This window comes from Bos taurus, chromosome 6 (assembly GCF_002263795.3).
Source record: "Bos taurus isolate L1 Dominette 01449 registration number 42190680 breed Hereford chromosome 6, ARS-UCD2.0, whole genome shotgun sequence".
Lineage (NCBI taxonomy): Eukaryota > Metazoa > Chordata > Mammalia > Artiodactyla > Bovidae > Bos > Bos taurus.
In genome coordinates, this window is record NC_037333.1 from 55,436,060 (window position 1) to 55,675,530 (window position 239,471).

Below are 239,471 nucleotides of genomic sequence, written 5' to 3' on the forward strand. Positions count from 1 at the left end.
TTCTTCTAAGGGATCCTTGCCCACAGTAGTAGATATAATGGTCATCCAAATTAAAATCACCCATTCTCATCCATTTTATTTCACTGATTCCTATGATGTTGATGTTCACTCTTGCCATCTCTGACCACATCCAGTTTACCTTGATTCTTGGACCTGACATTCTGGGATCCTATGCAGTATTGTTCTTACAGCATCAGACTTTAACCACCAGATACACACACAATATAGCATCATTTCTGCTCTGGCCCAGCTTCTTTCTTTCTGGAGATATTAGTAATTGCCTTTTGCTCTTCCCCTGGATACCTGAGGACCTGTGGGGCTCATCTTCTGGTGTTATATCCTTTTGCCTTTTCATACTTTCCATGGGATCTCTAAACAAGAATACTGGAGTAGGTTGCCATTTCTTCCTCCAGTGGACCAGATTTTGTCAGAACTCTTCACTGTTACCTGTCTGTTTTGAGTGGCCCTGCATGGCAATGCTTCATTGAGTTATGTAAGCCCCATTGCCATGACAGGCTGTGATCCATGAAGGGGGCCTACTTCACATATGATGTTTTTCCACCACAATGCTGTATACTTCTAAAAGTGAGTGCCAATTAAAAAGGTACTACCATACATTCAACTAGCTGATGTTTCATTTACCAAAGACATTAACAATATCTCTCTAATTAAAATAAAAATATAAAAATATTTCAAATTGTACTTATAAAATATTTACACACCTTTCGAATAATTGAGTAAAACTTGAAGAATTCTTAAAGTGAAAAACAGTTTCTTTGACGAGAGTTTGGGTTTACTTGGAGGTGGAGTGGAGCATCAGGCAACTTCCATCAAATTTCAGAGAGCTAGAGAGCTATCAGCATTGTGGATGAACCCTGGTCCCATTTCTTGTTCTTCACGTGGTTGATTATCTTACAAATTTAGATCCAATTATGGGATTGCTAACTAGCTCAATACCAGCCATAGAGTAGATATCATAAATCATTGTTAAGTGGAATAAAAAAAGTGAATACAACAGAATGAATAAAGTGGAAATTAATGTTTCCTAAATATTGGTGTTTGGGAATGTGACTAGCAAAATGCTAAATATTTTAAATTTATCACCTTGTGTTTTATGAAAAAAATCTTGCAAGTTATATATCCTTAGCTAATGCTTTGTACTTGGTAAATGCTCAATACATGACTGTACTGATGAAATGTGCAAGCTTTAATTTACTAAGGGGTTTTAATCCCCAGAAACATCAGAGCAGCAACTGGATTATTCATCTGCAGTAGGTTTAGCAATAACCTTTTTATATCTCCAAATTCTCTTTGTCTGGAACAGAAAGGCCTAGCTCAGGTAACTGTTTATGAATATAAACCATTGGCATTTGATAATCAGTTATTGCTCTATTATTCTAAAAACTGGAAAAATTAGCAACTATATTTCAGGGTCAAATTTTTTCTATTATAATTGGTAAGTAGAAAAGCAATTGAATTTCTATTAAGTGGGACATTTAAGTTAAAGACATTAAATTTTAATCTGTTGCAGAAGTACAATAACAATTTATAAGGATATATATCTTTAGAAACCAAGCTGAGAGGTGAATTTTAATCAAAATTGAGACCAGATCTAGACTTCCAGTATAAAATGACATTTATGTAGAACAAGTGGAAGAGACTTTCCCAATTTTCTATTTGAACACCATTAACAAACGGAGGGGAAAAAGCCAGCAAAAAGGCAAAATAAACAACTGAATAGGCAGAATAACACTAACCAAAAAACATTACACGATTACCACAAACTGTTAAACATTTATCAAAATCTGGAAGTAATTTTCACTAAGTGTAAAGCTGATGACTGCTCTTATTCATGCAGTCACTCAAGAAATATTTATTAAGCACTGTCCTGCAGCAAAATGGGAAATCCCTGAGGGATTTCGGGCCTGCAGGCTACTTATAGGACATTTTATAATGATTGCTGATTGCAGATGAGGACAGGAGTTTGTTTTGCAGTAGTATTTTAAAATGTATATCACCAGGAATTTAGTATTCAGGTTTAATGACTTTAACTGATTGGCAGGTTACCTTTTAAAATATACAATAACTCCTTGTGTTGATTTTGTCATTTGAACAGTCAACTGACAGAAATGATTTAAATGTTTCTGGTATTTAAATTGTATTAATTGTGTAAGAGCTCATTCAAAATATTTAAAAAGTGTTTGAATTCCTCTGCAGACATGAGTACAATATCCGCCAGTAAATTAGGTTTATTATTCCACTAAAATCTTAGGAAGAAGCCTCAGCTCTGATAATTTTGTAATATGATTGTAGAATCTGTTAAGATCTGATTTATCTGGAATGAGTATATAGAATTCTTTGGCTTTGTGTATACACTGTCTTTCATGAGGTGAAGTAAAAGAGGTCATTATGTTTTATAAAATATCTATAATCATAATCACATCTTTATAAATTTGATTTAGCATGTCAAATATGTTATTTCTACCTTGTTCTAAACTACTAGTTAGATGTCTAATTTCATTATTCAACTGGGTAATTATATGCATTTGGAAGATTACCAATTACCGTTCTATTCCATTTACTTGTGTAATTTCACAATTCTGTTTCATGCAAAGAAAAGAATTGGTCTATAGTTAGAATGTGCTGTGTGTGTGTGCTTAGTCACTTAGTTGTGTCTGACTCTTTGTGACCACATGGACTGTAGCCTGCCAGTTTCCTCTGTCCATGTGGATTCTCCAGGCAAGAATACTGGAGTGGGCTGCCATGCCCTCCTCCAGGGAATCTTCCCAACCCTGGGATTGAACCCAGGTCTCCTGCATTGCAGGTGGATTCTGTACTGTCTGAGCCACCACGGAAACCCATAGTTAGAATAATGCATAAAAAACACAAACCAGACAAATTCCTTGGAGGCAAAAGTTAAGTTCATCTGCCAAAGAATAAATCCTCACTAAAGGATTCCTAGTCTCTTTATTAGGTAGTTGAGCAGTTGGGCAGAAAATAACTAGAAATATTAGGATCAATACAAATTTACTCAGGCATCTTGGTTACTTCCAATAGGTTCCAAACCATTTTCAATTAAAAAAATAAAACATAAAAATCCTTTCATTGGGGGTAAGCATCTGTAGAAAGTATGTGAAGGAACAGATTACTGAATTGGAACCAGGGTCATTTATGCCATTTGCTTTTTGTTATAGGCAGCACTTGTAGGAACAAGAGCCATGAACACTCCACTATGGGAGCTATGAGGAACCTGATAAAGGATCCAACATTTAGAATAGTCTTAAGTGAACTGTTGAACAACGTGTTGCCTTATGTTGCTAGGATTTAATAAACGAAAGGGATTCAACAGAAATGAGCTGAAAGTCCCAGGTTTTGGTGTTTGTTGAGAGCTTTGAGTGTTGTCACCAGTCATCTCTATTTTTGGAATGGAAATTTTTATGTTTCTGAAGTGGGAACTCACTTCTTAGCCTTTCAATGCAATGGCAACAGCATAGTGTGGGCTTGGGAAGATAAGTGTGTCAACCACTGAGGTTATTGGTTATTGCAGTGCATGGATGATCTCAATAGTTGTTAGGTGGTAAGTCTTTCCTCAAAAGAGGAAAGTCGTTGCCTAATTGTTCTGTCTTTATTCAGATGCATCCCTAGATGGTGTATAACTGTTAGGAAAGGGTTCCAAGACATTTTCTGTCAGGGAGAGGTTAAGAGTACAACTACTTTCTTATCATCATAATCCCTTGTCCATGCTTATGTTATTGTTCAATCACTAAGTTGTGTTCTACTGTTTGTGACCACATGACTACAGCATGTCAGGCTTCCCTGTCCTATACTATCTCCTGGAGTTTGTTCAAACTCATGTCCATTGAGAAGTGATGCCATCTAACCAATTCATGCTCTGTCAGCATTCTCCTGCCCTCATCTTTCCCAGCATTGGGGAATTTTCTGATGAGTTGGTTCTTCACATCAGGTGGCTGAGGTATTGGAGTTTCAGCTTCAGCATCAGTTCAGTCGCATAATAGTGCCCAACTCTTTGCGACCCCATGGACTGCAGCATGCCAGGCATCCCTGTCCATCACCAACTCCTGGAGCTTGCTCAAACTCATGTCCATCAAGTCAGTGATGCCATCCAACCATCTCACCTTCTGTCATCCCCTTCTCCTCCTTCTTTCAATCCTTCACAGCATCAGGGTCTTTTCCAAAGAGTCATTTCTTTGCATCAGGTGGCCAAAGAAGCTTTGGCTTCTGCATCAGTCCTTCCAATGAATATTCAGGACTGGTTTTCTTTAGGATGGACTGGTTGGATCTCCTTATAGTCCAAGGGACTCTCAAGAGTTTTCTCCAATACCACAGATCAAAAGCATCAATTCCGCAGCACTCAGCTTTCTTTATGGTTCAACTCTCACATCCATACATGACTACTGCAAAAAACATAGCCTTGACGAGGCCAACCTTTGTTGGCAAAGTAATGTCTCTGCTTTTTAATATGCTGTCTAGGTTGGTCATAACTTTTCTTCCAAGGAGCAAGTGTCTTTTAATTTTCTGGCTGCAGTCAACATCTGCAGTAATTTTGGAGCCCAAGAAAATTAAGTCTGTCACTGTTTACATTGTTTCCCCACCTATTTGCCATGAATTGATGGGACCGGATGCCATGATTTTAGTGTTTTGAATGTTGAGTTTTAAGCCAGCTTTTTCACTCTCCTTTTTCACTTTCATCAAGAGGCTCTTCAGTTCCTCTTCACTTTCTGCCATAAGGGTGGTGTCATCTGCATATCTGAGGTTATTTATATTTCTCCCAGCAATCTTGATTTCCGCTTGTTCTTCATCCAGTCCTGCATTCCTCATGATGTACTCTGGATATAAGTTAAATAAGCAGGGTGACAATATACAGCCTTGATGTACTTCATTCCCAATTTGGAACCAGTCTGTTGTTCCATGTCCAGTTCTGTTACTTCTTGACCTGCATACAGATTTGTCAGGCAGCAGGTATGTTTCTCTGGTATTGCCATTTCTTGAATTTCCACAGTTTATTGTGATCCACACAGTCAAAGGCTTTGGCATAGTCAATAACGCAGATGTTTTTCTGGAACTCTAGCTTTTTCTATGATCCAATGGATGTTGGCAATTTGATCTCTGGTTCCTCTGCCTTTTCTAAATCCAGCTTGAACACCTGGAAGTTCTCAGTTCATGTATTGTTGAAGCCTCGCTTGGAGTATTTTGAGCAGTACTTTGCTAGCATTTGAGGTGAGTGCAATTGTGTGTTAGTTTGAACATTCTTTGGCATTGCCTTTCTTTGGGAAAGTCTTTCTTTCTGAGCTTCCCTGGTGGCTCAGATGGTAAAGCGTCTGCCTGCAATGCAGTAGACTCGGGTTCAATTCCTGGATTGGGAAGATCCCTTGGAGAAGGAAATGGCAATCCACTCCAGCACTCTTGCCTGGAAAATCCCATGGATGGAGGAGCCTGATAAGCTACAGTCCATGGGGTCCCAAAGAGTTGGACACGACTGAGCGACTTCACTTTCACTTTTCTTTGGCATTGGAATGAAAACTGACCTTTTCCAGTCCTGTGGCCACCGCTGAGATTTTCAAATTTGCTGGCATATTGAGTGTAGCACTTTAACAGCATCATTTTTTAGGATTTGAAATCGTTCAGCTGGAATTTCATTACTTCCACTAGCTTTGTTAGTAGTGATGCTTCCTAAGGCCCAATTGACTTCACATTCCAGGATGTCTGGCTCTAGGTGAGTGATTACACCATTGTGGTTATCTGGATCATGAAGATCTTTTTTGTATAGTTCTTCTGTGTATTCTTGCCACCTCTTCTTAATCTCTTCTGCTTCTGTTAGGTCCATAGCATTTCTGTCCTTTATTGTGCCCATCTTTGCATGAAATATTCCCTTGGTATCTCTACTTTTCTTGAAGAGATCTCTAGTCTTTCCCATTCTATTGTTTTCCTTTATGCCTTTATTTCACATAAGAAGGTTTTCATATCTCTTCTTGCTATTCTCTGGAACTCTGCATTCAGTTGGGTGTATCTTTCCCTTTCTTCCTTGACTTCCACTTCTTTTCTCAGCTATTTTGTAAGACCTCCTCAGACAACCATTTTGCCTTCTTGGCATTTCTGCTATGTATACTAAAATCAGGATACCCATAGTCAGCTTTTCATCCTCACGGGTAAATATCTGTAGATTTAGCCAATTATTAATAGCATGTTAAGTTTGCAGTCCACAGTGGGCTGAATTTGCTAATGTGGAATGTGTGATTACCAAGGGCCTACTGAATATTTATTGAAAACATACACAAAAAAGTGGATTGTGTAGTTCATTCCCTTGAGCAATGTGGGGGATAGGGATGCTGACCCCTACCCAGTTGAAAATCTGTACATAACTTAGTTGCTCCCCCTGTCTGTGAAATCAATCAACAGTAGATCATGTAGTACTATATTATTTACTGCTGAAAGAAATTCATGTATAAGTGAACTTGCACAGTTCAAACCTGTGTTGTTCAAGGGTCAACTATATATAAGTCATCACAAAAAGCCCACAAGATTGGTTATTCCCACTTCTCAGATGAGAACATTTAGATTCTGAACTTTAATCCAGTAATTCACAAAAATGTCTCAAATCTATACAGATATGAGTTATTAAAAACTTTACATTATACATTAGTAGCCATGGAAGAGAAGATAGGTATATACAAAATAATTTACAACATTTTCAACAAAAAATTTTTAAAAATAATAACTAAGGGATGTGAAGCAGATAAATTTCAGTTACCGACAATATTCATTTCTGTGCTGTTTTCAGATGATTAGAAATAAATGTGATGATTGTACACATAACAAGATATTGTTCACATTAAGCTAATTTTGTCTTTTGTTGAGCAAATAATATGAAAGTTTTGGTGCAAATTTTGATGAGATACTGTAAGCTTTCATCATCTCCTCAAAGTAATTATTAGAAGTGTGAGAAATGTGCAAATACCTGGATACTACAGTCTATCCAAATAAATTCGGTGAATTTTCAAAAATATTCCTTTCACAATACAGTTTGTATATTATAGCATTAAAATTATCAAATATAAATTAGCAGATAATATAGTTATATGGACATCATATTTTTGCTTCAATTACTTTTGCTTAATTTTATTAACTTTATTGCAACAGAAATGAGAGAGTACCATCAATTTGTTTCTTCATGTCTGCATATAGTCATCATTTAAAAGAGAACAGTATTCATACTGACATGTTAAAAAACTAACAGCTAGTTTGAAGTATATATTGAAACTTTTTTCAAATGCAATCTATTTATTTATTTTCAAAAGATGAAGGTGGTTAATTTGAAAAAACAGTCACATTCAGGTGGACTTGGAAAACAATTTTAATTTTTACTTAAAATATATGAGATGTCATCATTAGCCCTTATCTTACACTTGAAAAATGGAGACAGTTGTACAGGAAGGGAAATAGAAGTTATTAGATTTTAAGCTCAAGTTTCCAAAGTATTCAAATAAGGCAGGTAAAAAAAAAAAAATCCAGATACTGTTCCATTGTCCAGCATAATTTTCATGTCCCCTTATTTCATAAAACATAAATATTATCATTTACTAAAAATAATAGTTTTAGTTTTTTTTTTTTCCTAAACACCATGATTCTTGCTTTATAGCTATGAAGGCTCCCCAGCAGTGCCACCTATTTCATAAACTGACCAGCAGTTTCTCTCTTAAAAAGAAAATTCCAATCTATGTGGATTTAAAGAATAAATATCACATATCCTTTGTAAACTATTTTATCACCACCAGGTATAAGAGATCAGTATTTTGTAATGAAGAAATTCATAGCATTTAACAGCATATTACTGCACTATGATTGGACTGAAAAAAGTATGGGCCTTTGTATACTGATATAAATTCTGATAAGACACCTGAAAAACAGGTGGGGGGTAGGAAATGGTAGGAATAAAGCTTGGCTACCTACTAGTAAAACAATTTTGATCAAAACTCACCAGACCTAATACAATTCTAAAGAAACTGATGAAAAGTGCTACCCCTGTCAACTATAATTTAGATGGTATTGTTTGAGAAAACAACCAAACTAGTAGCTGGTCTTTATGTGGAATTAAAAATAGAGGGCTCTGTCATTATTTATTAGGCACAGGAAGAAGATTCCTGCTTTACTAAAAAGAAAAAAAAAAAAAGGTTGAAAGGGAACTAGTAGCTCCCCAAAGTATAGTAGTTAATCTAATTCCTACCCCCAGATGGCCATATGTTGTACAGTTTCAGTAAATTGTGACTCAATATTACTGCAGAAATGAACATACAATGAATATACAAAGTAAAACAGTAATAAAAAAAAACAATAAAACCCTGTGATGATGACTGTTGCTCATACTGGAATGACAGTAAGGAAGTCACAAAATTTGCTCGTATACAGCAACAGTGCAAGTGGCATCCATGCCAGGTCCGGTATACATGATCTCTTCAATGCAGGGTAAGAGTCCTCTCAGCAGCCACCTGCAAAGAACTCAAGTGTAGTGAATGGGTTGGTACTGCGCTTGGTCCACTGACACCATGGGAACAGTGGCCAGTGCCCTTATTCATGTGTGCTGGCTGAATACTAATCTTGGGAAACACTTAAGTCACTAGATTATTTTCTTAACAAGCAGTTTCTCATGAACAAGGTCTGGTCAACAGTAAACTAGAATGAATCTCAACCTGACCTCCTTGGCTTTCAGGACATGTGTTAATTCTTTGCCTCTTTTTAAAACCTCAGTGTTGTTTGATAGGCAGCCACTAAAATAAATCCTCCCCCTTTCCAACTTACTTTCCTTTCTTTTCCCTAAGGTTGGACCCTATGTAAACCTAAAAACATATGATAACTTTATATACAAGGTTTCTCAAAGTGCAAAATGTGTTACATATAGTTTCATAGGCTTCATTTACATACAGCATTTTATACAATACAGTACAGTTTGCAATTTCTGTTCATAAATTTACACGACTTAACAGACACCTACAGTTGACCCTTGATCAATGTGGGTTTAAAACTGCGTGGGTCCACTTATATGTGGATATTTTTAAAAAGTGAATCCTACAGCACTACATGATCCACAATCAGTTGAACCTACGAATGCAGAGGAATTTCAGATACGGGGGCTGACTCTAAATTATACACAGATTAACACACTAACCCCTGCCCCATGTTGTTCAGGGGTCAACTGTACTTCAAAAGGTTGGCCACTCAGAGTAACCCAATGCCTTCCTACGCAAGGTTAACATTTTGAACTGTACAAGCTTTGTTCAGACCACAACACAGTGAATCCTAACACTTGTCACATATATACATACATATTAATAGTTTAAAATGCTCTTTAAATGGTTAAGGATAGCTAAACACATCTCTCCCAGCATAAAATACAGTTTGGTTTCAGACACTGTACACAATATTTAAAAAAATAATTTGTAGGACAAGTCATTTTATTTCCTTCTGCACCACCTGCTCATCCTGTAACTCTTTTGGAAGCGTTCTTGATCGCTGGAGAACCACGCTAAGCTCTTCTATGACCTTTGGTGGTAACTTATTATTGCAGTCCAAAGTATCTTTGCCATTCCTGTCCTCGGTCTTCCTCAGTGTCTTTAGGCCTTTATGGCCTTTCTGTCGCCCTGGAAATACCTCAGCCTCTGTGTCCTCCAGACAGTTGAAACTCCGGTGTTTTCTGGTTCGATTTCGAAGTTTCTCATCCTTGTGCTCCAGGCATTGGGCCACGATGGAGGCTTTCTCCTTTAAGGTGCCATCTCCACCTTGGTCACGCTTTGCACCAAGCCGCAGCCTTTCGAGTTCTGCTTTTGCACTCTTAAAATAAAACAAAACATCTCAGAGGGAAGCAAGATCTGGCCTACTCTGCTTAAATAATACATGGCACGTAAAAGTTGATGCTTATTTTATTAGCGTTTATTTCTATGACTTAGGTTCTAACTTGACTTTTGGCACCAGCAGCAGTCTGAATTCATAGACGGATCTGAGAGCTACAAAACCAACTGAAATGGAGATCACGGAAATTCATTTTAACAAGCATTTAACATACCACTTCAAAGATGTCTTTCAAGCTAGTTATTCAAATTGACTCCCATTTTAAACTTGCCTCTTTCAATTCACTCCTGCTTGGATGTGTCACATGTTCATGCATCTATAATTCCTACAGTGTTGTACCCGAAATACAGAGGAAAACGGGGGTCTCTGTGGCCATAAGTCCAGGAAATACACTTTGTAATAGATCCCTCTTTGAGATTCACAATACATATTAAAGAAGCTAAGAAATACTTTATCAGAAAAACCTGTTCAACTTATTCTGTTTTTTTTCTCCTCCAAAAATATTTGACTAGTACAATCTTTTCCCCATATAATGCCTATTAGAATCCTACAAGCAAGAGTTGAAGGAATTTCTTCAAAATTTCCTCCTAAAAACTGCAAAGCACGAAGAAATCCAAGGAAAATTTCTTATTGTATTATAAATGTTTGAGAGAAAGATGAAATTGGTGATGTAACGTGAAGAATGGGACTGTTTTGCAGATGGCAAGTAGAAGTATCTGTGCTTACCCATTCTTATGAAAACACCAAAAAAACTAACTGAACAACCATCAACAAAAACACACACACACTCTGGAACGTTTAAAAGATACCTGCATCCAAAGACAAAAAGCCACAATGAGATGGTAGGAAGAGTATAATCATGATAAAATCAAATCTCATATCTACAGGGTGGGTGATCCACAAACTAGAAAATAACTATACCGCAGAAGTTCTCCCACAGGAGTAAAAATCCTGAGCTTCACATGAGGCTTTCCAACCAAGGGGTCTGTCTCTGGGAAGAGTAGCCCCCAAAGGATCTGGCTTGGAAGGCAACATGTTCTTGGGTTGGAAGAATCAATATTGTTAAAATGACTATACTAGCCAAAGTACTGCTATACTTAGATAACCTGTATAGCACAGGGAACTCTGGTCAATATTCTGTAATAACCTAAATGGGAAAATAAGTCGAGAAAGAATAGATACATATATATGTATAGCTGAATCACTTTGCTGTACACCTGAAACATAATATTGTTAACTATACTCCAATATAAAATAAAAAAATACTACTTTGAAAAAAATGAAACTAAGTAGCAAAAACAGTGTTTTGACTAAAATGTCCAATGTAATGTTCAAAGGGTAACACCTGACCTCTTTATTTTTATCCATAGTGCTCTTTCTAGTATACTAGATAAGCTATTCATACCTCTTGTGATTGTCTGAATGCTGCTCAAAACTCAACACAGTGCAAGGAGGGTTTTGTTTTTAGCTTTTGTTTGATTTGTTCACTGATGAGTGAACTTATCAAAGTGCCTGCAGATGGGAAATTACCAATAAATATTTTCTGAATAAGGGATGAAGAAAGGTTTAAAAAATTCAAATATATAATATTTCATTTTATCATATTCTGTTTTATCTTCCTAAATTCCAGCAGATTGGGACATAATTTTACAATTTGAAATTTTCTGATAAGCTCATGATTATACATCTCAGAGAAATGCTTCTACTCTAAACCTGATAAGAAGAAATATTTAGCTGTTTAGTATCTAGCTTAATTCTAAAGTTTCATTAGAATGTGTTAGAATGGCTACACAGCCATGTGAATGTTATTAATGAATTGTGCATGTAAACTGGTTAAAATGGAAAATGTATTTTATCACAGTGCAAACAAAAATGAGAGAGGATTAGTAAAAATGGTGGCTATTTAAACATAAGGATGTGATGGGGACTTTATAAATAAATATGAATCTTAAAGTTTCACTTGGTATCTTCAGTTCAGTTAGGTTCAGACTCTCAGTCGTGTCTGACTCTTTGCGACCCCATGAACCGCAGCACGCCAGGCCTCCCTGTCCATCACCAACTCCCGGAGTTTACCCAAACTCATGTCCATTGAGTCGGTGATGCCATCCAACCATCTCATCCTCTGTCATCCTCTTCTCCTCCGGCCCCCAATCCCTCCCAGCATCAGGGTCTTTTCCAATGAGTCAGCCCTTTGCATCAGGTGGCCAAGGTATTGGAGTTTCAGCTTCAACATCAGTCCTTCCAATGAACACCCAGGACTGATCTCCTTTACGATGGACTGGTTGGATCCCCTTGGAGTCCAAGGGACTCTTAAGAGTTTTCTCCAACACCACATTTCAAAAGCATCAATTCTTCTGCACTCAGCTTTCTTTATAGTCCAACTCTCACATCCATACATGACCACTGGGAAAACCATAGCCTTGACTAGACGGACTTTTGTTGACAAAGTAACGTCTCTGCTTTTGAATATGCTATCTAGGTTGGTCATAACTTTCCTTCCAAGGAGTAAGCATCTTTTAATTTCATGGCTGCAGTCACAATCTGCAGGGATTTTGGAGTCCCCCAAAATAAAGTCAGCCACTGTTTCCCCATCTATTTGCTATGAAGTGATGGGACCAGATGTCATGATCTTAGTTTTCTGAATGTTGAGCTTTAAGCCAACTTTTTCACTCTCCTTTTTCACTTTCATCAAGAGCCTCTTTAGTTCTTCTTCACTTTCTGCCATAAGGGTGGTGTCATCTGCATATCTGAGGTTATTGCTATTTCTTCCGGCAATCTTGATTCCAGCTTGTGTTTCTTCCAGCCCACCATTTCTCATGATGTACTCTGCATAGAATTAAATAAGCTGGGTGACAATATACAGCCTTGACATACTCCTTTCCCAATTTGGAACCAGTCTGTTGTTCCATGTCCAGTTCTAACTGTTGCTTCCTGACCTGCATACAAATTTCTCGAGAGTCAGGTCAGGTGATCTGGTATTCTCATCTCTCTTGCAGAATTTTCCACAGTTTATTGTGATCCACACAGTCAAAGGCTTTGGCATAATCAATAAAGCAGAAATAGATGTTTTTCTGGAACTCTCTTGCTTTCTCAACGATCCAGCAGATGTTGGCAATTTGATTTCTGGTTCCTCTGCCTTTTCTAAAAGTAGCTTGAACATCTGGAAGTTTGCAGTTCACGTATTGCTGAAGCCTGGCTTGGAGAATTTTGAGCATTACTTTACTAGCCTGTGAGATGAGTACAATTGTGCGGTAGTTTGAGCATTCTTTGGCATTGCCTTTCTTTGGGACTGGAATGAAAACTGACCTTTTCCAGTCCTGTGGCCACTGCTGAGTTCAAGGACCAATATGGAGGGGTTTTATACATCATAATGACTGTTTTCTTTCAACTATTGGCAGAGAGACATGGGGACTCTGGTATAGTATTTAGAGGTCAAGTATGGGCTTCCCAGGTGGCACTAGTGGTAAAGAACCTGCTTGCAAATGCAGGAGACATAAGAGAGATGGGTTAGATCCCTGGGTGGGGAAAATCCCCTGGAGGAGGGCATGGCAACCCACTCCAGTATTCTTGCCTGGAGAATCCCCATGGACAGAGGAGGCCTTGCAGGCTATAATCCATAGGGATGCATAGTCAGATACAACTGAAGTGACTTAGCACACACTAGTCATCTAGTCTCTTCAATACAATCATCCTGTTTTGTATCAATTTTACTTTTATACTTTCCCCTATACTACCTTATTGAAATTTCCATTGTGTTATCAGGTACCTCAGTTCTATGACTAAATTCTTTACTCCTCAATCTCTCTTGACTATTTCCTGTTGGTGTAACTGAAATCCATCTCAGTCTTGAGCATACCAATTTAGTGTACACACATGCAGTAATACATATAATGCTAAAATTTCAAGTAAAACTATGATATTAAACTAAATAACATAACCTTATAATGAAGGTGGGGAGGGGTAGTGAAGTGAATTGATAAAAATCAAGAGGATGTGAGAGTGCTTTGTATGATGATATGGTATGTGGAGTGCCATGTGTGTTTTGGGGAAAGGAAAGGACATTGATACCATGGGGAAAAAAGGCATCTTTTATGTGCTTCACTGTCCTTAAGGTATTAATAATTCAGAAAGAAAGGTTGATAAGCTATGAAATTAGGAAAGCAAGAGGTGGCTTGGTCCAGTGGATGCCAGTTTGTATCAGAGAAAATTGAATGGAAATGAGGATCTGAAATGGAGTTCATCTCTCAGCAGAGAGAATATTACCCTATGAAGTAAGGGCTTCTTCTTATCCCTAGGAGCTTACAGATAAAAGCTGAGCACAATGTACACAGTAAGTTAAGAAGGTACCCGAGAGGAAGTAGGAGGGCCATAGGTATCATTTAGCTTATGTGTTCTTAAGCACTGTTTGCCTCTTCATGTATGATTTGTCAACAACTTACTTCCTCTGGCTTACTCACTAGCTCACTGCTAATTGACTTAATTAATTTTAGAAGTCACTTCCTCCAGGAAGCCTTCCTTGCTTGGAGGAGGTATTCTCATACAACTTTTAAACGAACCTCTTGAAAGCAAGACAGTTCATTTAATGGGAAGTCACCAAATGCACCAATCTGCCAACATTTTGTTTTTGTTTTAGAAGCAATTTTCTTGACTATATCCATTGACTGACTTTAGACTGTATTAAGCTAGCTAGTAATACTGTCATTTATTAATATACTACATATTTACATAGGTTCAATTAAAAATACTTTATTTGGTTTGTGTGAAAACTTGCAATTTTAATTTCTCTTTTTTTAAACTTTAATGGTTTTCAGTGAAAAACATTACCAAATAAAACATTATTTATCACTGAAAAACATCAAACATTTAAAATATTTCTTTGTCAAATTTGTTGAATTCCCACACTTATGAAAAAGCTTGGTTTAGTTTACTAACAAATTTTCTAGAAATTAATATTTCATAAAATTGTTTTCAATTTTGAAATCAATTTGGTTATAGTTTTTGTTCATCAGTTTTCTGATCTCAAGAATGTTAAAAAAATTGCCTCTGAAATTCTGGATTTGAGGTTAAGTAACAAACTATTGTTTATTCAATCATCTCAATTCTATACTGGATACTGGTTAACGTACTTTGTTCCTAAAATTTGCTTTGCTCCATAATTGATCCTGAGGCAATGTCAGGAGAAGCTAGGGTCACAGCAGGGCATAGTTATTCCCTGCATTTCTATGTCCCCTAACCTGGGTTCCCAAACATGACTCTTAAAATGAAGATTCTAGATTATCTGAGGAATCCACAGTTCTGCAAAACAGTTTATTATAAGGAAGAAAAACTTTTAAGTGCAAAATGGTAGAAGGGACAAGCTCCTGAGTTCTTGCTGTCTTATTCTTCTCTTTGATTACATCAGCACAGAAGGCAACAAAGGAAATAAACCATTATTTTCAAAGCTTTTATCTTTTAGAGAAAAGAGATCGTATAGTGGGATAAATGTTTAAGGAAAGATAGTCATGGAAAAACACTTTTTAAAAATCTGATCACTAAATTAATTTGTCTCTCAAAAGTTATTCCTGTTATATCTGAAACTTACACAACTTTGTAAATCAACTATATTGCAATAAAACTTTAAAAAAAAGTTATTCTTGTTTGGAAAAATGCCAAATCTGGGCTCTAAGAAGAAACAAAAATGTCTTTTGCGTGCTTTTCTTTTTGTTTTGAAGGACTCATTTAATGCACTGAAATGCACATTAGTTGCAAAATGTGATGAGTTTTGACATTTACAGCCTGTGTCTTTGTCTGAATCAAGACCAACGCTACTTATGTTCATCCTACCCTTCAAAGTGAGAAGGAAAACATAGTTTTCATGAAAGATGCCAAATCTTCTTTATTGATGCTCAAGGGTCATCCTGCCATTCCTTAAATTAACTGAGCTACCCTATGGGTTCCCAAACCACTGGAATTTGATTGTGTTACTGGTAAGTCTTGTTACCCTGGCTCCCGACATATTCTGCCCTGGGCTCATTGTAAGGAGGTTACAAGTGTACTTGTAAGGCTAATTTGAGACTGATTTTACCATCAGAAACTTCTGTATACATATTTAATATTCTTGGCCACTTTAGGGATAAAATAAGCTAAGTGGTATTATGCATATTTAATTGAGTGATCAATAACATTATTAAAATTACTTTTATTTAAGTTAACAAAATATAAAACTTCAAAGAGTGACATAGGATTATGCATATAGTTTCTTGATGGATGTGATTTTTACAGTTTTAGTATTTTTACTGCACTCTTCCAAGTGATTATTACTGTGCTCTTGAAACCAATGAGGTAACTGATGCATTTAACCACATTCAGACATAAGTAAACAAATATTATTATGATTAATGTAAAAATAAACATCCTAATCTTACCTCAGTCTCTCTCCGGGCTTGGGTTGCATTTCTGTCATGCTGGATGGGAATCAGAGGCAAACCTCCAATTTTGGGATTTTTGGTTATAGAACGTTTTCGTTCCTTTCCAGCTGGTGGCCATATATCATTTTCATGCTGTGGAAACACAATTTCTTGCTGTGGGTGTGTGACTTTATTATGTGGTCCACCAAGTTTATAGTCACTGGGCTCCTTTCCCATCTATCCAAGTCAGGTGATCTGCTTTTCACGAGAAGGTTGTTTGTAATTATGATGTTGATTCTCGTGGTAGCACCGCTTGAGGATGTAAAACTCTTAAGTGAACTGAGCTTTGAGGTCTCAGTTCAATTTCTAAGCTTCAGAAATATGCCTTCTGTACTACTTTTCAAACCAAAGGGGGGAAAATATTTACAGAAACCAGTAAATCTCTTTGTAGAAGAAAAATAATATACCTGTCTACATTTCTAGGCCCTGTAATCAAAATAACTACACATTCATTTTCTCTTACCACTGAAGATAACTTTTAGTGTCAAAATAATTTGACATTATATATACCCTCAAGTCAACCTAAGGCATGGCTAGCAGAAAAATTATCTTTATTTTATGACCTTTTGAAAAATGTTTCTTTTTCAACTAATTGAATTCCAAAGAAATGTTACCTTGTACACAAACATTTCTACTGAAAATCTTTGTACAACAGAGTGTGTATTTGTGCTCAATTTGTTGACTACATATTCTGGACAGTGAGCAATTATAGATATGACTGGAAAAAAGGTAATTTTGCAAAGGGAGGAAATACCCATGGGTAAAAGTATAAGCTCTTGAATGATAAATCCTTAAGATATACGTATAAAAGAAAAATCTTTTAAAGACTTTTTATACTCCTCAGGGTAGATTAATTTTTCAGATGCCTAGGCATCAAATCTACCCTTGAGTTTCACTGGAGTGCTTACTTTGGTTCAGCAAATCTGCAATGGTTATGCAATGTTTCAATCAGAAAGTTATGTTTCATATTTTTATATTATAGTCTTAAACTTGGTAAAATAACTCATATTACAGAACTGGGACATTCCCAACATGTAAAGCTGGGAAGAAACTTATGGGAGGGAATTAGGTAACCCTATGAATGAATGCCTAGGCTTTTACTCACTGGTGTATAGTATATGTATTAAATGGTATTATTGCAAGAAATCTAAGAGCAAATGTAGTTTCTAGACACACTATTTTTTCTGACATGATATATATAATGCTGTGAATACTGGCTAATTAGTTTTCACTGGATTGATCCAAGAGGTAGCAATATTTTTCCCACCACAAATCTTAAGACATAAGTAATATGTTCTGATATCATTTATAGTTATGTATAAGTGACTTCAAAAAGTCATACTGCATGGAGCATATAGTTGAGGATCTTTTTATTATAACCAGTGATCACACCCTCAAATCTTCATTCCTGCCTCTCACTTTCTTTTTATAATTTTCCCCCACGGCTTTACTGAGGTATAATTGACAAATAAAAGATGTTTAAAGTGTACGGCATGATGACTACATGCATACACTGTGAAAGAATTCCCCTCATCGAGTTAATCAACACATTCATCACCTCACATATGTATTTACCCACCCCACCCTCACTGCCTTTTTGGTTAGAATATTTGAGTTCTATTCTCTTAGAAAATTTAAATTTTATAATACAGTGTTATGAACTGCACTCACCATGTCACCTGTTAGATCCTCAGATTTTATTCATCATGTATCCAAAAGTATATATCCTTTCACCAACCTCTTACTCCCACCCCCCACATCCCCTGGAAACCAGTGTCATATTCTATGAGTTTGACTTTTATGTGGGATACCATGCAATAATTGTCTGGCTTAATTCATTTAGCATAATGCCTTCCAGATTCATTCATGTTGTCCCAAATGATAGACTTCCTTTTTAGGGCTGAATAATATTCTACTGTATATATGTATGAATACACATTTTCTTTATCCATTCATCCGTCCATAGGTTATTCCCATACCATGCCTATGATGAACAATGCTGCCATTAACAAGGTTCTGCCTCTCAGTTTCTGACCTTGATATATTTTAGATAACTTAGTTTAGCTTCGTTCACTCTGAATATACCTTAGACTTCTTGAGACCTTCTATCCATTCTACTTTTCACATTTTTCCCCACTTCTTTCACAGTTTGGCTTAGATTTCATGGTCAATCAGTATACTCACCTCCTTATAAATCAAGGCTGGGCTGCTTCTGCTATCACACTTGCCTGATATAACCCCAAGCATAGTAAAACCCAATTCTACTTACTCTGTGGGTACTTCCAAATTAATGGAGGCAAAAAAAGAATAGATCAGTCTGGAGATTCATCTCACTTTAAATTTATCCTGAAATTTCAAATGAGCCTTCAGCACTCCCTGGACATTCTACTATAGTACATACAACTAGCTTCCTCAGTCTCTGAAGGTAATTTCTCACGTTTTATTCTGTCTCTGTACATGTAATATCCCTCCCAGACTCACATGTGGTGACCTCACTGATATAATTGAAAAATTATTAGTAATCATTCAATTTTCTCACCATGAGATGTACCAATCTCTCTGCATCTCTAGCCATATAAACAAGGCTTCCTTCCCCTCCAATAACTATTTGCTTTGAATATAAATAACTCTTCCCCAGTCATATCTATAATTGCATAGTGGGTCAGAATATATAGTCAGCAAACCGAGAACAAATGTGTCACACACACTGTTGTATAATGAATTTTTTCTGCAATGATGAACACATGCAGTTGCTCACATTGCTTCACATCTGCTCAAGGCCCCTGCTGGTTTAATATTCTCTCCTCTGATTCCTTGATAGAATTCTCTGCACCTATCACCTGGTTTTCCTGCTTTCTCAAAGCTACTCATTTCTTTTGCTCAATTTTTCTCTTCTGTTTGACCTTTAAAGTTTGGGATGTCCTAGGGCTTATTTGTCTGACCTCCCTCTCTTGCTACAGCCCTCCCCTCACCAATTTTGTATTCTAATATTCTCTCTGTATATTCTCTCTCTCATCTCACTGTAGCCTCTGATGGCATTTAATACAATCCAAATGCTGACTTCTGTCAAATTTACATCTCAGCCCCAAAGTTTTGCCTGAATTTTTGATCCATACATCTAAACCTGCTACTCAGCATATCCACTTGTATGTCCAATGCACATCTCAAATTTCATGTGGCCCAAATAGAACTCTGTCTTCTTCTGCACTTCTGATAATATCACTTACATTCACCAGCTGCCAGAGGCCAAACAACTAGGACTCTTCATTTCTACTCTTCTCAAACTGCTATAGCTGATCAATTTGTAAGACTTACTGGCTCCACCTTCCAATATTCCTGAATCTGAGTATGTCTTACCAGACCCCCTGTTACCTAGTCTGAGCTGCTGTCTTCTTCCACATGGCTGTTCTTCCTGCTTCCATCTTTGACCCCTAAAGTGTAGCTCAGCAAAGGAACCATAATTACTTTTTCCCCATAATAAGAGCTGATTATATCTTTCCCTTGTTTCCCACTATAACTCCTAAACTGGGTCTACATCATCTGTCCCCTGCCTTCCTCATCTCTTATGTCCTCTCCAAGATAGGCTTTCCTGATGTTCATGGAATAAGTCAAGATTATGTCCTTGCTGGCCCCAGCCCCTGGAATGTTCTAACTGTCCTACATACTTGGCTTCCTTATTTCAGACAGGTCTCAGTACACCTGTCAGCTACTCAGAAAGGTGTCCCCTGAGAATCCTTCTCAATCAATGCCCTCCTTACATCAGTCACACTGGTTTTCCTTTCCCTGGCTTGCTTCATTATTTTACCACACTAATATCTATTTGAAATTTTACCTGATTATTCTCTTTACTAGTTTAGAATACTAACTTGAGCATGTACTTTGTAAGATGTACTGGATCCTGTGATGCAGATAAACATGTAGTTCTAGTAAGACTGAGTCTTTCCTCTCATGGGGTTTACATTTTAGTAGGAAAGACAGACATAAGAAACTTAAATACACAAATGCTTTTTAGTTAGTATTACAATGTTCAAGTACAGGATGCTGAGGGTTCCTACAGCTCTAAGGTCTAATTGGTCTGAAGGTCCGGGAAGATTTTTTCTGAGGCTGTGACAGGTAAGCTGAAGACTTTTGTTGAGGCAGGGGTGAGAATGGGGATGGATATTAGAAAAGTATTCTGGGCACCAGAAAGGTTCCTTGTGTGTGTATTAACATATATATTAACGTTGGCTACGTTCCTGTCTCTTTCCCCCTTGGAGATGAACCATTAAATCCTCAAATCCAAAAGGACCTTTGTGTTTACCTTAATCCTAAGAAGTGGAATGAACTGAAGACATGTAATTGGACTGAGTCTCTGGGGCCAGCACAACAAGGGACAGGCGAGGCAAGGAGAAATAACTTGGTGGTGAGAGCAGCCTTGGTTTCCTGGCTGTTTACACCTTGATTTTCAACTACAGCATCTAATGACTTCAGTCATAAAAACAGAAACATCAATGTAATTGTGCCATAACCAGATTCTGTAACAGTTTTAGACTCTATGGTTCTAATTTTACTATTACTTCAAGCCTACTTTCTTTAAAGTAGGACTTGAATATCTAAATTTTTAAACGGTCACAAAAAAAGAAAAGGCTCTAAAAAGTTAGCCACTGGACTTTTTCTGGAAATGTATTCCCAGGTAGTAGTAGTAGGGTCAGGCTGAGAAAAGCTGTGTTTATTAACCACTGGAAAGGTTAATAAATTAAATGAACAGAGAAAATGGTTTTCAAAACAAGTAAGGACAAGATTTGAGGGTGAATTAACTTCTCACTTGTAAGAGAAACAGGGAAGCACACCCTTGGTAATAAAGAGTGGCAACTTAATCGTTACCAGTGAATTTCAATGCTGGGGAAGCACTGCTGGGAGTCTGGCCAGACAAGGTTGGGGAAGAAACCAGTCCTATTAACGGGACTATTTTATCATTCACTGCAAGAGTGAGTCCTCCAGTAGGGAGGAGAGTAAATGGGAAATTGAGGGTAGGTGTTGGCCTCTGGGTTAAACCACTAACTAAATGTATGGTCCTAAGCAAATCACTGAGCCTTTTGTAAACTTTGTTTTCTTATCTATAAGCAGCATCATGCACAATTCATTGTGAGGAAAATACATGAATTACACAGTATGTATTAAAGAAATGTAGGTTCCCATCCTTGTTTTTGGAAAAGCAGGAGGCCACGGGGAGAACAGGAAGGAAAAGAGCAAATAAGATCATCTATACCATTTTTCTAGATGATCTTATTTGTAAAGCAGAAATAGAGATGCAGACACAGAAGAAATAGATGGATACTAAGGGGGAAATGAGGGGGGTTGGAGTGGCATGGGAGGAATTAAGAGACTGGGACTGACACTGTGTAGAGGAGATAACTAATGAGAACATACTGGATAGCACAGGGAACTCTACTCTATGCACCGTGGAAACCTGAATGGGAAGGGAGCCCAAGAGGGAGAGTGTATGTATATATGTATGGTGATTAACTTCACTATAGTGGAAACTAACACAACAGTGTAAAGCCACCATCTTCTAATAAAAAATTGGAAAAATGAAAAGAACACATTTTCTAAACACAGATCCAGTGGAACTCTGGAGGACAAGAGCTCAGACAAGCCCCTTTTTTTTATTCTACCATCTTGAAGCCAGATGCCACCCCAAGCTGAGGAGCCGCTGGGCTGGGGAAAAAACATGCCTCAACAAAGAGTAAACGTTCTCTTACAGAATAGTGGGTAAATCTGGGTCCTCATGTATTTAAAAAATCATGAGAAAATACAAGTATACACAAAAGACTCAGTAAAAATTCTTTGGAAACTACAACCACACTAACATTTCCTATAAACAGTTGTCACACTTTACTAGATAGTTGAAATAGATATCATACCTGGGCGATAAAGATATTGGCCATCCACTCCGTTTGAGTTTGTGAACTCTCACAACACAGGTGCCTATAAGACAAGGTTTATAAAATATATAATTCAAAAGGACAAAGGAATTTTCCAGTGTATTTATTTGGCAAGTAAGTGATTAAGTGATCAGAAATCTCTTTGGGTTTCTCCTAATTAATGACATAATGCAATCAAACTGGAAGTATTTCAATACAAGTTACTTCAGGCTTCTGCTATCAAAACAGTAGTATAAATATGCTAGTTTAACCAAAATATAAATAAAGGCTTTGAAAACTGCCCAAAAATGATAAGCAGTATTTTTTGGAAATGCAGAAAGGTCAGTGTCATTTACTTTTTCAGGTACATGATGGTAAAATACTTTTTCCCCCAGAAACTGAGCCTAAGAAAAAAAAAATGTGTATATTTTCTTAAGAGCAGATTTTTCAGACACAGTCCATGTGATTATAAACACGAATACCCAACAAGACTCATGAAAAATGAGCTAAATGAAAAAAACCACTGCATGTCCAATAACACTGATTCAGTAACCTATTGAAAACCTACACAAAACAGATCTTGCCTTCAAGGTTCCCATAGTCTATTAGGAAAGCCAGGAATGTAAACAAACTATAACACAGCGAGGGGAAAAAAAGTAAAGTTGAACACAAACACAGAAACAGCACACCTGGGGATGAGGTGGAAAATCTTGTAACTGATGTTAGAATGGCATAATTTCAAAGTAGTTATTTTTATATCCTTATTAATAATTTAGAAAAATGTTAGAATGAAACTTCTAAAAATAATCCTTGCTTCCTCCATTAGATTCTCATGAAGACAGTTGTCCCTTCCTATTGCCATGTCCAAGAAAACTGTTCCCTCTACAAATCATTTTAGTTATGGATCCACCAGCACAAAATACTGTAGATGTAAAGAAGAAATAAATTGATTAGAAAGAGTTATCTGATGAGACTTTCTCTGTCATTTCAGCTATGGTTTGAATAAAAAATGACAGCTGAGTCTGCCAGATCAGCAGGAAGAAGATAAAAGTGATGAGGGAAGGGGGAGCATACACTATGGAAGAAGGTTCAGTGAAGACAGCACGGATATTAAGCATATGATATGAAGCAGGAAGGCATGTATAGTGAATTAGAAACAGATTGTTTTATCATTAAGTAAAAATGTGGGAAAGTCATGGGAGATACATATTAAAGGACTTCATGTGCTGTGCCAATAATCCTATACTTTATCCTACATTTTGGATTCATAGATGAGTTAAAGCAGAAAAGAAATATGATAGATTTTAGAAAATCTCTTCAGTGCTGGGTGGAGAATGTGCCAGAAACAAAAAGCAAAGTCAGAGGCATGAAGAGCACTTAGGACTCCTGGACTGATCTTGGCAGATGGATGAAGGCTCCAAGGATAGAGGGTGTGGGTGGATCAGAGAATTAAGAGGCAGATCTGGTATGGATGAGACACAGGGAGATCTAGTCCAATCTCTATGGAGAGACATCAATAGAAAGAAGTACTCTACAGAAAGAACCGATTTGAAGCCAAGGTCTTTTCTTTAAATTTGAGTTTTTCAGAGTTCTTATTCTTAATTTAAAACTGAATTTTGTCTGCTTATCCCTTAAAACCAGAGATTCCACATTTATATAATAACTAGTAAGAAATCATGTGTAGTTTTTCTTGAGGTGTTGGCAAATAGGATACATGAAACTTAAATAGACCTAAACCCTGAAGCAAACCTCCTATTCTCTTTTTAGGCTCAAGGTATTTAGAAAAGAGTTTAAATTTACTTAAAAGGAATGTTTCTTGTCTCTAGATATATCTGCCAAATAACAACATTATTTACTGTCGTTATCATCAATATATCAAAACCAAAATCTGTTAGCTGTTAACTTACCAGTGATGTTTTTCAGAATACGCTGTCAATCCCCAACTGCATCGTATGGGGGGGTGGAAAAAACACATATACATATTAAAAATGATCCATTTTACGCGACAATACACAGGATGAAATTTTAAGGAGGTAATGTTTAATGGTGGGAAAGCATAACAGAATTGATATCCACAAGTGATGATTCGCTGGGTATGATGGATATTGAGGAATTTGGCTATAAATTTATAGATATGTTGAAAGGACACGGGGGGATGGGGTCTCATGATGTTATGAGGCAGTGGGGATATTCTTGGCTGAGTAAGGACAGATATCTAGAAAACTGGCCAAAATAAAATACACATATTGACTTACTGATATTGTGAGAAATTTTAAAGAATGTACCAGCCACAACACAGATACATGTGCTGGGCTAAGAAATTAAGCACAGAGGCAAAAGTAAGTACATTTTCAGTAATAGAATCTGAAATCATATACAGTTTATTAAAATAATGTTTCATGATATTAAAAGTATTAGTAAAAACCTTAATTAGCTAATCAAAGTAATCCGTGATGAATAAGTATGGTATAACTCAAATGCTGGGTTGGTTCAAGTGCTAGTGAGAAGCATAATGTTTAAAGAGTCCACTTTCTCTCAACTACCCATGTGCTGTGAGGTTTTACCAAATTCAGTAAAACAAAGAGGGCAAATTATAGAGCCAGGGCCAAGATGTTCTAAAAGCAACAAATATCATATATTAATGCATATGTATGGAATCTAGAAAAACAGTATTGATGAACCTGTTTATGAAGAAGAAATGGAGATGCAGATGTAGACAATGGACTGGGGGACACAGCAGGGGAAGGAAGGACAGACTGAGAAAGTCGTATTGACATATATACACTATCATGTGAAAAAGAGGTAACTGGTGGTTATATAGCTGCTATAGAACAAGTGAGCCCAGCCTGGAACTCTGTGACAACCTAGAGGCATGGGATGGGAAAAGGAAATATATATGTATGAATATATAAAAAACAAATATATATATTTCTGATTCGTGTTGATACATGCCAGAAACCCCCACAACATTGTAAAGCAATTATCCTCCAGTAAAAAAGAAAAAATAAAAGCCAAGAAGGATGGAGGGCAGCATTTTTCTTCCTCTGGGTAGACTGACTGACTGGAACATTCTGTGACTGAGCAGGGAAAGGGATGTGGAGAAACCCATGTATTTCCCAGTTGTGAGGGCCTTCTGGGGATTTCTTGTTCTACACAGAGGAGATGCAATTCCCCAGGAGCTTGACTTAAGTGGGAACATCATCATCTCTCCATATCCACCCACCCAGGTCCCCTGCCACATGTTTGTGGCAACTTAATCTGTCTAAAGCTTAGCTTATGAAGAGTCAGACTAATGCCATTGATCCCTAAATCCTTGGAAAGGTCTTCCTGTAAGTTTCTCAACAGCTCTGCCCTTCCAAGCTTTACCTTGTTGGAGGCTTCATCTTCTTTTTCACTCCAAGATAAAACTTCACTGAACTGAGAGAAAACATTTTGTCAGGTTTGCTACTCTGTAAAGTAAAACAAAATAATTTGCAATTAAAAAGATTTTATAAATGTTCTTTTATTTTCCTTGAGTATTAAGAATAGAGTTAGAATGTTTAGTTTCACAAATATTTCATGAATATCATACCAAATTTTTGGTAAATGAAGATTGTGTTGGTTACAATGTTGTAAATTTAAATAAATGATCCTGTACATATATGTATGATTACATATGTGTGCATATATATGTACAAACACACACAGTAATTCCTTATTCAAAACACTTGGGACTTATGAGAACTGATGATGGGTTTTTTTTTCATATTTAAAAAATACATATGCAGTATATTTTGTAACTCCACAATCTCATTGGTGTTGCCTGGGGTAGCACCCACCCTATATTCAAATAGATTCATATTCTCTACAAAAATGCATGACATTTCATATAATGTGAATAAATAAAGGCCATAAGTATTGTTATGGTCTGAATGTTCATATCCCCACACCCTCAAACTGAAATATAATCCACAGCATGAAGGTATTTGGAGGTGATAGCTTTGGGTGGTTAATTGAGTCATGAGATTAACTCTGTTTTCACTACGTAAGGATATGAGAAATGGGCAGTCTACAATCTGGAAGAAGATTCTAACTAGAACCTGACCACACTGGCACCCTAATCTCAGGCCCTCGGCCTCTGGAACTGGAGGAATAAATTTCTGTTTTTATAAGCCGCCCAGTCTATGGTAGTTAGCCTGAACAGACTAAGACAAATATCTTTATGTTGGTGTAGGTCAAGTTTTGCCACCAAATGAGTTATGATTTTCTGTACTTTTTGGATTTTGGAACTACAAATCTATGTAGGCATAGACTATCTCAAATATCCATATTGAAAATTTTCACTAATAACTCACAAAGAGAGACTATTAAAAAGAATATACATTTGCTTTTAGATCAATTATATATTTTCTGTACACATCCCAACATATTTATCTGATTAATATGAAAAAATTCAAATCCTTGAACCACCAGGAAAAGTATCTGACAGAGGAAAAATTTCAATCATTATATTCTAATTTAATATCAAAGCATATACATATATTATTGTTGGATAGCCTGCAATAGATTTTATAAAGATAATAGCCATGAAAATGGTAATTAGAAAAAGCTTTCCCAATATCCTCAAAATTTTCAAGGAAATCACTTTTTTCAACCTGGTATGCAGATAGCATTTATAAATAACTAAGAGCAATGGGTCTTGGGTCAGAGACCTGGGTGCAAATCTGGCTTGCTACCTACTAGCTTGTAACCTCACATTACTGCTCTCTGCTCTTGTATCTTATTTGTAAACAGGAATAATAAACATACTATCTCATAGAGTTATTAAGAAGATTAAATGATAAAGGGTTACTGTGAAGGGTTATTGTACAAATTAAATAAGAAAAGTACTTTTAAAGAGTTTAGTCCAGTAAATGGCCAAATACTAAGGGCACAGCAAATTACAGCTATTATTACAAATTTAGAACACAATGCTTCATAGAAATCGATAGACAGACAAGTTGTTAGAGCCCTAGAAAAATGCACAAAAGCCCATTCAGCAAGTATATAGCTCAAATCAGTCCTAAGTTTTATAAAAGTTAAACTATTACTATAAATTATTTTCCTTATGAAAGCAGTTGAATTTGAAAGCATAAAGGGTGGAAAATATGGAAAATTTTTATAAAATTAAAAATTGGTTTCCATGGAGAAAACAGGTTAGGAGAATGTAGAGGAAACGTAGAGAAAAAAGTGAGCAGGAAGAAGATCCTGGATAATGCTTGGTGACCAGTGTTCTCTGTGGCAGCAATGATAAGGCTTGAAATTTACATGGTGAATTTATTCCTAGTCACCCTTATCACTGAGTTTGCTATTATTATCATGGCACATAATTTTAAAAATACTTTGGTTCTTTTTTTTTTTTTCCTGTATGGCTAGATTTCTTGAAATGGTATCACAGGGCCAAAGGCTAGGACATGATTAACAATAAGATTTTGCAAAACTGATAGGGTATATTTACTTACAGTTAAACATACATTTCTGCATTTACTAGCAGTTTTCAGTTTTGACTTGATCAACAATTTATCCATTTATTTATACATTTACTTACTGACATTAGTTCTTTATATACCAAATAGGAAATTGCCTTATCTTTTTAAATGAAATAGTCTACCCTAATTGGTCACTGTTTACTTTTATTTTTATAAAGTCAAGTATGTTGATCTCTTTTGAACTTTTACTCCAAGTTTAAAGGGTTCCCCACATATCTGATAAATACTCAGTTGCATAGCCATGGAGCTTGAAGGGTTGCTATTTGTCAAGTTTTAATTCTTTTATCAATCTGGTATATTTTACACACAGAATAGATGAGAATTTAAGTTGAAAAATTTATGTTAACAATTGGGCTTCCCTGGTGGCTCAGAGGCAAAGAATCCACCTGCCCAGGCAGGAGACTGTGAGGAGACACAGGGTCGATCCCTGGATCAGGAAGATCCCCTGGAGAAGGAAATGGCAACCCACTCCAGTATCCTTGCCTGGGAAATGCCATAGGTGGAGGAGCCTGGCGGGCTACAGTCCAGGGGTCACAAAGAGTCAGATGTGACTTAGCCACTGAACAACAAAGCAATTTACTATATAAATTTTCTTTAGACATGCATTTATGACATATTTATCAAAACAATTATGATAATTACATTTTTTTAACCTCACTTTATGTTACCATTGCTATCTCTGTTCATTTTTATGCCACAATATGAACTAAGCTATTTTAGTTTTACTGTATGAATAAACAGTTGGGTGCAAAATACTTGACAGTGATTTTACTTTTTATATCTCTAAAATGTTTGCAAGTATTCCTAATTCCTAACTGTTTACCCTTTAAGATGAGCTGTCAAATCATTTTTTCCAAGTTCTAAAAGTTATTTTCTTTGGGATTTTGAAAACATTAATAATTACATTAAACCTACAGATCAATATTAGTAGACTTTACATTAATTTTCACCCATTTCTATTAGTGTAGTTCTGTAGCTTTCTTCATGTCAGCCTCTTCTTGTTAAGGTCATTTTTCTGGTATTTCATGTGTTTGGTTTTGGGGTATCTGTATTTTAGCCTGCTACTTTACTGAATATTCAGGATTAACACTTTAAGACTGATATAGAAGAGTGAGGTAGTTTTTTAAGGCCGTAAGTTTTCTATACAGGAAAGAGTCAAGGAGACGAGAACATAGGAGTGTATATAATAGCAGAGACTCCTGGACACCTTCATCAGAGGTTCAGTCAGATTACAGCTGAGGTTCACGTCCCTCCTCAGGGACGTGACTGCTTAGACTGCTGGTCCCTTGGACTCAGTCCCAAAGGAGGCAGTAGCAGAGTCAGGCGAGAGGCTGCAATTCCAGCAGGACAGTAAGAAGGGACCTGCACATCTGAGAATGAGGAGCACCTGTATCTGATCTAGGTGCATGCATGTATGTGCTCAGTCGCTCAGCTGTGTCTGACTCTTTGTGACCCCATGGACTGTAACCCACCAGGATCCTCTGTCCATGGAGATTCTCCAGGCAAGAATACTGGAATAGGTTGCCATGCCCTCCTCCAGGGGATCTTCCCAACCCAGGAATTAGACCTGCATCTCCTGTGTCTCCTAAATTGGCAGGCGGATTCTTTACTGCTGTATGAGTAGTCTTATTTATACAGGACATTGGTAAGCCCAGGACTGCCTACATTTTGAAATATTGTTGGCAATAGATTGAGAGTCTGAAGTAATACAACTGATTGCCAAGCCACTCTGGACACTCCAGCTCATTACTTTATGTTCTATCCTGTGCAAAGAGAACACAGATGACATAATTTGAGAGGAGTTCAGCCATGGTCGAAAGAAACCCTTTTCAGTTTCAATCTTCAAAATGAATAAGCATAAGCAGGACCTGTTAGGATTCTAATACAAAGTTTTTTAAAAGAAATCTCATTTACCGTGATAACTTTACTATTGGTTTATTACAACTTTTTTAGTATGTGTGTTTTCTGGAGAATTTCTTCAAAAAGTTCAAGTGTTATGAAATACGTAGTATGTTGCTTCAGGCACTGTATTTCAAAGTAAAATTTTAATTGAACCAATTAAATTAGTGTGCTTAAAAAATTATCCTTGTTAATGAGAAAAATTTGCTTATTAGTGCATGTAAATTTTAACAACCATCCCCTCCCCATTTGCTTTTTTTTTTGACACCATTAACAGTATAATGGTAATATTCTTTGAAACTTCTAACCTTTTATGTAAATCAAGTCTGAAAACATTTTAATTAATATTTTCTGTGCAGGAAAAACTCTCAAAACAAAATATATCTTCCCCTGTGTATTACTCTAATTTGTTGTTAATGAGCATTCATAAATTATCTCTAATTAACACACAGTCTCTTTAAATATACTTTTCAATTTGTAATTTCTACTCCCTTCTCAGTAAATCATTTTCTAAATATATACAAGCATACATATATTAAGGGCAACTGTCAAAACCAGAGCCAAATCTGTATTCAGATAAGTTTGAAGATTTTTACTATTGATTATTTACTGTAAACTCATTTGAAAAGCAAACATTGCCAATGACTTGGCCATCAATATTAAAAGCGAAAGACCAGCAACATGCAGAAATAACCAACAAAATAACACCATGAAAATAACAGTGGTTTGAGTTTAAAGGAAAACCATGTCCCTCATCTGCCTGCCTTACTGTGCAAATGAAAGTGTCAGTCGCATTAACTGATTCTGACAGATGCATAAAGACAACTTTCAAACAGTTAACACTATAATTCCATAACCTGAGGTCGCTGTGATAGAAACAAAATGTGTTCAGTGCCTTTAAAGAACATTCTTTCTGAGAGATACTGTATGATCTCATTTACATGTATTGAACAGAATCTAAAAAAGTCAGACTCACAAAGAAGCAGGGAGTAGAATGGTGGTTTCCAGGGACTGGGACTGAGGGAAATGGGAAAGTATTGATAAGTGGGTACTAAATTTCAGTTGTGCAGAGAGAATAGGTCCTCGAAATCTAAGTATAGCATAGTGACAACAGTTAATGGTACTGTATTGTATACTTGAAACCTGCCAAGAGAGTAGATCTTAAATGTTCTTACCACAAATAAACACAAAACTATATGAGGTAATGACTATTAATTCATTCATTAATTAGCTTAAATTGTGGTCATCATTTCACAATGTATATGTATATCAAAAACATATTTTTATAACAAATGCAATTTTTGTCAATTATACTTCAATAAACATGGGGAAAATACTGCAAATGTAAAAAAAAAAAAAGAACTTTCAGACAAGCACTCAGTCCTACCACTGTCTACCGATTTGTATGACTTATTTTAGATTAAGCAGAATGATGCTTTCAAAAAGACACATATTCATAAAAATCATTCTGTTAAGGGATGAGATTCTTTAACTCAATTATAAAATCATTTCATCTAAAAAAAATAATATATCCATGTACAGGCTTCCTTGTGGCAGTTTTTTTAATTTATACCAGCATGGGGAAAAACAGTATAAGAAACTAAATTGTATGAAGTGTCCTATTTGGAAATACTTGGTACTATTAAAATGAAAAACACTATCCTCTTTAAGTAAAATTCTGTCAGAAAAAACATAGGGCTAAAATAATACAAACGCTTTTCTTTAGTGAGTCCATGCATAAAACCTTTAAATGAGACACCTGGGAGTGGATTCTGACTCTACTGCTTACTGGCTTTGTGATCCTGAGCAAGTTATGTGGTAGACTCCATTTCTTCATCTGTCAAGGGGGATAATTATAGTGCTACTTTTATAGGATTATTGAAAATATAAAGTGAGATAAGTGAAATGTGCAGAACTCTGCTTTTTGTGGATTAACCACTTGAATGTTAGATGGGGCCCTTGACTGCACTGGTATTGATACTAGCTGTTTTTAGAACCTTCTGTTGCTACACAGTGGAAGTGTCAGTTCCTTAATGAAACTAAAAAGTCCAGGATGATTTTAAATTACACTAAGTAAATACCCAACTACAAAGGTGACCATTAACCAGCATATAAATGGAAGGACCGGGATGAAGGAAATCAGTCTAATGAAGATCAAGGTGGGTGACTCACTGAAGAAACCCAAACAGGATTCAACCAGATTCAGGTCTTAGATGGCTAGAACTTCAGTTGTGAGGTTTAGCATTTCCTTTCACAAACACAAACCTACAGTTCATGAACTTTACAATGTGATGTGTTGGGGGCTTCCTTGCTGGTCTAGTGGTTGAGAATCTACCTGCCAGTATGGGGGACACAGCTTCGATTCCTAGTTTGGGAAGATCCCACATGCCACAGAGCAACTAAGCCTGTGTGCCACATCCACTGAGCCAGCGCCTTAGAACTCACGAGCCTCAACTATTGAGCCCACACGCCACTACTATTCAAGCCCGTGCATCTAGAGCCTGTGCTTGGCAACAAGAGAAGCCACCACAATGAGAATCCTGAATACCACAATTAGAGAAAGCTCACACAGCAATGAAGACCCAGCACAGACAAAAATGATAAATAAATCTTTAAAAAATGTGATGTGTTTGTTTCACATAACTTAGAATTCTTAAGTGCCTTATTTCTGCAAACTTTACTTTTCCTGCATTGAAGAATGTGAATAATGATATCAAACAATAACAAATGATAACAATCACTTGATACCTACACAGACTCCCCACCAACTCTATCAGCCGGAACAACAGAGTGGGATTTCCAGTATATAATACAGGTCTTCGAAGAGAGGGATAAGGGCTGCAAAATTCAGTGCTGTTTTGTTAGCTCTCTGCCTGGACGTTCTGCTGTCCTTGAAGAATATGACCATTAAATGGATACACCAAGTAGGAGGCTAAGATTTATTTATGCCCACCTGAAGGCTTCCTTGCTGGAGGAACATATACGACAGTGGTCAGTGTGTGGAGAGCTCAATAAAAGCCACAGCAAAATGGGACTGTAGAACTCTGGAAAGCTACTTAATGACTCTTCTTCCTTCAGAACTATATTAAACATGATACTAGTCTGGTCCTTTTTTATAGATCTCCAAAACACAACATAGTGAAGCACCACACACCTGAAGTATGCAAGCAATGTTTATTCAAGTGAATTTTTATAATTCAGTGGAAAAAGTGTCTTTGGGTCCTGTGGTTATTCAACATTCAAAATAACTGCTTGGATATTGCTTGAAGTAGAGATGCTATTGTATATACCCATGTAACAACCACCCAAAACTGGATAGAGAACATTGATTTCTGTCATCCTAGAAAATACCCTACTGACTGTATCTCTGTGCTTCTGTAGCAATGCTACTCCTTACCCCAGGCAAACACTTTCTGACTTTTATCACCATAGAGGAATTTGTCTCTGTTTTGAACTTTTATGGTTAGACTCACATGGTACTATTTTGTGTCAAACTGTTTTTACTCAAAAAGGATTTGAAGGTTCTCCCACGTTGTTACATTCATTCAGTTTTATTGCTGAGTAGCATTCCATTGTCTGAATATATCATTCTCCTATTGGTGGACATTTGGAATGTTTCCAGGTTTTAGCCTTTATGAATAAAGCTTTTATGAATATTCTTGAACAAGTGCTCTAGTGAATATAATACCTAGGAACAGAGTTGCTGGATTGTGAGTCAGAACGAATAACTATTTTAAAAGCTTCCCAAACTTCCACACAGTGACTATGTGGTTTTACCTTTCTGCCAGCCTCCCAGAGGTTGAACACAGTTTATTTACTATAGGCCTTGAACTCCTGAAGACAGGGCTTAGAGGTGTGAAATAAGAATGTTAACTCACACAAAAATATACAGATATTCAACTACTATATATATAAATACCTTCAGATCCTTGTAAAGAAGGAGGTACCCATCTCGTAAAACACAATACCGATCTTGAAACTTATTTCCAGAGAGTATTTTAGATGGTTCTTCTTTAACTTTCAAGACTCCCTCTTTGATATTTTCCAGGGCCTTCCTCTCTGTAAAGTATAACGTTTACTTTTGTAAGTTAGGTATATTTTCATTTATTTGGAATAGAATATAAAACATTTCTATATTTTCCATTTTGATGATACAAAATAATAACTTCTTTCCTACAATTAAGAAGCCTGTAGTTAATTTTTGGGAATACCTTATATCAGGGGAGTGTTGGACAAGCTACAGATACACTAACCAGATCTAGTTATATCTCTGTAATATACAGACCTACCTATGCTGTTCAATTAGCTACTGGCTAATGAGCACCTGAAACATTCTAGTCTCCACTGAGATGTGCTGTGAACATAAGATATATACCATATTTTGAAAATTAGTACCTAGAAAGGTAAATATATTAGAATTTTGTAGTATCAGAAAAGGTAAATATATCACAATTTTATAGTATTGATTACATATTGAAATGATATTTTGGATATGTGAGTTTAAATAGAAGATATAAGTAAAATTAATTTCACCTACTTATATATATGTGACTATGCCAAAGCCTTTGACTGTGTGGATCACAAGAAACTGTGGAAAATTCTGAAAGAGATGGGAATACCAGACCACCTGACCTGCCTCTTGAGAAACCAATATGCAGGTCAGGAAGCAACAGTTAGAACTGGACATGGAACAACAGACTGGTTCCAAATAGGAAAAGGAGTACGTCCAGGCTGTATATTGTCACCCTGCTTATTCAACTTATATGCAGAGTACATCATGAGAAACGCTGGGCTGGAAGAAACACAAGCTGGAATCAAGATTGTCGGGAGAAATATCAATAACCTCAGATATGCAGATGAAACCACCCTTATGGCAGAAAGTGAAGAGGAACTCAAAAGCCTCTTGATGAGAGTGAAAGAGGAGAGTGAAAAAGTTGTCTTAAAGCTCAACATTCAGAAAACAAAGATCATGACATCTGATCCCATCACTTCATCGGAAATAGATGGGGAAACAGTGTCAGACTTTATTTTTTGGGCTACAAAATCACTGCAGATGGTGACTGCAGCCATGAAATTAAAAGACGTTTACTCCTTGGAAGGAAAGTTATGACCAACCTAGATAGCATATTCAAAAGCAGAGACATCACTTTGCCAACAAAGGTCTGTCTAGTCAAGGCTATGGTTTTTCCAGTGGTCATATATGGATGTGAGAGTTGGACTGTGAAGAAAGCTGAGGGCCGAAGAATGGATACTTCTGAACTGTGGTGTTGGAGAAGACTCTTGAGAGTCCCTTGGACTGCAAGGAGATCCAACCAGTCCATTCTAAAGGAGATCAGTCCTGGGTGTTCTTTGGAAGGAATGATGCTAAAGCTGAAACTCCAGTACTTTGGCCACCTCATGCGGAGAGTTGACTCATTGGAAAAGACTCTGATGCTGGGAGGGATTGGGGGCAGGAGGAGAAGGGGATGACAGAGGATGAGATGGCTGGATGGCATCACTCACTCGATGGACGTGAGTCTGAGTGAACTCTGGGAGCTGGTGATGGACAGGGAGGCCTGGCGTGCTGCGATTCATGGGGTGGCAAAGAGGCGGACACGACTGAGCAACTGAACTGAACTGATATATATGTGTATTTATATATGTATATTTTAAATGTGGCTACTAGGCAATTTAAAATTATATTATCACCTTGCATTTTACCTCTTTGAATAGCACTCATATAAATAATAGAAAATACAAAGGTAAAAGAGAAATCTCTTCTAGAATTCTGACTCAGGAATTCAGTAATTCTTCAGACATTAGAAAAATTCCTATATCTATGAAACAGGTAAGGGTAAATAAGGCAAAATGTGCAATAATGCTTATGTAATAATGCATCTAAGCACACTTAGAAATCATTTAAACAATTCCATTAAAAACCACAGTTTGATAATAAAATCACGTTGAATCTATAAATTTATCATGAATAAATTTATCACTATATCTCCAGTTTACAACTTTTTTTTGTTTTTTTAAATATAAATTTATTAATTTTAATTGGAGGCTAATTACTTTACAATATTGTATTGGTTTTGCCATACATCAACATGAATCCGCCATGGGTGTACATGTTTTCCCCATCCTGAACCCCTCTCCCACCTCCCTCCCCATACCATCCCTCTGGGTACAACTTTCTTTTTAAAATCTCAACATTATTTAACTGTCTGCTTGAGAAACAAGGAACAAAGGAAAGAAAAGGAACCTGAAGCCAAGTAGCCATGACATGGTCATGCTGGGGTCAACTCCTGCTCTTCCTGTAGAATAGGAGTAATGACACTTATCCTGCAGACTGTTGTGGCCCTCACATTAGATGGCGTCCTCAAAAGATGTACGGAGGGACACCACATCCGGATCAAGACCTTTAGCAATTTCCTGGTATTAAAGTGATGAAACTCTTAAGTATTCACTCATAGTTTCTAAAATTTATAGATAACTTGAATGATTTTAGAAAAAGAACTTTTTTAGTCTTAAACCTAGCAATCCCTTGGTTAGGGAAAACCTTTAATCAAACAGCAAATGATACACAGATGTTCACAATTATAGTTAGTATAAGAAAACAAGTTAGAAAAATTTGAAGTACTGCCTTATAACTCAGATACGAGCACGGGACGACAACCTGGAAGCAGACATCAATATGTTGAATCACATCACTGATCTTAACCATAAACAAACAAAAGTAGTTTTCATGATCTGCATACTACCACAAAAACATTCTTTTAATCATGATGCCACGCTAAAATAGGTTCTTTTAGGGAGCTGGTGATTTTAAAATAATTTCTGAAAAATATACTGCTAAAATTTGTCTTCTGGAACAATCTCTTAATAGTCAATTTCATAGAAAAAATATTTCAAGTAGTATTTTATAGCTAACTAGCTTCTATTTAAATTAAAAATAACACTTTTCCAATTAAAAGACTTGAAAGATTATTTTAATGCAGTGAGAAGATAGTGTTCCACTGCTGGGAGCCGGCATATTGCATATTGAGTGCATATTGCATATTGAGTGCAGCACTTTCCACAGCATCATTTTTCAGGATCTGGAATAGCTCAACTGGAATTCTATCACTGCAGGGAGCCAGCGTGAGGAACTCTGCCCATGACAAAGGTCATGAGGAAGGAGGCTTGGCATAAGCAAAGGCGGGATCGAGCCTCAGGAGTCCCCCATCTACCCCCAAAACCAGAATCTGCCTACTTTCTGCTTTGTGCTTTCACCTACACCTCTGACTTTACGGGGGGCTGTCCCCCACTACCTCTCTCTGAAAAAAGAGTTAGCTTACAGCTCCAGTTAATAATTCCTGGGTGTGACAGTGTTTAACCTACAAACTCCTTTGGAAATCCTCTAGCCTGCCTGAATAGGTTTTTCTGGTCACATGTGATTGTTCAGAGCCTCCCAACTGTGAGAGGCAGGAGATGTTCTAAACTGTCTAAACACAGATTCTTTTGAGTAGTTAAAAGATTGATTAAAAATTGTATTGGTGAAGGGATTTTCACTTGTTGGGCCAATGTTTGCTGCTAAGTTTCCATATCCCTTACCTGCTGTGTCCCTGGCAGTGTATTGATTAATATAATTGGTGTAAGTAGTAGCTTTAATGTTTGTAACCTGGGACCCTTGAGTTAATTCTTTTTCTTGTTATAGCCCACCACACCTTTGCTCTGTAGGAATGCAACTTTATCTAATGCTTTTGGAGGGTGGCTCCTGACCAATCACCTTTAGAGAAAAATAAATTTTCTGAAGAAAGTGTCTTAAAATGTTAACAGGCCTCTGGGCCAGAAGATGATGCAAATCACCTAAGCTTTTGCATATGATAAGTTTGCAGGAAGAAAGCCTGGCTTGCTGCATGACTCTACCCCTTCCCCCATTATCCTCTATGCATAACTTAAGGTATAAAAACTACTTTGGAAAATAAAGTGCGGGCCTTGTTCACTGAAACTTGGTCTCCCCATGTCGTTCTTTCTCTCACCTTCTGGCTGAATTATTCAGCCTCTTTTCTCCACTGAATTTCCTCACTGAGCTATCCTTATTTCAGCCTCTTTTCCTCACTGAAATTTCCTCACTGAGCTATCCTTATTCTATTACTCTTTATATCCTTAATTAACATTTAATTAAGCAGTTGTTTCCTGATCCTCGCCTACGCCATCTCTCCTTCGAATACCCTGGATCAGCCGGGGCTAGTCCCCGGCATTCCACAAAATTCATATGACATCAATTCATTTCTTCATGAGGTATTCAGAGTCTAGTATGCACTTGGTTCTAATAATATACAATAATACCCGAGGAGATGGTTTCTAGACTTGCAGTGCAGTGTTAGAGGCAGAGTAAACATAGGTTAACAAACAATGCTTATATATCCTGATAGGTGAAATACAGTAAGCAATTTAGAAAACACTGGGTGGGCTTAGAGATTCAGCTGATTTAGAATAAGAAAGTGAAAGTGGAGAAAGATATTTATAATACTATTGATTTAGAAATAGGTATTTTAAAAACATTAAATTATAATCAAGTTGTGAAATACAGATGTTACATTTTGCTTAAGCCAAACCAATTCCATTCACACCTTCTGATTATACCTTTTTAAGATTTTTGTTCAGTTTAATGCTGCTAAGTCACTTCAGTCATGTCCGACTCTATGCGACCCCATAGACGGCAGCCCACCAGGTTCCCCTGTCCCTGGGATTCTCCAGGCAAGAATACTGGAGTGGGTTGCCATTTCCTTCTCCAATGCGTGAAAGTGAAGTCGCTCAGTCGTGTCCAACTCTTAGCGACCCCATGGACTGCAGCCTACCAGCTCCCCCGCCCATGGGATTTTCCAGGCAAGAGTACTGGAGTGGGGTGCCATTGCCTTCTCCGGTTCAGTTTAATAAAGCTTTCTAATTTTACCAGTAAGAAATAATCATATGTCTAGTGTTTAAACTACTCATAGGTCAAAAAGAAAACAGGCTTAGGACAAAAACATTGTTGTCACCTTTGAGTGCATATTTATTAAAATTTATTTTAATAAACCATATGTAATTGAGTACATACAGCTTCCCTGGTGGCTCAGTGGTAAATAATCTGCCTGCAGTGAGGAGACCTGGGTTCAATCCCTGGGCTGGGAAGATCCCCTGGAGAAGGAAATGGCAACCCACTCCAATAACTTTGCCTGGAAAATCCCACGGACAGAGGAGCCTGGTAGGCTACAGACCATGGTGTCGCAAAGAGATGGACATGACTGAGCGACTTCACTGACTTCAAGTATTCTTGCCTGGAAAATTCTATGGACAGAGGAGCCTGGCAGGTTATAGGTCATGGGGTTATAAGAGTCAGACATGACTTAATGACTAAACTACCATTACCAATTGAGTATCTTAGTTAAATCTTCACCTTCAATTTTTTTTTTTTTTTTGGCCACATTGCACAGCATTTGGAACTTCCCTGACTAGAGGTTGAACCCAAGTCCCCTGTAGTGGAAGTGTGGAGTCTTAACCACTAGACTACCAGGGAAGTCCTCTTAGCTAAATCTTCATGCATGTATTATTAAGGGACTCATAAAGAAGGAAAGAGCAAAAATAAACTTGAAATATAAAGTTCTATGATAAATATAGAGAGCCTAAAAGAATTTCTGAAAGCTCTCATGATAAAATTTCTGTATGCTCTAACAATGTTAAAATAAGTAGGAAAATTATTCACCATTTAAGGGACAAGATGAAGCTATACATTTTGGGGACATAGTGCATGACTCAGTTGTGTTCAGACACGACTGAGCAACTTCACTTTCACTTTTCACTTTCATGCATTGGAGAAGGAAATGGCAACCCACTCCAGTGTTCTTGCCTGGAGAATCCCAGGGAAGGGGGAGCCTGGTGGGCTGCTGTCTATGGGGTCGCACAGAGTCGGACATGACTGAAGCGACTTAGCAGCAGCAGCAGCAGCAGCAGCAGCAGCAGCAGTATGTAACGTAACAATGGTTATAAATTAAATGCCTTTCAACAATTCACTTTTCCAAACTTCTAGTACTACGTGGTCTCTCAATCATGGGGTACTTTGCTTTTATGTTTTCACTTCCTCAGCCTCATCCTGGGCAAAAAAGCTTATTAAGATCATGTATGAAACGAGATGCCAGTCCAGGGTCAATGCATGATACTGGATGCTTGGGGCTAGTGCACTGGGACGACCCAGAGGGATGGTATGGGGAGAGAGGAGGGAGGAGGGTTCAGGATGGGGAGCACATGTATACCTGTGATGGATTCATTTTGATATTTGGCAAAACTAATACAATTATGTAAAGTTTAAAAATAAAAAAAAAAAAAAGATTAGGAAGCCTGGTGTGCTGCAGTTTATGCGGTCACAAAGAGTTGGACATATTTTAGGAATTGAACAAAACAATAATAACTAGAGAGTCAAACCCCCCCTGGTGTTTGCTAGGGCAAGAAAGGATCAGTGGGAGTTCAGTGAGGGTTCTTTAGAGTTAACCCTAGGTAAGAGAATAGACTGGTATTCTTAGTTATATTGTGCTGTACTTCTGCTATTAATTAGAAAAGCCCTTGTATAAAACAACACAGAATGGTCAAATTTAGTTACTTAAACAGAACAGACATATAACTAGGACTATGAAACAGATGCCCCTCAAAAATACTTTTCCAAACCATTTGAAAACATTTAAGTTCTTACTCTTTGCAATCCCACGGACTGTAACTTACCAGAGTCCTCCGTCCATGGAATTTTCCAGGCAAGAGTACAGGAGTGGGTTGCCATTTCCTACTCGAGGGGATCTTTCTGACCCGAGGATTAAACCTGGGTCTCCCACATTGCAGGCAGATGCTTTACCTTCTGAACCAGCAGGGAAGCCCTAGACAAAAACACTATTTCCTAACCAGTGGTCCCTGATCCCAATAAAAGCTCATCTGTGGAGAAGCTGGGAGGGTCTTGGGAAGAGAGACAGTGACAGAGAAGCAGTAAGAACAGAGGAGAGGGGAAAACATAACCCGAGAATATTTCTAAAACACATACTATGCTTTCAATCCTTCATGTCCAGTCAGATAGCAATTCAGACCACTCTTCTCTCAGATATTTTCTCTGGGGTTCAATTCCACTTCTTTGCCAATATCATCTGTCTGACCCCTGCCTTTTCTACTTAATATCCAGATTCCAGGATTCTAGAACTTCATGGCTTGCTTGTCTAATTACTCCATATAATTCCAGATTGGTGCTATTCAAATAGTTTTATCATGTTAATCCCCTTTCCAAAGCTCTATTTTTCTACTACTCAATATCTCACTTGCCTAACATTAAAAGTTTAAATTTCTTTCCTTGACTTTTCAAGGGCTAAATAAATTAGATTCCTTCTACTCATCTCTATAAACTATTAAGTTAAAATGGTCTTTATTTATAAGTCAGTTGATCATAATACACTGCTTGGAAAGCTGATCTTTGTCTCTATGGCACGACTTACGTTGATCAATTTCCCTCAAGTTGAATGTACTTGAGGGGAATTTCATTGTTGTTTTATACAAATTCTATTCCTACTTCTGGAGACCCAACTCATCCATGAACATGTTTTTCTAACTACTCCCAGTCCATATTTGTTATTCATGTCCCTAAAACTCTAAAGATAAAATTTAGGCATTGAATACATAAAAAGTCATGTTTGTCTCATAATTTAGCTCTTAAAAATAATAATTTCAGTCTCTGGCCATACCACCCTGAATGTACTCAATCTTATCTGTCCTTGAAAAAATAATAATTTCATGTTTGCTTTTTAAAATAATATGAGTTTTGAATTTTTCTCCACAACTTATGTGAGAACTCACATAGCAAGTTACTTAGAGGCTTGGAGAATACTTGTAAAAAACCTCTTAAGACTACAAGGAAGATTAAATGAGATGGCATATGCAAAGCCATCAGCCCAGCATCTGGCACCCAATAAATATTATCTCTTATATATGATCTGAGCAATGACAAGGGAATATACACCAAATGTGTCTCTATGGATCTCCCTTCTTCTTTCACTGGAAAAGACTATTTCCTCAAGCCTACACATTATCTGAAAAATCAAGTTCCATCCCTGCTTGTGTATGCTAAGTAGCAATTTTCATGAGACATTTCCTTGAAAGTGAAAGTCACTCAGTTGTGTCCGACTCTTTGTGACCCCATGGACTACAGAGTCCATGGAATTCTCTAGGCCAGAATGCTGGAATGGGTAGCCTTTCCCTTCTCCAGGGTATTCCTAACCCAGGGATCCAACCCAGGTCTCCTGCATCACAGGTGGATTCTTTACCAGCTGAGCCACAAGGGAAGCCCTCTTTTCTCTTGAAAATATTCCACAAATTTGGCAATATTTGCAGCCTGACATCTAAAATCTTTTTCAAATTAAAAATTATTCATATTCTTTGTTTGATATTGATTATATAGAACACATATGCTGTAATTTGGAAGAAGCAGAATTTGATATAGTTCACTCATTTTATGACATTCATTCACATTTAATAAAACTTAGTTCTATGACTGAGTAGAAGCCAAACTCAAGAACTGTTTGAACACAATCTAGAAGAAGTCAAATATCCCCCTACTTCCTAGTGTGTTTTACTTTGTTACTTGTATTGAAGAAGTAATGCTTAATAGAACAAGCAGCCTGAAGACACCCTTCTGTAATTAGATTATTCATAAGCAGTAAAACTGTAAATACAGTTTCTACTGGAGGATTGACTAGGAAAGTGCCAGAGATTCCATGACATTTGACGACAACACAGCATACTGTAAAAAGTAGAGCACTACTTACTTTTCTATTCTGTTATCAATTTCTGAGAAAACCCCTCCACTTGAAGTGGACTGGATTTATTTTCAACTTTTACACATCTTTGGCTTTAAAAAGATTTGATGAGGAATGGAATATAAATTATTTCAGCTAGACTAAGATTTATGAACTCATACTATTTTTGCTGGAATATTCTTTTATTTTCTAAGTCAGTCCAGAGTGGATGGCTCAGCTTCCCAGGTCTGAATTTGCCAGAAGCAGTTGCATTTTGATCTGTTCTATTCTAATGCATCGGAGAAGGCAACGGCACCCCACTCCAGTACTCTTGCCTGGAAAATCCCATGGATGGAGGAGCCTGGTAGGCTGAAGTCCTTGGGGTCCCTACAAGTTGGACACGACTGAGCGACTTCACTTTCACTTTTCACTTTCATGCATTGGAGAAGGAAATGGCAACCCACTCCAGTGTTCTTGCCTAGAGAATCCCAGGGACGGGGGAGCCTGGTGGGCTGCCATCTATGGGGTCACACAGACTCGGACACGACTGAAGCGACTTAGCAGCAGCAGCAGCATTCTAATGCATATTTAATTCCAAAGCATCTGTCTTAAGTAGCAATCTAAATTTAGAAACCCACAGGCATCTTCATTTGAGTTACATATTCTATCTTAAAAGTAGTTCTTCCCATTGAGATAATTAAAACTTGATTCTGTTGTTGTATCTAGACTTCTACTGGCGTAATATTAAAGAAGTTTAGTGCTTAAAGTAAGACTCCTGCAACATAAAATTATTTATTCTGGAACCTTGCTGCTAAGCTGCTGCTAAGTCACTGCTAAGTCACTTCAGTTGTGTCTGACTCTTCGTGATCCCATGGACTGCAGCCTACCAGGCTCCTCTATCCATGGGATTTTCCAGGCAAGAGTACTGGAGTGGGTTGCCGTTGCCTTCTCCATCTGGAACCTTACAGAAGCTATAAATTTATGCCTAACTTGTAAAAGAGATGTTAAAACTAATATGTGATTTAAGTAGAGACAACAGAAAATTCCTTTACCTTCATATACTTCCATAAAAGTAAAGTATATTTCTTTATTACCTTAAATGAATGTAAATGTTGGATGCTTCTAAAATCTATTCTTTCTTGTGATGTCTATATTTTAAACTCTTGAGATAAAGTGAGCAAATTGGGAAAATTAAATCCCCTAAACACTTCAAACCCCTAAACTTATTATTTGATAAAATTCTTCACTAAGCAAAAAGGTACTGAAAATATAATTTCAAACAAAAATATATGCCTCTAATTTGTTACATAAAATCAGAAATATCATCATACAATTAATAAAATGCAAGTCATGAGTGTGTGAGTATAGATAAAGGAGAGATACAGATAGGTAGAGAGACACTAAAATTTGTGGCAACTTGGTATCAGGTATGATGGGACAGGATGTAAAGGACGTGGCAGAGCTACTTTATGTTTTAATGAAATACTAACACGTAAGCAATTCATTATTGAGAGAAAAATGTGGTTGTAACCAACCACCCTTGTTTAAAACTCTCCTAACATCAACTTGGCCTGCAGGTTAGAATAAGAAAATCTTAAGAAAGGAAAAGAAATCCTTAACCAATGTGTTTCTGAGATGATTTCAGTTTTTCTGCTAACAAACTGACAGAGAAATCACACTTACTTTCATTATTTTCCTTTTAGATTCCAATTTTAAGGAGTAGTGCATGTAATGAATGAAGCAATAATTCTGGAGAAAGTGATCCTTGTGATTGATTTAGGAGACATCTGCCAAGACAGAGACAAAGTAGGCTGCACACCTAGCCAACATAAAATCTATGACACAGGGCAACCCATAAGAAGTACTTGTAAGCCCAGGTTGCTGTGAGACACAACTGGAAGAAAAAAATTATGACTTAAGAAATTGATTTTAAAAACAAACAATAGGCCAAACCTTCTTTAAAATGACAATCCTAAAAGAAGATAGATGCAGAACCAACCATAACCAAAAATATTGTTTTACTTTGACAATCTGAATATAAATCAAGCTCTAATTAAAAACATCCTGTTTTTGACCAAAAATATATATAAACTACTAACATGAAATAGTCTAATTAATGTATTTCCTGAGGGTGTTACTCTAAAACTTTTTTTTTTTTTTCACGCAGAGGGACATAATTTCCTGGTAGAAAGAACTGTAGCTATCATAATAGCAAGTTGCACACTGGTTTGGTGAGCTGAGGGGGATGAGTGCAGGGGCAGAGATAAGTTTCACAGTTCCCACGCTGTCACAGGAATGCAGGAGAGATGAGAGTGACACAAGAGTTTACTGACATGTTACTCTAGAGAATATTCCACCATCCAGGTCCCTGAAACTTTCACGTAAGCTGCTTTCCATTGCTTGGATTCCCAGGTTTTATGAAAGGTGCTTTGTCTGGACCTTACAGAAGCTTTATGCTTTCATGACAGGATGCAGTCACAATCCCAGAAGAGGAAATAACAATAGGTGAGGCATCCCATGCCCAATCTTCCTACCCAGTTTGTAGGTAGAGCCAATTCACAGTCTGTCACTCAACCACTTCTTCTTGTCCTTAAACAACAGAAAGATTTTACTTATATGTGATTGCTCTAAACTTGCTCAATCTAACACTGATGATTTTTTTTTTCCCAAAGATTAACAAAACTTAATGGTTTCCTTGCTTTGAATTATCCCTCAGGCCCACCTGTACAAAATCTTCTTCTATATTATAGTCTTTTAAGATGTTATTCTCATCTGTTTTTATTCAAGTGGCTAGTCTATTAGCATTCAAATAAGAACTAAGTTATTATTCTGTGTGTATGTGCCCAGTCGAGTCTGACTCTTTGTGATGCCATGGACTGTAGCCCACCAGGCTCCTCTGTCCATGGGAATTCTCCAGGCAAGAATACTGGAGTGGGTTGCCATTTCTTCCTCCAGGGGATCTTCCTGACCCAGGTATTGAACCTGCATCTCCTGCATTGGCAGACAGATTCTTTACCACTGTGCCACCTGGGAAGCCCAAGTTATTATGTCTAAGTGTGGGATTTTAAGTATTTTGCAACATGGAGCATTTAGAGACATTTTAGAGGAATATTAAAAACATGAAAATTCTCACCCAAAAATATGAAAATATCACTTATTTTCTAAAAGAAAAGCCATGAGAACCTTTAATATATTTTATAATGTTGACAGGACTTCGTTCATAAGCTCAAAACATTTATCTCAACATTAAAATGAAAGAATTACAGAATTCACGAACTAGACCAGATTTCATACATTATCCAAATGAGAGAGTCTCAACATGACACCACTGACTTTTTCGGCCAGATTATTCTTTGTTGTAAAGAGATTTCCTGTGTATTGTAGGATGTTTAGCAGCATCTCTGGTCTCTAACCATTATATACCAGAAGCCCCACCCCACCCAGTGTGACAGAAATATCTCCAGATATTGTCAAATGTCCCTGGAGGACGAAAGTCTCCACCACCCAAGGACTGCTGCTATATGACAGGGAGGACTGTAGCAATCATATGACTAGAGAGAACTTCTACTGTAATCCTTAAGCAGTATATGGAGGATGTAATCAAAATCATATGTAGGAGGAAGAAAAATTAAATAAGGTACAGGTGTCGAATAGATTAATTTCTATAGCAAAATGAACACCTGTTCTATTTTGATGCTAATAAGACCAGAATGACATAGAAGTCTGCATTTTGTAAAAATACTTTTATGTAATTAAAAGATATGAAGGGCAGAGTTAGGACCCAATATTTATGCTTCCCCAAATTCATATGTTGAAACCTACCTACACAGTATTAAGAAGTTTGGGGCCTTTGGGAGGTAATTAGGATTAGATGAGGTCATGAGGGTGGGATCTTCAGGAATGGAATTCACGTCCTTGAAAGAGTCACAGAGGGTCTTCCCTGATGGCTCAGTGGTAAAGAATTCGCCAGCCAATGCAGGAGATGCTGGGTAGATACCTGGTGGGGCGGGGGGTGGGGGAGATCCCCTAGAGTAGAAAATGGCAACCCACTTCAGTATCCTTGCCTGGGAAATCCCATGGACAGAGGAGGCTGGCAGGCTACAACCCACAGGGTCACAAAGAGTCGCATATGACTTAGCAACTAAAGAACAACCACAACAGAGAGTCACAGAGAACTTGCTTCCTCCCTCTGCTCTCCACTCTGGGAGGATACAAGAAGTTCCCTGTCTATAGCCTGGAGGAGGACTCTCACCAGAACTTGGCCAGGCTGACATCTGATGTTAGACTTCAAGTCTTCAGAATGTAAGAGATTAATTTCTGTTTATGAGCCATCCATCTGCAAAGCAGGAGACGCAGGAGACTCAGGTTCGATCCCTGAATCAGGAAGATTCCCTGGACAAGCAAATGGCAACCCGCTCCAGTATTCTTGCCTGGAAAATTTCATGGACAGAGGAGCCTGGTGGGCTACAGTCCATGGGGTCACAAAGGGTTGGACATGACTGAGCGCACATATACCATGAGCCACCCAGTCTACTGTAGTAGCCAGAACACACCAAAACATCATCACAAAAACAGAAACATAGACTAGCTGGTACAGTTAAGAACTCACTGATTTGTCACTACTAGTTAAGAGTCTGCAATCATACCATTAGCTTTACCACGTTTAAGAGCTGTACCAACCCCCCCAACTTTTTTTTTTTTAATTAGAAGTAAAACTAACCTGTACTCAAATCCAGTATGGCAAGTCACTACATACAAAGGGGCTCTGTTCTGAGAGCACATTCATAAATCCAGTTTGTTCATAAGCCCTACAAAGTTAGCCTAGGTACCCAACCCAATGAGCTATACAGTACTGTACTATAATAGGTTTATAATATTTTTTCACACAAATAATACATAAAAAGCAAACTCAAAAATAAAACATTTTTAACCTTACAGTACTGCACCTTGAAAAGTACAGTACAGCTGGAATACAGGGGCTGGCATGGAATAAACAGGCAAGAAGAATTAACTGACTTGAGGAGGAAGAAGAGGTGGGAGATGGTACAGCTGAAAGACCATCAGCAACAGGAGATAGAGGGAAAGCTGAAATTTCACTCATGCCTGATGATGGCACAGGTTCTGGTTCCTTGCTGGGTTCAATTCCACCTACTCTCTTGAAAAAACAATCCAGTAATGTCTGGGTGGTAGCTCTTTTTTTTTCTTCTCATCATAGGTGGCATGGTGGCACTGGACTGCATTCTGAATGGCTGCTGCAAGATTTGTGTACCGTTCTATATTGAGTCTGTGCCTTAAAAACAGTTACTCCTCTTATAAAGAAAATCCCTTGCCATTTCCTGAATTGTGACTCTCTTCAGTTCTTTAATTACTTTTTCTTTCTCTTGTCTCTCTTCATTGTTTCTCTGGGACTCCAATTCCATCAGGGCTTCATTAATAAGCCTCTTGTGTTGACAGCAAGGAGTTCAATGAAGTTATCCTCTTGCAGATCTAGCTTCAGCTTCTCGCTGAGGGTCACTAAGTTGCCAAAGATTGACTCCTCCTCTACCTTCTCAAATCCAAGAAAATCATGAACAAATTGTAGGCAAAGGTTCTCCCAAACCCCATTCATGGTGACAGCAGTAACCTCACGCCAAGGGAAGTAAAAAAAAAAAAAAAAATGAATGGCCTTGTAGATGTTAAGAGTCCTTCCGAAATTGTTTCAAGGTTGTTCCTGATTCATCATTCACCTTTACTGCCTGATGAATATTGTGTCATAAATAATATTTCTTGCAAGTTGCTATAATGGTCCACAGGTTGGGTGAGCAACATAGTATTCAGTGGAAGATGCACTGCTTTGAAGATGGGATGAAAACTGTCCATGAGTGGGGAGTGGCCTGGAGCACTGTCAAGCCACAAAAGAATGTTGAATGGGACGTCCTCCAAGTAAGATTTCTATCCCTTTGGGATACTGTGGTGGAAAAATCAATCTTGGAAGATGCCCTGTGTAACCTAGGCTTTGGGGTTACTCTTCCACACAATAGGAAGAGAGCTCCTGGCTTTATTTTTAAGGGCTCTTGGGTTCTCCAAATGATAAACTAAGAGAGGTCTCCGCTTGATATCACCAGAAGCATTGCCACCAAACAACATAATTAGCCTATCAACTTTTCTCCGTACAGATGTAACTTCAGTCTGGCATCCTCTTCCAGTACAGCCCTGTCTTATCCATATTAAAAATCTGCTTGGGTAAATATGTGTCTTCAGCAATAATTCCCTAAAGCATTTCAGGAAATTCCCAGAAAGCTATCTGCACTCACTGCCTAGTGACTTTTATGTTGTGAAGGTTGGCTCTAGCCTTGATCTGATGAAACCAGCTGTTGCTAACATTAAAAAATGCACCCTCTAATTTTCACAGTATTTCTTCTTCAAGCCTTCATAAAGGCTTTTCAATTTCTCTTGAATCAGCATTAAACTGCATGTCCCTCCACACTGATGCTGATCCTGCATCCACACACTGAGAAAGTTCTCCATCTCCTCCATCACTCTTGCACGTTTCTTTGATATTATCATTGACATCATCACACAGCAGACGTCACATGTTCCATGATCTTGTCCTTGCTCTTTAGAATTGTGCTGACGGTCAAACAATTCATGTCATAAGAATGAGCGATGTCTATCATCTTTTCGCCTCACTCCACTCTCTCAATTATTTTCACTTTTGTTTCCATGGTTATCACTTGGCACAGAATAGCAGTACTGTTACATCACTGCTGTTTTTAGGCTTGCTTCCAGACACCCTGGGCTTGAAATAAAGATACTGTACTACTGTACTCTATGCTGCTAAGTCGCTTCAGTCGTGTCCGACTCTGTGCGACCCCATAGACGGCAGCCCACCAGGCTCCCCCGTCCCTGGGATTCTCCAGGCGAGAACACTGGAGTGGGTTGCCATTTCCTTCTCCAATGCAGGGAAGTGAAAAGTGAAAGTGAAGTCGCTGAGTCGTGTCCGACTCTTAGCGACCCCATGGACTGCAGCCTACCAGGCTCCTCCGTCCACAGGATTTTCCAGGTAAGGGTACTGGAGTGGGGTGCCATTGCCTTCTCCGACTGTACTGTATACAGTACAGTAAAGCACACAAAAGCAAAACCAACGGTAGAGGATGTACGCATGTGGCAGTGCACGCCAGACACATGAACTAACTTACGTGACTGGACATGCAAAGGCACATTCATATATTTCAAAGTTTGCATCTTGCAGTTTCATATGTAGGACACTTACTGGATTTAATAAATATGTGAACTGGAGGCAAGTTACTTAATTTCTTTGAGCTCTTTCCTCATTTGTAAAATTCAAATGATAATATAACTCATGGAGAAGTTAAAAAAAAGTTTTAAATGAGTTTTGGTATGTAAGGAGCTCAGTTAATAAAATACATGATTAATAAATAGTAATGGTTATTATGAATATGAATTAGAAAAGCTGTGGTAAATTTCATCTAATAAAATTTGAATCCTCTGCTTTCCGAGTTGGTTTATGGTTTATAGACTGTGTGGCAGGAAATCTCTTTCTAATCTGTCAGCTAATGTCAACATAACAGAAAAATCAAAGTTTCAAAATGAAAGTTTTCTGAGATGTCAAACAAGTTCAGAGAGTGTCTTCCATAGTTCCCCCATGTTAGCTAACTTCTGACTTAACCTTACATGTGTACATGTCTTCTCCCAGTTGGATAGCAAATATCATTATTAGAAGTATTTTTTTATATTTGTTTTCCAATATTATGGCAAAATAGGTGAGGATTTTAACAAGCACACAATCTCAGAGCTTGTACTTCTTGAATGCCCAGAGAACTTTCAAATGTAAACATAACTCAGGATGATTCACCATCTATCCAAAAATTAGGAAAACACCCAAGCATGACAATAAAACAAACAAACAAAAACTTAAAAAGAAGAATCATTCCTGCAGAATCTTTACCTTGATACCATCAAAATAACCACCTAATATCACAGTGCTACCCACCGGGAAAGTCTGATCGTGGCACTTGGTCTATATATTCTTATTTCTATTCTGCAATAACATGTGAGTAGATTCTGCATTTAGCTACCCATTTTTTACATTTTCAAGTAACACCTGTGCCATAATAATTGTCCTTTAACCACTTGAATTTTCAATCATAGTTGGAATGTGAAATAGCAGCACCTACCATTATAGTGTTTAATTGTGTCAATGGTTAAGAATCTCTTCACTACAAGATAAGCAGAGCCAGGTTCAGCTAATGAACTCCATCGAAGCACCTGTTCCAACACATTTTCTGTGTAGTGAAGAGGACGTTCTGCAAAAAAAAAAATAAATAAATTACCAAAAAAATCTTAACTTTTTTTGATTATAAAATTTAAAACGTCCTTTTAAAAAGCTCTGTGCATTACAAGCATGACTGTATCTTATAGTACACAAGAATAGTGCTAGGACTACATACAGGATACCTGGAACAGCATTAATCACATAATAAAATTCACTGTATCAATAAATCTGTACAGGGACATCTGTTTGTTATTAAACTACTTTTTTAAAAATTCAGAGGTGTTATTCTTTAGATGGGGCTTCCCTGATAGCTCAGCTGGTAAAGAATCTGCCTGCAATGCAGGAGACCCCGGTTTGATTCCTGAGTTGGGAACATCCCCTGGAGAAGGGATAGGTTATGGGCTCCAGTATTCATGTGCTTCCCTGGTGGCTCTGACGGTAAAGAATCTGCCTGCAATGTGGGAGACCTGGGTTCGATCCCTGGTTGGGAAGATCCCCTGGAGGAAGGCATGGCAACCCACTCAAGTATTCTTGCCTGGAGAATTTCCATGGACAGAGGAGCCTGGCAGGCTACATACAGTACATGGGGTCACAAAAAGTCAGTCACAACTGAGCGACCAAGCACAGCAGAGCATAGCATTCTTTATATAAAAATCTCAGGAAAAAAGCTACCTTTCTATAAAACAAATTAGTGAATTACTCTACTTTTTAATTTAAATAACATTCTAGTTTGCTTATAGAAAAATGCCTGTTTGCACACACAATTAAATATTTGTAAAAGTACTAGTAATTGGCCCAGTACTAAGTATAAATCCTTTGTTTATCCCAACAAGGCTAGCATAATTTCTGATCAACACTAGTGAACAACTTATAGCTGATAATCAACTTATATGAAATTATAAAGTATAACTTCAAAAAGAACAGAATATAATCCTTATCAAACACTACTGACTAATTTCAGTTTAACTATTAGTGGAAATATCGATCAGAAACATTATGCAGCAATATTATCCATTAACAGTTCATATAATAGGCTAACAAGCAAAAAGTTGGTCACATCTTTACAATTTCTCCTTGATAAATACTCATCCATATATATTCTGTTTTATGCAACCATACTTTAAAATATATCACAAGTTCTTAACATAGAGTTAATTAACCAAAAAACCCCATAGGTTTTTAGAATTACAATCAAATTTCATAGCAAAGTTTTTTGCTGATCAAAATATGCATGTGTGTGTGCATGGGTGCTCGGTCATGTCTGACTCTTTGCAACCCCATGAACTGTAGCCAGCCAGGATCCTCTGTCCATGGATTTTCCAGGCAAGAATATGGAGTGAGTTGTCATTTCCTATTCCCAACCTCGGGATCAAACCCGAGTCTCCTGCATTGGCAGGTGGCTTCTTTCCCACTAGTGCCACCCGGGGAGCCTGGTCAAAATATGCTAATCACTTAATAAAATCTTGTAACAGAAGCATATGCTGGGGGAGAAAAAAATCAAGTCTTTTCATAGTGTACTGAAAACAGCATAACTGAAATAGCAAGAACATAAACTCTAACGTGAAGATGTTGATGTAAGTTTGCTGGCACCACAGCCTTTATAAGTCAACTCAACTCTTTCATAACCTCCTACTAGGGTTTTTGTTTTTGGTTAAAGTAGTAATGCCAACAACAAAGTCTATGTCAACAGCATCACACTTGTATATTACCCATGTATACATAAACTCACAAGTAATAAAAAAGACCAAATGTATCACATTCTCTTTAGTACTGGTCTCCCTTTTATTAGCACAGCATTCTGGAACTTGTTTTTTTCCTTCCAGTGTAAATAACTAGATTTTTTGCTTTCTATTCAGTACAGTGAAATGCAGTTCTGCATTCTGTGCATCTTGGTGTAAGCCTAGGCTTTGTGAGGTGATTGCAAACAACAACAACAACAAAACACAGAGCAACTAAGTCATACATCTTGGAGACAAACCTATTTCTTATTTATAAATATATCTCTTTCACAAAGCAGAGTGCTGAGTACATAATAGATGTTCAATAATAAATACTTGGGGAATAAAATACCTTACAAATTTCTATGGTAATCCATAAATTAACAGTAAATAATTGTAAATGGATCAGCAGACATATATACTTCTTTGAAAATCAGGGAAAATCTTTTGTGCTACTTTAATCCTGTTTTTTAAAATAAATTTATAAAAGGTTTGGCAAAAATCATGGGACACTACTTGAAAACTCTGGGATGCTACTTACCCTGTTAACAGTTGCCATTTCTAGAATACCAACTATGTATCAACATACTATGCACTGGCTACCTTACATCAATTACTGTTTTCAACTCTTAAAACACTTTTCATTACAAATTATTATTTATATTACATGTTAAAGAACCCAAGAATCAGAGAGATTCATCTACTTGCCTAAAATCAAACAGCTGATTCAAGTGAGGAACAGAGATTTGATTCTCAAATCTATCTGACTTTACAGCCCCAAGCTCCAAATCATAACTATTACATTTGGTTTTATTTTGTACAGATATGTAAACCTCCCCATGATGATTTTCACATATGTAATTTTGGGGAAAAAGTATCAACTCACCAAGATATTTCTGAGGACAAAAGGTAATATATGCAAAGTGAAAAACAATGCCAATTGACACTTTCTCCTTCACTTTCCTATCCTTAGTGAGAAGACAGTAAGTAAATAAGATAGTTTCAACATCCTTTATGTCAAGAAATTTATCATACTGCAGTTGGCTTGGAGGTAGGAATGCTCTTCTTAACTGCAAAACTACCTGGATTGAAATAAAAGCTTACTCTCCTTTATTATAAGAATTTGTAATGAGACTTCCAAATATTAGAACATTTGTATTAAAGAGGGTCACTATTACCAGTAGATACAACAGTGATACCTCAAAGGTACTCTTAGTTATACTGAAATATATCACAGCAGAGGGAGAAGCAAATATAGATTGGCAAAAATTAGCCAAGTATGTTTTTCACATCAATATTAATTCAAGAGAATGAAAATCCTGAAGATCCAAGTTCCTGCATAAAAATTCAGCTGAAAAATAGGATGAAAAGATAAATCCTTATTAGACTGTCAAATGACACAATTATAAAAGAGTTAAGAGACAGGAAAAATGGACTGAGTCATCAAATGTTGTTGGAATATAAATTCCTACAAGTAAACAAGTTTTTGTTAACAGTTACATTTACAACCATCTGTCACGATAAATTACATAAGTCAGCTGGCATTAGGGTATTACTAGGGGAAAAAAAACAAAAACCTGATTTGTACACTGTTTATCCCTGGAGGAGGGGATGGCAATCCACTTCAGTATTCTTGGCTGGAGAATCACATGGAGAGAGGAACCTGGTGGGCTACAGTCTACAGGGTCATGAAGAGAGGGACATGGCTGTAGTGACTTAGCATGCACCCACTCACACTATCTAGAGCATTAAATTTTTTGCTGAAAATTCAGCGTGATCATTTAAGAACAGGGTGTGGAGGTGGTTCTTTAGCTAGCTAGGTCATGTTCTCAATATTTTAAAATCTTGTCTGTAGAATTAAAACTGGCCGGCCTCATTAAACAGAGAACTATTCATTTCCACCTGAAACAATTGGTGTTATCCTTAAATTTCTGGCAGTAACGACATAGGATTTCCAGAGACTTCCTTAATAATTAAAATTTTAGTGTCAAATCTAGAGCCATGCAAGTCTCTCAGAGGATGACAGCACCCTGTCAATCAAGAGAAGGACCAGAAAGACTCTGAATAAAAATGAACTGATCTTCCATCTCATGGTAGATATGAGCAGGAAGAGAACATTTTGTTATGATGCTGCTACGTAGAAAGTAGCTACTTCACCAACTTGAGCCTCTCAGTGAGGAAGCCCACTTAAATGAGGCCCCTGAGCAGTTAACTTTTTTCAGCATAGAAGGAGCTAAGGGGTAGAGTGCTACATTGGTAGGATACCGGTTCATTCTTAAAGTGAAGCATTGAAATACCAGAAGTATGGTAAAAAATGATACCCTCTCCCAAGGTGGGTTTCAGCTTGTCCTGGCACCAGGACCCACTGGTGGCAGTGTGTCAAGAATGCCTGGCATCTTTCAAAGGATGAGACAAAGAAAGGCTTGTTCTCTGTCTAGCACAAGTTTCCAATGTCTCAGACACTCATTTAGAAGGAAATCCTACTTATAAACTAACAGCTTAGAATCTAACTAGCCTTAATATAAATTCTCAAAATATTTTATATGGATTTAACATGATGTATTTTCTCCATGAATCTTGAGTACTACAAAAGCAAAAAAAAGAAAAAATAATAATTGTGCTTTGTCAGAATTTTGCTAAGAGTTGTTTACCACCTGCTGTAGCTTGGCTGTTTCCCCACTCCCCCAGTTCACAGGTTGAAGTAATTCCCAATGTGACAGTATTAGATGGAGGGGCTTTGGGAGGTGATTAAATCATGAGGGTGGAGTCCCCCTAAATGGGTTTGTTGTTGTTTAGTTGCTAAGTTGTGTCTGACTCTGTGACCCCATGGACTGTAGCCCACCAGCCTCCTTTGTCCATGGGATTTCCCAGGCAAGAATACTGGAATGTGTTGCCATTTTCTTCTCCAGGGCATCTTCCTGACCCAGGGATTGAACTCGTGTCTGCTGCACTGGCAGGCAGATTCTTTACTGGTGAGCCATGAGGGAAGCCCCAATGGGCTTAATGCTCTTATATAAAAGGAATCCCACAAAGTTCCATTTCATCATGTGAAGATTCAGTGAAAAGATGGCCATCTGTCATCCAAGAAGCAGCCCCTCACCAAGCAACAAGTCTGCTGGCACTTTGGTCTTGGACTTTCTAGCCTCCAGAAATGTAAGAAATAAATTTCTCCTGTGTAATTCTGTTGTGAAGTGAAGTGAAGTGAAGTGAAATCTCTCAGTCGTGTCCGACTCTTTGTGACCCCATGGACTGTAGCCTGCCAGTGTCCTCCACCCGTGGGATTTTCCAGGCAAGAGTACTGGAGTGGGTTGCCATTTCCTTCTCCAGGGGATCTTCCCAACCCAGGGATCGAACCCAGGCCTACCCACATTGTAGGCAGATACTTTACTGTCTGAGCCACCAGGGAAGATCCCAATTCTGTTATAGCAGGCTAAACAAACTGAGACACCATTTCACCAATGATGGCAATTCTGCTAATGATACATGAGTCACAAATTGACATGCTTATATCAGTCTGAATTTGTAGCTATCATATCTATGATAATTCCATTTATAAACTTAAGAATCTATTTTCATTATCTTCAACCATATAGGAAGGTCAGAGCACTTACATGGGCTTCCCTGGTGGCTCAGATGGTAAAAAATCTCCCTCCCTGGTTTTGATCCCTGGGTCAGGAATAGCCCCTGGAGAAGGGAATGCTACCCACTCTAGTAGAGTCTCTCAAGATAATAAAGGGAACAAACAAAATATCTATTATACAAAGGAGGCATTGGAAATGCCTCGGTAGAGAACTATGGTTTTAAAGTTTACAGGCAGTGAAAATAAAATCCAGCACTTTTGGTTCACTTGCTTATTTATTCATTTACTTATTTATTTTTGGTTGCTTTGGTTACTTGGAGTATTTATATTTACATTAGATAAAGCACCAATTCCTTGCTGACATTCTTCCTATCAACCACAATCTTATGGACTACCAATGCCTTCACTTATATCTTCTTTTTACATTTCACTTTATCTTCCCTGCATGTTACTAGAAATAAAGCTCTTAATATTTCAGAAGGTCAGGTGGCTCCACAGGTCCCATCTGCTCCAGTAAGTCAACATAATCACAGGTCCCTTTGGTGCTTTCTTAGCTGTGTTCCTCTAAAAGCAGTGAAAATAATCTTAGTTTTCTCTTTGGGAAATTTCAACTTGAATGGTTGACCAAACATTAAGACCATGCCAAATTTGAATTCCTAACTCCATCAGATGTACTCTTTCTTGATGTACATGGGGTGTTCCTTTGATTATATATCTGGACATTTACCAGTCAAAACAGCTTGAAGTCTCCTAGTCTTTTTATAGTTTCATCAACTTTTCTTTAATTAGAAGGAACCAAAAAAAAAAAAAAAAAAACAACACCTGACTCCAGTGTTACCATTTGTGATATACTGATTGGCACATGCAAGTTGATAATTAGTCATTTTCAGGATAAGCATCCCTTCATTTTCCCAGAAGAAATTTAAAAAGAGTGTTTCCAGATATAGTGCAATCTCTGTACCAGCTATATATATAATTCCTTCCTATCCTCACCCATTTGGATTATTCCTCTCATTTTGGAGAACAAATGCCCAAAGGCACAGACCTCCAGAACTGAGAGATGGGGCTATCCTTTAACTCAACCCTTGAGAGAAACAAGGGTAGGGAGAGGATGACTACCCCAAATCCATGATTCATTGTTCTGCTGTTGACTTCATAAAAAATCAACAGCAACAGAAGCATAGAGGAGACCATCAGCTATCTAAGAGCTAAGGAGGCCTTTGAGATCTCCCAGTGGTTGCTCGTCTACAAGGATATTTGTAAACAATGCCACTGTCAACACTGGGCAGCAGGTATCTTTTCAAATCACATTTTTATCTTTTCCAGATATGCACCCATGAGTGGAACTGCGAGATCAGACAGTAATTCTATTCTTAGTTTTTTTGAGGAACCTCCACACTGTTTTCCATAGTGCCTATACCAATTTACATAATCAACAGTATATGAAGGTTCTTTTTTTTCTCCACATCCTCACCAACATTTGCTATTTATAGACTTTTTGATGACAGCCATTTTGACAACTGTGAGATGATATATCACTGTGGTTTTGATTTAGCAATACATTTCCCTGATGATTAGTGATGCTGAGCATCTCTTCATGCACTGGTCAGCCATCTGCATGTTTCCTTTGGAAACATGTCTATTCAGATCTTCTGCCCATTTTTAATTGTTTGTGGATTTTTTTTTTTTTTTGCTATTGATTTGTAGGGGTTATTTAGATATTTTGGCTATTAACCTCTTAACAGATGTATGATTTGCAAATACTTTCTCCCATTCTGTAGGCAGTCTTTTCATTTTTGTTGATGGTTTTCTTTGCTGTATACAAGCTATGAAGTTTAATTCAGTTCAGTCGCTCAGTTGTGTCCAACTTTTTGTGACCACATGGACCGCAGCACACCAGATATCCCTGTCCATCAGCAACTCCCGGAGTTTACCCAAACTCATGTCCATTGAGTCGGTGATGCCATCCAACCATCTCATCCTCTGTCGTGCCCTTCTCCTCCTGCCTTCAATCTTTCCCAGCATCAGGGTCTTTTCAAATGAGTTAGCTCTTCACATCAGGTGGCTGAAGTACTGGAGTTTCAGCTTCAACATCAGTCCTTCCAATGAACACTCAGGACTGATCTCCTTTAGGATGCACTGGTTGGATCTCCTTGAAGTCCAAGGGACTCTCAAAAGTCTTCTCCAAAACCACAGTTCAAAAGCATCAATTCTTCAGCACTATTTATTTTTTCTTTTGTTTCTATTGCCTTGGAAGACAGACCCAAAAGATACTGCTACAATTTATGTCAAAGAGTGTTCTGCCTACATTCTAGGAGTGTTAAGGTTTCAGGTCTTACATTTAAGTCTTGAATCCATTTTAAATTTATTTTTGTATACAGTGTAAGAGAATGTTCTAATTTGATTCTTTTACATGTGGCTATCCAGTTTTTCCAGTACAACTTATTGATGAGACTGTCTTTTCTCTAATAATGAAAAGGTTTTAAATTATTTTAAAATAATATGAACCTATTTGTGATTTACAAAGATAATTTAGGCAGTAGTACTGACAGTTATCTTTTACTCACAAATAAAGCTGGTAACCTACCCACTTCTTGAAATTAAACAACCAAAGTCAAGACTTTAACACTAGTGAACTATACAGTAATACAAAATTATGCTTCACTTATGCAAAAGATTTTAATTGTATGCTGCCGCTAAGTCGCTTCAGTCGTGTCCGACTCCGTGCGACCCCATAGACGGCAGCCCACCAGGCTCCCCTGTCCCTGGGATTTTCCAGGCAAGAACACTGGAGTGGGTTGCCACTGTATTCTCCAATGCATGAAAGTGAAAAGTGAAAGTGAAGTCGCTCAGTCATGTCTGACTCTTAGCGACCCCACAGACTGCAGCCCACCAGGCTCCTCCGTCCATGGGACCTTCCAGGCAAGAGTACTGGAGTGGGGTGCCATTGCCTTCTCCATTTAATTGTATAGCAACTGTTATTAGGCACTGTTGTCAGAGATAAAAACTGTACTAGAGATAGAAACAGAGTCCCTTGTTCCCGCTAAAGAGCTCTCAAGAAAGACAAAAATAAATCCATGTGATAGGCACCATAAAAAACAAACAAACAAAACCGACAAGACAAAGTGTGATGGAACCCTTAGTCTGGGTTTTAAAGGAGGTAAACAAGGGGGCCAGAAGGGGAGGAATAAAGGCGCACTTGGGCAACATCTTCTTGTGTGTTAGTCAAGCACAAGGTATAGAGGTGATTGTCTTCTATGGTGATTGTCTTCTAAAGAAAGCAAAATGAGAAAAGATGGTAAAAAAGATCAGAGCAGCAGCAGAAACCCACTATTTTGGGATAGACAGATGAAGAAGAATTGACAAACGAGATAAAACAATTCCAGCACTAGGAAGAGAATCAAAGCAGCAATGAAAACAGAGTGAACGCGTTTTGAGTAAAAGGGAATGGTTATTAGCAATAAATGCTACACTGAGAAGAAGCAAAGTAAAGCCAGAAGCAATCCACTAGACTTGGCAGGTGGGGGGCTGCTGGAGTCATTGGGCAAAACACCTTTTATGAGAGGCCAGACTGAGCCTGACTATGGGGAAGACAGTGTGAACTGACACCAAAGGACCATTGTCACTGAATCCTGGCAATGAATATTGGAAAGTAGTGTTTTAAAAAAAATTACATTTTTAAAGAATAGTGCATGATAAAAAGAATAAAGGAATAAAAACATCAAGATGGAATAATGAAAGACAAAGTATTTGATAATCCCATTTCATTCTAACACTGATTATAAGATTCTTAGTAATATGCAATGAGGTATTTTTAATGTTCAATTTTAATTTTTGTATTGAGCTTGCAGGTGGCAAGAGATTTTACTTTTGGCAGTTTGACATCTATACCTGAAAGAGTCCCAAGACCTAAGCAGGTATCAACTAGACAGATGGTCAAGATACAAAGACATTCTGCATCTTTTTTTTTTTCCCTAGAGGTCTTTAAAACCAAATGGTGTCATAAGAATGTTAGGCTTATTATTCTTGGGGTGGTCAACGCATTTTAAAAGCTCTCTTTATTCTTCTGTACCTGAGATTAAAAAAAATGACAAAATATCTGATCCACTCTACTAAAGATAGATGACAAAGTAAAAAATTAAAAAGGAACCTTCTAGGCTTAAAACAAAATTAGTTTTTAAAATAATAATCTTTTAAATCAGTATCCTTGTTAAATAAGCAGCATACAGGAATAACGTGGAATAAGCTGGATGGTGGTGGTGACATTTAGAATATTGTTACAAATCACACTGCCTGTTCTTAAAAATGAAGCCTTATTTCGTGAGGCAGAAACATACACAACTAATATTTTACACTATAAACTTACAGTCAATAAAACAATCTAATTATTTTAATAATAAAATCATAGGAGGGCAACCTCAAGTAGCACCAACATACATCAATTCATGCACTGAAGTAGAAGGGGAGTCATAACAGGATGTGAAACTTTATAAAAACATAAAATGTTAGTAATGATTTTTCAGAAAAATAGTGTTTCTTCACACTCTAAGGAATTTAAAAATCCCTAGCATAAGAACCACTTACCGAGCTCTTCATTTTCTATGACTTCAAATGTGGCCCAGATATCATCTTTTGTTGGAATTATATTTTTTATTGCTAATATGTCATTAGTTAACTCTTCTGCTTCCATCACAGGAGATATCTGCAAGAGAAGCAAAATTTCTTCAGAATATACGTCAAACGCAGAAGTGGCCTTATGCTAGGGCGGTAACACCTGCCCACCATCTACCACCTAATGATACTATAAGTGTCCTCTTAGTACGTTTAACTAGTTTCTCTAAGCATCTAGGGCAAACAGCTTATTCAGATCTTCTCCATAATGCAATACATTTTCATGTATGTATAAAAAGTGCCCATATAATCGGGAAGAATTTTTTTGTTTTTAACTCAGTGAACAATTAAATAACTCAAAAAGGGAAGATACCTATTCATACTCAGAAAGACCTTCCACAGATATTGGATCCTATGGCCTTGTAGGCAAAAATCTTTTCACTCAGTTCTATAACCAGCAGTCTAAAATGGCTCATTCAGTTTGGGCTCTAAATTATACACAGTTGACTGCGGTCCACCATGCCAAAAAGCCCCAGGTTTAGTGGTGTGTGGTGTGCCCTGCCATGCCAAGTGACAGATGCTGGGACGCCAAAGTCTGCTTTCAGGCCAAGGGCAGAGTCTGCAGAGTCAGCCTGGGGGTCAGCTCTCCGAGAGTCTCAGAGCCTCGGACCACTGCATAAGTACACCACCTTCTTCAGGGACTTTGGGGGTTTCTCATTTGCTTTCTCCCGGTTTTTGTTTTTACCAGTCTTACAGGCATGCTGGCCAAAAGCAAGTTGGTTTTCTCCAATTAGAATTTAGTTACAATGCTAAAAAATAGAACATGATTTAAGCATGAGAATACTGCAGCTGCAACCTTGTTTCCACATTTTCAGTACAAGTATGCACCTATTAAAAATTTCTTAGAAAATGTGCTCATTTCCATTTCTCCTGTCCTTTATTGATCATAAGCATATTGCACATATATAAATAATATAAAACATCTTTCATTAGAGGTAACTCATATAGTCTGTCTTTTGGAGTTCGTGGAATACCTTTGGAATATATTAGGCTTCCCTGGTGGCTCAGATGGTAAAGAATCTGCCTGAAAAGTGGGAGACCTGGGTTCAATTCCTGGGTCAGGAAGATCCCCTGGAGAAGGGAATGGCTACCCACTCCAGTATTCTTGACTGGAGAGAGCCTAGCGTGCTACAGTCCATGGGGTCGCAAAGAGTTGGGACATGACTGAGCGACTAACACTGACTTGGAATATATTAATGATGCAGTGAAGTCCATTATTTGCTGTTTAGAAAAGCTCAGTGTAGTACAACCTTAAAAGGAAAAAAAAAATAGCATATGGCAAAAGCAGAGAATTTTAAGGAATAGAAACCTTAGTAGATGAATGACTTCAGTGATGTCACTCATCAGAATGGCTTTACAATTTTTTAAGAAGTATAGCCCTTCCTTACAAAGAAATAAATTACTGAGAAACCAAACTAGTGAAATAGTTGGCAGGGAGTTCCTCAGGTTGACACAGGAATGGAAGATTGGAACTCATTTCCTTGTTCCAGGTGATACCCAAGGCCCCTCTTCAGAACACCTTGAACTCTACAAAACACACTTTGGAATTAATTACTGTAAGTGATACACAAACCGATATAATGAACATCAGACTTGGAATATCATGACTAATGTTGCATCCAGGCCTTAATGTTATTAATTCCCGTTTCTACTCATATGAACGTGAGACATCACTGCTTCACCTACCTCCTTGGGTTGAGGTAATGATTGACTGAAATAAATATAAGAGCTGTGCAAAGTTTTAAGCACTGACTGGATGTTTATTTTTATATAGTTTTTGCTATGTTTTTCAAGAGAATTTAGTTTTTGTAGGTGAAAGTGGACATTCTTTTATATGAATATACTTAAAATACAAATTTTGCTCAATTTTAATAATTTCTGGTATGGCTCTATTAGATAAAATGAACTAGTGAAGAGTTTATGGGTAAGTGGAGTTAAGTCATGTGCTTTGACTATCCCTTTCAGCATAAGTGATAGACATATGCTGAGATATCTCTACTACTTCCTCATGTCCCCTATGATCAACATCACATGTTCAGTGTAACAAACAGATGTGGCCAAGGAGTGCAAGGCAGCTTGTGTTAGTTCCACAGCTGAGTAACCAGTGTCAAAGAATCATATGTAATCATTTGTGTGTGTGCGTGCTTAGTCGCTCAGTTTGTCTAACCCTTTGCAACCCCATGGGCTGTAATCGCCAGGCTCTTCTGTCCATGGGATTGTCCAGGCAACCATACTAGAATGGATTGTCATTGCTTCCTCTAGGGGATCTTCCTGACCCAGGTATCGAATCTGTGTCTTCTGCACTGCAGGTGGATTCTTTACCACTGTGCCAACTGAGAATATCCCCGTATGTAATCATTAAACACATATAAAATAATAATTACAGTATCTTTGACATAACTAAATTCCAGAAATATTTAATGTTAAGACTCTGTTTTATCTTGCACTTTAAAAAAGCTAAGAAGCTAAAACTGAATTTCTACTGTTAGATGGCAGCATTCTATCCTATGCACAAAGAAAGCAGTCTTACTCTCTTAAGGCTGACTAAGTACAGACTATGGTAACATGAAAAGGATCTTTTAAATTCAAAACAAATGGTTAACTAAAGTTACCAAGGAAGAGAAGAGTTATTTCATATTCCAGTACACTGAAATATTGGAAGCTAAAGTCTAGGATCGGCTTTCCTAGTGGCTCAGCAGTAAAGAATCCACCTGCCAATGCAGGAGATGCAGGTTCAATCCCTGGGTTGGGAAGATTCCCTGGAGAATCTTCCCACTCCAGTATTCTTGGCAGGAGAATCTCAAGGACAGAGGAGGCTGGTGGGCCATGGGGTTGCAAAAAGTTGGACACAACTTAGTGACAAAACAACAACAAAGTCTAGGATACAAGAGTGGGAGATTTATATACTAGTTGTTATTTATTAAGCACTTATGTACCATGTGGCTATGGTTTTTCCAGTAGTCATGTATGGATGTGAGAGTTGGACTATAAAGAAAGCTGAGCACCAAAGAATTGATGCTTTTGAACTGTGGTGTTGGAGAAGACTCTTGAGAGTCCCTTGGACTGCAAGGAGATCCAACCAGTCCATCCTAAAGGAAATCAGTCCTGAATATTCAATGGAAGGACTGATGCTAAAGCTGAAACTCCACTTTGGCCACCTGATGCCAAGAACTGACTCATTTGAAAAGACCCTGATGCTGGGAAAGATTGAAGGTGGGAGAAGAAGGGGATGACAGAGGATGAGATGGTTGGATGGCATTACCGACTCAATGGACATTAGTCTGAGTGAACTCCAGGAGTTGGTGAGGGACAGGGAGGCCTGATGTGCTGCAGTCCATGAGGTCGCAAAGAGTTGGACACGACTTAGCAACTGAACTGAACTGACTATGTACCATGATATCTGCTAAGTGTTTTATAGGCAGGATATTACCAAGTCCTCAAATTAATGCTATTATATAAATTCTGTAATCTTCCCTCATTAGAAAGGTAAGCAGATAGAGACTCAGATGGGAGTATATCTGTTGCCTCATGTCAAGAAGGTAGGAAGACGAGTAGCAGATGTTAGAGCTCAGGCTGTTCTATAGAACCTATAGAACATCCTAACCACAACTAAAAGAACATAGGGTGGTCTCCAAATGACTAAAACATGGGATTCCCAGAGGATATTGGCAGGAAGAGTCAAACTTGTCATGATTTGAATTGGACATATAAAATAAGATAGAAAAAACAATGGAAAATTCAAGATATGTAGACTAATGCTAACACTTATGATTTTCAACAGTATTCTTTACATTCCATATTTGGGACTCACCCGAATTATAATACTGCAGTCAGGTTCCTTTCTTTCTACATATACTTCAATTAACAAATCTCCAGCCTGGGAAACCTAAAAAGGGCAGATGCGAAGACAGCAAATATAAGTATGTTGCAAGGACATACACAATACTTAGGATGGTTCAAAAGTCCTAGTCATATTTCTAAAAATTTTATAATAAATGAAATGGGATCATTCTCCCTGTTCACAACATAATGATACCCATTTTCTGGATACAGTTAAGGATGTGGTATCTACACAAATGATATAATCAGCAAACACAATCACATACCATTTTTCTTGTCTTTGACTCAAAAGTATAGTGTCCTCACATACCCTTAACTAGCTACAGTAGAAACAGAGATGGTAAGGCCAAAGATTGAAATTTGAAGATAAATTAGGTCAGAGCTGTATTAAAATTACAAATAGAAAATGTATATTTAGCAACAAAAATTAAAAGTGAAGTGACAGAATATAAGAAGATAATAAAGTTTTTACTTAAATTACCTTAGCCAAACATCAAGTGCTAGGTTATTTGGGTCCCTACTACCCCTAAGACTCACTATGTGAAGAAAACACAAGGCAGGCAACACAAAGCGTAAGATGTCACTATGTAGATTGACACAATAATGTGAAGAAGATTAACAAAGAACCAAACAAATCTACGAAAAATATTTTGAGTTGCTTTTTTCAGAAACTCCCTTAAGTAATCACTCAGAAGTCACATCCATCACTCATTTTTAGAAAAAGATCATAATGGAGAAATGATCATTTCAAAGTTAAATTTGCCTCAGAATAAAACCTGCGGAGTAAATTTATGGGGCAAACATTAAAAATGTACTTTGAAGAGCTGTTCATAGTTATTCTAACACTACAGGCTTAGCAAAGCTTATTTCCAATTTTTCTTCCCTATGTTTAGAGCTACATAAAAATGCTAGGGAAGAAAAGATACAGTTGACATTTTTACTTTCCCCTGTGTTTGTATAAACAACTCTCCGGGAAGGACACATTTTAAAAATTAAAAAAGCAAACACAAAGAATTCATAGAGTGTAGCCAAAAACAAGAATAGCTCAGAAAATCAAACAGGGATAAGACTTAGAGTCTGTCAGAAAACTACTTCAGACAAGTTTTGAATGGACTGGAGAAAAACTCCAGCAAAACAACAGATTTTTTCCAAACTGTTCTACTTTTCTTCCGAATAGCTTTATTTTATAGACAATTCTTTTCTTATTTTAGCAATACTTACTTCTACTTAATTAGAAAGTGTTCAAGACTCATTTCTTTATTGTAGTATGAATACAAATGATAAAACTGCAGAATGGTGTTTATACTTTATCCAATAACAGTATAGATAGTGCTGCCAAAGATTACCCTTAGGCTCGCACAGTCTTTTGTTTCATATCTGAAACTCTCTCCAAAAGCAAGAATCCAAGAGAACCAACTGCTAATGAGCCACATTTTTTTAGTGTTACTGCCACTCCTCTGGAGGCTGCATTAATTACTTTGGGTCAAAATGGAGGAAACAATTTCTTACGGAATTAATGTCACAATAGTGGGCTTTCCTGGTGGCTCAGATGGTAAAGAATCTGCCTGCAGTGTGGGAGACCTGGGTTCGATCCCTGGGTCGGGAATAATCTCTGGAGGAGGGAATGACTACCCACTTCAGTATTCTTGCCTGGAGGATTCCATGGCCAGTGGAGCCTGGCAGGCTATAGTCCATGGGTTCACAAAGAGTCAGACATGACTGAGTGACTAACACTTTCACTTTTCACTGGTACTAGGGGATCTATGCATTTGAATGAAAGCCTTTCCTCATTTCCCTCATATGGAATGATAGCTCTGAAAACTTCTCTAAATTAGTTGTGTGTATTTCAGGGTTTGATTATTAAGAAAGCATTCACCTGAAATTCTGAGTGTACCTACAAAGAGAATTTATTTGACCCATTTGTCTTATCTACACTGGTACTCTGAATCCACTATAATTGCTAGTTATTAGAAGACAAAGCCAGCCTCAAAAAAGTCCAGTGAATATTCATCAAACAAGGAAAGGTACCCTGGAAAAGCAGTAGTGCAACCTGAACACACAAATTCAATAAGATGCACCCGAGGAAAGTTAGGAAGATCTAGAAAAGTCAGCTTAAGAAATAAATTAACATGTTCTGAAGTGCACAATAGAAACAGTCCCACTAGTGCAATCATCCAAGAGTATGCAAAGCAAAAGCATATAAGAAATAACTTATAATTTCAAAAGCATAATAGAAAGAATCATTAGGGAGTCTGAATTTTCTGTTTATTTTAGTATTTATTTTGACTTTAAATGCTTCCTTTGAAATCCACTAGTATTTTCAATAGTGCTTCATAAATGAAAACTGATTTCAGAAAGGACATTGTGATAAGATTGGAACTAACTTTTCCATCTATGTTTTGAAAACATTACATTAGCATACTTTGGCATTTTGTATGTGTCATGCTACAGAATTTCACAACTGTTTTATCTAGGTTTTTTTTTTTTTTTTTTTTTTCATTAGTTTTACTTTGCTTCAAACAGGAATTTGAAAATAAACACAACAAATGTTTACTTACAATGAAAGTTTTTGTTTTGTTTTTTGTTTTTAATTTTTTCAAATTGGAGATCTAACTATTACTACTCACTTGAGTGTCTTTCCACTTGGTAATAAAGCTATTCTCTATGTCCATTTGTTTGACTTGGTCTTCTTTAACCTGTTTAAAATATAATTTGGGACATTCTAATAAAATACAAGGAGTGATGGTACTCATCCTCACATAACTTTCTTCAGGAATTTAAAGACTGACATGTTAAAAATAAATGAGAATGGCCATCTTCATCAGCGGGGGCCCACACAGCTAGGGCAGCCAACAAGATAGAGGCTCATAAAGTTCAGAATATCTTATGATGATACCACTTTAGGCTACACATTCCATCAGTGACATCCTCTTTGCTGAAGTGTATTAATAAGCAAAGTGGCTGATGAAGGGTTCAACAGAGTTTATGTACATTGAGAGTAAAGACTTCTTTTATCAGAAATGTTCATTAAGGGCTTATGAAGTTTCCACCATTTGGCTAAAGTTGGACTTAACAAAACTATGTAGATAAACATTTTTACTACTATAACAGTACAAAAACAGAAAATCAAGAGAGCATGCAAAGCCACACATTTTTTTCCCCAAAGTCTTTCATTTCTCAGCATCAGAACTATTGTGAAGACATTGCTATTGATCAAAAACAGTGGACACATAAAGGAAGAGATAAAAAGGAGATCAAGGAGCAAAGAGAATTCAACAATTGTTCATTCCTACATAAATTAAGATATGAAATTTGTTATTTTATTAAAATATACTTTCTTTTCCTTTTTTAAGCAATCTTGTGATGAGTTATTATAAGAATGTATGAACTATAAAAGTTAACTTATTACATTAACCTATTTGATCATCTGGTAAAGACACAATTCTGGAAAACAAGGGGTCTTGTACAAGACTACTTAACAGAATGCCCGGAAAGGTTTAATGACAACATTGAGATGGCAGAAACAGTCAAGCAGTGGAAATGGACCTTTGACCCAGGTCCCCTACATCCCCCCACCATATTCAAATCCTAGGCTTATTTCCTCTGTTTTTACTCCTTTGAAATAAAAAAATTATCCCTATTCTAAGAGTTTTCTGATAAAACATGAAAATATGAACTTCATAAAATAGCAAATTGAAAAGTCAAATAATTAGAATAGAGATGACTTAATAAAAACCACAGAATATTACTTCAGAATTTTTTTCCAATTCATGCACAACTAAAAAAAAAACTCTAAAATGCTTTCAACTACAAAATTTATCAGCCTGATGTAATTTACTGAATTTGTGAATTTCATAATTTCACACCTCTAAGTAGACATACTTAATGCATACACATACTGAGAAAAAAACATAAAAACACTATAAATAGAAATATTCTGTGCAACAGATACCAGATGGTAAAAAAGCTTTAAAAGCAGCCAAATTTAAATGAATGGCTATAGCTTAAAATGCTAGTTATATCTGAAAAGTGAAGGATCATGTACCTATCTTTATATTTAAATATTCCTAAAGACATGAATAAAGACATCCTAAAATACATATTTTTGTTTGCAAACAATAACATCAAAACTATTTTAACAAGGGCAGGATATAAAATATTTACCTCAAAAATTTCAACATAATTATTAATTAAGTCCTCGATTACATTCACTTCTTCACTAGTTTGTCCCTTAGTTTGAAAGAAACAGGAGGAAAAAACCAAGGCCAAATTGTGGGCACTCATGTGATTGATTTCTGAGCATTTCTGAACCCTGTTAGAGAAAAGCAGTACTTGTTACAACGTATTTCTATGTGAAAATTTCATAAAACTTATGTCTTCATGTTCATTTATCCTCTTTTATTTTTTAAACACAAACATACTGAAAGTCACTGATACTAAAGGTGGAGCGGTGATTTAAAGAAAAATACACAGTTCTTTCTTCCAAGTATCCTTCAGGTTTAAGAACATTAGAAAAGACTACTGTCAAAGATATTACTACGAGTTACAAAGCAGTACTTGCTCATCGCTTTAGAAGAAGGCCCCCCCCTCCCCAATATCCATACAGTTCTACAGATGGGACAACCTGTAGCTAAGGCATAAAGGTGTGCTTGCAGAAAGGTGTCAAATGACTTGTAGGATGGAAGCATAAATAAAAGAGGGACAGAGGGCAGTAGGTAAGCAGGAAATAAGGCAAGAATGGCAAATTGGGAGACAAAGTAAAGAGTTCCAAACTCAAAGTTCAGGGCAAGTGTTGAATTTCCCAGCACATCCTTATCAGGTGAGAAAATGGTCGAAAGTGTTTGAATGGTTATTCAAAATAAGACAGCTCTCAGAAAGCAATCACTTTTTACAATGAACAGACATGAAGAGAGTCAATTCTCCCAATCAGTAGGCTACAACACCAGTTTTACAAAGAACTTTCAAGTATTCACGAATGTTTAAGTCCAAAGTAATTAAGAAAAAAACCATAGCCATCACCCCAATAAAAGGAAATTTACAATGATAAAAATGCAGAACTCTAACTGATGCCCATGGAAATATCAGTTAATTCTATCACTGACTGTAGACATACTGCTGTTAAGTAGCTTCAGTCATGTCCGACTCTGTGCGACCCCATAGATGGCAGCCCACCAGGCTTCCCCGTCCCTGGGATTCTCCAGGCAAGAACATTGGAGTGGGTTGCCATTTCCTTCTCCAATGCATGAAAGTGAAAAGTGAAAGTGAAGTCGCTCAGTCGTGTCTGACTCTTAGCGACCCCATGGACTGCAGCCCACCAGGCTCCTCGGTCCATGGGATTTTCTAGGCCAACAGTACTGGAGTGGGGTGCCATTGCCTTCTCCAGACTGTAGACATAACAGCTGCTCAACTGCCTGTCTAATTACATTTGTGAATTTCTAAAATACATGCTAAAAAAGGGAGATCAACTCTATCTAAGGAATAAAGCAAGACTAGGTAGGTACACCTAACTATAAGAGCGAAGATTCTAGTAGGTACAAGGAAAATAAGGAAATATGACAGCAATATATATGATAGTGTAAGAAACAATGAAATACCAAATTGCATAGGGGAGACAGAGCAAGCTTGATCATCATGTATGATTTATAAGATGCAAAAGGCATTGCAAGTTAATAGAGGAGGATGTCGTAATTGTGGGCATCCCTCTCAAAACCACTCTGTACTTTTTTTTCATCACACTAGACTGTAAATATTTGGAAATTCTATCTCCAAGTCTGCCTCTGTTACTATTAGAATCTAAACATCTCACAGAGACTTTGTGTTGATCATACTGTGGTGGTGGCGGTTTAGTCTTAAGTTGTATCCAACTCTTTGTGACCCCATGGACTGTAGCCTGCCAGGCTCCTCTGTCATGAGTTTTCCTAGGTGAGGATACTGGAGTGGGCTGAGGAGTGTGTTGCCATTTCCTTCTGCAGGGGATCTTCCTGACCTGGGGATCGAACATGCCTCTCCTGCTTGGCAGATGGATTCTTTACCACTGAGCCACTAGGAAAGCCCCTAATCACACTGCAGTGTGTAACACAAATATATATAGTGAAGGGAATTAAGTCAATATTAGTCATGGAGGAAGTGATCTGTTATCTAGGACACGGATAGAAGTAAATGCTAAATCAATCTGACTTTATCCACACTGACCTCTCAAACTTTGACGACACTATCAAATATTCTCATCTCTCCTGAGCATTCTCCTCTAACACTTATCACCTCTTCAGTTTCTGTAACTGCCTGAATTACTGGCATAAATATGCCCACTATGTATTTTCCTTTTCTTCTTTTACTTCCCTGCTCCCACACTAGTATCTGCAAGTGTCCCATATTCAGCCAGTTTACTCTCTTCCCACTCAGGTTTTCACATCAGAAGTCCACAAAAATTGTGTCTTAAGTAGGTTTCTCTGCCTCTGTTCTAACCTTTTCCAATCAATCCCAGGACATGGGTTATCATCCTAAAACAGATTGGATCAGTCATTCCTTATCACATAAAGGAATGAAATCCAAATGTTTTTGCACGATGAACAGAGCCTTTCACAGCCTGATGCCAGCCAGCTATAAACCATCTCATCTTCTAGCACACATGTTTCCTGAAAATATCCCTCACTCATGTCTTGTACTTAATTTTCTGTCATGCCCAGTTCATTTATCCTTTTAGATCTGAACCATCACCTGGATCTCAACACACAATGATGTATCACTCGATCCTTCCTCTTTAATTTCATGTCGTATGCTAAAATTCTCTGTTTTAAAATCTGTGCTGACAGTGCTGTGTTTTCCTAAAATGTATAAAATGCCCTGCAGCATCCCTGTAAGTCCCCATCCCCACTGTGATGTCTCAGGGTTCCTTGGTGCTATTTGGAAACTGCAGTCTTAAGACTATTTTTGTTATTCATGTACTATTAGCAATCATTTCTGTTCGCATGGACTCTTAGTGGGCATTGTATATAGTAGGAACGAAAATAAATATTAGTTAAACAAAGGATAGGAAGCAGCTCATTATCTGAAATTCAAGTATGAATAAAGAAGTTTAAGAATTATATGTAACTCAATGTTTAAAATATTAACTGATCATTGTAGCAGCAGGTGACATATTGAAATTTGTGAAGAAAAAAATCTGTCCCAGTGTCTCTTAGGCATAGAGATAGGACTGTACAGTATATCAACTATATTTGTATGACACAATAAGAAAATCAGATGCATAGTAATGGAGTTTACATGCATGAGAAGTAATGATTGGAAAAGAAAGATAAAGACAAAAGACAAATTGTGGAGATTTAGGAATCTAAACTTCAACTAAGGTATTTTTAGTAGAATTCAGCTTTATAGAAATTTATTCAAGGGAATATTGCATCCATGCAAGAAGCTGCCAACAATATATTCCTTAAGCAGTATTTACACTGATTTAAGTTTCAGTAATGATTCTTGCTCATAGCAAAATAAACTGTTGACTTAAAATGTTATTCCCAAACACCCTGATTTTTCAGATGTCATTTCTCAAGCTACCATTTTATTCCTCCTAGCCTTCCAAATGCAGGGGACTACATGCCCTGACATAGAAAATGGGTTTGACTTTTGAAATTTTCCTTATCTAATCAATAGTCTGACATCAAAATGTTTAAAATTCCTGTTTAAGTACTGGATGTATTTGAGAAGGTGATATACGATTATTTCTAATCCATTTAAGAAATTCTCCAGGGCTATTTATTTGAAATGTATCTTAATTGCATTAAGAGACACCAAACTGATAGTTTATGGGAATTCCATTTTTGAAACCATTCTTAAGATATGGTGAAAGGCATCATTGACTCGATGGACATGAGTTTGAGTGAACTCTGGGAGTTGGTGATGGACAGGGAGGCCTGGCGTGCTGCGATTCATGGGGTCGCGAAGAGTCAGACACAACTGAGTGACTGACTGAACTGAACTGAACCACAGTACTTTAAATTAAAAAAAATAATGACTTACTGAGTGTCATATTTGAAATATCTAGAAAAGTTCATGAATCCACCCACCTGTAAAGGTGTTCAATTATAGCTGCCAATGTTGCTCGGTTCACCCCAGGAAGAGTACGTATAAATGCTCCATACTTCTTAATTCTTTCCTTGTCATCTTGGGTATCTAAAGGTTAAACACACACACATGAAACTTTAGGTCTAACTAATCATCTGTATTACCAATTTGCCTTTTATCAGTATTTTAAAACAATATTCACAACTGTATTTCACTGACACAATCAAGTTTCAAAACAGAAAACACTCAAACTTCTCTAATTCTGGAAAAGTATTTGATATTTACACAAACATTCCACAGCTATATGTCACAGCTCTTATATTTTATAATTAAAAATAAACCACTATTAAAACCCAGGTCTGTATTTTATCTTCAATGCTACATTCTACTGAACTTCAACTAAAAGGACTATTTTCAAGTAGTAACAAATTAGCCTACAAATTGAAGAGATGAGCCAAAAGTATTTTAACTATAGCTATGGAAAGATCTCACTATTTGTTATTAGAAAATGACATATCTGACCATTTTTCCCTGTTAGCATCATAAAAATCTTCCCTAAACTTTGAACCATCCCAGAACTATGAACTGTACATTAACCACACTGCTGCTGCTACTGCTAAGTCGCTTCAGTCGTGTCCAACTCTGTGCGACCCCATAGACGGCAGCCCACCAGACTCCCCCGTCCCTGGGATTCTCCAGGCAAGAACACTGGAGTGGGTTGCCATTTCCTTCTCCAATGCATGAAAGTGAAAAGTGAAAGTGAAGTCGCTCAGTCGCATACAACTCTCAGCGACCCCATGGACTGCAGCCTACCAGGCTCCTCCATCCATGAAGTGTCCAGGCAAGAGTACTGGAGTGGGTTGCCATTGCCTTCTCCACATTAACCGCACAGATCCATGCAAAAGTCCTTTCACCAGCCCTGGAAACTTCAGTTCTTTGTAGAAGGTTAGGGGGGCAGTGGAATAAGTCATAAGGCTCTGGTAACAGTGACACAGACTGAGAGGAGGATAGATAGATCCTTTGCTTTTGTCATGATTAGAACTTATTCATGAAGAGCAGGACAAGAAGGAACTACTCTCCTCCACTCTCCTAACCCTAAGAAGTCAAATACTTAAAAGCAACTGCACAGGAACCTCCAAAGTTCTAGTCTGGAGGTTGTATAGTGGTGGTCTGGTCTAACCTTTTCTTTCACAGGGGAAATAAGAGACCTCTCTTCAAATAAATAGCTTGTGCTGACTCTAACTCAAGGGGATTGCACTTATATTCCCTCTCCATTCCCAACCACCTTTGGAAACAGGGCTTTTTCATTTTCTGCTTAGCCCTACACATTCCATTCACAGAAAGCCAGTGGCACATTAATGATTCTTTGAAAGTACACAGTCACTTGTAAAGGGCATTTGGATCCCTGGGGAGGTAAGAAATTCTGTGACACATTTTTGAAGTACGCTCCTATTTAAAACAGGAACTGATAACTCCTTTGTACTGATTTCACCTGCACACTAGATCTATAAAAGTAAACATGGTCATATTGACTTAACTACGCTGATGGATGACTGTCATAAAGCAAGAGCGGAAGACACCCCAGTAACATTCAAAGACTATACTAGAAGTGAATTAAGAATTAGCTATCATTCTTGGTATAATCCAAATGTTTCCCCTCATGTCTTCCAGTTTCTAACTGTAGAGGTAATTGTATTTATTCAATTAAATGTAATTAATACTATGCTAAGTTGCTTCAGTCGTGTCCGACTCTGTGCGACCCCTTAGACGGCAGCCCAGCAGGCTCCTTCGTCCATGGGATTTCCCAGGCAAGAGTACTGGAGTGGGGTGCCATTGCCTTCTCCAAATTAATACTATACTACTATGCTTATAACTCGGAGAAGGCAATGGCACCCATTCCAGTACTCTTGCCTGGAAAATCCCATGGACAGAGGAGCCTGGTAGGCTGCAGTCCATGAGGTCACTAGGAGTCAGACACGACTGAGCGACTTAACTTTGACTTTTCACTTTCATGCATTGGAAAAGGAAATGGCAACCCACTCCAGTGTTCTTGCCTGGTGAATCTCAGGGATGGGGGAACCTGCTGGGCTGCCGTCTAAGGGGTCGCACAGAGTCGGACACGACTGAAGCAATTTAGCAGCAGCATGCTTATAACAAGCACATGCTAGTATAGCCTATTTTCACAAATCTTATAAGAATAAAATAGATGATATTTTCAAAATGAAGTTTGAGTAACTGGGAAAGGAAATGAAGATAGATTTTAGGTCATACAGAAAATACAACAATTCAACCAATCACAGCCTTCAGACAATTTAATTAGCATTCTTAGAAGAAGAGGTCACGTATATCATATAAACAGGTACTATGCAACTGTAGGACATTCCTCGCCTTGGGCGCACAGGACCCAAGAGAGCCCTCCAATGAGGTCATCCATCGAGTTCTGGTTTACTTTTGTCAGATCCAACAAAGGGTACTTTCTGACAGGTCAGGGTGAGCTACAAGGATCTGAAAGCAAAGAACTTTGAACACTAGTGCAATGGCACCCCACTCCAGTACTCTTGCCTGCAGAATCCCAGGGACGGGGTAGCCTGGTGGGCTGCCATCTATGGGGTCGCACAGAGTCAGACACGACTGAAGTGACTTAGCAGCAGACTTAGCAGCAGTCGAAGCCTTCTTAAAGTAATTTCTCAGGGATTCACATCCAAATGGAAGGTGAACACACTCCTCTCTGACACATGCTATTTCTCAACTACTTTCTCCTGTAGTTTAACAATGAAGACCTCTTTGTCATTAAATTTGACAACTTCACCAAAAGCATATTTGTCATAGATTTTTGATGACTGATTTTACAATAAAGGCAAATTGTAAGTCTTTATAAAATACAGGTACTATAAATAATTTCATGGTTATGAATTACAATAAAATCTTAAAACAAAAATGAGGGTGGCAGGGCAATTGTGCTTAAAAAGATGTATTACCTAATTCTATATTCCAGAAAATTATACAATCAACTCTTCTTGTGAATAGAATTGAAACTATTGATTTGAAAAACATAGGAAACAAGAAAAAGACTTCTGAATTAAGTAGTTACATTATGAAAAGTTTTATTTTAATAACAATACTACTCTCTTCTTGCTGAGACAAAAAAGGTCAATCTTGGGATTATTTTTCAACTACAGATGTTTTGTGGCATTTCAAAATTAATCCCTTCAAATATCATATTTATGTTTTAAATTAAACAAATACTTTCAATGGAAGAAACTTTTCTCAACAGAAAAACATCATATAGTCAATTCAAAGGTCATTTTCCAAAAAAATTCTCAAAATAGGTCAAATGTACAAGAGAGAAATATATTAGTAAATTACGGTATAATTCAATGATACATTTTAAAAATTGGGGGAAAATGAAGATTCAAAATCATCACTTTGAAATTACTGATATATGGGGAATATTTTAGTTTATTAATAAAAGTTATATATAAATCATAGGTGTGGGACAAAGATTATGAAATAATGTGAAAAATGAAAATAGCTCTATTAGAAATCTGGGATTAAAGGCAAAGTTTATATTTTAAAATATGTATTATCATGTTTCTAAAAAAGGAGTTATTTTGAATTAATGGAGGTAAATATAGGTTTTGCTGAAATCAGTTTGACCCATTATGTGATTTAATAGGGCTTCCCAGGTGGTGCTAGTAGTAAAAAACCCACCTGCCAATGCAGGAGACATAATAGATATGGGTTTGATCCCTGGGTTGGGAAGATCTCCTGGAGGAGTGCGTGGCAACCCACTCCAGTATTCTTGCCTGGAGAATCCCCATGGACAGAGGAGCCTGGTGGGCTACAGTCCATAGGGTCACAAAAAGTCTGACACAACTGAAGTGATTTAATACACACGCAGCTGATTTAATAAACTTTTTCTAAGATCATTTCTTAAATAAGTTCTTTTAGAGTATAGCAAAGATATTTTACTTCATTAGCATCTGAAAAAAAAATGAAGACTAAAAAGGTCTTTTGTCATGTAACTCTAAAGAGACAGAATGAATGAAAAAGGAAAGTCAAAGAGCTATATGTTAAAATCATGTAAAACCAATGTTGTAATACACCTTTCATTTTAATCTTAATGAGAAATTAATAGCCTACATGGACTTGACTATTAACACTTCCAAAGTTAAGGCAAAGTAAGCACTAAGAAATCTACCAAAAACTAAATATTATCATAAAAGACTTTAGCAATTACCACCATAAATTTCTTTTGAGGCACATAAAACAGCTATTTTACAATTTCTGTACACTGTTCCTTTCATTTAAATGTTCAGATTATCAGAGGTGATTTTAAAAATCTACTATCAAATGAGAAGGCAAGCCTTTATTCTGTAGTTTATGTATTACCTAAGGCAGAGATCCAATACGGGTAGAGCTCCTTAGTGAGAAGTGCATCATCAATGTCGGAGAGAAAACTCTTCAATACACCTGTCACATCTTCAAGTTGATGTTTTCCAGCCCTCAATTTAAAGCTTCTTGCATCCTTTTTGAAACTCTCCAGGAGTTCACTTACATGTAATGGATCACCATTCTTTTGATAGATATTTTTGTATCCTAAACCTTTGTTTAAAAAAAAAAAAAAAAAAAAGATTATATGAAAAAAGTCTCAGGTCAAAATCCATTTTACTATCTCAAAAAAAGAACTAATTTCTGTGTTCGGATGATGTACAAGACAAAATCATCATCTAAGAGTTTATATAAACATGCATGAGAGTAGAAAGCTCCCCTCCTTGCAAATTTTATAACGTAAAATGCAAACCTGATGAACAAACTATTCCATCCTCAGCTTTTAGTAGGCCCTAGGCCAATCCTTCCGGAGAAGGCAATGGCACCCCACTCCAGTACTCTTGCCTGGAAAATCCATGTACGGAGGAGCCTGGTAGGCTGCAGTCCATGGGGTCGCTAAGAGTTGGACACGACTGAGCGACTTCACTTTCACTTTTCACTTTCATGCATTGGAGAAGGAAATGGCAACCCACTCCAGTGTTCTTGCCTGGAGAATCCCAGGGACGGGGGAGCCTAACGGGGTCCCACAGAGTCGAACATGACTGAAGTGACTTAGCAGTAGCAGCAGCAGCAGGCCAGTCCTTCATAGCATCTTTCTCAAATGTTCTTTTACTGTAAGTGCCCTTTGCTTAGTCTCTCAGAGTACAGATTTGCCTTCAGTTTCACTGACGAAAGTAAGACTCTCTAGTATAAATTTTCTTAAGTCTCTACATTCATATGTGCATATTTAATTCTGTCTGTTCCACAACTTCTTCTAGATGGAAGAGCTGGGTCATAACTTTTCAGAATTACATACTGATCAAGTTTCCCACTTAAAATAAGAGTAGCAGTGGTTAACTGAAGGAAGAGTGGTGGTGGTGTGATGATGATGATAGCCAAACAAATATTTTTTAATACTTTTTTGCCCCCTCCCTTCAGGCCTCTTGTTTTTCTTTCTTCCAAAACTAATCTGAGTTTTCTGTATTTATTCTTTCTACCATCTTGCATCCCCATTGAGCCTTTAACCACTTACTGTTGCTTCAGGCCTAATTCCCACTCTGTTGGGACCATCTTCCTCAAGAATATGCTTTCTAGATGCTTTTCAATTTTTATGTAATAGGATCCCCTTGCAGTGTCTAATACTCCAGTGAATCCTGGTTAAAATTCTGTTAATCTCAAGGTTTTCACAATGTTATGATCTCATCTCTTTTGGCCCCTTCCTCTATGACTCCTCTTCTAGTCTTCTATTTATTCTGCTATCCAATATTTACTGATGATTCCAGGAAACTGTCCTCAATTCTCTTCTCTGATCCCCTACAAAATTCTCTAGATGAACCCATCCATTTTCATCATTTCAACTAAGACATGTATATTTCTACTCAGCTTTTAATTTTGAAAATTTCAAATGCACATGTGCATTACATATCTAAATCTATATATAAATACAGGGCTTCCCAAATACAAGCCACATAGACTATACTTATATATATGAACAAATTAATTTTCCTGCCCCATTCACTACTTCACCTCCCAATCCCAACATGCCTTTTATCTTGTTCCTATACCTCCAGGAGGTATAGGAGAAGGGGATGACAGAGGATGAGATAGTTGGATGGCATCACCAACTCGATGGACATGAGTTTGGGTAAATTCCAGGAGTTGGTGATGGACAGGGAGGCCTGGCGTGCTGCAGTCCGTGGGGTCACAAAGAGAGGGACACAACTGAGCGACTGAACTGAACTTACACACCAAGTAGGACACACTGGTCAAAAACATTGCACTTATAGATTCATATTTGACATTTACTCTATAATTTGTGGAGAAGGCAGTGGCACCCCACTCCAGTAGTTTTGCCTGGGGAATCCCATGGACGGAGGAGCCTGGTAGGCTGCAGTCCATGGGGTCTCTAAGAGTTGGACACGACTGAGCGACTTTACTTTCACTTTTCACTTTCATGCATTGGAGAAGGAAATGGCAACCCACTCCAGTGTTCTTGCCTGGAGAATCCCAGGGACGGGGGAGTCTGGTGGGCTGCCGTCTATGGGGTCGCACAGAGTCGGACACGACTGAAGTGACTTAGCAGTAGCATACCTCCATATGTGGCATTGCCTTCTCCCCAGTCATTTATAAGCTAGAACTTCTCTTTCTCACACATCACATCAAAAGAATCAATAAAAATTTCAAGAAAACTGTCACATATATTTTTCATTATGACTTGTCTCACAAAACTGTCCCCTTGCTCCATCACCTGCACTATTATAATTTCAGGCACCCAATTCCTCAGTATGCTATTGCCCCTCTCTGTCCCTATTTCTACTGAGCCCTCCAGTCTGTCTTGAAAATGATAATAGAATGATCTGAGATACAAGTCTGCTAGTGTTACCAAAATGCTTAAAAATATGGATATAGCCCCCCTACCACTGACTAGAGGGCAAACTTTTGGGAAGATTGAAGGCAGGAGGAGAAGGGGACAACAAAGGATGAGATGGTTGGATGGCACCTCCAACTCAATGGACATGAGTTTGAGAAAGCTCTGGGAGACGGTGAAGGACAGGGAAGCCTGGTGTGCTGCAATCCATGGGATCACAAAGAGTCGGACATGACTGAGCAACTGAACAAAACAGAGGGCAAGTTTAGGGATTTTATTATGATACATAAGACCATGAGCTTCCCGGGTGGTGTTAGTGGTAAAGAACTGGCCTGCCAATGAAGGAGACATAAGAGATATGGGTTCGATCCGTGGATTGGGATGATCCCCTGGAGGAGGGCATAGCAACCCACTCCACTCTCCTTGCCTGTAGAATCCCATGGACTGAGGAGCCTGGTGGGCTATTGTCCATAGGGTCGCAAAGAGTTGGAAACAACTGAAATGACTTAGCATGCATGCATTCATATAAGACCCTATATGAATGTCCTAACTAGTTCTCCAGCTTCTTTTATTTTCCGCTCTTCTTACACTAAGTTCTAACCACATGTAGCTACCCAAAGTTCCCTGACTAGACAACTTCCTTCATGACTCCACACCTGACACACACAGTTTCCTCTGCCTGGAATCCCTCCTCCTCCCTTCTCCTAATGAGCTCCCATTCTCTCTTAAAACACATGGCAGGTTCCATGCTCCAGCCATGAAACCCTCCATGACCACTTCTACACTAAGTGAATTTCAGCTCTAAGCCATGGACACCTGGACCACGCCCTGAACCCCACTGCCACAGAATTTCATAGACTTGAGATATAAATGCCCACTTATTCTGATCTACAATCTATAAATTCCTAGAAGGCAAAGATCATGTCTTATTTTCTGTATACAGTAGTTACACAGTACCTCAAAGAACTCAGTCGATAGTCAGTAAATGACCACAATAGAAGAACAAGCAAGTTCTACCAAAAAACTGATTAAGTTTCTGAGATATGTTCCTAGTTGAGTGAATTTCTAACAACTGGTACAAGGTAACTCAATGTGAATCTGAATGCAATTTTGTTTACAAAAAATTAAATATATCCCCCCAAGAACTAACTGCTGTAACTCATTAAAACAATTAAAACTCTTTAGAATTATACATGAATTTTGTCAGGTTCAGATTTTGACACCATGAGCACAAAAATTAGGCTTTTAGATTTTATACCAAAGATTAGGAAATTCGAAATAATTATGATCATATAGGCCCTCTGCATCCTATAATCACTGGGCATTTTCTAAGTTCATATCAAATCTTCCCTTCTATCCATGCTGGTAATATTGAGGTTTTCACGTGTTTTGCTCATTAAAAAAACAAAAAGCCGGAAAAAACTTTAAGAGTCTTTTATTGGCTTTATTACTTTAATATGGAAGCTAATGTACCTTATGCTAGAGCTACAAGGTAATTATAATATATGAAATTTAGTTGAAAACAATCTAATGCTTAATGATTTTAAATGCAAATAAACACCACAAAGACACTTCTGATTTCCCTAGAGAAACATTAAATTGGATACACTGGGAGCAAGTCAAGCTATTTTAATCATTTGTCAGCTTAAGAAAGACCTTATACCATTATGAAACGAACATGATGTGAAAATTCCCAATGAGGTTACGATCTTGCTAAAACATAAGATGTGTGCAATTTATTTATACCAGCACAATGCAAGTGCACCAATACTGAATTACTAATAAATGAAGATGATAACCTTCCTCCCCCATTTTCAAACAAACAGATGATGACATTTGATAAGAAAAATATAACCATACTATCAAGGAACTTCACAGAATACTCCCACATAATGTGATTACATACATATTTGTAACATGTATATAATTCAAACACAAATTAATATTCAAACCTGAATATTAATCATAATTTTACTTGGATAACACATGAAATGAGTGAAATACTTAAAATGGCACTCTCCCTAGGAGAAAACAGATTAATATACACATATTCTAGACTTAATTTTCCCTTATTTTTTTTCATAGCATTTGTTATTTCTGGCATTGTGTTCATATCATTTCACTGTTAGTTCTCATACTGGAAGGCAAAATTTATGGTTCTTTCACTCTTTACTACCACTGCTCAATTTTCAGTACTAAGCTCAGCAGCTGGCACACTATAGACAATAAATAAGTAAAAAAAAAAACACTCATAAAACAGTGTTTTTCTACAGCTCTCTCACTGATTACACTTTCTTTTCAAATTAAAAATACCCAAAGATACATCTAAGACTAGGAGAACAATGAAAAGTTAACACAGCTTTCAAAATATAAGATAAACCATTTTACTTTTTTTCTGCATGTACAATCTAAATCAATGCCTTTTATAGACAGATTGAAAGAGAGAACATATTTTTATATTAAAAATATAGTTAAACAATTTATCTTTTAGCATATTAAGGCAACATGTAACAGAAGAAATTTTCAGAAGAAATTTTAAGAATGAGTAGTAATTTGAAAATAAGTAAAAATAATAAAGACATACTTCATTTACTTTTTTAGGCATGTATAAAATACTGCCACAGCATGTTAAATTAAAATGATACCTGATTCAACTTGGTTTGAACCTGCAAACTTTCATAAAAATGTTGTTATGATTAAGTCAAACCAGTACAATTAATGACCACGTTTCTTAATACAAACATGTGACCAAAAACATGTTAAATGGAATAAATACACAGACACTTTGCATGCAGGCCTACAAAAAGTAAAGTCTTTTACACATTGTCCCATCATTTACCATTTCTAAAACACAGTCACCACTATATTCCCTAAGACTTTACTGTAAAGTTATAACCTCTGAAGAGTACAACCTTTAATCATTTTTTAAATATACATTTTACAATATAGATTCTTCTAATATGTCATTTAAAATTTTTATGCATGTAAAGGAAGAAGGAATTTGTAAGGACATGTGATATAATTTAAATGAACTTTACTGTGAGAAGGAATGGCATTTAGGCTGAAGGGGGACTACACTTTTAATTTTCACTGATGTGCTTAAAATACAAAGGGCTCTCATTCAGTCCAATGGAGGTACTATTTCAAAACTGTAAGATGCTACTATGAGTCTTGGGGTTGAATAAAAACTCTGATACTTACCATACTGTGTAACAAATGCTATACAGCTGTTCACGATAATGGGAACGTCATTTCTGCCGAGCTGCTGGTCTTGTAATGCATTCCCATCTGTACCTGCTGCTTTTTCAATTGCAGTATGCCAGACTGTGAAATCCAACTTGGTATGCCCATGGATGTATAATGTTCTGTAAAGTTTGAAAAGTATTTCAAATGATAATTTTGTTTTTTTTTTAAGCCTTCTACAGAGAATATCCTTAAATCCATATAAATGTGATCTGATCTCATCCATCAGAAGAAAACCCCTCTGCCTACCACTAGCTTCCACTCACTTGATCCCTCTTCTGCTTTGGAGTCACACGTCTCTCTCCATAGAGGCCAGAAAATTCCCTGAACTTGTGGTCTTAACGTCCTCGCCTCTTTTTCATTTCCTCTTTCATTCTGTTTCTGAATAACTGAACTGAAACCCTTCTGGCCAGCATCACTTGTAACTTCTCATGGATATTTGGAGGTTTATTTTTTAAGATTTTAGAACTGTTTGATGACTTTAGGACTGTTCTACCTTTTAAAGGTAGAAAAAAAAAAAAAAGAGAGAGAGAGAGAGAGGGAAAACAACCACCCAATTCAGCTTTGGCAGAACAGTTCTTCCTGGCTTTTCCTCCTATCTTTCTGGTCCCTCAGTTCTTTCCCAAACTCACTTTCTCTTTCTAAAAATGAACTTGTAACTTCAGTGTACTCACATGAACTCTAAAGACTCTCCAAGGGACATGTCATTCAGGCCAGTGGTTTTATCCCCCATATATATAAGCTAGTAAGTCTCACATCCCTATCTCTGGTTGAGAACTGTCTCACAAATCAGATCTCCATATGATTGAAAAGCAAGAGCATAAAGAAGTTAACAGAATGGAAAACAATTCGTGAACTCAAGTTTTAGCACTATACTCACTTCCTTTATGACCTTGGACAAGTTATCAACCTTCTTTGGTTGTCAGTTTTATCAAAGGCAAAAATGAGGATAATAATAGCACCCACTTCAGCACTCAGTAAATGTGGTATTAGTAACTAATAAACCATAATACTAATTAATGTTAATTCCACAAGCATCTCAAATCTTTATCCCTTCTCATGTGGTGTTGGAGAAGACTTTTGAGAGTCCCTTGGACTGCAAGGAGATCCAACCAGTCCATCCTAAAGGAGATAAGTCCTGGGTGTTCATTGGAAGGACTGATGTTGAAGCTGAAACTCCAATACTTTGGCTACCTCATGCGAAGAGCTGACTCATTTGAAAAGACCCTGATGCTGGGAAAGACTGAGGGCAGGAGGAGGAGATGATAGAGGATAAGATGGTTGGATGGCATCACCGACTCAATGGACATGGGTTTGGGTGGACTCCGAGAGTTGGTGATGGACAGGAAGGCCTGGCGTGCTGCGGTTCATGGGGTTGCAAAGAGTTAGACACGACTGAGCAACTGAACTGATACTGATACCAAACTGGTACTACGTTCTCCACTTATCCCCCCAGGAATTTAGGATTCATTATTGTAGACTGATCCCCCCAATCCCCACCCCACCCCTGACATATGAACTGAGTCACAGAATTCTGTCACATCCAGTTCCCTGACATACTTGCTTTGCCTCCTCTTTATTTGAACACTGCCCTCAGGCTTTCTATTGCTCCTTAAAGTCACTTAAGTCCCTCCAAACAAAATTCCTTTCCCAATCCTCTACCTTCTCCTTAAGACTGCCAGAATGATCTTTTTAAAATACAAAGCTAATGACATCACTTCCTGATAACTGTCCTTCCATGGCAGTTCTGGAGGTTTCAAGATTAAAAGGTCTTCAAGATCTGTCCTGTATCATCCACTCCAACTGTGCCATTCCCAGGAGGAAGGGAGAAAGGAAGGGAAGAAGAAAGAAATTAACATGTTCTTCTCTTTGCAATAAGTATTTCCTGCTCTCTGACTGCTTAGTCCAGCTTCTCCCCGATTGGTATATTCTAGGTAACCCTTTGGGACCCTCCATTCCTATCTGCCTCCATCCAATGCTTCTGGTGAAACAGACTTTAATCTTTAATCTTAAACACCCACTCCACCCTCCGTCACAACAACTGTTGTGTCTGTGTGAATTTTTTAGCCACTTCACCACAAACTTAATACAAGCAAACAAAGAAAGCATTTCAGTATCAATAGCCTTTATTTAGCATAGTGCCAGATACTTCAATTCAGTTCAGTTCAGTTCAGTCTCTCAGTCGTGTCCGACTCTTTGCAACCCCATGAATCGCAGCATGCCAGGCCTCCCTGTCCATCACCAACTCCCGGAGTTTACTCAAACTCATGTCCATTGAGTCAGTGATGCCATTTAGCCATCTCATCCTCCGTCGTCCCCTTCTTCTCCTGTTCCTAGTCCTTCCCAGCATCAGGGTCTTTTCCAATGAGTCAACTCTTCGCATGAGGTGGCCAAAGTATTGGAGTTTCAGCTTTAGTATCAGTCCTTCCAAAGAACACCCAGGACTGATCTCCTTTAGAACGGACTGGTTGGATCTCCTTGTAGTTCAAGGGACTCTCAAGAGTCTTCTCCAACACCACAGTTCAAAAGCATCAATTCTTTGGCGCTCAGCCTTCTTCACAGTCCAACTCTGACATCCATACATGACCACAGGAAAAATCATAGCCTTGACTAGACGGACATTTGTTGGCAAAGTAATGTCTCTGCTTTTGAATATGCTATCTAGGTTGGTCATAGCTTTTCTTCCAAGGAGTAAGCGTCTTTTAATGTCATGGCTGTAATCACCATCTGCAGTGATTTTGTAGCCCAAAAAAGTAAAGTCTGACACTGTTTCCACTGTTTCCCCATCTATTTCCCATGAAGTGATGGGACCAGATGCCATGATCTTCGTTTTCTGAATGGTGAGCTTTAAGCCAACTTTTTCACTCTCCACTTTCACTTTCATCAAGAGGCTTTTTAGTTCCTCTTCATTTTCTGCCATAAGGGTGGTGTCATCTGCATATCTGAGGTTATTGATATTTCTCCCGGCAATCTTGATTCCAGCTTGTGCTTCTTCCAGCCCAGCGTTTCTCATGATGTAGTCTGCATATAATTAAATAAGCAGGGTGACAATATACAGCCTTGACGTACTCCTTTTCCTATTTGGAAGCAGTCTGTTGTTCCATGTCCAGTTCTAACTGTTGCTTCCTGACCTACATATAGGCTTCTCAAGAGGCAGGTATCACTAGATTAAAACTTTGATTTGAAACAAATTAATCATTGATGCATTTAAGTATAATTATACTAAAGTAAGAGGAAATGGCAACCCATTTCAGTATTCTTCCCTAGATAATCCCACAGACAGAGGAGCCTGGCGGGCTGCTGTCCATAGGGTTGCACAGGGCCGGACATGACTGAAGCGACTTAGCATGCATGCGTACCAACGTCCAACTATTTAAGTTTGATTTCAAACTACGAAATGGCTACTTTGGATTCAATCTGAAGAGAAAGGAATGAACTGCATGAACAATCGGTCGCTATGGTTTTCCTTTTGAGGGGACTGAGAGAGGTAATCTTTTACATTCCCGGTAATTCATTGGCCCTAATTTAAGGAGAAAACAGCATTCCTTCTTTCTTTCCTTGAAACGCTCCTCTATGAAGATAAAGCTACTAGCACCCCACTCCACTCACCTTAACACCTTCTGAACCTGCCGTAACTGCATCCTCACTGACACTGATGCCCATAATCTTCATCTCTTGCTTCCTAACATCTTTATTTATTGCTTTTATTTTCCACACCCATCACAGCAGCTCAGATCTCAAGGTTCTGTCATTTCCTTTTTGAAGAATTCTGACACCTGCTTTAATACTGACATGCTTTTGCCTTTTCACTGATCTCATGTCATGTTTAACTCAAAAGCATTCTACTGCTGGGTTTATTTGTTTAAATGAAACTATCTAACTTGGGTAATTTCCCTGAGAAATCAAGCTCCTACATTATGTAGACTTAATCAAAATTATAGCTTGTTAAATTCAGGAGTTTAAAAAATTTATTTTAACTCTTCTTGAGTCTCAGCTGCTTTTTTTATCTGATGATTAAGTTCTGAAATAGGTGACAAAATCTTTGAAAAGGTGTGTGTATAAACAAACAACGACCAATATTTGAGCAAGTAGTTAAAGAAACCCCAAAGGCAATGGCCTGCCTACAACAGCAGTATAATTCTGCCATTAACTGTAAATGTTTCAAACTTCAAATTTTCTTTCTAGTCAGAAGAAATTTTGTGATGACAAGTTTAACTGTCTGCATGTGAACTAGTGAAGGGTAGAATCAGTAATGACAAGTTAACTCCCAAGTCAACTTGTCAAAGGCTAAATCCTAAAATACATCATCTTGTGCAGTAGATGTCTGACATTTAACAGTATCAGTTCAACAACTTTCCTCTCTGATGTTACCTAAACTGCACATTGAATAAAGCATCGAAAGATATTTTCAACACAAATGATGGCCAACTTTATTATTTCAAATGTTACTGAACAATGGTTTATCATTCCTATTTCAAAGAAATAGGAATTTACACCTTGAAAATCTGAAGAGTTATTCTGAAGAACTCTAATTACAGAGAAATACATTTTACTAACTGTTCATTCCCAAACCTAAATTTTAAAGCCGTATTTAAAAAAATCCATATATCCTATAATGCATCAAGATAGTTCAATAAGACATAGAAACCAAGTCCTAAAACTAATAAAACAATTTTCTTAAAGTTGTAATATAATATCCACAAAATAGAGACTATCATTATTTGAGCCTAGTCTACTGACAAGACCCAAGACAAATGAATGATAGGATCTATAAATTTGCTGTACAAAAAATGAAATCATATTTATAAAGAACATTTTAAACACAACTAAAAAGCAAACAACACGTTTCAAAAACATAACTAAAAAAGATAATATCTTAGGCATTTATAAAAAATAAAAACACTGAGTCTTGTAGTATACGTTAGCATTTGTTGGCCAAAAAAACTTTATTTTGCTTTCATTTCTGTAAGATATTTTTTCTGGATAGAGTATTTTAAGCTAATAGTTTCTGGTTTGGTTATTTTTTTTCCCCCGACACATTTTACCATATTATCTCCTGGTTTGCACTGTTTCTGCCAATACATTCTCATCATTGTCCCCTATTTTTAATGTTTCTTCCCCCCTTCCCCGATATTTTTGTTTTTCCTCACACTGGTTTTCAAGAATTTGATTATGATATGTCTTGATGTGGTTTGTCTTTATCATGGATGTTATGTTGATCTTAATATATGTGCATTTATAGTTTTTATGAAATTCAGAAATCTTTGGCCATATTTCTTCAAATATTATATATATATATATATATATTACTCCATCTTTCTCTTCTCTCATTTTACAATTCTAACTATGTTTATATAACAATGCTTAATATTGTCCCACAGGTCATTGAGGCTCTGCTAATTTTATTCAGTCTGTTCTCTCTGAGCTAAAGTTTTGTTAATTTCTAATTGTCATCACTTCAGGTTTATTGAGTTTGTTTTTTTTTAAACATAGTCTACTCCTGCATTTAGCTGATCTAGTGAGATTTTCTTTTCAGATAGTGTATTCTTCAGCCTTAGATGTTCCATTTGGTTTCTTCTTTAGATACATTTTTCTATGTTTATGTTTTCCTTTACATCTTTTAATATATTTAGTAATAATTCAAAATTACTGTGTATATTCTTGCTAATTCCACTATCCCTCTCATTTCTAGGTCTGTTCTTATCATCTAATTTGCAGCTTTTTCATATCACCAGTATTTTAACTCTATGCTAGACATCATGAGTACAAGTTCAGTGTCAGGGTTGTGCTGTCTTCCTATAAGGGTCCTGCTAAGTCACTTCAGTTGTGTCCAACTCTGTGCGACCCCATAGACGGCAGCCCACCAGGCTCCCCGTCCCTGGGATTCTCCAGGCAAGAACACTGGAGTGGGTTGCCATTTCCTTCTCCATCCTATAAGGGTATTGATGTTTGTTTTGGTCCCTTTTGCCTATTTGACCCTGGGTAACTAAACTACTTGTGGAGAGGTCTGTTTTTAAGCTTCAGATCAGATCAGTCACTCAGTCATGCCCGACTCTTTGCGATCCCATGACTCACAGCACGCCAGGCCTCCCTGTCCATCAACAACTCCTGGAGTTCATTGAGACTCACGTCCATCGAGTCAGTGATGCCATCCAGCCATCTCATCCTCTGTCGTCCCCTCTTCCTCCTGCCCCCAATCCCTCCCAGCATCAGGGTCTTTTCCAATGAGTCAACTCTTCGCATGAGGTGGCCAAAGTACTGGAGTTTCAGCTTTAGCATCATTCCTTCCAAAGAAATCCCAGGGCTGATCTCCTTCACAATGGACTGGTTGGATCTCCTTGCAGTCCAAGGGACTCTCAAGAGTCTTCTCCAACACCACAGTTCAAAAGCATCAATTCTTCGGCGCTCAGCCTTCTTCACAGTCCAACTCTCACATCCATACATGACCACAGGAAAAACCATAGCCTTGACTAGACGGACCTTTGTTGGCAAAGTAATGTCTCTGCTTTTCAATATGCTATCTAGGTTGGTCATAACTTTCCTTCCAAGGAGTAAGCGTCTTTTAATTTCATGGCTGCAGTCACCATCTGTAGTGATTTTGGAGCCCAAAAAAATAAAGTCTTGACACTTTTTCCACTGTTTCCCTATCTATTTCCCATGAAGTGGTGGGACCGGATGCCATGATCTTCATTTTCTGAATGTTGAGATTTAAGCCAACTTTTTCACTCTCCACTTTCACTTTCATCAAGAGGCTTTTTAGTTCCTCTTCACTTTCTGCCATAAGGATGGTGTCATCTGCATATCTGAGGTTATTGATATTTCTCCCGGCAATCTTGATTCCAGCTTGTGTTTCTTCCAGTCCAGCGTTTCTCATGATGTACTCTGCATATAATTAAATAAACAGGGTGACAATATACAGCCTTGACGAATTCCTTTTCCTATTTGGAACCAGTCTGTTGCTCCATATCCAGTTCTAACTGTTGCTTCCTGACCTGCATACAAATTTCTCAAAAGGCAGATCAGGTGGTCTGGTATTCCCATCTCTTTCAGAATTTTCCACAGTTTATTGTGATCCACACAGTCAAAAGCTTTGGCATAGTCAATAAAGCAGAAATAGATGCTTTTCTGGAACTCTCTTGCTTTTTCCATGATCCAGTGGATGTTGGCAATTTGATCTCTGGTTCCTCTGCCTTTTCTAAAACCAGCCTGAACATCAGGAAGTACACGGTTCACATATTGCTGAAGCCTGGCTTGGAGAATTTTGAGCATTACTTTACTAGCGTGTAAGATGAGTGCAATTGTGCAGTAGTTTGAGCATTCTTTGGCATTGCCTTTCTTTGGGATTGGAATGAAAACTGACCTTTTCCAGTCCTGTGGCCACTGCTGAGTTTTCCAAATTTGCTGGCATATTGAGTGCAGCACTTTCACAGCATCATCTTTCAGGATTTAGAATAGCTCAACTGGAATTCCATCACCTCCACTAGCTTTGTTCGTAGTGATGCTTTCTAAGGCCCACTTGACTTCACATTCCAGGATGTCTGGCTCTAGGTCAAGTGATCACACCATCGTGATTATCTGGGTTGTGAAGATCTTTTTTGTACAGTTCTTCTGTGTATTCTTGCCATCTCTTCTTAATATCTTCTGCTTCTGTTAGGTCCATACCATTTCTGTCCTTTATCGAGCTCATCTTTGCATGGAATGTTCCTTTGGTATCTCTGATTTTCTTGAAGAGATCCCTAGTCTTTCCCATTCTGTTGTTTTCCTCTATTTCTTTGCATTGATTGCTGAAGAAGGCTTTCTTATCTCTTCTTGCTATTCTTTGGAACTCTGCATTCAGATGTTTATATCTTTCTTTTTCTCCTTTGCTTTTCGCTTCTCTTCTTTTCACAGCTATTTGTAAGGCCTCCCCAGACAGCCATTTTGCTTTTTTGCATTTCTTTTCTATGGGAATGGTCTTGATCCCTGTCTCATGTACAATGTCACGAACCTCATTCCATAGTTCATCAGGCACTCTATCTATCAGATCTAAGCCCTTAAATCTATTTCTCACTTCCACTGTATAATCATAAGGGATTTGATTTAGGTCATACCTGAATGGTCTAGTGGTTTTCCCTACTTTCTTCAATTTAAGTCTGAATTTGGCAATAAGGAGTTCATGGTCTGAGCCATAGTCAGCTCCTGGTCTTGTTTTTGTTGACTGTATAGAGCTTCTCCATCTTTGGCTACAAAGAATATAATCAATCTGATTTTGGTGTTGACCATCTGGTGATGTCCATGTATAGAGTCTTCTCTTGTGTTGTTGGAAGAGGGTGTTTGTTATGACCAGTGCATTTTCTTGGCAAAACTCTATTAGTCTTTGCCCTGCTTCATTACATATTCCAAGGCCAAATTTGCCTGTTACTCCAGGTGTTTCTTGACTTCCTACTTTTGCATTCCAGTCCCCTATAATGAAAAGGACATCTTTTTGGGGTGTTAGTTCTAAAAGGTCTTGTAGGTCTTCATAGAACCGTTCAACTTCAGCTTCTTTAGCTTTACTGGTTGGGGCATAGACTTGGATTACTGTGATATCGAATGGTTTGCCTTGGAGCTTAGCAAGGCATAAATGGAGCAGCCTTTACCTGAGGGCTGGTTCAGCCTTAATATTCTGGGATTACCTTCTGCTGTCTTTACAAATGCTCTGTGTGTTTAATGAAGTCTGTCTAACCTGGCTAGATAAAATTTGAACACACTCAAATAGTGTCTAAACTCTGCGAATTGTTCAACTCATTGCACACCCTGAGAGTATTTTTGCCTGGAGTTTTGACCTGCACATATGCAGGTTCATACTGAGTGAAGATGGAAGGGAACTCTTATGAACATTTCTGAAGCTCGTGCTCTGTACATTTTTCCCTCTGCTCTGAACTCTATCTTGCAAAGTTTAGCTACTGTGGATTCTCCAGACTTCAAGCTCTACCTCCAATATAGCAAAACCACCATATGCTGCTTGGATCCCCCCATTCCCTGTGCCAAGTACTGACAGGAAGCCCAGGTGATCTTAGGCCTTAAGTCACTTGTTTCCCTTCTCTCCATGGTCACAATCCTGGGAAGCCTATTGTTCCAAAGTCTGAAAATAGTTCGTTTGGTACAGGTTTCTAGTAGTTTAAAGTGGGAGGGCATATTCCATGCCAGATATTTCTTCATGGGCAGAAATGGGAGTCCAGCACATTTTATTAAGTCATCACATCCATAAATCACCCTCATTTTCGTTTATAGAAAAACAGTATTTCTTTCCTCAGCAGATAAGAAACTGCTGCATAGAGATGAAATTTCAGCCAGAAACAGGCAAACAATTATTAAATCTGTAGATTCAGAGACTGTATCACAAGAATAATGGAGAAAGAAATATTAGCTTAAATAATTTGTTTCTTCTGAAACCAACAGTTCAGTAAGAAGTGTCAAGGCACACTATTCCCTGAGAAGGCAAGCCTCCAGGTTTTCAATTTCATCTCTACACACCATTAGGCAATTACCGATAGGAATGTGAGAAATAGCCCTGTTTCAAGTCTGCCAAAAAAAAGGCTTCTGTACCTTCATAAAGAACCTGCAATCCTTTCCAAAACAAGACAAGTTATTACTTACATTTAACTGATAATACTAATATGATATTAATCTATCTCTCCAGGTCCACTGTCCCATGCTTCCTCCTCAAGAACTGAAGGTTAAGGCCAAACTGAAGTGAAGTTTTACCCCAACCCATCCTATTTCTCTGAAACTACTGTTTCCACCTCTTGGAATATCTTTGTGTCTCAACCCCTAATTTTTTTCCTACTCTAATCCTACTTAGGATTCCAGAGCCAGTTAAATATACTTAAAAAATAAAAATGATTATCTTGATCCCTTTATCTAGAAGAGATCTTTTCATTCTGTATTTTTTCACCCCATATTGCATTTATATGTTCACAGGTTTATATCTAGTATACAGGAAGTGTCCTGAACTGGGGAATGAAATACATTTTTTGAAGGAAATAATAAATACTTCAAAATCCATCTTTTGTTAAATAGTCACACATTTCCTTTATCATAATTCTCTTTAACAACAACAACAAAAAAATCATTTTATACTGTAAGTTTGAATAGTTCCTTTTTTTGCAAAACCAGTGGCGGTGGTGAGAGAAGAGCCTATCTCGTTTGCCTTGGCAACATTCAGATTAAACCATCTCTACAAATTAAATGATCAGAAAGTTACAAAAGCAGTCAAGCTGATATTGTGGGCAATCGGCTACTGTTTAATTTGCAATTACATGCACAATTTAGAAACCACTTTAAGATAATTCACCCTAGACAGTACTGCTAACATATTAGCTGCTATAAAACACAATTCAAGTATGGGGAAAAAAAAATCACATGTAATAAATTGATATGAAATAAGGATCTTCAACTTAAGAATGTTCATCTCCCAAATTAAGAAAAGTAGTCTATCCCATAATTGTGAAACATATTGATAAAATGTTTATTCCCCAGTGTCAGCTCCTTAATGTCTGAAATTTGCAGTTAAAACAGAATTCAGTTAGGCTTGGGAGCCATCAAGTGCATCATACTTTACTATAGGCCAATAAATCAACCTTATAAAAAATTAAAATAAAAATCAAACAACAAAATTAAAAAAAAAAACATACTAGGCTGTTCTGTTTCTGATAACACAGCTGAGTTATTCATACTGTGCTTATTACAACTAACAGCCTTTCAGTAAAAGCTTAACAATAGGTATCTTTGACAAACGAGCATGAAGCTACAGAATGTGAGATAGAGAACACAGTAACTTATTTATCAGAAAGAGATACACAGAGAATGTGGGCCAAGTGCAGAAATAGTTTTCAAATTTTATGAAAAGGATGCTGTAGTCCATTGAACACTTCAGTCACAGTGGATATATAACCTACTGTCCAAACAAGTGCCTTCTGACCTCACTGGGGTACAGGACATTCACTGACTAACAATGGATATTCAGAAACATGATTTCTTTTCCTTTTTCCACACACAGAAACCCTAAGACCTGAAAGAAAAGCACAAAATCTAAGTTCCAATAACAGCATCAAACATCACGGTAGAAAGCCTTAAGTGTAATCAAGAAAGCTTTATTTTCCAAAATAATAATTTTTAAAGTATACAAAGAATACACATTAAAGCTACACCATCTGGAGTACCTTCTGCTTAGAGCTTTTCACAGCAAAAATGCTCTGTGTGTGGAAAATATTATTGCAATATTTTTCTGTCTAAAGACACTCATGCTAGGTATATAGGGGAAATTACCATGAAGATTAAAATATACATCTAAATAGTGACTATATTCAGTGGCTGGTTATCAATTCATGAACTTTTCTAGGTCACGGGGTTCATTCTCTTGCCTTTAAGAAGTATTAATATATTTTAACAGTTTAACCAAAGGTAGACAAGGAAAGAGCAAATATGTGAAATTAATTCATTAAGCTTATTTATGATTTGCTGTTCTTGTTCAAGCTGTAAAAATAAAGGTTAAAACTTATAGCTAGTTGGTTTCTCTTTCAATTATTCTTACTATCTTTATATGCCACCAATGTGAAAAACTAGAAGTTGTTTTATTTCTTAAAGCTACAGTTTTGTCTTTCTAACAAGTCTAACACAACCTACTGTACTTCATAGTCGTTATTTCCCAAGGGACTAACAAATTGAAAGAGAGATGATGGTATGGGGAGGGAGGAGGGAGGAGGGTTCAGGATGGGGAACACATGTATACCTGTGGCGGATTCATTTTGATATTTGGCAAAACTAATACAATTATGTAAAGTTTAAAAATAAAATAAAATTTAAAAAAAAAGAGAGAGAGAGATGAAAAACAGGACTATGCAATGAAATTCTCTTTTTTTAAATGGTATTAAAACAGCTCTTAAACAATCCCATCTAAAATTAACTGGCCTGGTTTCAGCACTGGGAGAAAAGAATCTATTTCCTCATTTGGTATGTGATAAAACCACTCAAAGTCATCCAGGCCAAGAGCTCTGAAGTCATCCTTATTTCCTATTTCATAAAGCAATTGAAAACCAGCAGACTGATCGAAAACCAACAGATTGGACTCTCCCTCAATAGCCTACCACCAGATCTAGAAAGATCCCAATATCCAAAACCAGCTGGTTTATCTAATCTTATCCAGGTCCCAACTTTAACCCAGTTTCTGCTTTATCACTTCTGTTCTTCTCAAGAGTCACCAGACTGGACTCCCCATCACTGATCCAATGGAGTATCTATTGTCATCAGACAGCATCTGGTATTTCTGACTATTCCTTCCTTCTTGCCCCACTCTTTCTGGGCTTAGTGACACATCCTCTTGGTTTCCTGCTTCACTCTCTGAATAAACTACTTTTATACCCTGGGGTAGCTAATCCCCGGAAAACTGCCCCCACCTCCAACATTCTGTGTATTCATCAAAGTCCCAACACATTACTTCTTCCCTTCTCACTCTATAGACCCTCCCTAAGCGATTTCACCTTCTTCATTCTGTATGTGGGTAACTCCAATATTGACATCCCCATTAACCAATCATGAGCATCAGATCCATAAACATAACTCCCTCTAAGCAATTTCTCCTTAAGTGTTTATAAGCACCTCATGTTCAACATGTCAAAAATCAAACTCATCATTTCCCAAGCTCTCTTCCAAACCTGCTCTTTTTCCATTTGTCTTTATTTATTTACATATGTGTATACATACCCACATATATGTACACACATGTGTGTACATCTGTGAATAAACACATAGGTATATAAATATGAGACCCTGTTCTTCACCATACATGGTGCCCTGGATACCTGCATGGGTTTTTGTTCCATAAAGGCTTATAACCCAGTGCACTCACCATCTTCCAGGTTGATTCTTTATTCCCACTTCTGACCTCTCTTCTTTCTGCTTCATCTTTAATTAGGTGGCCACTGGATGGATATATTTTTTCTAGTAAAATAACTTTTCAAGTTTTCTTTTTTTTTAAATTTTATTAAATTCTTTAAGACGCAGAGTGGCACAGCACCACTAAAGGGCTGCTGCTGCTGCTACTGCTAAGTCACTTCAGTCATGTCCGACTCTGTGCGACCCCATAGACAGCAGCCCACCAGGCTCCCCTGTCCCTGGGATTCTCCAGGCAAGAACACTGGAGTGGGTTGCCATTTCCTTCTCCAATGCATGAAAGTGAAAAGTGAAAGTGAAGTCGCTCAGTCGTGTCCAACCCTCAGCGACCCCATGGACTGCAGCCTTCCAGGCTCCTCCGTCCATGGGATTTTCCAGGCAAGAGTACTGGAGTGGGATGCCATTGCCTTCTCCTCAAGTTTTCTAATAAACTTTTTACTTTCTAATAAGATGCTGAAATTTAAATTCTATTGACATATTATTTATCCAGGCTCCTAATATATTAGTTGACTTAACTTTTGAGAGTGATCTTGGTAAATTAATACTACAACTTGTTTTAAAAAGAAATGGTTACATTGTTAAGTTAAAAACTGTCCTTATCTTGATTTCAAATTGGATTATCCCCCTCAGCATCATATAGACACTGGAAGGCTGTACAAAAGTGCTTAAAATAGTGCCTGGTACAAAATAGTGCCTGTAATTTTTATACATTGTCATCATTTTATTATTGCTTTTATCTGAATATTATTGATTTGGAGAAAACAGGGAAAGCAAGTAAAACCAAAATATAAGCATATGATAAACACAGTTGTTTTCCAATGGTTCCTTTTGTATGGCAGCTATGCAAAGAGGTTCAAGAAAAATAACTTGGTTTTATATTTATCCTGTATTTCTCCTACTCTCATCTTAACACATTCTCTATTATTGCCTTTCATAAAAATGCTTTCAACATAACTAGTTGATAATACATGTAGATAAAGAGTCTTCTCTGGTGGCTCAGCAGTAAAGAATCGCCTGTCAATGCAGGAGACACAGGTTTGATCCCTGGCTTAGGAAGATACCCTGGAGAAGGAAACAGCAACCCACTCCAGTATTCTTGCTGGGCAACCCCAGGGACAGAGAAGCCTGGCAGGCTATGGTTTGTGGGGATGCAAAGTTGGATACAACTGAGCACACATGCACATAGATAAAAACTTTATTCTCAAAAACTAAATGAGCAGTTCTGACCATTATTTTGGAATCCTGCTAGTTTTAAACTATTCCATAAACCTTCTGGTTCCTGTTGCCCAGGGTAAAGTTCAAAATGTCATAAGGTAACGAAACATTTAGTCTTCTGGCTTCCTTATCTTGCATTCATGAGGGAGTACACTGCATGTGGTTAGCACTAAATAAAAATTCAGGCTGAATAACACTAATCCACATTTGGCACAATTAAAATCTATGTACCACCGGTCAAATCCTTTAAAGACTAAAACTGGTAGAAAAATATCTTGGGTACAGTAACATGATTTTTTTAAATTACATATATATATATATAATACACAGAATAAATTTCACTAGCAAGTTACTGTTTTCTAATTTAAGAACATAAGCTCTGTGAGCTCAAGCAACAAATCTGTATTTTTGACCATTTTTTCTTGCCATGTAGGTAACAGGCAGCAGGCATTCCATAAATATTAATAGATGAAGCACAGGCTGGAATCAAGATTGCTGGGATAAATATCAATAACCTCAGATATGCAGATAAGATCACACACATGGCAGAAAGTGAAGAAGACTAAAGAGCCTCTTGATGAGAGTGAAAGAGGAGAGTGAAAAAGTTGGCTTAAAACTCAACATTCAGAAAACTAAGATCATGGCATCTAGTCCCATCACTTCATGGCAAATAGATGGGGAAACAGTGACAGACTATTTCTGGGGGGCTCCAAGGGTTTTTCCAGGAGTCATGTATGGATGGAGAGTTGGACTATAAAGAAAGCTGAGCACCAAAGAATTGATGCTGTTGAACTGTCATGTTGGAGAAGACTCTTGAGAGTCCCTTGGACTGCAAAGAGATCCAATTAGTCCATCCTAAAGGAAATCAGTCCTGAATATTCATTGGAAGGACTGATACTGAAGCTGAAACTCTAATATTTTGGCCACCTGATGTGAAGAACTGACTCACTGGAAAAGACACTGATGCTGGGGAAGATTGAAGGCAGGAGGAGAAGGGGATGGCAGTGGATGAGATGTTTAGATGGTATCACTGACTCAATGGACATGAGTCTGAGTGAACTCCGGGAGTTGGTGATGGACAGGGAGACCTGGCGTGCTGCAATTCATGGGGTCGCAAAGAGTTGGACATGATTGAGCGACTGAACTGAAAAAGTGTATGTGTGCTAGACTTTTAATGCCACAACACTATCTACTCTCTTACTATTATTTCTGAACATGTATGGAACGTATTCTGAGAGAACAGTAAAACTATCATCTGGTAGCAAAATTAGAACCTAAAATACTATTAATCATTTTAAGTCCAGAAATAAAGTAAAAACATAAAATCCTGATTATGTCTCTAAGTTAAAAGCACATTCTGACATACGTATCTAATCAGCAATATGTTTACTGTCTAAAGCGGTTGGCATCTTCCTGTGAAGTTCAAGAAAAGACAGGTTCAGATAATGGCTCAGTCATTATCCTTGTCACTAGCATGGAGGCTCACTGGAGGGAAGGCTAATTGAGTTTTGCTTTTATATTTATCATCATATATATATATATATATATTTACAAATACTAAGAGCTAAACATTCTAATTATGGGATTTGAAAGCAAATGATAAGATATAAATAGAAAACAATTTGTTCAGGAGACTATGCCATCGTAGTTGTTGTGATCTGACTCTTGCTGCTCCTTCTCAGGCCCTTCAGCTAGATCATTCCTCCTCTAAAACTGAAGGCCCTGGGACTACCTCCTTGTCTCTTTTCTACCTACAGTCCTCCTCTAGGTGAATCTGATCTGTTCCTTGGCTAAATAAGTCAGTCAAAATGTATGCTGATGACTCTCAAATATTTATCTCTGGCTGTAACCTTTCCACTTAATTCCAGGCTTGTGTATCCACTTTGCTTTCAAACAGAAATCTCCAAGTAATCATTTCCAAAACCAAATTCTTGACCTACTGCCCTAATTGTACTAATACCCTACCTCTACTCTCCATGTATATTTTATTTCAGAATAGAGCACCATAATTCACTTAAAGGCTCAGGCCAAAAACTCTGGGATAATCTCTGACTGTCACAGTCAGTTAATTCATCAACAGATTCACTGACCTCTACCCACACAGTGTATCTTACCACTCAACACTATGTCATTAGGAAGTCACCTTTTGCCTGGCCTCTGCAGCAGCATCTTACCTGATGCTCAAACTTTCACTTGTGCCCTCCGAAAGCTATCCATCTAGAGTCAGAAGAGTCATTTAAAAATATAAGTCAGATGACTGAATTTCCTGGCTCTCAAATCAAGGGGTTCTCACCATGCTTAGAATAAAACCCAAGTCTTTACATACCATGGCCTGTAAGGCTCTACAGTCTGGCCCAGGGATATCTCTGTTATCATTTCTTCCCTCTCTCACTCACTGAAATTTCCCTAGCCACAGGAGCTTTCTTGCAGACCTTGAACATGCCAAATACAACTCACTCTTGGGGTCTTCAAAATATCCTTGCCCTTGTGCCTTGTACATTCTATTCAGACTGCTGCATATTTTTTCTTTGTTTTTCCTCCACTCTATACAGATCTCTGATCAGAGATATCTTCTCTTAGCACCCTACTGAAAACAGAATACCACTCTACCAGGTACACTCTCTTTACCTTATTTTTCTTCAAGCACTTAAAATTAAGGGACATAATACTATGCAAATTTTTGCCTACTTATATTGTATATTGTTTCCCCGACAAATGTAGATGCTTCATGAAGGCAAAGACCATATCTGTTCTATTCACCACTAATATTCCCAGTACCTATAACAGTACCATAGAGTAGATGCTTAATATTTATTGAAAAACTGAACAAATTCAAGAAATCAGGTTTTAACTATACATGATTCAGGGTATTATTTATACCTATCATATATCTACACTGATAATATATTTACAAATGTCAAAGTGCTTCCAAAGGAAGCAAAGGAATCTAGGTCTGTAGAAAACTACAATAACTGATCCCACTGAGTTTCTCATAATATAAAAATAAGCAAGCTTCACTGGTCTACTCTTTGTACTAAAGAGAATATATACATATACACACAAGATTCAGACAATTTCCAACAGTTTATAAAATAATAAGTTCTCCTCCAAGAGGATAACCAGAATACCCAACTCCATAGATTCGTTGAGATAAAGAACAAAAAGCAAAAATGCACTTACCTCCCTTTTTCTACCAAGAGCAAAACATCCAATTTTTCCCCATTTTGAACGACTGTGCTAATTGCTGGAGGGAAAGAAGTATGAACATATTATTTAAAAGTATGGGGAGGGAGGAGGGAGGAGGGTTCGGGATGGGGAACACATGTATACCTGTGGCGGATTCATTTTGATATTTGGCAAAACTAATACAATTATGTAAAGTTTAAAAATAAAATAAAATTAGAAAAAAAAAAAAGCATTATACAAAATACCTTTATCAACTACTTACTCACTGTTTAGAAGTGAGTCATCATAATTGTATGTGAAATCTACTATTTCCATGTGCAGCAAAGAACTCTGTGCAGATATAAGGGGAGGGGGAAAAAAAAAAAAAAAACTTACTTAGTTCTTGTAGTCGTCTTAAGTGCATTCTATCCTCCTGACCTTCTTGCATTGGAAGGCAAAAACGCAAATTAGATTTGTCCATTGCAAACCAGCCTTTTCTCCACTGATCCAGGGCGTGGCAGTCTTTGTAGTAAAGTTGACCAATCAAATCATAGTCAGCTTCTGTTAAGTTTTCAGCAACAAAGGGAACAAAATGCTGTTAAAACAAATACAAAAAAGTAATAAAGACAGTGAAAACAGGAAATTCCTTACATAACTAAAGATATGAGGGAAAAGGGAAAGAAAAACCTGTTTTTCTGTATTAAAGATTTAGGAGTAATCCAGATTTCAAAACAATTATTTAAACTTGCCATCAGTCTTAAAACTGAAAAGCTGTAAATATAATGCAATTTCAAATGTTAACCCCTTTTTCTTGATATATACGGAACTGAAACAGGAAGACATTCTCTTTGTCAACTTATGGAATCTTTTAAAATGTCAACCTTCAATGTCTGTCTTCATTTGTATCTTTTATTGAATCCGTTCTTTTCCCGTTTGTGTACACTATGAATAAGAAATCTACCTATAAAAAGACATACACAGAAATGACTTTACAATATTGAAAAGATCTCCACCATCAAGGTATGGCCTTAATTTTACAAATGACTTCTCCAAAATCCTACATTAATTTCTTCTCTGCTTAAGGCTCCAGAAACGTAACTCTTAAACTCATTTGACTACAACCTATGAAAACCTAATTAAGTACGAACATGCTATCTGGAATCTTGTAAAAAATTTTCATGAACCTCCAAAGGTAAAGAATATTCTCTGGATTTAGGCAATAAAACAATATTTAAATACCTTGGTGAGATGGAGAGAACAAATAAATGGATACCAAGGGGGAAAGGGGTGGTGGGAGGAATTAGAAGATGGAGATTGACAAATATATACTACTAATACTATATATAAAATAAGTAAGGAGAACATATTGTGTGGTGTAGGGAGCTCTACTTAATCACTGCTATGACCTGAATGGGAAGTCCAAAAGGGAGTGGATATATGTAAATGTATGGCTGATTCAATTTGCTGTATATTAGAAACTAACACGACATTATAAAGCAACTATCTGTGTGCATATGTGCTAAGTCACTTTATTCGTGTCTGACAATTTGTGACCCCATGGACTGTAGCCCGCCAGGCTCCTCTGTCCATGCGATTCTCCAGGCAAGAATATTGGCGTAGGTTCTATGCCCTCCTCCAGGGGATCTTCCCAAGCTAGGGATCAAACCCATGTCTCTCATGTCTTCTGCATTGGCAGGTGGGTTCTTTACCACTAGCACTACATGCAAAGCCCAAAGCAACTATACTCCAATAAAAATTAACAAAAAAATAAATACCTTGGCTATTGCTTCTGTCCATTTTCTTTGCACTTGAGATGTTTCAGCTCCAAATAAAAATGCACGTTCTGAGGGTAAATAAATCTCAAAAGTAAAGATGGGCCTACAGGACATAAGAATAAAAAGGTACTGCTGGTTATGTGTGGCTTTTATGAGAAAAAAATTACACAAAGATCAAGTCTTTAATTAAATTCCTTTTGAAACCTGAATAATAGTGTGAGATCTATCTACCACCTACCTATCATATTTTTCTGTTGCTGGTTTGTACTTTATTCAAATGAATTAAATGGAACACACTGGATCAGACACAAAGAATATTCTTCTGACTAACCACTCTCTGTATGGCATGACTTTGCTGATACCCTGATGTGGCAGGGGGCTCTCTTTCTGTCTCCTCTTCCCTCTGAGATCACTCCTTCTTTATTCCAACCCCCTGTTCAAAGCAAACATTGGCCAAACAGTTCTCTAAATAGTTCTCTTCTCATCTTCACAAATTTTCCCTCCATCATCTCAACCGATGTCAAAATGTCATCTCCTTAGTATACATAAAAAGAGGGTAATATCCCACATCTTGAATTTTTCCTTCATTGCTCATCCGTAGCTCCAAGTATTTCTTGGAACACGCTAAGTATATATGTTCAGATCAGTTCAGTCACTCAGTCATGTCCGACTCTTCGTGATCCCATGAACCGCAGCATGCCATGCCTCCCTGTCCATCACCAACTCCTGGAGTTTACCCAAACTCATGTCCATTCAGTTAGTGATGCCATCCAACCATCTCAACCTCTGTCGTCCCCTTCTCCTCCTGCCCTCAGTCTTTCCCAGCATCAGGGTCCTTTCAAATAAGTCAACTCTTCGCATCAGGTAGCCAATGTATTGGAGTTTCAGGTTCAACATCAATCCTTCCAATGAACACCCAGGACTGGTTTCCTTTAGGATGAACTGGCTGGATCTCTTTGCAGTCCAAGGGACTCTCAAGAGTCTTCTCCAACACCACAGTTCAAAAGCATCAATTCTTTGGTGCTCAGCTTTCTTCACAGTCCAACTCTCACATCCATACATGACCACTGGAAAAACCATAGCCTTGACTAGATGGACCTTTGTTGACAAAGTAATGTCTCTGCTTTTTAATATGCTGTCTAGGTTAGTCATAACTTTCCATCCAAGGAGTAAGCGTCTTTTAATTTCATGGCTGCAGTCACCATCTGCAGTGATTTTAGAGCCCCCAAAAATAAAGTCAGCCACTGTTTCCCCATCCGTTTGCCATGAAGTGATAGGACCAGTGCCATGATCTTAGTTTTCTGAATGTTGAGCTTTAAGCCAACTTTTTCACTCTCCTCTTTAAAGAGGCTCTTTAGTTCTTCTTCACTTTCTGCCATAAGGGTGGTGTCATCTGCATATCTGAGGTTATCTATATATTTCTCCCAGCAATCTTGATTCCAGCTTGCGCTTCCTCCAGTCCAGCGTTTCTCATGATGTACTCTGCATATAAGTTAAATAAGCAGGGTGACAATATACAGCCTTGATGTACTCCTTTTCCTATTTGGAACCAGTCTGTTGTTCCATGTTCAGTTCTAACTGTTGCTTCCTGACCTGCATACAGGTTTCTCTAGAGGTAGGTCATGTAGTCTGGTATTCCCATCTCTTTCAGAGATCCACACAGTCAAAGGCTTTGGCATAGACAATAAAGCAGAAATAGATGTTTTTCTGGATCCTTCTTGCTTTTTCAATGATCCAGCGGATGTTGGCAATTTGATCTCTGGTTCCTCTGCATTTCTAAAACCAGCTTGAACATATGGAAGTACACGGTTCATGTATTGCTGAAGCCTGGCTTGGAGAATTTTGAGCATTACTTTACTAGAGTGTGAGATGAGTGCAATTGTGCGGTAGTTTGAGCATTCTTTGGCATTGCCTTTCTTTGGGATTGGAATGAAAACTGACCTTTTCCAGTTTGTGCCACTGCTGAGTTTTCCAAATTTGCTGGCATATTGAGTGCAGCACTTTCACAGATTCGTCTTTCAGGATTTGAAATAGCTCAACTGGTATTCCATCACCTCCACTAGCTTTGTTCATAGTGATGTCTCCTAAGGCCCACTTGACTTCACATTCCAGGATGTCTGGCTCTAGGTGAGTGAGCACACCATCGTGATTATCTGGGTCATGAAGCTCTTATTTGTACAGTTCTTCTGTGTATTCTTGCCACCTCTTCTTAATATCTTCTGCTTCTGTTAGGTCCACACCATTTCTGTCCTTTATTGAAGGACATCACCATCCTTGAACGAAATGTTCCCTTGGTATCTCTAATTTTCTTGAAGAGATCAATAGTCTTTCCCATTCTGTTGTTTTCCTCTATTTCTTTGCATTGATTGCTGAGGAAGGCTTTCTTATCTCTCCTTGCTATTCTTTGGAACTCTGCACTCAAATAGGTATCTCTTTCCTTTTCTCCTTTGCTTTTTGCTTCTCTTTTTTCACAGCTATTTGCAAGGTCTCCCCAGACAGCCATTTTGCTTTTTTGCATTTCTTTTTCTTAGGGATGGTCTTGATCCCTGTATCCTGTACAATGTCACGAACCTCCATCCATAGTTCATCAAGCACTTGATCAGATCTAGTGTCTTAAATCTATTTCTCACTTCCACTGTATAATCATAAGGGATTTGATTTAGGTCATACCTGAATGGTCTAGTGGTTTTCCCCACTTTCTTCAATTTAAGTCTGAATTTGGCAATATGAGTTCATGATCTGAGCCAGAGTCAGCTCCCGGTCTTGTTTTTGCTGACTGTATAGAGCTTCTCCATCTTTGGCTACAAAGAATATAATCAATCTGATTTCAGTGTTGACCATCTGGTGATGTTCTTGTGTAGAGTCTTCTCTTGTGTTGTTGGAAGAGGGTGTTTGACTATGATCAGTGTGTTCTCTTGGCAAAACTGTATTAGCCTTTGCGCTGCTTCATTCTGTACTCCAAGTCCAAATATGCCCGTTACTCCAGGTGTTTTCTTGACTTCCTACTTTTGCATTCCAGTCTCCTACAATGAAAACAACATCTTTTTTGGGTGTTAGTTCTAAAAGATCTTTTAGGTCTTCATAGAACCATTCAACTTCAGCTTCTTCAGCATTACTGGTCAGGGCATAGACTTGGATTGCTGACATTACCTAAAAACAAAAACTCAAAATACCCTATATTAAACTGATCGTCCTTCTTTCTCTTTCTCACCCCACACCTATTGCTATCTCCTTAACATTCCAGTTTATAGGCATCACCATCTGCCTCATCAACAAGAACAAAACCTTGGAATCTTAATTTATCCTTCCCTTTGACATCAGCATTTCATTCAGTCACACACTGAATGCTACCAGTTCAACCTTAAGAGTCTCTCAACTCACTGTTTTTCTTTTTAATTATTTGCTCCTCTAGTTACACTCTCAGTAATTATATTTTTTGCAACCCGATGGATTACAGCACACCAGGCCTCCATGTCCATCACCAACTCCTAGAGTTTACTCAAACTCATGTTCATTGAGTTGGTAATGCCATCTAACGATCTCATCCTCTGTTGTCCCCTTCTCCTGCCACCTTCAGTCTTTCCCAGCATCAGGGTCTTTTTTTTTTTTATGGTAAGCCACATTAAACTGTTTAATCATTTATAATAAAAGCACTATTAAGATTAAAATAATAAATCAACAAATAACCAGTTTTTTCCTCAAAAAGTTAGATTTACTAGAAAACAATAGTCATGTACTGGTCATTATGTGATAATAGTAAAATGTTTCAGTATTTCATATAATTTTATATAAATAACATAGCTTTACAAATCTCTTCCCTAAAATACTATGTTCCTTTATCAGTTTTATAACTGATTTTTGCACATTTTAATATTTATATTTTTCAAAAATTACATTACAAAATGTGATAAGAAACTTTCATACCAAAGATCTTAAAGGGTCAATTTCCAAAAGTCCTCACAGAATCCTACTAAACTATTTGTGAATCAACTATGTTAAATAATGTAAAATAATGTCTACTCTTGAAAACTTTTTTGAGACCATAAAAATGTCAAAATAGATTTAAGAAATTTAGTATTTCAATATGCTATTAAATATGCATAATTTATTTTATTGTGAACATTACCACTGCACTTTTTTGTCATCTATTTTAACCATGATACATTTAGTGAAAGCCCACATTTTGTCATTAAATCACTATATTAAACGGTGAGCCAATCATAAAAATTATGGGACTACATGTGCAAGAATGGAATGATGTAAACTTACTTAAAATTTGATGTGAAGATGTCAGCCTTTCATATTACCTAATGAAATATTTTAATTTTCCCACTTTTTAGTGAATTCCCTAAGGAACTTTTAGAAACTGAAAAATGAGTAGGCTTCAGGAAACCACCAAACTCTTCTGTAAGAAGCAACTGAAGAAGTGAAATGATGATAAAAACACTCATTAGCTGGTATGATACATATCAGAAAATACTTTCAGCTCCTACTCATTTAATGATAGACCTACCCAGTATTTAAACAGAAGTCTTCTTTGTGCACAGCCAGGCAGATGACTTCATTGATATTAATGGTGCCATTAGGCGTGGTAGACTTATCATTTTCATAGTAACTCAAGAAGCCTCCTTCTAGAACACACCACTTTTTATTTGTCTCTAGGAATTTAAAACAAAACAAATAATAAATTGAGCTATACCATAAATCAAAATTTTAAATATATGGTCTTAAATAACTGGATTCAAGTAAATGGATGTATTAGTTTCCTATTTTGTATAAAGAGCATGATACTGCTGCATGGGATATAAAACTATCATACTTAATGCTCTCAAAAAATTTACAACCTAGTAGAAAGGGATGAACAAGACAAAAATAACTATGACACTGATGACCAGAGAAACAGGCAAATCGATAAAGAGACCACTGCAAAACAATGCTGAAATGGTAAAGACTGATGTCTATACAGAGTATTAAGAAGGGAAAATGTAGGGGAAAAAGTATTTGTGGCTGATGTTAGGTAGGTATGCAAAAAACAAATGTCCTTAATGTCCTGTTTAGTAGCAGTGTAATAGCTCAACTGTGTTGGACTCTGCGACCCCATGGACTACAGCCTGCCAGGCACCTCTGTTCAAGGGATTCCCCAGGCAAGAACACTGAAGTGAGTAAGCCATTTCCTTCTCCAGGGGATCTTCCCTCCACAGGGACTGAACCCAGGACTCCAGCATTGCAGGCAGATTCTTTACCAACTGAGCCACCAGGGAAGCCCTACTGCCCTGTTTAGAGGATTTGAAATTTATCTTTTAAGAGTTCAGCACACTATGGCCTGCAGGCAAAATCCAGATCAACAAATCCAGATCAAATGTTTTGTAAGCAAAAAGTTTTACTGTGAAAGGGCCACACCCATTCATTTGTGGATAGCCTGAGGCTGCTTTCTTGCAACAAGTGCAGAGACCATCTGACCTGCAGAGCTTGAAACATTTACTATCTGGCCCTTTTAAGAAAAGTTTGCTAAACTTTGCTTTTAGAGTTGATGGTAAGCCACTGAAATGGTTTCATTGGAAGGAAATTGCAGGTTTAAATTCTACACACTTACTTTCTGTGAAACATAGATGTGAGAAGGTGAGGCTGAAGGCAGAAGACCAATTGGGACACTCTCAAAAGTGAAAGATGAAGACCATCCAAGGCAGGCAGTACTACAGTGATAGTAAGGATAATGGGTGGGTAAGGGGGAGAAGGGATGATAGGAAAGGATGGGGACCATAGAGACAGGGAGGAGGGGAGAGAGAAATGCATACATGCACTTGTGTATTCTAAAGGGATAAAACATTTATTGATGGGACATAGGGAGTAAGAGAGAGCTTATTAATAGTTATTAATCATTTTTAGCTTTGATTACAAGGTAGGCAGAAATGCCTATTTTTACCTAAAAGAAAATAAAGTAGAAACAGTTTTAGTGCATGTAATCTGAATTTCCTTGGATATGCACTAAATGAAAGATATCTACTAGAAATTCAAGTAGGAATACCTATTAGGAAGATTACCCTGTGGATTTGAATCTTCGGGGCAAGAAACAGCCTCAATAACCAGAAAATCTTTAGAGTACAGGCCATAGTTGAAAACGCACAGCAACCGAGGATAGCATCTTAGGGAACTTAGGGAACAATGGATATAGAAGGGTTCACAAATACAGTGAAACAAATGAGAAGAGACAGTGTATAAACAGAAAAGGGGGGAGCATTTCAGAAAGGAGTAATTACCAACATTAAACACAGAAAGAGTTTCAATAAAATAAGGGCCAAAAATATCAGCTAGTCTTCCAAAAAGGAGGTGACTGCCTGTCCTTTAACTGAGAATTCTGTCTCTCTCATCCTCATCTGAGGTGGGCCCTTCAGAGATCAGACCCATTCTGAAAGGGAAGCTACCCTCAGACTGAAGTGGTAAGGAAAAACTTCACACGAATTACGGCTTTTGAAATAGCCATTTATATGGAAAAGTGTGTTTCTAAAGTAGCAAAAAATGCACACTGAGCTACCAATCATTCCATAATTCTGAGAAAGAACTGTGTGAGGAAAGTCATGGGAAGGGGAAACTGTCAAAAACCTATTTGGCCAAAGAAAGAGATCACATATGAAATTAGGACTTTGGGAACAAGACTGCAGGCTCACGGCAGAGGCCAGGCCCCAGGAGTCTTACATGAAAGGTATTTCATAGTTTACACCTTTCTCAGTAGACATGTGGGAGACATTGGAAGGTCTTAGACAAGTGTCAAATGCATGATCCACAAAGTAAATGTAAATGCAGAACCTAATTATGCTAATTCTAATGGGAAACAAATGACAGACCTCTTGAAAAAGGTGAGTACAAACTCATTTTAAGTTAGAAATATGGGCTTGAGGAGATTTAACCTTGTAGCATCATCACCATAATCCTTGATGAACCTCATTTTTTTTAAGTGAAAATAGGCCAGAGGTCAGACAAAACAGGCATAGATATTACCTCTGAGGATTTATAACAACAAAGCTGTGATAGGAAAAGTTGACATTTCTATTCATCTGGGAAGCAATCAGAAAGCTTTAACAAAACTACATTGGATGGCATTGGTCTGCTTGGGCTAATTCAGACAGGACATCCTCTCTGCTACAGAACAAGTTTTACTGCTTAATCAGTTACCAGAAGATGTCTACCAAAAGCAAGATTGGGGTCACAGAATGGACAACTCTTAGGACACAAGGTGTTTATAAGACAAGAGGTTGTGTTTATTATGGTGGTTGGATTAGCTGGAAGGGTTGTTCTTTCCTTCTATTCAAACTGGACATTTAGATCAGGGCAGAAAAACATTAGTGCAATTTACGCATGCACAGATAAAGAACTCCAGAGGTGACCTACTGAAATAGTCCTATGAATATTACTAGAGTTATGGTTAACTCTAGAGTTAACCATATAACTAGAGTTACTAGCCTTGACTAGACGGACCTTTCAGTTCAGTTCAGTTCAGTCGTGTCCAACTCTTTGCGACCCCATGAATTGTAGCACGCCAGGCCTCCCTGTCCATCACCAACTCCCAGAGTTCACCCAGACTCACGTCCATTGAGTCAGTGATGCCATCCAGCCATCTCATCCTCTGTCGTCCCCTTCTCCTCCTGCCCCCAATCCCTCCCAGCATCAGAGTCTTTGCCAATGAGTCAACTCTTCGCATGAGGTGGCCAAAGTATTAGAGTTTCAGCTTTAGCATCAGTCCTAAACTCAAAGGCTAACCGGAAACCAGAAGCAGTTGTGTACATGGATACCTGTGTGTCTCTGCTACCTTCCTCCTTGTCCTCATCCTCTTATCATCATGCATATGTGCCATATGTTCTTCTATACATCTTATATGCATTAACTCATTGTATCCTCAGAACAACCCTATCAGGTCAGTTCTATGATTATGTACTCCTTTCCTTTTACCCTGTTCATGGGTACAAGATGGATGGACTTTACCAACATCACATAAATACTCAGCATCAGAGCTGGGAGTAAAACCCAAGCAGTCAACTAGGGAAGGTACCCTTCTATCTACTTCACAACCTCCCTGTCTGTGCCTGATATATGCTTGAAGCATATATGTCCATTGTTTAAATGTACCAGGGTACATTAGAGGTCGTGCCTTCAAATACATATGTGCACAATAAATGAGAGATAGTTCAGGTTAAACTATTATTTTTTAAAACCATAAAGTTGTTTCCTGATGAAGAATTTCCCAAACTGATGGCATTCAGCATCCACAGAAAATAAAAATATGCACTAGGACTCCTTTCATTTAAAATATTTCAGCCTTGAAGAAACATTTTTAAACTATGCAAGCTAGGCATTTATGGAACAAAGGATCTTCAAAATTCCTCAATACTAACCCATAAAATTAAATATAAACAGATAATACATACTTTCTAGTAAACCGTATCAACCACTTTCTTTTTAAAACTCAAACACTGTCAACAAATCAAGGTAAGATACCAAGGGGAAATAATATGGTTGAGGGGAGAAAACAGAAAACAAAATCAGGAAGCTATTATTCAGCTCTACACTTAGGTTTAACAAGAGCTATCAATCTTTCCTTTCATGAACACTAAATTGGGGAGAAAAAGAAAAATACAGATCAGTCTTCATAACCAGAGGCTAGAAGAACTTCAAATCCTGAAAATCTGAACTGACAATTTGAAGCCTCTGTAACTCTCTGAAGGACTTGCATGCATTTTATTCCTTGACTTTTTTCTTTGTTTTTAATCAGTCTGCTCTGTGGCCATCCTGACAAGCCCTGATGGAGTGATGCAGTCCAGATGCTTGCTGTTCAGAGCCAAAGGTGACAACCACACTTTAATCTCTGAATCCTTCCAAATAATTCAATTTTTCCATAAAGCTGGTGCTCAACAGGAGTACCACTGCTGCAGAATCTTGATGGAAAGAGGGGGAAAAAAAAAAAAACCCACCAAAACTCTCTGTTTCTTGTTAATTCAACTTTTTCTTCTGTGTTTTTAAGTAGGCTCTTCCTTCCCTGGTGGCTCAGAGGGTAAAGCGTCTGCCTACAATGCAGGAACCCGGGTTCAATCCCTGGGTTGGGAAGATCCCCTGGAGAAGGAACTGGCAACCCACTCCAGTACTCTTGCCTGGAAAATCCCATGGACGGAGAAGCCTGGTAGGCTACAGTCCATGGGGTCGAAAAGAGTCGGACACGACTGAGCGACTTCACTCACTTCCCAAACAAAATGTGTTTTGTGTCAGCACTTATATATTTTTATAAGCAGGTCAAAAAATAGTAACTAATAATTAAAAATAGACTTTAACCTATATAAAAATTGTGAATTGCTATATCATGCACCTGTAAAACTTATACAATACCATATAGAAACTATACTTCAATAAAAATTTTATTATGTATATATAAAGTAATCTGTGCCTTTACACTAGCAGTGATTAGAGCAATGCCCATTTATTCAACAAATATTTGCACATGACTAGCTATGTGTGGACACTGTATTAGGCACCAGAGATTTGATGATGCTGAATAAACCAGAGAATGCTGATGCCTCAATAAGCTTTCAGTCCAGAAGGAGGGAGAAACAAATCACACAAGGATCCAGTTCATGCAATGAGAGCCACAATGGAAACAAGCAGCACACTATGAGAGGGAAGAACCAGCGGGGGGCCCACACTTTAGGAGGCTGCCACAGAGGTGTCTCCGACCAGGAGGCCCTGAATTGATCCCCTAGAGGTGAGAAGCTGTCATGCTGAGGAAAGTGTGCTCCTTGCAAAGTGAACAGCAACTGCAAAGGTCCGGAGGGGGCATGTTGCAGGAACAGACAGGAAACCAGTGTGGCCAGGCAGGTAGGATAGGAAGGAAGGATGTAAGATGAAGAGGGGAAAGCACCAGAAGGTCTTTTAGGTCAGATAAGGAAAAGGGTTATATCCTGTAATGGGAAGCCACTAAATGTACTTGAACAATGGACATGCATGATCTGATCTGCATTTTCAACAATCACTATGTCTGTTTGGGAGAACAGTTTGGAGGGAAGCCAGGGAAGATATTAACCAGTAAACATATGGGCTGGGGTAGAGGGTATTACAGCCCAGGCGGGACAAGATGGTGACTGGGGTTCAGATGATGTTAGTGAAGATGGAGAGCAGCCAACTGATTCATGGTCTATTCTGAGTTAAAATGACAGACCTTGCTGATATACTGGATGGAATAAATGAAGACTATCAAAGAATACCTTGCTGTTAGACTATTAGATTGTTTTCCAATGAAATCATTTCTGTGTGCTCCATAGTCAAAGTACATATCACTTAAAACATAATGCTTCAAAATGAGAAAACATCCCTAATGAAATTATAAATATGGAGAATGCACTGGTTTCTGTTTTTTGAAATAAATTTCAACAACAACAAAATCCATAGTTAATTTATCTTTTATAAAAGGAAAAATTGATTTAGTTACAAATTTGAAATATCAATTCAGTTCTCAAGGTGATTAAGAAAAGCAATATATTTCAAGAAAACAGTAAAATGAATTGATGTTTATAAATATTATAACCAGAATTGTCAAAAAATAACTAGAAGCTTATTTTTAGTCTGCAGAATACTTATGATATATTGAGAAGCTTTAGGAAGAAAAGTTCATATTTCAGATTTCCTTCCTATTTCATCTTTGTATAAGTGGTTAGAAGGGTAGATTAATATATCCTGCAATTTAGAAGAAAAATTCTAGAAAACTTGTACACTTCTTAACAATTACATTAATTGCCCTGTTATTCAATTATTTTAATAATTGCTATCATCATTTCACAGATTGTTCTGGTACTTCTTCCCTCTTGATCACACAACTTTCAACTATTTAAGTATTAAATACTGATAAGGAGCAATGGGAAGATGAGAAAATCTCTAAAATTCATCATTTATTATTGGTTGCATTGAGAAAAGTAAGACATGGAAATAAATTTGCTGAAAAAAACACAAAAAAACCTAAACTCAAAGAATAAAGATGCTCTGCCATCTAGTGTCACCTGGTCATTACACTGACCAAAGCCAAAGTCATACAGTAACAATTATAACACAAATCAAATGCGAAACTCTGCTTCATGCTGAGTTCCTCCACTGTTCATGTGAAACCAGCATAATATCAACTATCCTGCAGAGCTTTTATGAGAATTACAATGAACATATAGAAAAAGCCTAAAGCAATGCCTTACACATAGTACACGCTCACTAAAGGCGAGCTACTGTTTACAGGTTTTTGTTGTTTAGCTACTAAGTTCTGTCTGACTCTTTGTGACCCCATGGACTGTAGCCTGCCAGAGTCCTCCATCCATGGGATTTCTCAGGCAAGAATTCTGGAGTGGGTTGCCATTTCCTTCTCCAGGGGATCTTCCCGACCCAGGGATCAAACAAGGGGCTCCTACATTGGTAGGCAGATTCTTGATTACTGAACCACTGCTGCTGCTGCTAAGTCGCTTCAGTCGTGTCCAACTCTGTGCGACCCCATAGACGGCAGCCCACCAGGCTCCCCCGTCCCTGGGATTCTCCAGGCAAGAACACTGGAGCGGGTTGCCATTTCCTTCTCCAATGCATGAAAGTGAAAAGTGAAAGTGAAGTCGCTCAGTCATATCCGACTCCCAGTGACCCCATGGACTGCAGCCCACCAGGCTCCTCCATCCATGGGATTTTCCAGGCAAGAGAACTGGAGTGGGGTGCCATTGCCTTCTCCGACTGAGCCACTAGGAAAGGCCAAAAATCTAATAAAGTATAGTTTATCCCAGTATAACTCTGCTAAAGGTTATAATTTTCTTTTTTTGGACAAATAAAGCCTTTAATTGAAATAATCACTTCAAATGTATGAAGATCAGGATTAACACTCTAAAGTGAGTTTTTCATCCTATTATTCCTCTGACCAAGTAATATGGTTGGATTTTACCACTAGGGAATTAATACCTGCCCTCCGAGTCTCCGAAGTCCACCATCAACTGGCCTGCATAACTTAATCTCTCTTAAATTCTTTCTGTTCTAGTAAGACAGAGCGCATTATATTCTTCCTGCCTACTTTCTAATATTAGTTTGAATGTATATAATGTTAGCCTGTGTCTTACTCATTTTTGTTTTCCTAATGCCCAGCAAATGCCTGACACAAGGAGTGAAATGGATAGATAAATACCCACTATGATTCTTCTAAGATCAACGCCACAAGCCTACAACAGGTTGTTAAATCAATTAGTTCACATCATTTTTTGGAAACCATGCTTAAGCTTTATTTTACTTACACAGACACACACAACTACAATCAGAACAAACTCAACTACTTGAGACCACTTAGTATGCTGACAGAATATAAACCAAAGACTTGTCCGTTCTTCCTACATGTTGACATTTATCTATATTATCTCCCCAGCTGGGGGGTCTGTCCCGAAGGGAAGGGGCTGAATTTCACATTTCTTTGGAATAACTCTTAAATCCTGAAGCAGAATTGGTTGTCTCTGAGGTAGATGTCAGAGAATTCTGCTGAGAATTAGCTCAGCATTCCGAACCAGTAGTAAATTTTTGCTGCAGTGCATGAAATAATACCTGTGCCTGGAAACATTTATAAATCCTCAAAAAATAAATATTTCTCTACTGCAAGATCAAATCTAACATCTCAAGGGGAAAAATATCAAAACTTAAACCTAATTGTTTTGATAATGAAATAAAATTTTATCAGATGACAAAATCTAAAAGGAGCAGAAAAGATACCTTCAAGCAGTTTTTTTTCTGAAGAGAGTTTAGAAGCACCAGCAGGAGCCTGATACAAAAAGTCACAGAGGAACGTAGACTGGGAGGACTCTTGATTTAATCGACCTTCAGAATATATGTCATGTTGAGGGAAATCTAGAAAAATTACAGAAATACCACATCTGAAATGCGAAATGTAAACAATTTTCCCTTGGCTTATGCATATGTTGATGAGTTCTGAGATAGAAGAAAAACTACTTCAAATATACTGCAGAATAAAGACACAGAAACATTTATTTTGCTTTGCATAAAATTTGCAAATAAGCACTTTGGTTGTGTTTATTATTCATACATGAAAACTGGATTTAATTTTAGTGAAAATGATTACATGGGATTAACTATTTTAATCTTCCATTTAGACGATTAAAGACAAATAAAAGATTGATTTCCTAAACTTTTCCTTGAAAGCAAATAAAACATGGGTCTTAATAAGCATCTTCTGTCTTTCTGACAATTACATTTTCTTTTCATTTGAATGGTGTTTCTGTTTTGAGAAATTTACAGATTTGCGCTGCAGTCCTTTTAAGGATCTATCAGGAGAGACCAGGCTCATGAAGGCATGAGAGGGACTAACCTGAGAACTTGTTATGGTAGAGAAATTCCATCTGCAGACTCTGCCCTGCCTTCTTGGCCAGCAGATAGGGGGTGCTGTGCTCAGGATCACCTGTTGCACACATGACATCTGCTCCACTGAACAGCAAAGCCATTGTTTCCAGAACATCTGGTTTCACCACAGCAGCACACAGAGCCTGGTCAATAAAAGAAAATACAACTTCTAAGTGAAGAAGATATAATTCTAGCAATTAAAATGCAAGAAAGTCTGCCAATTCGTTTATGAGATGCAGTTTGTATTTCTTTTTAACAAATCTAATAATTATTACGCCCTGAACTAACCAACAGGTAACAAAGGCCTGGTTTACATGAATTTAAATTTCAACAGAAGATCACCAAATGTCTATTCATTTTTTTATTGCAGTGATGTTCCAAATCTTCAAATCCATTATATCTGCCATGGAAGATATTTTCTGTATTTTACATACTATGATAATGGCAATGCTCAGAAACTTCAAAATACTTCAAATGCAGTAATGAAGTATCCACTAAATATTTTGTTTGCATGAATGTTTCTGCATGCGTGCTAACTCGCTTCAGTTGTGTCCAACTCTTTGCAACCCTATGGACCGTAGCCCACCAGGCTCCTCTGTCCATGGGATTTACCAGGCAAGAATACTGGAGTGGGTTGCCATGCCCTCCTCCAGGGAATCTTCCCAACCCAGGGATCAAACCCATGTCTCCTGCAGCACTTGTTTTGCGGGTGGATTCTTTACTGCTGAGCCACCAGAGAAGACATCAGTCTTGGCAATGATTTTTTGGATATGATAGCAAAAGTGCAAGTATCAAAATCAAGTGGAATTATAGCAAACTAAAAAACTTCTGCATAGTGAAACAATCAACAAAATGAAAAGTTAACCCACAGCACAAGGGAAAATACATTCAAACCATATATTGCATAAGGGTTAGCAACCAAAATATACAGATAACACATGCAACTCAATTAGAAAGAGACAATCCAATTTAAAAAATGGGTAGAGGACCTAAATATACAGTTTTCCGATGAAGACATCCACAGAGCCAACAATTTTTAAGCAGTATCTCCTCAATAAAGTAATTTTTAAAAATTATTCACTGATGTGAAGAGTACTATTTTTAAGAAGCCCAATGTGGTAGTAAATCCTAACAGACAGACATCCCTATATATCTTGAAGAAGAAAGAAACAGCTAGTAATTAAAGTCAAGCTTATCTAATATCTTAGCTCAGGGTATCTATATGGTGTGGCAGAAAAAATCTCCTTTGGGGTCATCAGTATTTACCCTTTGACAAGATTCCTGTCATTATCAAAAAGAGAGAATGCATTGGGGGGAAAATATGCCCTAGTTCTCCAATCTTGCCAGTTACTTCCCCAAATTCACAACTTACTATTTATGTACTTTTTATCAGCCTCTGGTACATAGAACTAGATTAATTATAACCCTTGGTTATACCTTGTTATCACTATTCCATGCATGTCTAGTATAAATGGTCAGTTTTTTTCATAGAAATTAGCATCCGTAAAAGTATCACCCTAAACAAAACTAAATGACGTAGCAGTAACCTATATATTATTGCGCACCTCTGTCCCATCTCTCTGACTCTCCCCTACCTTACGTATAGATTCTGCATCTTGCATTTATTGTACATCATTGCTTTAAAATCAATTGGTGGCCTCACTTTACTAATACCAAAGATGTATAAAGAAGCAAGAACCTAATTTATGGTAACTAAACCAATAGAAGAGAAATATAAAACAACTGTATAAATCTTATAATTTCTAGAGAAGAAGTGAAAAGGTCTTCATTTTCAAAAATTTTCAGCATAATGCTCTTTACTTCGGGATGCTTATCCAATAAGCATTGACACTGAATGCATTTTAAAGAACTGAGAACCGTGAAAGCATACTCTAGTCATAGAAAAGTGTATGTTTTCAATATCTATACATAGAAGAACCTTCTGACACACAAGAAATTGAAGCAGTTGATTCTTTTTTAAAAAGGAGGGCAAGATGTTAAACAAATTCTTTGCTAAAAGAGCAATATAGAATGGTCACAAGAAGACCTAGAATCACTCAGCCGAAGGCAAAGGACACTTGTAATCAAGGGCACTAAACAAACTACTGTTTGTAACAATAAACTGAGTGAATGAAGTTTATTTTGTTGACACCAAGTCAGCAGCATACGAGCTGAAGTTATTATGTTCAATATCCTGTCCCTAATATGGGGAACGTTGTTCAAGTTTTAACTGGGGTGGGTGTACATCAGATAGAAACTTCAGTGAGGGAGGAAAAGTTTACTTGCTGTTGATAATGAATCCTCAAGTGAAATGAAGGGAAAAGATCTAAGGTGCAATGTTACAAAAGGCAATAAAATTAAACAATAATTTTATGAAACAGCAAAATTTTGAAAAATTTTTTGAAATTTTCAGAAGTTTCTTTTTTTAAACATGTTTTCAAAACCCTTGGTACACACTTAAAAAGACCTTAACATCCATGTCTTTTGTTACATTTCACTGGTTACCTTATTTAATTCTTCCTTGGTGAGAGACGCCAAAAGGGTTTTTCTGAATCTTCCTTCTTTGTACTTCTGAGTGATAAAATTTTTTCTCTTTTCTACTGAACAGTCCATGTGTAATTCTTCATCTTTTTGAAGATTACCAGCCCAAAAGTCATTAGCTCTTTTGTTTCCAATGACAATGAAAAGCTGAATTATCAAATAATTACAAAATGTATCAATTTAAACAATATATTTGAATCTGCAGAAAACTGAGTCACATGACAAATTAAAGCACATAGTGTAAAATATGCAAAAAATCCAAAAAAGACCCAATTTTTTTCTGGAAGATGCAGTGTGAAAGCAGACAATATTTCTATTTAAACAGCCTAGCTGCTCTTAATAATGGTAAAAGATTAGCTAGAAAAGAAACTGCAAGCAACACAAATTGCAGCAAAAGCATTATTACTTTTTGAAGCTAGCTCACATTGAGACAGATTCATTTAAAATGGCTGAGTAGGTGGTCTAATATGGTTGAGAGCATTACACCCGAGCACAGAATAGATGCAGGAGACAACAAGTTGGACAAGATCGCAGTTAATGACAGAGTATGGCCGAGATAAAGAATAGTCAATTTTGCCAAATGTTTGCATTCACCACTCTGATATTTTATCCATGCTGGGTTAAAAAGAAAGAGTAAATTCTGGCTTTAAAAAGAGCTGCCAAGCCTTTTAAAGTAGTTATTACCATTAAAGCTCCTTGCATTTTTTATTTTTATTTTTAAAGTAACTACCTCATTTAGGAAGCATTCTGAAAGTTAAGGTAGAAAGTTACTACTATACAACAGGCGATAAGCCATTTTTAATACTGTGCTGAGATCTTGATCAGAGAAATCCTAAAGTAACCTCACCCCGCCACCAACTGCACATTTCCTCCCAGATTCTCGCTGATCACACCACAGTCAAGTCAGACTCACCTCAATGAGCTCATTGCTCCAAATGCTGGCATCCATTTTCAGACTTCTAACCTTGGAATCTTTTGGTCCTAAAGATCTATGTTGCCCTGTAGACCAAAATAAATAAATAAATAAATTAATAATAATAATAATGATAATAATTCTCTTTGAATTTCTATGTACATGTATTTTACCATTAAAAAGTATGTATGTATATATACATGGCAGTCTGTATTAACATTAAAACACATGGACATCACCAGATGGTCAACAATGAAATCAGATTGATTATATTCTTTGCAACCAAAGATGGAGAAACAAAAACAAGACCTGGAACTGACTTTGGCTCAGATCATCCACTCCTTATTGCAAAATTCAGACTTAAATTGAAGAAAGTGGGGAAAACCACAAGACCATTCAGGTATAAATCAAATCCCTTATGATTACACAGTGGAGGTAAGGAATAGATTCAAGGGATTAGATCTGGTAGACAGAGCACCTGAAGAATTATAGACTGAGGTCTGTAACACTGTACAGGAGCCAACGATCAAAACTTGCCAAAGAAAAAGAAATGCCAAAAGTCCAAATGATTTCTTCCTAAGGAGGCTTTACAATAGCTGAGAAAAGAATAGAAGCTAAAGGCAAGGGAGAAACGGAAAGATATAGCCCACTGAATGCATAGTTCCAGAGAATAACAAGGAGAGATAGGTAGAAAGCCTTCTTAAATGAACAATACAAAGAAATAGAGGAAAACAACAAAATGGGAAAGACTACAAATCTCAAGAAAATTGAAAACATCAAGGGAACATTTCATGAAAGAATGAACATGATAAAAGACAGAAACAGTAAGGATCTAACAGAAAGCAAAGAGATTAAGAAGAGGTGGCAAGAATACACAGAAGAGCTATAAACAAAAAAAAGGTCTTAATAACCTAGATAATAATGATGGTATGGTCACTCACCTAGAGCCAGACATCCTGGAGTGTAAAGTCAAGTGGGCCTTAGGAAGAATTACTATGAACAAAGGTATTGGAGGTGACTGAATTTCAGCTGAGCTACTTAAAATCCTAAAAGATGATGCTGTTCAAGTGCTGCACTCACTATTCCAGAACATCAGTAGTGGCCACATGACTGAAAAAGTCAGTTTTCATCCCCATCCCAAAGAAGGGCAGTGCCAAAGAATGTTCAAACTACTGTGCAGTTGTGCTCATTTCACATGCTAACAAGGTTATACTCAAAATCCTTCAAGCTTGGCTTCAGCAATACGTGAACCAAGAACTTCCAGATATACAAGCTGGATTCAGAAAAGGCAGAGGAGCCAGAGATCAAACTATGAATATTCTCTGAATCATAAAGAAAGCAAGGGAATTCCAGAAAAACACCTATTTCTGCTTCAATGAATACACTAAAGCCTTTGACTGTGTCGATCACAACAAACTGCGGAAAATTCTTCAAGAGACGGGAATACCAGACCACATTACCTGCCTTCTGAGAAACCTGTATGCAGGTTAAGCAGCAACAGTTAGAACCGGACATGGAACAATGGATTGGTTCCAAATTGGGAAAGGAGTATGTCAAGGCTGCATATTGTCACCCTGCTTATTTAGCGTACATGCAGAGTACATCATGTGAAATGCCAGGTTGGACGAAGCTCAAGGTGAAATCAAGATTGCCAGGAGAAATATCAGTAACCACAGATATGCAGATGACACCACCCTAGTGGCAGAAAATGAAGAGGAATTAAAGAGCTTCTTGATGAAGGTGAAAGAAGAGAGTGAAAGAGATGGCTTAAAACTCAACATTCAGAAAACTAAGATCATGGCATCCAATCCCATCACTTCATGGCAAATAAATGGGGAAAAAAATGGAATCAGTGAGAGACTTCATTTTCTTGGGCTTCAAATCACTGCAGATGGTGACTGCTGCCATGAAGACACTTGCTCCTTAGAAGAAAAACTATGGCAAACCTAGACAGTGTATTAAAAACCAAGATATCACTTTGCCAACAAAGGTCCATATAGTCAAAGCTATGGTTTTTCCAGTAGTCATGTACAGATATGAGAGTCTGACCAAAAAGAAGGCTAAGTGTCAAAGGATAGATGCTTTTGAGCTATGCTGCTGGAGAAGACTCTTGAGAGTCCCTTGGACAGGAAAGAGAATCAAACCAGTCAATCCTAAAGGAAATCAACCCTGTATAGTCACTGAAAGGACTGATGCTGAAGCTGAAGCTCTAATACTTTGACCCCCTGATGTGAAGAGCTGACTTATTGGAAAATACCATGATGCTGGGAAAGACTGAAAACAAGAAGAAGGGGGCAACAGAGGATAAGATGGTTGGATAGCATCACCAACTTAATGGATACGAGTTTAAGCAAACACCAGGATCTAGTGAAGGACAGGGAACGCTGATGTGCTGCCAAATATGGGGTAGCAAAGATTTGGACACAACTAGGCCACTGAACAACAACAAGAAATATATGTATGTCTGGATTAATATATCTTTTCAACTTAAACTATTACCTACTTTTTTATACCACAGTTGCTGCTAAGTCACTTCAGTCGTGTCCGACTCTGTGCGACCCCACAGAAAGCAGCCAACCAAGTTCCTCCATTCCTGGGATTCTCCAGGCAAGAATCCTGGAGTGGGTTGCCATTTCCTTCTCCAATGCATGCATGCATGCTAAGTTGCTTCAGTCGTGTCCGACTCTTTGCAACCCCATGGACAGCAGCCCACCAGGCTCCTCTGTCCACAGGATTCTCCAGGCAAGAATACTGGAGTGGGCTGCAATTTCCTTCTCCAATACCACAGTAGTGGAAGTAATCAAACAGAAATCATAACCAAAAATAAGAAAGATTATGGAAATCACCTACTCAATCGTGTCCAACTCTTAGTGACCCATGGACTGCAGCCCACCAAGCTCCTTTGTCCATGGGGATTTTCCAGGCAAGAATATTGGAGTGGGTTGCCATGCTCTCCTCAAGGGTATCTTCCCAACCTAGAGATTACATCCAAGTTTCCCCACTGCAGGTGAATTCTTTACCATCTGAGCCACCAGAGAAGCCCATGAATAATGGAGTGGGTAACCTATCCCTTTTCCAGGGGATCTTCCTGACCCAGGAATTGAACTGGGGTCTCCTGCATTGCAGGCAAGATTCTTTACCAGCTGAGCTACCAGGAAGCCCTTTAAAAGTATGTATTCATGTATATGTGTTTATGTGTGTACATGTATGTATGTGTATACATACATAATTTTTTCATTGTTTGGTAACTGACTAGAAATTTTAAGTCACTTAAAATTTTATAGTGGGTATGTGTAAATTACATATATGTGAATACAGATATCATCCCTTACTCTTAAAAAAAAGACTAGCAACATACTAGCTAATGAATGTATCCTTAAAAAATCCAAAGTGGATTCTTTATTCTACTATTATACCTGGAAGAGAGTAACAGCCCAAAATTCTAGTATCATCAATTTAATTCTGCTGTATAAATCATCATTCAGACTTTACTGGGCATCCAGGCCTATGTCAGACTCTTTCTAAGCTGAGGAGAAAAGAACACAAAACATCATTTTGGTCTTAAGGATTTTCTGTCTAATGATCATGAGAAAGTTCATTCCTCTCTGTACATTAGGTAGGTTCCTTTCCTCCCTTCTCTGAGAAAAAAAATACTTAGAGCACGATGCCCTAGAATTCCCATGGCAAGACCTAGCATAGGTTTGCACTTACGGAGACTACAAAAAGGCAATACTAAAAGGAGTAAAGCCCAAAGGCAGGCAGGAAGAAAGGATGCTGGAGTAGCCCAAGATTCTGAGTTGAGGCAGTAGGAAAAGAAGTGAAGTGGAGAACAGATTTAGAGATACTTAGAAGGTAAAACCAGGATGGAATCTGGTGGGCTTTAAGGAAAGGGGAAGGGTCAAGAGGGACTCTCAGGCTTGAGTGAAGGGCAGAGTAGATGACTTCTGATCAAGATTTGTAATATAGGAAAATATTCAGTTTTATGTAGTGAGCTGGGAAGCAGTGAGAACGCCACACTATCATGTTGCCTTTGAGGTATCTTGAGCAAATCCAAGTGGAGACCCTAGCAGGAGATACAGGAGTATGGTTTCCAACAGAGTAAGAAACACCTGCTTAAAAAGACTGTTGGATTCAAATGATAAATAACATCACTCAGGAATATCAGGATGAAAGAGATCTGAGGATACAACCCAAGGCAACACACGTTTTAGGAGCAGGCAAAAGATGAGCAGAATAGCAAGAGCACACTAAGAGAAAATGGCCTGCTGGAAGTTGAGGAAGGATGGGAAGTCACGGAGAGGCAGACTGGTCAAGAATGTCAAATACTCCGGAGAGTGCAAGGAATATAGGAACTGACCACATAGAAACTGAGAGGTAAAATACACTGGTAAATGTGTATTTTTATTGGAAAATATTTTTATTGGAGGTGAGGCAGATGAAGACTGATTACAGGATGCTGATGATATAGTAGGAAGTTAAAGAAATGAAAACCTGCATAAACTATTACTCTTGAAAGTATCTTCTCCATGAAAGGAAAAAGGAACAAGAGAATTATATCTAAGGGAATAATAAGTTTTCAGAGATCTGGTGTTAACAGAACAGAATTATGCAAATTTACATGCTGAACCAAATAAACCATAGTTGAATATGGCTGTCCCTCAGTATCTCAGAGGATTGATACCAGGACTCTCCACAGACACCAAAATCCAAGTATGCTTAAGTCCCTTGTGTAATATGGCCATAGTATCTTCATATAACTTATACACATTCTTTATTATATTCAATACTTTAAATCATCTCTAAATTACTTAAAATACATAATACAATATAAATGCTAAGTAACAACTACAGGTACATCCAAATTCAAATTTTGCTTTTTGGAATTTTTTTCCAATTACTTTTGATCTGGAACCCGTGACTGTGAAAGACCTACTGTACTTAGAGAGTGAATAAGTGATGGGGTAAGGACTCAGAGAAGAGAGGAGAGAAAGGGAACATAAGAAGACAGAATAGCCTTGGACAGACACTATCTCTTCCAGTGAGACTGGAAAGAAGAGGTTGGGAGAAAATGCAAAGTCAAGGAGGATTAACTGAGGCTTTTTGGTTGCTATTGATGTAGTTGATCCGCTTTTGAGAACTCCTACCTCAGTAGGATGAGAAATGTGGTAGCACAGAGCTCTGGAAGACTCTGAAGGGTTTGAAGCAACTGTCCTGTCTTTGCTCTGTCTGAGATAGGAGCTCTTCCTCTGCATTGTCTCAATGAAACCTGTGCTCAACTCTATTGCTATCCTTATCATAGTCTATTAAAATAACTATATATTTCTCCAGGATATGTCATATTTTATAGATTTAACTCCCAGGACCAGCACAGTACCTGGTAGAGCTAAAGAGCTGAGGAAAGTTTGCTAAGTCACTTCAGTCATGTCCGACTCTGTGTGACCCCATAGACGGCAGCCCACCAGGCTCTCCCGTCTCTGGGATTCTCCAGGCAAGAACACTGGAGTGGATTGCCATTTCCTTCTCCAATGCATGAAAGTGAAAAGTGAAAGTGAAGTCGCTTAGTCGTGTCTGACACTTAGCGACCTCATGGACTGCAGCCCACCAGGCTCCTCCATCCATGGGATTTTCCAGGCAAGAGTACTGGAGGGGGGTGCCATTGCCTTCTCCAGAGGAAAGTTTAGGTTGTAACTAATTTCTCCAAGATCTCCACAGTCACATACCTAAGCTAGGGTCCATTCCCTTCACTCACTTGGACAGCTGCCTTACCTCCCAAATACGAGATGTCAAATAGTCCATAAGGTTTAAGGTCACAAGGAGAAAACAAGTCACAACACTGGTTACTTTCATAAACTTCAACATGCCTGGAAAATGCTTCTATATAATAATTCTCATTGTAAGAGAGAACACATCTTCTGTAACAAGATTAGAAAGCAGAGCAGCACTGAAATGTGAAAAATACATCTTACAAAATATGATTTGGGAAAAGGGACAAATCATACGAACAGTGAGTGTGTTCAGGGTGCATTCTGAAACACATTCATCCCAAATCTGAAAATTTCAGTACTGTCTTTTAAAAATCCATACATGGTCCAGTAGGCACACACACAAAAAATGATTACATGCTTAAAAATCAATTTTTATCTCTAAGCCATGCATAAGAGAAGTATAGAATGATATTTCTAAATTTGATTTAAATGTAATAAGCTTTCTCTGCTTTTATTCTTCATAGCCATTAGCTGGGACACAATATATATGACACTAAAGAGCTTTCAGTGCCGATGTGCCACCAAACAGCGATGAGCGTAACTTATCACTAATTACCTGCACACTTCTTGCAGATGACAACACAGAGATTGATGGAGGCCCAGTCAGGATCTGGGGCTTTACAATCTGCACAGCTCCTGTTGGACTCATTGTACCAAATCTTCTCAGCTACTTCATAATCAGAGAGAGTTTCTGCTATTGATTGCTGCACAGCTTCAATCCACTCTTGTTTCTCTTTTTCAGACTCAGCTGTAAAGCTGAAACAATTAACGTTTCTGCATTATCGATCTCCCTTGTAAAGGCCAATTAAGCAGTATGTTCAGTTTGTATATTCATTTCACTCACAAAGGAGACAGCAGCTGAAAAATATGCCTTCCAGGCAGTTGCAGAGTCTTTTCTGTTAAAAACCATCTCATTGATAAATCTATTTTTTTCCTTTAACTTTCCACGTTGCTTATGACTTTGTTTACCTATCTTGAGCCAAAATTAACATACACATTTTTCTGACCAGGATATAAAAATCACCTTGTTAGGTCAAAAGCTTAAAAGTGAGGCCATGTTTTCTAAGCAGTGGTTACATCATAATCAATAAGAGACTGGCAGAGTTTCAGGACTAAGTGGGTTATTTTGCCAAGAAAATATGCCATAGTCTGAAACTAAGTTATCAAAAACACCCACTAGAAATTTTGATTTTTTTGTCTTAAAAATAGATTTTTTTAATTGGAAGAATGTCCAGATGGCTTTCAGAAACTGAGAAATCGAGAAAGTTTTAAGTGATTAGTATTCTAACAGAATGCTAACTCATTTTTAGCCTCATTCCTATTTATTCCAATTCTTAGTGCTTATTGAGTACCTGAGTGAAAGAATAAAAACATTAAAACATGAGTTCACTCCTTCAAGAAATATTTAGAGAGTACTTATAATACGCCAGAAAATGTGCTATACACAGTGCCCCAAACTCAGTCAATGGCCCATAGAACGATGCTTCACACTACAATTTTCTGTTCTGAAGATGAAAATGCTTTGAGATACAATGAACATAACAGAGGACTAATATATCCTACATAATCTATAGAGAAATTCAGTGGCCTCCATGGATTATATTTTTTAATCACTCCAAGTTTCATTATCACTATAACATCTATAAATTCTTTAGTGGTCTCTTTTCTGCTTCTCTATAGAGATTGGTCAGAGCCACAGGATACAATGGAAAATAGGTTGGTCCCTGTCCCTGGTTCCAGATGTATAGTTCCTCAGATCCTTGGAATCCCCTGAGTGGCAAAAACCCTTTATATGCTAATGGACAGCTTCTGACTGGAGGCTAGACAGCTTCAGCATGGGAGCTGGTCAGCAGAAGACCAAGATGGGACTAGAGAGCTGGAACTTTCCTATCCCTTGACCTCTGGGAAGGGGAGAACTGCGATGCTTGATCATGTTTGACTCTGCTACCGTAGCCCACCAGGCTCCTCTGCCCATGAAATTTCCCAGGCAAGAATACTGGAGCAGGTTGCTGCTTCCTACTCCAGGGGATCTTCCCAACCCCAAGGATCAAACCTGCGTCTCGTGTATTGGCAGGTGAATTCTTTACCACTGGTGCCATATGGGAAGCCCCTGGGAAGGTGAGACAGGCTGGTAATTGACTTAGTCATCAATGGCCCAGGGTTTCAGGGCTTCCCAGGTGGCACTAGTGGTAAAGAATCCACCTGCTAATGCAGGCGACACAGGACATGAGGGTTCGATGCCTGTGTTGGGAAGATCCCCTGGAGGAGGAAATGGGAACCCACATCAGTATTCTTGCCTGGAAAATCCCATGGACTGAGTAGCCTGGTGAGCTCCAGTCCATGGGGTCGCAAAGAGTCAGACACCACTGAGCACCTGCACACACACCCTGGATTTCATCATTCTCACCTATGAAATGAAACCTCCATAAAATCCCCCCAAACAACAGGGTTTGAAGAACTCTGAGGCTGATGAACACATTGAGGTGCCAGGAGGGTGGTGCATCCAGAGAGAGCTTGGAAGTTCTCTGCCACAAACCCCCTGTACTGTGGCCTCTAAAGCTCTCCCATTTGGCCATTCCTGAGCTGCATTTTTTATAATAAGCTGGTAATATTATTTGAACTCTTTTCCTGAGTTCTCTGAGACATTTTAGCAAATTATCAAATCTGGGGGAGAGAGGGTAATGAGCACCCCAATTTGAACTAAGCTGGGCTGAGTGAGAGTAACCTGAGGACACTCTTCCGGGACTGAGCCCTTAAACCCGTGGGGTCTGAGTCTCCCTCCGGGAAGATATAGGACATCCAGTTGGTGTACAGAGAGTTGGAGAATTGGCTGGTGTTAGGACAAACCGTTCAAGTTTGACATAATATAAAGCACTTTAAGTAAAAACAGCTTAGACAATGTCTACATTGTCAGTTAAGGCTTGAATTTCCTTTATGAAAATAAAGCTTGTTATTCTTTTTCAAAATTCCAGCCAGTAGACATATTTTAACAGATAATATGGGTACTACAGTTGGTATTAATAGCATTTTTGAAATCATAAAGTAATTAATTGCTAGACCTTCAAAATCCTGTGACAATTGCCTCTAACCCACATACTACTTTGTGGTATGTTGATTATTTGTGACAAGCAAATTAACGTGGTTGAACTCAACAGATATGACTTATGCCCCTCTAAAGCAATGGAGTTACTATAGATTATTAACAAGTATAAAAACATAAAGTTTTCTGCTTCACTATCATAATAAAATAATGAGTAGAGTACCATAATACAAGATATATACCAAAATGCTAAGATATTTGATCAATAAGTGCTGTGAGTCATTAAGTTCAGCAACAGTTTAAGCTGGAGTTCCTTTTAGAAAATCACAGAGTAAAATAAATAAATAAATAAATAAATAAAATAAAATAAAAATCACAGAGTAACCGTAATTAGGGATTAATCTTAAAGGAGAGATTGTATTTGATTAGGCTTAAAAAAAAGACAAAATAACAATACAGCTTAAAGACAATGCTATATCTATTTTTATTTTATTCCCTCATAACAATTTTTCATATATTTGTGGATCAAAAATCATCAAGTCTTCTAAGAAAAAAGGCATTATGAAAAGAAACTATTCAAATCTCAAGAAATTTGTATCTTTGCAGGTTGTATGATAAATCATTTTCGCAAAGTGTTTTTATACACTGGCTAACAAATTACATGATCTGAAAAAGTAAAAATGCAATTATTTCTGTTTCAGGTGTACAGCAAAGTGATTCAGTTTCATATATATGTTCATATTCTTTTCCATTATAGGGTTATTACAAAATATTGAATATACTTCCCTGTGCTATATAGTAGGTGCTTATTGTTTACCCATTTTATATATGAAAAATGAAAGTGAAGTCGCTCAGTTGTGTCCGATTCTTTGCAACCCCATGGACTGTAGCCTACCAGGCTCCTCCATCCATGGAATTTTCCAGGCAAGAGTACTGGAGTGGGGTGCCAATTCCTTCTCCAGGGGATTTTCCCGACCCAGGGATTGAACCCGGGTCTCCCGCATTGCGGGCAGGCACTTTACCGTCTGAGCCACCAGGGTGTATATGTTAATCCCAAATTCCTAATTTATTTCCCCTTTGGTGGGGATGTTTTCCCGTAAGTCTTTTCTGTGAATCTATTTCTGTTTTGTAAATAAGATCATTTATATTTTTTTTACGATTCTACATATAAGAGATGCTATATGGTATTTGTCTTTCTTGTATATAAATACACACACACCACATCTTCTTTATCTATTCATCTGTTGATGGATATTTAGGTTGCTTCCATGTCTTGGCTATTCTAAATAACACTGTGGTGAACAACAGGGTGCGTACATCTTTTTGAATTAAAGAGTTTTCTCTGAATATAAGCCCAAGAGTAAAGACTGTAGGATCATATGGTATCTGTATGTTTAGTTTTTTAAAGAACCTTCCATAATCTTTTCCATAGTGGCTGCATCAATTTATACATCCACCAAAAGTGTAGAAGAGTTCCCTTTTCACCACACTCTCTCCAACACTTTATTTGTAGCCTTCTTAATGATGGCCATTCTGCTTGGTGCAAGGTGGTACCTTATTGTAGTTTTGATTTGTATGTCTCTAATAATCAGTGCTACTGAGCATCCTTGGTGCTTATTGGTAAATTTTTACACACTGGCTAATAAATGACACAATATGAAAAAGTAAGAACGTAATTTTACTGTGTCCTATAAGAAGTCAAATCATGACTGGCAATGTAAAAATGGATCACCTAAGCTTTACTGTAATAGTACAAACAAAAACTGTTTAAATATAACTTACCTAAAACTCCTGTAGGGAGTGATTATTTCAAAAGACTGTTTTACAGTTCGGTCCACTTGTTTTACATTTGCTACATTCATAGGGATTATGGTAATACCAAGTCCACTCTTAAAATCCTAGTTTGGAAAAGAACAAAAAATCATAAAGAAATGAAAATATGGATCTTGAAAATAAAATTATATTCTCTAAAATTTAATAAATCTCATTAAATTTTACTTCAACATGTAAATATGGAATTAAGCAATTCATTAAAAATGCATTGAGTGATTTTCTTATTTCATATACATGATATATAAAATATATACATCTTATATACATGATATATATATATATATATATACACACACATATACACTTTAAATACATGATAACATGATAGCATTTGAAGCCTGCCAGGCTACTAATAAAGCAAAGCTTTTTTCCACACAATACGTAAGTTGACTAGGACATAGATCTTGAGCTACACAGGCCTTGCTCTGAACAGTTAGGCACTTTTTCACCTTTAGCCATTTCAAAAAGGGAACTAACAGGAAACTAACCCTTCCCATTTTCTAGGTGGGGGGAGTCAAATGACACTGTGAGGTTGGTATAATGACTGTTTAGACAAAAAGAAGGGAAAGCCACAACTCAAAGAGGTAAAGTAACATGGGAAGAGGAGACGGCTGCGTGTGCTAGAGAAGGAGGGAAACCCAGGCCGCCTGACTACTGGCTCTCTCTCTGCTGTAGGGTGTTACCTCTGTTCATCACACTATCTTCCTCGTTTGCTCTCAAACAAAAGAATTACTTGTTTTACAATTTTATCTCATTTCTAAATTTATTAGTTTCTTCTTCCTTCAATTAGATTCCTAAAAAGCTCCTCAAATGCTATTTTTGTATGGAAAATGCCATTTGTTCAACACCTGCAGCCACTATGTTCAACTTGTCCCACCAAAATTAGTGTTCAAAAAGGCACACAGTCTACCACCTAAAAGCATTAAAGTATGTAATATATTATCTAGCCATAAGGGTTTTGGAATTTGATTTATCAAACCATCTCACACCTTAAAAATATAATTAATCTGTACTTCAAAAAATGAATTATCTCTGTCAATAGGTTCAGATTAAATGTACTCTGAATTCCTAAATTATGACTAGGAAAAATTATCCATACTAAAGATAACTGCAAAAAATATGGGTCTACTTTCAGGAAGGACACTTTCAGCAGAGACTGTGAAAGAAACACCTCAGAAGCTGCCTTCTCTTTGTCTCACCTGTTGTACAAGCTAAAAGTAAAAGTACTATTTTCCTATATCCCTTGCAGCTAGGAGGGGCCATATGTCATAGTTCTGGTCAATAAAATGTAAGTAATTTCCAGCCTGGCGGGTAAGGAGGAGAGACAAATCTCGGAAGAAAAGACTTTTCACCCCTTTCCATCTTCTTGGAAAATAACATCTTCTTGGGAAATAACAAAGCCATTTTAGAATGTAAGCATCCTTGAGATGAAAAGCCTGAGGACAAATTCTTATACTGTAAGGATGTCAGAATGAGAAAAAAAAGAAAAGAAAATCTTGTTCCCTGATGGCCTCAGCAAGAAATTTGTTAAAACAAACAAGTTCCTAATCTATTTACCCTATCCTTCAGTTTTCTGTCATTAGAGACACTAATGCATTCCTGGCTGATAAAATAAGTGGAATAAAACAACAATGCAACAAATTTTCCACACTCATAAAGGGTTTCCATTCACAAACTGCAGAAAAATTTTGCTTCATGTTTTTAAAAATGTATACATTTTAGTTAGAATGAGGAAATGACTCATTTGTAAACTGAATATGATTTTTTTCTGATGAAAGAACAAACGGCTCCTTTTGTTGGGAGAAACAAACCAGGAATGGAATCAGTAATATAAAAGATACAGGAACATGCTAGGTGTTGTGAAATACTTGGAAGAATGTGACATACTTCTACTTTGTATTGCAAGCCCACCTAACAAAAATCAGTACTTAAATGATATGTATGCAGGAGGGAAGCCAAACTTTTCCAACATGTTCCACTGTAACAAGTTCTCGCATAGTATGTCAGCACAGTTGTTAGCATACTATGTACTACTCTCCCGCCGCGCACCGGTGCGCCCACAACCCTCAATGTCAGTTCTCGTATAGTATGCTAGAACTTATTTACTTAAAGTAATTAACTTATAATTACAGAAAACAAATTCTCAATTATCCATACCAATGTTCCCGCTGGATAATGCAACTGTTGGACCAACTTTCAACGTTTAAGTGATTGGAAACTCAAACTCTCTGTTATAAATGGGGAAATAAAATGGGGCTAGCAAGGTAAGAAGACACTTTAGAGAAACAGCTTTCTGATGACCCAGCTTGATATGGGGGTACCTCTAGAATAAAATAGGCTGCATCTCCTCAAACAATGTTCCGTGATGCAACTTGTGCCAATAGCTGGCTAACAGACTACTCTGATTATTATTCTCTGATGGGGGCCTGGCCTGCAGGTGCTGTGTTACTAAGGGCGGAAATAGACACTTAGACCAGCAGATGGTAAGACTGACAGCCTTGGATAGAACTGATGAGACTCATCAAGGCTCCAGCCTAAAGAGATGGTGCCTCATTTCTACAAGCAAGTCGTGAAATATCTACATATAAAGAGGCAATTTCTGTTAAAAAATAAAATAAGTGAGGTTCAGCTCAAGGCCCCAGATTTATCCCAAGCAAGGAAAAGATGATTTTTCAGCCTGGAAAGAAACTGTAACCCATTTATCAGCTGCCTGCCAAGGCCATATGGTTTTGAGTAATTAGAGTACCCACTGAACTCACCGGCACAAATGGTCTGTAAAATGTACAGCAGAGTAACAAAATAAATGTCAGTGCTCTCGAGAGCTATTAAAATGAAATGACTGCGTTTCTTATTAAAAAAATATTTGTGGTGACATTAAGCCATCTTGTCACATACCCTTTAGAACACATTTAGAATATATCCCATTCCTAGAGCCTCATCAAAATTACCTGTGTTGAACTCTCCCTCCCTCCACTCTGAGATTCTGATCCCAAGAATCAGAAGACAAAGCCTAATGATTTTCAGTTAAAAAACAAAACAAAACTACCACCTTATGATTTCCATATGTAACAAGTATTAAGAAACACTGAATTAGACAGCAGAACCAGTTGTAGAATCTAAACAGTACAAGTCTACGTCATCTAAGTATCAGGATATAAACATTTCTCTAGGCCTTCAGCAGAGCAAAAAAAAAAAAAAAAAAGCATGCAATCAGATTATGAAAAAGCACTTGAAGTTATTAAGACTATTGGTTAGAAACAGGATGGTCAGAATACAGTGAAACATTGGATTGTCAAGAACCTATGCATCCTGCATGCCAATCCTTTTGCTAATATCCAAAGGATATAAAAGTACTGGTCTTCATTAAGCACACACACTCCATACTTGATTTAATACTTGTTTGCTTAGTGCTCTGAAGCTTACAAACAGCTATGAACTCTGATTTGATTTTCCTAACAATTCTGTGAAGAAGGGAGAGAAGATACAGCCATTTTTAAAATGAGAGAATATGTCCTGGCAAAACTATGTTGAGTAGGTACCTCTAGACAGCCAGAATTTATGCTAAGTGGTGGGCCTGCTCAAAAGCATGAGATGGGGGTACTTGAGGAAGCTTACAGTTTGAGGAGAAATGAGAGAGAATTGTAACATGTGCAATAAAAGAATAATCCATGTCTGTAGGGTAAGCACTGAATCTGATCCAAAAAAGAGAGTATTGAGTTCATATTCTTCCCAAAGGAGGTGACACTTGACTGATAAACCCACAAAGTCCAGACCAGACTGATCAGATGTACCTCGCTTGCTTCAGCTCATTTGTCTGCAAATCAGGGCTACCAGTAGTACCTACTGCATCACTGTATGAGGATTAAATTCATGCATAAAAAGTGCTTAGAAGAATGCTTGGGGCAGTAAGTGCTTTCTAGTCCCAGTTAGCTATTATTATTACCGTTATATTATTCCTCTTGAATTTGAAACCAACTGAACATATTACCTATTAAAAAGTTAATTACAAGAAAATGCATGCTTAAAAATAACTATCAGGTGTACATAAATGTTAAAAAATGGAATGGAATGTGAATGGTAAACTTTCATGAAAATTAAAAATAAATTACCCATTAACTACAATCTGTCAGCACTATTTTCATTTTGAAAAAATAGGGATGAGCCAGGAACATGCTAAATTTCAACCTTTAAAATCCTATACACTGTAGTGAAAAAACAACAGCATAGAAATTCCATAGGTAGAAATACATTGTTATGGAAAGCATAAAGCTAAAAACAGACTCTGGAGGAAGCTATATTTCACAGTTAATTTGCTGTCACACAACGTGTGATCCCAAAGAGCATGAATGGCCGCGCTTGGCAGAAGAGGTCTGATGCTGCAAAGGCAGTAATGACATCGTGAGCACCGGGAGTCGGAACTGGGGGAGAATCTTGGCTGATCCATTTACCGGCTCTGTGACTACTGGCAAGTTCCTTAATTTGTCCAGACCTCAATTTCCTCATTTACGAAAAGACAGTAGTATCTACCTTTTATAGAACTGCTATAAAAGTTGAATGAAGAAATACAAGTTGAAAGTCTAATACATCCAGACAGTCCTCTCATTTGAAGGTTCTGAATACAGAATTTGTCTTCAATAAGAATATATCCATTTACAGTGACTGGAAGTATTCACACCAATGATTCCATATTCAACATTCAGGTTAGAATAAGTGACAAATATTTACAAAGACAGAGAAATGGGTTATTTGTACAAATTAGTAGTAACAGAGCCTGGCTCGAGCTACCTTTTAAAACTACAAAGTGAAAGAGCAAAATAATGGTTTCATTCCTAAACAGAAAAATTAAAGAAGGGTTTATTAACCCCAAATTTGCTAAAATCTCAAACCTATTTTTGCAAATACGGATGTCAGGTTTCCCTGCCAGGAATTTAAGAACTCGGTGCTTAGACATTTGTGGAAAACAGATGTGGCATTGTGTGACATTGGCATCAGACTTCCGGGCAAACACCAGATGCAGAGTTTGGCCAGATATAGAACCCAGAGAATTTGAGGCCACCACCTCCATCCTGCTGCTTCTTTCTGTACCACACAAGCCAGAGCCCTGTGGGGTCTATTTAAATTCTATTAGAATTTCATTCCCATACCAGACACAGGGGAACATTACACTGGGGGAATGAATCTCTTGTTATACCCGGATTTGAGAATGTTTAATCAAGTGAATGTAGTTAAAACCTCAATGCCACAATTATCATTAAATGGATACACAAACCCACCAAGCAAGACATCTGGTTGTAATGAAGTCCCTAATATTAACATGATATTCAAAAACTCATCAGGAAAAGATGGGAGGCTGACTGCCAGGACAACATCACAAATGGAAACCAAAGTCAATTATCTTCAATTCGCCTCATATCTATTGGCAGAAATTTCACTCGAGCAGCAATACCTTGTATATAATACCACATACATATACACATCAGTGAATGTTCTTATTTCATTACCTATATAAAATTTTAAAATACTGGCTTATATACTACACCCACATCATTTTAAGATAAATAAATGAAATAATTATTTTCCAAAATAGAGAAAGTCTATAAGCTTTGAACTGATTAAAAAAACCCACAATTTATTTCTATAAACAAAATTCCTATGCAACAAAAATTAAGTGAAAATGCAAAAGCAGCAACAGCTTAGAAAACCAGTTGCAGAAAATATGACATGAAGATTAATATCTATATTATATGAAGAGTTCAAATAGAAACAACAAAATAATTCCAATAAACAGAAAAAAAATGAAAATTCATAAAGAAGAAAATAATATTAAAATGAAAAATTTTCTCAACTATAAGCTCTCTAGTCCTGAAAACAGCTATAAATGACTATTAATTCAACAATTTCATTCTACAAATGTTTACTGTCAGCTACTTGCCTGAAACTCCTATGGGCATGCGGTGAATAAAGGAAATTGTCACAGTCTTAAGTTGGGAATATAAAAATTATAACACTGTCAAGGTTAAAATGAAGCTAGTACTTATTTATATACCTAAGAGCATTTGAAATACAAGCAATTCTTTAGAAAAGGGTCACAGGGATTCTTGCACAAAAAGTGAATCAAAAAGAAAGAAAAGGCTACAGACAGACAGAAGCCTCTCAGAAATATCACTCATTTATGTTATCACTATGTGTTACTCACAAGGGGAGGTAAGTTCCCAAAGAGCAGGGACCTTCTGAGTTACCACAGAGCACCTAGTATCTAGAGCAGCACTCAGGAAGGAAGAGGTAACCAATAAATTTTTGCAAAATGGATGAACAAATACAGAAACATGGGGAACTATAACATAACCTCTACAAATTCTATCACACAATTCATGTTAAACAAAGCTGAAGTAACAATATGGGAAAACTATCATAATTATAATATATTGTAGGTATATAAATGGAAGAAAAACAAGGAATAGAAGAAAATGTGAAAAAATTAAACAATGGGTGTGGGTGGGTTGTGAGAGGGTATAAGCATTTAAACAGATAACATTCAATTTATATAATAATAATATATATTAATAATATAATAATTATAATAGCACCAGTGTTTTGCCACTAATCAGGTAAGAATTTTGGTATCTGTTTCTACTTTGCATCTTTCTAATAAATGTTTTTATACATATCTTCATATAGCCTATGTGAAAAAAAAAAAGAAAAAAAATCCTAATATTCCCTAAGGCATTTCTCCTACTTTGAAGCTACTTCAAGTTAATTTCAACAATCTGCTAAAAAATGAAAGTGAAAGAAAGATATTAAAAAGTGAATCTTTGAACTGGGCAACTGAGAAAATGAAAAGTCAAATGAAAGTCACTCAGTCGAGTCTGACTCTTTGTGACCCCATGGACTCTACAGTCCTTGGAATTCTTGGTATTCTTGGCCAGGATACTGGAGTGGGTAGCCTTTCCCTTCTCCAGGGGATCTTCCCACTCGGGGATCAAACCCAGGTCTTCTGCATTGCAGGGGGATTCTTTACCAGATGAACCACAAGCGAAGCCCAAGAATACTGGAGTGAGTAGCCTATCCCTTCTCCAAGTGATCTTCCCGACCCAGGAATCAAACCTGAGTCTCCTGCATTGCAGACAGATTCCTTACCAACTGAGCTATCAGGGAAGCCTGATAAAATGAAAAGTTCATGTTAATTGTCTAGAGTTTAGATCTGGCAGTGAACTGTTGATAAGAATGTGCAGACTGCTATCTCCTTGCATTTATCATGCTACTTTTCTTAAAAAGTAAAGAACTTCAAAAATAAGACCATAGTTCGGATAATCCAATCTAACAGCCATTTTTAACTTACAAAACTTAAGTTCTTGATTTAGTAGAAGAGATGGACCCAGAAAAAAATGAAAAAGTATTAAAAGTATATCTGTACAGATGCTTGACATGGAAATCTTAAGGCCACCTATTGGAAGTAGAGGAAAAAGCACAAGAAAAGATGAACAATAATCCACAAAATCAGAGTAAATTTCCAGACATACACACAGAGTTAAAAGAACTTATGTGAACTAAGAGTTTCAAATTGCTTTTCAAGAACTTTGTTTTATGCTGACTTTGCAAATATCTCTCCAATAGATCACACTCTGGTAATAAAAGTTTGCATTAAGAAAAAGGAATTAAATAGTCATCATACAATTTATAAGCTGAAAAATTAAAATTTTACATAAAAATTAAGATTATAGAAATTAAAAAAAAATAAAACAAAACAGCAGCTATAGTTTACAATCATACACAATTTATTGAGACCAGTTCTTCAAAATTTAAAAACTTATTACCATTAATAAAGATTTTCTTAACTTTCTATTTAAACGTTCCCACATTCCAAAATGTTCCATCAGGAAGAAGATTCACTTAAATGAAAGTTAACCACAAAAAGGGGTATAGCAAGCCCAAGAAGAGAAAGGACACACTAAAGCAGCACTCAGTGCTGACAAAGGAGAGCTCTATACATTTTCCAGCTCCAGAAATACTTTAACTCTTTTGCTGGATGCTTATACTTTTTAAAAAAGAAAACCCCACAGAGCAGTGTTTTACTGTGTGTGGTTTTTGTCAGCAGTCACTGAGTCAACTGGGATGCTTTACAGGAATGGAGATTCCAATCGCAAGCCCAGGAATTCTAAGTCAATGGGTCTGATAAGAGCCCAGATATCTGGAACTTTAACATGAAATGTAAATAATGGTCTTAGAGATAGTAACCCCACTCTCTTTTTCACAAGATGCCATTCAAACAGAAAGAGATTAGCTTAACTATCTGAGCCAATCAGTAGCAGAGCAAGAATGAAAACCCAGAACTGCTACCACCCAGTTCAATCTTCTTTGCTCTAAATAAGCTTCCAACTTTCCATTTTAAAAACGCTTCAACATAAGCTGGAGCAGCTACTCTTCCACCTCTACCCTCTGTTTGTTTACTCCCTCTGGAAAGACTTCCAAAGAAAATTAGTAAAACTATTATATGCATAAATAGAGGCAGCCTACCATGCTCCTCCATCCATGGGATTTTCCAGGCAAGAGTACTGGAGTAGGTTGCCATTTCCTTCTCCAGAGGATCTTCCCGACCCAGGGATTGAACCTGGGTCTCCCACATTGTAGGCAGACGCTTTACCGTCTGAGCTACCAGGGAAATAGTTCAAATAGAGGCAAGAAAAATGAAAACAGTTCATATGTGAGGGAGAGGGGTATACGTCAGCTTTACTTTTTATTCTATTTATACTTTACATTAGGTGGGCAATAAAAATCACTGTTTTTAAAATTGTTTTGATGCATGAACTTAAATTAGATCCAATACAAATTAAGTTACAGAGACTCAAATCTAACACCTCTTACATTTTCACAGTTTTTTTTCCTATCATTTAAAAAAAAATATTACTTTATGTATTGTGTATATAAAACTTTTACATCTAACTATTTCACTATCTTTTAATGCTTTTCCTAAAACACAGCTAAAAGACCTCTGCATTCATGAGAAGGGCTCCTTATTTAGTCCATCACTCAAGCTCTTTTTACAGTCTGCTCAACCACGTGAGAAAACCCATGAGCAACCTTCCTTTGGAAAGAAAGATATACACCAGGATATAAAATAGATGAAACTGGAATATGTCAAGGCTTAACCATGAAGGGCCTCCGTTAATTTATCAATCTAGTCTTGAGCCAACTAGTTCCTGAAGACATGACTCAAGACCAAGTCCCTTAAGACCTAGCTCCATATAATATGATGCGATCTTTTAAGACCACATACACAAACAATAGTATGCACTTTCTAAGGGTACATAAATAAGCATGTTAATGCATTGAAAAAGTCTTGAAATATACATTCATTAAAAATAGGTTTACTTCTTGAAAGATGAGGAAGAGTCCGGCATGAATAATTTAATTTTTAAAGGTGATTACATGTATTACTTGTACATGAAAGTGTTTCTAAGTCCAAGACTTCATTAGATGTCATTAGACTTTTCTTCCTGGAAAAGAAGACTGTCCTCCTCAGTAAATGCGTTGCTTTAAGTGTGTCTGACATGTTTACTGAATGCATACTCTGAACTACCTAGGCAAATAAGTTATTCAAGGAAAGAGTCCTTAGGCTATTTCTAAAAGGTCATAAGCCAGAAATTTTCTTTTCAACATACACTTTAAAAAGACATTTTGATGTAGTGACAAAGAAGCTAGGCTTAGGGTTATAAAGTTCTTGTCTTAAACTCTGCATGATGAACTGTAACCCTTTAACAAGTTACTTAATCCTCATTGTCCGCATCTATAAAACATGGATGAGAATATCTTCTCCTACATTTGTGGGGAGGATGAAAAAGAAATGTTTATAAATTAATTAGCATAGTACCTTGCACCTAACAAATGGTGGTCGTTTGTTAGGTACAAATGGTCATTATGCTTTTTATGCTGACATATTAATGTGAAAGCAAGAATTTCATATAATTTCTTGCTAACAAAAAAGTATTAACAAAACTTTAAAAACACCTGAGTCAAATTCACTTACTCCAGTCCATTTTAATTTGCTGATTCCTAGAATGTCGACTTTCACATCTCCTATTTGACCACTTCCAATTTGCCTTGATTCATGGACCTAACATTCCAGGTTCCTATGCAATATTGCTCTTTACAGCATCAGCCCTTGCTTCTATTACCAGTCACATCCACAACTGGGTACTGTTTTTGCTTTGGCTCCATCCCTTCATTCTCTCTGGGTTATTTCTCCACTGATCTCCTGTAGCATATTGGGCAGCTACCAACCTGGGGAGTTCCCCTTTCAGTATCCTATCATTTTGTCTTTTCATACTGTTTATGGGGTTCTCAAGACAAGAATACTGAAGTGGTTTGCCATTCCCTTCTCCAGTGGACCACATTCTGTCAGACATCTCCATCATGACCCATCTGTCTTGGGTGGCCCTACACGGCAAGGTTTAGTTTCATTGAGTTAGACAAGGCTGTGATCTATGTGATCAGATTGGCTAGTTTTCACTCTTATGGCAGAAAGTGAAGAAGAACTAAAAAGCCTCTTGATGAAAGTGAAAGAGGAATAGTGAAAAAGTTGGCTTAAAGCTCAACATTCAGAAAACTAAGATCATGGCATCTGGTCTCATCACTTCATGGGAAATGGAGAAACAGTGGAAACAGTGTCAGACTTTATTTTTTGGGGCTCCAAAATCACTGCAGATGGTGACTGCAGCCAGGAAATTAAAAGACACTTACTCCTTGGAAGGAAAGTTATGACCAATCTAAATAACATATTAAAAAGCAGAGATATTACTTTGCCAACAAAGGTCCGTCTAGTTAAGGCTATGGTTTTTCCAGTAGTCATGTATCGATGTGAGAGTTGGACTGTGAAGAAAGCTGAGTGTTGAAGAATTGATGCTTTTGAACTGTGGTACTGAAGAAGACTCTTGCAAGTCCCTTGGACTGCAAGGAGATCCAACCAGTCCATCCTAAAGGAGATCAGCCCTGGGTGTTCATTGGAAGGACTGATGCTGAGGCTGAAACTCCAGTACTTTGGCCACCTCATGAGAAGAGCTGACTCACTGGAAAAGACCCTGATGCTGGGAGGGATTGGGGGCAGGAGGAGAAGGGGACGACACAGGATGAGATGGCTGGATGGCATCACTGACTCGATGCACATGAGTTTGGGTGAACTCCAGGAGCTGGTGAAGGACAGGGAGGCCTGGTGTGCTGCGATTCATGGGGTCACAAAGAGTCAGACACGACTGAGCAACTGAACTGAACTCAACTGAAAAACACCTACTTTTAAAGGATAACATAAACTCAGACAATCTAAGTAATGTAACAGTGAAACTAGTAATTTTAAGTCCATCAGGTTTGTGCAAGTGAAAAATGAAAACTTCCATTAATTTGGCAGAGAAACTTCCATTCTGATACATGCAAATTATGTATTTCTAATCTTTATTCCATTTTTTAAAAAAGTTTTAATCATCTTACTTCACAGACTGAAAATGTTCATATTCAATTCATACACATTATTAAGCTGTACATCACTACTCTTCTTGAAGAATATGCTAACTATCCAACTTATTAATATGCCAACACTGCTCAATGATGCTTTCCATAGTTAATTGGCTAAGAAATCTTATCCCCAAAAGTGTAATGAAGAAGTTCACACCGAAGTTCACAGGAAAGCTTGGATAAAGATCTATAGTTAATTTTTTTGAAACTACTATTTATTTTAGGTTGTTATCTCTATTTTGTTATGAAAATAGTCAGCATTTATATTTTACCTTATCATAACCCATTATAATTTATCACAAAGTAACTTCATCTTAGATCAGATATCCAACACATTACTTAATTCCATAGATAATGACTTAGCATCTAATATATTCTAAGCTGAAAGATTAAAAATTCATTTCTAAAAAGGGGTAAGAAAGTAATTTTCTTATACATATTAAAAGCCAGGTATGTTAGAGAAAAAGTCTACAGAATCAAATGAAGTTAACAGAATTTGCTATAACTTTAACGTCAGTCTCCTGAACACGTTTAAATTCTCCACTGAATCCTTTGATGTTAACCAACATTAATATCCCAACAATTTATCTTATTTATTTATGTGATATATCTATGTACACATGTGCATATGGGTGTTTGTGTGTATATAAATCACTTGCTTCTAGTAAATTATCTCCTCTGCAAATGACATATCTACTGCAAAACAAATAAACCTAAATCCTGTAAATTCAAGAAAATATGTTACCTGTGCTTCCTTTATAATTTTCTGTCACAAAACAAAAGAATTACAACACGCACAGAACAAGGTCTATTTTTCTTCAACAGCTATAATGGTTAACTGGTTCTTAATTATTCTCTCATGTAGCTTTCTAATGTTACTTCAGCTAAAGAATACTTTTCAAAACTCAGTTTTCATTGATTCTATTTCCTCTATTTCAAAGAATGATGTCTAGTCTCAAATTTGATGTAGATTACCTTCCTGCTGCTAGTGGAGCTGAGAAAATTCAACTCTTTGTTACATTTAGTGGAGTATACAAAGCATAGCAAACCTCCATCAGTAAAACACTAATAAGTCACTAATAAAACACTAATAAGGCAAACAAAGCACGGCTGTGACTGTAGTTTGTCTTGTAAGGAACCACAATCTGCAATCACCGTAACATGGCTCACCTGTTCATTTTTGCAAAGCCACACACTGTTTCCACTTAACACAGTAAAAATTTTAGCTTTATAGCCTCTCAGTTCAAGATATCCACATTTCTCAGGTGCAATAGCAGCTTGAGACTGCGAAGAAAGGGCCTGTAACTTCAGTGCATTTAATAGTAGGCTGATCCAGTCATTTCTTTCCTCTGGAAATAAAAACAGGAGAAAATATACACCCATGCTTAATAAGCTATAAACACATAGAAATGTGGAACAAGACTGACTTTCTCTGAAACAGATCAGTTACAGATCCTTCCCCAAAACCACAGTCTAAATGCTACTGTTGTCAGGGCAACAGCCCAATTCTGTTAGGTTATTAGCCATTCCTCAGTATTCATAGGCAGCTGGTTTCAGGACCCCCCCCCCCCGCCCCCACACCGGGATACCTAACTCTGCAGATGCTCAAGTTCATAACAGTGAGCCCCGTGTATCCCCAAGTTCACCAACTGCAGATTCCACCAACTGAGGATCAAAAACGTCCTCGTTGTGGGAACCAAGGTTACAGAGGGCCGACTGTACTCAGTTGCCCTGTAACCAACATCACTGGCTTCACCTGGAAGTTGAATAGAAATGCAAAATCCCAGCCTTCCTCCAGAATGGATGAATCAGAATCTTCATTTTAAGATCTCCAGATGATGCATATCCATGTTAACATCTAAGCAGCATTGTTAGATTACTCATGAGATTGGATTGTCTTTTTTAATATAAGAAAGTAATATGGCTACTGAACAGGTAACAGATTGTACCCAGCAATACAGTTACTAAAATATCCAGAAAGGCTTGCTTTGTAGCAGGCATTTGGAACCGACTCAAGACTGCGCTTGCCTTGATGTTCACTCACCCATACCTTTCACTAACAATAGCATCTCATCTGTTAAAACTTCTTCTCTCACTCCTTCCACAAAAACTACATGACCTTCAACTACAACACATTGTGTTACAGACAAAGGAATTCAATCCAGTCCCCAAAGAGCAATCAAAGTTGTAAGTCAAGTTAGATATGAACACATAATAGAACACAGAATACTGTAAATGTCATACAAATGGTATCAAGTAATATATGAATCAACTCAATGGAGGTAAGTGATTTGCTGAAGGTCATATAGCTAGTTAGTATTAAAATTAGGAGAATCAAATGTTTTAAGTCTCAGACAATTGTTCTTGACACTATGAGGGGCTAAAAAAAAAATGGATATTTGTGTGAGGTCTTGAGGATGAGGAGGAATTAAAAAAACAAACAAACTGGAGCTTGGAAGAAAAACAAGCAAAACAGTATTTTAAGCAGAGGAAACAGAAATAATGAACATCTGCTCGGGGGATAATTTATAAATAAATAAATTTATAATTTTGAACTCACAAAGAAATGATGGGAAATATGGCTGGAGATCCTACAGTGCCTAGGATAAGGAATTTGGTCTTTATTATGGAAGCAAAAGAAAACCATTTCAGAATTCTTAGCGAGAAAGGGACAAGATTAGGTTGATGACAGAACAAACTGGAAGGCAGGGGGTCAGGAATAAGGCAATAGAGACTTAAAGTACAATGAAAATGGAAAAAAAAACAGCTGTGGTTCTGAATATGTTTGAGTACATTTGACAGGTGTTCATCAAAAAATGAATTACTCAGAATAAAGGTAGCTTGGAATCAAGAATCCATCAAAGAAAATAGAAGGTTCTATTAACAGAACCACCTGAGGTTTTCAGCACCCTAGCATGAGCATCTAGGCAGATGGATAGCAATATGTGAATAAAGGCAATCCATACAAGAGAATACTCATGATTGTGGATAAGTGTTTAATGTAAAAGGAGAAGAAATGGTATATACTTGAGGTATAACTGATTCTAGGAGGATAGAAAATGGGCCAGGAAAAAAAAATGTAAAAGTGGTTTTATCAAGGTGAAAAAGAAAACAAACAGACAAACAGATTGAATTCCAGGTAGGAAAAATTTTTGAGAAGGAGAGTAAGGTGGACCCAAGTTTGGGAAACTGCCTGGTATCTCAGATCCTTTTAAGACTGGTTAGAGGTAATGTCATTGTAGATTGAAATTAAGTCTCCATATTAGACTTACTTACATTTCAACATGGATTCCCAGTTATTTTATAATACAAGTCTTAATTTTTAAAGTATCTTCATTCTTGCTCACCTTCAAAACTACCAAAGCTATTTAGTTGTGTCTTTAATGACCAAGTATTTATTAAAAACTCGTTTAATGATATTTTATTGCAGATATTACATAATCCCCAAGTAACAGTGCTTATTCCTATATATCAGGACTCAAGTTTCTCCCACATCATTATAAAGTAAAAGACATGAAAATATTTAGGAAACTACGCCTATGTCAATCCATAGCAGCTACTCTACATTTTGTTGTTTAGTCACTAAATTGTGCCCAACATTTTGGGACCCCATGGAATGCATCCCAACAGGCTCCTCTGTCTATGGGATTTCCCAGGCAAGAATACTGGAGTGGGTTGCCATTTTCTTCTCCAGGGGATCTTCCCAACCCAGGGATCAAACCCACATCTCCTACACTGGCAAAAGGATTCTTCAACACTGAGCCACTTGGGAAGCCCTACTCTACATTTTACATCTACAGATAGACTGCTCTGGGATAATGTATTACATTGTCAGTAACAGCAACACTCTTTCCACTTGGTGATTATTTGTGATCAATAAGTACACACAGATATTCCTGCCAAGTAAATGGTATATAATGTTTTCTGTTTGTTTATGTTAATCCACACAAATCACTGACTTTGAAATGTAGGCCATAATTTAATGAACTGGGCCAAAGTGATTTTGGTTTTCAGACTACTATTAGTGGATATCTCAGTTTATCAGGAAATAATTTTAAATTTGCGATTGCATTAACTCTTAGTCTTAAGTATATTATGACTCCATCTCAACAAATGGTGCCCTTATAGCCTACAAGAATTCTCTAGCTCCTGAGGTTCTCACTTGCTAATAGGAAGTAACAATCATGAAGAACAGGATTGAATACTAATGTGCAGTTTATACTTAATAACCCATGCCAAAGGAGATAAACAGTGAGACAGACAATTCAAACACAATAAAAGAGATTACAAGTGTCATTGGTATTTGCAAAGTGTGCATACTTGGACATGGGGAATATTCTTTGATAAGTCACAGCATCCCAAAACAAATAATAATTTCCCTTTGGGCACAGGCAAAGCTGTATATTGTGCTGGATTCTGCCTGCTATTCACACCAAGGTACTTTTATTCTTTCCAAAAACAAATGTTTATTGAGTGTCTATCTTGATCTTATTAGCACCGTGCTAAGCATCACTCCCTCTGAGAATATGCTCTGACTGGGACATGGTTTTGCTCTGAATAGGGCATTTTTAGGTTGGAAAAAGAAAAAAAAAAAAAAGAGAGAAAACAAAATTGCCACTTTCTTGTGATTATGCTAGAATGTAAATAAAAAACATAAGCGATCCCCTCAAACCTCAAGCTAGTTAAGGTTTTCTGGAATGTCAACTCAAAGTACACAAATAAAAAGGTTAAAAAAATCAGCAGAGGATACTTAGCATCCTCTAGACTCTACTGGATTTAGCAGTAGACACATTCATTAGCAAAATAGGATTGATTACATGAGGGATTGCCCCACAAGGGGCATGTAAAACATGAATAAAAGAATCTAACAAAATTCATATGTACTCTTAAATTTTGATATACTCTAAAGATTCCTCAGTGTAACCCATGATCAATATTAGAGAAGGAATTATTACACACTATGGTTATTCTTATGGATAATGATTCATTCATATGAGTGTCCACTTAGTTCCAGCTATGTTCTAAGCCCTATTCTGAATACCAGGAATGAAGCAGTGAACAAGATAGATCCTGGCCTTACTCTCCAGAAGTTTACATTCTTGTGAAAGAGGGCAGGCAATAAACATAGATATATATGACACACTGACAATGCAATGGGATAAAATACAACACAGGAAGAAGGGCACAGAAAGTACTATTCTATGTAGGATAACAGAAAAAAGCTCAGGGAGAAGGTAATGATTTTGCAAAAGCCTAAAGGCAAGGGGGCGGAGAAGGCAATGGCACCCCACTCCAGTACTCTTGCCTGGAAAATCCCATGGATGGAGGAGCCTGGTGGGCTGCAGTCCATGGGGTCACACAGAGTCGGACACGACTGAAGCGACTTAGCAGCAGCAGCAGCAAAGGCAATGGGGAGGATGACTGGAGAAAGAGTGTCCTAGGACACAGAAAGCAGCAAGCGCCAAGGCAACCATAGGTTTGGCACGTTCACAGGCCAAGAGGCTCCTGTAGTTGCAGTATGGTGCGTGAGGGTGAGCACAGACAAAACAAAGACAGGCGAGACCCTGCATGGGCTTCTGGACCTCACAGGGACTTCACTCTCGGTGAGCTAGAAAGACAACAGAGCCTCTGAAGTGGGAGACAGGACCTGTCTGGGAGGTCAGCATTTTCTTGCTGGAGGATCTGACAACCATAATGAAAATATGACTGCTGTTGATCATGGGAGGTTATGACAATCATCCCAAAAAAAGGTGGTTTGTGGGAGAGTGAGAATGGTGGAGGTGCTGAGAACTGGTTAGAACCCAGGCATATTTCCAAAGTCAAAATGGTAAGATTTGCTGAATCTGGCCTGGATGCAAATAAGGTAGGAAAAGTTGGACAGTGACCCCAAAGTTTGAGGTCTATTATATTATGACAGGCAATCAAAGTACACCAAAGAGAACTTTCACTCCTCTAGTTCTTCCTCCAGATGACAAAAGCTCCATGCATTGCTTCTGAAAACAAGGAAGATTTCAAAACAGGTAAGTCTGTTTGCCCAAAACAGGTAAGGAAAATTTATATGCTTCTCATCCCAAATTCCCAAGTGTTCTTAAAAAAAAAAAAAAAAAATTAGTGTTGCAGTTTCACAGCTGCCACTAGAGGGCTGTATGATGCTGTACAGAAACAGAATTAAGGTGGACACATAACTTGGAATCTGCAATTAAGGGGCGGTACCAAAAATGGTCCTTGAAAGGGAATAACTACTCAGAATTTTTTTTATTATTATTATTGAAGTATAGTTGATTTACAATGGTGTGCCAATTTCTGCTGTATAACAAAACGATTCAGTTATAGATATATACACATTCATTTTTAAAAATATTATTTTCCACTACAGTCTATCCCAGGAGATACAGTTCCCAGGGAAACAGTTCCCTGAGCTATATAGGACTTTACTGTTTATCCATTCTAAATGTAATAGTTTGCATCTACTAATCCCAGACTCCCAGTCTATTCCTCACCCTCTCTACCCCTTGGCAACCACAAGTCTGATCTCTACATCTGAGTCTACTTATGTTTTATAGACAAGTTCATTTGCACCATATTTTAGATTCCACATGTAAGTGACACATTGTATTTGTCTTTGTCTTTCTGACTTTTGTCACTTAGTATGATAGTCTCAAGTTGCATCCATGTTGCTGCAAATGGCATCATTTCATTCTTTTTTATGGCTGAGTTGTATTCTACTGTATGTATGCACCGCATCTCCTTTACCCACTTACCTGTTGATAGACATTTAGGTTGTTTCCATGCTTTGACTATTGTGACTAGGCTGCTATGAACACTGGGATGCATGTATCTGTTTGAATTATAGATTTGTCCAGGTATATTCCCAGAAGTGGGACTGCTGGGTCATATGGTAGTTCTAGTTTTCTGAGAAACTTCCGTACTGCTTTCCATAGCGGCTGCACCAATGTACATTCCCACCAACAGTGTAGAAGGGTTCCCTTTTCTCCACATCCTCTCCAGCATTTGTTATTTGTAGAGTTTTTAATGGTGGCTCCTCTGATGGGTGTGAGGTGGTGTCTCATAGTAGTTTTGATTTGCATTTCTCTAATAATTAGTGATTTTGAACATCTTTTCATGCGCCTCCTAGCCATCTATATGTCTTCTTTGGAGAAATGTCTATTAAGGTCTTCTGCTCATTTTTCGAGTGGGTTTTTTGTTGTTGTTAAGTTGTATGAGCTGCTTGTGTATTTTGGAGATTGAGCCTTTGTCAGTCAGATCATTTGCAAATATTTTCTCCCATTCAGAGTTTTTTTTTTTTTAATGGTTTCCTATACTATGCAAAAGCCTGTAAATTGGATTAGGTTCCATTTGTATATTTTTGCTCTTATCTCTATTTCCTTGAGAAACTAACCTAAGAAAACACTGGCATGATTTATGTCTGAGAAAGTTTTGCTGATGTTCTCCTCTAGGAGTTTTATGGTGTCATGTCTTATGTTTAAGTCTTTAAGCCATTTTGGGTTTATTTTTGGACCACTCAGAATTCTTAAGCTTTCTTCTAATTATGAGAACTACCCACTGAAAACATCACCTGTTTCTTAAAGTAACACAACACCTGTGTTACCACAGGTGTCAAGGGAATACAGATTAACTGAAGGATCATTAGCTGTTACAATCCTCTGAGCAATCCCAGTAGTTCTGCTTGAGGAGGAAAGGAATCAGACTACATTTTCTAGGTTGAGGACGAGAATTCCAGACCTTATAATTTCAATAAAATTAACTTGCAGCCAAGAAAACAACATTTCACTAGGAAACCCAGGGGAATTGAAACCTTAGAAAATCTGCAGGGAAAAGCTGCCAAATTGTAATCTTCTCTTAGCAATGCCAGTGGGTGACATGGGAGTTTAGAAATCGTGACACTGGTTTCAGGGGAGACAAAGGGAGCTGTGTATATAGGTCACTCAGAATCTTTTCACCAAAAATAAAGAATTCATCTCTGTTAGATGTCAAACTACTGCCCCTTTCTGTCCTAAACTTTGATTTTGCTTCTTAATAAGACTGAAGCAAAGTTTTTTATAAGCAACTATGATTGATATCTGTTTCTACCAAATAAAAAATGATCAAGCATTTGTATACATGGAAGGAGGACAAAAAGACAAACACTTAATAAAAACACATTCAGCATCTTGCTGACGGTTCCCTAGTAAACATATAGACATATGTGCCATTTATCTATCTATCTATCTATAAATATCTACACTTTTAAAAATGTGAGCTGTTACTACGTAAAAACAACTTTCAATGAAAATAACATAGTAATTCTATGTGGTTAGTCTGTTTTCACTGAAGCAGTATTTTCATGGTTTTAAAAATTAAAGACCTAAGCCTTATTCAACACACAAAAATTCATACTAAAGTTCATGAAATTCTTATACTAGGCTTACATCATAAAGATGAACTCCATACCACAGAGGGATTTATTGGTCCATTGTAAACATGTAACTTTTAAACATGTGTGGGTTGATACATTTTATTTCAATAAAATGTGTCTGTTTAATTTTTAACTGCCACAAGTAAATATGGCTAAACAGATTTTCACACAAGTTGAAGCTTTATTTAGTACATCTATCTTAAAATGCAGACTCTGTGGCATATGTGAATTTTACTATGAGAAGCCAAGGGGAAGAGGATAAGCACCTCAAAGAAATTAGCATTTAGCTCGGCCAGTGGAGGCCAGAACATAAGGACAGACCATTCTGATAGCCAGTTGACAGGAGCAATGTCGTGTGTTTTAAGAAAATACAGAAACAGAGAAACTGTGATATCAAATATGTTTCTCATATTGAGTATCACAACTGTGGAAGACTTTCTGAATTTCAGGCAATGAGTCACAATACATATGTCTGTATCAAATACTCTAGGGGTTGGCAAACTTTCTGGAAAGGGTCAGAGAGTAAATTTCCTAGGCCTTCCTGGCCAGACAGTTTACAGCAATTACTCAACGCTGCCACTGCAGCACAGAAAGAGCCATAAGGCAACGTGTAAATGAATGAGTGTCCGGGGACTGCTGCTGCTGCCACTAAGTCACTTCAGTCGTGTCCAACTCTGTGCGACCCCACAGACAGCAGCCCACCAGGCTCCCCCGTCCCTGGGATTCTCCAGGCAAGAACGGTGCAGTGGGTTGCCATTGCCTTCTCCAGTCTGGGGACTAGTAAGACAGTATTTACAAATACAAGCAGTGAACCAGATTTAGGTTACAGGCCAGTTTGCCAACCTCGACTCCAGGTGATAGTTCGTGACTTTTTTTTAAAGATCAAGTCAAGAGAGAAACACTTTTACATTACACCTGGGCAGCATATACAATACACAGCATGATACGTGTATTCACGTATGATACCCTGGCTGTAGGCACTGCACTTTGATACTCCTTATTCTACTTCATGTTTGTTTGGTTTTTGTTTGGGGGCTTTGGGGACACCATCTGAAACCACTAAGTTGATCTCATAAATGGAAGTGAGTGACTCACAGTCTGAAAAATGTGGCTCCAGTGTGAACAGCATTGGGACTTTTTATTTACTGAATATCTAAAGTAATAATGGAAGCTTTTCAATGACAGATAATATTTACTGAAGGTGTTCTATATGCCATGCATTGACATATGTTCAAGGAATCTAGCAATTTATAAAAGACAAATATTGCTCCATAATAGCTAGTATTGTTGTTTATGTATAAAATAGGATACTAACTATAATACCTATGAACCTCATTAGACTATTTTGAAAATGAAGCTTTTAGCAAATACCACATATTCAGTCATTTTTCCAGGTCACCAATATTCAAATAGTTAAGTACCAAGAAGTACTTTTAAAAATCAAGTTATTATCTACATTAAAATGACAAAAGGTTTTAAAATCTAATGCTTTAGGTAATGAAGATGGCCTTATCTATATTATTTAAGAGCAGTAAGGTTTATTGTACTGATATATTGACAGTCAAGGTTACAACAGAGAACTTTTAACTTCCCTATCTCTACCTCTCCTGCACCCTTCCAAAAAAGATAAGATACAAAGGTTTAGACTCCATCCACAAACCACATGTCATTTTTAGATCAATTTTAGCCATTAACTGACCCACAGGATGATACAAGGTGGGGGGAAAAAAAAAAAAAAAACTCAAGGAATAGAAAAGACGCTCCAAAATCTATATTAGAATGGTTACTATGCCTGCATGTTCAGTTAAAATCAGCCACAGATAAACTTTATAAAACCAATCTTTCAATTGTTGTTTTCCACCTTAAGTAACTACTTTGCATTATCAACAGCTAAAAGTGAGCTCCATAAAAGCAGAGATTTTTGTCTACTTTGTTTCACTGCTATATACCCCAAATTTAGAAGAGTCCTTGGCACTCAGTAGATTTGCCCTAAATATTTGTTGCATGAAAGAACAGTGAACAAACAACAGTGACTCGTCGTCTTGTTTATGTTTTGATATTATGGCCTTCAAAAACTAATAGACAATGTAAATTAATTAAAAGCAACATATTTAAAGATTGCCTGCCATTTCTAGCTTGTTTATTAAATTTCTGACTGGGAAGAAATTCATGTGAACATTTTTATAAGGATAAAGACTTACCTTCTTTTTCTACTCTAAAAACAAAAGTTCTTTGTGTTGTAACAACTTCAAATTTGTTGTCTCCTTGAACTCGTACCGTAGATATAGCAGAAAGGGGGATTATTCCTTTTGAATACTTCTCCTGTATTGGTTGGAGGAAAAGATACACAGAGAAGACACATTAAGATAACATTCCCTTGATCAAAAATAGAATGGCATGGTATTTATAACTGCTGCTATTTCATAATCTCAATCTAAATTTTTAAAAATCACATACAAACAGCATATATCCTCATATACACTTAATAGCCCAGAAAGGAAAATATTAAGTATCTCTTCCAAGTGAGATGTCTTTTCAATTTTCTCCTCATCTGCAATTAGGCAATGAATCACATTACAAACAACCGTACTAGAATAGCAATACATCGTTCTGAAAAACAGCAGTATGTTCTTTGAAAACAGTCTAGTCAAAATGATTTTATGGTGTTTGCAGGCATCTGCTGGCCATTACAGGTACTGTAACTGAACCATTTCAAAACTTGCTACACAGTGTGAGCAAGAATATTATCTAAGAAACCAGACTACTGGACTTCTATCAATTAACCCTATTAGTCAACGCTCTGATGATGAAGATCTTAATCTCACATTGCATCACTTTTTAGTCTCCAGGGGCTAAAGAATAAAAAGATACAGATTCAGCTGTTTGCAATAGGCATATACACATTACAATTTTGAAGGTCATTCCTAAGATTCTCAATGACTTTCTCAGTCTGTGCTTTCCTGGACCATCCTAAACCATTTGGCATAATAATCACCCCACAATTTCAACTACTTCCCAACAATGTAATATTGACTGGGCCCTGTGTTGGAAAGAAAAATTCCAAGAGTACTTGTACATTCACATTCAAATAGCCGCAAAAACAAAAACAAAAACAAACCAACCTGAGAGACAAGTTTAAAAGTGAGTAAAAACTATGGGAAATAAAGAGTACAAAGATGAGAATTGTCAGTTCTCCTTATAAGAAAGCAGACATTTTCACAGAAGTAGTGACATTTGAACCTGACTTTAAGAAACCTTAAGTTAACCAAATAGATATGTGAGGAGGTGGGGCCGGGTGGTGGTGGCAGATTCTGGCTGGAAAGACTGAGTAATAGAGGAGTCAAGTAGAGAAGTAAGAGGAGCTGCAGTGTAGAATCAAAAGAGATGACGTAGAAAACATTCATCAAGGCCACATTATGCAAAGTGTTGAGTATCAAAAGAAGCTGGACACAGATGAGGCTGAAAATATAAATCAAGGTCACATTACAAAATGTCTTGGGTGTCAAGAGAGTTTGGACACAGCTCAATAAGCTTTCTTCTACAATTCTCTTCCAGCATCCATGGAGCCATTACTTTTGAGTCAAGTCCCAAGGATCTGAAACAACCGGTTAGGCAAAGAACCTACTAAGTCATTCCATGCAGAGCACAAGTGTCATGTTCATATTCCTCCCAGCAGCAAACTACAGCTGTACATAGCAGATGGGTAAAAGACAGCTGCATGAGCAGGAAGATGGGTCTCCTGGGAGGTTTCTCCTCTGCCAGTTGAGGACATACATTATATTCTCATGGTATTCCCTCTTAGTTATTTGACAGTTTCCTCTGCTCCGCTGTCTTCCTCTATCCCCGATCCCTGACTTCACGTATCCATCAAAACCCTATTCATCTTTATGTCATCTTCAATAACAATGCCTTGAAGATGTTCCTTTGTCCTCTTAAGCAGCCAAAATCAAGTAAGATATTTGAATTGTGATTTAGGAATATGAGGAGGTAACTTCCTAGAAAAAGGAGAGGGATGTCAAGGAATGAGTACTTACAGAATAACTTTTTCTTCTCCTTATTTTCCATTTTGGGGGTTTTAGCTTCTCTTCCTAAGGGAAAAAAATCCCTTCTTACTATTTCAACTACCAATTTTATGGGGAGAATTCTAAAATCTGTCTCTTCCTCTATTCCTTGTCTATTTCTACCCATTCCACTCCCATATTTTTGCATCATCCATGGTACCTCTAACTGTCCCATAAGCACCTCAAACTCTAAAACTGAATTATCTTCATCTATAATGGTCTATTAACATATCACTTCTTGGTCAATCAGTCTTCAACACAATAGCCTTTGACTTGGGCTGCTCTTCTGCACCCACATGACTTCGGAGTCCCCTACAGCTACAATGTCAACTTGCTCCCCGCTACTTCCTGATTCCTGCAGCTCCTTCACACATCATGGTTCTCCTCAATCCAGTGACACCACACACTCTGTTCTGCAAGGCACCATTTTACATATCCGTCTTCACATACTTACTGCTTCCATTTCTTTTCCTGTTTCAGCATATGAAAGGGAAGTCGCTCAGTCGTGTCAGACTCTTTGTGACCCCGTGGACTGTAGCCCACCAAGCTCCTCCGTCCATGGAATTCTCCAGGCAAGAATACTAGAGTGGGTTGCCATTTCCTTCTCCAGGGGATCTTCCTGACCCAGGGATCGAACCCAGGTCTCCCACATTGTAGGCAGACGCATTAACCTCTGAGCCACCAGGGAATTTATATTCCTGAAAAAAGTTCTCCAACTCGGCTTTTCTCTCAGGCCCCTCAACTTGACCCAGGAAGAAACCTTAATAGGAACCTGTGCTCTTCCTCTATAACAATTGCTGCTGCTGCTGCTAATTCGCTTCAGTAGTGCCCGACTCTGTGCGACCCCAGAGATGGCAGCCCACTAGGCTCCCCTGTCCCTGGGATTCTCCAGGCAAGAACACTGGAGTGGGTTGCCATTTCCTTCTCCAAAGCATGAAAGTGAAAAGTGAAAGTGAAGTGGCTCAGTCGTGTCCGACTCCCAGCGACCCCATGGACTGCAGCCTACCAGACTCCTCCGTCCATGGGATTTTCCAGGCAAGAGTACTGGAGTAGGGTGCCATTGCCTTCTCTGTCTATAACAACTACTAACTCTAATTTAAATGATGATCTTTATATTTACTTGTGATCATCTGATTAATACAATCTTTCTAAACTGACTGTGCATCATAGTTCTATTTCCTTCACCACCTTTCACATAATCAGTATTGTATATTTTCTGAATGAATGAATCTTATGTCCAATCAATCACAATTATACAAATTCTGACAGCTCATTTTTAGTATTTTTCTAAATTTATTTTTTAGTACTTCCACCAGCCTATACAGCCTACATCCTGATAAATTAATGCCTGATTTACTTCCCACTCTCCTGATTTGCTTCCCTACTTTCAGCTAGTGCTCCTTCTCACTTTTCCTGCTTATTATTGTTCAAATGCCATAGTTGGAGAGAATAAAGGAAAGATTCAAGAAGATGAACAAGATGGGCCTTGAAGTTTGCACAGGATTTTCATGGACTGTAATGTCTAATGGATTCAGAGGAAGAGCAAAACCATAGAGATGAGACTACATGTAAAGATATGCCCAAGTTTTTCACAGTTGTACCCTGATACTGTTGAAAAAAGTCCCTGTACAGACAGACATCACATGACTGGTTTAGCAAAGAAAAATTCAATAAATACAGGCAGGTACCAAGCTGTACTAGACTACTAAGGACTCTAGGAATTGACAGGAGGGAGAGACTGTCTCTCCACTGTCAGGCAGCCTGAGAGACGTGAAGAGGCCCAGCACCCTTGGAACAGTGAAAGGGTCTATCTGACTGTAAGTCTGTACTGGCTGAGACCAGATAATGAAAAATTCAGAGTATTCAAAAGCACTTATCACTTCTAGGTGGTCCACTCTCAAGTTGCAGTTTGCCTAAGGATTAGAGGAGTTTATAAAACACATATCTCTAATGGGATAATTAACTATTTGTTGAATAAAATTTTACCATTAACCAGTTTTTCAGTAGAGAAAAGTCAACGGCATTGTAGGGAAAGACAGGAATTTTAAAAAGGAGATTTTCCTTCCACTAAATCTCTTCATAGAATTTTTTTTTTTTAATTCCTTAAAAACATAACAACTCACCCACATATCTACAATAATGTTGTTTAACAGGTCAGTACTTATAGAAGAGTAATAGAAAAATGAATCCCCCAGAAGTGATCAAAATGTACTTAAGAAGCAAAGTATTATGTCACTTGAACTTTAGGAAGTTGCACTTTCTCTAAAGGCTCATTTATAACTATTATGAATTATCAAGATCAATCTCGAAATTTTTTTAACACTGTAGAGGTGACTTTACATTTCCCTTCCAGCACACGATAAAGACAATACAGAGGGGGAAAAAAAAGGAAACTCAATGACACCAGGCTCAAAATGCCTGCATTTTTCAGAGTGTAAAATTTTCCTGAAGGAAAGAAATTCTAAAGCATCCCCGGAGCCTATAACACAGATATTTAGGTCAAGTTTGTCATTTATCTACCACTTGCAGACAATGAAAGGACCACGGGGCAATTCTGCCCACAGCTGAGTGAGAGGAGGGTGAGTCAGATCTCTTGGCAGGTGACAAGATATCAAACCTGCTGGGATGATGCCATTTTCAGTAATACAATTGAAAAGGCCTTGCTGAGACATGATTGAGTGGCACTGAGAAAAGCAGAAGAAAACTAAGGGAATAGGCAACTCTGCAAACTACTTCCTGAAAGCCCGGCCACATGCCCCTCAAGTGTATATTTAAACACTGGAAGGGGCTTCCCTGGTGGCTCAGTGGTGAAGAATCTGCCTGCCAATGCAGGAGACACAGATTTGATCCCTGGCCCAGGAAGATCTCACATGTCACAGAGCAATTAAGTTCGTGTGCCACAACTAGTGACCCTGCGCTCAAAAGCCCTGGAGCTGCAACTAGTGATGAAAACTCCACACCCAGCTGAGATGGCAGCTATGGCCCCACCCGTGCCCTCTTTTCACTGGCCGTACAATCCTCTCTTCCCAGTCCACCAATCCAGCCCTTCAGCCAGAAGGGTCACAACAGAAACCACATCTCCTTTTAGGAAACACCTAATCTAGTGGTCCTGGGGTTCTTTTGCCAACATGACACCAATCATCTGAATAGTAAAGGAAAAAAGTGCCATAGGAAACAATTTAACATTTTAAAAAATTTTAATGTGAAGCTAAATAATTTGTTATATACATATATATGCCATACCACACGGCTTAGGATCTTAGTTCCCCAGCCATGGATCAAACCCAGGCCCTTGGCATTGAGAGTATGGAATCCAAAACACAGGACCACCATAGAAATCCCTATAATAATTTGTTTTATCATAAACTTTTTGTCTCGATTTCAAGCCAAGGCTGCATCATCTTTATTGCATCAAGGCGGGTATGTGCTCGTCTCCTCAATGCAGTTGAAATGAGCTTTTAAAGGACAGAATGAATCTGGTTGGTCAGAGATACTAGACATCCTCTCCCCCAGAAGGGGATAATGAGCCTGATGACAGGGAAGCCTGTCTCACTTCTGAATAGTTTCCTTCCTCATTTCAAGCAAATCAGAGAAGGGCACAGGTGATGAAGAAAACCAGGGGTGAGATTGCATCAGGTACAGAGCATACATTATAACCACCCTACGTACAGAAACTGCCTGGATATTCAAATCAACAAGCAAACTAAAAACAGCAGCTAAGGTAGAAAACTAGCATTTACAAATATTCATCTCATCATCCTGCAAACATTAAAGAGGCATGTTTAAACCTACCTGATGGTTTATAGTGATCCCTGCAAAGTGAAACCAGTGAACACTTCTCAAAACCTCCTACTATCCTGTGTTTTAGCCTGCAGTGTGTATTACTTTATTTCTAAAAGCTTATGCTCTTCGTCCTGTAGCACTAAAGAATCAATATATGAAAAGCAATCTACCTCAATGTTCAAGCCAGAAATAACACCAACATAAGGCAGTGAAAAATCTCTAATGAGAAGATGATTTTAGATTATAAACTTTAAATAAGAGAATGTGGTTAACTGTTGTTTGTATATTAAAAGAATGTGCAGTTAAGATTATAAAATTGTATGATTTTGACTAACAAAAAAATAAGGTATATTTATTAGTACCAACTTTTTATTTAAGGAAATTTTCAAACACATAGAAGTTGAAAGATTAGTACAGTGAACATTCATAACCTCTACCTCAATTTGACATTTGTTAACATTGAAACCTTTTTGTTTTACCTAATTATGCACGTGTGCATATACATATACATCTATAATATATAAATATGCTTATATATAAAGTATATATAGAGAAGTAAATTCAAGACATTTTCAGATTTCATGACACTTCACTCCAAAATATCTCAGTCTACAGCTCTTAAGAATAAAGACATTCTCATACCTAATGAAGAAGCACCTGATGAAAACAGTACATGTCATTAAGATTCAACTGCTGAAAGAATACATTTTAAGCCCTTGCACTTTAAGATTTTCAATGAGCTGGAACTCCGAACCCAACCTTCTCAGCTTCATCAGCCATTAGTCTCCCTCACATTCACTATTTTCCCACCAAAGAATCTGGGCAACTCATTCTATCAACTATCAAGTCCTGTTCTTCCTGTTTACGTACAAACTCCTCTTTCTTCAAAATTCATGGCCATTTGAAATCTCGTGCAAGAAGCATTCCTTGGTTCCTTCATAGCCCTTCTAGAGAACAAAGTAACTTCTCCTTTGTGGTATTGTTCTCTAAACATTCTTAGTGCTACCTAAAATAAAGGCAATTTCTTATATATCTGTATATCATCTATAGCAATTCTAGTAGTTTGCAGGAGATTCTCCACAAATAATTGTTAGATACGTAAGTTTTTAAAAATCTCAATTTTATGCACCACGAAAAAGTTAACCTATGAAAAGAGTTAAGTGTTTTACTCTATGCAAATTCTTTTCATCTTGATAATCCAACACCTAAAGACCAAATCATGTGCTTTGTTTATTGAAATACATTCAGCACACACAGGACAATCTTTTAAAACTGTAAAACATACTTACCTTATCATTATTGTAATAAGAAATGCTAAGGCCATCAAATTTCACCCATCTCTTCTGAAACATGCGTTTTCTGTAAAACACATGAAATTGTCATTTCACATTATTAAGAACCATGAACTTGGATTTTAAATGCATTTGTACCATAACTGTGTTTCAGTACATTCCCATTTGTTGCTGTTAAAACAGTGAAGAAAACAATAGGCTGTGACGATGCAGTTTAGGCAATGGTACAAAGGAAAGAAAATACATACAATGACACTTTCTAATCAGTGTTTCTAGGTGGTTTTAAAAAGGATACTTCTAACAGGGTCATCATTTTTAAACTGTAACTTACTGTGTCATTCCCATACCTGTAAAGTGTGGACAAAAACACGATCATCACATCATATCCTTTAAAGGGATAATCCCTTAATGAAAACATTAATAATAAGAATTTTTATCTTTCATTAAGATTATAACATTTTATCTTAGCTTTTAAATCTCTGCTTTGGAGCATTAATAATGTTTTGCTAAAATAACAAAGCTTTGTCAATTGGATTTACATAGATATATTTAATTCTGATCAAATAAGCTGAAGAGGCCCTGTCTAAATATAGAGAATCATTTGCAATCATCCAAAATTCGCTGAAACATTAACATTTTGAGAAAAAGAATCATATGAAAGGCAAATGCAGTTTGAAATGGTTGTTGACTCGAGAAGCAAAGCAAAATTATGTCATCATATGTTCTCTATTTAGGCATAAAGGAGGAAAAAAATCACCCTGACTATATAAGGGAAAACTGAAGACCCACTTCTACTTGGGCTTGTTTTTATTTTTCAGTCCCTTTCACCAAAGTCAGACAGCCCTAAAGGTTTTGACTGTCTATTCTCTACATGACTCAGCGTGAACTGACATAATCGAGATACCTTTGGCCTTTATTACAGATAATATACAAAAACTTCCTATTTTAAAAGTCATCTCTAAACTAAGTGGATAACCAGGTCTACCTTTTCCTTTTGCAGTTTTCTAACACATTTAAGTTAAGGAAATTGTATAACTTTCTGTGGTTTTCAGAAGATTTAAAGATAGAAAAAACACTTCAGAAAGTGTGGAGAACTTGTCTTCCGGGCTACTTCCTGAGCCCACACACTTGTTACACTAATGAAATACAGCAAGCCGCCCACGTTGATCATTAGCCAAATTATTCTCCTTAGATAAAATTAGAGCAAATTGATCTGAGAGAAGTTTCAAAATCCACTGGTGTGGACAACATTGTCGCATATAAGCCTTCAGTTAATCATGAAATTGTAAGACTATTCAAAAGAGCTCAAAAGGTTAATCACGAAGTAGTAAGACTATGACAAAAGCTTAAAATTATATAACCACAACCAACTACCTTGTTCTTTCCGGCTTATTCCCTCAACCTTCTGCTTCTTTTTAACTTCTCTTGGTGTGCCACCTGTTCTCTTAACCTTGCAACATTCAACAGTGTTGGTTTTTACTTTCTTCACAGAACCCAAGGGTTCTTCAAATTGCCAGCATTAAGAGTTACAAGGTAAAAAATACTAAGCAAATACACAATAATTATACATTGAATAAAATCACTAGGCTCATTTCATGTTGATCTGTCACACTTAAAGGCAGGTAACTAGACACCCTCCCTCCCACACAATCTCAACACTAATTCAAGAAATCAAGATTTTGTGTCAGGCGTCTGCCCACCTTACATGATGAATAGGAAACTAGAGAAGGCAATGGCACCCCACTCCAGTACTCTTGCCTGGAAAATCCCATGGACAGAGGAGCCTGGTAGGCTGCAGTCCATGGGGTCGCTAAGAGTCGGACACGACTGAGCCACTTCACTTTCACTTTTCACTTTCATGCATTGGAGAAGGAAATGGCAACCCACTCCAGTGTTCTTGCCTGGAGAATCCCAGGGACGGGGGAGCCTGGTGGGCTGCCGTCTATGGGGTCGCAGAGAGTCCGACACAACTGAAGAGACTTAGCAGAAGCAGAGTTCAGTAGTGCATATAATCTCCCATTTTAGAATAAAAATAATCAACATCTGTAGGAGATAAAGGCCTTAGGACCTTCCATTACCCCCCTAATTCCTTGGCTAACTACTCCTTATCTTTCAGAGTTCCACTTAACCACCCACACAGACATTCCTCCACTGACAAACCAATCCAAAGCAAATCACAAAGTTATTCTCTGAAAGCACCCTCTCTTTTTCCTCATAGCACTTAACACAGTCTGTAGTTATGTTTGTTGAGTTGCTGACTCCCACACCAGTCCTTATGCTTTACAAGGACAAAGTCCAAGGATATTTCATTCTCTACTATATGATCAGCAGCTAACACAGAGACAAATATGGTACTAAAAAAGAATCTGTTGACTAAAAGAGTGACATGATTAAGCAAATGTCCCCTTAGCGAAACAGCAAGATGACAAGTAAAACCTCAACTGACCAGCACTCAAATAATCTGTATTTTAAAAGAAAGGTTGGCAGAAGGCGGGAAAACTTCTGAAACCTCAGAGTTAGATTCAGAGTTTCAAAACCTGCCAAAGCACGGACTAAAAAGAAGTTTAAAACTTACTTTAACCTGTCTTACTTAAGACTGTTCAGTTGCAGTCACTTGGACTTAAAGTTTTCTTAGAATTCCATTAGCATGTGGATAGACAGTTTGAGGTCTGAGGCATCATCCAGGAAAATGAGTAGGGGAAGAGGGAGGGCAGACAGCTCAGAGATCAGTCAGAGATGCTACCACATGCCTAGCTACATTTCTCCTCCTAGGCACTGACTACAAAGAACACACTTAATACTTGGCTTTCTGAAGAAAGTCAACCAAAACCTCTGCCTCTGAGAGACTCAACTCCTAAGATACTCCAACCATTTTGATTTTCTCAACTGCCAGGTGACTATTGCATGTGTTCAGCCATTTTAACCCAGTATGTTTTTTACCTTTTTATTTTGTATTGGGGTATTGCTGATTAACAATGTCATGGTAGTTTCAGGTGAACAACAAAAGGACTCAGCCGTACATATACATACAGCCGTTCTCCCCCAAACTCCCCTCCCATCCAGGCTGCCACACAACATTCAGCAGAGTCCCATGTGCTATATAGTAGGTCCTTGCTGGTTATTCCCTTTCAAATACAGCAGTGCATACATGTCCATTTCAAACTCCCTAACTATGCCTTCCTCCCACTACCATAAGTTCACAAAACATGTATTTTTAATTTACATAAATGGCATGGTGCTACAGATCTCACTGTTTCTCACTTTTTTTCACTTAGCACTATGTTTTTAAGATGCTGTGAGATGTGTATCTAAAGGATTAGATATGTCTCTAATCCTTTGCTTCTAATTGCTGCAGTACTGCACAGTATAAAGGTTAAATCTGTCTAATAAGCTATGGAAGATCAGGTAAATAAGACAAATCCCAGCCCACAATGAAATGGAATGAGAGTGTGGCAGCTGAAAAATCAACTGCTCTGTAGTTGAAGACAGCCACTTTGCGATCCTACCATTAAAACATTATTTCTGCTATCATTCATTCATCCAGCCAGGCATCCAATCTGTGGGTACCTATTCTGTGGACACTGTCTTCCAACCATACTGTCTCCTCTCGCTAGATTCTTTTTTGTCTTGCGGCCTTCCCATATGCCAAGAAAATGCTGCCTGCTCCTCACATAGCTGGCTTGTCCTTGAGATCTCAGTTCAAAAGTCATTCCCCTAAGTGGCCACCATTGAGTAACGCAAATCCTTCAGGTTGCTTTGGCCTCTTGCTCCATTTCTTAATGACACTTAGGAGAATTTTCAATTATACATTTATTTTATGTCCTCCATTTCCCTTACTATTCAATAGATACTGAGATTCTTGAGCACTGAAACCATGTCTTTTTAATCAATGTAAAACCAATGACTACCAGTTTCTAGCATATAAAATATGCTCAATATCTAGTGCATAGAATAACAAATAAATGTATTTCTCATTGTAAGATGCTTCCTCAAATTCTCATTTTATGGATAGAGAAAATAAATTACTAACTCAACGAGTTTACTGTTAATTTATTTTGTTCTTTTCAAATACTAAAGATCAGATTTTTCTGACAAAAACTTTTTAATTCATCAATATTTCCATGTAATTTTAAAATACATTTCACAGTTACATCTTCTTAAAATATATTATTTAAGATATGTGCATTTTGTATCTTCCTATTTAAAGATGCAAATCAACGAATATGTTTCTAAAACTACACATATAATCTATTTTATTCATTAAATGTGTCAACATTAAATTAGCTATTTTCTGCATGTGAACTTTAATACTAAATTCTATCAATTGGTTAAAGATAAGAACTTGTACTTAGATACTATCTCACAATATAAGTCCCCTTTCTGCCAAATGGACACTTGGATTTGAACTGGCAAACTCTAAAATTTAACCAAAATTTCAACTGCATAAAAGGGAGAGCTTAAGATGCACTGTTTCTAAATGTCAATACAATTTTAAATTTAAAAAGAAAGTTATGAATAGTTGATTTTTAAGAATTATCTTTTCTGTGTAAGAATTAAATATTTTTCTCATATATTTATAAACGTCTACTCAATATCCAGCAACTAATTCCAAGGTAAGTATGTAAAATTAATCTATTACAGACAATTAGAGGTTGCTAAAGTACTTTAAAAGCTTTCTCTAACATAACTTATACCTTTCCCTTAAATTTCAATTAACAATTTATTTAGTAAATGTTGAAAACAGACAAGATATAAAAACAATGTCACTCCAGTCTGTGTTCCTATCACATGACACAAATTAGATCTGAAATACTGATAAATTATTATACACAGATTTTAAAACCTCAGTCAATAAAGAACTTATTTGGCACAATAATTTTGATAATAAAAATAACAAACACTTATATAGTGCTTTGTTCTAGACACTGTAGCAAGCTATACATAAATATTAATTCATTTAATCCTCCAAACAACCATAGGAGGCAAAAATATTCCTATTTTACAGATGAAGGCACTGAAGGACTGGCAGGTTAAATAATTTACCCAAGTCACACAATTAATAAAGATCATTTCTATGAAGAAAATTCAGGCAGTCTGGTCCCTAAGTCTGTGCTCTTAACAACTACTCAGAACAGATGCTGGCACATTTTTACAGCTAAGTATCTTGCATATTCCTTCAGGTCGCAGTAACATTTGACCTCCGCCCATTTGATATGTGAGTTCAATTCTGCAAAGTACTTCAGAATTCCTTCAGGAAAAAAGGTTAAAGCAGACAAGAAAAAATATTAGCCTAGGTTTTATACTATTTTGTTGTTAGGATCCTAAAGGGAAACATTGTTTTGAGAAGTTTTGTTTACAATAATTTATAAGGCAGGTGCAGTGTTACTGATTTCTATAAGCTATTCCCTTGAGTTCTGGTAGGGCAGCTTCAACTGCTATCTTAAATACAGTCTCGCCACCTGGTGTTGGTTTTTATTGTCTCAAAAACTGTGTATTTTAAAAGCTCTTTTTAAACAACTGTGTATATACAAACAATTAAATCTCTATGAAGTACTTCCATGAAGGCACTCCTATTTAATTTCGATCTGAAGTGCCAGCAAGGTTTTTATTTTTTTAATATATCTTTTAACTCTTTAAAAATTCGATCAGTATGCTAACCAACGACATTAAAGTGGTAGAGGCTACCAAATTGTCATCTTTAAATATCACACAACTGAAAAGTAACTAAGTCAAAATTTATGACTTTTATTAATCATCACAAACATATTTCTCAATTATTTCAAAAATATCTAAGAAAAAGATATCATAAATATGCTGTTTCAGATTCACCTGCCTTATTTACATAGTGCTGAAGAAGCCTATGCATATTTTATCTTATTTTCTGCTCTAACCCTAGCTAGGCTCAATATTTTTGGTACAATTTCCAAAAAATCCAGATTTTTATTTAACAGCTCTTTTTTATTTTAGCTAATCACTTAATCACATAGCTCTTAAGTACGAAGCTTTAAATCCTGCAGTATTAGTATAAAGTATTTTATAGATACACATTCAAGGAATTATAATATTTCTATAAAATATCAGCACTTTTCTATTCTAAAGTGTATTTCTAGAGTGCATTTCTTCACTTTTAACCAAACCAAAATGATTGTTTCCAAAATAATATGAACCAAAATGAGCTGAGGCCAAAAAAACAAAAACAAAAATTTTCTGAAATCCCAGCTTCCATCTCTGCTTTAAATGAAGAAAAAACAAATTTTAACGTAAAATCTCAAGTGCCAAAGGAGTTTTAGAAGTCAACGATAAAGTACAAATTTCAATGTGTGACTCACAATTTTGCTAATATTTACAAAGAGTTTTGTTCTTACATGACATGGTATATGTAAAACTGTGTTAAAAGACTCAGACCTCTCTATTTTATGGAGTCATACTCTGTAAAAATAAATAAATAAAACAACTCAACAGCTTCTAGCTAAGATGACCACTTAAAAGTTTGCATTTATCTCTGCTGCTGCTGCTGCTAAGTTGCTTCAGTCGTGTCCGACTCTGTGCAACCCCATAGATGGCAGCCCCCAGGCTCCCCCGTCCCTGGGATTCTACAGGCAAGAACACTGGAGTGGGTTGCCATTTCCTTCTCCAATGCATGAAAGTGAAAAGTGAAAGTCAAGTCACTCAGTCGTGTCTGACTCTTCGCGACCCCATGGACTGCAGCCTCCCAGGCTCTTCCGTCCATGGGATTTTCCAGGCAAGAGTACTGGAGTGCGTTCCCATTGCCTTCTCCGCCATTTATCTCTACTTCTCCTAAAATATCAAAGGATGAAAAAACAAATACAAATAAATACCTACAAACTAACTTGAACAAAAATGTAAAGAACAGTATCAGGAAATCAAGAAAGCACAAGAAGGGATGGAACCAACTCAGGAGGTTTCAGAGAGATGACTGCTAAGCCTGCAACAGATCAAACTGAAGGCAAAACAAGTTTACTCACAGAATTTCAGAGTCTCAGGAGATACATGCACAAGTGACTCTGGAGGTGACTATAAAGGAAGGACAAGTGGCTGAGAATCAGAAGATTTGTGGAAATGCAATTGACCTTACATTTTTATGTGTGGCATACAGAGATTCTGAGAAACTGAGTCACATAGGAAAGGAGCAATAGCCTGAAAATTCTAATTTTTATCTGATTCCATTCATTCACTTCACTAGCTAGACTGACAGAAAGAAAATAGTTACGCTATTTTAATAAACATTAAAACTAAAAATTTTCTCCTCAAACTACAGATAAAATTGGGAAACTTTTTAGTAGCTTGGCACATTCTTCACAAGTGATGTGTGGTTTGAGAAATGGCCAATAGTTTCCGGTATAAAAAAATACTTTTTGTCAGAGATTTAAGATTCAACTTCAAGTTCAAAAGGTGTCAGCTTCCCTGATAATTCAGTTGTAAAGAATCTGCCTGCAATTCAGGAGACCCCAGTTTGATTGAGGAAGATCCGCTGGAGAAGGGATAGGCTACCCACTCCAGTATTCTTGGGCTTTCCTTATGGCTCACCTGGTTACAGAATCCACCCGCAATGCAGGAGACCTGTGTTCAATCCCTGGGTTGGGAAGATCCCCTGGAGAAGGGAAAGACTACCTACTCCAGTATTCTGGCCTAGAGAATTCAATGGACTATATATAGTCCATGGGGTCACAAAGAGTTGAACACGACTGAATGACTTTCACTTTGGTCAGAGACTTGTCAATTTTCCATTACATCTGCTTTTCACTGAAAGGCTGACTACAGGACAGCATTGTGGGGAGGCTGGAGGTCCCCACCCACTACAGAGCAGGCAGAGAGTCACTCCACAGAAGCAGCCTTGGAGACCCTGGGCACTGTCTTGGAAGTCAGCTCTGACAAAGGAACCTACAGTATAAGCTCCAGTATCCTCCAAGTCCTGGGTTACTGGCTTCTAAGTGATCCCTCAACCACTGCTTGGGATTTGCCCCCTTTTTTGATATTTGACCTCTGGCTTTTTCCCTTTCCCTAGTTCTGTGTTCAACCTGGACATGTAATTCTCTGCCTGATTTTCCCTCCTGATCCTAAAGCCTAATTTGTTTCTTCCATAAAATAACTTCAACTAATCCCTCTATTTATCTCATAGACTTCAGCACATACAGATATCACCTATATCAGTGCCTTTTCACTCCCTCTAGTCTGAAAAGTACTTAGCTAGAAATGCCAGTTAAAATGGTTTTAACTGGCATTTTCCAAAGGTCATTGAGCTGGTATTCCTCCTCCCGAGATGATCTTTGAAGAAATGTTTTCTCAGCCCCTCTGTAACCTCATGATTCTGTTCTCTGTGGACCTTTCTGTACCAACTGTTATACTTTGTCTTCTGAGTTTATCTTTCTTTGTATTTTTTTCTGCCTTAAGAGGAAGACACAAAAAAGACAAGGAACACATTTTGCTCACTGTATTCTTCCATAGTTTAAGTGTATTATATTCACACATTGCTGGATTAGCCTCAAATGTTCAGCTCCTGCTGCCCCAGACTCAGATTTCTACACAATGCTTCTCTATAGTTAAAAAATGAATAATTTTTTAAAGAAGAATTAAGCCTGGTGTGCTGCAGATCATGGAGTCGCAAAGAGTCAGACACGACTTAGTGACTGAAGACCAACAACAAGAAAAAAGTTCTTAAACATCTTGGGAAATAAAATGTAAATTCCTTGAGATACATTGCATTTTTTTATAAATATGCTTGGTGCATTATACCAAATACTGAACACACAAACATTCTTAGGAAACAGTAGGTTAAGAAGTCAATGGGTTTTCTAATTGCAGATATTCTTGGATATTTCAATTGTGCTTCTCCCAGAAGCACATTCAACCATGTTTCTCTTTTCTTTATAGCAATTCACAGGACTCTTCCTCTGAGTCCTATATTTAGGAAATTTTTTAATAAATTCTATCCAGTCTTCCATATTTGCATCTACTCAGACTTACTGAAAAGCTTGAGCTTATGAGTTACAAATAGGAAAGAGGAAGGAAAGAGACTTGGTATTTCATCCTCAAAACCAGTAGTTTTGTTTTTTTTTTAAACACAAAAGACTATTTATTTTTTCATTTGCTTGACCTGTTTGAAACACTAATAACAGGCCCAAGTTTAACATTTTACTAAGTTTTTCTTCATTTATTTTCTAAAACCAATAATATAAATCTGTATTATAATTAGTTCACTCAAATACTTAAATAAATTTCATACTTTAAGCTCAGCTGGAAGTGTTTCCATAGTTCTCTAGTTGCATGGTATTATACAATTATTTTCTTACTAAATATTGGGCAGTTATCACATACGGTGTATTGATTCAGAACTGGCATTTCCATTTCAAAGCAAACAGACACTCAATCATGTGAAATAAATCCAGATTATGAATTTGATTACTTTGTTTAATGTCACTCATGACTGAGGACAGTTTTAAACATTACTTGGAAAAGGATAACTGAGTATGGCTATTATTTGCTTTAAACTGTGTTCTGACAACACTTGTACTTGTCTTAAGAAATTAAACAGAATTTCAATAAGCACACTGAGAGTCCTTGCTCTGCTGATGTACACCAGCATTATCAATAGAATAGATAGATTTACAATCACTACAGTGTTTGGAGTTTAGTTTTTATTACATTACTATAAATTTTTTAAAAAATTGATGTTTTAGGAAAACTGAAAAGAAATGATGTCTAACACTAGGTGTTTTCCAACAACAAACACTGAGTTATCTACCACTGCCAGGCAACCTTCCAGCTGCTGAGGATACTGCAGTAAACAAAGTCCAATAGAGATGAGTGTCCCCATGGAGCATTTATGCATTAAATAAATGCTAGTGTATGAGCGATGAGAAAAACAAAGCAGTTAAGGGAGTGATGGGGTATTGGGAGAGGGGGAAGTGATAATATTAACTTTAGTGTCAGGGCCTCAATGCAAAGGAGACTTTAGAGCAAGACCTTGAGGAAGGTAAGGTATAAGCCATGTTGTTCTCTGGCTACAAGAACACAGGGCTGAAAGAAGAAGTGCAAAGGCCCTCAAAAAGGGATTCTGCTTCTGATTAGATCCAGACTTGATAGAATAATAAAGCAGCTTTCCCCTTCTGTAATCTAGGTTATAATATTCAACATGGGGCCCAAGGGAGATGGAGGAAGCTGGTATGAGCTTTCAGCCACACCATTGAATCAGTTTTACGCTCTTATGTCCCACAAGCCAAACATGGCCCATCAGATGGGTTTATAAATAAATTTTCATTGAAACACAGCCTCATTCATCAGTTTACACCTTCTCTGCAGCTGCTTTCATGCTCCAATAGCTGAGTTACTGAGCTCCCACAGACATCATATGGCTATAAAGATTAAAGTATGTATTATCTGAGCTTTTACAGAAAAAAGTTGCTAATACTTTCTCTACAAAATTTAGAACACCATCAAAATCACTGCCACCTGCACCAAAGAGATGTGTGGCCATGAGATAAAGCTCAGCAACCTCTGCATAAGCAATGGATAGGCATCATTTTGTCTAAGTAATGAGCATCAACCGCTCTCACCACAGCCTGCTGCTGCTGCTGCTGCTAAGTTGCTTCAATCGTGTCCAACTCTGTGCGACCCCACAGACGGCAGCCCACCAGGCTCCCCCGTCCCTGGGATTCTCCAGGCAAGAGTACTACAATGGGTTGCCATTTCCTTCTCCAATGCATGAAAGGGAAAAGAGAAAGTGACACGACTCTTAGCAACCCCATGGACTGCAGCCTACCAGACTCCTCCGTCCATGGGATTTTCCAGGCAAGAGTACTAGAGTGGGGTGCCAGTGCCTTCTCCCTCACCACAGCCTACAGAGTCTAATGAGAAAAAAAAAATGGAAATTCTACTTATGGTCTAATAAACACAGGCTTCTTGGCCAATTACACGTAATTCTCTTAAGTTTTAGTAATATAATCATAGAGAAGAGCTTTCAAATTTCTTGGTGATATAACAAGCTCCTTTGTTTACTTTCCTAGCTGCATTCTGGTCTACTGGGAAAAGACTCTCAAGTCAGAAAACTCAATTATTTTGCCTAAAATGGAAAAATAAAAATCTCAAAAAATTACATCTTCTAACCTTAGGCTGGTTCAGAATAGAAAGGATGAAAGTCAGAGTTCTGATAACATTCTAACTGTCCCAGAGGTGACCAGTTAATGGTGAAGCTTTCTCAGGTGCCTGGAGCATAAACATACTAACCCTGCAAGAGCAAGGTGCCATCAGAGATCACACAGGAAATCACAGCTGCTGGGGGCTCTGTAAGAGTTTGCTAAATCTTCCAGTGATGCTTAGAGAGGGCTGGGATCTCCCTAATCATTTAAGTTCTACAGAAATGAGAGATCTGAGACTATTCCAGCTCACTGCTTCATTCTGCCAGTGTGTATATTTGAGTAATGACTCATACCTTTGCAATCTGACTATGCATTTACCAATAATATTGATGATTGATGAAAACAGACACATCTGACTATTTTGTCACCCTAATGGAACCAGAAAGGTGACAAAAATACCTGATACTAAGAAGTACTCTGCCTCAGTTTAGTCTATATCTGATTTGCTGAAATATTAACTATATCACTACTAACCACAAAAGTGCTCAGCATGTTTTTTTTCTTTCTTAAGAAATACTATTTCTTCTCCCATTAGTCAACTAATTGTTCTTCTGGAAATTTTTTTGCTATTAAATTTTATTTTAGGTGAAAACAATGCTTTCTAGAAATGATGCATCTTTTCAAGGGAAGAGTAGAGATAACCAGCACAACATAAGGATGCATACCACATCAACTTAAACAGGAGAGACTTCAGTTCAGTTCAGTTGCTCAGTAATGTCCAACTTTTGGTGACCCAATGAACTGCAGCACACCAGGCCTCCCTGTACATCACCAACTCCCAGAGTTTGCCCAAACCCATGTCTACTGAGTGGGTGATGCCATCCAACAATCTCATCCTCTGTCATTCCCTTCTCCTCCTGCCCTCAATCTTTCCCAGCATCAGGGTCTTTTCCAATGACTCAGCTCTTCGCATGAGGTGGCCAAAGTACTGGAGTTTCACCTTCAACATCAGTCCTTCCAATGAACACTCAGGACTAATCTCCTTTAGGATGGACTGGTTGGATCTCCTTACAGTCCAAGGGACTCTCAAGAGTCTTCCCTAACACCAAAGTTAAAAAGCATCAATTCTTCAGCACTCAGCTTTCTTTATAGTCCAACTCTCACATCCATACATGTCCACTGGAAAAACCATAGCCTTGAGTAGATGGACCTTTGTTGGCAAAGTAATGTCTTTGCTTTTTAATATGCTTTCTAGGTTGGTCATAACCTTCCTTCCAAGGAGTAAGTGTCTTTTAATTTCACGGCTACAATCACCATCTGCAGTGATTGTGGAGCCCAAAAAAATAGTCAGCCACTGTTTCCACTGTTTCCCCATCTATTTGCCATGAAGTGATGGGACTGGATGCCATGATCTTAGTTTTCTGAATGTTGAGCTTTAAGCCAACTTTTTCACTCTCCTCTTTCACTTTCATCAAGAGGGTCTTTAGTTCCTCTTCACTTTCTGCCATAAGGATGGTGTCATCTGCATATCTGAGGTTATTGGTATTTCTCCCAGCAATCTTGATTCTAGCTTGTGCTTCTTCCAGCCCAGCGTTTCTCATGATGTATTCTGCATATAAGTTAAATAAGTAGGGTGACAATATACAGCCTTGATGTACTCCTTTTCCTATTTGGAACCAGTCTGTTGTTCCATGTCTAGTTCTAACTGTTGCTTCCTGACCTGCATACAGGTTTCTCAAGAGGCAGGTCAGGTGGTCTGGTATTCCCATCTTTGAAGAATTTTCCAGTTTATTGTGATTCACACAGTTAAAGGCTTTGGCATAGTCAATAAAGCAGAAATAGATGTTTTTCTGGAACTCTCTTGCTTTTTCCACGATCCAGTGGATGTTGGCAATTCGGTCTCTGGTTCCTCTGCCTTTTCTAAAACCAGCTTGAACATCTGGAAGTTCACAGTTCACATATTGCTGAAGCCTGGCTTGGAGAATTTTGAGCATTACTTTACCAGCGTGTGAGATGAGTGCAATTGTGCGGTAGTTTGAGCATTCTTTGGTATTGCCTTTCTTTGGGATTGGAATGAAAACTGACCTTTTCCAGTCCTGTGGCCACAGCTGAGTTTTCCAAATTTGCTGGCATATTGAGTGCAGCACTTTCATAGCATCATCTTTCAGGATTTGAAATAGCTCAACTGGAATTCCGTCACCTCCACTAGCTTTGTTCGTAGTGATGCTTCCTAAGGCCCACTTGACTTCACATTCCAGGATGTCTGGCTCTAGATGAGTGATCACATCATCATGATTACCTGAGTCATGAAGATCTTTTTTGTACAGTTCTTCTGTGTATTCTTGCCACCTCTTCTTAATCCCAAAATAATTTAATAATCCATGAGAAACATTTCCAGTAAATATTTCAAAAGGACACTCAAAATTCAGAAAACAATTCTAATTAAACATAATCCCTCTCCAAAGATTTCTCAGTACTGTAAAATGCTTAAAGACAGAAGTTTCTTTGTCAACATCTGAAATGATAAATCTGTTTTAAAAGTATAATATTCAAGGGACTCTGACCTTTTGTGCAACATTCAAAACTCAAAACAATATATCTGTAACAGTGAAGCCTAATATCTAACAATGACCTACTTTTCCCTAACTACAATAACCCTTGTATTCCCAAACAGAACACTGTTATAACATGAGCAAAAGCCAAACAGTGTGGGCAGAGTAATACTAACTCAATCTGTGTTGTTTTTCTTTGCTACAAATTGAAACACAGGGTAGCCCATTTTGGTGCAAAGTTAGAAACTAACATTAAGGATCTAGATGTGAAATTAGGACTTTCAGTTTTAATTTGCTTTCAGAATCTTTTAGCCCAGAATTCCATACAGTACATGGCACATGTCCCTCATATATCTAAAGAAACAGCATTTGCAAAAATGTTATCAAAAGTCTCTCAAAACTGTTTCTGTATGCATACGGGTGGGGTGGGGAGGAGCAGCAGCAACCTAGTAGGTTTAGAAATGGATACACTTGAATTTTTTTTTAATAAGCCCTTAAAGAAAAAAAGAAAGAACACATACCCTTGGGGACAGAGTTTGTCAAGCCATCCGGATTTAACCTTCCTTGTAGATGATCCATAAAAACAGGCATAGGGAGATATTACATTTGAGGAAATAACTGGTGAATCAGCATTTCCACTTGTTGAGCTTAGTGGATAACTGTGCCTATTAACAGGGTCCAAATTTGCTGCTTTTTGAGTCCTTGATTTAGATGGCTTTGAATTTTTTCTTCTTAAACTCTGAAAGCATTCTTCTACTGTTGAATACTCTGATTCTGAAGCAGAGTCTATAGGAAGATTGCTTTTGTCCTCTCGAGGTATCCAAATATCTTCTACTTTGTTTTCACTTATATTTTCCGTCCTGTTATCATATATGCTAAATGGAAAAAGAATGGTGTTAATACTTCCTAGTACTGTATGTGACAAGCCATAGATGACTTTTTCTACTTATTAACAACCAATTACAGAAATTTAAGGCCAAGAAAATCTGAGCTCAATTAATGCTTCTGGATAATCTTTAAAACTCTTTGAGAAAAATAGAACTCTCTCATTATCCTAAGATATATTTGAATACGGATTCATATACTATAAGAAGTAGTGTCTTTTTCTTTTATGTATCATTTAATCTGATCTGTTTATTTGGGGGGTTGAGTGTAAGTACTAAGGATGGAGACTGCCGTGTTCTCTGCATCACAATTTAAACTTCACCAGCACCAGTATGTGGTCAGCCACTTAACAGGCAAGATCATGAACCACAACATTGTAAAGAGAGACACTGGAGATCTTATTTCCACTTGTTGTCCTTTCTCTGCCTCTCCATAAAAGGACTCCAAAGACCCTCTGCTCCATCATCATGCAATAAAACAAAGTGAAATCTTTAGTATTATTTTGCAAGATTAAGGGAAAAAACTAGATGAGGAAAAACTAGACTTAGAAAGTAGCTAATAAAAAACAAGAAAGGTCCAGGACATCAGAAGGTAAAAGCTGTGTAATGCGTAATATTTATGGGAATACACAATTGCTAATTACTTTCCTATAAATTTAAGAAAAAACAGACTCGCTCAGCCATTTATGTACAACAAAACTCAGTACAAAGAAGTTTTTGCTAATCAATGAAACAGATAGGCTGAGAGGTCAAATTACATCCTTCTGGACGTGGAGTTCTAAAAACCACCGCTTCCTTGTGCGCATGTCTGAGTGCTCAGTTACTTCAATCATGTCCAACTCTTTGTGACCCTATGCACTGTAGCCTACCAGGTTCCTCTGTCCATGGGAGAATCCACGGCATTCTCCAGGCAAGAATACTGGAGTGGGTTGCCATGCCCTCCTCCAGGGGATCTTCCTGACCCAGGAATCGAACCTGCATCTCCTGTGTCTCCTGCATTGGCAGGTGGATTTTTTAATGTTGAGCCACCACTGCTTCCTTAAAGAAGGATTAATTTGGCTCCCTCCATATTCTGCATTGTAATAGGTTCAAATGCTTACTGAAGATACTCAATTATTTATTCCAATTTAAAGAAACCCTCAACAGTGTCAGCCTTTGAGAATAAAGCATAAACCAGAAGACAAATGTTAGGTAATGATGCACTATATCAAGTGCTAATAAAACTGAGAGGAAAAGTAAAATTTAACTTGGTGCCTTACATACTCTGTTTAACCTCATGTTGATCCAAATAACTGGATAATTTTCAAGCTGCTTATCACTGCCGAACTTCTACATTACATCTGTAAAAATTGTGTATCTCACATAGTGACATTTTTGGCATTGCCCCTTTCTTCTTCATATTGAGGTAACTTCCTGTCTTTAAAATGCAAACATAGTTACCACATATTTGCCACTCTGAAAAGCAGAAAATGGTTTCAATTATGAAAAGACAAAAATAGTGTGCTATAGATTATAGAATCAATTTACAGACTCTAAATTATTAAAATGAATGCTGTTATCAAAATAAAGGATTTGAAATTTCCAATATAAATTATTTTCTTAGAAATATGAACAAGAGTTGAACAATGAATCGTGTATAACATTCTATTCAAAAGAATTAATCATCATCAATCATGTCCTCATACCTTGATTTGACAAAAAATGAGTTTCTTTCAGTAGTTGTTTCCCCTTTGAGTGTTTCTTCCTGGGTCCAAAATTCATTCTTTATAGATCTCTTCTATAAAAAAGAATATATATATATTTTTTTCAGGGTCACAATATTCTACAAAGATCCACAGCATTTGGGTTTAGTTTTATTAAGCAAATGTCTATTGTTTAGCTCAATTTTCAACAAAAACAACTTAATTAGTGAGACAAAAGTAAACACAGTCTTTTGATGCCTTCAGTATTTTATTTAAATCATTAGTACATATTTTCAACTAAGAACATAAGATGCTAAAACCTGATTTACTTTCCCACTTATTTTTTGTCTTCCAACTTAATCTTGACCAACAAATAAAATACCAAAAGAGCAAAAGTTCTGGAGAGGAAATAGAAGTCTGTCTGTATTTGGATATAAGGAAAAGTAAAATCAAGGGCTTCTGTCAGTTTGCTTTACTTTTTAATGGAGTTTTTCTTTTCTCTTTTTTTAAAGTACCTTGTGGTAAATTTTGAAAACTCATTGATCTGTATCCCTAAAAACAAACTGTGTTTTTGTAATATATATTTTAAGATATCAATTTACCATGATTTTACTGAACAGAAATTTACTCACTAGAAATTTTTCTTCCATATAACACATTCTTCAAACAGCTTAAAGGAAAATGAAGAGGCATGTAAAGGCAGAAAAGCAAAGAACTGAATATGGAAAAAAATTAAAATGTATGGGACTAACCTTGGAATTCTCTAGTCTCTGGAGGAGAAAGGTCTCTCCATAAGGTAGAATGGAAGATGAATTCTCCTCATTTGTGTCTTTTGGGGGAATGAGAGAATGAGATGGAAAGATGAGAATAATGTGATTTTTTTTTTTTTACAAAAGCATGTATTTAATTATTTCATAACAATATCACAATTTCAGCTTTATTCTAAGAGTCCAAATTATGCTCATAATTCTTACCTCCAAATCAACTCTAACTGTGGTTTTCTTTCTGTAGACATCCCTCACTTCACAACTAAGATATATCACAAGTGTGATGTGTCATATTTGTTCTTGCTAACCTCAAAGATCCACATAATTAAACACATTTCCCCATACAGTGGAAACTGTCACAATATATTTATAATGTTAATTTCTAAATAATGGCAGAAAATTAATCTTTACTGTAATTTTCCACAAATGATCATTAAAAGTTCACTGACAGCTAGATATTAATAGCATTCAAAATGCCAGAATCCACTTAATATAATCCCTCTGACACCATAACTGCTAGCACACCTGGATATAAATTATTTCAAGAGAATTTCCACTATCCCTGAATTACACAGATCTACAATAAAGAATTCTTAACATTTCCATTTTCTGCTGTTGCAAACTCTTTTAAAGGCTCACTAACCAAGTGCTTGCTAACTTATCATTGAAAAGAATGTTCCTGAACTTGCATAAGCAGAATTTTCAAAAACAAGAAAGAAAAGCCTCTGTTAGTGAGCAGTTGACCACAGCAATGAATGTCACCCTTCCTTGTTACCATGGCAAAATTACTTTCCATAAATATACACCCTGTAGTTCAGACTCGGAAACCACATAACTTAGTTAAATGCCTTTGACTGTGGTTAATAATAAACGAAGACTGTAGAAAAAAATTTTATATTAACATGTGCAAATTTCCAGGAGTCTGCATGTATATTAATTACTGTTTTTCATTCATTCACTTTTAAAAGTGTCTGGAGTACTATGAACCCTGGTAGAGAGTTATTCCCACTACTCCCTATTCCACAGGTGGGTTGCCTTCTTGATTGTGATTTTAACACATATAAGACTATCAAGTGAGTACTACCTAATTTACAGACTTTAAAATAGGAGACTCACTTTGCTGTGTCACAGATTTTCCAGTTGAGGTAGCAACATTTCTTCTCTCACGGAAATAGCTTAAAGCAAAGGGAAAAATAGAGCCATTAAAACACATATGTAAACCACATGTTACTATCTTGAGTAAGGATTAATTGTAGACACATATATTTTCTTTGGTAGAAAAACAAATATTCAAAAATAAGTTTTATTTTACTAAAATACAATGGCCACATTCCATAAATGTGTTTTTCTAAACAGCCTTAAAGAAAGTGATTTTAATGGATTTTACAAGTATTTGCTTCTCACTTTTTATAATTCATAAAAGTAAGTGAACATATTTGCTGAAGTATTTATGATGTTTTTGTCTTAGCTTCACAGTACTTAATCAAAAATCTGTCTAGTTCTAAGAGTATAATTGAAAATATGTAAGCAGTGCTAAGGGGAAAGGTCATAGCAATACAGGCTCATCAAGAAACAAAGGAAGAAAAATCAAATCAATAAAATTAGAAATGAAAATGGAGAGATCAAAACAGACAACACAGAAATACAAAGGATCATAAGAGACTACTATCAGCAATTATATGCCAATAAAATGGACAACGTGGAAGAAATGGACAAATTCTTAGAAAAGTACAACTTTCCAAAACTGAACCAGGAAGAAATAGAAAATCTTAACAGACCCATCACAAGCACGGAAATTGAAACTGTAATCAGAAATCTTCCAGCAAATAAAAGCCCAGGTCCGGACAGCTTCACAGCTGAATTCTATCAAAAATTTAGAGAAGAGCTGACACCTATCCTACTCAAACTCTTCAAGAAAATTGCAGAGAAAAGTAAACTTCCAAACTCATTCTATGAGGCCACCATCACCCTAATACCAAAACCCGACAAAGATGCCACAAAAAAATAAAACTACAGGCCAATATCACTGATGAACATAAATGCAAAAATCCTTAACAAAATTCTAGCAATCAGAATCCAACAACACATTAAAAAGACCATACACCATGACCAAGTGGGCTTTATCCCAGGGATGCAAGGATTCTTCAATATCTGCAAATCAATGTAATACACCACATTAACAAATTGAAAAATAAAAACCATATGATTATCTCAATAGATGCAGAGAAAGCCTTTGACAAAATTCAACATCCATTTATGATAAAAACTCTCCAGAAAGCAGGAATAGAAGGAACATACCTCAACATAATAAAAGCTATATATGACAAACCCACAGCAAACATTATCCTCAATGGTGAAAAATTGAAAGCATTTCCCCTAAAGTCAGGAACAAGACAAGGGTGCCCACTCTCACCACTACTATTCAACATAGTTTTGGAAGTTTTGGCCACAGCAATCAGAGCAGAAAAAGAAATAAAAGGAATCCAAATTGGAAAAGAAGAAGTAAAACTCTCACTGTTTGCAGATAACATGATCCTCTACATAGAAAACCCTAAAGACTCCACCAGAAAATTACTAGAGTTAATCAATGAATATAGTAAAGTTGTAGGATATAAAATCAACACACAGAAATCCCTTGCATTCCTATGCGCTAATAATGAGAAAATAGAAAGAGAAATTAAGGAAACAATTCCATTCACCATTGCAATGAAAAGAGTAAAAGACTTAGGAATATATCTGCTTAAAGAAAATAAAGACCTATATATAGAAAACTATAAAACACTGATGAAAGAAATCAAAGAGAACACTAATAGATGGAGAAATATACCATGTTCACGGATCGGAAGAATCAATATAGTAAAAATGAGTATACTACCCAAAGCAATCTATAGATTTAATGCAATCCCTATCAAGCTATACCAATGGTATTTTTCACAGAGCTAGAACAAATAATTTCACAATTTGTATGGAAATACAAAAAACCTCGAATAACCAAAGCAATCTTGAGAAAGAAGAATGGTACTGGAGGAATCAACCTGCCTGACTTCAGGCTCTACTACAAAGCCACAGTCATCAAGACAGTATGGTACTGGCACAAAGACAGAAATATAGATCAATGGAACAAAATAGAAAGCCCAGAGATAAACCCACGCACTTATGGACACCTTATCTTTGACAAAGGAGGCAAGAATATACAGTGGAGAAAAGACAATCTCTTTAACGAGTGGTGCTGGGAAAACTGGTCAACCATTTGTAAAAGAATGAAACTAGAACACTTTCTAACACCATACACAAAAATAAACTCAAAATGGATTAAAGATCTAAACGTAAGACCAGAAACTGTAAAAATCTTAGAGGAGAACACAGGCAAAACACTCTCCGACATACATCACAGCAGGATCCTCTATGACCCACCTCCCAGAATATTGGAAATAAAAGCAAAAATAAACAAATGGGATCTAATTAAAATTAAAAGCTTCTGCACAACAAAAGAAACTATAAACAAAGTGAAAAGACAGACCTCAGAATGGGAGAAAATAATAGCAAATGAAGCAACTGACAAACAACTAATCTCAAAAATATACAAGCAACTCCTGCAGCTCAATTCCAGAAAAATAAACGACCCAATCAAAAAATGGGCCAAAGAACTAAATAGACATTTCTCCAAAGAAGACATACAGATGGCTAACAAACACATGAAAAGATGCTCAACATCACTCATTATCAGAGAAATGCAAATCAAAACCACAATGAGGTATCATTTCACGCCAGTCAGAATGGCTGCGATCCAAAAGTCTACAAGCAATAAATGCTGGAGAGGGTGTGGAGAAAAGGGAACCCTCTTACACTGTTGGTGGGAATGCAAACTAGTACAGCCACTATGGAGAACAGTGTGGAGATTCCTTAAAAAACTGGAATTAGAACTGCCATACGACCCAGCAATCCCACTGCTGGGCATACACACCGAGGAAACCAGAATTGAAAGAGACACGTGTACCCCAATGTTCATCACAGCACTGTTTACAGTAGTCAGGACATGGAAGCAACCTAGATGTCCATCAGCAGATGAATGGATAAGAAAGCAGTGGTACATATACACAATGGAGTATTACTCAGCCATTAAAAAGAATACATTTGAATCAGTTCTGATGAGGTGGATGAAACTGGAGCCTATTATACAGAGTGAAGTAAGCCAGAAAGAAAAACACCAATACAGTAAACTAACGCATATATATGTAATTTAGAAAGATGGTAACGACAACCCTGTGTGCGAGACAGCAAAAGAGACACCGATGTATAGAACAGTCTTTTGGACTCTGTGGGAGAGGGAGCGGGGGATGATTTGGGAGAATGGCATTAAAACATGTATAATATCATATAAGAAACAAATCACCAGTCCGGGTTCAATGCAGGATACAGGAAGCTTGGGGCTGGTGCACTGGGATGACCCAGAGGAAGGTATGGAGAGGGAGGCAGGAGGGGAGTTCAGGATGGGGAACATGTGTACACCCATGGCGGATGCATGTTGATGTATGGCAAAACCAATACAATATTGTAAAGTAAAAATAAATAAATAAATAAAAAGCAGAGACGTTAAAAAAAAAAAAACAATGAAATATCACTACCCACCCACCTGTACAGCTAAAATTTTTTAAATAACAAAATGCTGTTGAGGGTATGAGACAAAAGGAAAACACATACGCCGCTGGTGTTAAAGTAAGTAAGCATAACCATTCAATGGTGAGAACCACTTTGTATTACCTTCCAAAATGGAACATAAGCAATATCCTACGACAGCAACTTTACTCTTAGGTATATATTCAATAGACATGCATGTAGAACGTGCCCCAAGAAAAACCACTCAAGTACATGTCAACATGCAAATGTTAAAAGAAGCTGTGGAAGAATCACACAAAAGAACAATATTCAACATCCACAACAACAAACTGACATGCAGCCACGTGGATGCATCTCAAAAACATCAGGTTGAATAAAAGATATCAAACACAGTGTTTTTTGCTGTATGACATCATTTGTATGAAACCCTAAAACAGCAAAAACTAATTTACAGTGAAATCAGTGGTTGCCCAATGCAGGTGAAAGAATAATTTACTACCTATGTGCACAGGTGATTTTTGAGGAGTGGTAGAAATGTTCTCTATTCTTATTGTGGTAGTGCTCACATAGGTATTCATACTTGTCAAAATTCATCAACATATATATTAGCATCAGTCTATTTTATTATGTAAGTTATAAACTTACACATATAAGTATATTGTTTATATGCAAAATACTAGAATATGTTGAGCATATGAAATATAATAGAAGAATGGATATCATGGTATAGCCATACAATGAATTATGATACAGCAATGAAAATAGTTTGCAACTGTATGTATCAACATAGAGAAGTTTCAAAGTTAAGCAACATGAGCTTAGTAAGAAGAGTTACTATATGATTGCATTTTTAAGTCCACAAGACAGTCAAAACTGTAGCATATTGTTTGGGATATACTTAAGAGGTACAATATTTTTTTAAAGTATGAGTGTAATAATCATTATTTAAAGTCAGGATAGAAGCTGTCTGTGACAGGAGAGGGCATACAAGTTTATCTAAGTGTTGCAAAATAATTAATCCTTTATTTGTTCATCTCCAGATTCTTGACACTGTGATATGGCTATAATCATTTCCTCAAATTTGTATGTCACTGACATAAATATATATTAATAATTTGAACCCCTGATTAGAGCACCACTCAAATTTTCTACATCTTTGATAACTTCTGCTAATAATAAATACCTCTAATTATTATTGAGCACTTACTATATATCAGACTCAGGTCTCAAAATTTTATAAATACACACACACACTCACAATGTGTATGTCTGTGCATTTAGTCCCAAACATCCAAAGAAGAGCTATAATTATATGCACTTTTTAAGAAGAAAATTGGCAATCAAAGCAGTTACTTTCCAAAAGTCACACAGCTCTTAAGTAACAAACCTGGGATTCAAACTCAGGCAGCATAGCTCTATACTACTACTAGTACTACTACTACTAGTACTACTAGTACTACTACTATGCTAAGTCACTTCAGTCATGTCCGACTCTGTGCGACCCCATAGACGGCAGCCCACCAGGCTCCCCCGTCCCTGGGATTCTCCAGGCAAGAACACTGGAGTGGGTTGCCATTTCCTTCTCCAATGCATGAAAGTGAAAAGAGAAAGTGAAGTCACTCAGTCGTGTCTGACTCTTAGCGACCCCATGGACTGCAGGCCACCAGGCTCCTCTGTCCATGGGATTTTCCAGGCAAGAGTACTGGAGTGGGGTGCCATTGCCTTCTCCGGTAGCTCTATAAGACCTATTTAAAACCTTCATGCTTAATAAAAAACTTAACTTTAACTTACTGGGAAAAAAAACATGCAAAGTAGTTAAAAAAAAAAAAAAAAGGTTTTGAACTCTTTTAAGTACATCCATTAGTGGTATTTTAAAGCATATTTTGTTGGCTTAATTTTTATAAATATAAAGAAAAAAGTACGCAATGATTTGTATTGATTTTGCAATTCAGTATCCACCTGCAAGCAATTACCAAATCTATCAACCAAGTTCATTTGATCTACTGAAGATGAAAATTAGCTCAACACAGAAAACAAGCTGTTTTTAAAACTGGTGATTATCCATTTATATTCTCATTTATCTATAAATAAATTATCTCAAGCTATTTTATATTCTAATATCTATTATGTCAAAAGCATTTTATTGGGGTTTATGTATCTACATCTCATATTTCATCTCCTTAATAGACTGATGAGGTTGAACTTGCTGTCCTAATCCTACCAATAAGGAAAGGAGATTCTCTGGCCCAAGTGGCATAGCTGCTGCTGCTCCTCCTAAGTCGCTTCAGTCATGTCCGACTCTGTGCGACCCCATAGATGGCAGCCCACCAGGCTCCCCTGTCCCTGGGATTCTCCAGGCTAGAACACTGGAGTGGCTTGCCATTTCCTTCTCCAATGCATGAACGTGAAAAGTGAAAGGAAGTCGCTCAGTCGTGTCCGACTCTTAGCGACCCCACGGAGTGTAGCCTACCAGGCTCCTCCACCCATGGGATTTTCCAGGCAAGAGTACTGGAGTGGGTTGCCATTGCCTTCTCCTAGTGGCATAGCTAATAGAAGGCAAAAACCAGCATTCAAGGTGAATTCCATCCTGAGTGCAAAGCCCATGCTCTTTCCTTTCTGCTCTATTATTCTCCCATCAATTTTCCTAGAAACTGCAGATTGCTATTAAATTTGAAATATAAAGCATGGGTGATTTGCAAAAATTAAAAACCCATTAAGAAAAGCAGTAGTTATCATCCTGTTTTGTTACTATGCTTTGGTGATCTTGGTCAAGTTATTCAACAGACCTGAGTCCAATTTCCTCATTTACTAAAGGGGAATAAAAACAAGGTCTGCTGCCTAGGAATATCATAAGGGTTAATGAGATGGTGCTTTTAAAGAGCATAATGTGTGCCTTACATAACACAAACACTCAGCTAGAATGAGACAACTGTTTTATTAATTAGAGAAAAGAATGGTTGGTCTTCCTGGTAAAGTGATAATATGAACTATTGCTTCTTAAAGTCCTTAAAAGTATGAACACTCTTCGTTTGAAAGACTAAAAACGTGTCAACAACATAGTAGCAGAATAAATTGTATTTTTTTTCATTTAGTAAACTACTATACAGCAGATACTGCATAAAATACATGCATGGATGTTAACAACCTTTAAAATAACATTATGTGAACCAAGTTTCAAAAAAATAACTGACTACCAAAGTGAATCTTCAACTACCTACAGATGTTATTTGTTCTCATATTTTTAAATCACTAAAATTGCCAAGAAAAGCAGTGGCATAAATGCTAATTAACGTTAAAGATCTCTCTTTATAATCTACACTTACCCATTATGTGGGCATGACACCCACGCCAAAAAAAATAATCAATTACACACCCCAAATGGACCATATCTTTACACAGAATGTTTGTTTTAAAAAAATACAATTCTTACAATTTGCAACATACTAACTACAACAGACTAACTATAGGTCATTACACAATTGAATTCAAAAGAAAAACACTGGAATCATCAGCAGCAGGGGAAAGCTGTTTTGAGGTTACATAAAAGTCCATCTAGTCAAGGCTATGGTTTTTCCAGTGGTCATGTATGGATGTGAGAGTTGGACTGTGAAGAAGGCTGAGCGCCAAAGAATTGATGCTTTTGAACTGTGGTGTTGGAGAAGACTCTTGAGAGTCCCTTGGACTGCAAGGAGATCCAACCAGTCCATTCTGAAGGAGATCAGCCCTGGTATTTCTTTGGAAGGAATGATGCTAAAGCTGAAACTCCAGTACTTTGGCCACCTCATGCAAAGAGTCGACTCATTGGAAAAGACTCTGATGCTGGGAGGGATTGGGGGCAGGAGGAGAAGGGGACGATAAGAGGATGAGATGGCTGGATGGCATCACTGACTCGATGGATGTGAGTTAGAGTGAACTCCCAGAGTTGGTGATGGACAGGGAGGCCTGGCGTGCTGCGATTCATGGGGTCGCAAAGAGTCAGACACGACTGAGCGACTGAACTGAACTGAACTGCATGTCTAACTAAATCACACAAATCTGAATTCAGAGAACACAAGGGTGCATTAAATACAGCTCAGATGAAGAATATGAAATGTATAATGAACAAATAATTGAGTCTCAATTTACAAAATTCCAAAACAGTCCTTAGGATAAGAATAAAAATTACAGAAGGATTACAACACAAAAGTCTACATCATTATTGTAATACTTTTTTCATCAACTAGCAGAAGCTATAGTTCAAAAAATTTTTTTCAAACAAAGCAGGACTTTCAAAATTATGAATAAAGAGTACAAATGTCTCTTCACTTGTAGAAAGTATCACACAGATAAGATACCTTTATACTCTAACAGTAAGTCAAGTGATTATCTATTAATTTTGATTCATTATCTAGAAAAATGGTACTGATGAATCTATTTGTAGGGCAGCAATAGAGATGCAGACAGAACAGACTTATGGACACAGCAGGGGAAGGAGAATGTGGGACGAATGGACAGAGTAGTACTGAAACATATACATTACCCTATGTAAACCAGATAGCCAGTGGGAATTTGCTGTATGATTTAGGGAGCTCAACCCAATGCTCTGTGACAATCTAGAGGGTGGGATGGCGTGGGAGGGAGGTTCAAGAGGAAGGGAACATATGTACGTCTATGGCTGATTCATGTTGCTATATGGCGGAAACCAACACACTGTAAAGCAAACATGTATACCTGTGGAGGATTCACTTCGATATTTGGCAAAACTAATACAATATTGTGAAGTTTAAAAATAAAATAAAATTTAAAAAAAAAAGGATTAAAGTGACACAGCAAGAAAATGCTAGACTTGAACTTTTACATTTGCTTTTGTAGTATAAGGATTTTTTTTTTGGCTCAAACATTACTTTCCCCCTGAAATGCTAAGTCAGAGTAAAATTAGGGGAGGAGGTGGTCACTTGTTCAGAATACTTGGGGCCATGAGTCAGAGTGTACATGGAAAAGGGTGTGACAAAAAAAAAAAAATAGGTTTTAAAAAGTTTGATTCATTGTTATTGATAGACATTCAAGTCAAAATTTTGCAAATACTGAAATAATCAACTCATTTTCATAGAATTTGTAAAAAGCCATTTTAAAGGAAAAAATCTGAATTTTACAATGCTAAGAATTTTCTTTTTTTTTTTTTGCTATTTACATGACATATAAAGGTTTTCTTGAACATGAGGATGGGATGAATTTCAGTATTTTTCTAATTCAATGTAGCAAACAGTTGTTTATTTGTCTGTATGTTTTTGTTCATGTCTCACCATTAAAGTCTAAAGTAGCAGATCCATTTTTAATGTCTGTATCATCATGTCTATGTACATCCAGAGAAAAATATCTATGATTTTTACTTTTAATAAAAAGTTCTCAGAAGGCTGGTGACTTCAGGTTTAGAACACATACTTTTGAAAAATGCCCTTCAACAGTTAACATAGGTCTTCAGTCTTATGTTACAAAAGATGTACTCCAACCATAGTGCACCCTTGCATACCACCCTCCTCGCCTCCACCTTTGCTTCTTTACTGTTCCTTCCCCAACATATTCAAAGGCATGACACCTAAAAGACAGGGCTTTGTGACTTGTACCAAGGACAAAATAGTTGCATGAAATATGTATGAAAATCATTAAACTAGGGAGGAGGAGAAGAAATGTACCTCTTTCATAGCAAAAGATACCTGAATCCTTCCTGCTTTGTGTTCTAAGGAGGATCCTCCTGGAAGGATCATTAAGATTCACAAGACACACCTATGACTCACAGGGAAGGGCAGCTGGTGGAACTTGCTTTCTACTTAGAGACTTCTATGGGAGACCTACTGGTGAGCTGATAAGGAAGGAACTGGCTCAAGGCTAGTTCTGACCTAGACCCCAAGAGACAGGACTTACAAAGTGATCCTGAGGTCCAGGGTCTAGCATGTGAAGTGAAGTTGCTCAGTTACATCCGACTCTTAATGCGACCCCATGGACTGTAGCCTACTATGCTCCTTGGTCCATGGGATTTTCCAGGCAAGAGTACTGGAGTGGGTTGCCATTTCCTTCTCCAGAGGATCATTCTGACCCAGGGATCGAACCCAAGTCTCCCTCACTATAAGCAGAGGCTTTACCGTCTGAGCCACCAGCATAGCCCCACCCAACCCAGCCTTCCCAAGAGGATCAGATAGAATTCAGAGAAGGAGCCCAATGCACGGACAAAGAGAACCCATCAACTGCATCAGATAACTTGGCAAGGGGTAGAGGTTTGGGGGTACATGTCCAGGGAGATAGAAACAAAGCACCTCACATCAGGTACACAGCCAGAATCATGTTCCTTTCAATAATTATACAAAATGTTTAGTGAGTAAAGAAATTAGGTTAAAATTGCTGGCCACAAAGAAATATATTCTATGCTACATCAAGGAATATACTAAATATCATTTAGATGTTATTTGACTAGAGAGAATCTTGGATTATATAATCTACAGTTTCATTTATAACACTGCAGAATCTTGCAATTACTATTTGCAATTCAGGCAAGGACCACAAAGAAAAACACTGTTCTGAAAATAATTTATTTTCTCGTTTTATAATTTGACCACCAGAAATCCATAGATACCATTTACTGTCATAATCAGCTGCTGCTACTCCTGCTGCTGCTGCTAAGTCACTTCAGTCGTGTCCAACTCTGTGTGACCCCATAGACGGCAGCCCACCAGGCTCCACCATCCCTTGGATTCTCCAGGCAAGAACACTGGAGTGGGTTGCCATTTCCTTCTCCAATGCATGAAAGTGAAAAGTGAAAGTGAAGTCGCTCAGTCGTGTCTGACTCTTAGTGATCCCATGGACTGCAGTCTACCAGGCTCTTCCATCCATGGGATTTGCCAGGCAAGAATACTGGAGTGGGGTGCCATCGCCTTCTCTGCCTGCTAAGCTGCTTACTACTAATTGTACCATTATTTCAATTCTCATTTTCAAAGACTCAAGAATCACAATGTGAATAACTAGCCTTTCACATGTTACAAAGCTTACACTTAGAACTAAATGAACATCAAGAGAGTCTCAAAAATGTATAAAAATAACACAACTTAAGTAAAACCTGAGCCCAATGGTTTTTATCTGAAGTTATCCTTATGGCTCCCAAAAAGATTCCATTCCTGCAAAGACACAGCAGACCCCTCTCATTTAAGTGTCAAAAATTAGCAAAATATGCTAAAGTTACAATGGTATACAAAAACTGGTGACTTTCTACATTCCTAAGAAATACTCCATTTCTTATATATATCATCAACACTTTTAAGAACATTTACTAAATGAGTGGTTAAAAAAGTGTGCTATAGAATCAAATGAACTGGAATGAAATCCGAGTTCACAGCCAATGTAATCCTAGAAAAATTAACCTAAGGCTCAATTACCTCATAACAAAATGGGTGAACAATACCTATTTCAAGGGCCAGTGTGAGAATTAGTTTATAATTTTATGGAAAATTATAAACCAAACTAGATTCCAGGTGTTCAGTAAATGACACTGCCAACTGATTTCCCAGTAAATACTCAACACCGCCCCTGGCACCAGGGATGCCAAGAAAAAGACAAAGTAATTAGGGGCTCTGCCCTCAAGGAGTTTACACACTACTGGAAGACATTTAACATGGTCTTATAAACTGCCATGTTTTCTCTTGCATATACTAAATTTCCATATTTTCTCTTGTAAATACAACCAAGTTCCAGCACCAGGGACAGAGTGGCTACACAGGGATATCAGCAGGGGAAAGAGAATCTTGCAGAAATACACAGCCTAGACCCTGCACAGGAATCTGTAATTGCATTTGGTGCCACAGCAGTACGGGTTGAACTTAACCTCATGAGAGACAAGTGTTAGATTTTAGTAAATAGGAAAAAAAAAAAAAAAAAAATCTCACCACAGCCCTGGAGGAAACCACATCTTAGGTGTAATTTTAAGAAACGGTTGAAAGCAGTCTCTGCAGTAAGTCAGCTCCTCTCTGACTCTACAGTTACCCCAGGGCACCAAAGGCCCAACAAGTCGTTAGGACCCCTCTTTAGAGTTTCAGTCTCCAGCTCATTTGGTCTCATACTGTAATACTACTACTATTTACACGTCTCCTGTGCTACACTTCAAGCCCCTTTATCCCTCTCTACTTCCTCCGCTCCTAGCACTGTGACCAGTATCAAGTAGGTGCCCACCAGATGCATGTTGACTGATTCACTGGTGCCAGTCATTGTGTCAGGCAGTAGATATACAATCATATAAACATGGTCCTCTACCAAGAAACACATAACCTGGTGTCTCCTAGGGGAGACAGAGTCAACAATTCAAATATAAGTGCACTCATGGAAGAAGATAATACTAGATATGGTGGAAGGTTCCATATACTAGATATGGGATGGAATATCCAGGTAGAATTAGTGGATGGGAATTCCACCAATTAAATAGGAGAAAGTTAGAGAGTCCCAGGCAGTTACAAGTTGAAAACAGACTCTGGGTAGTGGTATACAAGAGAAATGACATGATGAAAAAGTTTTAGAAGAAAGAAAAGGTTGGTTGAACAGGTAAACTAAAATGTCAAATTTAGAAAGGAAAACAGAAAAGAAAATTGTTAGAACTAACTACATTCCCCCAAACTGAATACACACAGCCTATCATAAAATTTCCTACCTCCCTGAAATTCCCTTCGTTGATCCTGGAATCTCTGGTACCGGCCGATGTCTTAGCAGAAAAGATCGAGATGGTCTTGAAACCAACTTGCTACGACTTCTCATAGGTGTTAGGACTGGTGATGATGGCACATACAAATCATTTACAACCATTTCTCCTTGAAACTGAAAGAATGGGGATGGTGGTGAGCTTTCTAATAAAACGTTAGTTCCATTTCCAGAATTTGCTTCTGATACTGAAGAGTCATGGGAGGAAAGGAATTCAAGGTCTGCATTAGGAAGCTTGCCTACATTTTCTGAAATCAAATCATCTCTTCCTGTGTGTTCTTCTTCAGCTGTGCAGCCCACAGTCTTCTCTGTTATCAAAGATTCTATGTCGGTAATTTCATTACGAAGTAAAGAATCTTGAAAAGAACCTGAATTCGAGTGTGGTTCGTCTTCTGGAATGGGGAAGTTGTGTGTAGGAAGAGTCAGCTTATCATCTGATTTAAGAGATTGGCTATTTTCCACACAAACCTCATTTTCTCCAACATTTTTTGTAACAGTCTCCAACTGTATCCGGCTAGGTATCTGAACACCATGTGAATCTGAAAATTCTAAGGAGGTATTCTGAGCAGAAGACGGAGCCTGGTGATCCTTTGAAGTCTCATCATTCTTCTTTGTTTTGTGAATATTTGCATATATTGGGATATCTTGCATTTTTGACAGGATTATCTGTAACTGTTTAAGTATCCTCCTCCGGTGTCCTGTAGGTGATATTCCAACTTTGAGGAGCACACTGTCATTTATTTCTGCACAGTCCCTCACATTATTAAAACCAAATTCTCGGAAGTTTAAGAGGTACTGCTCCAGATTAATGCTCATTAGGAAATCTCTGATATCAACATTCACTTCACTGACTGAGGACATAGTGGTGGCTTCATCACTAGGCAAAGTTTTAAGAAGCAGTGCAATGCAATACACACTAGGAGGGTGTGCTTCTGTAGTGGGTGTTCCTCTGACTTATCTCAAAAATGCTGTTTTCTCCGCAGTGAATGCTTTATGTGCTTAAGCCTAGGAAAAAAGGAGAAAAGAAAAGCAATTTATTAGGACATTTTTGGCATCAAAACTAGTTTTATATTACAAACGTTCTCTGAAGAAACACAATAGAAATGAGGATCACTACTTGTACTGAGTAGTGATCTAAGTTTGGAAACTTAGATCTAAGTTTGGAAACTGCATGCCCTAGAGAGTCATTTTCTAGGTAGAGTGTGAAGGGATGGGACAGAAATGCTATAGTAGTACCAAATGGTGATTTTCAAAAAGGTAAAAAAAAAAAAAGATTCTTAAATATAAATTAAACATGTGTCCAAAAATTTTATTCACTAATTAATGAGGGAACCTGTAAGGTGGTAGGGCTAGTTCCAAGATCATTTATTGAACAGGTTTATATAGTCCATCAGAAAACTTTTTTTTTTTTAGTTCTAGAATAAGATGGGTAGGTTATATTAAAAAAAAAAAAAAAACTGGTTAGTGATCTACAGGGCAATAAAACCATAACCTTTGGGGATATCTTTCCACTGGACAAAAATCTATAAGCCAACAGGTAACTTCCCAGTTCAGGGCTCTAATCAAATAGTAAATAGGAGGTAGAACACAAGAATTAGAATATCCCTGGGGTGTGCCTGTTAAACAATACCCTCAACAAGGCATCCCAGGAACATGCTGTACATTCTTTTGATTTCCAAATTTTAGATAATTTTTCTTAACAGTACCTAATAGATATGAGCAACTCCGTCCTTTACTATACTTTCTTCAAAGACTCACTCCAAAAGCACAGTTAGAACGTATTTCCCAGGTCAATGATTTTTGCTTCAAAATTGCAGCAGCATTATATGCACAATATTATATAAGACAAGACTAGATGAACAACTTTATATTAGATAACAGGAAGTAAGTTAATATGAAAGGAAAAGGAAAAAGTGTAAAGGTCACATTTTCCTTTATACACAGCAGATTCACATAAGTTCACTTTTCTCACAAACATTGTTCAATTCTTTAAAAAGATGGTTTTTCCAGCTGTTGTTTATATGGCTGCATTGAGTTTGTAAAAGTGTATGGTATATGCAAATTTCTATATATTAAGCATCAAGGAAAAAAGAAAAAAGTACAGAATATAGGTAACAACAATTGTTGTTTAGTCACTACGTCATGTTTGATTCTTTGCAACCCCATGGACTGTAGGGGTTTTCCCAGGCAAGAATACTGGAGGCACCTCTGTCCATGGGATTTCCCCTACTGTAGTGGGTTGCCTTTCGTTCTCCAGGGGATATTCCCAACCCAGGGATCAAACCCGAATCTCCTGCTTGGCAGGTATATTCTTTACCACTGATTCACCTGGGAAATCAGCATAATGACTATACACTGAAGTAATAAAATGAGACACAGTGGAATCAGGTATATTCATTTGAGCAAGCAGAGATGCAGTGTTTCTGGAAAAAACTGCATCTCAAAGTAGCTCCTTAGAAGACACAACTCAAGAGTCTCCATGTGATATATGCCAACTGTCCATAAGATGTTGCCTCAACTATTCTAAAACTTTAGCTGACACTGACAAGTGGGTACACCAAAAATAAAAGGGAAAACATATACTATTTAGGCAGCACTTCAGAAACAAAGGAATAAAAGTTACAAACCAGAGAGGAAAGACCATATACAGCTATGGCTGATTCATGCTGATGCTTGATAGAAACTAACACAATTCTATAAAGCAATTATCCTTCAACTAAAAACAAAAAATTAATTAAATAAAAAAAAGAGAGATGAAAGACAGGAAATGCCTGTGCCCAACAGGTATCCCTCTGTCACACTCAAAATACCAAAATGTCAGGGAAAAAAGCAGAAAGTTAAACCTCAACACCATATATGAACCTAATTCTCAGATACATTATTCTTGTTCACATAATTATTTTTTTAATCCCATTATTTAGTTTTGTTTGCCCATTACAAAATGGAAATAATTGTTACCAAAGTGGCAGCAACTTTTGATACTAGGCTCTAGAACTGTGAGAAAACATGAAGTAATATATTCGTCCACCTTCCTCACCACAGTTCAGGCCCTCCTATATTACATCTGCCTAAATCACTGCAATCATTCAACAAATCCCTCAGCCCAGTCTCCATGTACCACTAAACCACTGGAAGTCCAAATCTGGCCTGTCATTCCACATCCTGAACAGAACAGGCTAAGCTTCTTGGGGTGCCATACCACCCCAAGTCTGGTCTCAATCTGAACATAAAAAAGTAATAGTAGCTACTATTGATGTAAGTGGCAACAATGCTCCAGATACTGTACCTCAGATATATTTCTACTGCTAGGGAGATGTTTCCACATACTAACTCCAGGCTCAAGTTTAACCCATGCCACTTCACTGACTTTGCTGCTGCTGCTGCTGCTGCTGCTAAGTCGCTTCAGTCATGTCCAACTCTGTGCGACCCCATAGACAGCAGCCCAACCAGGCTCCCCCATCCCTGGGATTCTCCAGGCAAGAACACTGGAGTGGGTTGCCTTAGCTCATTAATTATCATTTCCCCCAAGCAACAAACTGTTAAATAGCCCCATACCTTTTACATACACTGTAAGAGCTGGCAGATCTACATACTTTGCCAAATCCTCTGCACTATTTACAATTTTGAACAGGCATCTATTACTTCCTCTCTGAAGGCTTCCTATCAACCTCACGAAATAGAATGAATCACTCCTTTTGTTTAAGAGACAGGAGACAGACTGGTAGCAATGGTAGAAGTGGTTCAGAAGTCCATTTTGTTATTTTTTTAATGTGTGTGCATGTGTGAGCCTTTATGTTTTAATATACAAGTTTTTTCTGTCTCTTACACATGAAGTTCCTCAGTGGCTGACTCAAGTATGGATATACCAAATATTCTAACCCATACCACCTCGCTCTGGTATCATGGGTATGCTAAATAAGGTTAATGAACTAGATTCCTTTTTGTGACCTGGAAGAGGCTTTCTCCCACAGGCCCCACAAACTCACTCTGCGCTTTTGTGTAGGCCCCACCTCTCTGCACTTTCATGTAGGTGCCATCCTCCAATCATCGTGCTTTTTAACTGTCTGACTATCCAAGTGTGTTCACAGACCCACTTCTTCAGAGGTTTCAGGCCCCCAAAGATATCATCAGCTGCAAAGAGATGAGCACCCCTAACTACAAAAGTCTACCAGGCAAACTCCTTAACACAACATCAAAGCCCTCCGTGTTTGGACCTCCATTTGGGCACCAGGCACACATGCCATGTTCTAGGTTCATGGCTTTCCTGGTATCAGTGAGTGGATCTGCTGTACAGCAACATCTGTATATAGGCCCAAGAATCTATGTTTGTGACACATGCCAAAGATGACTGAGATGCACAAAAAATTTTGGTTGGGTTTTAAATTCCTCACACCTCAGCAGAAGTCCATCACTCCCCCACCCCAGGAGATGGATGTCCTTCCTAAGACAGTGTCCAGGAGTCTGCAGTCATATTCAATTTCCACTCTCCTCCACTTTCATAGGCACATATCTGTGTGTCTGTTTCCTTCCCCATAAAATGAAAATGTTCAAAGGTACCTCAGTGCTGGTAAAGATTACATGAGACAATCCACTCCAAGTATTAAAATAGTGCTTAATCCCCAGCAAGTGTTTAGCACATATTCACTTCCATCATTATAATTACAAATTTTCATCACTAAGTCATTAACTTCCCACAGTTGAAATCTTTCCCATTCTTTGAAATGTAACTCAAATGCTATTTTCTTCATAAGGTCTCTACCAAGCAAGAAATAAACTCTTCACTGTATGACTACAGCATTTACTTCTCAGTATTTAATCACATCCTGTTGACTCCATGTTAACCTATAGAAACAGGATAGTGCAGTGTAATAGCCAGGATTTGGGAGCTGGGCAACCTTGGTCAAATTCCAGTATTTAACCTCTCTCTGCCACAGTTTTCTCATCAGGAAAGGAGTGGTAAGAATACCTACTTCATAAGGCTTTTGTAAAGCATCAAGAACACCAATGGCACACAGCAAATGTTAAATAAGTATCTGTCATCATAATTATGTTTATTGTCCCACAATAAACTAATAAATCTGCCAAGATGATGACTAGCCCATATAAGCTGCCCAATAAATGCCAAATTACTTGTTTGTAAACACAGTACATGATGTATATATACAGAACACATTTAGAGAATACATGAACAGTTGGCATTACAGATGTGAATGTACATTTGCCCATGCTATCCTGACCCATTTCCAAGAGAAAGTAAAAAGAAAACAGAAGTAACACTTAGGAGTACCTTCTATATGCCCAGCTTTCAGTATCACTTAACAACCGTAATCTTATTATCTTCCTGAGCTCTACCTTGGAGGTACTATGAATACCAACTGCTTCTCATCATCGCTTCTGCTCATATGCTAGCCCAAGCCACTTTCTTATCTTTCTTAGACCACTGCAACAGCCTTCTGACTGATATCCCAGATTCTATCCTGGTCTCCTGCCTTCACAAGCAGCATATTCTCAATACAACAGCCAGAATTATTCATTTTATAACAAAAGTCACATCACATCACTCCTTGCAACTACCTAATTTCATCTTCCCTGGCTCTGCCTGAAGCCCCCATCACTCAATCATCACCAAGCTGGCTTCAGTCCTATTTCTACTACATGATTCCTACCTCTCACCCATCTATCTCTTTCAAATCTACTTCCCAACATATTCCCATGGCTCATGGCTCACTCCATCACTCGAGTAGGTCTATGCTCAAACGTGTGCTCATTAAAGTGGCCTTCCCTAGTGCCCTTAGGCATACGAGCATGCCCTGTCCCACAGCATTCCTTACTCTTGCTTTCTGTATCTTTGTGGTATTTGTTACTACATGACATCTGTAGACTTCTACCAGAGGATAGAAATCTTGTCTATGGTTCACTGCTGAAGGTCTTAACTTTGAATACCATCAGGCACATAAAAGGTGCTCAATAAATGTGTGCTGAAAGACTCCCTCTCAACTTTGAGATGATTTAAGGTAACAAGTGGAAAGTACAAAGTTTTAAAGTTTTGTCTATTTAGGTCACCAAGCTCCAAAGGAGCTCAAATACAGATTTTCCCAATCCATCTAACCACTACAAGTGATCTTAGAATCAAGAACCAAGGGGAGAGAAGGGTTAGTAGTAGGGCAGCTGGAAGCATTCCAACCCACCTAAAGGACTTTTAAAAATTCATCAAACAGAATAAAATATCTAAGAATAAACTTAATCAACAAAGTGAAAGATCTATACTCTGAAAACTATAAAATACTGATGAAAGAAAATGAAGATGATACAAAGAAATCCCATGTACAGGGACTGAAAGAATATTGCTAAAATGGTCATACTACCCAAAGTAATATACAGATTTAATGCAATTCCTACCAAAATACCCATGACATCTTTCACAGAACTAAAACAAATACTCCTAAAGTTTACAAAAGACTCCAAATTCCCAAAGCAATTTTCAGAAAATGAACAAAGCAAGAGGTATCACATTTTCTGACTTCAGACTATAGAACAGAGTTATAGTAAACAAAACAGCATGATACACAAAAACACACACATAGGTCAATGGAATAAAACAGAGAGCCATAAAACTCACACACTTATGGCTAATTAAGCTATGACAAAGAAGGCAAGAATATACAATACAGGAAAGACAGTCTCTTGTTTAATAAGTGAGTGCTGGGAAAACTGGACAGCCTCACGAAAATCAATGAAATTGGAGCATTTTGTCACACCATATACAAAAATAAACTCAAAGTAGATTAAAGACCTCAATGTAAGACTGGCAACTATATAACTCTTGAAAAGAACACAGGCAGAACACTCTGTGACATAAATCATAGCAGTATTTTTTTGGAGGATCTGTCTCCTAAGGCAAAGGAATCAAAAGCAAATATAAACAAATGGACTTCATCAAACTTAAGCTTTTGCACAGCAAAAGAAATCATACACAAAATGAAAACACAACCTACTAAATGGGATAAAATATTTGCAAATGATATGACCAATATGATTATAGCTCATACATTCAATAGTAAACTCAATATCAAAAACACAAATAACTCAGTTAATGGTTATAGCTCATACATTCAATATTAAACTCAGTATCAAAAAAACAAATAACTCAGTTAAAAAGTGGACAGAAGACTTAAATATTTCACCAAAGATGACATATAGATGGCCAACAGAAACATAAAAAGATGCTCAATATTGCTAATCAGAGAAATGCAAATCAAAACCACAATGGGATATCACCTCACACCTGTCAGGATGACTACTATCAAAAAGAACCCAAATTACTAACATTAGTAAAGATGTGTTAGAAAGGGAACTCTCATACACTGTTGGTGGGAATGTAAATTGGTATAACCACTGTGGAAAAACAGAACAGAGGCTTCTCAGAAACAAAGAACAAAGAACTACCATAGAATTCAGCAATTCTACTCCTGGATATATATCCAAAAAACAAAACACCAATTTGAAAACATACATGCACCCCAATGTTCATAGCACCATTATTTATAATAGTCAAATACAGAAGCAATCTTAGTGTCCATCAATAGATGGACAAAGAAAATGTGATATATGTACACATGGAATACAAAGGAATGTTGCTCAGCTATACAAAAAAGAATGAAATTCTGTCATTTCCAACAATATGGAGGCACCTAGACGTTATTAAGCTTAGTGAAAGAAGTCAGACAAAGACAAATACTCTTTGTTATCTTATATTCAGAATCTAAAAAATGAATGCGACAGAGACAGATTCACAGATACAGAGAGCAGACTAGTGCTTACCAGTGAGGGGAGGGGAGTAGGAAGTGGCAAGATAGGGATAGGCGATTAAGAAATATACACTATCATGTGCTGGTGGTTTACTCGCTAAGATCTTCCCAACCCAGGGATGGAAGCCTGGTCTTCTGAATTGTAGGCAGTCTACTGCACAACAAGGCAGATTCTTTACTGACTGAGCCACCAAGGACATGTATAAAATAAATGAGCAATGCGGATATATTGAATAGCATATCCATTAGTTTGCAATAACCTTAAATGGAGTATAACTCATAAAAATTGTAAACTGAAACTAATATAATATTGTAAATCAAGTATATTTCAATTAAAAAAAAATCGTAGGTTGGGACAGCCACCCGCCTCCAAATGTCTCGAGTAAGAAAAACCACCACAGTAAACCACTTCCCACTACCCATCCCCCCACCCACTACCAGTGTAACTTTGTCATATTCCCCAGTTAAACGAGGAAAGAAAATAACTGAAAAACCTGGGTCACTTCATTAAACCATAAAGTCATTAAATATTCAGTGCTGACAACTTTTGGAATCACTTCTGCCTGATTTTAATATCTTTGGGGAGGGAAAAAGTAGCAATAGTATAACTAAATTCACTCAACTTTAATCTACTTCTTTTAAAAAAAAAAGCATACCATTTTAAAATCATAAACATAACCTTACAGTATTTAGAAACCTGCCAATGTGTTGAAATAATAGACTTAAAAATCCTAGGATCACAAGACAGAAAACAGCCTTAAAAATGTAAACTCAGTAAGTTAGGCTGCCACATGAATACAGAGACTCTTCAGTGTCATCAATACAAGTCTTACAGATTCTAAAAACAATGGAAGTTTATTGTATTCCAAAACAGTCATCCCCAATTGAATGCGAATCAGAAATGTGTGAGAAATTACTTTTATTGGTCACAGTGACTGAGGGGTACCAGTAAATAGGAGAGTTGACTGACTTAGGACATCCTAGTGGTAAAGAATCTGCCTGCTAATGCAGGAGACAGAATAAGATGTGGCTTTGATTCCTGGATTGTGAAGATTCCCTGAAGGAAGACATGGCAACCCACTCCAGTATGCTTGCCTGGACAATCCCATGGACAGAGCAGCCTGGCAGGCTACAGTCCATGGGGTCACAAAGAGTCCCACAGGACTGAAATGACTTAGCACGCATAATGATACCCAAGGTAGAAACCTCAGGCACAATTTTTACTCCTCCAAATCTCCAGAGCTAATCAGCTATCCCCAAAGGATACCTGGCACTATAGATGATGAAAGGAAGCGTCCCTGATTTCAAGTTATTTATGTGGAGAAACAGCTAATCTCTTACAAACTTCGGGAGGTCCATATAAATAACACACTGAACTAGTGAGTTCAGGCTACAGGTCTTACCAGAATTCTACTTTTGCTTCAGTACAGAATACAGTCACGAGGAGGAGGTATCACTGTATTTCACATCAAACAGACTTATTGTTTAATACTAAGATGTTAACTTCACATAGTCATAAAGACAAATCGTTCCACTCTGCTCCCCACAACCATGCAGAAGAGGAAGTGGTTTTAAGAAAGCACGCTTGCTGTCATTACTCTATCCCATCGTATAGGGCAAATTACAAAAGGTCAGAGATCAAGAATTCTATTGTTCTAGTCTAAGTCCTTACATCCTTGGTGTCAAATTGGTTGGTCATTCAATATGCCTCTCCCCTACCATTGGTCACCTACCTTATCCTGTGATAACACTGCCCCATTTAACCCCTTACAGAAAGCCCAGTTCCCTCAACTCTGAACTCTTTCCTCCACTGCCCCAGGTTCTCTACATTGAGCCCTCTTTCCCCTTCATCAAAACACATCCATCCTCTTTCATTCTCCCTCAGACTTCTATTGCTAATGTTATCAGCCAATATCTGTGGAGTGATTACAAACCAACTTTATAGGATCTCATTTAACAGCAGGAAAACAGTGGATAAGTTTCAGAATTCCAAGAGTCAGACTCTACAAACTGTGCTGTTAACTGTGATGCCTCCTAATACCTATGCGATCGATTTAACAGTAGGAAGGGATCAAGGACTTCCTATTTTCCCTCTCATTTGACTGTTCTACTATACATAGCATTTAGAGTCTCTAGGGAAATGCTGCTGAACTATACCATCCCTTGCGAACTCAAGTTATATAAGCCTTTGCAGCTGTGAGCATATGCGTCCATGTAAGTAAGTAAATACGGAAGCCTAAAGTCATTTACTTTTAATTGTTTGAGATACTCAGGCCACAGTACACAAAGCACAGTGCTCTAGAGTCAGACTGCCTGAACTCCAACCCAGCCTTTCCCACTTGTTGTCTTTGTCCCTGAAGATAGTTAACTTCCCTGAAGCTCAGTTTCCCTGTCTATAAAATGAAGATAAAATATCTGCTAGGATTTCTGCTAGAATTAAACAAGTCAAATACATAAGGCATATAGAAAAGCACCTGACATGAATTATAAGTGTACAAAAAATGCTGGCTAATTCATCCATGGTATATAATATTGTAGTTGGTCATATTCATACTGCATTATTGCACTTGGTGTGATCGGTATTCTCCTGCCTGCTTCATAAAATTACATTCCTTTCAATTAGCACCATCCATTATTCTTCTAATAAACCTACAAAGCACCTCACACAGCAGTAAACAGTTTCATTAATTTAGTAAACTATAGATGTCGTTATAGTAGTGAGAATGAAGATTTTTACCTGAAGACTTTAGACTTGGGAAACAGCACAGTGATGTCCAGTGATCGTACTCTGCTGTGTAATACCTGCATGAACTTGGGAAAGTTCCTTTATTTTTCTGAGACACACTGTGGTCATCTGTAAGCAGCAACGATAAATGAGAACCTCACGAGACTCTTTTGAGGATGAAATGAGTAAATATGCATAAAGATCTTAGGTCCTGGCAAGCAATAAGCACTTAATTAGTGGCTGCTGGATGGAGAGTAACAGAGGTTTGAGCTGAAAATAGGCTCCAGGCAAAAGCCTTCCACAGCTTAGATCAAGGAGAAAAGACTGTTCTAAGTCATGCTTTGATTATTTTATTTTCTGTGCAATCTGAAAGACACAACTCTTTCAAAATTAAAAATATACATTTCACAGCCAGTGAAGGCCAGTAGTGACCATTCCTTTACTTTGTATGACTTCTTTTATTAGCCTAAGTAGTACCTGGGTTTAGGTGTTTTCTATAACATCCCAATAAGTTATGTGGCTTGAAACACTTCTTAGCTTCAGTAAGTCCCTTTTCTTTCAAACTGTCTATCCAGATTTTAAGTTAATTGGCTGATGTTTGAGACTTAAAATTAAGTCTCAAACATTAAAAATTAATGTTTTTTTTAACTTAAAATTAAGTCTCTTAAACATTAAAAATGTTTAATTTTTAATTCAGAGATCTTTAAAGCGGGGCCACAGTTCTTAGGCAAGCATTTTCCCAAGTTCCTACAAGAGCAGGAGTGTGGGTAAAGTCATTAACAAACCAAAGCCCACACCACAGTGGAGGACACCTACCTGAGTGCCCCTGAAACCTGCTCATTCCAGCTCCCTCCTACCCACATCTGTATCTTGGCAGCTGAAAGGACACTCAGACCCTTCAGGATTCTTGATATAAGCATGAGTACATACATATTCTTCAGGATTCTGTTCTATTTCATGCTACATTGAACATACCTTTAATGTTTAATTGGCTGAGATAAAAACTTGCATGATATACTTCAATAAAAAGATTTTAAAATGTACACTTATGATACATGCACTTTTATATATCAATTTTTTTAATTGGATACAAATGTATCAGATGTATTCTCCACTATTTCTCTGAATTTGAGTCACATTTTTTGACTAACAACCAGATATTTCAAAATAGCCTACTGTGAATGGTTTCCTCTCTTAGCATTTATAAATAGCACCCTGACCTCTTTTCCAACTGAATTTGAGGGCTTGTTCCTATTGGCTCCGTAATTATCTCAGTCTCTTTTTTCTTAGGTAAGAGGATATCTCACCAAGTGTCTCTCAACTGATTGACTCATTTATTAACATTTATTCATTAAATAAATATTTAAGGATCGCTAACTACTCTCTCCAAGATAACATAACAGGGAGAAACATTTGCAGTTCAAGATAGCACCTATCATCACACTTGAGAACCGTGCTACTGTGTGCATATATACATATATATTCTAATCCTGAAAGACGATGTTGTTAAAGTGCTACACTCAGTATGCCAGCAAATTTGGAAAGCTCAGCAGTGGCTACAGGACTGGAAAAGGTCAATTTCCATTCCAATGACAAAGAATGTTCAAATTACTGTACAATTGCACTCATTTCTTAAGAAAGCAAGATTATGCTCAAAATCCTTCAAGTTAGGCTTCAGGAGCACGTGAACTGAAAAATTCCAGATGTACCAGCAGGATTTATAAAAGGTAGAGGAACCAAAGATCATATTGCCAACACACCCTGGATCACAGAAAAAGCAAAGGATTTTTTTTTTTTAATCTATTTCTGCTTCATTGATCACATTAAAGACTTTAACTGTATAGATCACAGCAAACTTTGGAAAATTCCTTCAAGAGATGGGAATACCAGACCACCTTACCTATCTCCTGAGAAACCTATATGCGGGTCAAGCAGCAATAGTCAGAACGAGACATGGAACAATGGACTGGTTCAAAATTGGGAAATCAGAACGTCAAGGCTGTATATTGTCACCCTGCTTATTTAACTTCTATGCAGAGTATATCATGTGAAATGCCAGGTTGGATGATTCACAAGCTGGAATCAAGACTGCCAGGAGAAATACCAACAACCTCAGATATGCAGATGATATCACTTTAATGGCAGAAAGTGAAAAGGAACTAAAAAGCCCTAGATGAGGGTAAAAGCGGAAAGTGAAAAAGATGGCTGAAAACTCAGTATTCATAAAAAGAAGATCATGGCATCCAGTCCCATCACTTCATGGCAAATAGATGGGGAAAAAGTGGAAGCAGTGACAGATTTCATTTTCTTGGGCTCCAAAATTCTTGTGGATGGTGACTGCAACCATGAAATTAAAAAACACTTGCTCCTTGGAAGAAAAGTTACAACAAGCCTAAGAAGTGTAAAAAAGCAAAGACATCATTTTGCCAACGAAGGTCTATGTGGACAAAGGTATAGTTTTTCCAGTAGTCATGTATGGATATGAGTTGCACCATAAAGAAGACTGAGCATCAAAATTGATGCTCAAATTGAGCATTTGAAATTGATGCTTTCAAATTGTGGAGTTGGAGAAGACTCTTAAAGGACTCTTCTGAGTCCCTTGGACTGCAAGGAAATGAACCCTGAATATTCATTGGAAGGACTGGTGCTGAAGCTCCAATACTTTGGCCACCTGATGCAAAGAGCCATTAGAAAAGAACCTGATGCTTGGAAAGACTGAGGCCAAGAAGAGAAAGGGACGACAGAGGATGAGATGGTTGGATGGCATCAATAACTCATTATACACGAGTTTGAGCAAACTCAGTGAGACAGTGAAGGACAGGGAAGACTGGAGTGCTACCGTTCATGGGGTCACAGAGTCAGATACGACTTAGTGACTGAACAATGATATATATATATTGTACTAAAAAGAAAGTGAAAATGAAATGTCTTCTCTCCAGGAGTTTAAAATCTAAAGGAGTGTATTAAACATGGCTGTAACCATGTTACAGCCATATGCATGTCAAGGGAAAATGACACGCATATGGACTGCTACTGCTGCTAAGTCGCTTCAGTCGTGTCCGACTCTTGTGGGACCCCATAGACAGCAGTCCACCAGGCTCCCCTGTCCCTGGGATTCTCTAGGCAAGAACACTGGAGTGGGTTGCCATTTCCTTCTCCAATGCATGAAAGTGAAAAGTGAAAGTCAAGTCGCTCAGTCATGTCTGACCCTCAGCGACCCCATGGACCGCAGCCTTCCAGGCTCCTCCGTCCATGGGATTTTCCAGGCAAGAGTACTGGAGTCGGTTGCCATTGCCTTCTCCAATGCATATGGACAGTTCTTTATAAGTCAGTAAGAGCCAGTAAAAGAGGAACAACAAAATTGGAAGACTCAAATGTACCCAATAAAAACACTTCAAGAGTAATGATGAGAAAACTTAAGTCTTATGAGCTTGACTTTCACATGGTTCATATTTTAAGTACTGTTTTATGCATAATGTATAATTACATAGAGAAGTAGCACCATCATCTTTCAAGAATTCCAAGGAACTCTAAAAACTTCAAACTGACACCATAAATATAATTGAAATATGCAGCAATTCAGAACTCTGAGGATGGAATGATCAGTGAAGGAGCTACAGAGGGGAATTTCAAGATGTATGGGAACGTAGCATGTGGAGACAGCAGTCATTGCCACAAAGTGGGGCAATGAGGGAGATGTCTTTAGGCAATCAAACAGATGAGAAGACATCTCATAGCCTCCAGTCTCTTGTCAATCACATTTGATCAAAGCTAAGAAATATTTCCAACATTAATAAAATATTCTTTACCTAATATTTTCCAGAATATTCCCCAAATTCCTCAGTTTAGAAAATACAAACATTGGATTCAATAAATGATTCAACAAACAAATAAGAAAGAAAAAAAAAAACTTGCTAAAACATTAAAATAATTTCTTCTTAAAAGCAACGGCTGTCATTCATAAGTAACATTTTTATAGCACCTTTCACTGAACTTTCTCAAAGTTGCTAAGAGGTAGGATAGAAAGAAACAAAGCAAAACCAGAAAATTTCCCAAATATCATGATGTTTATAATACAGAGTTCTAAGCCGGTTTTTAAAACTTCACAGTCTTATGGTGATAGTTTAAGACTTTCTTCCAAGAAAACTGCAATTCATTATAATCTCATTCCTATGCTGCCGCTTCGAAGTCGCTTCAGTCCTGTCCGACTCTTTGCCACCATATGGACCCTAGGCTGACAGGCTCCTCTGTCCAAGGGATTTCCCAGGCAAGAATATTGGAATGGGTTGTTATGCCCTCCTCCAAGGGATCTTCCTGACCCAGGGATCAAACCCAGGTCTCCTTAATTGCAGGCAGATTCTTTATGGTCTAAGCCATCAGGGAAGCCTCTTAGTCCTCTACTTAATCACAATAACTAAGTAGCTGAATTGAAAAGTACTCTGTCTAGAAGGCTCAAACTGCAATGATATGAGATGGTCAAGAAATTTGTTTTTAGCAGCAGACACTGATAATACAGAGAACAAACTACTGATCACCAGTGTGCAGAAGGAAGAGGGAAGGGGCAATGTGGGGGTAGGTGGGGGGAAAAAGAGGCTACTATTGGATTAAATGAAATCATATGTGAGAAACTTTTGAAAAAAGAAGCACTATAGAATTCAAATAGACTTTCATTAAAAATTTTAATATTCAAGAGACATAGGAAAAATGAAAAAAAATACATATTTGTTTTTAAATGTACCAGTTTCTCCTCTCATGGACTATCCATATAAAATCTGACTTATGGAAGAAGGAAAAAAATGCAAACACACATGCCCACAAATAAGTTTTAACAAGTCATTTGACTTCCCCTCTAGGTATATTTTCATTTAAACAAATCTTTGAGTACTGACAAATCAAGTCGATAGAGAACACTCTTGGTGTTAAGACCCACCTTAAGTGTGTATTTGTTAAACAGCTGTCTGAAAAGTAGCCAGGGAGATATTTCCACTTTAGACTCTAGCCTAGTTCCATGACCCATTTTACTTTTTCTTTCTTTTTAAAACACTGTTAAACAGTGGAAGGTCATGAGAATTTTCCCCTCAGTATTTCTCTTGTAAGCGTATGGAAGTCACAAGTATAAGTTTAGAAGTATTTCTCTTTTCTCCTTAAAAAAGTTACCTTCCTTTGTAAAATAGTCATAACTTCATCTTCCAATTACTTACGGGCAATGTTCCCATAAACTCATGCGGGCAAAGAGTGCTTAAGTGCGGGAGAAATCAATACTAAGCTTGTAAGTACAACACTATTATTGGTAATCACAATGACATCCGATTATGTGTACTTTTAAAAATAGCTTATTTTTCGGTACTTTTTTTTTAAAACCAAAAGGATATATTCCACTAAGCAGACTACTTCAAGGACACCCTTGCCAAAAAAAAAAAAAAAGTTGCCATCACCATACAAACTTGCAACAGCCTACAATGTCATTATTCCAAACAAACTAGCTTCTAATTTGCCTCTAATCATCAAAGGTTATAGTTCACAATATATTTTCACAAAGACTTCCCCCCAATCAAAATTACTCCAGATCGCCGCAAGGAGGTGAGGCGAACAAGTTTAAGAAAAGAAGCAAGGATGAACTTACCTCGTTTAATAAGACGGGCACCCATTCTCCCAGGAGACCTGTCTCCAAACGTCAACGAGAAAATCAATCTGGTAAACTCCCTGTCGACAGTTTTCGAGTATGAGGTTAGGTTCAGGCAGGTGGAGGCCAAATGATTGTAATTAAAGTTAATTAACAGGCCTGCGGTCTCAAAGTGTAGAACAAGTAGGGTGCGGGGGAGCACAGGGATCCGAGCGAACTCATTATCTCTACCGAGTAATTAACTGCTGCCTGAAACTCACTGAAGGGCAGCTCCTTTTCCAGGAAGGGGTCTAGCCGTCTATCCGGCTCTTCCCACTCCTGAGTCAAATCCCATTACTAAGTAGAGTTTTTGTATCACTTACCAGCTTCTGGTTTCCTTTTAGACGCCCACATGCGGGAGCTAAATCCAAGCGGTAGAAACCGGAGCTGAACACTTGGCGCTCTGGATATGTACCCAAAGAGGTGCCGGAAAGCCGCGGCTCAGATGAGATGGTCCTCACGCCCGACCCCGGCCCCGCCGCCCAGCCCACCGCAGTCCCCTGGACTCGCTTTGCGCGCGGGCAGCGGAGCTGGGGAGCCGAGGCGGGCGGGGGAGCCCGGTCGCCGGCTTCTTTCCCGGCCCGGCTCGACCAGTCCTCACCCTCCTGTCCCAGGCGCGGGGCCTCCTGCTTCCCTCCCCGCCGGCTGCCCGCACGGCGTCTACAGCCAGGAGGCGGCCGCGCGGGCGGCGCTGTCACTCGGGCCAGCACGCCGCGGCCGCCGCACCTGGAGGCGGGGAGCGCGAGCCCGCGCGCAGCTCCGGAAGCGCCGCGCCCGCCGCCCGCGCCCTGCCCAGGTGCTCCGGCGCCGCGCCTTGGCCGCTTCCTCCAGGCCCGCGGGGGCGGGGAGAGCCGCCAGGCGTGGGGGCAGCGAGGCTCAGCGGCCGGGGCAGCCAAGCCGGCCGCCCTGGTTCCGCAACATAGTTGGGTGTCTGACTCAGTCCGCCCCGACTTGGCCGCGCCTGGCACCGTCGCCACCTGGCGCACCTCGGCCCCAAGGCTCCCGGGGCGGCGGGGTTGGTGAAGCCGCGAGGACGCGTCCCGCAGCCCAAAGCGGCGAGGGCATAGCCCTCCCCGGAGAGATGCCGGTGACCCTACCCCGGCTCAGGCCGGCCATTTGGTTGGTCATTGCTCACGGATGGGTGGGTTGTCAAGTGGGCGGAATCTCAGCACCACTGATTATTAGTATTACTCTACTAAGTAGTTTCCAGGTTGCCTCAGCGTTTCCCAAACTTAACGACTCATCTAGGGCGCTAGTTTTCCCAGGCTGCTTCTGCGGAAAGTTGCACTCAATGGGCCCGGGAATCTGTTTACCAGGCTCAGTGCTGATTAGGCTCGACCCATTATATCGGATTCTCTGTGAGGGAAGGACGAATATTCTCACTTTCTAGTTGAGTTTGTGGGAGAGAGCAACTTGCCCAAGCAGTCATAACTTTAAGGGTGCAGGGGATTTTCAATTTAGATCTGAACTAATACAGCCTCCTCACAGATGTTTTATATTTCTCCTTCTTGTCTTTCTGTCCCCCTTCTGGTCTCCACCCCTCCGAGGGGAGGGAGAACCCTGCTCTAGTCCTTTTGGCCTCTGAGATCGTTAGATCCCGTAAAGACATTTTCCCTTGGACTTGGACCTTGACACTCTGCTCTTGGAAGTAACAATAAAGCAGCGAGAGGAATGGGAATTCAAACAGAAAAACCCTTGTGCGCCCCGGAATATCGATACTTAAATGTCCGTAAAATCTTATCGCTTGCCAGTGACTTCAAGGCAAGCTCCTTATTTTTATATTTTAGTTAATATCTTTGTACAGACTGTACCTGAAATTCTCTCCCTTAAAAGATGAAATGTCCTTACTTTGTCCTGTTCGTGTTGGTGAAAGTAAAACAATTAGAGGAAGTGCTGAGCTTATTATGAAAATGAAATAATTGGTGAAGTCTGGAGCGTGGGAGGCTTCCCAGGAGCCCGGGTTCTCGGGAGGCTTCATCTTCAGCGAAAAATCTGCCCATCAAAAAGCACCCTCCTGCCCTGGGAGACTCTGAGGCAGCTGTGGCAAGCATGCTCCAGAGACAGCAAATCTTCAGTTTCTTTTGAACTAAATACTTTAAAGAAAGACCTATTTTCACGAGGAAAGTTCACTCGACATTTTCCAAATCTCAAGAATTGTCTTTTTTTTTTTTTTGGATTTCTGTAGAATTTTATTTTTGTGGCTCTTTTTGACTTCCTGTTAAGTCCATACTCTGTGGGCTTTATTTTCCCTCTCCCTCATAGTTCTCACATACTTGTCATTTATTTTTATCTTTGTAAGCCATCTTAAATCCTTTTCTGAGCAAGGTGGGTTATAAATAAACAAAAAATCTTACATCAGTTATGGTATGTCTCAGTAAGGCAAGCACTGTTACTGGAACAGAGTCCTCAAATTATTTCTCTCGGTAGATTTTATAAAATAAGACTTTGTGCCTTTTTGTAACAATATCTTACTTCCTCAATTATCATTCAGTCATTTATTGTTTAAAATTTTTATTTTAAACAATATAAGATAGTTTTATTTTCAATAAACAAAATTGAAACTACAGTGATTAGCAAACACAGTGAGACCCCCAGATTTTCAGTCTTCTCTGAGAAGAAATAAAAGCTGTAAGGCACACTGATGAGTCAATAATAGCTCTGGGAAGTGAAAGAAAAGCAGGACTCCCTTACTGAAAGTATGCATTGGTGATAAGGTGTATGCTGATTTTAAGAACCTTAATATATGAAGGAAGATAAAAGATGGCTGAAGGAATATGGCAAAATCTTTTGTTAACTGTTCACTAACCATACCAGGTTCTGGCCGAACACCTAGCATATATGTTGTGTTTGTACAACTCCCATGAGTTGGAACTCTTTTTCCAATTTTACAAACAAAGGATTGAGACTTAGATTAAGTAGTAAATAACGGATAAATCAGACACTTCTAGACTCTATTCATAGCCTATGTGTAATGTATTGATATGTAGCAGCCCTCATAGTTAGGCATTCAGGGAGAAAAGTATGGAAGAAAAGTAACTTTATAAAAATTGAAGTATGAAAAATCTGTTGACTGTCAAGGCCATTCTACTATATCAGTCAGTTCAGTTCAGTCGCTCAGTCCTGTCCGACTCTTTGCAACCCCATGAATCGCAGCACACCAGGCCTCCCTGTCCATCACCAACTCCCGGAGTTCACTCAGACTCACGTCCATCGAGTCAGTGATGCCATCCAGCCATCTCATCCTCTGTCATCCCCTTCTCCTTATAGTACCAGTTAATTTCCATCTGTTTATTTATTCCAAATATGTATTTGGAATATATCTTTTTATCTCTGTATTTATTCCAAAATGACCCATTCCAACTTATATTTCCTCCATTTTCAGAGGGAGAGCAGGCATAGCTCTGCCCTTGCCAGCTTTTGTGTCTCTGCTCCACCCATCTTTCCTACCCAGAATGCACTCTGCTTCTGAAGGAGGCAGTTGGAGAGAGTGGAAACCATCCTCCTCTCCTCCGCCTTTTCCTCCTTTTCCTTTTCTTTACATCATCAAGGCTAACACCCATAGAGCATTTCTGTGCCAGTTGCTATTCCCAGCACTTTACTTGCAAAAGCTCATTTAATTATCCCAACAACTCTTTGAAGAGATAGTGTTATTATCCCCACTATAAGAAAGGAAACTTAAGAAAAAGATGTCGAGTGATTTACACCAATTATGCCATAAGGCACAGAGAATTCCAGCCCAGTCTTCTCCAGGAACCATTCTCTGCACTGAATTGCCTGTTTCGGAAAGCACGCAGTGCTGAAATTGCAAAGGTCTGTGCTCAAAATGAAGCCTGATCAGTGTAGGTTGTGGCATTTTGAGCAAATTCAACTTATCTGAGTCTCAATTCAACCATTTGTAAACCCTGATTACATATCTATGGCACCAAGAAAATAGTCATCTCTCAATAAAATTAATTCTATCCTTTCTCCAATTATTCAAGACTAGCTTCAAATACCACATCCCTCTAAAGCCTTTCCAAATCTGATACCCAGAATTATTTACAGAATTTAATCCCTCCATTTTTCTATAAAGGAAAATCTAGTGTTTTGCAAAACATAAAATTTTAGGAATGTATATAAAAATAGACATGTCTACTTATAATAAAAAATTAATCATTTTAGATAAATTATCCATGAAAATAAAATTATATAGTATATATACTGCCTTTTCCACTCATATTTTATGAAATAATCTTATTCAAATTTTAACTTGCAACTTTGATGTCAGTGACTTCATCACTAGAACCTCACTTTGAATCACAGGTGTTTTGTTTTCAGAGAATATTATTTTCACTTCTATCTAAATATTTGAAGGTACCTAACTTTCTGAAACCTTTTATGATCCTGTCATTGGGAATTTCATTGCAAACCAAAAGTTCCTATTTGCTTTATATTAAGAAGTTGTTTTTTCTCATTCATCCGAAATATGTATGGTAATGACCTCTACCAGTTTTTTTGAGTGGTTTTAAAAGGATCCTTGCAGTAACATAGTACACTTAAAACTGTGAGGTCACACCCCCAAAATAAGTCCTTAATTTGTTTTAAATATCTTCACCTCCTTTTAACCAAGTTTATTGGATGGCCCTTGTGTATATCCTAAACTAGGGTTGATTGAGGATATTTCAGGCTACACTCCCCATCCCCCACTCCTGCAGTTCTGTAGTTTGCCGTTCAGATTAACGAACAATAATTGCAAGCAGGTGGAGATCCTGTGATACACAGGTTCTATGCACCAGGCATTGTTACGCGTTATGAACTCAATTCTCTTATCGGGTATGGGAGAGATACTATCATTATCTCTCTCTCTTTTTTTTTCTTTTTAGCCAGTGAAGAAACCAAGACACAGAAAAATTATTCCATCTAAGAGCCCACAAATAGTAAATAAGGAAGAAAGTATTTGAACTCAACTAAAGATGCTTACTCCTTGGAAGGAAAGTTATGACCAACCTAGATAGCATATTCAAAAGCGGAGACATTACTTTGCCAACAAAGGTTCATCTAGTCAAGGCTATGGTTTTTCCTCTGGTCATGTATGGATGAGAGAGTTGGACTGTGAAGAAGGCTGAGCGCCGAAGAATTGATGCTTTTGAACTGTGGTGTTGGAGGAGACTCTTGAGAGTCCCATGGATTGCAAGGAGATCCAACCAGTCCATTCTAAAGGAGATCAGTCCTGGGTGTTCTTTGGAAGGAATGATGCTAAAGCTGAAACTCCAATACTTTGGCCACCTCATGCAAAGAGTTGACTCATTGGAAAAGACTCTAATGCTGGGAGGGATTGGGGGCAGCAGGAGAAGGGGATGACAGAGGATGAGATGGTTGGATGGCATCACCAACTGGATGGACGTGAGTCTGAGTGAACTCCGGGAGTTGGTGATGGACAGGGAGGCCTGGCGTGCTGCGATTCATGGGGTCACAAAGAGTCGGACACAACTGAGCGACTGAACTGACTGAACTGAATGTGGATTCAAAACTTATGCCTTAAGCATTCTGCTAGGATGCCTCAAAGAAAACTTACCTTAAGGACCTTTATTTCTGATGCCTAACTTTGGGGGGAAAATGGTATACCATATATTCAGACATATACAATACTTTCTCTTGGGTTTTCCCATTGTCCTTTCTCTTAACTGCTATTGGAGAGCCTTTATCAGTAGGGTTTGCCTTATGGATGTTGAGAAGTTTTTCTTATTACTATTTGTATTCCTGAAGTACCATAACCTCTTTATTCTTGTCAGTCTGCCTTGCATTATACATACTTAGAATCTTGTTATTTGAATTCTCTGAAGTACTTACCATAAAGCTTTAGATAAATGTTTGTTTTATTAAACTGAAAAGAGTATATATTCATTAGGTTGACTTTTTTCAGTACTTTGTTACAAGTTTTAAGAGTTGCTTTGAAAGTTCTTTTTAACTCTTTCTCACCACAAGGGAATAACTTGAGTGGATATCTACTGTAAGGTAGACAAAAGAGCAGTGCAAAATATTCAATCAATTCAATTATTGACTAAAAGTTGATGGTATTGCAGAAATAATTTATTTTAAAATATAAGTTTTTCAGAAACCATGAATAATATCAAGAAAAAAGTAAACATAAATTTTCATATAAAAGTAATATTTCAGAAACTCATTTAGGCTCTAGGAATTAGTGTATTAGTTGCTCAGCTCTGTCCAACTCTTTGTGACCCCATGAAATGCAGCCCGCCAGGTTTCTCTTTCCATAAAATTCTCCAGGCAAGCATACTGCAGAATATTGCCATTTCCTACTCCAAAGGATCTTACCAACCCAGGATTTGAACCCAGGTCTCCTGCATTGTGGGAAGATTCTATACTATCTGTGTCACCATTAGAACAGAGGCTAAATGAGTTTCTGAAATATTACTTTTATATGAAAATTTCATTTTGTATTTCATTGATGTGCTCAGTCATATCCAACTCTTTGTGACCCCATGAACTGTAACCCACAAGGCTCCTCTGTCTGTGGAATTTTCCTGGCAAGAATTCTGGAGTGGATTGCCATTTCCTAGTCCAGGGGAATCTCCCTGGCCCAGGGATTGAACCTGCATCTCTTGCTGTCTCCTGCATTGGTAAGCAGATTCTTTACCATTGTGCCACCTGGGAAGCCCATTTCATTGATACAGATACATATATTTTAACACTTTACTACTTTTGAAATGTAAATTCACCTTAAAATGAATAGCTGTTGTCTCACAACAGTCATAGTATAGTTGTCATTACCTACATGTTCATGAACCTGATCATAGATGCTTCTTTTGTCCTCACTTCATTGAAGTTACTTGCATTGACAGTGCTACACATGTTGAGTTTAACTGTCATGAAATGTCATCAAAGAGATATTAGCTTTCTTTGTGAAGAGGCAAAGAAATGGGAGTATGAGATTTGATAAAATCTATGTTTAAATAATTCTCAAAGAGCATTTTCATATACATATTTATATACATATATATGCATATATATACATAATATAAATTCTAAATGAACAGTGTTATATCATAGTTTAATAGTGAGATTTTTTTCTTGTGGTATAGAAAATAATCACATATCCAAAAGTAGATTACATTTTAGAGTTGCAGATATCCAGTAGTTTCTACCACTGCTAACATAAACATCTAATTTTACTTTTATACGGAAAATAGTTCCTTAAGAAAAATCAGTGTTAAGAGAAGTCCAGAAATCCTAACTATGACTCAGTGGATTTTCACAGGAAATACATCAACTGAGAGTAAAATCATTGCTTTCACTTTGTTGTGTCAATTTTCCTCATTTCTGAAATTGTTTATTGAACACTTCACAAAGTTTATTTCTTCATGCTACAGCTTGAAAATACTGTATAGTTTCATTTTGCCCCTTTGTGCTAAAAATGCTTCCCTTATAATAAATAACTAGCCTTGAGAGTTCTTCTGACATAAGAAAAAAAAAGTGGGGAGGGATTTGCAAAATAGGTAGGTAGAAATACACAAGCAACAGCTAAAAATAGATCTCTTATAAAGCAAATCAACTGTTACAAAACCAATTTGAAAAGCACAGACTAACAATCATGTAAAGGGCAAATTTAAAACAAGAAAAGGATTGATGAGACCTCATATCACAATTGGAGAAATCAATGGCACCCCACTCCAGTACTCTTGCCTGGAAAATCCCATGGAAGGAGGAGCCTGGTGGGCTACAGGCCATGGGGTAGCTAAGAGTCGGACATGACTGAGCGCAACTTCACTTTCACTTTTCACTTTCATGCATTGGAGAAGGAAATGGCAACCCACTCCAGTGTTCTTGCCTGGAGAATCCCAGGGATGGGGGAGCCTGGTGGGCTGCCGTCTACGGGGTCGCACAGAGTCGGACACGACTGAAGCGACTTAGCAGCAGCAGCATACCACAATTAACAATCACAAAAGCAGAGGACACAAACTTGCTGCACATGGAAAACATGAAGTCCATTAGCTTTCAAAGTACATAGAATTTAACAGTATTTAGTTGCTCAAATTTAGAAGAGTTTACATTAAAATATGAATTTTTAGCTTCTCTTGGAAAATCAGTGTGTCTGATAATGCTGAACTCACATTCCCACAGAGCAAGTGTGAACAGATTGGAAAACTGGCTGCCATTTTTGGACAGGAATACACTCCCTAATTTGCTGTAGTTTCTCCTCACCCTAGTTCTCCTTGGTTGTAACTTAGAAGCTGTGGAAATTGCAACTATGGGATATTGCCTGAAATCATGACCAGTGAATGACACGTTATTTGAGTGAGCCTCTAAGAACACTTACGGATTTCTGAAGTAGAAATCTTATAAATATAGAACCCAGCTCAAAAGTCAATACCCAACACATAAGAATGTTTTACCAGCAGAAGCAGCAACCAGTGTTATCATTGTAATAGCTGGCATCTGTTGAGTTCTTAAAATAAGTCAAATATCATATTAAACACTTTGCAGCTATTATTCATTGAACTAAATTTTGTATTGGGTTGGCCAATAAAATATGATGAGTCACAGAGATGGAAAGATAAAGTAGATTTATGTCACTATCTTTCTGAAGTTTACAACATGATAACAGGGGAAGATATTACCCAAAGAATCAAACAAATATATATATATATATATATATATATATATATATATATATATATATATACACATACACAATACAGTATGAACCTGGGTTTAGTCCCTGGGGTAGGAAGATACCCTGCAGAGGGGAACAGCTACCTACTCCAGGATTCTGGCCTGGAGAATTCCATGGACAGAGGAGCCTGTCTGGCTACAGTCCATTGGGTAGCAAAGAGTCGGACATGACTGAGCAACTTTCACTTTCACTTTCATGGTATAGTATACTACATGTATATACATATACATGTATACAGATATTACATATACTACTAGTATATCAACACATATATATACTGTATTTATATATTTACATGTATATACTATTTGTACATGTATGATTTTACTTAAACCATAAGAATTTACTGATATTTGTCTATATTTAAGCTCAGAATTAACCTGGTCATTGCATATGGTTCATATTAATACATTTTAGTTGAGAATACAGGAAATGCTGTCCCCCTATTCCCAATCTTTCCTTCTTATTTAGAGAGTTTCTAACCCTCCTAGTTCCCTCTCCCCACCACAGACACACTCTACTCTATGACCTGTAGTAACTTACCTATTTAGTGTTTTGGGAAGGGGAAAATGGCCATATGAGCCCTGCTCTTTCATTCCCTCTTTCTCACAGGGAGCCAAGTGACAAAAAGAGTGTGTTGCTCTTCCAAGCTCTAAAACCTATGGGAGGTTTGAAGCTATCCATAGCTTCCACAGCCTGGCATGCTGTCAGAGGGAAATAAAAGTAATATTTGATTCCTTATCTGCCTGATGTCTATCTTTCCAGCCATTTCAGAGTACCCCAACATTTGTGGCTTTAGGAATGAACGAGATTCTATGCAAGAGAATATAATAAGGGGAAGGAAGGAATGGTTTTGACTGGTAAATCAGAAGATTCCTCTTTACAGGTGACATTTAAACTGAGAAGTACAGGCTGATGGGAGTCAGCTTGTGTGCTGTGCATGTGTGTGGGAGGACAGAGGTGTGCTCTAGACCAAGAAGAACATTTGAAAACCTCAGAGGCAGCAAAAGTCAGGAACTTTTGAGGAAATGAAAGAGGATCATTCTCTAGATGGTGAAAAAATGACAAGATGAAGGAACAAGCAGGTATATTATGTATAACTATATAAGTATATAGCTGCTCATTCCTTCAACTTCATCTTGTCCTTTTTTCACCATCTAGAGAAAGACCCTCTTTCATTTCCTCAAAAGTTCCTGACTTTTGCTGCCTCTGAGGTTTTCAAATGTTCTTCTTGGTCTAGAGCACACCTCTGTTCTCCCACACACATCTATTTCTGCTTTATTGACTATGCTGAAGCCTTTGACTGTGTGGATCACAATAAACTGTGGAAAATTCTGAAAGAGATGGGAATAGTAGACCACCTGATCTGCCTCTTGAGAAATTTGTATGCAGATCAGGAAGCAACAATTAGAACTGGACATGGAACAACAGACTGGTTCCAAATAGGAAAAGGAGTTCGTCAAGGCTTTATATTGTCACCCTGTTTATTTAACTTATATGCAGAGTACATCATGAGAAACACTGGACTGGAAGAAACACAAGCTGGAATCAAGATTGCCGGGAGAAATATCAATAACCTCAGATATGCAGATGACACCACCCTTATGGCAGAAAGTGAAGAGGAATTCAAAAGCCTGTTGATGAAAGTGAAAGTGGAGAGTGAAAAAGTTGGCTTAAAGCTCAACATTCAGAAAACAAAGATCATGGCATCCGGTCCCATCACATGGGAAATAGATGGGGAAACAGTGGAAATAGTGTCAGACTTTATTTTTCTGGGCTCCAAAATCTCTATAGATGGTGACTGCAGCCATGAAATTAAAAGACGCTTACTCCTTGGAATGAAAGTTATGGCCAACCTAGATAGCATATTCAAAAGCAGAGACATTACTTTGCCAACAAAGGTTCGTCTAATCAAGGCTATGGTTTTTCCAGTGGTCATGTATGGATGTGAGAGTTGGACTGTGAAGAAGGCTGAGCACCAAAGAATTGATGCTTTTGAACTGTGGTGTTGGAGAAGACTCTTAAGAGTCCCTTGGACTGCAAGGAGATCCAACCAGTCCATTCTGAAGGAGATCAGCCCTGGGATTTCTTTGGAAGGAATGATGCTAAAGCTGAAACTCCAGTACTTTGGCCACCTCATGCAAAGAGTTGACTCATTGGAAAAGACTCTGATGCTGGGAGGGATTGGGGGCAGGAGGAGAAGGGGACTACAGAGGATGAGATGGCTGGATGGCATCACTGACTCGATGGACGTGAGTCAGAGTGAACTCCCAGAGTTGGTGATGGACAGGGAGGCCTGGCGTGCTGCGATTCATGGGGTTGCAAAGGATCAGACACGACTGAGCGACTGATCTGATATGATATAAGTCATGTCAGGTTTGGGGATTTTTATCAGAAGGGTGATCAGAAGTCATCAAAAAGATTGAAGCGGGGACAACGTAATCATTTCCTTACCTTATATAATCTTCAAAATAACCCTTGATGGAATGTATGACTGCTATGTTCTTACATCAGATATATAAATTGAGATGCAGAGAAGTTAAACTGCAAATGTATTATTTGATAGAACATTTATATGATTCTAGAGACTATCTTTTTTTCTTCTATTGCAGTTTCCCCACATTCAGGTAACTTCCTGTTCAGAAGCATGCTAGAGGGATGACATCAAGAGCCAACTATCCTGAAGAGGTGAAAACAATACTTTGTAAGAAAAACTAAAGTGACAAAAAGTATTTTCAGTAAAACGATGTTCTAACAGGGACCATCCTTTTAGTCACTCTTACATTCCACCTACCCAAAAAGAGTGCACAGTCTAATCTATAGAGATTTCAGAGTAGAGATGGACCCACACTATATGTCCACCTATAGACTGTGACTTACAAATAGAAACGACTAACTCACAGCTTTCTTAGGGACTTACAAACATTACTTGATACTTGTCATTTGATACCTTTGCTTTTAGGGAAATAAAATGGACAATCAACTCAATTTATCCTTCTATTTTCTATAGTAGTGGAGAAGGCAATGGCACCCCACTCCAGTACTCTTGCCTGGAAAATCCCATGGATGGAGGAGTCTGGTGGGCTGCAGTCCATGGGGTCGCTAAGAGTTGGACACGACTGAGCGACTTCACTTTCACTTTTCACTTTCATGCATTGGAGAAGGAAATGGCAACCCACTCCAGTATAGTAGAATCCTAATGTTAGGAAAATTTTAAGTTTTAACTATAAGGTGGCTTTTTTGTATCATATAAACAAATTTAATATTTTTTCCTAAACCAAGTAATTAAAAATATATTGATAGAAGGAGAGCAGAGGTTAAAAAATGTCTCAGCCCTTCATAAAAATGTGTTGGTATATTTTAGAATGAAGCTGCTAACCAAGTTAGTCTCTCTGTCTCTAACAGTGCCAGACATGAATATATGATTTAAAAGTTCATTCACCACTGACCTCATGTGCTGTGTGTATACTCGTGACTGTAACTTCCGTGCCATCCATGTCTGCTGTTCTTACTCTAGGAAATAAGATCCAAATATCCTGTTTCTCTGTCTGAAAAGGTAGTGTTCTCAGTTTTTTTAAAAAACACGTTTTTAGAAAAGATCTCTATCTGCCATTTGATCATTTTCTATGTGTGAAAAATGACATACCATCTCAGTTATGCTCCACAGCAGGTGCACAGACCTTCAAAGACCCAACTCTCAAGTCTGCATTTCCTTCACTCCACATGGCTTCTGTAGCATCCTGTGTAATGGTTTTATATTTTTTCCTGTGGAAACACTCATACCCACACTACTGCAAGTTCAGCCTGGTTTAGCAATCAGAATACATTGTGTCTTCCCAGTACATTTTGCAAGCATATTAAGGAGACCCTGCTGTCATGCTTGACTGAACTTTGCTTTCTTTCACTTATAAAGGAACTACTGCTTATGCATTCATTCAGCCATGAATGCTTGGCTTTTTCATTACAGTTACTAGGACACTAAAAAAGGAAGGTTTTTTGGATTTTCATTCATCTTCAGAAAAACAAGAAAATAAAACAGCACTGGAAGCAGTATTTGCCTTTGTACCCAAAGGTGGGGACAATTTTTTTTACTAAAGTAATATTAAAAAAAAAAGCCACCAAGTTAATTCATTAGATTAGCTTCATAAGTGCAGAGAACACTTTTAAATAAAAAGCATAACATTTATACAATCATCAGATAGGTAAATGTTTTGTTGAGCCAGTTGAATTCAATAGGAACACATATATAAAGAACTTTAGTTTTTCTTCCATTGCCCCTTTCCAAGTGTGCTTTTGGACTTACTTTGCTCCTGCCCCTGAATGAAATATATGGCTGGTCCTTAGATTTTTCTCAACTGTGTCAACAACAAGAACAATCTAGTGAATGTAACAAAAAAGTGCAGCCTGATCTAGCATAACAAATTAATTCCTGTATTGTTCATTTATTATAAAACGTATTGTCCTCAGTCACCACTCCCTTTCCCACCATTTGGCTTCAGGTCTGGAAGCCTTCCTTAGGGTGGTTGCTCAGATCAGAAGGGTAGGATTTTCCCCCTCACTTCACCAGCTGTTCCATCAGACCCGTCAAGGTTCACATCAATGGGAAAAGGAGATTGAGAGGAAGGGTGGTGTCTTAAATGGTAGGTGCAGCTGTAATTTTCTGGCTTGCTCTCTCCTAGTTCTCCCCAACTCTGTACCCACTTCACTCCTCACCCTCAACCACTGCTGGAATCTGGATTCTACTTGCTGCTCCTGAGATGTTGGCGATAACGTCCTCTCAGCCAGCAGCTTTTGACATCCCCTCCTCAGCCCCTTTTGGGTTAATTGAGTTTCTCTCTTTCAAAAGACTCAGTCCCTACCTCAAACTTCTCTCAGACACTCCACAGCCTTTAGCAAGGTTCAGACACAGCTGGCACTCACTGCAAACATGTGAACTGTTGTGCTGCCTTCTTCAAAGCTAACTCTACGTTACGTACCACAACTAACATGATGAGAATAGTGTACGAGAGCCTGTGGCCAAGTATATCACGTAGTAGACACAAATGACAAAAGGAACATGCTACTACATCAACAAGGCTGGGGTCTTGCATTTTTGCAGGAATGCATGCATGTGAGCATGTATGGGTAGACATATGTATTAAATATTACCTATATGTACAATGGACATGAATTTGAGCAAACTCCAGAAGACAGTGAAGGATAGGGAAGCCTGGCATGCTACAGTCCATGGGGTCACAAAGAGTTAGATACAACTTAATGACTGAACAAGAACAATATGTTTTATTATTGGGGTCATATTTATCAACCCACATGCAATCTCAACATATAAGCCCTCTCCCTTAATCCTCACAACCCTATCAATTGGATTTCAGTATTAGCTTCATTTTATAGATGAGATACTTAGAGGTTTAAGAATTTAAGTAACTTACTCAAAGTCACACACTTTATAAAAGGTAGAGCTGGAACGCAAGCTTAGTACCACTGTCAGATGTATAGGCCTAGCTCACTGTAAATACTACATAAGGCATCTCCTCTTGGGCCTGGAGTATTATTAGCTTATATAGTGACTGGAGCTAGGCTATTAAAATGGATTCTTGCATCCTTAGCCAAAGGTTTGCTTGGATAACAGACTTTAACGGCAGCTTTCATCTCTGTGTTATTGATGGAAATCTTTCACTGAGTGAGGTGTGACTTGGGTACAAGCCTATACAAGACTGTAATCATCCCATTAAACAATACAAAACAATAACAACCCAAGCCTTCAAAGTAGTCCACCCACTCCCTCACACACCTTCTTAAATATTATATCAATAATAGAGGCAATGATGTCTTGATTCAAATTTCTTCTGCACAGTTTATGACATTTGTAATTTAGTTATGATTTCCAGGATGCATGCATTTTGAATTCCAGTTTTCAAAGTTCCTTGTGCCAACTTTGAACATTAAAGAGAATCTTACTACTCATGATAACTTGTGAGGGGAAAAAATATGTTTGGTCAGTAAAATTACCAGGCAAGTCATTCACCAGCCACATTACTAATATGATGAATTCAGAGCAAGTAGATAAGCCCTGAAAAAAAATGAAATTTCTTGCTATTAGGCCCATTCAGTGGTTCAAGGCCCCACTCAAGCAAATCATAGAATTAACATTTCCAAACTAGAGTTTCATAAAAGGTCTAAATAATGTTGTAAGCTACTTGACGAAGCAACTTTGGAAAACACATCATCAATCAGTATTCTCTCCTAGAGATTTATGACAGATGTTATCTTATTAAAGTATTCATGGGACTCCTGCAGGAAAGAAACCTGTTTAACTTTGTTCAACTTAGCATTTCCTAAGTTTATTTGATCAGAAAAACATCTTTTTGTGTAACACCTTTAGTTTATGGAAACGTTTTCAGAACTTTTAGAAAAGCTGATGCAGTGTAATTAGATAAATTGTATCTGATAGATAATGCTCAAAGAAGATTACTGACTATTGCTTTCTGCAGCAAAATTATCAAGAATTTTTTGGTGGACATGGTTTAAGGAAATAATCTTTAAAATACTACCAGCATGCACACATTCTAGACATATGTTCCAGGTCCATAGACTTCAAAATGGAAAGAAGTTTAGAAAACTTCAAAGAAAATTATAGAGCCTCCAGAAGATGGACTTGAAAAAAAGTTCAGCCTACCTTTTAATGAAAATGAAACAAGATGTCTTTATGGGTAAAGTTAAGATTTTTACTTAAAAATCAATAGCAGAATCCAACCCAACTCACAACCAAAGCATAATAAAGATCTCTAAGTTCTATGCTGTGTTGTTGGTGTTCAGTACTATATTATAGAAAAATTTAATTTAGGAAATTTGTGGATGGTAGCAAATGCTCATGCAAGCTCCAAAAAATCTCACTGGCATGCCCTTATGACATATAACTAATTTAACGAGTTTAACTAGCAATATAAAGTCCAAAGAAATTCTTCAATTTCTTTCTTGGCCTTATTTGCCAAAAATACATATATATTGATATGTATTATATATATGTGTATATATATATATATATATATATAACACAAGTAAATGGCTCAGTGTTTGAAGACTAAAACTTTCCCACATTTTGCTTGTTTTAACAAATAAACACTACCATATAGGAACTTACCACCTTGCTAGAAATAAGCCAATTTTGAAAAAATCTTGTTTTCATATGGCTTCCACTGATATAGTTGTGATTTCTTTTAAATTTTTGTGTTTTTTTTTCAATTCCTTTTCTTTTCTTTCTTATTCAATAACCTTTTCATATGTCTTCCCAGGTATTCACTTTTATTGAGAAGAGCATTCCAAATATCCACAGCTTTCTTTTGGTAGTATTTTATGGCTTTCAAATCCCTTTCATATGCAATTTTCATTTACTTTGTAACAAATGCATATTAGTGAAAAGTACATGTTTTCTTAGAGATCTTTGAAGCTCAGCACATTTCTTCATTTTCTTTTGTTTAGTGAAATCCAGGAGTTCCGATTTATGATCTTTTTCACTGATGGCAGTTCTCATACTCTGGATCCTCCAAAGCACAACATGTAACTACTACACTTTTTCTAGTAAGTTCTTTGAAACCACAAATACAATTACCAGGAATGTAGGCCTTGAGTTTCCTTGAAGATCATGTACACATATTTTTCAACAAATAAGGAATAAATTTATTCTTTTTCAAAGTTCTAAAACTTGAAAGAAATTTTTATGTTGAATCCTAAGAATCACAGGCCATACAAGTGTTTTCTACATTTGTAGTAGTGGTCTTAGATTAAAACTTAGGTATTTTTCACCATTGAATTTAGATATGTTTGGGCACATCTGGAGGTTCTATGCTAGCAGTTTCGAAAATCTTTCTGTAACAGAGAACTCCTTTGTGCAAATGAAATCTTCAGAGGAAATGAAAATAAAACATAAAACGGATCACACTCTGGCTAAAATAGGGCAGGCGTGGGGGTGGGACTCTTTGCCTCTGTGGGAACGTGGGTAATTCTAAGCAGTTCCCTCTGTCAGTGACACAGACTGCCCTGCAGCTCAGCCCCATAACTCAAACTTCTGCCATAGGGAAGGACGTGCCATCAAATAGACTGTAAAAGTGAAAGCTGTTCCCCACATGTTTAAGAGATACTAAGAGCCCAGCACAAAAGTAACATCAAAGAAAGCAGCCTAGGAGAATGGAAGCTATATTACGCTGGGTATTTTTAGAACTAGGGGTGGGCACAGTAGAGTGAGTGGCAGAATGAGTAGAATGTTAGTCACATTTGGATCTTCAGGGAGGACCTCACCTTCAGTGTCTGTCAGCAGGACCTAAGTATCGTAGCTATAGAGGCATTAGCAGAAGATTTCATAAAGAACTGGGAAGAAGGAAAAAACTGTATATAATCTGCAATAACTGAGGGGATGTTTCTTGATGACATTTACAACTTACCTTAGAAACTCTCATAAATACCTGAGGGGAAGAAAAAGGCAAGGAAGAAAATATAAGCCCCCTTTATTTGCTGGAAGCCATATAATAGTGATTGTGACAGAGTCCAATGAGTAAAACAATTCACATCAAGAGTTTCAAGGAAGAGTTAATGCAAGGAATGATGATGTAGGCTTTGGAGGCCTTCAGAGCAAGAAGGGAACACTAGGGTAAATTAAAGAGCTAATGAAGACAAGCAACTACTTCCCCCAAAGGCTCTGGAAACAAAATGGAAACACAGAAGTTACCAGAGTAGCAGCTTAGAGGTGAGGCCTCAGGGAATGGAGGCTCAACCTCTGATAAGGAGTCCCCTTTGGCTGATGTGGTTTCACTTTGGCATGTGATAGGACTTATTCTGGAAGTGCCAAAAGGAGTGGGAATAAACAGTCTGGGGGTAGATTACTGCTGCCACATAGTGCTTAGAGAAAAAGCAAGAAAGAGTAGGGAGGTCTTCTCTGCCTTTCCTGCCCCATCCTCCCATCCTCTCTAGGGACCCTTATTGGCAGAACCAAATAGGACATCAAGCTGGCAAAACTACCATACATATGGAGGGATAAAATTGGGGTAAAAACACAATAGGTAAATAGAGCAAGCACAGAAAAGAACAGAGTACAACTATAATTATGGACCTATGTCCTTTTCCCAGGTTGGTGTGATGACACAAATGGTGACATTTTTTTCCTTATTTGATTGTCTATTGTTCAAAATTGGGCTTCCCTGGTGGTTCAGCTGGTAAAGAATCCGCCTACAATGAGGGAAACCTGGGTTCGATCCCTGGGTTGGGAAGATCCCTAGGAGAAGGGAACAACTACCCACTCCAGGATTCTGGCCTGGAGAACTCTATGGACTGTATAGTCCATGGGGTCGCAAAGAGTCCGACAGACTGACTTTCACTTTCACTGTTCAAGGTTAAAGTTGAAAGCATAAAAAGATAAAATGTCTTGTAAAAATACTCTCTGGAAAAAGTTTCATGTAAATTATGGCAAAGCCATCATTTTTGAAAGATATTTTTCAACATTCACTTTTATATATTGATGTAGTAATATTAATTTAGCACCATTCAGTATCTTGAAGATACACTTCACAGGCAACTTTAAACACACTAGGGCTTCCCAGGTGGCTCAGTGGTAAAGAATCCACCTACCAATGCAGGAGACCCAGCTTTAATGCTTGGGTCAGGAAGATCCCCTGGAGGAAGATTCCAATATTCTTGCCTGGGAAATCCCATAGACAGAGAAGCCTGGTGGGCTACAGTCCTTGAGGTTGCAAAGAGTTGGACATGACTTAGCAACTAAACAACAACTAGACACATTAGAAATGAATTAATATTAGGGGCTTGACTGATAGATAATGCCTGCTCTTAAATTTTCTCAATTAAGGTGATGTCCTTTGCTTTTTAGGTCACAAAAATCTAGGATCCTAACCAGATATGATTATAGGTGTTCATATTTATTTAAATTTTTGGACAACATTTTTGCTGCACATATAACACACTGTGTAACAGTGGGATGTTTATCTACCTAAAATATCATCATCTTCACTTTTTGGATATTCACCACATGACAGATACTGTTAAAACACTTGGAAAACTACAAGTGAGAAGCTTTAAACTGTAAGGGAATTACTTTAATCTCAATAGCTTCTAGTTAAATTTTCTTTTTGCGTATTTGATATTTAAAACAAATGGATCATGCTTCCTGTAATCTAAAATACAGGATATTAGACTCTGAAGCCTCACGGTGTACCTCTCAATCCCTAGGCTAGGCCTCACTTGACCATTCATTTATTTTGCTATTACTCTATCAGGCCAGGTTCAGGCAGGGCAGGAGACTCACTAAGTGTTCTGGGAAAAGGAATTAACTATAAGAACTATACTTTACAATTGTGGGAGGAGCTGGGGAAGTGAAAGTCTGGAAGGGAAACTTTAGAAGATAAGAGAAGTTAGCACGCTATCAATCTAAGGAGCCAAGTACATCCCATTACTAAAATAGACCCATAAAAGGAGATCCCACTGGGGAGCTTTATGGAATGTTCTTTCTGTGGGTCTGCAGCTGAGAGTTTCTGGGTATACATGCTGCTGCTGCTAAGTCACTTCAGTCGTGTCCGACTCTGTGCGACCCCATAGACGGCAGCCCACCAGGCTCCCCTGTCCCCAACTTTGATATTCAGGACCAGTAAGCTGTTAGAGCAGAGGAGAACTAAGACAATGCAGCAACCCCACTGAACCACAACTTCATCTATCTGTTATCTCGTCTGGCTGCAAAACAACTTTCAGAGTAAAGTCTGTGGCATCACTTCAATTTGCCAATGTCTTGCAAGTTCTTCTTTTGGTAGGGGGACCAGACAGGTGAGGGGATTCTGGGAAACAGTCCTCAATTTAATAAGGATGATGTAATAGTCCATTGCAGCCAGTTCATGCAAGAAACTCATTAAGTAATCTTCTGTAAAATGGGAATAATAACAGGGTGTTTGTGACAATGAAACGACAGAACGCATGTAAAGATTTTAATAGTGTCTGCCACCTGGTGAATATTCAAAAAGTGATTGTCGTTATTTAGATTAAGCAGATAAAAATAGAAAGTAGAATGATTAACGCTGCTCAAGGTAAATTGAGGCCATTATATGCACATTGTTTTGGACACCCTGAGAAGGTGTCCCTTGGATCTCTGATGGCTGAGAGTATAACTAACTAATGGACCCAGCTGCTAAGATTTGAAACCTATCACTTCAATTCTCTTAGGGTCACACCTTCCCACGGGCCTCCAGCCAATGATTGGGTGTGGCAGAAGTACTAAGGCAGGTCTGCTCCTGGGAGACAAGAAATTCCTCTCACAGTAGAGACTATGCTCAAAACCTACCAGATGACCGTGATGAACTTTCTTTAGAACTGCAAAGCCTATCTAGAAGCAGTACTTTTCTTTCCTCCCTCCATCTCTTCCTCCTTCCCTCCCTTCCTTCTTTCTTTTCTTCCTTCCCTGTCTCTCTTCTTCACCTAAGGTCAGACCAAGTTTCTTCCAGCTCCTTCCCCCTTTTTCCCATTGGAAGTTCCCTGCATTTCTAGCATGTTTAATCTGGTACTGGTGTTTGCTTCTTAAAGGACATAAGCTAACACAAGCGCAAAAGAAAAACATTAGTACCTTAGGAAGATAAGATCTAGCACCAAAAAGTGAAGAAAGGAAAAAAATTAGTAAATAGATTAATTTAGACAAGCTAACCTTCATAATTTTATTACACCACCAAAGAAAGCTGCGTGAGTATTAATTCTTCTTTCTTTACAGAGTTTCAAGATAAAACTTTTTGTTTCATTTTAATTCAATATTTTGAGAGCCCCTTCAAATTATTGTTCTTCTTGCTTAATTTAACAGAGACAAGCTAATATTCATTTCTTCAACTGCTTTAACCTCTACTTCTGTTTCAGTAGAGGTTATTGGTAATATGCATATGCATATCTAAGCAACTACTCTATTGTCCTAAGGTCAATTCTTGTCCCATAATATAATTTGATATACAAATATTTTCACTGTTATAAGAACCATGAAGAAATTTTGATACTTTTTCAAAGCCTCTTTTGAAGAATTGATCATTGTTTTACCCTTTTTACATAAATATCAATATGTCAAAATCAGCTAGGATTCAGTACTAGAAGTGTTTTATATACCTTCTTTCATCTAAAAATAAAACCACTAGAATTCATCCCGCCATGGCCTTGATGGCGAAGAAGCTCAATGTTATATTAAGTTAAATGCTTAGGAATGATCTTATCTTTTTCTGCTTAGGAATGATCTTATCTCTTTTGTAGTAACTTATTTTCTTTTTTGCCCTGAGTCTTTTCTATTTTTTCTGGTTTTATTTATAATGATTATATATTCATGAGTTTAAGTATCCTAAAATATCTGCATTTTGGTGGGGAGGGAACTAGATAGGCCATAAAATTTTAAATACTCTGTATATTCCAAACACACATCTATTTACAAAAATATGCTCAGGAAATGGAGCCTCATCAAGCATTTTCTGTCAAATTGGATTTGCATGTTATATATCACATAATGAGCCTTTTGAAGTTCCAAGAAGTCAAAATTCCATCCAGTGACCTGACATCATGAAAACAGATTCTTCACCAGTCAAAAGAGCTAATTCATTATGGGGGAAAAATGATGCTAAAAATATCTGCACTGTCTTAGTCACTATAGTTTTGCTGAAACTATAACCAGTTCAAAACATACTTTTTTTATACATTGTATAAAACAGATACTATAAACAATAGAGAATACTCTTCATTACAATTTGGAACTAGAGGAATTTGTTTTCTTTCAAGCACAACTGTTAGCAATTACATTATTCTAGCGGTCAAGATAAACAAAGCAATTAGATCTGAAGAATTAGGTATTAACGTTATTGTGAAATATCAGAGAGTCTTTGCATGCTGCAACAGGCTGGGAAATGGTCCTTTACCTGTAGCACAAAGATAATATAGTATTACAAGTTGTTTATTTATGTCTATCTTAAACAGTTGGCTAGCTAGCCTCTTCTAGTAATCTAAACAAACAGGATATATAAGTCACACAATTGAATATCAGATACATGAGGGATGGGACTTGGGTCTCCCAGTGCCTAACACACAATAGATGCTTAGAAAAATATTTTTTAAATGAATGAACATGTTTGTAAGTTCAGTTCAGTTCAGTCGCTCAGTCATGTCTGACTCTTTGCGACCCCATGAATAGCAGCATGCCAGGCCTCCCTGTCCATCACCAACTCCTGGAGTTCACTCAAACTCACGTCCATCCAGTCGGTGATGCCATCCAGCCATCTCAACCTCTGTCGTCCCCTTCTTCTCCTGCCCCCAATCCCTCCCAGCATCAGAGTCTTTTCCAATGAGTCAACTCTTTGCATGAGGTGACCAAAGTACTGGAGTTTCAGCTTTAGCATCATTCCTTCCAAAGAACACCCAGAAATCAATCTCCTTCAGAATGGACTGGTTGGATCTCTTTGCAGTCCAAGGGACTCACAAGAGTCATCTCTAACACCACAGTTCAAAAGCATCAATTCTTTGGTGCTCAGCTTTCTTCACAGTCCAACTCTCACATCCATACATGACCACTGGAAAAACCATACCCTTGACTAGACGAACCTTTGTTGGCAAAGTAATGTCTCTGCTTTTCAATATGCTGTCTAGGTTGGTCATAACTTTCCTTCCAAGGAGTAAACGTCTTTTAATTTCATGGCTGCAGTCACCATCTGCAGTGATTTTGGAGCCCCAAAAAATAAAGTCTGACACTGTTTCCACTGCTTATCCATCTATTTCCCATGAAGTGATGGGACCAGATGCCATGATCTTCGTTTTCTGAATGTTGAGCTTTAAGCCAACTTTTTCACTCTCCTCTTTCACTTTGATCAAGAGGCTTTTTAGTTCCTCTTCACTTTCTGCCAAAAGGGTGGCGTCATCTGCATATCTGAGGTTATTGGTATTTCTCCCAGCAATCTTGATTCCGGCTTGTGTTTCTTCCAGCCCAGTGTTTCTCATGATGTACTCTGCATAGAAGTTAAATAAGCAGGGTGACAAATATACACCCTTGATGTACTCCTTTTCCTATTTGGAACCATGATGGAACCAACAACAACCATCTGTTGTTCCATGTCCAGTTCTAACTGTTGCTTCCTGACCTGCATATAGGTTTCTCAAAAGGCAGGTCAGGTGGTCCGGTATTCCCAACTCTTTCAGAATTTTCCACAGTTTATTGTGATCCACACAGTCAAAGGCTTTGGCATAGTCAATAAAGCAGAAATAGATATTTTTCTGGAATTCTCCTGCTTTTTTGATGATCCAGTGGATTTTGGAAATTTGATCTCTGGTTCCTCTGCCTTTTCTAAAACCAGCTTGAACGCTTTTGTAAGTTATCTTGCTCAATTTAGGATTTGTTGTTGTTGCTGAGTTGCCAAATCGAGTGCAACTCTTTGCAACCCCATGGAGTGGAAGCAAACCAGGCTTCCCTCTACTTCACTATTTCCCTGAGTTTGCTCAGACTTCTGTCCATTGAGTCAGTGATGCCATCCAACAATCTCATCCTCTGTCACCCTGTTTTTCTCCTGTCCTCAATCTTTCCCAGCATCAGGGTCTCTTGCAATGAGTTGGCTCTCCACATCAGGTGGCTAAAATATTGGAACTTCAGTTTCAGCATTAGTTCTTCCAATGAATATTCAGGGTTGATTTCCTTTATGTTAGATAGGTTTGATCTCTGTCCTGTCCAAGGGACTCTCAAGAGTCTTCTTCAGCACCACAATTCAAAAGCATCAATTCTTTAGCTCTCTGCCTTCTTTATAGTCCAACTCTCACATCCATACATAGCTACTGGAAAAACCATAGCTTTGACTACATGGAGTTTTGTTGATAAAGTGATGTCTCTGCTTTTTAATATGCTGTCTGGGCCTTCCCTGGTGGCTCAGACAGTAAAGAATTTGTCTGCAAGGTGGAAGACCTGGGTTTGATCCCTGGTTGCAAAAGATCCCCTGGAGATCTTTTGCTAGCATGTATGTGAAAGGAGTGCAGTTGTATAGTAGTTTGAACATTCTTTGGCATTACCCTTCTTTGGGATTGGAATTAAAACTGACCTTTTCCAGTCCTGTGGCCACTGCTGAGTTTTCCAAATTTGCTGGCATATTGAATGCAGCACTTTCACAGCATAATCTTTTAGGGTTTGAAATAGCTCAGCTGGAATTCCATCACCTCCACTAGCTTTGCTCATAGTTAATGCTTCCTAAGGCTCACCTGACTTCATACTCCAGGATATCTGGCTCTAGGTGAGTGATCACACCATTGTGATTATCTGGGTTGTGAAGATCTTCTTTTGTATAGTTCTTCTGTGTATTCTTGTCACCTGTTCTTAATCCCTTCTGCTTTCTGTTAGGTGCTGGCCATTTCTGTCCTTTTTTGTGCCCATTTTTGCAGGAAACACCCCCTTTGTATCTCCAATTTTCTAAAAGAGATCTCTTTTTTTTTCAGTCTTTTAGTCTTTCCCATTCTATCTTTTTCCCCTCTATTTCTCTGCATTGTTCACTTAAGAAGGCTTTTATATCTCTCCTTGCTATTCTTTGGAACTCTGTTGGGTATATCTTTCCTAATTTAGGATTTAGAACAGAAGTAATTAGCACTCACCAAAATGGATGCATTTTATTTCTCCACAATGGATGGAACATACTTTAAAATGTGTGTGTAATTATGTATGAGTATTTAGATGCCAGTGACATTATATTTCCAGTACAGTATACAGTCAAGGTGGCTGATGTTGTTCTCTTCTAAAATACTAAAAATTAATGTTCAACTTGTGGGAAATCCTTGGGTGTGAGCTTACAAAATGCTAAACGCTCTACTTTATCTTGGTATTGAGGTTCTCCAAAGAACATATCTCTCAAAACCTCAAAAGGAAACAACATTTCACAGAGAAGGCACAATCAGTTACAGCATCACAGCAGCATTTTTCTGAAGTTTATAAGAAATTCAAAGGCTTTAAATTTGAAGATTTGGCTGAAAAGGGCTACAGATAATTGCCTGACATTGTATACTTACACTGGTTTACATTATTTGTATTCAAGAAATTCATTTGAGAATAAACAGGGAAAAGTGTCATGTAGGCCAGCAACATAGAGTAGTACAAACCTCAGGATTCATGAAAAAAAGAAGCAAGTTCCCTGGGGATGGTTTCACCAGAAGTTCTCCTGACTTAGGTACTCCTAGTTCATCTGTGGGTTCACTGTTCTTTCTACAAGTTGGGACTTTGCCACAGGTTTGACTTTGCACCTGAGGATATCTCAGTAACGTCTACCATTCCAGTTGCCTGCCTGTGCTATTAGCTGTTTCTTCCTTTTGTTTTCCTTGTCTAATCCATAGCACTAAATCTTTTAAAACCCTGTTTAATATATGGCTAGCTTGCTCTTTTTTTAATTTTAATTTTTTTAACACCAAAAACATTTTGTACTGGGGTATAGCTGATTAACAATGCTGTGATAGCTCCAGGTGAACAGTGAAGAAGGGACTCAACCATACACATACATCTATCCATTCTCGCCCAAACTCCACTCCCATCCAGGCTGGCACAAATTTGTTCCTTATCGATGCAATGTTTAGTCACTCCTACTACATTTTTAAGATCCACAGGAGCAAGAGCTATCTTTTAAGCCACCCGGATATCAGGACAATGCTTAGCATACAATAAATCCATGACAGTTGATGGAAAGGCAAATATCTCACACCATAGCTTCCTTCTCTGTTGTATGTAGATGTACAGGTCAATGGTAGCGCTTCCCAGGTGGCGCTAGTAGTAGAGAACCTGACTGCTAATGCAGTAGATGTAAGATACTCGAGTTCGATCCCTGGGTTGAGAAGATCCCCTGGAGGAGGGCATGGCATCCCACTCCAGTGTTCTTGTCTGGAGAACCCATGGTCAGAGGAGCCTGGTAGCATACAGTCCATAGGGTCTCAAAGAGTCAGTCATGACTGAAGTGACTTAGGACATGTACACACAGGTGGTCCTTACATTTATTCAGCAGAGGTTTGGTGATGAACACCCGGTTTCTGTAGATCATCATTGATCTTGTCTTGCTGCTTGTGCTAGTCATGGCTCATAAGTGATGCTGATTACAGTTGTTCCAAAATGGGTCACAGTATCTACTGTTGACCCAAATTTCACAGCTAAATTGTAGGGAGGATATCACCACTACCACATTGAAATAGTTAACCTGTGTGGAAGCCAAAGCTGTGTTCACACAGCAGACTTTCTCATAAATTCACTTGCCATGTTATATTCTGTTTCTTTGTTTATTTTGTATCACACAAAAGGGTATTGCCACAGCTGTTGGATTAAGTAATGCCTCAAAACATTAGTCTTCAAGGTCATGCAAATACACTATTTCATCCTTTGTGAAAAGTTGATAAAGATTTCAACTTCTGTAAAAATCTCCTGTATATTCAAAAATAGCTCTACCATGGATCACCTCTTCTCTCCAAAAAGCATATTAAAGACAGTTTCTTGTTTTTTAAAATTCCTAGCATGTCCCCTGCTATCTCTCCTTGAAGCACTCTACTTTCTGGGTTCTTAAGAATGTTAAGATTGTTTTCCAGGTATTATGCTTACAGCTTGTTGCTGAAATGAGAGTAAATGAAGTAGTACAAAAAAATATTTGGGAGTCTAGTACTTCAGAAAAAGTAGGATTTCTTAATGAATGTGTAGAAAATGCATATTTAAAAATCTTCCAGCTTATTGCACAAGCTAAACTCTGAAGGCCCCTATATTTCCAGTTATTGGATTAGTAATTATCAATTCTTTAGAAATGGTTCCATTTTTACTATTCTAAGCTATCATTAACAGTTTGAAGATTTAACAGATGAAATTGTGGCTTTTTAAAAGTACCCAAACAGAGAACTCAGTTCTTTCAGGGATGAATACATTACTTCCTTTGTACATTGAAATAAGAGAAGTCCTCTGATCTTGATCATTCGGGCATATTTCTCCTAGAACTACCAGTCCTCCTTAGTACATGAATAAGGCACTGAGGAATTAACTCCTTCAAAACCCAAGGAACCCACTTCCATACAGAGGTGTTGATTTACTGTACTATCCTGTATAATCAAATGACTTTATATAGCATCTTTACTGAAATGCAATTAAATTATTAACCCCCCAAATAAACCAATAACCTGGTTTATTTTCTAGAAGCAACATAAACATTAGAAAAGTACAAATCAATTTTAGACTAAGAAGAGATTACAATCACGTATTTGCAGCCAAAGGAAGTATGAGAGAGATGGTGGGGAAGACAAAGGGGAAAAATGGCATACAGCATTGATTATTTATTACAAGTTTTGCTTTTAAAGCAAAACTAACATTATTAAGCAGCATACACACACACAAACACACACACACACCTGATTTTTTAAGACCTACTTTTCAAACAGCACTCTTAATGTCTTTGTAGATAGCACCCAAGAGTTAAAAAAATAAATAAATAAAACACTCTCATCTTGTGTTAGATAATACCACAGAGAGTATTTCTAACTTCAGCTTTAGCTTTTTGTCTACTGACTAGACCTATTTAAATTTCCTAACCTTTTTAATGAGCTCCAAAAATAAATGTATATTATAGAGAAAACTGAAGCACGCTCACTCTTTACAGAGAAATGACACAGAGAGGGAATTTATGCAGTATGTAACCTAAATAACCTAGATCAGATTTAATTCAATATGGGAGCCTGGGATTACATTAGGGCTGTTATCTGGGTCTACCAGTAACTGTAACAGCATCTTCAAAAGGTGGTACAATCTTGGCTCATCTGTGTCCTAACAAAGAATGAACCCTTTGTGAGAGCAGAATTCATTTTTGTTCTCAATTTTTTAAAAATCAAATGACGTTTCCTTAAAATTTTATAGCTATTTCTAAATAAAGAAATTAAAAATTTAAAAAAAGATGCATTTCTGACAGTGCTCAGAAAAACAGAAAGAACTGTTCCCAATGACTGCCTTTCACTGCACAAACCCAACACTTAGGCTGAGAGGTACCCGGAAAGACATTCCATAGAAGCTTCAATTTTATCACCACAGATTCAGTCTTAAAAAATTCAAGTAATGCTGATGAGGAAACCCACAGTCCTGCCAAGACTCTAGTGCAAATGGGTTTATCCAAGTGATTTTTGGCAGATGGTTCAAGGCAGCAAAAGAAAAAGAACAACATGGAAGATATGCTGAAAGGGAGAGGTGAGTGGGAAGCAGGGCCAAAAAGAAGTTGCCAGTGATTATTTCATAATAAAAATGCTTGCCTAGAGCCAGCTATGGCTGTTCCTCCCACCCGCTGCCACTCACCGAGATCCTAGGGTGCCTTGAACCCACTGATGAGAACAATGAGGAGGGGAAGTGAAGCAAAATAGAAAAGTTGGTAACACTTTTCTGCTGTTGAACCTGGTTAACACCTGTAGTGGATACAAATAATTTGACACAGCAGTTGATTGCATAAGATCAAATATGTCAAGATAACAATAGTCTAAGTGGAGAGAAAGTTGTGGTTCTAAGGAACTCGATAATTTCCATTTATAATAAAATTTACTTCTGAGCAACAAAGACCTACGAAGATTCAACATGTAACTGTAACTGATGGACACTGGTTGGGGAAGATCCTCAGGCAGTCCCAGCTCAGGCAAATTTAGTTCAAAGAGTTCAGTTACTTCTGAAAAGCAGCAAATTGGGAGCCTCTTAGTATCCTTTCCCCACTTTATAAAAGTGCCCATGATGCTGAGGGTGCAGTTCATGCTGAAGAATTAGTTTCTTGTAAATTTATTTTTGCAGTGTAAGAAATAAGACTTCTGATGATAATTCTACTTTCAAAGAGATGAGTTCTGGAATGATAAGTCTAGGAATAAGATCTGTAAGAGATGCCAGAGTGTGGGTAGAAGGACATTCTGTGGAGGTAATGTCTAGAATAGCACAGATCTGTTCCTTTGGTGGATTTCCTTGTGACTGTCCAGAGGAGAGGGGGGAAACTCGAGGTGAACTTAAAGGGTATATGTAGTGTCAACATATATCAGACCCTCCCTTTTTTTTCTTTTAAAAATATTACTTTTCTTCTTTCAGTTACTTCTTATTTCTCTTTACCAGAACTACATCTCAAATTTCTAATTATACCCTGGTAGAAATCGAGCCTTGAGGAAGGTATAGAAACTCGTTCTAAACTGGGATACCACACACTACACAGTAGCAATGCACCTGGCACACCCTCGTTTGAAAATCTGTCTCTGAAAATTTTGGCAGAGAAGAAGGCTGTCTAGTTTTCATTTCTCATGAAAGTTCACTTCATTGGTTTCATGTCATAGGCCCATGACTCTATAGAGTCATAGTTTTCATAAACACAACAATGACTCAACAGAGAAAGGTTGTAAGCTGTAATTCAAACACTGATAGTAATTTCAGAGGCCACTAAAAGAAGAGTTTTTACTAACCAAAAAATTGAATAACACAGTTCCTGACACCCTGAACAAACCATTTTTGCTATATAGTGACTGTAGAAGTCACCAATAAGAACTTTCAACACTAAACCTTCAGGTATGAAAAACCATATTAAAATCAATAGTTACTGCAATCAGTTGGTAAAGTTTTGGAATTTACTTAAACACAAAGGAATGAAATGATCTCTGCAAATATGTTGGCTATAGTTATCAAATCTGGTGACTTAGTTTGAATTAACTCCTTTGCTGCTACTTCTCATTAACACATAAATATAACAAAAATGAAAGATAAGCTTAAAATTTATGAGGAAATTGTTCTAGCACCATTTTTTTGGCATAATTAAAAATTAATTTATTTGTTTTAATTGGAGGCTAATTACAATATTGTAGTGGTTTTTGCCATACATTTACATGAATCAGCCTTAGATGTTCATGTATCCCCCATCCTGAACCTGCCTCCCAACTCCCTCCCCATCCCATCCCTCAGGGTTGTCCCAGTGAACCAGCTTGGAGTGTCCTGTTTTATGCATTGAACTTGGACTGGTGATCTATTTCACATATGGTAATACACATGTTTCAATCCTATTCTTTCAAATTATCCCACTCTCGCCTTCTCCCACAGAGTCCAAAAGAGTGTTCTTTACATCTGTGTCTCTTTTGCTGTCTCACATGTAGGGTCATCGTTAGCATCTTTCTAAATTCCATATATATGCATTAATATATTGTATTGGTATTTTACTTTCTGACTTACTCACTCTGTATAATAGGCTCCAGTTTCATGCACCTCATTAGAACTTATTCAAATGTGTTCTTTTTAATAGCTGAGTAATATTCCATTGTGTATATGCAGCACAGCTTTCTTATCCATTCATCTGCTGATGGACATCTAGGTTACTTCCATGTCCTAGCTATTGTAAACAGTGCTGTGATGAACATTGGGGTACACGTGTCTCTTTCAATTCTGGTTTCCTCAGTGTGTATGCCCAGCAGTGGGATTGCTCGGTCATATTTCCAGTTTTTTAAGAAATCTCCATATTGTTCTCCATAGTGGCTGTACTAGTTTGCATTCCCACCAACAGTGTAAGAGGGTTCCCTTTTCTCTTCACCCTCTCCAGTATTTGTTGTTTGTAGACTTTTTGATAGCAGCCATTCTGACTGGCGTGAAATGGTACCTCATTGTGGTTTGATTTGCATTTCTCTGATAATGAGTGATATTGAGCATCTTTTCATGGGTTTGTTAGCCATCTGTATGTCTTCTTTGGTGAAACGTCTGTTTAGTTCTTTGGTCCATTTTTTGATGGGTCGTTTATTTTTCTGAAATTGAGGTGCATCAGCTGCTTGTATATTTTTTCGATTAATTCTTTGTCAGTTGCTTCATTTACTATTATTTTCTCCCATTCTGAAGGCTGTTTTTTCACCTTGCTTATAGTTTCCTTTGTTTTGCAAAAGCTTTTAAGTTTAATTCGGTCCCGTTTATTTTTGTTTTTATTTCCATTACTCTGGGAGGTGGGTCATAGAGGATCCTGCTGTGATTTATGTCAGAGATGTTTTACCTATGTTTCCTTCTGGGAGTTTTATAGTTTCTGGTCTTACATTTAGATCTTTAATCCATTTTGAGTTTATTTTTGTATATGGTGTTATAAAGCATTCTAGTCTCATTCTTTTACAAGTGGATGACCAGTTTTCCCAGCACCACTTGTTAAAGAGATTGTCTTTTCTTCATTGTATATTCTTGCCTCCTTTGTCAAAGATAAGGTGTCTACACATGCATGAATTTATCTCTGGGCTTTCTATTTTGTTCCATTGATCTATATTTCTATCTTTGTGCTGGCATAATTTTTGAATGAGTTTTTCAGTTGTTTTAATTTGTATGAAAATTATTAACAAGGAGTTAGTTGCCTATGTCGGAGAAGGCAATGGCACCCCACTCCAGTTCTCTTGCCTGGCAAATCCCATGGGTGGAGAAGCCTGGTAGGCTGCAGTCCATGGGGTCAGAAAGAGTCAGACACAACTGAGCAACTTCACTTTAACTTTTCACTTTCATGCATTGGAGAAGGAAATGGCAACCCACTCCAGGGCTGTGTCTATTGGGTTGCACAGAGTCAGACACAACTGAAGTGACTTAGAGTAGCAGCAGCAGTTGCCTATGTGAGCCTTTAGTGGAGCCCAATTGTTAGAACTTGTGTAAAAAAATAAAGCATTTACAACTTTTATGAGATAACTGGAAATTTGAATCCAGATCAAGTATTTGATGATAGTAAGAAATATTTTTATTACATTTTTAGAATAATATGATGATTTTTAAATAACTTATATATTGTTTATTACACTTCATCATTATCTTAGTCATCAAACATGTGTTGACCTTCTGCTGTATCAGAGGCACTGTGTCCCAGAAGAAGTATTTGATATTGGGCAGAACCAGGTGGTAGTTATTCCATCTCTGTTTGAAGATTATGCCCTGCCCATTTGACTGCTTCTAACTTAAGTTCATTCTTGAACACTTGCCACTGAATTCCAGACATTTTCAATGATAAATTACTCTTTATAAAGTCAATAAAATATGTGTTAGCTGTATGAAGTAACCCATTTGACATGAATATGTTATGTCAGCCTTAATATCATTGCAAAAGGACCTATAGTGAGTGTAACATTTGGCCTCAGTTCTTTTTAAATATGTGAATTTGGCTTGTCTCAATGTGCGTGCGTGCGTGTGTGTGTGTGTGTGTGTGTGTATAAAACAAAATAGTATGACAACACTTAAGAGGACAATGACATATGCTTGCCTCTTACCCTCTTTCCAACCCACATATTCAAGGATCTGTCAATGCCCTCCAGCCAAAGGCCACCAGGAACAGACCTTTAATTGAACAGACACGGCTTATTACTCATTTCAATGAGGGGGAACTCACACCATGAGGAGCTATGGTGCATCTCAGTTAAAGGGTATTGAAAGGGATTTATTATAAGTTTGGGGCCTTTGTTGAGAAGATCCCCTAGAGAAGGGAATGGCTACCCATTCCAGTATTCTTGCCTAGAGAATTCCAAGGACAGAGGAGCCTGGTGGGCTATAGTCCACGGGGTCACAAAGAATCAGACCTGACTATTTTACATACAATAGTGTGTATGTTTTCATGCTACTCTCTCCATTTGTCACAACCTCTCCTTCCCTGTGTCCATAAGTCTGTTCTCTATGCCTGCATCTCCATTGCTGCCCTGCACATAAGTTTATCAGTACAATCTTTCTGGATATGCATTCTCTTTCTGACTTATTTCACTGTGTACAATAGACTCTAGATTCATTCACCTCATGAGAACTGACTCAAATGCATTGATTTTTATGGCTGAGAAATATTCCATCGTAAATATGTACCACTGCTCCTTTATCCATTCATCGGTCAATGGACATCTAGGTTGCATACATGTCCTAGCTACTGTAAATAGTGCTGCAATGAGGGTACGTGTGCTGCAATTGGGGTACATGCGTCTTTTTCAATTATGGTTTTCTCAGGGTATATGCCTAGTAGTGGGATTGCTGGATCATATGATAGTTTTATTTCTGGTGTTTTAAGGAATCTCCACATTGTCTTCCCTACTGGCTGTATCCACTTACATTCCTACCAACAGTGCAAGAGGATTCCCTCTTCTCCACACCCTCTCCAGCATTTATTGTTTGTAGATTTTTTTTTTATAATGGCCATTTTGACTGCTGTGAGGTGATCTCATTGTAGTTTTTATTTGCATTTCTCTACTAATGGGCAATGTTGAGTTTTTTGTCACGTGCTTACTAACCATATGTATGTCTTCTTTGGAGAAATGTCTGTTTAGGTCTTCTGCCCGCTTTTTTGATTTGGTTGGTTGTTTTTCTGGTATTGAGTTGCATGAGCTGCTTGTATATTTTGGAGGCTAATCCTTTGTTAATTGTTTCATTTGCTATTATTCTCTCCCATTCTGAGGATTTTCTTTTCACCTTGTTTGTAGCTCCCTTTGCTGTGTGAAAGTTTTTAAGTTTAATTAGGTCCCATTTGTTTTTTGTTTTTTTATTTCCATCACTCTAGGAGGTGGGTCATGGAGGATCTTGCTGTGATTTACATCATAGAATTTTCTGTCTATATTTTCCTATAAGAGTTTTATAGTTTCTTGTCTTATATTTAGGCCTTTAATCTGTTTTGAATTTATCTTTGTGTATGATGTTAGGAAGTGTTCTAATTTAACAGTTCAGTTTTCCCAGAACCACAGAAAGAGAAATTAAGGAATCAATCCTACTTACCACTGCAACAAAAGGAACAAAATACCTAGGAGTAAATATACCTAAGGAGACAAAAGAGCTGTATACATAAAACTATAAAAAACTGATGAAAGAAATCAAAGATGACATAAACAGATGGAGAGATATTCCATGTTCCTGGATTGGAAGAATCTGTATTGTGAAAATTACTATACTACCAAAAGGAATCTGCAGATTCAATGCAATCCCTATCAAATTACCAATGACATTTTTTTACAGAACTAGAACAAAAATTTTCACAATTCATATGGAAACACAAAAGACCCCATATAGCCAAAGCAATCTTGAGAAAAAAGAATGGAGCTGGAGGAATCAACCTTCCTGACATCAGATGATGCTTCAGTGCTACAGTCGTCAAGGCTGTATGATACTGGCACAAAGACAGAAATAAAGACCAATGGAACAGATAAAAAGCCCATAGATGAACCCATGCATCTATTGGCACCTTATCTTTGACAAAGGAAGCAAGAATAAATAATGGACAAAAGCTAGTTTCTTCAATACAATAATTGGTGCTGTGAAAACTCCATTGCTTTTGGAAAAGCTACATCCCTTGGTAGTTCCCCAAGAATGGGTATAGAGGAGGCAAAAGCTTTGATATTTGCATACCTGAAAGATGCCCTTTCTCCCCCTGCACACTTTTAAAAAGTGTCTTTTCTCTCAGCGTTATTGAAATATAACTGACATATTACATTGTGTAAGTTTAAGGTGTATAGTATGTTGATTTGATGTACTTTTTACTGTGATATGATTACCACTATAGCCTTAGCTAGTAACTCTACCACATCATATAATTACCATTTCTTTTTTCTGTCCCTGGCTCAAATGATGTCTTGAGGAAAACAGAATTCTGAATTAGAAAGAGGGAAATCTCAGACTATCAAAGTCACAATTGAGTGTTGATTTTGAAAAGTCTAATGCCTTCTGATTTAAATGTGACCTTTCTTGCCTCTTTGGAGGCTATTAGTATCTTTGTCCTTTATGCTTTGAATATTCATAATATTTAAAGTAATATGAATAGTCATAATAATATGACTAGTTATGATTTTTTTCTTCTTTTTTCAATCTATAGTTCTGATCCTATAGTTTCTTCAGTCTGGAATATGGGAATTCAGTCACTTCATATGGGAAATTTTCAGTTCTTTGATAATTTCTTTCTTTTAATTCCTTTTTCTAGGACTTATATTAATTGAACCACTTAGACTGAACCATTAATTTTCTTAACTTCCTTTTCTTTTTTCTATTGTCTTTTTGTCTTTTGTTTGACCTCTGG

The 239,471-nt window shown here is 37.7% G+C and overlaps 1 protein-coding gene across 6 annotated transcripts; it reads right to left on the reverse strand.

The window, feature by feature from the left end:
• Positions 1–7,354: 7,354 nt before the first annotated feature.
• ARAP2 (ArfGAP with RhoGAP domain, ankyrin repeat and PH domain 2) lies at positions 7,355–204,364 on the reverse strand. Of its 6 annotated transcripts, none has more exons than XM_024993531.2 (34): positions 199,127–204,364; positions 188,535–189,586; positions 176,369–176,427; positions 175,238–175,314; positions 174,489–174,580; positions 172,441–172,794; positions 158,269–158,338; positions 153,170–153,223; positions 151,337–151,457; positions 141,890–142,068; positions 129,167–129,282; positions 124,901–125,100; positions 118,580–118,665; positions 117,631–117,813; positions 115,094–115,268; positions 114,481–114,615; positions 106,244–106,388; positions 101,731–101,833; positions 100,352–100,550; positions 99,971–100,034; positions 82,622–82,785; positions 76,915–77,127; positions 72,525–72,630; positions 68,629–68,776; positions 67,092–67,160; positions 64,436–64,510; positions 60,538–60,655; positions 50,558–50,686; positions 33,536–33,675; positions 25,577–25,659; positions 24,118–24,153; positions 22,211–22,274; positions 16,266–16,400; positions 7,355–9,843 (listed from the first exon to the last, which is right to left on the reverse strand). In XM_024993531.2, exons 2-34 carry the CDS (start codon positions 189,440–189,442, stop codon positions 9,463–9,465), a joined length of 5,181 nt encoding a protein of 1,726 aa, XP_024849299.1. In that variant the 5' UTR covers positions 189,443–189,586; positions 199,127–204,364; the 3' UTR covers positions 7,355–9,462. The 6 variants fall into 6 exon arrangements, 4 of the variants coding, with proteins under 4 accessions (XP_024849299.1, XP_059743728.1, XP_059743729.1 ...); XM_059887747.1 differs by lacking the exon at positions 7,355–9,843 and adding an exon at positions 20,608–20,771; XM_059887745.1 differs by lacking the exon at positions 153,170–153,223.
• Between the last annotated feature and the right edge of the window lie 35,107 nt (positions 204,365–239,471).

Bases quoted from the DNA above. Each gene is read 5' to 3' on its own strand.
- ARAP2 (XM_024993531.2), bottom strand. From the start codon at position 189,442: ATGTCCTCAGTCAGTGAAGTGAATGTTGATATCAGAGATTTCCTAATG. The intron at 175,315-176,368 runs GTGAGTCTCCTA...TTCCCCCAAAAG, and splicing joins AAAATCTGTGACACAGCAAA to ACACAAATGAGGAGAATTCA. The intron at 24,154-25,576 runs GTAAAGCTTGGA...CATACGATGCAG, and splicing joins AAGATGAAGCCTCCAACAAG to TTGGGGATTGACAGCGTATT.